General features: G+C 38.1%; 7 protein-coding genes and 1 long non-coding RNA gene across 18 annotated transcripts in view; 4 read left to right on the top strand and 4 right to left on the bottom strand.

Annotated features, from left to right (window-relative positions):
• The first annotated feature begins 9,946 nt into the window (after window positions 1-9,946).
• On the top strand, window positions 9,947-33,183 carry FAM133B (family with sequence similarity 133 member B). 3 transcript variants are annotated; one of them, XM_001492022.7, is made up of 11 exons: window positions 9,947-10,099; window positions 16,796-16,893; window positions 19,178-19,256; window positions 19,937-20,011; window positions 20,152-20,184; window positions 20,613-20,675; window positions 22,475-22,567; window positions 23,882-23,932; window positions 27,289-27,381; window positions 29,279-29,326; window positions 31,248-33,183. In XM_001492022.7, exons 1-11 carry the CDS (start codon window positions 10,076-10,078, stop codon window positions 31,332-31,334), a joined length of 744 nt encoding a protein of 247 aa, XP_001492072.4. In that variant the 5' UTR covers window positions 9,947-10,075; the 3' UTR covers window positions 31,335-33,183. The 3 variants fall into 3 exon arrangements, with proteins under 3 accessions (XP_001492072.4, XP_070121774.1, XP_070121773.1); XM_070265672.1 differs by lacking the exon at window positions 9,947-10,099 and adding an exon at window positions 14,639-15,478; XM_070265673.1 differs by lacking the exons at window positions 27,289-27,381; window positions 29,279-29,326; window positions 31,248-33,183 and adding exons at window positions 24,043-24,091; window positions 24,205-24,385.
• Window positions 33,184-34,753: 1,570 nt separating this feature from the next.
• Window positions 34,754-54,189, top strand: LOC100061485 (calaxin). 2 transcript variants are annotated; one of them, XM_005609216.4, is made up of 6 exons: window positions 34,754-35,116; window positions 45,607-45,762; window positions 47,039-47,143; window positions 49,491-49,642; window positions 51,733-51,837; window positions 53,995-54,189. In XM_005609216.4, exons 1-6 carry the CDS (start codon window positions 35,059-35,061, stop codon window positions 54,049-54,051), a joined length of 633 nt encoding a protein of 210 aa, XP_005609273.1. In that variant the 5' UTR covers window positions 34,754-35,058; the 3' UTR covers window positions 54,052-54,189. The 2 variants fall into 2 exon arrangements, 1 of the variants encoding a protein (XP_005609273.1); XR_011438178.1 differs by having other exon boundaries at window positions 34,920-35,116; window positions 51,733-51,998; window positions 53,995-54,091.
• Window positions 54,190-54,421: 232 nt separating this feature from the next.
• RBM48 (RNA binding motif protein 48) lies at window positions 54,422-61,971 on the bottom strand. Of its 2 annotated transcripts, none has more exons than XM_001491929.5 (5): window positions 61,707-61,971; window positions 61,034-61,224; window positions 59,342-59,487; window positions 57,291-57,859; window positions 54,422-54,738 (listed from the first exon to the last, which is right to left on the bottom strand). In XM_001491929.5, the coding sequence occupies exons 1-5, from the start codon at window positions 61,815-61,817 to the stop codon at window positions 54,652-54,654; spliced, it is 1,104 nt and encodes a 367-aa protein (XP_001491979.1). In that variant the 5' UTR covers window positions 61,818-61,971; the 3' UTR covers window positions 54,422-54,651. The 2 variants fall into 2 exon arrangements, with proteins under 2 accessions (XP_001491979.1, XP_070121772.1); XM_070265671.1 differs by having other exon boundaries at window positions 59,342-59,482; window positions 61,707-61,844.
• A 13-nt stretch (window positions 61,972-61,984) lies between these two features.
• Window positions 61,985-114,766, top strand: PEX1 (peroxisomal biogenesis factor 1). 4 transcript variants are annotated; one of them, XM_014739011.3, is made up of 24 exons: window positions 61,985-62,277; window positions 68,161-68,304; window positions 70,933-71,016; window positions 71,208-71,322; window positions 71,421-72,187; window positions 73,568-73,687; window positions 76,659-76,782; window positions 77,016-77,119; window positions 78,017-78,099; window positions 79,502-79,634; window positions 90,327-90,423; window positions 91,717-91,887; window positions 93,640-93,794; window positions 96,114-96,303; window positions 96,519-96,685; window positions 98,466-98,600; window positions 101,238-101,302; window positions 104,224-104,366; window positions 104,448-104,551; window positions 105,371-105,547; window positions 109,813-110,043; window positions 111,476-111,673; window positions 111,971-112,101; window positions 114,260-114,766. In XM_014739011.3, the coding sequence occupies exons 1-24, from the start codon at window positions 62,149-62,151 to the stop codon at window positions 114,342-114,344; spliced, it is 3,852 nt and encodes a 1,283-aa protein (XP_014594497.2). In that variant the 5' UTR covers window positions 61,985-62,148; the 3' UTR covers window positions 114,345-114,766. The 4 variants fall into 4 exon arrangements, 3 of the variants coding, with proteins under 3 accessions (XP_014594497.2, XP_023494958.1, XP_070121768.1); XM_023639190.2 differs by having other exon boundaries at window positions 62,036-62,277; window positions 111,476-111,634; XR_011438177.1 differs by having other exon boundaries at window positions 62,098-62,277; window positions 111,476-111,668.
• Window positions 114,584-124,918, bottom strand: LOC138923896 (uncharacterized). Its single transcript, XR_011438179.1, has 2 exons — window positions 123,236-124,918; window positions 114,584-114,957 (listed from the first exon to the last, which is right to left on the bottom strand). It is a non-coding gene; the product is annotated as an uncharacterized lncRNA (long non-coding RNA).
• A 6,449-nt stretch (window positions 124,919-131,367) lies between these two features.
• On the bottom strand, window positions 131,368-141,044 carry GATAD1 (GATA zinc finger domain containing 1). Its single transcript, XM_023639189.2, has 5 exons — window positions 140,509-141,044; window positions 139,594-139,719; window positions 137,931-137,990; window positions 134,577-134,760; window positions 131,368-132,811 (listed from the first exon to the last, which is right to left on the bottom strand). Exons 1-5 carry the CDS (start codon window positions 140,758-140,760, stop codon window positions 132,621-132,623), a joined length of 813 nt encoding a protein of 270 aa, XP_023494957.1. The 5' UTR covers window positions 140,761-141,044; the 3' UTR covers window positions 131,368-132,620.
• A 14,472-nt stretch (window positions 141,045-155,516) lies between these two features.
• TMBIM7 (transmembrane BAX inhibitor motif containing 7) lies at window positions 155,517-179,127 on the top strand. Of its 2 annotated transcripts, XR_002807409.2 has the most exons (12): window positions 155,534-155,994; window positions 156,136-156,268; window positions 159,834-160,099; window positions 164,080-164,158; window positions 164,898-164,951; window positions 165,616-165,706; window positions 169,167-169,204; window positions 169,288-169,375; window positions 170,749-170,838; window positions 173,404-173,451; window positions 176,502-176,580; window positions 178,602-179,127. XR_002807409.2 is itself a non-coding variant. In XM_005609215.4 (11 exons), coding segments are annotated over exons 2-11 (909 nt in total). In that variant the 5' UTR covers window positions 155,517-155,994; window positions 156,136-156,266; the 3' UTR covers window positions 178,755-179,127. The 2 variants fall into 2 exon arrangements, 1 of the variants encoding a protein (XP_005609272.1); XM_005609215.4 differs by lacking the exon at window positions 176,502-176,580 and having other exon boundaries at window positions 155,517-155,994.
• Window positions 179,128-186,670: 7,543 nt separating this feature from the next.
• The window catches only part of ANKIB1 (ankyrin repeat and IBR domain containing 1), a 134,375-nt gene continuing 72,935 nt past the window's right edge, over window positions 186,671-248,110 (bottom strand). For 2 of the 3 annotated variants that reach the window (XM_023639183.2, XM_070265662.1), the window contains exons 5-20: window positions 246,066-246,183; window positions 238,276-238,484; window positions 236,502-236,590; window positions 226,958-227,102; window positions 224,016-224,182; window positions 215,645-215,733; window positions 207,878-208,008; window positions 200,711-200,845; window positions 199,662-199,748; window positions 199,505-199,571; window positions 197,201-197,346; window positions 196,029-196,207; window positions 195,119-195,170; window positions 191,293-191,407; window positions 190,202-190,335; window positions 186,671-189,846 (exon numbers count right to left, since the gene is read on the bottom strand). In XM_023639183.2, the coding sequence (XP_023494951.1) occupies window positions 189,103-189,846; window positions 190,202-190,335; window positions 191,293-191,407; window positions 195,119-195,170; window positions 196,029-196,207; window positions 197,201-197,346; window positions 199,505-199,571; window positions 199,662-199,748; window positions 200,711-200,845; window positions 207,878-208,008; window positions 215,645-215,733; window positions 224,016-224,182; window positions 226,958-227,102; window positions 236,502-236,590; window positions 238,276-238,484; window positions 246,066-246,183 (2,607 nt within the window). In that variant the 3' untranslated portion in view covers window positions 186,671-189,102. The remainder of the gene's footprint in view (window positions 189,847-190,201; window positions 190,336-191,292; window positions 191,408-195,118; window positions 195,171-196,028; window positions 196,208-197,200; window positions 197,347-199,504; window positions 199,572-199,661; window positions 199,749-200,710; window positions 200,846-207,877; window positions 208,009-215,644; window positions 215,734-224,015; window positions 224,183-226,957; window positions 227,103-236,501; window positions 236,591-238,275; window positions 238,485-246,065; window positions 246,184-248,110) is intronic. The other variant, XM_023639184.2, reaches the window with a different exon arrangement.

The raw sequence follows: 248,110 nt of genomic DNA, 5'->3' as shown, positions 1-248,110 counted from the left end.
GCCGATCTGTGGAGAGAGAAGGAAATGTGCAGAGACTGAATCCAGACAGCCTTTTATCTCCTGTTCTCTGGTCTCTGAAACTCCCCATATCCCTATGAGGAAGCCTCCAGGTGTGTTGGTTTGTTGGTTTGTTGGTTTGTTTCTCCACTTATGTAGCTCAAGTAAATTTCTATTCCTTGTGCAGCAGAAATCCTAATACGGTGGCCGCCTGGCTATCAGCACTGCAGCTTGCGGCCCCTGCTCTGTATTGTAGTTTCAAGCTATTGAAAAGCAAAGTGGAAGAATACTGTCCTCATTTAAGCGTGGATAAGAGCAAAAATAGTAGGGCCTGCATTTTTCAAATTGGGGTTCCCAGAAACCTGGGGTATACAAAGGAGAATACAAAGCTCCCAATAAACGAGATCTGCCTTCCTCGAGTGTCACTTTTACTTAGAAGAGAAAAACATTTTTTGTTAAAGAAAGACGCTATTTTAAAACTGTATAAAAAAGACATTGTGAAAAAAAAAAAAAAGACATTGTGGAATAGGATGCAAAATTCAAATATAGATGACTTAAAGGACATTTTATGATTTTATTTATTTTATTTTTTTTTTTAATTTTTTTTTAAAGATTTTATTTTTTTTCCTTTTTCTCCCCAAACCTCCCTGGTATGTAGTTGTATATTCTTCGTTGTGGGTCCTTCTAGTTGTGGCACGTGGGACGCTGCCTCAGCGTGGTTTGATGAGCAGTGCCATGTCCGCGCCCAGGATTCGGACCAACAAAACACTGGGCCGCCTGCAGCGGAGCGGCGAACTTAACCACTCGGCCACGGGGCCAGCCCCTACATTTTATGATTTTAATAACTGTGTAACACTATACCACCAGCTCCTCTCGGTACAATTCACTCCCCTGGGGAAAATTTTGAGAAGCACTGTTACAGCTGAGAGGAGACATTAGCACTTGGAATGGGGCCCGTTGTTCTAAATGCTGTACCTCCTGTGGTCTCCAGGATTCCTCACTGGAAAACATCTATTTTGACCGTGTATTCAGAAAGCTGCAAAGGAAAGTCAAGTTTACTCATATTCACTGAACATCTGCTACTGGCCTCAACTTTCAAAGAGCATCTGATACAGCAGCAGAAGTGTCAAGAGGCATTGGTTCAATAGTGATGGTTAGTAATAATAAATCCTCACTCCTACTTGTTGCATTTCATTGTGATACAGTGTTAGTTAACTGTAGGTGTAGCAAAAATGGCACTCTCAAGAGGAGAAGGGAGCCAATTAACATTCAGCAAAACCCCCAAGTGCCAGGCATTCTGGGTCATGCCATGCAAACTGTATCTTGTTTCATCAAGTCATTTTTATCTCCAAGTGAGAAGTAGATGATGTGGTCAGCTTCAAATAGTTCTGGAATAAGGCTACATATAACACATAAGAAAGAAATATGATTGCACGCTATAGGGTCTAGAGGTGCCTGGAACACAGTAGAAGTTCAATTAGTATTGAATGAATGAATGAATGAGTTTCCACTGACGGGACAACTTATATGTAACTGCCAAAATAAAATGATTACGTTCTTACCATAAAATACCTAAAGAATACAAAAACTACCAAGAAAAAATTACTTAAAATCTCACCACCTAGATGAAATCACTGCTAATATTTTGATAATTTCTAGATACCTAGCTTTACATAGATACATGTAAAATATGTGAATACAATTTTACACCATGAAGATGGGTCCCATTCAATCAGTTGTGCTTTGGGATTTGGTCATTTGTTGCTTTACATGATATCCTGGATAACTTGTCATTTCAATAAATACAAATCTACATCACCATCTCTTATGACTGTATAGGGTGACTTTGTGTAAATGTACTATAATTTACTTAGCCAATCCTCTATTGATAGAGATTTCTCCCCACCCTACCCCCAGTTTTCCCTGTATAAAACAATGCTTTCAAGAGCAGTACTGTGCCTGCGTCTATCTGCATGTGTCAACAATTAGATTTAAGTCATATGGTCAGTAGAAACTCATTCACTCATTCATTCAACCCCAAGTCAAAGAATGCCTGGGGCCACCAGCAGCTAAAAGAAGCAAGGAGAGATTCTTCTATAAAGGCTTCACAGGGATCACGGCTCTGCTGACACCTTGATTTAGGGCTTCTAGCCTCCAGAACTGTGAGAAAATGAATTTCTGCTGCTAAATCCACCCGTCCGTGGCACTTTGTTGTGGTAGCCCTAGCAAAATAATACAGTAATTTGATGGGGAAAGGACAATCTTTTCAACAAATGGTGCTGGAGAAATTGGATATCCATACGGGAAAAAGATGAACCTTAACCTTTACCTCACACCATGAAAAAAAAGGTCATTCAAAATGCATCACAGACCTAAACATAAGAGCTAAAATTATAAAACTTGCAGAAGACATAAAAAGAAATCTTTGTGACTTTGGGTTAGGCAAAAATTTCTTTGATAGGACACAAATGGAAAGTTTATAAATGGCACTTCATCAAAGTTTGAAACTTTAGCTCTTTGAAAGACATTCTTAAGAAAATGAGAGGGTAAACCACAGATTGAGAGAAAAATATTTTGACAAAGGATTGGTATTCAGAAAAATAATCCACTTTTTTAAATGGGCAAAAGATTTAAAAGGACACTTCACCAAAGAGGATAAAACACTGAAATGTGAACAATTGTATTGGTGATTAGGGACATGTAAATCAAAATAACAATAAGCTATCACTAAACACATACTAAAATGGCTAAAAATTTAAGATTTGACAACACCAAGTGTAGGTGAGGATATGGAACTGAAACTTTTGCCGTTGATCTCACTAATGCAAAATGATGCAGCCACTCTGGAAAGAGTTGACGAGTTAAAGTTAAACATACACTTACAATTCAATTCAACATATTTACAGTGTATTGTAAATACATTCTAGGTATTTACTCAAAAGAAATGAAAACAGATGTGCACACAAATACCTATGTCTGAATGTTCATAGCAGCTTTATTCATAATAGGCAAAAACTGGAAACAATCCAAATGTCCATTAAAAGGTCAATAGATAAGCAAATAGCAATTTATAAATACAATGGAATACTACTTAGAAATAAAAAGGAACAACTGTTGATACATACAACATGGGTGATCTCAAAAGCATTGTAAGTGAAAGAAGTCAGACACAAAAGGCTACCACCTATTTGATTCCATTTATATGAAATTCTAGAAAAAGCAAAACCGTAGTGACAGAAAACAGATGAGTGATTTCTAGGGGCTGGGAGACAGGGAAGGGGATTAACTTCAAAAAGGCACAAGGAAACTTTTCGGAGAAACGAAAATGTTCTCTATCCTGATTGTAGTGATGGTCACATGACTATATATTTGTCAAAACTTATCAAACTGTACATTTTAAACTGGTGAATTTTAGTATACGTAGACTATACTGCGATAAAGCTGACTTTTGTTAAATTAAAGGTGTTCTCTTTCAGGGCTAACAAAAGCCAACCTGACGTAATTGGCCAAGAACTTTTGTAGCTTGTGAGTCACCTCAGTAGGGATGGAACAAGAGGAGAATTATAGTGAAACAAAAATGCACTGATTCAGCTGAAGCTCTCATGAACATCGGGAATTTTCCTTTCTGGCTCACTTAACTTGGTAACTTCCACTGCCGTTGTCCATTAACACTATTGAACCAGGGGTTTGTTAAAGTGAGTGCTTACTTGGTTTTCGTAACTCAAATTCTTTTTTTTTTTTCTTCTCCCCAAAGCTCCCCAATACATAGTTGTATATTCTAGTTGTGAGTGTCTCTGGTTGTGGGATGTGGGATGCTGCCTCAGTATGACCTGATGAGCAGTGCCGCATCCACGCCTGGGATCCGAACTTGTGAAACCCCGGGCCACCGAGCGGAGTGAATGAATTTAACCACTGGGCCATGGCGCCAGACCCTCAAATTCTTTTTTTATTTTATTTCATTTTATTTCACTAAGGTCATAATAGTTTATAACACTGTGAAATTTCAGGTGTATATTATTATTTGTCAGTCACCATATATATGTGCCCTTTTACCCCTTATGCCTATCCCTAAACCCCCTTCCCCTCTGGTAACCATTAATCTGTTCTCTTTATCCATGTGTTCCTTTATCTTCCACATATGAGTGAAATTGTACAGTGTTTGTCTTTGTCTGGCTTATTTCGCTTAACATAATACCCTCGAGTTCCATCCATGTTGTTGCAAATGGGATGATTTTGTCCTTTTTTATGGCTGAGTAATATTCCATTGTGTGTGTGTGTGTGTGTGTGTGTATATATATATATATATATATATATATATATATATTACACCACACCTTTATCTGTTCATCAGTCGATGGGCACTTGGGCTGCTTCCACGTCTTGACTATTAAGAATAATGTTGCAATGTACATAGGGGTGCATAAGTCTCTAAATAGTTGATTTCAAGTTCTGTGGATAAATATGCAGTAGTGGGATAGCTGGGTCATATGGTATTTCTATTTTTAATTTTTTGAGAACTCTCCATGCTTTCTTCCATAGTGACTGCACCAATTTGCATTCCCACCAGCAGTGTATGGAGGTTCCCTTTTCCCCACATCTTCTCCAACATTTGTTGGTTTTTGTCTTGGTAATTATAACCATTCTAACAGGTGTAAGGTGATATCAAATTGTAGTTTCGATTTGCATTTCGCTGATGATTAGCAATGCTGAACATCTTTGCACGTGCTTATTGGCCATCTGTATATCTTCTTTGGAAAAACATCTGTTCATATCCTCTGCCCATCTTTTGATTGGGTTGTTTGTTTTATTGTTGCTGAGTTGTATGAGTTCTTTAAATATTTTGGAGATTAACCCCTTGTCAGATATATGATTTGCCAATATTTTCTCCCAGTTGGTGGGTTGTCTTTTCGTTTTGATCCTGGTTTCCTTTGCCTTGCAGCTCTTTAGTCTGATGAAGTCCCACTTGTTTATTTTTTCTTTTGTTTCCCTTGCCCGAGTAGACATGGTATTTGAAAACATCCTTCTAAGACTGATGTCAAAAGTGTACTGCCTCTATTTTCTTCTAGGAGTTTTATGGTTTCACATCTTACCTTCAAGTCTTTGATCCATTTTGAGTTAATCTTTGTGAATGGTGAGAGATAACGATCTACTTTCATTCCTTCGCATGTGACTGTCCAGTTTTCTCAACACCATTTATTGAAGAAACTTTCCTTTCTCCATTGTATGTTCTTAGCTCCTTTGTCAAAGATTACCTGTCTGTAGATGTGTGGTTTTATTTCAGGGCTTTCAGTTCTGTTCCATTGATCTGTGTGTCTGTTTTTGTACCAGTACCATGCTGTTTTGATTACGATAGCTTTGTAGCATATTTTGAAGACAGGGATTGTCATGCCTCCAGCTTTGTTCTTTTTTCTCAGGATCGCTTTTTTGTTGCCCCGTATGAATTTTAGGATTCTTTGTTCTATTTCAGTGAAGAATGTCATTGGCATTCTGATTGGCATTGCATTGAATCTGTAGATTGCTTTAGGTAGTATAGACATTTTAACTATGTTTATTCTTCCAATCCGTGTGCATGGAATATCTTTCCATTTCTTCATGTCATCATCAATTTCTTTCAATAATGTCATACAGTTTTCATTGTATAGATCTTTCACCTCCTTGGTTAAATTTATTGCTAGATATTTTATTCTTTTGTCCCAATTGTAAATGGGATTGTATTCTTGAGTTGTCTTTCTGTTAGTTCATTATTAGGGTATAGAAATGCAACTGATTTCTGTAATTTGATTTTGTACCCTGAAACTTTGCTGTAGTTGTTGATTATTTTTAATAGACTTCCAATGGATTCTTTAGGGTTTTCTATATATAAAATCATGTGATCTGCAAACAGTGGGAGTTTCACTTCATTGCCTATTTGGATTCCTTTTATTCCTTTTTCTTGCCTAATTTCTCTGGCCAAAACCTCCAGTACTGCATTGAATAAGAGTGGCAAGAGTGGGTGCCCTTGTCTTGTTCCTGTTCTCAGAGGGATGGCTTTCAGTTTTTCCCCATTGAGTATGATGTTGGCTGTAGGTTTGTCATATATGGCCTTTATTATGTTGAGGTACATTCCTTCTGTACCCATTTTATTGAGAGTTTTTATCATAAATGGATTTAGATCTTGTCAAATTCTTTCTCTGTGTCTATTGAGATGATCATGTGGGTTTTATTCCTCATTTTGTTAATATGGTGTATTACATTGATTGACTTGTGGATGTTGAACCACGCCAGTGTTCCTGGTATAAATCCCACTTGATCATGGTGAATGATCCTTTTAATATATTGATGTATTCAGTTTGCCAATATTTTGTTGAGGATTTTTCATCTATGTTCCTCAGTGATATTGGCCTGTAATTTTCCCTCTTGGTATTGTCCTTGTCTGGCTTTCGGATCAGGGTGATGTTGGCCTTGTAAAATGTGTTAAGAAATGTTCCATCTTCTTAAGTTTTTTGGAATAGTTTGAGAAGGATAGGTATTAAATCTTCTTTGAATGTTTGGTAGAATTCTCCAGAGAAGCCAACTGGTCCTAGGCTTTTATTTCTGGGGAGGTTTTTGATTACTGTTTCAACCTCTTTACTTATGATTGGTCTATTCAGCTTCTCTTTTTATTCTTGATTCAGTTCTGGGATGTTGTATATGCCTAAGAATTTGTCCATTTCTTCTAGATTGTCCAATTTATTGGCATAAAGTTTTTCATAGTATTTTCTTATAATCCTTTGTATTTCTGTGGTATCTGTTGCAATTTCTCCTCTTTAATTTATAATTTTATGTATTTGAGACTTCTCTCTTTTTCTTACTGAGTCTGGCTGAGGGTTTGTCGATTTTGTTTATATTCTCAAAGAACTAGCACTTAGTTTCATTGATCCTTCCTGCCATTTTTTTGGTTTTGGTTTCATTTATTTCTGCTCTCGTTTTTATTATTTCTCTCCTTCTGCTGACTTTGGGCTTTGTTTGTTCCTTTTCTAATTCTGTTAGGTGTAGTTTAAGATTGCTTATTTGAGATTTTTCTTGTTTGTTAAGGTGGGCCTGTATTGCTATGAATTTCCCCTTAGGACCACTTTTGCTGCATCCCATATGAGTTAGCATGGTGTATTTTCTCTTGTCTATGGTGATTTCACTTGTCTCCAGATATTTTTTAATTTCTCCTTTGATTTCTTCAAGGATCCATTGGTTTTTCAGTAGCATGCTGTTTAGTCTCCACATATTTGTCACTTTCCCAGCTTTTTTCTTGTAGCTGATTTCTAGTTTCATGGTGTTACAGTGAGAAAGAATGCTTGATATGATTTCAGTCTTCTTAAATTTGTTGAGGCTTGCCATGTTTCCCAACATATGCTCTATCCTTGAGCATGTTCCATGTGCACTTGAGAAGAATGTGTATTCTGCTGTTTTTGGATGGAACGTTATATATATATAATAATATAGTTGGTTAATATATTGGTTAATATAGTTGGATGATCACACTGGCTATTGTCTTCAAAAATGAAAGCTCTATGCCTCCATCTCCAGTCTAGGAATATGCCCACCCAAAGAACAGACACTTGGGTTTGTGAATTGGGTTTCTGTGTCTCTCTCCCTTGTTGAAATTCTTAAGTCTCCACACAACAACAATGAAAAGTATATGAAATTCAACTATATTATTAAATTTGAATACAGACCCAAGTTCGTCCAAGTGTACTTAATGTTAAAGATACTATTCGAGTTAAAATCTTTGAATGCTGTTTGAGTTGAAAATCCCTCCCCAGTGAATTATTATTATTTAGACCTTCACTATTTAAAGCTTTGCCTTTCATCAATGCTCGTGTTACTCCCTTGTTCAAAAAGGTTTGCCTGCAGAATAAAGTAAAATTTCTTCCCTTGATATTCAAGGCCCTTTGCCTCCAGCTCCGATACACCTTTCCAGCCTGGTTTCCCTTCTGCTACACGTGGTCTATGCTGCCACACCTGACCGCATTGCCTTTCTTTTTACTCAGGCTGTTCCCTCTGTTTGAAATGTCCTTCCATCTCAGCTCCTTTATGGGAAGTCTGTTCACCTTCATAGTCCACCTGTAATGCCACTTATCAATCCTCCTTCACCCGTCCAACAGCAGTGTGGTGCTGTAAGGAAAGCAAATGCTTTCAAGTTTGTCACACCAGCATTTGAATTCTCAGCTTCTCCACTTTCTAGGTATGGAAACTGGGGCAAATTACTCAGCTTCTCTTAGCCTCAGTTTTTCTCGTCTGAAAAATGGAATGTAATCACTTGGTTGTGCCTAGAACATGTGCGAGGGCATGTAGGTCCATAGCTAGAAGGTAAATGTGTTTATTAGAAGATCACACATGTATAGAGGATGTGGAAAGCATTTCCTTATTCTTCTCATTGAGTCACTGTGAGCTATAACCTGAGAAAGCCAAGACTGATCCCGTCTTTACATAGTCCAATCAGAAGAGCTCTCAATAGCTTTGGCATTCTTCATTATCTCTACGTGCTTCTCTGTCATTTTCCTGTTTCTCTGTTATCCTCTCAGATCCATGCTCCACCTGGGAGGGGCTGTGTACACCGTCAGAGGGGGAGACATCTGTAGGAAACACAAACCCTTCTGTTGACTTATGGCATTATTATATTTTTTTAAAACTCTCTGTATCCTGTATAATCAGTCAAAGGAAGAGAAAGGTAAGAAAGAGCTAAGGAGGAAAAAACTCTACTCTCCCTCAGGTGTTATCATACTATGTTGAAGTGTCAGAAATAATATCTATAAAGAGCCTGGAATATTAAAAACACTGTAACTGAGCCATGAAAAAAAACCTGTAATATTCACACATTCTCTTCTTCCTCTTGTGCATACAGAGAAGCCTGTCTTTGGTCAGAGTCCCCAGCTTAAGTCAGGGGTAATGGAGGAGGAAGAGACATGAAGGACTGGAGGCCCAATTTACAGTGAAAGGCAAAGTGAGTTACTCAGGAAAATGGACATTTAGTGGGCAGTAGAACCACCAATGGCTGCATTTGAGAGAGTTTGGGGAAGTTTTGAGAGAGAAAATGGGAGTTGGGAGCATCTGTTGTGCAACATAGTGTGAGAAAGGGAGGGAGGGAGACAGATTGGGAAGGATGACTTTAAGGAATTTCCTTGCATGTAATGAGTGTAAGCCCATTTTGCCATTTTCCAAGAGTCCAGAGAAGATCCAAATTAATTTTCAATGACTTGCTAATGACTGTACTAAGATGGGCCCAGCTTTATCCAGGTCTATAAATACTTAATAAATATAATGACTTTCTCTGGAGCCTCGATCACCTCCCTTGAAGTTTTAATACTGTACTGACAGTATTATGACACGCCATGCAGTAAAGTTAGCCCTGTCTATGTTTGTCTCCCCTACTAGGTTATAAACAGGCCCCTTGAAGGTAGGGATTGTATCTTAATCATCTTTGTGTCCTATCCCAGATCCAGCTTCCAATGACTCGGTTAGTGAATTGTACAAAGTAGATTTTCAAAAATTAGTGTGAAATGAATGCATGAGTGATGGATGAATCGAATTGAATTGAACTTAAAGGGCGATTTCGTTAGCAACATCCATGACAGCACTGTCTCCTCCCCCTTACCCCTACTTGATGGACTCTGTGAGGGACCACGTCTGTCCTGGTCCTCACTTTAGTCCCACAACTACCACTAGCACTATGTTAAGCACACAATAAGCGTTGGAATAATCTTTGTATCCCCTAGAATGAGTATTTCCGCGTATCAGGAATGGAAGGGAGAAAAACAACCCAAGGCCAAACGGAGGTGAGATGCCTCGTGAGGCTGTTGCACAGAGAAGTGCCCCCCTGTTGCAAGGTGGGTGACAAAGAACAGGAATCCCCCAGGCGACCCCTGGGAACTGTGAGTGATCGCCGGCGCCGGCCTCTCCTCCGCGGCGGTAGGTGGCGCTGTGTCTGGGCGCGGCCACCCGGTCCGCACGGCGCCGCTCTCTGGGCGGGGTGGGGAGTCGACAGAAGGACCTGCGGCGGGCCCGTGTCGGTCGCCTAGCTGGCCTCGTCTCTCTCGGCGTCTGACTGTGCGCTCAGTCCACCACTATGGGGAAGCGGGACAATCGGGTGGTGAGTACTGGGGGGAAACAACGGGGCGATGCGGGGCCCGGCAGCTGGAGAGCGTGACCCCTCGCTCTTCCCGGCCTGGCCTAAGGGTCAGCGGCGGCGCTCGGACCTCGAGCCGGGAGACCCAGCTCCCCCGACCGCCGCCGGGCCCCGACGCGCGTGCGCCGTGCACGCTGTTGGCGCCTTGGAGTCCCCCACCGTCTCCTCCCTCTTTCTTCTTTCTGGTCCGCATCTTTCCTCTACCACCTCCAACCCCGCCGCACCCTCTGGCAGTGCTCCCTGGCTCCCTTCCCTCCCGCTCTCGGGCCAGCAGTGTTTTTTTTTTTAAGAGCTGCAAGGGCTCAGGGAGACCTGTCTCCTCCAGTACGTTAGTGCGAAGTCTGAGGCCTATGGAGGCGCCAGGACTCACCTCCTCCTCGGAGTCGCCCACCCCGTCTCCGCGCCCCTCTTGTGCGGGGGACGGGGGGTATGGAGGCGCGGAGGCCTCGGACGCGGTCCCTGCACCCGGGAGCCGGCAGCGCCCCCCAGTCTTAGCGGCAGGAGAGCTCCTGTTGAGAACCAGGATGGAAGCGTTTAGCTTTTTGTGCCCAGCGCCACCTGGCACCTCGTAGGCTGGCCCTGTGAGGGAATGAATGGCGTGAAAATAGTTGACTTTGGAGTCAGGCGCAGACTGAAATGTCAATTTTGGTCCTCCAGGAGTTGGGGGACCTAGGACAAGTTGCTTTTCTTCTCTCAGCCTCAGTGTCCTCATCTGTAAAATGAGATCACTGGTTATCCACAACCCTGCAGAATAATTGAGACCACAAAAGGCAAGATGGCCAGGGAATGTTTGGCATGAAAGTTATTACTGTAGTAAAAGAGATACATAAATAAGTAATAGAATAAGAAATGATATCTGACAGAAATTCCAGGTTCTGAGGACATTCAGGAAAGAAAGTACTTTGGGTAGGTGGAGATGGGAAGGAGGCGTTCTAGATGGCTTCTAGGTTGGTTTGGAAAGCCCAAGTTTGAATCAGTTTGGATGGGCAGTAAACATAAGGGATTAGCAATAAGTTTAGGTTGCAAACTTACAGTTCTTGGGGTTGTCTTTGACAGAGTTTTAACCACTCTGCAGTAACATGAAAAAAATAAATGGAGGTAAAGCTAATGTACAAAACTTAATGAACCAGCTTTTTAATTCAACGATTATTTCCTTTGCAGTTTTTGGGGTGTGTGGGAAGTGCTACAAGAGCTTTACTTTTATGAAATGATGACATTTCCCATCTAAGATAAACATTTGTTTTAATTTTATATAGTCTTGATAATCAAAGATATCCAGGAACCACGGTAGTGAATCTTGATTACGAGGTTGAGGAATGTTCTTTTCTCCTGCTTTCCTGGCTGGACGGAGGTCAGACCTTGTTGTGATATCCTGATTCTCATGGAGTTGAGATGGTTTCTGCTGGAGCATCCTTAGGTTTGAAGTGTTGAGTGTTTGGGCTCTTAATGCCCTTGGGCCTTGAATCTTGAAATTGCGAGAGCTTGGATGCAGTTTCATACAGAGGCCTAAGATGTTTTGTTTTACTGGGAAAAAGTGTTGGTTTATACATCTCTTTAGAGCATTAGAAAAACTTTTCAAATGAGCTTTATTTGCCAGAGCATTTTGATAATAACTTTGGGCTCTACGTGTTGTTTGGGTATGCTGTCTTGGCACAATGTTCTGGTAACATTTTGTTTGTGCTTCAAAGGATGTGAGAATGGAAACATGAAATTAAGAGGTAGAAGACAGGTTGTTTAATTCGGTCTCCTCAGTTGCATGGAGGAAGTGAAGGATCTGTTTAACTGGGACTATAATTTGGGTCATCTGATACTTAGTTCAGTGCATCATTACTCTTGATTTTTTGAATGTTTGCCTCTGAAAATACTGGCATTTTCTTCTTGCATTGACGATAAAATCATAGTTTTAAAGATGACAGGATTGCTTTCTTAAAAAGCCATGAAATTTCAGTTTGAAAGTTTTTTTTTTTAAATGGACTTTATTTTTTAGAGCAGTTTTAGATTCGCAGTAAAGTTGAGCAGAAAGTACAGAGAGTTCCCCTCTACTTCCTCCGCATAGTTGGGCTCAACCTCCCCCGTCTTCAACACCTGCACCAGAGTGGTACATTTGTTACAACCAGTAAACCTAGACTAACACGTCATTTTCACCCCAAGTCCATGGTTTACTTTAGAGTTCACTCTGATATGGTACATTCTTGAACAGTTTTTTTTTTTAACTGAACATTTTAATACTCAAGATTTGTAAAGGGCTCTTGAGTTTATGATGGTCATCCTTTGTGCCCATTGTTTAACAGAAGTTACCTTCACGTTCTTTTCTGTTACTTTGTGCCCTCTAAACAGATGTACTTTCTAGATAAAAGTAGGTAATCAAAGTAACAGTTGAAGTTCTGCACATTTAGTCCTTAGCAGTTGTACTGCATTGCTCTTTTCAACCTGCCCACTTATGTATTCCCTCGAGCTCAGTTTGCCATTCTGAGTTTCAAAAACAAATTGTTTGGTTACCCAAACTCATGCAGCGGTTTGGAGCCACAGATAATTCTAGTTACATATGAATGCATTTGACTTTATAGGGTCACAGTACTTAAAGCAGTTAAGTCATAGTGAGATGTTTCAAGAAACTGCACAATTTCTTTATTTTTATTTATTTATTTATTTTTGAGGAAGATTAGCCCTGAGCTAATGTCTGCTGCCAGTCCTCTTTTTGCTGAGGAAGACTGGCCCTGAGCTACTGTCTGTGCCCATCTTCCTCTACTTTATACGTGGGACGCCTACCACAGCATGACTTGCCAAGTGGTGCTGTGTCTGCACCCAGGATCTGGACCAGTGAACCCCGGGCCGCCCAAGCAGAACGTGTGTGCACTTAACCGCTGCGATACTGGGCTGGCTCCCAATTTCTTTATTTTTACTGATACCTAACCACCCACCCCCTTAATGTTAGGAGCATTATTTTTCACACTGATGCATAAGTGAAAAAGCTTTACCTTTGTAAGGTACTTTTTTTGTTTTAAAAACCTTGCTGTTTTCCTTAGTAAAAAGAAGCATTGTTGCTTAATGATTATGAGCACAAACTACCAAGTGTTTTGCAGGGAACCTAGCACATTGCTGTTATAATTGAGATAAATAATGGAGATATTTGGAGTGTACTTAGCAGGCTGAGGACAGTGTTTATGGTCAAAAGCTTGAAAGTTAAGCCTGTTGCATACTCAATGATAGTTCCTGTAATTGTACCATAGATTGTGTATAACTAATAGTTTTAGCATGGGAATATACTTCACTATTTTATTTTTCTCTGAAAGATAAACAGTAAGCTAGACTGGTGTGTACTTTGGAAAAGCAGTTTCACAGTAGACATTGACACAAAAATGTTAATATGCTTTTAAGATATAAGCTACAAAATTTGAAGACTAAAACGTGTTAAATGTTGTGTTGTGATTTTTTTAAAATTAGAATAAAAAATTACCATTGTACTATTTGTAAATTTTTACTTGAAGACAGTTCAGCTCTTTGAATCGGAGCAGCAGCATTGTGGTTGAATTTTTCTTATTTTGTTTATCATTAATAGTATGATAAAGTTTGTGTGTAGTTTTTTGGGTTTTTTTTCTTTTATAAAGGTAATGAGTTATTTAAAAATTTTTTTCTCCACTGTATGAAATGATGAAAGTAGGCATCTCCCTTTACATTTTAGTGCACATAGATCTAGATTTTTAGTAATTATAGCTATTTATTAAAATAGTATCTTATTTTTGGGTACCTTGCTTTTCCTTTTCACTTGAGAAATCTTGGACATCTGTCAGTATCAGTAACAGTACATCTACCTCACTCTTTTTAATGACTACACAGTATTTCATTTTGGGAGTATACTTTTAATATATTTAATGAATCTCAATTTGATGGCTAGTTGAGTGTGTTCAGTTTTCCCTATTTTAGTAATTTAGTTTTGAAGATCCTGAATATATTTGCATTCTTTGGAAGTAAACAGTTTTTGCAGTTTTAAACTTAAAATGTTTTATCACTAGGTATTGCTAAAATTATGACATGATACAAAAGAAATGAGGTGATAGATGTTACGCTTCTCTTTTAAAAATGATGAGCTTAACTTGCACGTTGTACTTGCTTCTGGCTATTAGGATTGTCACTGTCATTAGCTGAGCCATAATTCCTCTGTTGCAGCCTCTATCGTTGTCATATTTCTACATGAACTGATTGAAATTCTTAGCAAAGTCAGTTGAATGAAATATATGAGGGTGTAACAGTTGATGTAAAAAATATTGCTATATGCCTCTGTGTTTAATGTTGTATTTCATATCCACGTCTAGCCCTTATCCTCTAAACATCTCCAGCCTTAGGAGCTCTAGCATTCATTCCTGCCTGTAAGAAAATTGTGTTAAAGGTTTACCTTTTTCATCCCAAGTAATTAGGCAGTGACCAATTAAATGGAAATAGTTCTCTGTATGTGTTGTTTATAGTGACTTTACATTGTGTACTCTGCCAGAGAGAGCTGGAAATATATGACTATTATTTATTGTGAAGATGGGAAATGTTTGTCATTTTTACGGATTTTGTTAAGTAAAACATAACAAATACATTGTTTCATTTCACTTCTTTTGGAATGTTAAGTATTAGGTTTATGGCCTTAAAATCAACCTTGGCAATACAGTCATGTGCTGTGTAACGACATTTCAGTCAACAATGGACCACATATATGACAGTGGTCCCATAAGTTTAGTACCATATAGCGTAGGCCGTACCATCTAGGTTTGTGTGAGTGTGCTCTATGATGCTTGCACAACAACGAAATCACCTAACAATGCGTTTCTCGGAACATGTCCCCATTGTTAAGCGACACATGACTAGTCGTTTTCAACCAAAATTCTTTTTACTTAAAACTACTTTTATAAGAGTTTTTATAAGTGTTTGTTAAATTAAATTTGGAAAATTAAATGTGAGGATCAAGAGGTTGACTATGAATTAAAAACTAGATTTTCTGTCAGCAAAATGATTTTAATAAAACATCTCTTTGTTCAACACTGTCATCAACAAGTCTGCTTTATTTTGTCTCAATATGTTTTTGAAAAACATGTCTAAAAATGTGTCTTTCTGCTCTACTAAGTGCAGGATGCAGAGCATAATTTAATTTTTTGTAGATTTTTTTATTGTGCTAAAATGTACATCACATAAATTTCACCATTTTAACCATTTTTAAGTGTATAGTTCAGTGGCATGAAGTACATTCAATGTTGTGTCACTGTCACCACTACTCATTTCCAGAACTTTTTCATCTTCCTGGACAAGAAGCTCTGGACCCGTTAAACAGTAACTTCCACTCACCTCTTCCCCTCAGCACTGGTAACTTCTATTTACCTTCTGTCTATGAATTTGCTTATTCCAAGCACCTCATATGGGTGAAATCATACAGTGTTTGTCCTTTTATGTCTGGCTTATTTCAGTTAGCATGTTTCCAGGCTTCATCCATGTTATGGCGTGTATCAGAATTTCGTTCCTTTCTAAGGCTGAATAATATTCCGTTGATGCATATACCGCATTTTGTTTATCCATTCTCCTGTAGGTGGGCATTTGTCTTGTTTCTGTCTTTTGGCTGTTGTGAGTAATGCTGCTGTGAACGTGGTGTACAAGTATCTGTTTGAGTCCCTGCTTTCAGTTCTTTTTCAATTCCGCTTAGAGGTGGTGGATCATATGGTGACTCTGTGTTTAACTTGCCACCAGACTTTTCCACAACAGCTGCACCATTTTATATTCCCACTAGCAATGCATAAGGGTTCCATTTTCTTCACATCTTTGACAAAATTTGTTCTTTTCTTCGTTTTTGATAATAGCCTCCCTAGTGGGTGCGAGGTGGCATCTCATTGTGGTTTTGATTTGCATTTGCCTAATGGCTAGTGATATTGAACATCTTTCCATGTGCTTATTGGAATTCGTATATCTTCTTTGGAGAAATGTCAGTTCAAGTTCTTTGTGCGCGTTTTAATTGAGTTGTTTGGGTTTTTTGTTGTGAGTTGGAGGATTTCTTTGTGCATTCTGGATACTAATCCCTTATCAGATATATGATTTGCAAATCTTTTCTCCCTTTCTGTGCATTATCTTGTCACTCTTTTGATAGTGTCTTTTGATGCACAAATATTTTTAATTTTGAAGAAGTCCAGCTTATCTATTTTTTCTTTTGTTGCCTGTGCATAATTTAATTTTTAATGTTAACAATTTGTGAATAAAATTGCCATCAGTGTGGCACACTATTTCCTGAGGTGGAAGATATAGTAGAATAAGCAGTGGATTTAGAGTTAAATCTTCTTTCACTTCTTTGGAACTGAGTTTCTTTACTTGTCAGTGAGCGTAATATTTATCACCTTCATTGGGCTTTAGGAGAAAGCACTATAAAGCCATCTTACAGTAAGAAAGAGGTATCATTATTTTCATCAAATCTCTGGTAAAAACATAGTTTCTGTGAAATAACATTATTACTCATCTCCCAAACTTTTGAGGGTTATTAGAGCGTTAAATTTGTTTTTTGTAATGAAAAGTCGGTTGTCACATTGTTCATACTTTGGACATAGTTTGCATTTATAATAAATATTGCTTAATAAATAAGTGAGCTTTTGCATTTTTATTGGTTATTTTAATGGAGTTAATTTCTGTTCTTTCCTCAAGGCCTATATGAACCCAATAGCAATGGCCAGATCAAGGGGTCCAATCCAGTCTTCAGGACCAACGATCCAAGATTATCTGAATCGACCAAGGCCTACCTGGTATTTGTGAAACAATTTACCTATTGATAAGGTTTTCATAAATTATTTTTTTTGCTGAGGAAGACTGGCCCTGAGCTAACATCCGTGCCTATCTTCCTCTACTTTATATGTGGGGCACCTCCCACCACCATGGCTTGACAAGTGGTGCCATGTCCTTACCCAGGATCTGAACCGGTGAACCCTGGGCCACCGAAGTGTAACGTGCAAACTTAACTGCTGCACCACCAGGCCAGCCCTGGTTTTCATAAACTTTTTAAAGGTTGCTGTTACAGTGTTTGTTGATTGCCAAGCAATTGCCAGATACCTAATTTTTGAAGTAATATTTGATATGTGCTTTCTTTTGAATATATGAAATAAATACATGAGTGTAAAACAAGCATTTGAGAACCCATCACCCAATAAAGCTAAAGCAATGCCAAATAATGTTTTCATACCAATCTCTTCTCTGTCCCCTAAAATAGACCTTAACCTTGCAGTGTCCTAAGCTATTTAAAAAGGTAGGTTTGAATAGTCTCACCCGCCATTGAGGTGTAACTATGTGTTAGGAAGGGTAATGTTAGGCTTTATTTTCTAGTTTTTTTGTTTGTTTTGTTTTTCTTTTTAAAGATTGGCATCTCTTCTTTTTTTCTTCTTCTTCTCCCCGAAGCCCCCCAGTACATAGTTGTATATTCTAGTTGTGAGTGCCTCTGTTTGTGCTATGTGGGACGCTGCCTCAGCATGGCCTGATGAGCCGTGTCATGTCTGTGCCCAGGATCTGAACTGGTGAAACCCTGGGCTGCCAAAGCGGAGTGTGAGAACTTAACCACTCGGCCACGGGGCCGGCCCCTATTTCTGGTTTTATCTGCTGGCTTTTCAATGAGTTAGAATTTACCACTGTGAAAATTTTTGTTTTAAATTGTTGATTTGGGGGTATTTTGCTGTTGTTAAATGGCTCTGATCTTTTGTAAATAAAGCATAGCACTGGCTTTATTATTTTTTAGTCTGTCTGTCTTCCTTATTAAATACTCTGCTCCTGAGGTAACATAACAATCTTTAGGGTTGTTAGCTTTAGAATCCTTCTAAGTGCCCCTGAAAGCTGGGCAACTATAGTTGAAAGTTGTGCTTACATGCCAGGGAATCTTGGAGTTAAATTAGTAAGCCATGTCCAACTCTTAACAGTGTTCATGAGCGCTGTTGTTAACTGTTGCAACATACCATAAAATCAAGTATCCTAAACAAAGTATATTTGTCTTTAAAAATGGGGGAAAGAATGAGCTTTAAAGGGGAATTGCACAAGCAAGTATCTTACATGTATGTCAGAGTCCCCAAGACAGCCTTCAGGAGTTGAGGTTGGGTAATTCACTAGAAGGACTCACGGATAGTTGTACTTGTGGGTAAGATTTATTACCGTGAAAGGATACCAGCCATAATCAGCTAAGGGAAAAGGCACATGGATCGAAGTCCGGGGGAGACTGGGTGCAAGCTTAAAAGGCTTCCTTTCTTGTGGAGTCACACAGGACATATTTAATTTTTGGTAACACATGTGAGATGTTGCCAACCAGGGGAGTTCATTAGAGGCTTTCAGTGTACCCAGGGTTTTTAATGGGGACTAGTCAGCCTCTGCCTACCAGGTGTCAAAATTCCAGACTCCCAAAAGGAGTACAAGTGTTCAGCCTAAACTCTAGTCTTAGTATAGTTAGGCATAGTGAGCCACTCTTATCAGGGAGTGGTAAGGACCTTCGCAAAATTCAAGTTCCCAGATGCTAGCCAGAGTGAATACTTGTAAGAATAAGTAGCCAGGTATGCTGTATTAACTGTTTTCTGCACGACACGTGAGGTACATTATAAAATGGGTGATTTAGTAGTAGAATATAATAGTTCAGCCAAATAGACCTTAGGTCACCCTAATCCTGAGACTACTAGCTCTGTGCCCTTGGGCAGATTTCTCACCTTCCTTAAGCTTCAGCTTCTATATCTGGAAAATGGGGATAATAATACTATGTTTTTTTACAGTATTGTGAGGATTAAAGAAAAATGTATTTAAAACAGTGCCTGTTGTATGTTTGGTGTATTAGCTTTAATAATCCCTGTTTCGAAGAGGAGTGGTTAGTGTTATCTGACAGACTTTATTATGATTGATTTACAAGGATGTGAACAAAGTAATTTGAAATGTTTCAACACTGGAATGGAGGTTTATTAGGATATTAAGAAAAATTTATTTGTGAAATTTTGTTGTCTTGTTTGTAAGCATCCGTCTCTAATTTGAATTACTCGAAAACTTATTTGTACATTCTGCTTTTTTAAGGGAAGAAGTGAAAGAACAACTAGAAAAGAAGAAGAAGGGCTCCAAAGCATTGGCTGAATTTGAAGAAAAAATGAATGAGGTTCGTAAATAGTATCTTTTGAAAAAATAGACTAATCTTTTTTCTTATAATAAGAAAAATGAAGTCATTTTTTAATAAACCAAAGGTTTAGGCATAGCTCTTTAAGTTAAGGGGCTCTATATTTTAGCAGTGTTTTTGTTATATTGAATACAAGTTTGTATATAAATGTATGATTTCTTTAAAAAGAAAAGGGAAACCATCTTATAGTAATTTAAACCATCTTAAAGTTTACTGAATGTTAGCTTCTTCCCCTTCTCTTCCCCTGCCCCATGCCCCTATCTTACCCTGGGATTTCCATGGTGATGTTTTCTTGTTTTCATTGAAAACATGTGTATAGTATTTTAGCCACAGTCTAGATTAATTCATCTTTTATTGTTTGGAAAGAGAATCTAACCATCTTTGTTAAAAAGAAAAAAGTCCTCAGCCTCAGTAATATAACTTCTCTTAATGGACAGCGGAGAACTCTCACCACTTAGTATCCTCTTTGAAAAGAGATAGTAGAGTCTCCTTTGGTGCTAGGGTAAAGGATTCTGGCGCCTGGAGTATCTTTTGACTGTAATTAGAGGCTGAGATGGGTGAGAGGCAGGAAGGATGGATGGAAGGAAGTAGTGGCTCTCTAAATACTAGCTACTGTAGAATGGGATAGATAGCCTCTGATGGTGTTTATAACCTTTTTGCAGAACTGGAAGAAAGAACTAGAAAAACACAGGGAGAAATTATTAAGTGGAAGTGAGAGTTCATCCAAAAAAAGACAGGTAATACCATTTTTAGTTTATTGCTATTCTTAATCTCATAGTTGAGTTTTCATAATGATGCTGCATACTACTATTAATAGATACATTTGAAAACTCACATCACCTTACTTAGGTTTGTACTTTTATATGTTTGCTTTTAGAGGAAGAAAAAAGAAAAGAAGAAATCTGGTAGGGTGAGCAAAAGTTTTCCATTTTTCTGAATGTTACAGTTAAGATCCTACCAAAAAAAGTAAGAATAATTTATATAACCTGTATGCTAGCTCTGCGTGAGTCAAGGAGCCTGGAGGGCTGTGGTGGTTATGGTGGTTTTGTTCATTAGTGATACAAAAGAAAGGTGCCGATCTGCTTGGAACCTACTACGTACTCTATTGCTGTTAAAGAGGGAAAATTGACTCTTATTGCCACAGGTGGTGTTACTTTGTTGAATTTTTTTGTTTTTGTGGTGAGGAAATGTGACATTTGACGTTTCAATATTTAAGTCTTATGAATATGACATCTGTTTCTCAGACAGTAGATTGATTTTGTTAAGTGTTTGGGAGACTTAGTAAAAGAAAAAAATTCCTGCATCTCACAAGCTTTAATTGTTTTGTGCTTGGTCAAGTATTCATCTTCTTCTTCATCAAGCTCTGATTCTTCCAGCAGTTCTTCGGGTTCTGAAGATGAGGTAAGGTTTGCCTGTAATAACTCATGAAATATCTGTAATTTCTTTACTGACAAAGGAAATGTTAGGAAATACCTGTTAAAAATATTTACTTCTTGGTTTTGATAAATGACCCATGATTGAGAGTCCTGACATGAATAAATAGATATTTAAGTATTAGTATGTGTATTTTTTAGACTCCTAAATTTGTCGTGTTCATTTAAAAATATCAGTAGAAGAAATGGACTTGAAAAATCTAAAATTGACTTAGATGCTAGGGATTACATTTGACTCAATTCACTTGACTTTTTTTTTTTTAGTGGTCATAATAGTTTATAGCATTGTGAAATTTCAGTTGTACATTATTATTTGTCAGTCACCATATATACGTGCCCCTATACCCCTTTTGCCCACCCGCTTATCCCCTTCCCCTCTGGCAGCCACTAATCTATTCTCTTTATCCATGTATTTGTTTATCTTCCACATATGAGTTAAATTGTATGGTGTTGGTGTTTGTCTGGCTGATTTCGCTTAACATATACCCTCAAGGTCCATGCATGTTGCAAATGGGACAATTTTGTCTTTTTTTCATGGCTGAGTAGTATTTTCTTGTATATATATACCACATCATCTTTATGTGGTCATCAGTGGATGGGCAGTTGGGTTGCTTCCACGTCTTGACTATTAAGAATAATGTTGCAGTGAACACAGGGGTGCATAAGTCTCTTCGAATTGTTGATTTCAAGTTCTTTGGATAAATACCCAGTAGTGGGATAGCTAGATCATGTAGTATTTCTATTTTTAATTTTTTGAGAAATGTCTATACTGTTTTCCATAATGAATATGCCAGTTTGCATTCCCACCAGCGGTGTATGCGAGTTCCCTTTTTTCCACATCCTATCCAATATTTGTTGTTTTTTGTCTTGGTAATTATAGCCACTCTAACAGGTGTAGGGTGATATCTTAGTGTAGTTTTAATTTGCATCTCCCTGATGATTAGCGATACTGAACATCTTTTCATGTGCTTCTTGGCCATCTGTATATCTTCTTTGGAAAAATGTCTGTTCATATCCTCTGCCCATTTTTTGATTGGGTTGTTTCTTTTGTTGTTGTTGAGTTGTATGAGTTCTTCATGTATTTTGGAGATTAACCCCTTGTCAGATAGATGATTTGCAAACATTTTCTCCCAGTTGGTGTGTTCTTTTCGGTTTGATCCTGGTTTCCTTTACCTTGCAGAAGCTCTTTAGTCTGATGAAGTCCCACTTGTTTATTTTTTCTTTTGTTTCCCTCCCTGAGTAGACATGGTATTTGAAAAGATCCTTCTAATACCGATGTCAAAGGGCATACTGCCTATAGTTTTCTTCTAGGAGGTTTCTGGTGTCACGTCTTCCTTCAAGTCTTTAATTCATTTTGAGTTAATTTTTGTGTATGGTGAAAGATAATGGTCTTCTTTCATTCTTTTGCATGTGGCTGTCCAGTTTTCCCAGCACCATTTATTGGAGAGACTTTCCTTTCTCCATCTTATGTTCTTGGCTTGTTTGTCGAAGATTAGCTGTCCATAGATGTGTGGTTTTATTTCAGGGCTTTCAGTTCTGTTCCATTGATCTGTGTGTCTGTTTTTGTACCAGTACCAACTTGACTTTTCTTTATAAAGCAGGAAAGTGATATAATTTATGTTTTACATTAGTTATTAAGCAAAACATATTTACAAGCTAGTTCTTTCATTAAGTTTTGTTCATTGATAAAGTTCTGATATTAATAAGATGCATCATTAAATTTTTGAAACAAAGCAAATGTTTCTAAAAATACAATGTTTCATATAGGATAAGAAACAAGGAAAAAGGAAAAAGAAAAAGAAGAACCGTTCACACAAATCTTCTGAAAGCTCCATATCAGAAACTGAATCAGACAGTAAGGTAATATTTAAATTAGCAATATTTTGGATAGGAAAGACATGTAATTAGGTTTTTCTTTTAGTTCTTTCCTATCTTTAATTGCTCTCAGTTTAGAAATGAGATGCTATTTTTTATACCTTGGGGTTCTGTACCACTTAATATCTCACATATTGCTTTTAATTGTTCTCTGAGTACTTTCACATATATGTCTCCATGTCTCAGCATTTCCATGACAGCTTTATGATAAGCATGGCAGACATTATTTTTTCCGTTTTTGTAAAGAAGTCATAGTTCAGAGAAAAAACTTCTTGCTTAAATTCATATAGCTAGTTTTAGAATTGGAAGTTCAATCTGTATCTTCCACTGTCTGGTCCAGTGTCCTTTCTAGTGTACCTAAATCTGTTCTGTACTCTCCTAATTAGCAGACACACTTGGCTCTCAAACATTAGTGGTCGTAAGAAATACGTGCAGGTTGCAATACAAATGTAGATTCGTGGGCCTCATCTCCAGAGTCTACTTTAATAAGTCTGAGTAGACTCAAAAGTCTACATTTTTAATAGGTGTCCTCTGTGATTCTGATACAGGAGTGTCCATGGACCACAATTTGACAAACTCTGTCTTAGGGTCCTAGGAGAACAAAGCAAATTCTCTGGTTTTGTGGCGGATATCTACTTGCCCTAGTGAGATTTCTTCTGACAAAATGCCTGTTGTCTAGAAAGTATTCAGGAAATGTTGGTTCTTCTCTTTGTCTTTTAAAGCAGAAGAGCCTGTCTAATGATGCTAATAGCTAACATTTATTGAATGCTTGCTATGGATTAGTCACAGTTCTAAGCACTTGACATGTTAACTCGATCCTGTCAATAACCTTATGAAGTAGTTGTTATTTCAATTTATGGATAAAGAAGGCCCAGGGAGGTTAATAGCTAGAACTGAGGGATTAAAAAACAGAAATTCTTGCCTCCTTTCCTTCAGGAAAGCAGATTGGTAGATATCTGAGCACAGTGTGAATTAGAACTCCAGTGCATGTGACCACCACAGGCAAAAACAGGCAATGGCATAAAGTCTTATTTTAAAATAAACCATGTGGTTATTACAGACAGTATCTGTCATTTTAGGTGTACATGGGTTTGATAGACAGCCAGATAAATGAAGAAGCCTCATTTCCTTACAAGCTCTTATATACACAACATGCATTTCTCCTATGTTTTCAGAATAAAATTCCGATATTGAAGTAAACTTTCTTCAGGCATAGAGCAAATCACCATTTTGGTGTTTTTGTCCTTAGAATGCTCTATCTTTTACATTTAAGATTAACATATATGTTTGTTTGTTTAGGATAGTTTAAAAAAGAAAAAGAAGTCAAAGGATGCGACTGAGAAAGAAAAGGTAATTATCATTTTACATTGCCTTAGGATAGTCTGTCATCTTCATTTACTTCCAGAAATTAACAATGTATTCCCCTTTTTAACTTGAGACTTCTTTCTTTTACTGTTAAGGCATTTCCTGTTAATTTAAGGAAATTACTTATTGGATTCATTGTTGAAGGTAAACAATCAGAAGAGTATTCCTGCAGAGTTTGGATTTGTGTAGATTAATGGATTATCTCAGATTAAAAATTCAAAATAATGGAGATTAAGCATTTCTTTTGTTTTCTCAAGTCATTTTAAAGGAGGCCCTTTTAATTAAAGAACATGGACTTCTGTTTCAAATGAGTGACCATAGATAAGTTTTGGAAAATCTTTTTTAGTACTGTAAGTAGATGTTTTATCTTCATTTATAACAACTATAATTAATGCTAAATTTATCCCTACTTATGTCTCTGATTTGCATTTAAAAATCTTCTGATTATTAAAAATAAAAGCCTAAAGAAAGCAATTACCAATGAAAGAAAACTACATACCAGTGTCACTATATTTTATTCAGTCTTTTTATATCATTTTTTAAAAATTGAGGCAACGGCCCTGTGGCCGAGTGGTTAAGTTCACTTGCTCTGTTTTGGTGGGCCAGGGTTTTGCCAGTTCGGATCCTGGGCGTGGATATGGCACCACTCATCAGGCTATACTGAGGTGGCGTCTCACACAGCACACCTAGAAGGACCTACAACTAGAATATACACCTGTGTGCTGGGGGGCTTTGGGGAGAACAAGGGGGGGAAAATATTGGCAACAGATTTTAGCTCAGGTGCTGATCTTTAAAAAAAAAAAATTGAGATTCACATAGTGTGCTATTAACCATCTTAAAATTACAATTTGGTGGTACTTAGTCTACGTATAATCTTGTGCAATGACCACCTCTCTCTAGTTTCAAAACTTGTGCATCACCCACTTAAAAACAACCTATACCCATGAAGTAATCTGTTCTCATTCTCCCTTACCCCCATCCTCTGGTAACCTCTAATCTTTCTGTCTCTGTGGATTTGCATATTTTGAATATAACATATAAAAGCAGTCATACAGTTTGTCCCCTTTTGTGTCTGGTTTCTTTCACTTAGTGTAATTTTTTGAGGTTCCTCCAAGTTGTAGCATGTAGCAGTACTTCATTCCTTTTTATGGATGAATAATACTCCGTTGTATGTATATACCACAATTCGTTTATCCATTCATCTGTTGATGGACATTTGAATTGTTTCTACCTTTTTGCTAATGGGAGTAAAGCTGCTGTAAACGTTCATGTACAAGTTTCTGTATGGACGTATGTTGTAATTCCTCTTGGGTATATACCTAGAAGTGGTTTTTATATCAATTTGTAAATAAAAATCCTTTAAGACACTGAAAAAAGAAACCATCATGACCAAGTTGGGTCATTTTCAAGAATTCACACATCAGAAATTTATTAATATGATTTGTCATGTTAACTGGACAAATGAAAGAAACCGTATGATGATTTTAATAGTTGCCAAAAAGGTGTGATGTAATTCAACATTAATTCCTGATTTTCAAAACAATTATAGAATAAGTGGTTATTTTCGTGTTTTAAAAGAAAATGTCTGCATGAAACTAAAAACTGGTAATATGCTAACATGAAATACTAAGACAACTGCATTGTGATTTTGAAGTATTTCAAAATAATATATGGTACAGAGTGATAGACACTTATATGCCTCAAAACTCAGAAACTTTTAACCACATAATTCTAATTCTGAATGGCAGAAAAGAGATCACAAAAAATAAACCATGAACAAAGTTGAAATATAATGGACAGACTTAATAAAAACTACTGCAAATACATAATTCAGAAACTTAGTGATTTTCAATAATTAAAAAGGAATACCTCACATACACAAAGAAGTTGGTAAAATACATATTTAGGCAATGCTAAAAGAAAATACAAACTGTATTCTGATAATCAGAGATTGATATGATTGATGAAAGAGCCTAATTAAAGAGGTTTCTTGGTAAAGTGTGATTTATAATGAGTGAAATAAAAAAATGACTGTGAGGTGGTGGGAGAGTGAGAAAATCATTTGAGTGAAGGGTACTTTGGTCTTTGATTTAGTCGTTATTACTAGATAAAGATTTTGCACTCACATACCTTTTGCTCTATTTCAACTTTGTTTTTAATAGCAAAGAGCATATGCCTGCCCTCCAGAAGGAGATGAGTTAAGAAAATTGTGGCATATACTTTCAATGAAGGTCAAAGGCAGCCATAATGACACTGTAGTTGGCCTGGAAAGATACTATTGGGTGAGAAGAGCAGGTTCCAAACAGCTAGTATTTAGGTAAAATTCTAAATATACACTTAGAGAGATGTGTCGAAAAATCTTGATGTTTAATTCCTGGTAATGAGATCTGAGTGAATTTTCTTACAGTGAGCATTTATCATTTCTACCAAAATAGTAAAGCTATTTTGCAGAAACAAAATTAAACCACCTATAACCTAAGACATAGAACATCACTGTTAGTTTATTTTCTACATGATTTTTTTTGTTTATATCTTTAAAATTGGATTTGCCATATAAAATTTTGTATCATTTTTTCTCTGTAAGATAAGGTGGTGAGCATTTTTCCATTATGTGGTTTTGTTGTTTTTGTATTTATGAACTACTTCAGACATACAGAAAAAGTATATGGAAAATAATAAAATGACAACCAGCATATCCACTCTGAAGCTTAATAAATAACATTTTGCCATTCTTGCTTCAGATCTTGTTGAGATGTTTTATTTCTTAAAATATATATTTAAGTCCCTAAGTACTCCTCCAGTCTCACTCCCCTCTGTTTCTCCAGAGTTTTGCCCTTTCTCATCATTAAAAATACTTGGAGATGAAGGTTTTTTTGTGTGAATTTAACACTTTTAATGCACTAAAGGAATTACTGTGTAGAGATCCTTTTAGATTCTCACAAATAACTACCCACTGATTTTCTTTTCTGCAGCACTAGGCCTGTCTGAGTCGACACTGGGTAGAAACAAAAGAATTAGAATACAAGGGACCCAAATCTTATACCAACTATATGGTTTCTTGTGACTCTTTAAAATTCTGTCATGTGTAATTAAAGACAATAAGGAGGATATCACATCTAAATGGATATGTAATTATTTCCTTTCAGATTTTTTAATAAAAGCATTACTTTATTGGAATTAAAGACTGAATCCTGGTAAATGTTACCAGTTTTAGACATTTCTAAAATGAAAATGGATAATTTTTGTAATAATTGGAAGAATTGTTAAATAGAACTTAGAAACAAAATTTGTGTGGCATAGTATTATATCTTTTTGAGTCAAGATAGGTGTATTTTTCATAGGACATTAAAGGACTCAGCAAAAAAAGAAAGATGTATCCTGAAGATAAACCTTTATCATCTGAGTCCTTATCAGAATCTGATTATATTGAGGAGGTAAGTATATGATCAAATCCATTTTCTCCACTTTAAATGTTTAGTTATTTGATTTAATAAATATGAATTAGTAAAAAGAAGTACTTTGTAAATGTTTGATTTACTCACTTTTCTAATAGGATTTACTATGAAAAAGAAATGGAAGTTGTTCTATTTCAGATTAAGTTTTGCATTTTTCCAGAAGATAGTTATATGGCTGTTATTTTTATAATTAACCATATTGTCACATACTTTTCCGATCTGAGATATTTTTACTCTTCTAATATTTTCTTTTTATTATACTACCGTTTTGATTACATGAAAGATGCTGTATAGTGTAGGGTGTATTGAAACCCAGCATTCCCTTGTTTGTTTGGAACTACTGCTATTTAGGGAAGTGGAAAGGTGATGAGGTGGAGCATAAATGTGGGCATGATCTCCGTTTTCCTATCTAGACAATGAGGGAGTAGGGCTAGGTAATCTATACAGTCCTTTCAGCTCTACTGTCCGTCTCTGAGATTTTGTACTGTGTTGGAGTTAGAGTCCATTCTTAGTTAATTTTAGGTCTGTAAGTTATCATCTGTAAAGTATTTCTCTCTTGGACTTGGTTTCCTCATTTGTAAAATAGAGCCTGTAGACCCCATTTTGTAGCAACATTTTGTAATGCCCCGTGAAATGAAATTTGTAGCTAATATTACCTACTTATATATATGTGTTGTGTATATATATGTCCTACACATTTTTATATTAATATCCTCTAAAGAAATAAGAAATACAAGACAATGTATAATTTTATTAAATTATATTTCAATACATAAATGCTTGAGCATCCCAACACCAGAAGACAAAAACTCTTAAGACACAACAGATGCATTACACATGCCCTTCAAAAACCATACAATAGCGTTGTCATCAATGACATTTCCAAAATGGTGAACAATTCTCAGTAAGGCTCTGAATGAAATAAAATACAGTCTTCTCCCTATTTATATGACATTTGCAGTTCTGGGACATTCATTCTATCTTAAAAGCCTATACAGAATACTTTGTGTTCATATTACAATAAATTTAGCTTCTATATTATAAATGGGTTAATTCCATGAATGTCTAGCAAGCTGTTCAAAAGTCATGTCAGGGCTGTCCTGGACATTGCATGACAGTGTCCCCTGTCTTGGCCTGGTTAAATGTGGATGCAACAAAACTGCTACCACCCACAGTCATTGTTAGGACAAGAATAACAACAATAAGCAATAATTTCCTAAGTACTCTCTAGAGTGCTTGTTTTAATACGAAATGTTACATTTTGACTTAACATTAAATACGCATGAGCTTTATCAACTTTCAATTTAATCGATACTCATTGTGTACCACACTTTAAAAGATTGAAATAAGATATTAATGGGGTGATAATTGTTACTTAAAAGGATTTTAATTGGTTGGTTTATACTGAGTATACTGTGTATAGCTACTATTTATTGAACACCAGAGAGTAAGAGAAATACCTACTTTATTCCAGACACTTCCCCTTGAGTGTGGTTATTATCTCCATTTTACAGATGATGAAACGAGGGTAATGCATAGTAGAGGTAGGATTCAGAGCTTGGTCTGTTTTGTTTCAGAGCTCATGTTTTTTATCCATTGTACCTCACAGCTAATTTTAGGTGCTGAAAAGGACTATACGAGAAGCTCTCTAGAGATTTAAAATCTTAATTTCCTTTCCTTTAAATGTTTTTCATTGAATCTTCTTTGTGATAAAACACGTATTTGAGGTATAATAAAGTATTTAAAATGTCATTTGATGGTTAAAATGTTCTTTACCTATAAATTTTAAAGATGCCAGGTATATTAGGGAATGAGAAAAAATACCTTGAGTACAAGTGACATATTTGTCTTCTCCACAAAAATTTAAACTTTTTAGGTACGAGCGAAAAAGAAGAAAAGCAGTGAAGAACGAGAGAAAACAACAGCAAGTATCACTTATGTTTTTATAGACAACAGTGTAGCTGTTTTTGTGTAATGTAAAATGAGTCATGCTAAAGCATGATTGCATTTACTGGGACCAAGTAAGTATTTACTGGAAAAGGGATAGTCTTCAGCAGCTTCACTGAATGGGTTGGAGAAAGTTAAATAGGCTCAGGAAAAAGGAAGAATCAATACCCTAGTAGCAAATATCTCCTGTTTCCATTTCAGTATTTTACGGTTAGAAATGTAAGCTCAAACTTCTGGTTGACTTTCTTAAGCTATAATATGAAATATGAGATTCAAGTATGGCGATTCCCTCCATCTTTGAGAGTTACTTCCAGATCAACCAAATCTGGTAATAATGGAAAAAACCTCTAAGCACAAGCTGCAGTGATTAGTAAGCAGGGTTTGGCAACATAAATGATTCATTAATAAAGGTGATTCTTGTGATCCTGGCAAAGCCAGCTGTGCTATTATGCAGATTGAGAAGTAAGAAAGGAGAGAGAAGGAAGAAGAGAACAAGGAACAAAGAAGTGGTATCCAAATGAGAAGCAGACAAACCTAGAGGAAATGGATAGCAGATTATCAAAGAGTAACACAGACCACATCAGCAGAGTAACCTAGGCACACTCAGTCTAAGTGTGGACTATGGCCTTTGAAGGCATTTTCTCAAGGAGAGGTAAAAGACAAATGAGAACGGTATCATATGTAGGCTTGAAGGTAAATACCCCTTCCTAGAATTTTCCTAGCTCTTAAAATGAGGGTCCTTCTCTGATAAGGTTCACCTGGTAATGTGTGATTCAGAATTAACATTTTATATGCTTCAAGACCGAGGTGACATTTAAGAGACTTTTTCTGAATGAGAACTTAATTTAGGTAAAGACTGCTTTGGTCTTTGGTTAAGATTGATTGATTAATTTAAGGCATAAGATTAATTTTGGATAATTGTAATTTGTATTTGCCTGCTTCACTGTTTCACACGTTCGGCTAGGATGTATTAAGCATCTATGCAGGCACTGTTCTAGGTCTTGATAGAGCTGTTACAATGAATACAAGATAGGTAAGAGGATGATATGTGAGAGAGTGACTTTGGGGAGGGAAACCCTCTCTGAGGAGATTGTGAAAGGTTCTAATAGATAAGGAAATGCATAGAAAACTTTGTTTTTGCTACTCTTATATGTCTTCTCTTTCCTTGGTCTTTATTTTTGTCCCAATGTCAGCTAATAGTCTGTCATTTGATACCGCCTTTCCAAGTATCTGTTTCTAAAAGTTCTGCCTTCTCTTCTACATCAGAAACAGTCATGAGAGTCAGAGTTCAGCAAAATTCCAACTGCCTTTATCCAGCACAATTTGACTACTTTTACTAGGCTTCAGTGGCATTTTCCTCTAAAAATCAAGCATCTGCTTTATACATCAATATTTTATACATTAGTAGTTGTTAATTTCATAATTAAAGTAGTGCTGCCAGTCCAAGCAGTACATAATATCTGTGTTCCTGTTTACTTAAAAATAGCAGATATATCTGTCCTCTAGAAACTGTCATTTTACAAAAACAACTGTTTTTTCCTCTGGTGTGAGGATTCTTTTGCAGTAACTACAATGACTTTGACTTTAGAAATTATATAACGTGAAATTTAGCAGTTGGCACCATGATTCAATTGAATTTATTTTCCATAGGAAATTTTGTTAGAAGCTACATTAATGTGCTAATAACTTAGAGTTTTTCAATTTTGAAAATTGACAGGCGCTCTCTTAGTCATCATATGATATTGATTATTGAGACTTTTCGAGAAATGTTTTGAGTAGCTTACCTGGTTGTGTGGATTGTTAGAAATAACTATGTAGAAGTTTAAAAGTACCATGGTAAAGTTGGTTTTAATTTGTGTATTTTCATGTAGAAATGTCTAATGTGGATGTCTTTACAGGAAAAAACAAAAAAGAAAAAGAAGCATAAGAAACACAGTAAGAAGAAGAAAAAGAAGGCTGCTAGTTCAAGTCCTGACTCACCGTAGCATTAAGAAAAATCAGGATTCCTTTATAAAGTGCAATGCTGAGGAAATTTCAACTGTGAAAATTATGACATATTTACTGAAATGCATGAATTTTCTTGTTTTTAGAATTATTCTTGGACTATTCAGTAGCCACTAAGATGCCACTGTGTGAAAGGGCCATGATTGTTGCCTGCTGCTTGAACATCTTTTTTTCCTCTTCCAGTGCTTAATAACTCTGGGAGATAATGCACTGCAGTCATACTAGTGGTTAAGATATTTGGGAATAAAGTTAATATTTTTGACTAGAAGTATCTAATGATAAATCAATAGAAATTGAATCTGGATACATCATTAAGATGTAATCAGAAATGACCAGATAATTCTAGTTAACATTTTTGAAGTAATGATTACATTGATAATTCAAAATCCTTACTCTGTAGATAAGTGTATTTTAATTTTTTCCCCTTGTATACTTTTATTTACCTGGGGAAGGAGCTTTTAGGGTGGGGGGTGGTTTGCTATCTCTTTAGCTAGCAGAATAGTGTGCCTTTTATCTTCACACATCCTATTCTTGTGGACACAGTAGCCATGCTTCATGGGGAGGTCAGAGCTGGGTACAGCAGTCTTGCCCTTTACTGAACTTAGTGACATCCTTGGACTCTGTCATATGCTGCTTTGAATGAAACAGAGAAACAGTCTTCTGCAAAACAAGAAAGCGTGAAAGCTCTGGGATTTACCTCCACTTCAATAATACTGAATGTTTTTTAGCATTAGAATGTATTATAACATTTGAATTGATTTTGACTACACTTTTGGCTTTGGAGAGGAATCATTTGAAATAGACACTGGTACTTTTTGAACTTGATAGCTAAAGATTCTAAAATGCATGTTTTATACTGTTAAGTTTTAACCAGTCAGGAAAATTTTATGTAACCAGTAATAGTTATTTTATTTTTTGTATGAATTTTGTTTAGGCTGTAATGTTTAGCTTTTATTAACTCCTTATTCTTTCTATCTTCAATTCCTTACTGTGTTTAATGGCATACTTGCCAAGATATTTAGCATGTAAAAATCAGGGGGGTTTTTTTGTGTTTTTTTTTAACAGCTTCATATTGAAGCTGAGACTTAGCATAAACAAGTTGAGTGGCAGGCCTGGTATGCTGTGTCTTGTTACATAAAGCTATTGCCAGAATCTTAGTAAATACAACGTTTTAAAAGTTTGTCTTTGTATATTCATAACAAATTATGACAAAGTTAAATTTAAGTGAGAATTACGTTATTGTTCTTCCTGTGTCCTATTTTACTAAGATTTTGTGCCTCATATCTCCTGCTGAATTGTTTACTAGTAATGCTAAAAGAAATTGATAAATCATTTTCACTTACATTTTTATATAATCAGGTAACATGAAATATAATTTGATGTACAATTTTGCCTGTTACAGGGGGTGTGCTAATTATAGTGGTATATGCACAAAACATTTTGGCATGACAAGAGGCTGAATAAATAGCTATTTTACTTAAAAATAGCTGTGTTCTTATCAGCTCCCTTTGAGTCACAAGTAAAGTTATAAAGATTCAGAAACACTACTAGGTGTTAAATGGTAGGTGGATAAGACACGTACCCAAGTTTTTAGCTGTAAAAATAACAGTTCTTGGTAAGTTTCCTTAAATTTTATTCTTAAAGCTTCATACTATTTTCTAATAAAAGATATCTGTATGCTCTTGAGTACACAGCAAGTTTGAGGGACATTTTGTATCCAAAAGGAAGTTTCTCAGAATTTGTTGTTTGTGAAAATGCTAAAAGGTAAGCTTATCAGGTTATTTGTTGATCAGTTTTGCTATGAACATAAAAGCGGACCTTTGCACACTGGTTCAGTGTATGATGATTATGTCCCACTAGAAGCAACTGTTCATTTTATTAGACTGGGGAAGAAGGTGATTTGGCAAAAAATTGTATTCTTTCTAGACTCTTGACTGGGCAATACCTTTTTCATTATTTCTTTGATGGTAGCCTTAACAATCTTCTAATAAGGTAAGGGAAGAAGATTTGACTGGGCGATTTTAGGTGCAAGTTAATAACATCTCTTACTTCCCCCTTGCACCAAACTACCCTTTTTCTTGAATAATTTTACACCAATTTTATAAATATGAGGCATGTTATTTGGATAATGATGCCAAGGTAAGTGCAACAAAATTGATGAATGTCTGGATAGAAAAATTGAATTTTCACCAGTACTACCTCTTTCTAATTGTTTTGGATTCATTTGGTTTCCCTTAGTATATTTAGGTGTTTTAAATGCCATAACAGCGTCCTGGATTTATTTTATCCAGAGTATAGGTCCATATTCCTTCAGTCAAAATGTGCTAAAAGCCTTTGCCTAGTTTTCTTTCACTGTATAGAGAACAGTAGACTAGCCTCAGAGAAACTGAGAACAGTTATTCTTCAGACTTAAGTTTCACACTTTTCCTTAAGAAAAGTTTTGGGAAAGTTATTTTTTTTCTCCAGTTGTTATGCCTTATTTTGACATTTGTTTTTATATTTTATTAAAAATTTAGTAAAAATGTAGTGTCCTAAATTCTAAAAATCAGTGCCCTTTTTTTGCCTTACCACAGTGAAGGCAGGCAGACATAGAGTAGAAGCTGTTCTCTGTAACAGGATTTGACAGTAGACAAAAGTTAGAACGGTTGCCATTTTGGCCAGCTTTGGCATAATCATACCATGTTTTCCTACCAGTCAGTCGGATATAAGTTGGAGGGATAAAAGTTAGGTTTTATGTTTCTCTAGAAGTTCCCAGATTGAAGCTTCTGGTTATCATGAGAATGTGCTTAGTTAGAGCTTTCAAAGGAGATTATAACCTCTGAAGGAGCTGTTTATAGCCTGAGAAATTATTTTATTTCAACTTAAAGAATAAAGTCTTTGTATTAATTATGTATTCAGATAGGAGGGAGACATTTTAGGGGCTGGCCCCGTGGCCGAGTGGTTAAGTTCGCGCGCTCCATTGCAGGCGGCCCAGTGTTTCATTGGTTCGAATCCTGGGCGCAGACATGGCACTGCTCATCAAACCACGCTGAGGCAGCGTCCCACATGCCACAACTAGAAGGACCCACAACAAAGAATATACAACTATGTACCAGGGGGCTTTGGGGAGAGAAAGGAAAAAAATTAAAATCTTAAAAAAAAAAAAAAAACTTCCATAAAAAAATAGGAGGGAGACATTTTCAACTGTAGAATTTGTGCTGAGGAAATATGAATGGCAGTAATATCAAGTACCACTTTAAGTGGTGTTTAGTGGCAAAGAAAAGATAAATGTTGGAATTGCTATAATATTTCAGATCATAGGAGTGATGAAATCACTGCATTTCTATTGAGTGGTAAGAACTGTTGTTGGTTGCATATTTTGCCAGTTACAGTCATGAGTTGCTTAATGACAGGGATATGTGTTGTGCAAACATCGTAGAGAACACTTACACAAACGTACATGATAGAGCCTCCTGCATACCTAGGCTGTATGTACTGATCTTATTTGACCACCATTGTATATGTGGTCTGTTCTTGAGTGAAACATTGTTATGCAGCATGTGACTGTACCTGAGAACCTTCTTTGTTTGGTCACTGGAATATTGCCATGGTCATGTTCTGTGTTGATTGTGGCATAGTAAATGGTAGAATCAGTGGCAACCCAGCACGCCCAGGCTTGGATGTGGGCTCTCTGAGAAGTCTGCAATTGTTGAAGCCACACTCAACATGGACCCAAAGGCTCTGAAGAAACTGGTCGAATCTATCAGTAATACTGTCAAGAGCTGTAAGTACTGACCAGACAACCAACACTGCCTGAACATCTTCATTCACTCAAATAGAAACATCAGTATACGTGCTAGTTAGACTTTACAGATGCTTTGTAATCCCAAAAATAGAGTTCCTCTATTTTCTATCTAATATTTTGGCCATTTTAAAAAATAGTAAGTGAACGATTATCCCTGCACTTTCGCTAAAACTGTTTTAGTCATCAGGTGTCCTAAAATCTGTTTGTATATGTGGGAAGAGTAGCTTGAGAATACACATGACACCCTAAGTGCTAAAGGATTAGCTGCCAACCAAGAACTGATGTTGTTATAGTCTAAAATTTAGTAAGAGATTTCAAAGCATGAAGGTTTGCTTTGACGAGTTCTCTGAGTTCTCTGGCACAAAACCCATAGCAGTGGATGATTGCTCTGCTTCAGGGGGTTGACAGAGACACATAAGATATTTAGATGTTGAAAAGATAGCGTGGCGCTTTGCACATGACAAGTGTTTAGTAAAGGTAATCTGACTTAACGGAGTTTGTGGGATTTCTTACCCTGACAGACCGTAAAAAGTAGTCCTGTTTCTCAGGTATAACCACAAGCAAGCCTGATGGATAATTCTGAGAATCTGTTTTTCAAGTTTGAGGAAGTAACTTTTATGGCTTCATTATTGGGCGCTTGCATTTTTCCTTGTGTGCGCTCGGTAGGCTAGGCACACCCTATTTGAGAATCTCACTATAGACTTAATTCAGTTTCCTCTTCGTTCAGGTGGGTTTTAAATGATCTAAGCTCCTCAGGCACATCTCGGGCCTATTTTCCAATCCTGCTGTCATACGACCCTTAAAATCCATCTGGCAGGTGTAGCCACTGTTGAGTGTAATAAATATTTGCTGTCGTTTGCTACTTTCTCTTTTATTTTATTTTAATGAGGTCATAATAGTTTATAACATTTATATTTTTATATACTTATAGGTATATTATGTATCTAAACATTTATATTTGTATATATTATAATAGTTTATAATGTGAATTTCAGGTGTACATTATTATTTGTCAGTCACCATATATATATGCCCCTTTACTCCTTTCACCCACCTCCCAACTCCCTTCCCCTCTGGTAACCACTAATCTGTTCTCTTTGTCTGTGTATTTATCTTCCATGTATGAGTGAAATCATAGTGTTTGTCTTTCTGTGTCTCACTTTTTCACTTAATATAATACCCTCAAGTTATGTCCATGTTGTTGCAAATGGGACGATTTTGTGCTTTCTTATGGCTGAGTAGTATTCTTTTGTATACATGTACATCACATCTTTATCTGTTGATCAGTCGATGGGCACTTGGGTTGCTTCCCCGTCTTGATTATTAAGAATAATGCTGCAGTGAACGTACGGGTGCATAAATCTTTTTGAATCATTGATATGAAATTCTTTGGGTAAATACCCAGTAGTGGGATAGCTGGGTTATATGGTATTTCTATTTTTTTAATTTTTTGAGAAATCTCCATACTGTTTTCCATAATGACTACACCAGTTGGCATTCCCACCAGCAGTGTATGAGGGTTCCCTTTTCTCCACATCCTCTCCAACATTTGTTGGTTTTTGTCTTGGTAATTATAGCCATTGTAACAGGTGTAAGGTGATATCTCAGTGTAGTTTTGATTTGCATCTCCCTGATCATTAGTGATGTTGAAATCTTTTCATGTGCCTTCTGGCCATCTGTATATCTTCTTTTGAAAAATGTCTGTTCATATCCTCTGCCCATTTTTTGATCAAGTTGTTTTGTTGTTGAGTTGTATGAGTTCTTCATATATTTTGGAGATTAACCCCTTGTCAGATATATGATTCGCCAATATTTTCTCCCAGTTGGGTGGGTTGTCTTTTCGTTTTGATCGTATTTCCTTTGCCTTGCAGAAGCTCTTTAGTCTGATGAAGTCCCATTTGTTAACTTTTTCTTTTATTTCCCTTGCTCGAGTAGACATGGTATTCAAAAAGATCCTTCTAAGACTGATGTCAAAAGTGTACTACCTCTGTTTTCTTCTAGGAGTTTTAAGGTTTCACATCTTACCTTCAAGTCTTTGATCCATTTTGAGTTAATCTTTGTGTATGGTGAGAGAGAATGATCTACTTTCCTTCCTTCGCATGTGGCTGTCCAGTTTTCTCAACACCATTTATTGATCCTTTCTCCATTATATATATGTTCTTAGCTCCTTTGTCAAGGTTACCTGTCTGTAGATGTGTAGTTTTATTTCAGGGCTTTCAGTTCTGTTCCATTGATCTGTGTGTCTGTTTTTGTACCAGTACCATGCTGTTTTGATTATTATAGCTTTGTAGTGTGTTTTGAAGTCAGGGATGGTGATGCTACTTTCTTAACAGAGCCTTAGTTTTAGAACATTCAAAAGGAAATTTTACATACTTTAAAAGTCTAACTTCTATTCCCATCATAGTGAGATTATTTTTATCAATGTCTGTTACTCATATGTATAATACCATAATTTATTTGAAAGCAGTTCTCTGAAATACTCCGTAGGTATGAATGTGTAATACTTGAAAAGAACCATATCCCATACAGTCTTCTACCAAGAAGATACTTAAAAGAATTTTTTTTTTTTGAGGAAGATTAGCCCTGAGCTAACTACTGCCAATCCTCTTTTTGCTGAGGAAGACTGGCCCTGAGCTAACATCCATGCCCATCTTCCTCTACTTTATACGTGGGACGCCTACCACAGCATGGCTTTTGCCAAGCAGTATCGAGTCGCACCCAGGATCTGAACCGGCGAACCCCGGTCCACCGAGAAGTGGAATGTGCGAACTTAACCGCTGCGCCCCCGGGCCGGCCCCAAAGTAATTTTTGAAAAAAGGAATGAGTTGCATTCTTTTCTTTTCCCAAAGCTATTCACACTTACTAATTCTTAAGTTATGGTCGAAAGTTCAGGCCCTGAATGCTTAAATATAGCTATTCACCAGTGTAATCAGGTTACGTTTTACACTCAGATTAGTAACAGTTGATGTTTATTGAGCTTAGTGTCTCATTGGTGAGACACTGTGCTACATGGTTTATGGTCATCATCTTTAATTCTCGGAACAAACCCTATGAGGTAGGGGATATTTTCCATATTTTCAGATAAGGAAACCAAGCTTTCGATGAAGTTATTTGTCTAAAGTTAACACTGGTAGTAGACTTTTCTGGTAGAAGCAGAGCTAGAACCCAGGTAGTCTGATGCCAGAGCCTGCACTCTCATAATCTTGATTTCTCAAATTAATCCTACTGATCAGCATTATAGACCCTCATGGTCATTCTGTATAGTGCTGTCCCATAGTAAGTGCACAATGAAAATTTTTTGGATTCATCTCGGTTCTTGGGTCTTTCCAGGTGATAGCAGGATAGACGCTGGTCCTCTCTTGACTGGAATTTGATTGTTAATGGGTGCGAGTGGGGAGGACTAACAGCTAGTGCTGCCCAGGCCTTTTCTTCTCAAGAAGAGACTATCTTTTTTTTATTTCTCCTCATGTGCAAAGTTCTAATTGTCCCATGTAACAAAGTTGTAGTAGTTTTCCCTGGGCTTTGCTTTAGAGCTGCTTGGGAGGGAGCCTTTATAATTTGCTAGACCCTCATGTGACACATGGCCTGTTTCAGTTCAAACCGCTACCACTGCATAACTCTCCTCTCAGATCCTCAGCTGGTTACCTCGTGACCTCACAAAGAAAATTCATTACCTTACCAAGCAGCTGTTTTTCTTTTTTTCCGGACAGATCTAGAATGTTTTACATTCTAGAGCTAGTATAACTTCTACCTGTTGGTGTTTGTACTGCTCTCTAGAGCTGCGTTGTCCAATGTGATAACCACTAGCTGCGTGTGGCTGTTTAAATGTAAATTAAAACTAAGTAAAACTTAAAATTCAGTTTTGGTCACTCTAGCCACTTTTCAGGTCTCAGTAACCACATGTGGGTTGTGGCTACACAACGAAATTGGACATCACAAATATAGAACATTTCCATCATCTCAGAAAGTTGTATTAGTGCTGCTCTAGAGTCACACAAATCTTTTCCTTTTCCAAATCTTTAATCTAGTGGAGGAGGCAGAGAATTACCTCAGGATGTGATAAAGAGCTTCACGGACGTGCAACCTCTGCATTCTCATAGCCATAGTTAGTTTACCGCTCTGCTAATACTGACTGAAAATTAATTTTTTGGAGAAGGGACATACATTTTCATTTTGCATTGGGCCCACAAATTCTGTAGTTGATCCTGGCTCTGTACCTCTTATTCATAGTATAGTAGACGTATCTTCAGAATCATGTAAAAGTTTGTATTGAAAATACAGATTCCTGGGTCCCACCTTAGGGAGAAAAAATCGCTGAAAGTGGAGACAAGCATCCAGATTGTTCACTCCATGTATTCTTAGACACACTGAAGTTTGAAGATTCCTGACCAAAATTGTCTTTTCCAAGTGGAACTTCAGTTCTGTCAGCCTAATGTCAATCCCAGGTTTATTGAGAGTGAGTTGGGAATTGACCCAGTCTATTTCACAAGCATTGTCATTTAGCCATAATTTTTCCACTTACATAAGATTAACAAACTTTTTTTATGCTAAGTGAAGAATTTAAAAACTATTCCTAATAATTTCTTGGTTAACTCAACTGATCATTTTGGCATTAAGAGATTACTTTGGATCCTGACTCTCATCCAGCATATTTCTTAACCTCTCCAATTTATAAGTGGTTGATTATCATTAATTGGCAAACGTTTATTGAGAGCCTGCCATTGTGTTAGGCACTACTGGATACTGAGTAGATATTAACATAAGAATGATAAGAGTTTTGTCAGATGCATTGCTAAAATCCAATTACCTTCTGAACTAGATTTCTCTGATCCAATCCTACTAGGAGAAAATAAGTTAAATCTAGTTTAATTTGTCCTTGTATATTCATGAGCTCCTCTTTGAGTGTTAATGAAGTTTTAATACAATTGATAATCTCTTCTGGGACTTAGCCGAGGACCACCTACAGGTCCACTAGTCCAGTATTTGGCTTTCGCTTTATTTATGAGACATAACCTGGGCTCATATGTATGCATACATAGGTTAGTATTTTCCCAGCTATGTCTGCTGAGGGGGCTTATAATGAGTAACACCCCAGTGCCTAGATCTTGGTTTCTAAATACCAGTCTCCAACAGAAAGAACCAGAAGTCCTTGAATAGCTGAACAGAACAGAACGTAAAGGAAAAACCTACTCTACTCTTGTTTGTGTCTTTTACTCTGATAGTACTACCACACACACTTCTGGTCACCAGCAGTGTAGAGGTTTTCCCAACAAGCAGTTCTCTGTGACACTAGCTGGGTGTCCTACAGTTTAACTCAATTCTGACACTACTTTGGTCTGGCATCAGATGCCACAGGTTAAGAGTTCAGTCCCACAAGACTGCCCTCCACTCCAGATGCCAATCACGAGTCCAGGTTGTCACCTGTGCTTCTGCCTGACTGGTTATAAATCAGAGAGAGGTTCCCACAACCCCTTCCTTGGGTTCAGTTCATTTGCTAGAGCAGCTCACAGAACTCAGGAAAACAGTTGTTACTGGGTTACTGATTTGGTATAAAAGGATATAATCAGAGAGAGCAAAGAGATGCCTAGGGCAAGCTATGTGGGAAGAGACGTGGAGCTTCTCTGCTCTCTCCCAGCACTTTTTTGTGTTCACCAGCCTAAAAGCTCCCCAAACCCCATACTTTGGGGGTTTTTATGGAGGCTTCATCACATATGCATGATAGATCATTAACTCAATTTCCAGTCACTCTCCGGAGTATGGGGGGCTGGGAGGCTGAAAGTTCCAAGCTGTTCGATGCTTTTTCTTTCTGGTGACCATGCGGGAGCCGCCAACAGTCAGCTCGTTAGAACAAAAGACATTTCTAAGGGATTTTGGGAGCTCGGTGTTGGGAAACCGAGTCGAAGACCAAGTAGGACAGAAGATGCTCCAAGTGCTTGTATCACTTAGGAAAGTGCAAGGGTATTAGGCACTCTGCCAGGAAGCAGAGGCAGAGACCAATATAGCCATGTGTCGCTTAACAATGGGGATATATTCTGAGAAATACATCATTAGGCAATTTTGTTGCCGTGATCATAGAGTATATTTAGACAAATCTAGATGATGTAGCCTACTACACACCTGGGCTATACGGTGCTAATCTTATGGGACCACCATTGTATGTGCAGTCTGTCATTGAGACATCATTAAGCAGTGCCTTACTGTATTTTTTCTATTATTTTGTACAAGGGTAATGCAATGTGAGTCTGGCAAGTAAGAAAGCAGGGAAGTGTTGAAAAAACAAATGATGGGGATATGTGAAAAATATAGGAGCCAACTTGAAAACTCCCAGTGGCCAGAGCTGGAACAATTTGAGCAAGAAAATAACAGTATTGGTATAAAATAAATATGTTTGACTCCATATTGATATAAATGAATACATAAGTGGAAAGGAGACAAATCTTTACAGAAGAATTCCAAATAATGGTAGAGATACCCCTTCCCAACAAACGTAATTCTCTTTTGCTTGAGAGGCTGGATAGATGGTGGAAAGGAAAAATAGTTAACAACAGTGGAGAAACTTGTATACTAGCTTAACCAAGGGATTGGGGTTATCATCAGCAGTGAGACATCATGTTAGTATATATCCCTGATATGTGAAGAGAACAGCACTTTATCTCTGTGGTATTCTTCCCTAAAACATAGTCACAGTCTAATCAAGAGAAAAATGTTAGACACCTAAATTGAGGAACATTCTGCAAAATAAAAACAAGGTCATGAAAAGCAAGGAAACAGAGAACTATCACAGATTGAAGGAAACAAAATGTTTCCTGGATTGGATCCTGGAACGAAAAAAAAAAGACATTAATGGAAAAACTGGTAAAATCTGTGGTTTAGTTAATAATGTGCCAATGTTAGTGTATTAGTTTCAACAAATGTACCATAGTTGTGTAAGATGCTAACATTAGAGAGAAAGTGAAGAGTTTATGGGAACTCTACTAGCATTGCATCTCTTAGGTAAATCTAAAATTATTCCAAACTAAAAAGTTTAATTAATAACAGGCCATTCTCTAGCATCTCAACACCATTCTCATTACCCACGATTTCTCAAATATCATTTACAATGGTTCCTTAACCACATGTGTAAGGTTTTTAGATACAATGAAATCTGAGTTACATGGATAAAACTCAGAAAAAGTTAAATTATTACCTGCTGAAGATTGTGTCAAAAATCCTCGATTGCTTCTTTGGATGACTTGTCAATATTTGCCTTGGAGCAGCTCCTGACTCTTAAACCTCATTTTGTTCAGGGGTTCGTTTTCACACTATGTTGGTACTAACATTTCCACTCAGATGATAATTCTCCATCAGAGTTGAGCTGGACTACTTATCAGGCAAGCATTAATATACTATGCATTCCGTACACGTCCACACCTGAGCTTCCTTTTTCTTCATATCCCAAAAAAAGACTGCAGATGTTTTCTTCAAAGCAGCTGCATCCCCTTCTGTGACCTAGTCTTGAAAAGCAGCATCACTTCATTTCCACTGTACTCTCTTGGGTTGAAACGGTTACAGAAATCTCCCTAGCTTCAGAAGAAGGAGACTTAGACCTCATTTCTCTAAGGGAGGAGTATCAAAGTCACGTTGTAAGGAGCATATGGGATGGAATAAATTGTTAAGTTATCTGTGGGAAAATACAACCTGTCGCATCTGGATTCACCATTCAGAAGGTAGTTTCAAGAAGCTACTGCCATGGGGCGGGCCCCGTGGCCGAGTGGTTAAGTGCGCACACTAGGCTGCTGAGGTCCAGGGTTTCGCCGGTTCAGATCCTGGGCGCAGACATGGCACCGCTCATCGGGCCATGCTGAGGCAGCGTCCCACATGCCACAACTAGAAGGACCCACAACCAAGAATGTGCAACTGTGTGCTGAGGGGCTTTGGGAAGGAAAAAAAAAAAATCTTAAAAAGAAAAAAATCTACTGCCAAAGTGATTGTCCCTAAATGCAAATCTGATCCTGTTAACTTATCAGCCAAAACTTCCATTAAGCTCCCCAATGGAAAGTCAAACAGTTTCTGCCACCTGGGCACACCAAGCTGTCTACAGCTCTCAGAGCATGCTTCTATACCTTCAAGCTGCTTCCTCTGGCAAATGCTTACTCCTTTTGTAGGCCTTAGGGACTTTCTCCCTGAGACCCTTCTTAATCTCTTAGCACCTCCCCCAACTCATTATTCCTCCCTTTGGGTCACTGCCAAACACTATCAATCATAGTGCTTGTAGTACTTTATTGCACTTCTTTATCTCTTGAAAAAAGTGTAACAAATTTGAGGGCAGGAACCATGGTGTAGTTATTGCCTGGTTCATGAGAGGCCCTTAATAAATGCTTATTGGATAGATAAAAATGACCTTTACATTGTATTTCATGGCTTATAATTACACTGTGAAGCCTGAGGATCTAATTCAGTTTATAAAATAGTATTATTACATACCTATGTAATTGCTTATTCTTTAGATTTATCAATCATTACCCTAAAAATCAAATCATTCTTCTGACCACAGTAGAAACACTAATGTTGTAACCTGCATATTTGCTATGTGTTGTTATTGATTTCATTTGGGAGCCTGAAATCACCTCAAAGACAGCATCTATAATTATTTATTTCTCCTTGCCTTCCTCACACGAAAAAAAGGCCGGCCCCACGGCCAAGTGGTTAAGTTCGCAGGCTCCACTTTGATGTCCCAGGGTTTCACCAGCTTGGATCCTGGTTGCAGACCTGGCACTGCTCAGCAAGCCATGCTGTGGTGGCTTCCCACATAGCACAGCCAGAAGGGCCTACAACTAGAATATACAACTATGTACTGAGGGGCTTTATTTTTATTTTATTTTATTTTTTTGAGGAAGATTAGCCTGGAGCTAACTGCTGCCAATCCTCCTCTTTTTGCTGAGGAAGACTGGCCCTGAGCTAACATCCATGCCTATCTTCCTCCACTTTATATGTGGGATGCCTACCACAGCATGCCATGTCAAGCGGCACCATGTCCACACCTTGGATCCAAATCAGCGAACCCAGGGGCTGCTGAAGCGGAATGTGTGCACTTAACTGCTGTGCCACCAGGCTGGCCCCTGTACTGGGGGGCTTTAGGGAGAAGAAGAAAAAAAAAAGAGATTGGCAACAGATGTTAGCTCAGGTGCCAAACTTTAAAAAAAAAAAAAAGTGAATGATGAAAAGCAAGAGAAAACGAAAAATAGTAACTAGCTTTCCATCCTGACCTTTCTAGATCTCTCAAAAAGTCTCTGACTCATAGCATTAGACTTTTAGACATTGAAAAAGTCTCAGAGATCATCTAGGACAATACCCAATTTTTATAAGTGAGGACTCTGAGGCATAAAGAAGCTCTCTGACTTGTCTAAGTCTCTCAGATATTTAATAGGATAAGAAACAGAAATGAAACCCAGATGTTTGTCTAGTATCTCCAACCCACTAAGTCTAATCCCTTAGTTCTCAGTCCTCAAGGTGCATTAGAATTATCTGTGCACTTCTTAAAACTACCATTAGTTTACCAAGTCTGGAATGAGATCCAGGTATATGAATATTAAAAAGTTTCAGTTTGAAAATCAGTCCTAAAGTCCTACTGCTTTTCTGCAGCATCTCAGGCTCCCTTCCCACTTTCTGATCTCATTTCCACCTCCCTAGCCAAAGTCCTATCACTCCAAGCCGGCTTCTATGCTTCCAGTTTTCTACTTCAATTCTACTTTGCCAGATGAATTTTCCTAAACCACTTCTCAACCCTTAGAGCATAGAAGAGTCAACCGAGCTCTTATCTAGAAGCTAATTTCTGGACCTGCTGTTAGCAATTCTGACTTGGTAGGTCTGGGGCAAGTCCCAGTAATCTGCATATTTAACAAGCAATGGAGAGGGCATTGGTTCTCATACAGATGGTCTATAGATGACACCATGAGAAACACTGTTCTAGTAAAACAAATGTTAATCCTCTAACCAGGCATTCAAGGCCTCTACCACCAGTTCATTCTCTTCAATCTTGTTTTTCACTTCTTCCCAACTTGCTGTGCTCATTTCCACTTCTACCTCTTTCCTTTACTCATGTTATTCCCTCCTCCTGGAATTCTCCACTTCTTTACCACCCCCAACACATTCCTTCCTATATAAATACTGTGCATCTTTCAAGGCCCAGTTCACTCTGCTGCCATGAAAATGGCCCAACTCCTCTTTCCCATACTGATTTCTCTTTCTTCACATGTCTATAGTGGTGAGTACATAATTTATCATTTATATATTGTCTAATGAGACTTCTGAGTAAGGCCCATCTTAATTGTGTAAGCTCTTAAGTAACAAGTACATATCATACTTTTTTTAATCACTAGAGCATCTAGCATCATAGGAACAAAATAGCTGCTTAGTAAAATATTTTTAATTGGTTTGGAGAACTCAATGATTAAATCTAAGTTGTATTTATTTGTATTTTCATTTTACAGTCAAAAAAAGTGAAGTAGAGTGTCTCATAAGACTTTTTCACAAGTTGGTGGGAAGAGCTGATGTCAGACTTGATAACGTTGGACTAGATCGTAATGCGTTTCGAGGGATCCTGTACAGCATATTTGGAATGACTGATGATGTACTAATGAATAGGGGTAAGAAGTCATAAGAAGCTGAAATGGGCCAAGCTGAGATGGGAAATATGTTAATATATGACAAATACGTACATCTATGTTCAATTTTCATCAAAGACTTTGAATTTTTTAATACCAAACTAGAAAGACATAATTCTGGTAGTGCTATCAATATAAAATAGTAGTTGATTTGATTGTGAGGATGGTTTTTCATATAAACTCACTCAGAATTTCCTGTCTCATAGTTGTACCACTTTGAGAGAGAACTAGTAATGAACTAAATAAGTTAGCAGTATTGTTTTTGTAAAGGATAAGCATATGGCTTTTAATCATGGTGTCTTTGGATTCATATGCTGTAGACATGTAAATTATTAAATTATTAGATCTTTTTCCTCATAAAAAATGAAGAATGTATCAGTACAAAAAATGATAATTACTCATTGTACTGAAAAAATCAAAGATCATATATTTAAAAATAGGAAATTATTTAATGTGATCCATTGAATTTCACTAACAGATTTTTTAGTGTTCAATTTGATAAGTTTTGACATATGTATACACCCTTGAAACCTTAGCCATAATCAAAATAATTAACATATCCATCACCCCTGAGTCAATAATATCTTATTTTCTATAGGATAGTACTAAGATTTCATTGGTAAGTTTTAAAACAATGTGTTACTTTAGTAATTTCTCTTTACATATTGTACAAACTTTTTTTTTTTTTGAGGAAGATTAGCCCTGAGCTAACATCTGCCGCCAATCCTCCTCTTTTTGCTGAGGAAGATTAGCCCTGAGCTAACATCCATGCCCATCTTCCTCTATTTTATATGTGGGATGCCTGCCACAGCATGGCTTGATAAGTGGTGTGTAGGTCCACACCTGGGATCTGAAACAATGAACCTCAGGCCGCCAAAGCAGAACGTGCGGATTTAACCACTGCGGCAAACCAGGCTGGCCCCTACAAACTCATTAGAACAAAATTTTGCCACTCTTTTTAGAATAAAAATTGTCACATTGATTAGCTCCACTGTTGGTCTTCTTGGCTCATAGCAACTGTACAAGCATCACAAGTGAAGCTCATCATTGATCATAGAGGAGAATGACTCTTTTCTGTCTATGAAAATCTGGGGGAAATGTATTTCTAGTAATTTTGACTCTTTCAAGGAAGATCGTGCCAAAACCTTATTTTCCTCTCAATTTGGGAGGAAAGGTTTTTAAAAAATCTATTCCTACATACATACTTTTGAATTATAAAATAGCTGTAAAATACACTTACACCTTCTCTTTTTTTCAGTATTTTTTGCATTTGACAAAGACAATGATAACTGCATAAATGTAAAAGAATGGGTTAAAGGATTATCGGTTTTTCTTCGAGGGACTTTTGAAGAAAGGCTGAAGTGTAAGATTTCTATATGTGATTACTGACTTAGTAATATATATTGTCAATTTTGTATTTAGTGAATGCTTAAATATTTTTTAAAAATATAAAATCAGTGTTCTCTACAGCAACCTTGCAAAAATAGTTCGTGACAGCTTAAAAAAGAAAAGAAATGGGTGGCCTATTTCATAGGCGAGTCCCCAGCCCCAGGGTCCCCAAATACCTCCTTCACTGCTTCTGTAATGTCCAAATATCACCAGGGTGGGTCTTCGGCTTAAGGCCCAGACTAAGAACAGCAGCCAAGCATCAGGGCTGGTGCCAACTCTATTCAGCTGGCAAGGCTGAGGTTTCTGAGGCTGCCTCTGGGCTCAGCAGGAAATGGGCCTTGATATGGGGGAGCGTTTAGGTCACACTGGGGCCATTCCTTGTCTTTTCATCAAAGAAAATGTGAGGAATTGACACAAAATAAGGTAAAACACACATTAACCACCAGACATCAATACTGTAGTGTTAGAGTTAGTGTAGAGGAGGGAAGAAGGTTGAGGACACTGAAGGCCCAAAGGGAGGAGGATTGAAGAGGGAGCTTTCTATAGAAAAGGAACGTTAGGAATTCCAAAGACAAAAATCTTCCAAGTCACAATTTTGCCTAGAAATAGCTCTGGCCTCTCACTCCACCTGTACCATTGGTGTGATATATATTTTCTATGTTTTGCACCTCTGGTGCCAGGATTTGGGGTGAGGAACCCTAGAAAGAGAATAGGAACAATTTTAAATAGCAGTTTTCAAGGGATCAAATTGCTTAAAGTGTCAAATTGCTTAAGAAAAGACTGCAGAGTTCTGAGTAAGTAAGCATATTTTAATTCCTTTTTGTCCTTCCACTTGAATTCGGATTTGGGATATTCAAAAGAATATCCCTAAGTTAAATACATGTTTTTAAAACCATAGCAACATTTTAAAAAATCACCAACTTTCTCTGACATTTGTGACTTTGTTTCTTTGTGTTTTTTTCTCTTTGATTTTTTTAAATTAAGGTATCATTGACATACACTATGTGGTTTTTCCCTTAACTTTTCTCCGGTCTAATTTTTCACAGGATAACATTTAAATACATTGCCCTCTAAGTTTGTTGCAGCTTTCTTATACAGAAGTCTCACTGAGAAGTTAAAAAGCTCAGTTTTATGGATGTAAATTCTTATGGTAATCCTAATACTTGGTGAAAATGGTCATGACACTGAACGCAGCTGCATGTTACTGAACAGCATCACACTATCACACTATCAAAAGATTTTCCTCTTCTAATCCCAGTTCCTAAAAATGTTTCATAGACATATCAAGATGTGTTAATTTGGGGAAAATACTTCTTTTAGTAGGGTTGTGATGCAAACTCATATGTGTGCTATAGACTGGAGAAACTCAATAAAAATACAGCTAATCTGATACTCCGGAGGTTTATACCTGGTTCTAGTGCTTTTACTAAAACGTTTAAGTAGATTACAAAGAGCTCCACAAGAGCTCTTTCACTGCTGTATTCCCAGGACCCGAGGAAGGTCATTTGTGGGATGAATGAGTGAACTGTCGTAATGCTTACACAGTGAGATGGAAGTCCCTCTCCAGGAAGAGAGAGAGCATTTTGGATAGTGCAGATGGGCAGGCCCCAAGGAGATGACAGACTCACTACCCAAATATATTAAAAAATGCTCTTTGTCAGTGACATAGTCAAGTGTGTACTTAGTTTTTGTACTCTATGTAAGAAGAGAATCATAATACTGAGATAATCAAACACATATATATGTATGTGTATATATGAATTGTATGATGAAAGGTTTAAAAAATATGTATCCCCTTTATTGCAGCTTCATAACATTTTTAAACCCTCAGTTTCAAAATCCAGAAACTATAAGTCTATCTTTTCACATCCAAAGGGGTACTTAATCTTGTGGAAAGAAATATAATAAAGGGTGCTTTATTTTAAATTGTCTCTACCATATAGACCAATAATTGTAGCTTGTATAATTTGTTTTTATTTATTTATTCATTTATTTTTGAGGAAGATTAGCCCTGAGCTAACTACTGCCAATCCTTCTCTTTTCGCTGAGGGAGACTGGCCCTGAGCAAACATCCATGCCCATCTTCCTCTTTTTTTTATATGTGGGACGCCTACCACAGCATGGCTTTTGCCACGTCCGCACCCAGGATCCGAACCGGTGAACCCCTGGCCGCCGAAAAGCGGAACGTGTGAACTTCACCGCTGTGCCACTGGGCCAGCCCCGTGTTTTTATCTTTTTTTGTTATATATTGAAATAACTAAGGAGAAGACTGATGACATTTTAACTTAACCAAGTCTTTAAACTTCTTATGCTTTGAAAAGTCTGTTTTGAAGTCTATTATCTGAATGGTGATGGTTACATTTCTCGAGAGGAAATATTTGACATGTTGAAGAACAGTCTACACCAACCGTCATCTGAAGAAGAGACTGATGAAGGAATAAAAGAGTTGGTAGACATAACACTGAAGAAAATGGTAAGAATGAAAAACTATAATTCATTATATCCAATCAAGTGGATATGGATTAAAGCTAATGAGGAAGAAATGATTTCTTTCCCTCTGTAATGAATGTAAACTTTACGAGAGCAGGAGTTTCTCTGCTCTATCCACTGCCTAGTACTGTGCCTGGCTGATTGTGGGTGCTCAATAAATATTTATGGAATGGCTGAGTGATGAAATGATCACTATACAAAATGAATTTAATTTTATTTTAAAATATTTTACTATAAGTAAAAACTCATTAATTAGGGGAGGAGCAGATTCACGTAAAATTTGATGCTACTGTAGTTCGTCTTCATGACCTTAACCCTCCAATCCATCTAAACACTCATTATGACAAAATAACATAATAATGATAGTTGGCCCTTAAAGAGTGCTTTCATATGCCCTGCCCTTCGCAGAACTTTAATATACAAACTCATTTTATCCTCAAAACAACCTCTGAAGTAAAAGTTATTCCATTTTGCAAATCAGAAAACTGAAGTGCAGATGGGTTTACCTAAGGTCACACTAGAAAATGGGGTGCAGAATTCATCTTTCAATAAAACCAATAATGTATCTTTATTATGGACATGGTGAACTCTCCTTTTCTTACTATGACACTAAACTGGCCACCAGTGAAGCTTTGTGACTCTAAGGCAGCCTGGGGGCAGTTCACCCCTATTACTCTTTAGTTCAGGAAAGAAGCAGATGATAGGGCTGCCGAGTCTCAGACTCAGCTAACACAGACTCCAGAATATCTTCTTCCATTAGAAATACTCTCACTAGCCGCTGCTAGGGCTGAGGGTAGACTTCTTGAGAGACAGCACCAACCCCACCTCCTTCTTTTTTTGAAAGGAGATGTTATGGAGTGAACATTTTTCTGAAAATTATTCAAACCTTTCTCAAAATAGACCCTCAGCAGCCCTATTTAATTATGCTCAGCAGTGAAGACACAAGGACTCATCCAATCCAATCCAAATTCAATTAAATAGTTAAAGGCATTCATAATCTGCAGACATGCTCCCCCCATGATTTACTTAACCTTCCATGGTCCCTGTCATGAATGCTCCACCCCTGGCAGGTCTTCTTCCTGACTTGCACTCCTGCTTACTGTCAGAATTCAGGTTAGGCCATTCTTCTGCATTTCCTCCTCACACCTTTCCACCTATCTGGATCCCAACCATCCTTCAAGGCCCAGCAGTGGTCTGCAAGCTTCTCCTCGTGACCCTGGTCCATCTTGAAGTGTTACTGTCCTAACTCCCAGTACCTTGCTCCTTAACTGAACGACTTCACTTTTATCCTTTTTCCATGTTGGGCTCCCAAATACGAGATCTTTTGAGGAACAAGTTCTGTTACTGAAAATTATGCTTGAAAATCTTTGCCCTTATTTTGTCACAAATGTGGCAATGTAATAATGGGCCTCCTCTGATTTTTTGTCTTATTTCCCCAATTACAGTCTAAGTCCTTTAGGTACAGGGCTGCATTTTCTCTAGCTAAGGTAACTCAGGTGTCTTAGTCTGCTTGGGCTGCTATAACAAAATACCATAGACTGGGTGGCTTAAACCACAGAAATTTATTACTCACAATTCTGGAGACGGGAAAGTCCAAGGTCAAGGTGACAGCAGATTCACTTCCCTGAGGAGGGGCTCTTTTCCTGGCTTTCAGACAGCCGCCTCCTCAATGTGTTCTCACATGGCAGAGAGACAAAGTTCTGGTCTCTCTTTCTCTACTTAGAATGGCACTAATTGCATGATAGGGGCCTCACCTTCATGACCTCATCTAAACCTAATTACCTCCCAAAGTCCCCCACCTCCAAATACCATCACACTGCAGTTAGAGTTTAACATATGAATCGGGAGTGGGGACACAAATATTCAGTCCATAATACCAGGTATGCCTATTAGATTAATAGGAATAAAATAAGTGGCCTCCATAAATAAGTACCTTTTGATTTATGTAAGTAGTACTTACAGAAGTATGTACTCACAGTTTTACTTGGTAAAACCTTTTATTCTAGACAGTCATTTTCCATGCAAAACTAAAAACTACCCTATCGTTTACCAAGAAATCATCTTCCTCCCTAGGATTATGACAATGATGGCAAGATATCTTTTGCAGACTTTGAAAAAGCAGTGAAAGAAGAGAGACTTTTGTTGGAGGTGTTTGGACCATGTTTACCAGAAGCAAAGGTACAGTGCCAACAGCCCAAACTGGTTGAAGCAGAATCTTAAAGGATCGGAAAATACTACTTGCTAGACACTCACCTGTGTGGGGCTTCAGCCCGCTGCTGAAGTTCAGGCGACCATGAAGGCCCTGGCCCCATCCTAGCATTTTGGGACTCAAGACAGTGGTAACTATTTAAGTAATTATATTCCACAGACTTTTGTTGAGTTTATAACCTCTTTAGCTATACATAATTCCCAATTTCCTGTATGTTAACAATGTTTTCCTGAAGAAAACCAGGGTATATCGGCTTGCTTAAGGGATAGAACAGTGAATAAAGAGTGGATTCAACAAGGGCCCACCATAAACTGCTGGGAGAAAACGATCTCTTTCAATACAAATGTTTTCAAACAATGAGAATAAATTTTTAACCTTTTGGACACATATATTACTTTATAGAATTTTACTTATGCTCATGAAAGTTTTTCATGTATGAATTTGACAAAAGTTTTCTGAGCTGGAAAAGCCAGCTTAATAATTGATTTGACTCATTTCCTTTCTTAATTCTTAATCAACTGTGCTTTGTGAACATGATATACGAAGAAAATTTTATTCTCTGCAGTAATTTAGACGGTGATTTTGTGAATGAACTTGCATAATGTGAAGCTACCCTTAGCCATCTCAGCTCGTCTAACTTGTCCAACTGCAGTTTATTGCCACATTGTAATTATCTACCAACATGTGTTAAAAAGCAACGTGTGAAAGGCAAACTCCTTGTTTTAGGGGACTAGTGGGTGAAACAGTATAGAGTACCGGACTGGAGCACCAACACGCTCCCGGACAGTTCCTCTGCAGCCCAGCTATCGAGAGCCTTCCTACTCTAAGTATAGCCTGTGCACCAGCCACGATGGTATCACCTAGGAACTTGTGAGAAATGCAGAATTCCAGACCCAAACCAACTGAATCAGAATCCTTTTTTTCGGTTTCAGAAACAAAAGTTTCTTTCTTTCTCTCACTATGGTCAAATATTGTGTGTGTTGGTGGGGATGGGGCCTCGACAGTCACAGAACAGGAAGGATTCCATTCAGGAACACAGAACCCACTTAGCAGCTCCTCCCTTTAGGGCTGTCAGAGAATTTTTTTTAAATTGTGGTAAAATACACCTAACAAAATTTACCATCTTTACCAATTTTAAGTGTACAGTACAGTAGTGTTAAGTACATTCACATTACTGTGCAACCAATCTCCAAAACTCTTCATCTTGCAAAACTGAAACTCTCTGCCCATTAAACAACTCCCCTTTCCTGTCACCTGCCAGCCACTGGCTGCCACTATCAGAATTTTTTTTTTTTTTGAGGAAGATTAGCCCTGAGCTAACATCTGCTACCAATTCTCCTCTTTTTGCTGAGGAAGACTGGCCCTGAGCTAACATCCGTGCCCATCTTCCTCTACTTTATATGTGGGATGCCTGCCACAGCATGGCTTACCAAGCAGTGCCATGTCTGCACCTGGGATAGAAACTGGTGAATCCTAGGCCACTGAAACGGAATGTGGGAACTTAACCACTGCACCTCTGGGCCAGCCCCCAGAATTTGCATTTTAATAAGATCCTGAGGTGAAGATTCATAGCTCTTTGAAGTCTGAGAAGCCCGATCTAGATAACTTGCTCTTTCCAATTCTATGCTCAGGTGTCTTTTACCTGAGAGTTCAGCAAAAAATGTATCGAATTCCCTTACTAGGAACAGGGCCAAACCCTCTGCCTGCAGCTTCTTTTAACACCATTCACTCCTTAGTGCCGTGCTAGCAAGCTGAATCAGTAGGTCACAACTGAAGATGAACCTTATTAACTGATACATTCCAATTCAATCCATTAGACAAGAGGGCCTCAAGCATAGGAAGAAAAGAAAAACTGACACCATTTGGTATGGGCCTTCTCAAGTTATTTTTATCAGTAAAAAAAAAAAAGGAAACAACCTAGATAAACTTGGCTTTGCAAATATATGGTCCACTGACAGAAAAAAAAAATGTGAGTGTGCTACAAGTAGTGGTATAAGTCTAGCATTTACAAATACTGATCTGCTTTTGCCACAGATCAAATAAATTCTTCTTAGAAATTAATTAAAGCATGTAAGCTTCTAATTTCAGCTTTGTTCTAATAGTTTATTAACTTTTTTACTTTACAGAATTGTCTTGATTTTGAAGCCCTGGCATTCAGACATATCCTGACTTCTAGGTTTTGAATGTGAATCACTCAATATTTGTATTAAAATCAGAAACAGATTCTGGTTGCCTATCTTTGTTTGTATTGTAAAGTTTCTATATTTGCTTCAATTAATTTACATGTAGTCTTGCAATGTGAGAGGTAAATTTATGAAAACAGTTTCCGTAATATTAAGTATGGATCAAAATAATATCTATAATAAGTAATGATAATCTAACTTTATTTTTTTTTAAGTTAGCTATCAACCTTGGATCCTGTGGAAAATACTGTGAATTAGCCATCACAACTCTCTTTTCTCTTGCTTTCTCAGCCATAGAAGTTGGAAACATAAAACATTCACCATTCCAGACTCCTCAGTTAGGAACAGCCATGAGGCCAGTTCTAGCCAATAAGATGTAACCAAAGTTTTATTTTTTTTAAGGGACATATTTGGCTGGCATGTATTTTGTGCATGAAAAGCTAATTTCAAAAGATGAAACTGTTTTAGACAAGTGGCTTGAATGAAATTACAAAGAGGAGTGCATTAAAAAAATACCAGTAAAATCTCTTCAAGAACTAAAATGACAGGTTAAAAATAAAAAATAAATAGTCCCTTAGAAAATAATCTGCGGCTGGCAATCTATATCCTTCTTCTTTGTTTCACTGAGTGACTTGTATGCATGTCTTCCAGTTTGTCCTCTGGAGGCTCTGGCACAGATGAAATTACCTAGTTTAAAAAAAGAGAACCAATCAAAACTTAATTTTTATATTTACCGAGTAAATAAACTATTAGAAGAGACAGGATATACATCTAGTAGTTCAATCCTTGCCATCACACTTGAGGCAGAGTTAGCCCAAGTTCAAGGTACAGCCTATGATCTGGGCACAGAACAAAGTTTTCTGTCCAAACATTGATGGGAGTAGAACTTTTAAAGTCATTTAACAAGAAAACAAATTTGAGGGGAGAAAAGTAAACATACGCTCTACTTTAACATTCCTTTATAAATCTGCAGTCACTTATTTTATGGATACAGACAGACATCCTGGTTATGCACAAAATTTGGAGAAATAAGCAGAAAATGACATAATCCTCAATTTTTTAGGGAAAAATGAAACCAAACACATCATCATAAAAAGAGTGGACACGGGGCCGGCCCCGTGGCTGAGTGGTTAAGTTCGCGCGCTCCGTTTCAACAGCCCAGAGTTTTGCCAGTTCGGATCCTGGGTGCGGACACAGCACTGCTCATCAAGCCACGCTGAGGTGGCGTCCCACATGCCACAACTAGAAGGACCCACAACTAAAAAAATATACAACTATGTACCAGGAGTCTTTGGGGAGAAAAAGGGAAAAAAATAAAATCTTTAAAAGAAAAAAAAAGAGTTGGACAATAAGTTAAAGCAAAGTTAAGACAGTCTTCTCTTAAAATGGAAAATTATTAGAAACTGTAGTAAATTGTATTATTTCTTCTTTGTGTTGTTCTACTATTTCTGTATCTACGATTTGGACCTAACACTTTTTCCTAAAAATACAGTCAGCTGGGGCCGGCCCCATGGCCGAGTGGTTAAGTTTGAGCGTTCCGCTTCCGCGGCCCAGGGCTTCGCAGGTTCGGATCCTGGGCGCAGACACGGCACTGCTCGTCAGGCCACGTTGAGGCAGCATCCCACATGCCACAACTAGAAGGTCCTACAACTAAAATATACAACCATGTACCGGGGGGCTTTGGGGAGAAGAAGGAAAAAAAATGCAGTCAGCTCTGGCTGAGACCGCTATGTATCCATATCTATTCCTCGGTTCAGCCGTATCTGAAGGAACACACAATGCCCGCACAAACTAAAGACTTTAAAAGGAGGCTTACGCATATTGCGTCCATGGATTTTTATTATTAGAAAACAATCCTCATTCCTTAATCAGATAATTTTCAGGTAAAAAAAAAATGTACATAAAATAAATTAAGCTACCTTAGTCCCTTAATCACACTGCAAAATATATGTATACTGTGTGAAAAGCACTTAACCTCAGAGTTGAAGTACAAGAGAATGGTTTTTTCCCTCTGTTTATGATTTCTAAAACGCTTGCCCCACAAAGAGGTATCTTTCAAAAGTTTAATCAAATGTTAACTTCCTTTTATTTGTGCTTAGACAATGGAAACTAATTATGTAAATAACTTAAAACAAATTACTACCTAAGTGGCACAATCTAGTTCTAGTCTATTTAAGAAGTTTATATTTGAATTTTTTTGATTTTTCTTTTTTTTTTTTTTTAAAGATTGGCACCTGAGCTAACATCTGTTGCCAATCTTTTTTTCCCCTTCCTCTTCTTCTCCTCAAAGCTCCCCCGTACACAGTTGTATATTCTAGTTGTGGCATGTGGGATGCCACCTCAGCACGGCTTGATGAGAGGTGCCATGTTCTCGCCCAGGATAAAAACCAGCGAAACCCTGGGCTGCAGAAGCAGAGTGTGTGAACTTGACCACTCGGCCACAGGACTGGCCCCAAGAAGTTTACATTTGTTTGTTTGTTTGTTTGTTTTTTGAGGAAGAGTAGCCCTGAGCTAACATCTGCTGCCAATCCTCTTCTTTTTGCTGAGGAAGACTGGCCGTGAACTAACATCCGTGCCCATCTTCCTCCACTTTATACGTGGGACGCCTACCACAGCATGGCTTGCCAAGCAGTGCCATGTCCGCACCGGGATCTGAACCAGCAAATGCTGGGCCGCTGAAGTGGAATGTGCGCACTTAACCACTGTGCCACCGGGCGGCCCCAGAAGTTTACATTTGAAATGCAGACCTTAAGGCCTAATCTTTAGAAATCTTACCTTTTTCTATGGCTATCTTTATCAAAGAGGCAAAATGAGCTTTTTGAATATGATGTAATTTGTAGTAACTTTGACTGAAGAGAAATAAATTGTAATAATTTTCCTTCAATGGAAAAGTTCTCTATTTTGGCTCATATTAGATCTGGGAAGTTTTAAAAAAAGGGAAGGCTTGGGCTCCAGTCTCACAGATTGATCTGACTGACTGAAACCACTGCTTTTATATCTAGAGTGATATGAACTATGTTCTGTCATCCTTTAAAGCAAGGATTAATGGTATCAAAGCAAATAAATTTGTTAGTCAAATTCAGTTAATTAAACAGAGAATTGTAGGAAAACACATCAAAAAATTAAAAATGAAAAAAAGTCAATGACAATACTAAACATAGTTGCTACAAAAAATTCTCCATTTAGTTGTCAGTTATATAATCAAATAGTCTCTTAAAACAGGTTTTAAGTGATCTTACCTCTTTAAGTTTCTTCCGAATTAAATCTGCCGTTGTATTCAAGGAGTCATCGTGCATATCCACTTTAGGTATGTCTGGCAACAGAGGCCCAATCACAACCTCATTGCTGCTCGTGCTTGTTTCAAAAAAAGTTCCAAGTTTACGATCATCTTGTCTTCTTCTTTTCCGCTCCTGCAGTTGTGTTGTCCTAGGCATAAATCTGTCAACTGCCTCTGAAGGAGTAATAGCCTTCTGTGCACCCGGGCAGGCCACTGAATTTTTTAAAGTTTTGATCTGCATTTTCTGCAAAGAGTCCTTGTGGTTACAATGCTCCCCTGTTTCATCGTGGTTTCTACCATCCTGAGAGGAGTTTGATGCTCTGTCCACATGTTCTCCTGATGAACATGTACATTTTGAGGAGAAATAACATAGAGGCAATTCACAAGAATAAGGAAAACAAGGATCTGAGTTCCCAGTAGAAGTGTTCACAGCGGCTGCACAAAATCCAGATGTCTCCGAATGGAAATCCTGTCTAAAATTTTTTGTGTTTTTATGCTCTGTAACCAGTTTCTTCTGTGTCATGTAATGATCTTTATATTACAATTTAAAAGGTGAGGAAAAGGGAAACAGAAGTGGTTCATTTATTGTTTTCATCATTCAGAAATTTTAAAAACAAACATTACTTTAAAATGTTAACAAATACTACCCTGAAAAATTTACTTCCTGAGCAGGCAATACATTCATGTCTTTAAAAGCTAAAAAGGATAACAGGTATTAGTGTCAAGCTTCACTCCTTGCTCCCCATATGCCTGGTTTCCACCCCCCAGAAGTAATCCACTCTCCTTACTTTCTTACTTATCTGTCCAATATGTCCTACTTTTCCTCCTCCCCCTACTCCTCTTTTTCTCTGTAATACCCGTTTCTCTGCACCTTTGCGTTTTCCACTTAACTGTAGGTCTTAGAGGGTTTTTCCCTCATTACATAGCTCCTTTTTTTAATAGTTCCAGAGTATTCTACTATATGAATGTATCATGCTGCTTAGTTTGTGTTTATTAGTTTTTAAAGGAGGCACTATGCTGGGCCGTATTTTGTAATTTCCTTTGCTATGCACACATACACGTTTTCCTGGAGCTAGCTATTTACATATCCCACAGGTTAAAGTTCAGTGTCTACAAATGACCAGGGACTCTCAACAGCTCTCTTGCCAAATTTTCAGGTAGATTTTCCAAGATTCTTCCTACTGTATTCCTCTCTTCACCTCTGCCACATGCCCCTTCCCCAGTCAGCCATAAACTCATCATATTCAACAGCTGTATGAACACCAACTTTGTCTTTCAACTAAAAGGGTGGAAATCTGGTAATTTGAGCCTCTAGTACTATTTGGATTTCAGACCACACACATTTCCTTAGTCCAATTCGGATTGTTCTAGTCCTATGATCTATGTACCAGATCCCATGACTCTATTTCAGGCAACTAGAATTTGTGTCTAGGGAAATTCAGTTGGGCATATGGGGCATTTGGCCAGCTGCTAGTCAAAAGTGGAATTTCTCCACTTTCAGCAGTTTTAGATGAGCAGTTGGTAACTGGTCTACAAATCATAATTGTCTCTCACTGCCTTGAGGTCAAAGCCTTCACTCCTCAGTATGGGACACAAGGCCCTTCATGATTCACTTCCTGTCCACCTTTCTAATCTTCTCTCTCAGTGAAGCCCCTGTGTTGTGGTTATCCTGTACCACTCACAGTTCCTTAAAATGTATGATGCTCATTTATTCCTTGGGCCTTTAAACACGCTACCTGGCCAACCTTTACATGTCCTCCTCTTCCCTTCTGGGTCATATCTTTTTATCCTTCAAAAGTCAGTCACCCTCTCATCCTGTAGAAAGTCTTTCATGAACTGCCATCTCTCCTTTCCCAGCCCAGATTACGTGGAGTGCTGCACAGAAGCCTGGAGTTTACGGTTATTGAATATTGTGATCATTTACTTGCCTCTCTTCCTACTGAGAGCTCCATGAGGTTATACCTTGCAGAGGGCCTGGCACATAGGAGGTGTTTAGAAACAGGCTTTTCATACCTTTATTTTTAGTAGTTCTTGCTATATAAGCCTTTCTTTCTTGTAACTTTTTTCTCGTTTCTTCAACAGTCTCAAATTCTGGAGCATAACACACATGAAGCAATCCACCAAAGAAACTCTGTTCATCCATTTTTCTCTTGGCTGTTCTAAACAGAAATACATGATAGCATGGTTTATTAATCTAGATTTACTTAGGATGAAAGCTTAACTAGTATACAATGCATTGACCTAAAGAGCAAAGTCTAGCTTTTGCTATGTGTATATACATCCTATGGTTTGGGAATTAAGATGCTCTGTTTGTGTATGGCATTGACCCTATGATCCACTGCATACTCTTAATCCTCTCCTCCCCTCTCCCAATAGTTAATAGGTTTTGAGCTAAGTCATCCACACATATCCAGACTCCCTTTAACCAACTTAAGATCCAGCAGTTAGCCTGAGGTACACAATCTGTGGTCACAAAATAGAGATTTTCTCTGTGTTAGTAGCCCTTGAGAGTTAGCTTATACCCATTTTAGCCTTTTGAGCACAATGTGTTCCTATAATGGGATTCATATGTAAAAAATTAATAAAAATATTGTAATTGTAAAACTTTTAATAATTGAGGAAATACTGAATATATAACAACTAATTAGAAAATGAGAGAATGGTATTCATTCAACAAATACTTATTAAACATCTATGACTGGCCAGGCATTACTATAATAAATATTTAAGCACTTACGTGCCCAGGAATAATGATAAGAAATACTTATTGAGATTTTACCATGCACCAGGCAGTGTCCTAAGTGCTTCAACTGAATTCATGCTTCACAACAACCCTATAATGAAACTGAAAACCTGGGGGATTTATAACTTGGCCATGCTCACATTGGTTTGTGCAGCTCAGATTCAAATTCACATGTCGAACTCCACAGCATGCTGTACTAGGTGCTGTGGGAGATACAAAAGCTCTAGAAAATATTATTCCTTAACCATGAGGAGCTGGCAAACTGGTTAGGGAAGTGAGATTACACATAAGAGTAACCTGAGAACAAGACATGATCCCATAAAATCAAGTTTTTGTGGCAGATCACAAGTGCTATTTGTAGCACAGAAAAGAAAATATTAATTGTAATAGCCAGGGAAGGATGGTCTTGGAGCAAATTAGTGACAAGAATAGGGGTCAACCTAAAAATAGATAAGGGATTTCATACTTCAGCCTTATTGGAACAGAATTTATGTTACATAGAAGGCTGGAAGAGATGGGGTCATTCACATAGGCGCATAACAATAAGAACCTCAATAGCTAATGTTTACTGCATTCTAAACCAGAGGCACTATGCTAAGCCTTTTAGAGGGATTATTTCATTTCATCCCCACACAACCTCGACAAGTAGGTCCTTTTACCATATGGATTTTACAGAATAGGAAAACGGGCTTAACAGAGTTAAATAACTTGTCCCAGGTCATGATGTTAGCAGAACTGGGAAAATTATTCCACATTCAGTTTTTAATCTACACACGACAGAAAATTGTTAAGCGTGGGAATGGCACGATGAAAACAGTGTTTTGGCAAGGCGAACCTTCAAGAAGAATCGAGGAAGATGATAAAACAGTGCCATATTAGATTATTGGGTAATTCAGGTATGAATAAGGAAAATCGGGGGCCAAAATTGGAGGAAATGAGACACTGCTTAACTTGTATATTACCTTGCACTTTGTAAATTCATAAATTTAATAAGGTAAACTTCTGTAAAGTCTTCTGCTGGGTATTCATCTAGAGCATTATACTGTTCAATCGCACCATACAGAGCAAATCGCGCAACTAATTCCTTCATTGCTCCCACTGCAGGAACTCCTTGTATTAGTAAGTATCGAGATTCCAAATTGATTGTATATACCTAAAAGAAATGCAAACACATTAAATGTATTTCATAAATAAGCCTAGGACAAATCTGGTATTTTTTTTTAAAGCTTTGAAAAGAACTGTTCTGTTCAATCGATCTGCAGAAAACAGAAAATTAAAAATGTTGCCCCTCTCTCTGCATAAAGAATAATTCACCCCACGTGTGAGAGCCTCTAACTAAAGCATACACAATCTTCAATCGACATGTTTCCCGGAAAAAACTAACATATTCACTGGGTGCTGACCATGTACCAAGCACTACTGTAAACACGGAAGATCAAACGACTAACATAAAGGCCTGTTCTCGGAAAGTTGACGTTCTAGCAGTTGACCAAAAAGCGGTCGTGAGAATCTTAGGTACCTAAGTGATGGATATGACCGCACCCTTTCAAGCTTTTATTTACATAAGCTAGACTTGTGGAGCTAGAGCTCATATAAAGCAACCGAGGACAGCGAAAGAAACCAGAGTCCTTTTACCTTGACAGCGCGAGGCCGTCGCCCCTCCCGATACTTGGCCCGCGTGTCGCATACAGCCCTCTGGACGTGGTGGTCGAATACGCCCCCAAGCTCCCTGCCATTCGACGCCATCTTGCCAGCTTTGGCCCTTGCAAACACGACAACATCCGCCTTGCTGCACTCCCGCGCATCCTATAACAGAGAGGGCTCGGGCAAGGCGTGCCGGGATTGGCTAGAAATCGACAGCGTCGGCCATCATTTCCTCCGAGCGAGGATTCGCTGCAAGAGGTGCCGCCCCCCAGCGGCGCGGCGGAGAGACCCGGAGAGCGACGGAAGGCTTGCTTGCCCCGCCCCCTACCGGCGCGCCGCGAGCGGCGCCGCGGGGAGAGGGGCGGGGCGACCGAGCTTCCCGGGCCCGACGCCCTCGGCCTGGCGGGCTGCCGGCCTTCGGCGCTCGTGGGTGATGTGGTGTAGCGATCGCCTGGCGGGTGCGGGGGGAGGTGGCGTGGCTGTGACTGTGGCCTTCACCAATGCTCGCGACTGCTTCCTCCACTTGCCGCGGCGCCTCGTGGCCCAGCTGCACCTGCTGCAGGTAACACGCCGGCCCCGGACGAGGCTCCCAGCGGCTGCTCGGGACACCTCGTCGGCACTCTGGGGTCGGACGGGGCGGAGGTCTGGTAGGCCGCTCAGGCCTCTCCCGGCGGCGAGCTCGGGCTGCCTTCCCGGCGCCGCCGAGCTGTTCCGAAGCCGACTGAGGGCAGGGCCGGCCTGGGCAGTGTCTGCAACCCTCGCCACGTCTCGGGCGGCCCTGCACCTTTATGTTAACTTGCCTCATTCCAAGCCTTTTCACTCGGTGATACTGGGCTTTCAAACATCGTAATAGTCTACCTCTGCATTCAGAGATCCTCACTCCAGGTTGGAAAAGCTCTTGAGAAGTCGTTTTTGTTTTTGTTTTGAATGTTTTTCCTGCCAGCGATTTCCAGGTGCTTGTAAGGCTGTGACCCGGGCCTCCAGAGAGAGGAGGGGCAGATAGGTTTGCAGAGCCCCTGTAGGTTAACTGGGACTGAGCACGGTGTCCCACGAGCGGGACAGGTTAAAAAATGAAGGTTCTTTCCCGTGTCTCCGACGCTCACATCTGCGAGGTGTGCCAGGAATGTGCAATGGGATTATGTATGTTTGGACGTATGTAATTAGGATTACCTGAACCTCCACTGTCAGTCGCCCTTGTGGACGTTGTGGTTGTGGTGGTTCACAGCTCTAACCACCGGTGGAGTAGCACCATCCGATTTTCATAATTGAAAGTAGAGGCACCTGGCCTACGAGTTTGAGTGCGCTTATGGGGACGAAAGGATAGAGTATTTGAAATCCTCGAAAATCTTGGATGCATGGTATCCACCACTGGCTAATCCATGCAGGAAATATTTAAGAGTTTGCAGTAATTTCAAGTATCTCGCTTTTCCATGTTGAGCTACTTCACCGTAACTGTTTTTCTACATGATTTCCCCCTCATCTTTCAAAGCATACCAAGTTCAGCGGATCCTTCCTTATTTCATTTACCGTAAGATAAACAGTCTTTTGGCCTTGACAAGCATTCTTCATGGCTGGAGACGAGTTAGTGTCACCAAGTCTCAGGTAGACCCTGCCCTTTTCTCTGTCAGCTTTCATGGAGGTTTTCAATTTGCCTTTAAATCCCCACCTAACGAATTTATAGGAATAGACTCCAACCTAATGAGTTTATAGGAATACTTCCTTAACAGTCACTCTAATAACTTGATCTTAAGATTTGGATGCTGTGTTACATTCATCACTATTTAACAATTTAGTGGTCTTGATCTTTCTTTTAAATTTTGAGCCTTCAATAAGTATTCATAAGAATTAATTCATGGATGTCTTTTTGAAACTTAAATCTCTTCAGCCTTGAACAAATTGTTGTTTCTGTCCAGCCTGTATCAGCAGAATAGGCCAACTTTTATCCCCAATTATAAAAGTAACATGTACATCTTATAGGAAATTTAGAAAGCATGGAAAATTATAACAAGAAAATAAAAGTTACTCATAATCCCCAAACCTAGAGATAATTAATATTAACAGTTTGGGTCAAATCTTCCAGTTTTGTTTCTAATCTTTAATTACTTTGAGCAGAAATGAAGTCCTGCACATACACATATGCAGTTAAAGGTAATCATCATTTTTAGTCATTAATTAATATTCTATCATAAATTTGCCATAATTTATTTGTTCACTGTGAGTAAACATTTATATTCAATTTTTAGACATTAAAAGTGATACTGTAATTACATTTTAATAAATTGTTAAAAATAGCACATCTTTGTTTATAAACATTGTTTTCATTTTTGGTTATTTAGGATAGTTCCCAAAATTATTGGGTTAGAGGGGATAGCTAATTATTAAAGCATAAAGTCACGAGTTGGGAGTTAATGGGTTGAGTTATTTGGGCTGAAGTATTGAGTATGTAATACACCTGTTGCCGTAATGGGAAGAGGGTGAGAACAGTGGTTTTCTGGCCTGTGTCAGATTTACCTTGAAGCTTTTAAAAATACACATGTTCTGGCCCTTCGGCAGACCTACTGAATCAGCATCTTCGGGAGTGGGCTTCAGGCATCTGTAATTTTTAAAGTATCTTAAGGCTACTTGGATGCACAGAAGAGTTGAGACTCACTGTTCTGGAATCATAGAATGTTGGTGATGAAAGGGACCTTAGGTATCTAGGTCATTTCTGTACACATAAGGAAACTGGCATTCCCAGGCCAATACTGTTTGTGTGCAGTTAATTTGCCCTCTTGTCTAGAACTCATTCAGACTAGCCTTCTTACTTCTCACCCAGCTCTCTCCCACTTGTGTACTCATACTCACACTATTCTTCTCTAAAAAATTTTCTCTCATTCCATGTCTTTTTTTTTTTTTTTTTGAGGAAGATTAGCCCTGAGCTAACTACTGCCAATCCTCCTCTTTTTGATGAGGAAAACTGGCCCTGAGCTAACATCCATGCCCACCTTCCTCTGCTTTATACATGGGATGCCTACCACAGCATGGCTTTTGCCACGCAGTGCTGTGTTCACACCTGGGGTCCAAACTGGCGACCCCCAGGCGGCCGAGAAGCTGAACGTGCGAACTTAACCGCTGCGCCACTGGGGTGGCCCCTCCATGCCTTTAAAATCTGTGTAACCGTATCCCCTCCACGTAACTTTAAAATTCTCTCTTGCCCGGGGCTGGCCCCGTGGCCTAGTGGTTAAGTTCGCGCGCTCCGCAGCAGGTGGCCCAGTGTTTCGTTAGTTCGAATCCTGGGCGCGGACATGGCACTGCTCATCAGACCACGCTGAGGCAGCGTCCCACATGCCACAACTAGAAGAACCCACAACGAAGAATACACAACTATGTACCGGGGGGCTTTGGGGAAAAAAAGGAAAAAATAAAATATTTAAAAAAAAAAAAATTCTCTCTTGCCCACATTTGTCTCCTTTTCAAAACTTCAGTGCTCTATGTGACACATCTCACTTGTTATACTCTGTTCTGTGGTTCTGTGTTTCAAGTATTGTCTTCTTTTGTTTATCCAAGTCTTTGTTTCAGGACTGGGTGGGTACCCAGTAGATGCTTTAACTCAGGGTTTCTTCACCTTGGTGCTATTGACATTTTAGGCTGGATAATTTTTTGTTGTGGGGGCCTGTCCTGGGTATTGTAAGATGATTAGCAGCATCCTTGGCCTCTATCCACTAGATGCAGGTAGCACCCCTCCCCGCAGTAGTGACAACCCACAATATCTCCAGACATTGCTCATGTCTCCTGGGCATCAAAATCCCCCTCAGTTGAGAACCCCTGCTTTAACTCGGTTACTTTGTTTGTACTCTGGGCTCAGGGCTTGCTCTGATTGCTGAAATGGGGGAAAGGATTCGTATCTACACTGAATGCAAACAAATGAACATAAATCACCATCCGTAAATGGGCAGGTATAGATTTGTCACTTCCTTTGTGTTAGCAAGAGATAACCCAGGCCTAGGATCTGGCCAGGTACCACAGTGTCTGGCCGCACACCCAGTTGTGCAAGCAGTGCAAGATAGGTAGTGGAGCGACAAAAGACAAGACCTGGAGATGGCGTACGAGATGTACAGGTTTATTGACACTTGCATATAGGGAGTGTCCAGAGATGGCTGGCTCGTCAGAGTTGTGCACCTGCTACGTGGGCAGAGGAGGAGTTGCTTATAAAGGTAGGGGACAGAGGCTACAGGCTTGCCAACAGGGACTTTCCTTGATATAACCAGCGTTCACAGGAACAGCAGCTCACGTGGAAGGGCTTTGTGTTCCTTCAAGACATGATGTTCTTTGAGTGAGGTAAGTTAAGATCCGGATTGGCCAGTCCATCCCAGATGGTTGGTTTCCTGCCCAGAAGAGGATCAGGAGGACACATAGTTGTAATAGGGCACGTAGGTTATTGCTGAGCAAGCAAGGCCTACACACAGCTTTGGGCAAAAGCAGGTAGTCAGTCATTTGTCGGTTAGTCTCCTGGAACAGAGACTCCTTTCTCTCCAGTCTGTTGGTTTCTCCTCTCTGCCTGAGCGCCCAGGAGCTTTGTGGTTCTAGTGAGAAGTTTTTGACATAAGAATGAACTCAGAACATTAGTTTGCAAAGTTTACTAAATCCATCTGAACATATGTTATGAGTTTATGGAGCTGCTTACTACATTTTGACCACATGAATAATTGAAGTATTTTTCCTGTTTAATAAAGTTGATTTTTTATTTTTCCAGTGAGTGGGTAGAATTCTCCTTTTTGATATGTCTTAATGTATTTCGTATTTCCTTATTTAACTTCTCTGGTTTTAAAAGTTTCTTCATATGAAATGGGGGAATTGATCTGGCTTGTACATCACTGACTGATGAAACCTCTTGGAAGGCACCTGAGGGGTTGGTCACCTTCACTCTTGTAACCTCAGCTCACGCTTTACAGCTGACATGGTAACTTAGGGCTTTTGACTCCAAACCTAGGGCTCTTTCTACTGTATCACACTGTTGTCTGCGGAAAGATTTTTGTCAGCCAGACCAGTTGGACTCTCTTGTGAAGAACTGTGAGAAAAATTACACAACTAAGTGATACATGGTGACTTTCTTGTATACAAAGTTTTAATAACATTTTAATAACATGATTAAAGTACATTATATTGCCTCAGAAGTGGCTCCACCATCCTTTGAAATTTGTCCTGTTTAAAGAAACAAAATAAGCAGCCTTTACCAGTTTTGATGTAAATGAATGAATTTAATATTTAATCATTTAAATTTAATTAACTTATTTTGATATAAATAAATGAATTTAGTAATACTAAAACTTCCTGAGATGGTAAATGTTGATGGCTATTAATGAAATCCTTACATTTTGTTTAAAAAATGATATATGTATGAAAATGCTTATGATACAATGTTAAGTGGGGGAAAAGGATACTAAATCATGACTATAAGACACCACTATGTAAAAAACTAACTTGCAGATAGAAAAAAGGATTAGCTGGGAATAGACAAAATTATTCACGTGGTTTTCTTTTTGTGGAGGGAATATCAGTAATTCCTTTTTTTCCCCAAAGTTTTTATATTTTCCAAGCTTTCTATAATGAGTTTGTAATTCTTTAATCAAAGAAAACATTGTTTTTTAGTCCTTAGCCACAAACTTACATATTTTGTATAATGTAAATAAACTATATTTTGCTTTTTTTAGTTATAAATATGTTTCCATACTTTTAAAATTATTTTAAAATTTTAAAATTATTTAAGAACTTTTAAAATTATTATTTAAGAAGCTGTATAATATAGACTTTCTAGAAGTGTACGTCAGAAGCTATTAGCAGTAACTGCCTCTGGGAACAGGGACCTGCCTTCACGTTTTATGGTTTTGTACTTTCTGTGCTTTTACCATGTGCATTTATTACTCTCCTAACAAAAACTGTGACATTTTTAATGATCATGATATTTGTTTCTACTTATTGGCCCAAACTAAAATAGTAAATTTCTAGCTTGTTTAATGATTTCCCTATTGATAGACATTTAAGAGAGTCCTGAGTTTTCACTGTAATAGAGAATACTGCAGAGATATGTTCTGGTGTAATTTTTTTCTTCTTTGAATCATTAATTCAGAATAAATACTCAAATATATACATATGGTTTAGGGGCTGTGTAAGTTCATTGGCTACCTCTTTGCTATTTTGAATTTTGGAGTGGTTGAATCAGTTTATAATGCCGTCATGAGAATATAAGGGTATTGGTTTTATCCATAGCATGACCAGCATTGGGTGTTGGAAATGATTTTTAAATGCTATGACAAAAGTGAATAACAGACAGCTATCAGCTATCTATAGAACTCTCTTTGTATGTGTTGATTGCAGTAAGAGTTTATCTTTTATGTGAATCCAGAAAAGCATGTAAAAACTTTTAAAACTCTTCCCTCCTCCCCTTTCTTATTTCTTGAATAAATAGAATCAAGCTATAGAAGTAGCCTGGGGTCACCAGCCTGCATTCTTGAGCTGGGTGGAAGGCAGGCATTTCAGTGATCAAGGTGAAAATGTGGCTGAAATCAACAGACAAGTTGGTCAGAAACTTGGACTCTCAAATGGAGAACAGGTAAGCACAAAATGCGATGATAACAACTGTTTTCTAATGTCACATAATATGGCAATGGAAATAAAATTAAAAGTTCAGATTTATTTTTTTTAGGGCGTGAGATGATACCTAACTTGTGTGCTACTATAATCAGTCCAGGATAGTCAAGTCGACTACATACTCCATTGTTAAGTCATTATCTTGTAGTCCGCCATGCTCCCTAGTTGATTTTGTATTCCGCTATCTATTTTACACACTTTTCAGGTTCCCTGATTTTGTTTTTGTGCAATTATTTTTGCTTTATGAATTGTTAAATTTTACTTAGTATTGTTGAACTTCATTTGTTTGCAACAGATTTTCTAACCTGCCAGGGTCATACTTGATTTAAATAAATCTATCCTACAACAGAGGGTTATTATTTTTCCATTTTTGTCTTGCCTATGAATTTAATGTACTTAGATTGCAAACTCCAAAGCTTGAGGTCTCATATCTATTTTTTCATTCTATTATACTCACCAATTTATTCCTTTTTAAATATTTTGAACTACGGAAGCAATACATATTCATTACAAATATTTTACAGTTGAAAGTAGAAAATATTTTTCCCTTTCTGTAACCTCAGCCTCAGAATGAGTGTGTACTATATGTTGGGATCTCAATAGACATTTATATTTGAAGAATGAGATGATACATATTTTTGGCAATTTTTTCCCCACAAACTGTATCAGAGATACCTTTCCACACGTTGCAAACATATCACAAACAATTGAACATGTGTGTGTGTGTGTATATATATATGTGTATATACACACATGGAATGAAAAAAATTGAATTACCAAATCTAGAGGGCTATGCATTTAAAAATTTGATAAATAGGGCTAAATTGCTTTCTATTACCAGTGCCCACAACAGTACACAAGAGTTATCACATCTTTTTAACTTGTTTTGAACACAGACTGATTTTGTTCATGCTTTTTTTTTTTCCTTGAGGAAGATTAGCCCTGAGTTAACGTCTGTGCCAGTCTTCCTCTATTTTATATGTGGTTCACTGCCACAGCATGTCTGACAAGTGGTGTAGGTCCACGCCCACGATCTGAACCCATGAACCTGGGCCACTGAAGCAGAGCATGCTGAACTTAACCCTCCGCCATGGGGCTGGCCCCCAACATGTTTTTGATAATGAGAATATGGCTCTGGTGAGAAATTCATAGGTCTAGCACTAGTCCTTTGCTTACCCTAAATTTTTGCTAGAATCTTAAAACTTTAGCCACAGAGTGACCTTAGAAATCACTAACTTTGGTGCCTTGCTCTACAAACCTAGGGAGATGGAATATTTTGCCCAGGACTGCATAGCAAGTTACAGTTCTGCTCTCTTTGAGTATGTGGCACTTACCTGTGGGAAACGTCAGCTTCCTGTTCCTGATCTTCGTGTCTTCATCAGCTCTCTGAACAGTCCTACTTGCTGTTAATTCCCATTTGCTTCAAACTGAACTTTTACCTGATTTTCTGCAGATCTTCTGTATTGTAACAATACCACTAAGGGAGTGTCTCCAAAGAATCTTCGATAGGAACGGAACAGAAAGTGGACTGAATCACCCAAGACTCTAGCTTCTTGATGGACGGGAGCTGCTTTGTGGTTCCTCAGAATCACGCCTTTCAAAATGGGTCTGTGGGAGGTATTGAAGGGAAATTCTCTGAGGAACCTGATGAGGCACTTGGTGAAATTCTGCTCCAATCCACAAAAGCAGAGAAGGACGGGCTGGTTACTTGAAGCATTTAATACTTGGTGGCTTTGGATTGTACCTCTAATCCACAGAAATGCCTGTAGAAAGGGAAAGAAAGCAAGATGGTTGATTCCAGCTTCTTGAGACACACCAGCATTTTGTATATACCTGTAGAGTGGAAGAGGAGACACTTGTTTTACTTTACTGTTAGCTGTGCATGATTATACTTCTAAATAATTGGCTCTGATCTTTATTTCACTGTGTTTTTTACTTTTTTCGAAGCAGCGTGGCTTGAAGTTAGTTATAAAATGAACAGTTGCAAAGCTTCTGGAAATAATAGAGTATGTAAATACTAGATCAAGCCATGACTTGATGACGTTGTTTCTTCTTGCATTTTTTAAATTACATTTCTTTTGTTAATGGTTATATTTATTTAATTTTTTAAAAAATGTGTTGTGAAGGTTGGCCAGTGGCATAGTGGTTGAGTTCTCACGCTCTGGTTCAGTGGTGTGGGGTTTACAGGTTTGGGTCCCAGGTGTGGACCTACACACCACTCACCAAGTCTTGCCATGGTGGCATCCCACATGCAAAACAGAAGAAGATTGGCACAGATGTTAGCTCAGCGCCAATCTTCCTCACCAAAAGAAAAAAACAACCACCAAAAAACCCCCACGTGTTGTGTTTGGATATATTTTCCTTTATTCTATGATTAGTTGTGAAACAATTTTTCCTAAAATGTTGACTATATCAAGGCCTAACAAAGAATAAGTACTTAATATTTGTTAAATGAAGAATGACACAAAACACACACACACAAACACAAACACCCACACTCACTCTTAATTACTTGCCTAAAGAGAGAACCTATTTTCTAGCTATACGAAAAAGTCTTTTGAAAGTAGTTTTACATTTAAATTTTTTCCAGGTGTTTCTCAAGCCATGTTCCCATGTGGTGTCTTGTCAGCAAGTTGAGGTGGAACCTGTCTCAGCAGATGATTGGGAGATACTGGTAAAGAAAACAAAATGAGAACTATACCATTTTAATGTCAAACTACTTCAAAATATTAGTGTCTTTAGATTTTCGAGCTTCATTATATTTTCTGAGTTGATTTGAGTTATAGGAATGAATTGAGATTTTCTTACGAGACATGGAACAGATGAAATGTGAAGGGAATTGATCTTTTTGTTTGTTGGTTCTAGGAGCTGCATGCTGCTTCCCTTGAACAGCATCTTCTAGATCAAATTCGAATAGTTTTTCCAAAAGCCGTTTTTCCTGTTTGGGTTGATCAACAAACTTACGTATTTCTCCAGATTGGTAGGTGCTGTTACAGTGTTTGCCATCATCCTCTACATCATAGCGTTGCATCCATAGCAGAAGTGAATGTGCACTAATGAGCTTTATTTCTCACACAGTTGCGCTAATACCAACTGCTACTTATGGAAGGCTGGAAACTGACACCCAACTCCTTGTTCAGCCAAAGACTCGCCAAGCCAAAGAGAACACATTTTCAAAAGCAGATGACGCACGTGGAAAATTTCATAATTATGGAAGAGACCAAAAGGGATTGACAAAAGAACTTCAAACCAGGCAACTTCCATCAAATACTATAGGAGTCACTGAATCTAATGAAACACATTCAGAGGTTACAATTGACCCGTCATCAACACCAAGCTTGTGGACTATGATAGGAAGCATTTTTTCTTTTGGGTCTGAGAAGAAACAAGAGACATCCTGGGGTTTAACTGAAATCAATGCATTCAAAAATATGCAGTCCAAAGTTGTTCCTCTAGACAATGTTTTCAGAGTATGCAAATCACAGCCTCCTAGTATATGTCACGCATCGGCAACTTCTATGTTTCACAAACACTATGCCATTCATGTGTTTCCGTGGGACCAGGAATATTTTGATCTGGAGCCCAACTTTACTGTGACCTATGGAAAGCTGGTTAAGCTACTTTCTCCAAAACAACAGCAAAGTAAAACAAGGCAGAATGTCCTGTCACCTGAGAAAGAGAAGCAGGTGTCAGAACCACTAGATCAAAAACAAATTAGCTCAGACCATAGTCAAGAAGCTGGTAAGGCCTGTGTGCTACAGGTAGTCTGGAATGGACTTGAGGAATTGAAGAATACCATAAAATACACCAAAAATGTAGAAGCTCTCCATCTGGGGAAAGTCTGGGTTAGTATAAATTTCATTATTAGGGAGGTAATAATTTCATGTTGTTTGGACTTCCTCAAATTATGAATTAGAATAGTATTTTATATATAATTTAAAAACCAGTATAATAAGAAATAATGTCTTAAGTTCCTGTGGGGACACATTTCTGATTGCAGGGTAAAGTGCTTGTTTGGGTAAAGATTGTGTATTTTCTGGCTAGGTAAACTTGGACAGGTGTAAGCCTAGATAGGTACTGGCCCAGAGAGGTCAAAATTACTTGACTGAGGTTACATAGCTAGTGAGTAGAACTAGGATTCAAAACCAGGGAGGCTGACTCGAGTTCATGCTTAGCATGGAGTGCCCTATAGAGCCGCAAGTCTTTAGTATCTGAGAATTTGTTCAAGTCCTTGAAAGCAAAGGAAGGACTTTTATATACTAGGGGAAAGGCCTGGTGTAGTGAGAGACCCACGGCGTGAGATGACCTTCCTGCTGCCTGTGGTGGCGCCTGGGTTGGCGAGTGCGCAGAAGCTGCTTAACCTGCTGGTATCAGCTCTTTAACTTGTGTGTGGAAATGGAAGAGGAGATGGAGCAACTAGTGTTCCACCTTCTCATCCTGACCTCAAATATTAATGCTAAATTTTATGTGAAATGAGTCACCAGCTGCTTTTATTTGAACTTAGTTTTGAACCATTGTGAAATGAGACTTTGTGGTGATAAAGGGAAAAAATTGTTAGGCAAGAAGAATAGGAGGGGAAGGGGCCTGCTTTGTAGATTTCTTTTACTTCCACAGTTTTACTTATGACCTATATGCAGGCAACTTATAAAGTTTTAATCTCACTGGCTTACATCATTTTCTAAAATTCTGACGATTGGCTCATTTTCTGTTACCTCCAAACTCTTAGTTTAGGAGTTCCCACTACTTCTTCAAAATTGAAATGTCTAATGCTGAACTTGTTAGGATTTATCTGTTTCTATTAATGGTTCTCCCGTTAGACAAGAATACCCTTTTATGTCCTTGAAATTGTATGGTGAGGATGGGGTGAGGAAGTGCTGATGGTGGAGGCTGGGGGACCACGGAAGAGAGCAGTGAGGAGTCTGCACTTCCTGCTCTGCCTTAAAGGCTGGGCGCCACGGGCAGTGGAGAGTGGCAGTACTGGCAGTTGTTGCCACAAGATACTCAAGCTGGACTGGAGAGATCAAAATTGATTGATCACATTATGAAGAGGATGTAAAAAGAAAGAAATGTAGGGGAAAAATTGAAATGCTTGTGATAACAATGCCTGCACCTATGAATCATGATAGTTTCTGTAATTTCACTTGAATTCATAGAAGTTTATAGTATGGAATATTTTTAATGAAGCTTGGAACATACTTATATTTTTGTTTATTTTTAAATTTCAGATTCCATATGACCTGAGAAAGAGACTAAATATAGAAATGCATGCGGTAGTCAGAATAACTCCAGTGGAAATTACTCCTAAAATTCCAAGATCTCTAAATTTACGACCTAGAGAAAATTTAGTGAGTTCAAATTTATGTTATGTCACAGTTGTTTTTCATGTGTTGTGAAATTTCTACTTGCTTTAGCTAAGTAATAAGAATATTTGTATTCCTTTTTGCTAGAAGGGGAAAAAAGTATTTTTTTTCTATTTTATTGTGGTAAAATATATATAACATAAAATCCTTTTTAAACTTTTTTTTTTTTAAGATTTTATTTTTCCTTTTTCTCCCCAAAGTCCCCCGGTACATATTTGTGTATTTTTAGTTCTGGGTCCTTCTAGTTGTGGCATGTGGGATGCCACCTCAGCATGGCTTGATGAGTGGTGCCACGTCTACACCCAGGATCCAAACTGGTGAAACTCTGGGCTGCTGAACCGGAGCACGCGATGTTAACCACTTGGCCATGGGGCCGGTCCCTAAACCATTTTTAAGTGTACAATTCAGTGGCATTATTTACATTCGTAATGGTATGCAACTATCATCACTGTTTCCAAAACTTTTCCATCACTCCAAACAGAAACTCTGTGCCCATTAGCAATAATTTACCGTTCTCTCCTCCCCCAGTTCCTGGTAACCTCTAAACTGTATTGTCTCTGTGAACTTGCTTATTTTAGGTATTTCATATAAGTGGAATCAAACAATATTTGTCCTTTGTATCTGGCTTATTTCATTTAACATGTTTTTAAGGTTGATTTATGTGGTAGCATATTTCAGAGCTTCGTTCCTATTTATGGCTAAAGAATATTCCATTGTATGTATATTACCACATTTTGTTTATCCATTCATCTGTTCATGGACACTTGGGTTATTTCCATCTTTTTGGCTCTTGTGAATAATGCTACGATTGATGTAGGTGTACAAGTATCTGTTTTCAGTCCCTGCTTCCAGTTCTTTTGGGTATATACTTAGGAGTTGAATTGCTGGATCATACAGTAATTCTGTGTTTAACTTTTTGAGAAACCAAGAAGTCTTTAATAGTGATAGACATATTATGTATATTATACCAAGAAAATATGGATAATTTGGCTTTTAAAAGATTGATATTTTTGCTACATCTATGTAATTTTAAAAAATTTCTCCTATGTTGTTTCAGTGTTAATATTACAGCCTAAAAGAGTGCTAGACTGTTTTACTTTTCTACTCTTAATTCTTTAGAAACTAGTATGGTCAGGAAATGAGGTATTGAACTCAATTTTAAAATCTTTTTAATGGAGGATTATCATCTGTACCAGTTTAGGTTACCACTTCTCAGAGAATTATAACACAGGAAATTATTGTATTATGTGTTTAAAAACTTCCAAACATGACTTAATCCTTCTGTGATAATTCAGATGATACTTTTGGATCCTCAGGATCATGATGGTCATTATGTCATGGAAGAACCATTTTAACAACTTTCCAGTTGATGAAAACCCAGACAAGATAGATTATATTATCTGACTGGAGAAGAGGAAAACAAACAGAATAATTGTCATTTCTGTAACAGTATGTAACTGAGCAGTTAACACATTGGCTGAATAGTACACAGTGATTTGTAGTTCTGTTTTAACTTTTTGGTTATTGATCTTGGTATTTTTTCAAAAGTTAAGTCTCATGTACAAAAATAGTTAGCCACTGGTCATTAGATTTTGTTTTGGTCTCAGTAATGGGATATTACTGCAGAATTCCTTTCTGTCCTGAGTTGCATATTTTAGTGGAAGCTTTATGACCTTGGCAGTTCTCTCTGGGCCGATTATATCACTTAGGACAGAAGGATGTTTTGTTCTAAAGGAACTGTGAGTTGCTTTCTGATTCTGAAAGTCTTGATTTTAAATAGTTTTCATTTTCATTTTATGACTTCCTTTAGGTTTTTAATCCCATTACCTAATAATATCCAAAGAAGTAACTGACTATTTCTTTGATTTTTAAGAATGGAAAAGTGAGGCCTTTTCTTAATTTAGCCTGCTTTTGGTAGTGATCAAGTTCTGAACAGAGCTAATCAGCAGATCTAAACTTGACTTCGGGATGAAGAGAGAGAACAGAAATGGACCACCCATAAATGGTGGAATAGAGATTTGTTTTCCTAGGCAGATAGTAGTCATCTTTCTATATGATTTTTGTTATTCCCGTTTATAATTTCAAATAGGCTTAAAAAGATTAATTTTAACTTAAAAAATTTAAAAATTAGAGATGTTTTTCTCAGAATTCCTTCATACTTTTTGAACAATTTATTAACCCTCTATGTATTGACTAAATCAGCACTTTGGCCAGCTTGGCAGAACAAAAAGAAAATAAAGTGATTGGAACGTGGAAAGAGTTTATTTTTCTCATGTAGAGAGAAGTTTGGAGAAGCTCATAGGTGGTTAAATCGTGTCATCAAGGCTCTTGTCTCCTCTGGTCATTCTCTTCTGCCATCCTTAGCCTATGACTTTCCTCCTTTTAGCTGCGAGATATCCGCTGTACTAATAGCCATCACATCTACATTCCTGGCAGCAGAAGGAAAGGCACGTAACAGAAACCTTCTCCTTGCAAGATTTCTTTACCTTTTAATTAGGAAGAGAGGTCCTTCCCACGGATTGCTGATTATACTCCATTGGCCAGAGTTCACACGTGCAGGCACGTGCATGCATACACGCACGCACGCACACACACACAGCTCCAAGCTGGGAAGCAGGCAGTTTCCTTTTCCACTTCTCTAGTAGAGAGAGGCAGGAGAATGGGGTTGAAATGATTATCGAATGAGCAGAATTATGGTATGTGTATCACTGGGCATGGAGAAAAGGAAAAACCATTTAAAACTTTGCCACTTGTGTAAATGTTTCTTCTGGCTACATAGTACTCATTGTACTGTAATGTCAAATCCCAAATCTGTGCCTATAGAATATGAACATCCTTCCTGGTTTTGTAATAAGATTTACATTTTATTAGCAGGATAAAGCGTTAAAATAAGGATGTTAAGGTTAAGTTCAGGTATGAGGATAACTCACCACTGTTCTTTCCTTTTCTCTGGCAGCCTGAAGATGTAAGTGAAGAAGACATAAGAACTGCATTCTGTTCGTGGCTCCAGCAATCTACTACTACCGCGCTTCCTTTGGTAATATCAGGAGAAGAGTATGTTAAGCTGAGAATTAAAGATGGTGGGTAAATTTGGCTATTTTGATATTTTTTCCTACTGAAGAAGTCATAAAATGTTTAATTTTTTTCCAACTTGTGACACATGTGAACAGGAAACATCATAATGATAAACAGTAGATTTTGCATATCAAAGAATGTCTTTATTTAAATTTAAATAAATTTGAAATTTAAAATCATAAATTATCTCATCTCAGTTTTAGTACTAACTCTACATTTATTACTTTCTTTTCAATAGGGTTGAAGGAGTTTTCTCTGAATATAGTTCATTCCTGGGAAAAAGAAAAAGAAAACAATATTTTTCTGTTGAGTGCTAATCTGCTGCAGAAGACCACGATACAAGTAATTACATAGTATTGAATATTTAATGAAATAGTATTTTCATTGATAACAAAGTGTGAATTTACCTGTAAGACCTTACATCTTAAAGTGTACTAGAAACTCAAATGATAAGAGTAAGGAATAACTTGATTTAAAATATTTTATTCTATAGTCTCTTTAACTTATCCAAACAAATTATTGATTTATCCTAAATTTAAAATGAATACCTCAGCAGAATGAAGTTTCAAGAATAGAATTGATTGTGTTAACTGGCAAATGGGTCATCATTTAAAATTCCTCTAGTATTGAAACAAAGAAAAACAGCTCTAGGGCTTTGATTTTTTAAATTCATATTTTTACTTGCAGTTTTGCTGCACAACCCGTATTATTTTGGCAATTCTTAAATTTTCAACTCTTCACAAAATTACTTTTCAAATCACTTTTCTTCCGGAAGTATTTTAAAATGGTCTTTTAGAATATTATGTTTTAATTATGATATGCACTCTTGTCCTTAAAGAATTGAAGATGCTCTAGTCATTTAAAATTTCAGTGGTTTGGAACTAGACATTGTTTCTCTACTTTTGAAATATACTTGAAGGAATACCATTCAGAGAAGATACAAATATAAGAATTGTGAGAAGAATAAATGTGACACAAATTAAAATTGCAAATAAAGATATATCTGTAAAATGTCTTAAGGAGACGATGTTCTTTACAGCTTGTTAACCATAAATGTTTATGTTCCTTGGATAAGTAAATTATTATTATCAAGGCTATTTTAAGTAATGATCTTGTATGCATAATGTATCTTTTCTTTCTGGTATGACAGAATCAGCAATTCAGTTTCCTGCGACCCAAGAAAAACAGGCAAAAGATGTAACTTTGAAATGTAAAACTGATTTTTCCTTGCTACTATAGGTCCTTCTGGATCCTATGGTAAAAGAAGAAAACAGTGAGGAAATTGACTTTATTCTTCCTTTTTTAAAGCTGAACTGCTTGGGGTAAGAAGTTATGGCCAAACTAGCATGTTTAGAGCCATGTTTGACGTTATCTCTGGCAGGGTTTTTTTGTGTAAATATTAAAGTAGATATTCATGTCATTGAATAATCTTACTAATGCATTAGTAGATATTTTTTCAAGGATTGCTTCTGTTTTCACACCTAGCTTAGTAATTTGTCTTGTCTTCTTAGATAAGAAAGTCTGAACCTTATTAGAAATTTTACTTTGAGATTTGATTTGTGAGAAGAAAGTAACTAGATATGACCTGGATCATCTGAGCTTGAATAAAACAATAATTCCTAGAGTTAATAAACTTATTTTAAAAATTACGGGGCCGGCCCAGTGGCACAGTGGTTAAGTGCGCATGTTCCACTCTTCAGCCCGGGGCTCGCTGGTTCGGATCCCAGGTGCGGACATGGCACCGCTTGGCAAGCCATGCTGTGGTAGGCGTCCCACATATAAAGTAGAGGAAGATGGGCACGGATGTTAGCTCAGGGCCAGGCTTCCTCAGCAAAAAGAGGAGGATCGGCAGCAGATGTTAGCTCAGGGCTAATCTTCCTCAAAAAAAAAAAAAAATTAAATCGGAAAACATTAGATGAATGTTTAAAAATATTTCAAATTAAGTTATTCCTTCACTATCTTATTAATGTAATAATTGGGATTATTTGTGTTTACCTCAACTTTTAAGACAAATCTGAAAAGAAACTCCTCTTAATTTCTTTATCTCTTCTACAATATGAGAATCTTATATAAACATTACCTCTTAGAATTCTTCACAGATGCTTTTAATAGATGTAGTGATTTGATTGCCTATAATAGTATAATCTGTAAATATTTTAGTAAAAGGATTAAACCATAAAGTAACAATGTTTTAATATAGCATAATATTCATGTATGAAGTAAAATCTCTTTAGTTCCGACTCTGATTTTAGGAATTAACGATACTTATCAGAGATGAAGTGGTAGTCAGAGTCAGGAAGTAGGTTGAAGTTCACGTTTGCATAATCTACAGTTTGAAATGTGGGTTTCAGAGGTGATGTTTAAGACGAAAGAAGTCTTCAATTATTCTAAGACTTCAAAAGCACCCAGTAATGATCATGTTGATTACCAAACTAAAATCATTTTAAGGGAGGTGTTTGTGTATGTTAAGACAAACTCCTTAAGGAATCCTATTAGGACACAAGTTTCAGTTACTGCATATGTTTGAAAGTAATAAAACTAGTTTTAAAAGCTGTGACTCAGATTTGGCATTAATTCAATAATTTAAAGTTAGGGAGAATTTTCTAAGATTTTACTCTTTTAAAAATCATTAACTAGCCTGGGAAGGAAAGTTTCAGAATTTTTTGTAGCTAGATTTTATCCTGCTTCAGTGTTTTATCGTGCAACAATTTGTGTATTTTGCAGAGGGGTGAATTCCTTAGGCGTGTCCTCCTTGGAGCACATCACACATAGCCTCCTGGGACGCCCTTTGTCTCGGCAGTTGATGTCCCTTGTAGCAGGACTTCGAAATGGAGCCCTTTTACTCACAGGAGGAAAGGTATATGGTTAAAATGTGCTCATTTTCACTAACTAATAACTTTTAATCCCTCTCTCTCTGGGTTCTGATCATCTGTTATAGAGGGTTGTTAATACCTGATGTGGAAAGCCTTCATTCATCCATTCACTAACATTTGGAAGTGCCTGCTATTACATATTGAGAAAGTGGTGATGAATAAGATGCATAAGGTGATGCTTTCCCTGCCCTTTTTCTCTAACAATTGATATGATTCTGTGATTTTTGTTTTTTACAGTATTGATAGGGTTGATTGATTTTCAAATGTTGAACCAGCCTTTGCATATCTGTAATAGATCCCACATGGTTGTGTTCTGTTCTTTTTTTAAAAAATTTTATTGAGGTCATAATAGTTTATAACATTGTGACATTTCACTTGTACGTTATTATTTGTTAGTCACCATATATATGTGCCCCTTTACCCCTATGCCTACCCCCCAACATGATTCCCCTCTGGTAACCACTAATCTGTCTTCATTGTCCAGGTATTTGCTTATCTTCCACATGAGTGAAATCATATAGTGTTTATCTTTCTCTGTCTGGCTTATTTTCCTTAACGTGACACCCTCAAGATCCATCCATGTCGTTGCGAATGGGATGATTTTGTCTTTTATGGCTGAGTAGTATTCCGTTGTATATATATACCACGTCTTCTTTATCCAAGCATCAGTCAATGGGCACTTGCATTGCTTCCACTTCTTGGCTATTGTGAAAAATGCTGCAGTGAACATAAGTCTCTTTGAGTTGTTGATTTCAAGTTCTTTGGGTAAATACCCAGTAGTGGGATGGCTGGGTCATATGGTATTTCTATTTTTAGTTTTTTGAGGAATTTCCATACTGTTTTCCATGTGGCTGCACCAGTTTGCATTCCCACCAGCACTGTATGAGGGTTCCCTTTCCTCTGCATCCTTTCCAACGTTTGTTGTTTTTTGTCTTGGTGATTATAACCATTGTAACAGGTATAAGGTGATATCTCAGTGTAGTTTTGATTTGCATCTCCCTGATGATTAGTGATGTTGAACATCTTTTCATGTGCTTGTTGACCATCTGTATATCTTCTTTGGAAAAATGTCTGCTCATATCCTCTGCCCATTTTTTGATTGGGTTGTTTGTGTTTTTGTTGTTGAGTTATATTAGTTCTTTATGTATTTTGGAGATTAACCCCTTGTCAGATATATGATTTGCAAACATTTTCTCCCAGTTGGTGGGTTGTCTTTTCATTTTGATCCCGTTTCCTTTGCCTTGCAGAAGCTCTTTAGTCTGATGAAGTCCCATTTGTTAACTTTTTCTTTTGTTTCCCTTGCCCGAGTAGACATGGTATTCAAAAAGATCCTTCTAAGACTGATGTCAAAAGTGTACTACCTCTGTTTTCTTCCAGGAGTTCTGTGGTTTCAGGAATTACCTTTAAGTCTTTGATCCACTTGAGTTAATTGTTGTGCATGGCAAAAGGTTTTTTTTTTTCTTCTTTGCATGTGGCTGTCCAGTTTTCCCAGCACCATTTGTTGAAGAGACTTTCTTTTCTCCATTGTATGTTCTTAGCTCCTTTGTCAAAGATTAGCTGTTTGTAGATGTGTGGTTTAATTTTGGGGCTTTCAGTTCTGTTCTGTTGATCTCTGTGTCTGTTTTTGTACCAGTATCATGCTGTTTTGGTTATTTTTAGTATATTTTGAAGTCAGGGATTATGGTGCCTCCAGCTTTGTTCTTTTTTCTCAGGATTGCTTTAGTTGTTCGGGGTCTTTTGTTGTCCCTGGTGAATTTTAGGATTCTTTGTTCTATTTCTGTGAAGAATGTCATTGGGATTCTGATTGGGATTGCATTGAATCTATAGATTACTGTAGGTGGTATGGACATTTTAACTATATTTAGTTTTCTAATCCATGTGCATGGAATATCTTGCCATTTCTTCACGTTGTCATCAATTTCTTTCAATAATGTATTATAGTTTTCATTGTATAGATCTTTCACCTCCTTAGTTAAATTTGTTCCTTGATATTTTATTCTTTTTGTTGCAATTGTAAATTGATTGTCTTCTTGAGTTCTCTTTCTTTAGTTTGTTATTAGAGTATAGAAACGCAACTGATTTTTGTAAGTTGATTTTGTACTCTGCAATTTTGCTGTGGTTCTTGATTATTTCTCATGGTGTTCTGATGAATTCTTTAATTTTCTATATATAAAATCAAGTAGTCTGCAAACAGTAAGAGTTTCACTTCTTCACTGCATATTTGGATTCCTTTTATTTCTTTTTCTTGCCTAATTTCTCTGGCCATAACCTCTAGTATGATGTTGATTAAGAGTGGCAAGAGTGAGCACTCTTGTCTTGTTCCTGTTCTCAGAAGAATGACTCAGTTTTTCCCTGTTGAGTATGATGTTGGCTGTGGGTTTGTCATATATGGCCTTTATTATGTTGAGGTACTTTCATTCTATTCCCATTTTATTGAGAGTTTTTTTTTTTATCATAAATGGATGTTGGATCTTGTCAAATGCTTTCTCTGCATCTATTGAGATGGTCATGTGGTTTTTATTCCTCATTTTGTTAATGTGCTGTATCACATTCATTGATTTACAGATGTTGAACCATCCCTGCATTGCTGGTATAAATCCCACTAGATCATGGTGTATCTTTTTAATGTATTGCTGTATTTGGGTTGCCAATATTTTGTTGAGGATTTTTCATCTATGTTCATCAGCAGTATTGGCCTGTGATTTTTCCTTTTTTGTGTTGTCCTTGTCTGGCTTTGGGATAAGGGCAATGTTGGTCACGTAAAATGTGTGAGGAAGTATTCCATCTTCTTCAACTTTTTGGAATAGTTTGAGAAGGATAGGCATTAAATCTTTGAATGTTTGGTAGAATTCTCTAGAGAAGCCATCTGTTCCTTGACTTTTATTTTTTGGGAGGTTTTTGATTACTGTTTCAATCTCTTTACTTGTGATTGGTCTGTTCAGATTCTCTCTTTCTGTTTGATTCAGTTTTGGGAGGTTGTATGAGTCTAAGAATCTATCCATTTCTTTAGATTGTCCAATTTGTTGGCATATAGTTTTTCTTAGTCATTTGTATTGGCATATAGTTTTACATAATCCTTTGTATTTCTGTGGTGTCCATTGAATTTCTCCTCTTCGTTTCTAATTCTATTTATTTGCACCTTCTCTCTTTTTTCTTAGTGAGTCTGGCTAAGGTTTTGTCAATATTCTTTCTCTTCTCAAAGAACCGTCTTTTTGTTTCATTGATCCTTTCTGCTATATTTTTTGTTTCCATTCCATTTATTTCTCTCTAATTTTTATGATTTCCCTCCTTCTGCTGACTTTGGGCTTTGTTCTTTTTCTAATTCTGCTAGGTGTAGTTTAAGATTGCTTATTTGAGATTTTTCTTGTTTGTTAAGGTGGGCCTGTATTGCCATGAATTTCCCTCTTAGGATCGCTTTTGCTGCAGTCCATATGAGTTGGTATGGTGTATTTTCATTCATTTGTCTCCAGATATTTTCTGATTTCTCCTTTAATTTCTTCAAGGATCCATTGGTTGTTCAGTAGCATCTTGTTTAGTCTCCACATATTTGTCACTTTCCCAGCTTTTTTTCTTGTAATTGATTTCTAGTTTCATAACATTATTGTCAGAAAAGAGCTTGATATGATTTCAGTCTTCTTAAATTTATAGAGGCTTGCCTTGTTTCCCAACACATGGTCTATCCTTGAGAATGTTCCACGTGCACTTGAGAAGAATGTGTGTTCTGCTATTTTGGATGGAGTGTTCCATATACATCTATTAAATCCATCTGGTCTACTTTTTTGTTTAAATCCACTATTTCCTTACTGACTTTCTGTCTGGATGATCTATCCATTGACATAAGCGGGGTGTTATGGTCCCCTACTATTATTGTGTTGTTGTTAATATCTCCTTTTAGGTTTGTTAATAGTTCCTTTATGTACTTTGGTGCTCCTGTGTTGGGTGCATATATATTTATAAGTGTTATGTTTTCTTGGTGTCCCTTTTATCATTGTATACTGCCCCTCTTTGTCTCTCATTGCCCGTTTCATCTTGAAGTCTACTTTGTCTGATACAAGTATGGCAATGCCAGGTTTCTTTTGTTTGCTATTAGCTTGAAGTGTCATCTTCCATCCCTTCACTCTGAGCCTGTTTTTGTGTTTGGGGCTGAGGTGTGTTTTCTGGAGGCAGCATATTGTTGGGTCTTGTTTTTTAATCCATCCAGCTACTCTGTGTCCTTTGATTGGAGAATTCAATCCATTTACATTTAGGGTGATTATTGCTATATGAGGGCTTAATGCTGCCATTTTATCACTCATTTTCCAGTTGTTCTGTACTTCCCTTGTTTCTCGTCCTATGTATTTCAGACTACCAATTCAGTTTGTTAGTTCTCTATGATGGTTTTCACCATTTTCTCTTTATTTATCATTTGTCTCTGTGTTCTAATTATTTGTTTAGTGTTTACCAAAGGTTTTCATAAAAGATCTTATAGACAAGATAGTCCATTTAATGATAACCTGTTTCCTTAGATTAAGCTGATTCCATGCCTTCCCTCTTCCCCTTCTAAGTTGTTGTTGTCACAACTTGTTCCATCTTGTGTTGTGAGTTTGTGGTTAAAATGATGAGATTATGTTTACTTTTGATATTTTCATTCCCTTTATCTCTAGTGTTATAATTAAGTGTTTGCTAACTGGTTCTGATAGAGAACTGCAATTTTCTGATTTTTTCTGCCTATTTATCTCCTTCCTCAATGCTTTGTAAACCCTTTCTCTTTTTTTCAGGTATGAGGGCCTTCTTGATCAATTCTTGTAGTTATGGGTCTTGTGGTGATGAACTCCCTCAGCTTTTGTTTATCTGGGAAAATTTTTATTTCTCCATCATATCTGAAGGATACTTTCGCTAGGTAGAGTAGTATTGGCTGAAAGTTTTTGTCTTTCAGAATTTTAAATATATCATTCCACTCTCCCCTAGCCTGTAAGATTTCTGCTGATAAATCCACTGAAAGCTTGATAGGGGCTCCTTTGTAAGTTATTTTCTTCTGCCTTGCTGCCCTTAGTATTTTTGCTTTGTCATTGACTTTTGCCAGTTTTACTACTCTATGCCTTGGGGAAGGTCTTTTTACATTGATATAATTAGGAGTTCTCTTCTTTGACTTGTATTTTCAGTAACTTTCCCAGGTTTGGGAAGTTCTCAGCTATTATTTCTTTGAACAAGCTTTCTGCTCTAGTCTCCCTCTCTTCTCCCTCTGGAATACCTATAATCCTTATGTTGCATTTCCTATTTGAGTTGGATATTTCTCGAAGAATTTCTTCATTTCTTTTTAGTCTTACTTCTCTCTCCATCTAAAGCATTCCTATATTTCTGTCCTGCAGTCTGCTGATTCTGTCCTCCGTAATATCAGCTCTGTTATTCAGGGACTCCAGATTTTTCTTTATCTCAAGCATTGTGTTTTCATCTCCAACATTTCTGATTGGTTTTTCTTTATAGTTTCAATCTCTTGTGAAGAATCCCCTCTGTTCATTAATTTTGTTCCTGTTTTCATTGAACTTTATCTGTATTTTCTTGTAACTCATTGAGTTTTTTTATGATAGCTATTTTGAATTCTCTGTAATTTAAATTTCTGTGCCTTCAGGATTGGTCTCTGGGTGCTTGTCATTTTCCTTCTGGTCTGGAGTGTTAATATATTTCTTCCTACTATTTGATGGCATGGTTTTTTGCCTTCATAGTGATATGAAGTGATGTTTTGCCTTTGCATAGTGATAGTATCTGGTCACAGCTTCCACCTGCCACCTTCCACCTGGGAGTGGGGTCAGCAGCTGTGTAGTCTGAGCCTGCCTTGATCCCTGTCATCTGTGCCTGTCCTTTGGATTCTGTGTTCACAGGGCCCATCAGCGATTGCCAGCTAGCTCACTCAGAGCTGCTGCTTTTCTAACCTATGTGCAGGCTCTCTGCACGCTGTGCTTGGGGAGGGGTGCTTTCTTTTATGTGTGTGATCCCAGGGGCATTCTCGCTCTGCCCTCGCTATCTGCTCTCTTGGAGTACTGGTTTGGTGAAGACACTCCTGCAATAGCTTAGCTACCTCTGTGTGGGGCTTTCCCTCAGTCTGTGAAGGAATTTGGAGAGTGAAAGTGTTCCCCTGGAGAGCTGCTCCTGCCTCCTCTTTTCTCAGAGCTGTGCCCTGGGTTGCCATCATTAGGGGAGGGGGAGGAGATCCCCCTAACTCCTTCCACTTCGTCCCAGGGGGTTCAGCGCCTCCACCTTCAGATGCGTGGGTCTCTCAGATGTCTTTTTTGTTGTGTGAATGTCCTCTGTTGGTTTATGAATGTCCTTTTTTTGTTGTATCTTACGAGGGAGAGTCTAAGAGAAGAGCTCATTCTTCTGTGATGCTTATGTCACTCCGTATTATTCTTTTTATAGAATGTGTTCAACAGAACTGCGTTTTGTTTGCTGATATTCTGTTGAGAATTTTTGCATCTAAGTTCATGAGTGATATTAGCCTATAGTGTTCCGTTTTCATACTGTCTTTGTCTGGTTTTGCTGTCAGGGTAATACTTGCCTCATGAAATGAGTTGAGAATTGTTCTCTCCTGTTCTGTTTTCTGGAAGAGATTGTATAAAATTGGTGTTCATTCTTCTTTAAATGTTTGGTAAAATCTCTAGTGAAACCATCTGTGCCTGGAGATTTCTTTATTGTTAACTTTTTAATTATAAATTCAGTTTCCTTAGTTGTCTATTTTATCTTGGCAGACATTTGGTAGTTTGTAGTTTTTGAGGAATTGGTCCATTTCTTCTAAGTTGTTGATTTTATGAGAATAAAGTTGTTTGTACTATTCTTTTATTATCTTTTAATGGCTTCAGAATCTACTGTGATGTCCTGTTTCCTGATATTGGTGATTTATGTCTTTTCTCTTTTTAATCTTTGTCAATCTTGCTAAAGATCACCTGCCCTTTTAAAGAGCTTACAGTTTTACTCTCTGCCAACGCATGTGTTGTTTCCACGGGTACAGTGTAGTCTTTGTGCTTTTTTTTCAAATAAAAATTTTAAGGCTTTTTCATTTCTCTTCACTTTTAACTTCAGTATAATAACTTGTTTCCCCATTAATAGCTCAGTTGCTTTCTTCTGGTTCTTATTTAAAGTATAGGAACTGCTCCAGTAATCTAAGTTTCCACCTTAGGAAACTAGAAAAAGCAGAGCAAATTAAATCCAGTGTAAGCAGAATAAAAGAAATAATAAGAATTTCCTGAAAACGGGAAATCAGTAGTGAAAAATCAATGAAACCAAAAGCTAGTTCTTTGAAAAGATCAATAAAATTGATAAGCCTCTAGCCAGGCTAAGAAAAAAAGAGGACACAAATTGCTAGTATCAGAGATGAAAGAGGGGACATCACTATAGCTCCCATGGACATTAACAGGATAATAAAGTAGTAATGATAATAGTAACGAACAATAGTCTGTGCCCACAAATTTGATAACCTAGATGAATGGACTAATTCTTTAAAAGACACAAGCTGCCAAAATTTACACAAGAAGTAATAGACAATGTGAAAGGCCTCTATTTATTAAAGAAATTGGATCAATAATTAATAACCTTCCAAACAGAAAGCACTAGGCCCAGAAGGGTTCAGAGGTGAATTCTGTCCAACACTTAAGGAAGAAATTATACCAATTCTGTACAGTCTCTTACAAAGGGAAATAGAAGCAGAGGCAATACTTCTGACTCCTTCTGTGAGGCCAGCATTACCCTAACACCAAAACCAGACAGACAGTATAAGAAAAGACAACTACAGACCACTATCTCCCATGAATATAGATGCAAAAGTCATCAAAAAATATTAGTAAATCAAATCAACCAATCTATAAAAATAACTATACACCTTGATTAAGTGGGATTTATCCCTGCTATACAAGGCTGGTAAAATATAGCAACTTCTCTCTGTGGTTTCTAGATTACCTGTCTGAAATTTCAAAATGCATCATCATGGTAGAATATTTATTTTGAGAAACCACTATCCTGCTGACTCAGAAACCAGCCTTCCACAGTCTTATATAAAGGTAGTATGGTTAATAGGTAGAGAAAGCAGAAGACCTGGATTTGAGTCCCACCTTGGTAATGTACTTACTGGCTGGGATCTTAGGCAGTTTAAGTTTCTGCCTTCTTAGGATTAACCTCACTTAAGGAAATAATATATGTGAAAGAGCATTGTAAATTAAAAAATGCTATACAGGGGCCAGCCCTGTGGCACAGTGGTTAAGTTTGCACGTCCCACTTCAGTGGCCTGGGGTTCGCCAGTTCGGATTCCAGGTGCGGACCCATGCACCACTTGTCAAGCCATGCTGTGGCAGGTGTCCCACATATAAAATAGAGGAAGTTGAGCATAGATGTTAGCTCAGGGCCAGTCTTCCTCAGCAAAAAGGAAGATTGGCGGCAGATGTTAGCTCAGGGCTCATCTTCCTCAAAAACAAACAAAAAAAAGTGCTATACAAATGTGAACTACTTTGAGTGAAGAGAAAAGGCCCTCTGACTAGGCAAAATGATTATGACAAGCAGGGCCTATACCCCAGCACCTCTAATTTCTGTTTCTTTCTTTTTTTTGGTGGGGGGGGGGGGAAGATTAGCCCTGAGCTAACTACTGCCAATCCTCCTCTTTTTGCTGAGGAAGACTGGCCCTGAGCTAACATCTGTACCCATCTTCCTCTGCTTTACATGTGGAACACCTACCACGGCATGGCTTGCCAAGCAGTGCCATGTCCACACCCAGGATCCAAACTGGCGAACCCCAGGCCACCAAAGCCCAACATGCACACGTAACCGCTGGGCCACCAGGCTGGCTCCCTAATTTCTTTTTCTTTGGAGCCCATTGATTTTAAATATAGATGCAATTTTGTAAACTATAATGATGGTAGTATTTGTTGAATACCTCTAAATTTCAGACATTGCACAACAAGCTTGGCTGGTTTTCCAGTCCACATTAACGAAAAACAAATATTAGAACTGGTGCAGGGCTGTTAAGCTAGACTAAACAAGAATGGTAAGAAATAACAGTAGATTGATTGTGGAAACTTATATTAAACAAACTATAAAAATATACCAATGTCCAGCCTTTCTATGGGGCACTATAGCAAAGTTTAGCAGAATTTTAAATATGCATACCTTTTCTTAATATTAAATATGCATAATTTTTGATATAGTAATTCCACTTCTAGAAATTTATCCTAGAAGTATAAGCTGACAAATGAGTAAACTTATATGTATATGTGTATTTATTTTAGCTTTACTTGTAATAATTAGAAATTGGAAGCAGCGTAAATATACACTAGGAAGGGGCTTGTTAAACATGTTATGGTTGAAGACATCCCCAATGTGGTGCACTAGGGAGCTGATACAGCTCTGTGTTGATAAAGAGGACAATGATTTATTATAAACCCGCATGAATACTGTAATCCCATCTTTATAAATTCACATAAAATGGATGCGTAGTGTCTAGAAGGATGATATGTGAAAACTATTGACAGTGGTTACTTCTCTGAGGTGGGATGATTACAGATTTTTTACCTTTCACGAGTGTCTAAGTCTTTATAATTATTTTGTTTTTTTGCATAGTGTGTTATAATCGGGAAAACAATAAAGGATTTACTTGAAAAAAGAAAGTGCACGTTGGATCAAATCCCTTTGTAGTCTCAAGTCACTTAGTATAATAGTAAACAGTTCTACCCACCTTAATAGTCTCTGAGGCCTGCACAGTACACTGGCTGGTGATCACAGTAATACTGTAAATAACCAAGAAACTGTCAACTAGAATTACAGTTAAGGTAATAGGGAAGTGGGTAAAAAATTTTTTCCATTAAAAATAGTTGAAATTAAATGAGAATAAATTTCATTTATCTAGAAAAATTATTTAATGTTCACATTATTCCCCTCCAGTAACAACTAATGAAACATTAGTTTTTAAAGGTAAAAGATTTAATTAGTAATGATTGTTTTAGCTAAAAAGTTGTAAAAAACAAATTAGATGTTCATTTTCTATCTATGCATCATAATAAACATGGGAAACAGCTAGCTCTTAGCAGCTTAAAAGAAAAACCATATTTTGGTAACACCTGCATATCTCACACAGCAACTAAACTGGTATATACTTTCTTTTTTTTTTTTTACTTTCTCAAAGCAAAGTATTATTATTTTAAGTATTATCTTATTATTGTTAATATTAGAAAAATTGAGATTGGAGCTGGAGTGGGGAAATGCCTCTTTTTATGGTGTTTATATTCCTGAGATTGTATTATCGTCTGTTAACCCTTGCCGAAGTTTATATAATTCTTGAATCCTGCCATTAAGGCTAGGAAGCTGGAGCCTTCTGGTTTCTTCATAAATATTATGTATTTTTCATTGCTGGACTTGAGTATTTAGGAAATAGTTCTTTCCCACTTATTCTGAAGTGCTCTCTTACAACTTCCTCAACCCAGGTTTTCACTCTTTCCTTTTAGTTTACTTTATGCTAAATGTCACCCACCACAATGTGATCCCAGAGTTCCAGGGATGTGGGTCTTGTTTTTTTTCCCCAGCTTTATTGAGATATAATTGATAATAACATTCTGTAGTATATCCTTGATTGATGAGCCTGAATCTTATTGGTTACTACAGTGACAGAAGCTATTTCTGTGATTGGATATATTGAGTGTTCTTATGAAGCAGTTATTTTCTAGGGGAGTGGAAAATCAACTTTAGCCAAGGCAATCTGTAAAGAAGCATTTGACATGTTGGATGCCCATGTGGAGAGAGTTGACTGTAAAGCTTTACGAGGTATGAATATGGCACACTCTACATAAATCCCTTTTTTGGTAGAAAGAGAAATAATGTTATTTAATGCTGTTAACCTAGTAAATACAAAAATTTAATCTTTATTTAACTTTTCTGTTTGTAAAGTGTATTCCTGGAAATCCCAACTTACACCACTCTGAGAAAGTTAATATTTAGAATATACTCTAATAGGTATAAATTATCTCTGAATCGCTATGGGAAATTGGTAGAGTGGTTGCCTCAGGGGAGGGAAAGTGGGTGGCTGTGGACAGCAAAGAGGAGAATTACAATTTACATATGTATTTTGTACTTTTAAAAGTCTTTAACATTTACATTATTATCTATTCAATTTAAAAAGAAAAGATTTTACTTCGGGTAATTTTCTTCTCTTTTTTTTCTTTTGCTGAAGAAGATTCACTCTGAGCTAACATCGGGGCCAGTCTCCCTCTGTTGTGTACGTGGGTCGCCACCACAGCATAGCTGCTGACGAGTGGTGTAGGTCTGTGCCTGGGAACCAAACCCGGGCTGCTGAAGCAGAGCATGCCAAACTTGGCTGGTCCCCTTAAGTAGTTAATTTTCTTTTCCCTTGGCTACCACTACCATATAGTCCCAACTAGTCATTGTTTTCATTTTTTTTATATCTAGTATACGATAAGAAACTGAGAAAGAGCTTCTGAGAGCCCATTACTTCATAGGATGTAAGGGTGGTTTTAGAGACATTGTCCATCTCCCAGCGTCCTGCTTGAAGCCACATGTGAAAATTTTGTTTTAGAGCTAAGTAACAGGAACTCTTTACATTGGCTTATGAATTGGTATGTTTTCTGGTCTTTGGAAGTTAAAACTTTGTAATTCACCAGGAAGATCGATGCCAAATTTGTGATTCAAATATAACAATTCTAGGATCTCTAGGCAGCTACATTTGTGTTCAATTTTATCTGAATCTCGATCCCCTACTCTCTTTTACATTTTCACACATCCTGCTTTTGTTTTATTATTATGTTGTAGGCCATCTGAAATTATGGAATGAAGCTACGTATAAATAAATATCTAAATACAGAAATTATAGTAGCATATCATATTCCTTTTTTCAGTTTTATAAAATTGAGGGCTTTGAGGCTGTATTAATTAAACCATGTTAATGATTAACAAAATTTCATGATTGGTGTATTAACAAAATATGGATCAAATTTTCTTTGTTAAATCAATGTTGAGCTTTTCTGATGCTTTCAGAAGGGCAGCCTGAACTTTCCCGGCCCTGAAATAACATTGAAACCATTTCTTATCTTCTGTATGAAGGAAAAAGACTTGAAAACATACGAAAAACCCTAGAGACAGCTTTCTCAGAGGCGGCATGGAGGCAGCCTTCGGTGGTTCTGCTGGATGACCTCGATCTCCTTGTGGGCTTGCCTGCTCTCCCGGAACACGAGCACAGTCCTGACACCGTGCAGAGCCAGCGGCTCGCACATGGTAACGCTTCTCCTCACTGACGTCAGGCCTTTTTCTTTTGTCAGACAGCATTTTTAGTCTTAATGGTAAATCTGCTCCCTTCAGAGAATGAACATGTGCTGTGTTCTGTGGTGCTTTGGGGGCCTCTGCTGCCGTTCTACAGTTGTCCTATATTAGCAAAGTCGGGAGACTAAGAGCAGTGTGAAAATTCTGCAACGTCATGGTTAGTCTTTTGGGGCCTTTTCATTCTCCTATACTTGTGAGAAATTGTTTAATTGGACAGATTTACTCTTGCTTTTGTTCATTTGACCAATATTTGTTGAATGCTTGTTCACAGTCTGTAGTCTCAAATTCTGGAGGGAAGGAAAAGCACACAGGCAGTTTTAGTGCAGAATACTGATAGTAATAATGATAGCTGCTGTATCTTGAGTGCTCTCTCTGGGCTACGGATTGCTTTGTATTCCACATGCAAATAATCTCTTGATTTTACGGACAAGTAAATGAAAATTCAGAGATGAATTAATTTGATCATGGTGACACAACTAGAAGGTAGTAGGATATGCTCTGCTAAAAATATATATAGGGTACAATAGGAGCACATACCCTAAATTGGGGGTGGTGTTGGGGGTAAGAAGTTATCTGGGAAGGATTTTAGGAGGATTTGGTAACTGAGATGAGTTTTGATGGAGGAGTAGGAATTAGCATGAAGCAGCTTCATGCTAATGAAGAAGCAAAGGAAGTGTGGTTCACAGGCAAATGCACAGAGGTACCAGAAATCCTGGCATCTTAGGGCCTGTTCCATTGCCTGGAGCTCAGAGTTCAAGGAGAGGATGAGGTGGGCGGGCTGGAGGTTTTGGCAGCATTCAGTTACCTCAAGATTCTTTTTTTTTTTTTGAGGAAGATTAGCCCTGAGCTAACTACTGCCAATCCTCCTCTCTTTGCTAAGGAAGACTGGCCCTGAGCCAACATCCATGCCCATCCTCCTGTACTCTATACATGGGACACCCACCACAGCGTGGCTTTTGCCAAGTGGTACCATGTCCGCACCTGGGATCCAAACCGGTGAACTCCGGGCCGCCGAGAAGCAGAACGTGCAAACTTAACCGCTGTGCAACTGGGCCGGCCCCTACCTCAAGATTCTTGAGAGCTGAAATAGATACAAAATGCAACCACAGTGGCTTGGGTTATTATGAACTAATGTTAATCTCACATTTTGAATCCTGTAGCATCTGCAAGACTTGTTAGTCTAGTGGTTAAAAGATTGCTGCAAATTTCTAGGTCAGGACAGAGATATATTTGAGTATTGCCTGTTTCACTTCCAACCTTGAACCAACCAAACCTTGCAAGACCTGGGGTGGAAAGAGATTGTTCAGGGAGTCATTGGAATATGAGCTGTATTTTGCATAATTAATATAACACAATATGGAAATTTATCATCCTTCCATAATGTTTATTTCAAACACTCCTTTTCATTTACTTTATAAGATCCAGAAGTAAGGAACCTCGCTAGGCATTGTTCTGTTTATACAGACCGAGTTTACAGTTCCTTCGCTGCCTCCATTTGATTGATTAGAGCCTAACCAATATTAGGTCCTCAGTAGATAAACCAGTGAGTGAATGGAAGATTTAATTTTAAAAGGTATGAAGGAGCCATACCATTCATACTCCACCTTAAACCTTGACTTTAGGTTATCATTATTTTTAATGAGTGTATAATTTAAAAATTTCACGTTTATATTTACTAAGCTTTTACACTATATTGCTTAATTCTAGCTTTGAATGATATGATGAAAGAGTTTATTTCCATGGGAAGTTTGGTTGCACTGATTGCCACAAGCCAGTCTCACCATTCTCTGCATCCTTTACTTGTTTCTGCTCAAGGCATTCACATATTTCAGTGCATCCAACATATTCAACCTCCTGATCAGGTAACATACTACTTGTGATGATTGTTGAAATATGTTTCTTTTTATATAAATTATTTTTCAATTTTATTAATGATTTATGGCTTTACACTTATGCTCATGTTAGTGATCTTAAGAATATTTAAAAGTTGACATTTGGTACATGTTTTGTTTAGATGCACAATTTTCATTTATAACCAACTGAAATGTTACTATATACTTTGCAAGGAAATGGCTTTTTTAAAAAAAATTTTTTTTGTGAGGAAGATTGGCCCTGAGCTAACATGTGTTGCCAATCCTCCTCTTAATGCTTGAGGAAGATTGTCAGTGAGCTAACATCTGTGCCAGTCTTCCTCTATTTTTTGTGTGGGATGCCACCACAGTGTGATTTGACGAGCAGTGCGAGGTCTGTGTCCGGGATCCGAACCTGTGAACCCCAGGCTGCGGATGCAGAGCGTGTGAACTTAACCACTACACCACTGGGCCAGTCTTGGAAATGGCTTTTTTGAAAACAGCATTTCTTATTTTTTTTTCTCCCATTAAAGTCTTCTTTTTCTATTTCATTTAAAAAGAAACAAAAACCCTAAAAATTCTGAACTTCCTCATTTCCCATAGATGAAATCTGTAAAGACGTCATGGAAATTAGAATTTTTTTCAGCTTTATTGAGCTATAATTGACAAATAAAATTGTATATATTTAAAGTGTACAACGTGATAATTTGATATATGTATACATTGTGGAATATTTACCACAATCAAGTTAATTAACACATCTGTCACCTCACACGGTTACCTTTTAAAAGCATTTCTTTTTAGTGAGAAATGTAAATAGACATCTTTTAAAAATTTGGTTAACTGAACTTTTTTTTACCTACACTAATATTCTGTGTCTACTACAATTCTGGCACCTATTTCCAAAGTGTGGGTTTTCCCCACCACCAAGCAGTTTTCAGACACCAGCTGGATGTGTTACAAGTCAGCTCAATTCTGACACACTCTACCCAGAGATAGCATCAGATCCCACAGGTTAAGAGTTCAGTCCTACAAGACTGCCCTCCACTCTAGATGCCAATCACGAGTCCAGGTTGTCACCTGTGCTTCTGACTCATTGGCTGTAAATCAGAGGTTCCTGTGACCCCCTCCTTGAGTTCAGTTAATTTGCTAGAACGGCTCACAGAACTCAGGAAAGTAGTTTACTCACTAGATTACCAGTTCGTTACAAGGGATATTAAAGGATACAAATCAGCTAGATGAAGGGAGATATATAGGGTGAGGTCCCAAACAAAGGAGCTGCTGTCCTTGCGGAGTTTGGGGACCGGCACGGTGGCACGTGGTTCATCAAGCTCTCTGAATTCCCTCCTTTTGGGTTTTAATGGAGACTTCATTACATAGGCATGATTGATTAAATCATTGGCAATTGGCAGTTGATACAACCTCTAGTCCCTCTTTCCTCCCTGGAAATCAGGGAATGGGACTAAAAGTTCCTGGTGCCCCTGGCAGCCAGCCCCCATCCTTAGGTGCTTTCCAAAAGTCACCTCATTAATATAAACTCAGATGTGGTTGAAAGGGCTTTGTTAGGACTATCAAGACACCTTTATCACTCTTATCACTTAGGAAATTCTAAGGTTTTAGGAGCTCTCTGCCAGAAATGGGGACAAAGACCAAATATATAATTCTTATTATAAGTCACAATATCACCCCTTTGGGGACTCATCTTCATGATGGTTTTAGTAGCAGTGAGCTCAAAAGAGTTTCTTGTGGGACTGGCCAGCACATTTTAACTTTTTATTTAAGATTCTTACCTAGCATCTACCCTAAATATTCAGATCCTGTGCTAATTAACTGTTATTGAAGAACAAAAGTATTACACCTGTTACTAAGCATAACAGAATAGTAGTGGTATTGGTCATTGAATATGTTTTTAGAAGTAAGTTTTATAGGAACAACAATAAAAACACTCTAAAAGGAACCAGATATTACTAAGAAGGCTTCTTACCCAAGAAAGAAATAGCAATCATTTATCAACGTGATTTTTTTTATGACTTTATTGAGATATAATTGAAGACCACAAACTTAGTATTTAAAATGTATAGTTTGATCAGTTTTAGCATATGTACACACCATGAAACCATCACCACAATTAAGGTAGCAAACATTTCCATCACTCCCAGAAGTTTCCTAGTTCCCCTTGGCAATCTGTCCCTGCCCCATTCTATCCGCAGACAACCACCAATCTGCTTTCTGTCACTGTAGATTCTGTCAACCTGATTTTTCTCAAAATATATGTACTAAAATTTACAGTTGAGTAAAATTAGAAATTTGAATTTTGTGTTTTTTCTTTAGGAGCAAAGATATGAAATTCTGTATAATGTAATAAAAAATAAACTGGACAGTGATATAAACAAATTCACTGCTCTTGACCTGCAACATATAGCTAAAGAAACTGAAGGGTTTGTGGCTAGAGATTTTACAGTGCTTGTGGACCGAGCCATTCATTCTCGTCTCTCCCATCAGAGTATATCCACCAGGGAAGGTATGTCTTACTATTAAAACCAAAATTTCGAATCTTCCTTCCATTGTGGAGGAATGTAATTGCAGTAAGGCAAGAATTAAATATACCCCATTTTAGTATTCAAATAGGTAGTTATTTGAGTAGAAAATTGGCATTTCCAGCTAAGTTGATGTTGTATTTTGAAACTTCATATATAAATATGACTACCAAAAGAACTTTTGTTTATTTTTAAACAGAATTAGTTTTAACAACATTGGACTTCCAAAAGGCTCTCCAAGGATTTGTTCCTGCATCTCTGCGAAATGTCAACCTGCATAAACCTAGGGACCTGGGCTGGGATAAGATCGGTGGATTACATGAAGTTCGACAGATACTCATGGATACTATCCAGTTACCAGCTAAGGTACTTAAAAAAAAAAGTGCTTACTCCCAGAAGAACCACTGAATCATTGGCTTTGGCTTTATTTGTTGGCTTGCCCAATCTCAGTTTGATTCAACAAGTATTTTCTGAGTTACCAAATAAATGTCCAGCACTATTTTTGGTACTGTAATAGATTTTTAAAGTATGTAATATACTCCTTGCCCATAAGAAACTTACAAAGAAAACTGGGGTGATATTTATAGTAAATACAATTTGATGTGAATTTCACAATTCTTTTGTTTTGCTTGAATCATTCAGATTTTACTATAGCAAATGAACTGTCAGCTGGAATTTGAACAGAAATAGACAGGAATAAGATGGGAGGTGGAAGTCATCTAGGTCCACAGAACTGATAGATTAAGCCAGATTTCTAGACTCTGGGTGTCAGTCCTGGAAAGGCAGAGTTAGAAGACAGCATTGATCAGGCAGATGGCAGGATAAAGGGGGCAGATGTAGATTGTTTTTCAGATCAGAAGGTAGAGTCTAGGAGTTAGCTTGTTTGAATCAGAAACCTGAGAGATAAGGATCATTGCATGATATCAGGGACCCATGCAAAGAGGTAAAGAAATGGGTAAGGACTCAGTGACAGGTAACTAGATGGCAAGTCCTGGGAACGGTGGCCAGTGGGGCCTGCGATACCCTGAGTGCAGTCCAGGACTGTGGGTTAAAGCCTGTTTGAGAGAACATGGGTAAGGAAGTATGTGGCAGCAGGATCGTGACCCTAAATGCTGGGTCTGGGCACCACGTATTAGCATCCAGATACTTGGAGGCCACCTGCATAACTGCTGACTTTGGGGCCTTTTTCAGATTAGAATGGAGGCAGGGATGGGGTTAGAATTTTGTCAACAGGTGGAACTAAATAAACATACCTAATTGAGGAGACCAGCATATTGCTGACACTAGCCTGATGTTTGGCTCACCTGTTCAGAACGTTTTCTTGCTCTCTGAGAAGTTGGTGATTTAGAAACTGAATTGCTTGTTCAGCATGGTGACACTTGGGAGATTTTACTGTCTGTTATCACTACATATGCTTCTCTATTATTTCTTTTCTTTCTTTGATTGAATATATTTGAATATGCATAGCTGTCATAACTTGCTCTGTCAACCATACAAGTAGAAGGTGGTATACTTGTTAAAAGATTGGTTTTTATTTTTTAATGTAGTACTTTTATAATGGTTAAAAAAATAAACAGGAAAAAATGGAAAGATATTCTTTTTTTTAATTTAATTTTATTTTGAGGAAGATTAGCCCTGAGCTAACATCTGGTGCCAGTCCTCCTCTTTTTGCTGAGGAAGACTGGCCCTGAGCTAACATCCGTGCCCATCTTCCTCTACTTTATATGTGGGACGCCTACTACAGCATGGCTTAACAAGCGGTGTGTAAGTCAGCGCCCGGGATCTGAACCAGCGAACCCCGGGCTGTTGAGTGGAACATGTGAACTTAACCACTGCGCCGTGGGCCAGCCCCGGAAAGATATTCTTGATGCAGTTATATGCATTTTGTGTAGAATGTGTTCCATGGTCCAATTGGGAAAAATCTGTGGTAGTTTCTTTGAATTCATTTATTGTTTTGAGTAGGAATTTTATTTTCTATTGTTGTACTGTTAATAAAGGTGGCAGTTTATTAACAGCTTTATTAACAGGAAAGTATCTGAATACTTTTTTCTATACCTTGCTCTTTGGCTCCTGCTTAGTCATTTGTTGAGCTTTTTGTTGTATTTTTATCATTTTATCATTTTTATCATATTTTTGTATTTTTCAGTACCCAGAATTATTTGCAAACTTGCCCATACGACAGAGAACAGGGGTACTGTTGTATGGTCCTCCTGGAACAGGAAAGACCTTACTAGCTGGAGTAATTGCACGAGAGAGTGGAATGAATTTTATTAGTGTCAAGGTATGTTTTGCATTTATCTTTCTTTCTCTTTTTTTTAATCGAGGTAAAATTTACATAACATAATTAACTATTTTAAAGTGTATGATTCAGTGGTATTTAGTGTATTCACAATGGTTTGTAACTACCACCTCTCTCTGGTTTCAAAACTTTTTCATCCCATTTCCCATACCCCCATCCCCTGGCAACCACTGATCTGCTTTCTGTTTCTCTGGATTTGCCTGTTCTGGATATTTCATATGAAAGGAATCATGCAATAGGTCACCTTTTATTTCTGGTTTCTTTCACTTAGCATAATGTTTTCAAGGTTCATTCAAGCTGTAGCATGTGTGAGTACTTAAGTCCTTTTTATGGCTGAATGATATTTCATTGTTTGGATATGCCACAGTTTGTTTATCCATTCATAATTGGTGAGCATTTGGATGTTTTTCACCTTTTGGCTGTCATAAATAATGTTGCTATATACATTTTGTGTACTACAAGTTTCTGTATGGACATATGTTTTCATTTCTTTTAAATATATACCTAGGAGTGTAGATGCTGGGTCATGTAGTAATTCTATGTGTAACTTTTTGAGGAATTGCCAAACTCTTTTTCACAGTGATTGCACCATTTTACATCCCTACCAGCAATGTACAAGTGTACCTATTCCTCCATATCCTCGCCAACACCATTTATGTTTCTTGACTGTGGGTTAGTCTCACGTTTGGAAAACCGGTAGGAGCAGTGATCCATCTGTTAGTTAAAGCTGTGTGGGAAATTGAATAATGATCCACCTCTCTTTTGTTGGGCTTTTTATGTTCCTAAGGCAAATCTTCATGCATTGTAAATAGAATTTTGCATAAATACTCAGGTAAAAGAGCAAACTATACTTGAAGGATGAGGAAAACCTAGAAAACTAGGGGCTGGAGACCACACTGAGGCAGGAAGCTGGGGTTTTTATAGTTCTATTATTTGTTGGCTGTATTTTACCTTTGCTTGTGTCACACTAGGTCAAAGTTTTTTCTGCTATAAGGTGAGTGTGGTAATTAAAGGTCATGCTGACAGATCATTTCAGGTAATGCCTCACAGTCCACCACTGGTGTGCTATTATGGTCTAGGGTCCGATATCTTATTTGCACAGTTTCAGCACCCCAACAATATTAGTTTACCAAAGAGTGATTAGATTTCAAGGCAAAGGAATCATATATTATAGCCTTATTCAAAGTTGATTTATAAACTGAAAGTCAGTTTAGTGATTTGCAATTGAGTTATGCCTACCTACACCTCTTTTTATACATTTTTTGTGAGCTAGTTACATGGGTACCCTGGCAATGATGGAGAAACACTGTAACTTTTAAATTTTCTTAACGTTTTTTCTGGATTCTGAGATAACTATGACCATACTCTTCTTTTTTACTTGTCACTAGAATATAGTTTCACTATTTTTTTTAAAAACGTACTATTTTCCAAGTAATAGGGATGTAAGGTACAGCATAGGGAATATAGACAAAAATATTGTAATAACTTTGTATGGCAACAGATAAGGTTACCAGTCTTATAAGGGTGATGGTAATGTATATAAATGTCAAATCACTATGTTGTACACCTGATACTTTATGCAATTTTGTATGTCAACTATACTTCAATTTTAAAAAAAGGATTAAGTGACAAATGTAAAGGGTGCCTTGCACAGTGACTTGCACCTGGTACATAGGAGGTGCTCAATGAATGTAAGGGAAAACATCTCCCCCCACAACAACTTCTTTTCAAGATGAAACTTGTGAATATTACTGTATTTTAGATTGTTCTGTTAGGGAGGATGTCTTATCCCCTTTAGTAACTCTTCAAATTGTAATTTGGGATGAGTTCTCAATGGAAAGGTTTCAGCAGAGAGGTAATTCTCTCTGGATGGGTCAGGGTGGATCTTAGGAGGCATGCTTCAAAGATGGGGGCCTTTCCCTGACCCCATTATGTTGCTTTGTTCCTAACAATTTGCCTTAGTTATTTCTTGTTCCATCCTCTATAGCTCTCTGACTGTATTGAGGAAATTAAAGTCATTCATGTCTCATTACATATTTTTTGGAGTCTCCAAAGTTTTGAGATAGATGGCACATTTTCCCTTTTTAAACCACTCTTTACTAAACAGTTATTCAGTACTTATTATGTGGCAAACACTGTTTTTGGCACTGGGGATTCAGTAGTGAACAAAACTGCATTTTTGGAGCTTACATTCTACTAGTGGAGAGAGACAGTAAACAGCCACATTCAGTATATAATCTGGCATCAGGTGGTGGTAGGTACTATGTGGGAAGACAAGCGGGTTAAGGAGGTACACAGTAATTGGAGTGGTCATAGATGGGGTTGTCAGTCAAGGCCTTTCTGAGGCTGCGGCATTTTGCCTGAGATCTAAATGAAATGAAGCAAGGAGCCATGAGACTAGCTGCGGACAAATTCTAGGTAGAGGAAACACCAAGAGAAGAAATTGTGGTATGATATTTATTCAAGCCATATAATTTTTTAAATGTATTTGAGAGATATCCATTTAATCATATTAAACTTTTTCCATGACTGCATTTAGACTTAGTCATAAACAAAAATTATATTTTGTTATTAAATAATTTTATCTTAATTCTAATTTAATTTTATTTTATCTAATAGGGACCAGAGTTACTCAGCAAATATATTGGAGCAAGTGAAAAAGCTGTTCGGGATATTTTTATTAGGTTGGTTCCCTACGAATGGTTTTTTAAGTAACTAACTATTATTATGTATCAGTCAATACTTTTTGGTCTTGTTTTTTGAATAACTGATGTTTGAAACTTGTGATTTATGTGGATCATTAATAAACTAAAGAACAAAGATTCTGTTTCACCAAAACCACTTAAATGGTAAACATTTTGATATTAAATTTTGGAAATTATTTGGGTTTTTTTTTATAAAGATTTTATTTTTTTCCATTTTCTCCCCAAAGCCCCCCGGTACATAGTTGTGTATTCTTCATTGTGGGTCCTTCTAGTTGTGGCATGTGGGACGCTGCCTCAGCGTGGTTTGATGAGCAGTGCCATGTCCGCGCCCAGGATTCGAACCAACAAAACACTGGGCCGCCTGCAGTGGAGCACGTGAACTTAACCACTCAGCCACGGGGCCAGCCCCAGTATATTTTTATAATAGAAATATTCCTGAAATGCTGAAAGTGGAATCATGAGTGGTTATTCAAAGGAATCTCAAAGTAGATCCTTTTATGAAGCACATAATTACTCTAGTTTCTCTCTTTTATAAATTAAGATTCCATGTGGCCAACTTAATTAAAATAGAGTAATAGAGTGTAACTATTATGGCATTTATATAAAAATACATGAAATATATATAAGAATATAGAAGCTAATATTTAAGAATGAAAATAATTATTTAAATGTGATGGGATTATAGGGAGTTTTTAAATTAAAAAGCTACTTTTTTCTGTTCTTCTAAAATTTTATTATAAAATATGAAATTGGAAGAATATGTATATAATGTATATGTACATTTTAAAGAAGAAGAATAATAAAATGAACTCTTGTGTATCCACCACCCAATTTAACAAATAGAACATTATCAGGAAAATGTTATTACAGATAAAGACAATCACCGTGTATTCACCAAAGGTTCAATTTACCAGGAAGATATTACAATTCTAAAATTGTATCTGATATTCTAGCTTCAAAATATTTAAGCAAAAATTGACAGAACTGCAAAGAGAAATTGACAAATCCACCTTCATAGTAGAAGGTTTTTAACACACTTCTCAGTAATTAGTTACACTAAGGTGAAGAAAATAGTAAAAATTTAGAAGATTTAAATAACATATTCAACAAGATTGATCTAAGCACCCAACAACTGGAGAATATGCATTCTTTTCAAGCACACCTGGAACGTTTTTGAAAATTGGCCAAACTTCAGGCCATACCTAGCAATTGCAGTAAGTTTCAAAAAAAACAATATCATACAGACTCTATTCTCTGAAAACACACATAAGTTAAAATAAACAACAAGAGGATATTAAAAAAAACAAACTCTTCTGTATAATTCATGGGTTTAAGAAAAGATCATAATGGAAAACACTTGGCACTAAGTAATAATGAGGATGCTGTTTATTAAAACTTTTAGATGTTGCAAAACTTAAGGAAAATTTATAGCGTTAAATTTTAGAAATGAAAAAAGTTCAGTTGAAAGTTAATCACTAGGTATCCATCTCATGAATTTAGATATAGATATAATTTAGAAAATATAGATATAAACTTAATAAATAAAAAGGGAAGTAATAAAGAGCAAAAACTAGTGAAATAGAAAACAATTCAACAGAAAAGTTCACAAACCCAAATATTTCTTGAAAGCCTAGTACAATTGATAGAACTCCAGTGAGATTGATCAAGAACAAAGCAAGCATGAATAAACAATATTAAGGATAAAAAGGGGGACACGACTAAAGATATACCAGAAATGTAAAAGATAATAAGGGAATATTTTCAAATAATATAATGAACTTTATGCCGATACACTTGAAACTTGGATGACACAGAGGAAAAGTATAATTGGCCAAAATATAGCAAAGAAGAAACAAAATCTGAATAGACCTGTAACTATAGAAAAAAATTGTCACTGGTTAAAAATCTTTACACAAATCAAACATGAGACCCAGCTGGTTTTCTAGGAGAGTTTTGCCAAACATTCAAAGAGATAATTCTAGTCTGTTGTTGGCCCCAGAAGACTTATCTCACTTGCCGTGTGTTTAATGAGATGTTTGTTGGTTTTTTTCAATCAGCTTGACAGGTGTTTTGTAATAGGGGTGATTCTTCAGACATCTAGTCCACTCTCTTACCAGCGCTGGAATTTATATTCTCTTATTTTAATTAAAACAAAGTTAGTTAATAAATTAATAAAGTTAAAAATCAATTCAAATTAGAAAAAAGTGTAATATACGCAAGTAAAATATACTTTATAAAAAGCCCTGTCAAAACGATGTGAAAATAATGAGCTTGCCAGATTTTAAATGGAGAAAAGAAATGAATAGGCATTTCACAAAAGAAGTAAAAGTGGCATACAATCATATATCACTTAACGACGGGGATACGCTTTTTGAAATGTGTCATCAGGTGATTTTGTCATTGTGTGAACATCATAGAGTGCACTTACACAAACCTAGATGGTATAGCCTACCGCACACCTAAGCTATATGGTACTTATCTTATGGGACCACTGTCGTATATGCAGTCTGTTGGTGACTGAAACGTCATTACTTGGAGCATGACTGTCTAAAAAAAAATGTTTACTTGTACTGTAATAAGAATCAAAGAAACATTTCGCTTCTTGAATAAGTTTCTGGGTTTTGTTTTAGTTCTTGTCCAGAAGGCATGAGTCTTAGGCAAACACCTTGACCTAAGAGCCAGTTTGCTAAAAACAAGGATAATTATATATGCCTTGCCTTCTTTAAGGATTTGGTATGAAGATTTAAGTAAATACATATATATGTGTGTGTATACAGATATATGTATTTATATTTGTATAAATAAATATATATTATATATATTTATATTTATTTACAAGTATTCATATATAAGTTACTTTGCAAACTCTATTCAAATATGAAATATTGTGTTTTTCTCAGAGCACAGGCTGCAAAACCCTGCATTCTTTTCTTTGATGAATTTGAATCCATTGCTCCTCGACGAGGCCATGATAATACAGGAGTTACAGATCGCGTTGTTAACCAGTTGCTGACCCAGTTGGATGGAGTAGAAGGCTTACAGGGTAATAACTGTAAATACAGAGATATCATTATAACAAAATTTCGGCAGGATTTAGTGAAGAATTTTTACTTTTTTTCCCCAGGTGTTTATGTATTGGCTGCTACTAGTCGCCCTGACTTGATTGACCCTGCCCTGCTTAGGCCTGGCCGACTAGATAAATGTGTATACTGTCCTCCTCCTGATCAGGTGACAATTTCATATTTAGAGTCCAAAACCCAACAATGCTACACTCTTTGCTTGTGAACTTTACTTATGCCAGGTAATGGCAGTTATCCTTAGAAGACCAGCTTTAGGCAAAGGCCTTGGTCATTGTTTGCTCACAGCATGAAAAGATTCTGAACTAGATGCAAGTGATTTCCATGCAAGTCTGAGAACTTTATAATCTTTCAGTATTGACCAACTGGAAAAAAAAGGAAGGAAACTAAAGTATTTCATGTCAACATTCCCTGTGTTCCAAGACCACACCCCTCTTATCCTGACAAAAGACTCTGGTACAGAATCAAGCATATGGCTAGTAAGCATATAAGCAGGTTACATAGAGAGAGGATTTTTAACAGTTCCAAGTCCTGTGTCGTTTCATCTCTTGTTCCAAATTTACAAATTAATGAATAAATGAGTGAAAGGACAAGTAGAGAAATGAGTAGTCAAAGGTATAAAATAATCTAAATATATGTCATATGTAGCTATTAGTTAAATTATTCTAATTTTCCTTTTGAAACACTTTTTTGGCACATTTGCCCAAATCTAGAAAATAAGCACTGTCTGAATAAGAAATGACTTAGACTGAATAGTTAAGATTGTTGTTTTTCATTTGTTTTTCTCCCTATATTCTTTCTGTTAGGGGAAATGTTCCAAGAATACATAGCAGACTAGTGGTACATTTCTCAAGTTAACTTGTAAAGCTTATTAGATTATATAAAGTTAATTTATTAAAAATCATAAGATACGTAGTTTAAAATAATACTTAATTTTATTTGTTAAATCAATTAGTTTTTCTCCCTTCAGGTGTCACGTCTTGAAATTTTAAATGTTCTCAGTGACTCTCTACCTCTGGCAGATGACGTGGACCTTCAGCATGTGGCGTCAGTAACTGACTCCTTCACGGGAGCTGATCTCAAGGCTTTACTTTATAATGCCCAGTTAGAGGCCTTACATGGAAGGCTGTTGTCCTGTGGACTCCAAGTAAGTTATAGCAGGAGATCGTTACTATGGTGTTTTACGAGCATGAGGTGATAAGAGCAGCTCAAGGTCAAAATTTCAACCTTCAAAGATCCTATTTTTTAACAACTCGGGTAAAACTGTATAGAAATTTACCTTTAGTCGAATGTTCCATAGTTGGAATATTGGCTTTGCAGAGAATTTGTAATTATGCAGAGTTGGTGTCCATTTCTTTAATATTACCTTACTGTTGGCAAAATATTTTGGTGTGTGGAAGGATATTATTTAAATTGGGATATCATGAATTAGACAGTATAAACAAAAATACTGTGGTTTTTTTGTTTGTCTTGTACTTTAATTTTTAAAAAATAATCGAAGTTTGTTATTTTGAAGCTCAAATTGTCCCAGATCAAGCCAATAGGAGCTGCTTTGGGATGGTTTCTGTGTCTTTTTGATATGTCCTCATAATTCTTTGATCCCTTACTTATTTCCTGATACAAGAAGGTCTTCCAGGTTTATCTTGTACTTTCTGTACTTAGCCCTATAAACAGCCTTTTCTCTAAGGATAGTATTTTGATTTTAACTTTTGCAGCAGATAATTTGAGTTCTACTACGTTGTGGATTTTACCACATATTTTCTAGGAAAGATTTTCCTGTATACTCTTCTCCCTTACATTTTGTTGGAGATTCTTGCAGGGCCTAAAGTTCCTAAATCAGAAACTATCAAGTTTTTGCTATCTATTTTGGCAAGTCATTATGGTTCGGTTTTTTTACTGTTTTGGGATGGAATGTTCTATATATATGTATTAAGTCCATCTGGTCTAGTTTTTCATTTAATTCTACAATTTCCTTGTTGACTTTCTGTCTGGATGGTCTGTCCATTGGTGTTAGTGGGGTGTTGAGGTCTCCTACTATTATTGTATTGTTATCTCCTTTTAGTTTTGTTAATAGTTGCTTTATGTACTTTGGTGCTCCCGTGTTGGGTGCATATATATTTATATGTGTTATGTTTTCTTGGTGGAGTGTCCCTTTTACCATAATATACTGCCTCTCTTTGTCTCTCTTTACTTGCTTTGTCTTGAAGTCTACTTTGTCTGGTATATGTATGGCGACACCTGCTTTCTTTTGTTCACTATTAGCTTGGAGTATCATCTTCCATCCCTTCACTCTGAGTCTGTTTTTGTCTTTGGGGCTGAGGTGTGTCCTGGAGGCAGCATATTGTTGGGTCTTGTTTTTTAATCCGTGCTGCCACTCTGTGTCTTTTGATTGGAGAATTCAACCTATTTACATTTAGAGTGATTATTGAAATGTGGGGGCCTGATGCTGCCATTTTATTGCTCGTTTTCTGATTGTCCTGAATTTCCTTTGTTTCTCGTCCCATGTATTTCGGACTACCAGTTCAGTTAGGTAGTTTTCTATGCTGGTTTTCTTAGTTTCCTCCTTATTTGTAATTTGTGTCTCTGTTCTAATTATTTGTTTAGTGGTTACCATATGGTTTGTATACAACATCTCATAGATGAGATAGTGCATTTCCTGATAGCCTCTTATTTCCTTGGACTGAGCTGGTTCCATCCCTTTCCTTTTCCCTTTCTAGGTTGTTATTATCACATCTTTTTCTCTTCTTGTGTTGTGAGTTTGTGGTTAAAATGAGAAGATTATATTTATTCTTGATGTTTCTCTTCCCTTTATCTTTAATATTATATTTAAGCATTTGCTAACCTGTTCTGATGGAGAGCTGAAACTTTCTGATTTTGTCTTTCTATTTATCTCCCTGCTCAGGGTTTTGTAACCCCTTTCCTTTTTTTTCCTTTTTTTTTCAGGTATGAGGGCCTTCCTGAGGATTTCTTGTATGGGGGGGGAGGGGTCTTGTGACAATGAACTCCCTTAACTTTTGTTTATCTGGGAAAGTTTTTATTTCTCTGTCATATCTGAAGGATATTTTCACTGGGTAGAGTATTCTTGGCTGAAAGTTTTTGTCTTTCAGAATTTTGAATATATCATTCCACTCTCTCCTAGCCTGTAAGGTTTCTGCTGAGAAATCTGCTGACAGCCTAATAGGGGTTCCTTTGTAGGTTATTTTCTTCTGCCTTGCTGCCCCTAGTATATTTTCTTTGTCCTTGACTTTTGCCAGCTTTACTACTGTATGCCTTGGAGTTGGTCTTTTTACATTGGTGAAGTTTGGAGATCTATTGGCTTCTGTCACAGGGATTTCCAGCTTCCTCCCCAGGTTTGGGAAGTTCTCAGCTATTATTTGTTTGAACAAGCTTTCTGCTCCATTCTCCTTCTGTTCTTCCTCTGGGATACCTATAATCCTTATGTTGCATTTCCTAATTGAGTCATATATTTCTCTGAGAGCTTCTTTATTTCTTTTTAGTCTTAGTTCTCTCTTCTCCTCTCTCTGAAGCATTTCTATATTCCTGTCCTCTAATCTTCTAATTCTGTCCTCCATATTATCAGCCCTACTGTTCAGGGATTCCAGATTTTTCTTAATCTCATCCATTGTGTTTTTTAACTCCAACATCTCCAATTGCTTCTTCTTTATAGTATCAAGCTCTTTTGTAACATAGCTTCTGAACTTGTTGAGTTGTCTATCTGTATTCTCTTTTAACTCATTGAATTTTTTAATGATAATGATTTTGAATTCTTTGTCATTTAGTCTATAGATTTCTGTGTCTTCAGGATTGTTTGCTGGGTACTTGTCATTTTCCTTCTGTTCCAGAGATTTAATATATTTTTTCATACTGCTTGATGGCATGGATTTGTGCCTCTGCATAGAGATAGAGTTTGGTTACTGCTTCCACTTGCTGCCACTGGGGGGGAGGGGGTGGGAGCTGTGTAATCTGTGCCCACTAGGATCCCCATCAGCTGTTCCTGACCAAGCCTGGGCCACTCCTTGGGATGGCAGTGGCCCTGTGGGGTCTCCTGTCAACTGTGGGAACAGTCACATGGGGGCTTTGGGTTCCTGCTGCCTGCTCCCACAAACCCACCTAGAAATGCTCCCTCCTTAGGGACTGCAGCATTGTTATGGGCTTTCAAGGCAGCTGAGAGCTTGTTTGCCCAGGCTTGCAGCTTTGCTGCCATCTGGTCCCACTGGATCTCGCTTGCACCCTCAGGGCCTTAACAGAGCTATGGGCATCTAATGCACCTGGCAGGTAGCTCACCCAGCCATTCTGTGTCTGCTCCTAGGCCACCCAGCCTTTGTGCTTGGTGGGCAGGGCCTCTCTACTGGGCTGAGCTGAGACTCTCCCTGGGGCCACTGTGGGACTGTGGATTTTCCCACTGGACCAAGGAGCCATCATGCTGGGGCTCTTGATTGTCACCACCCACTTGCACAGTCCTGCTGGATGGATCTCACTTTCCCCCTTGGGGCTGCGGCAGGGCTACGTGTGTTTAATGCAGCTGGCGGTTAGCTCGTGCAGGTTACTGCCTCTGCTCCCAGGTCACCCAGCCTTTGTGCTTGGTGGGCTGGGCCTCCCTACCAAGTCTGAGCCCAAGTCATTCCCTGGGGCTGCAGTGGGACTGTGGATTTTCCCAGTGGTCCAAAGAGCAGTCATGGGGAGCTTATGGCTGTAGTCACCTGTTTCCTCAGTTGCGCCGATGCGCACACCCACCCTTGGGGCCACAGCAGTACTATGAGCACTTCAGCCGGGAGAGAGTCGCTTGCGGGTACTGCGCTGTCTGAGGGCCAGGGAGTTCTCACCTATCTCCACCTCTTCCCTGGGGGTAGTCTATCCACCTTCTGATGTATGGCAGCGTGGGTCTCTCAGGCGTCCTGCAGTGCTGTGTGAGTATCCTCCGTTGATCAATGAATGTCCATTTAGTTGTAGTTCGAAGGGGGAGAGACAAAGAAAACTGCTCACTCTGCCATGTTGCTGACATCACTTTCCTAAAGTTCTTCCTCCCCCACCTTTCACTACCAGAAAAGGTATTTATTTGTAAAGCGCTCTATAAAAATAAGGCACTCTATAACATGATTGGGTCATCATTTCAGAGTAGAAAAATATGAATTGAAAGACATAAAAATAAAATCCAGAAGGCTGAGTCCTAGTTTTGTTACAGAATTTTTGGGGAGGCGGTTGGCAAATTACACATTCCATCTTATCTTTCCTTATTTTAATAGTTAAAATTTTATTATATGCCCCAGAACCATTAGAGAATTAATAAGAGCTTTTTTGAAGAATGCCTCGAGTTTCATTCTCCTGGTCTGTTAGAATACTGTCTGTGTTGTTTTTTTCTGAGCTGTGGATTACTTAGATCTTGACAACTGGTTGTCCTTTTGTGTGTTTTAGGATGGCAATTCCAGCTCTGATAGTGACCTAAGTCTGTCTTCAATGGTTCTTCTTAACCACAGCAGTGGCTCTGATGATTCAGCTGGAGATGGAGAATGTGGCCTAGAGCAGTCCCTTGTTTCTCTCGAGACGTCTGAGATGCTTCCAGATGAATCAAAATTCAATATATACCGGCTCTACTTTGGAAGCTCTTATGAATCAGAACTTGGAAATGGAACCTCTTCTGATTTGGTACCTTGTGCAGTCGTCATTGTACACTTCTGAAATGTAAAACCGTATGTTGGTGTAAACTGGACAGTGATTTATCTCCTAACCAGCCCCACATGTTCTTTCTGGTTGGTTGGTTCTTCAGTAAAATAGTCTTGGTTTTCTTACATACACTAATTAGTGGTTTTCATTCCTTGTTAAGAACTATAAGACAGAACTGGCAGAAAGGGGAGCCAGAGTAGCCAGTGTTTGGGATTCCCTTTGGTTTCTTTCAGATTTCTCTCCCTTTGTTAGGGGTTTAAAGCATCTTTAGTAGCAGATCCATTTTATATTAAACTTAAATTCTGTTATCATAGAACAGTTGAGGATAATGAGAAATGTGGTACCATAATGTCAAAAATTCCTGACAACAAAATGTTACCTATTTGTAATACTTTTGGTGGAAAGTATAAGCACAGTGAAAAAGTTATTAGTAGCAAGAATGTTTCAACAAGGAAAATGTTTAGATTAAATGTAGGCAAATCATTGTTTTTCTAAATTAAAACAGCATTCAACACATGTCCTCCCCAAAAATAACAGTTTCACTGCTACTGTATTGGTAGATACAACATTTTTACATATATTTAGTTATATTTTTTGTTTTTTGTAAATTTGCTTTATTAATTCAGGTTTTTAAAAATATAAAAGTGACCCATTTTTATTCCTAAGAATAGTAAGCTGTTGTTTTAATTCTGGTCTTTAATTCTGTTTTCTTTTTTTAAATTAAGTTAAATTTTATTATTATTTTTTTAAAGGTATGCTTTTTGGTGAGGAAGATTGGCCCTGAGCTAACATCTGTGCCTATCTTCCTCTTTTTTCCCTCCCCAAAGCCCCAGTACCTAGTTGTATATCCCAGTTGTAAGTCCTTCTGGTTCTTCTATGTGAGCACTGCCACAGCTGGCTGACGAGCAGTGTCTAGGTCCCTGTCCAGGATCCGAACCAGCGAACCCTGGGCCACCGAAGCAGAACGTGCAAACTTAACCACTGTGCCAATGGGCGGGCCCCTAATTCTGTTTTCTGTTTCTTAACTTCTATGTAGAAATGTCCCCATGTAGAACCTTAGTAGAACTATTTGCTGAAAACTAAGAAGGTGCATTTCGAACCAATCTCTGGGGCATTCGTTTGGTGGATTTAATAACAAAGCATTAAAAAATCCTTGTGTTAGAGTAGTTTCCACTCTATGGTGGCTCAACAACATAGATATAAATGAAGCTTTGTAGAATATGGACATATTTTAAACTTGCTTAATTTCAGTTAATTACAATGTAAGCTTGTCCATGTTAAGGTTTTATTGCTTAAAATTTTTAATTTTATCTTTGGTAAATACATACTTTTTTTCTCCCTCTCTCTTTTTCCCAACCACCCCCCTTCCTCTCTTCCCTTCTTCCTTCTTTCATTATTATACTTTACCATGCAGAGCTCGCAGTGCCTGTCTGCACCAAGTTCCATGACTCAGGATTTTCCTGGAGTTCCTGGGAAAGATCAGTTGTTTTCACAACCTCCAGTCTTCAGAACAATGTCACAAGAGGGTTACCAAGAACTTACACAGGAACAGAGAGATCAACTGAGGGCAGATGTCAGTATTATCAAAGGCAGATACCGGAGCCAAAGTGGAGTATGGCTTTTGTCACCCCTATTATAATTGTGAAAACTTTTCAAAAATTATTTTTCCTTTTGTTTTCCTATGTATTTCTTTGATTTGTAAATGAGCTATGTTTATAAACAAGGGACTGAAACACATTGATAAGTCAAATGGTTCTGTGCTTCCTGCTTTCAAATAATTTTTAGTAATCTTATGAGAAAGGGCATGTATAATCTCCTGAAAAACTGACAAAAAGAAATAACACTTGGACTGCTTCTTTTTTCATCACGTCCCTAAGTTGACTTTTTGTCATTTTCTTTTTAATTTAAGGAGGATGACACCCTTAACCAACCAGGACCAGTCAAACCCGGTCTGGCTATCAGTCAGTCACATTTAATGACTGCGCTCAGTCACACGAGGCCATCCCTTAGTGAAGATGACTGGAAGAATTTTGCTGAGCTGTAAGTAACAGACTCTGATTCAGAAGTATAGATATTATCACAGGTGACAGTTATTCACTTAAACGTTGAAGTTCTTATTTAAAATCACAAATGATATTTTAAAAGCCAATTCAAAAAATTTGAGTGGCTATGCATTCAAACACTCAAATTTCAGGAGTATAGAAGTCAAAAATGAATTTTCATTAACCAGTTCATTTGATTATATTTGATTTATAATAAACTGATTTAAAAGCTTTGAAGAAATAAAAGGAAAATTAAAATAAAATCAAAATAATTCCAATATATAGTTTGCAAAAATTATGAAAAATGTACCTGTTTTGCTTTCAAGATTACATATATTTTTATTAATCTCAAGAACATTTAGATACATTTAAATTCACTTATGGACCATGTTTAGTCCACATTTGGATTTATAGGCTTCTTGTAGTTGTCTCTGTAGCAGCTTAGGAGTTTGAAACCTGTAGAGTGGGGACCATTCTAGGTCAGTGCTTCACCTTAACTCAAGAAATGTTTATTCCTGGTCTTTAGAAGTTGCAACTCTTTCATGTTTAATTTCACAGCACTTTGGATTGTGTGTGCTTGTGTGCATTGCCCTTCTTCCCTTCTAGGTTTTTCGGCTGGTCTAATAATTAAATTGACATGATATAGATTAACAGAAGAAAAATAAATTTAATTTCATACATATGGGAGCCCCATAAAAATATGCAACTCAAAGGCAGTCAGGCAGTTGAGGCTTATATACCGTCCTGAGCTAAGGAAAGGGGCAGGGCCTGGAGCTTCAGAGAGGCGGCGGTGACTCCCAGGAAGAGGGGAAGAGCAGACGTCTGGTAGTCACGCGTTGGCCCTGCCATGCAGACGGTCCTTCAGAGAAAACAGTTCTCTCTGGCGACAGCTCACTTTCTGGTACAGGGCCGCTATCTCAGTTCTTTTAGGCAGTTCAGGGAGAGGTCAAGAACTTTTCCTGAGTCTTGATTCCCTTCCACTCAAAAAAATCCACCTGCCAAAGTGGTACATTTTGAGGTGGCATATTCTACACCCCTTCAACACACATAAGTAATATCTTCTTAATGCAGAAAAATCAGAAAACAAAGAGAAGGAAAAATAAGAAAACAGACATTTCCCTTAATCCCACTGCCTCCCAAAGCATATTTATTTGTATGCTTATATATTTTCCTCCTGAAATAAGACACTGCACATGTTGCTTTACAGCAGTCCCCCTTTCATCCATCCATACATCTAGAACATTCTTTCACATTTTAAATACGTTACTACTTGGTTTTTAACATCATTTTATAGTATAGCTAGGCCACAATATCCAATTTTTGGACATTTAAGTTGCTTCCAGGTTTTCACTATCATAGGCAGTGATAATGAACATTCTCAGAGCTGAATGCTTACACATATCCTTATTTCACTGGGATAGAGGTAGAATTATTGCATCACATTTTTTAAGGCTTTTGAAATCTGTTTCCAAATTGCCTTTCAGAAATACTGTACAGTGTACATCCCAACAGTAATATATTGAGAGTGCTTCTTTCACCACACCCGCACTAACATTGAGTGTCATATTTCTCTAAACTTGGCCAGTTTGACTGGAGAAAAATTATATCTTGTTTTAAAATTTAAATTTTTTTGATTAAAACTATAGAGGTTATATTTTTATGTTAATCATTGTCATTTGTATTTTATCTTTTCTAATTTGTGTCCTCATCCCCTTTGCTCCCTTTTCTACTGGAGTGTTCAACTTTAAAAATTTATTTGTGGGGCCCGCCCAGTGGTGCAGTGGTTAAGTTCGCGTGCTCTGCTTGGGCAGCCTAGGGTTTGCCAGTTTGGATCCCGGGTGTGGACCTACACACCACTTGTCAAGACATGCTGTGGCAGGTGTCCCACATATAAAGTAGAGGAAGATGGGCACAGATGTTAGGGCCAATCTTCCTCAGGAAAAAGAGGACGATTGGTGGCAGATGTTAGCTCAGGGCTAATCTTCCTCAAAAAAAAAAAAAATTATTTGTAAGAACTTTAATTTCTTTTACAAATTTGTTTCCAGTTTATTATTTTATTTTTGTTTCTTAAAAGACATTCTGTTTGCAAACAATCCATTGTCTTTTGTAATTTAAGCCTTTACATGTATTAAATATTATCTCTTACTTTTTTTAAGGTATGAAAGCTTTCAGAATCCAAAGAAGAGAAAAAATCAAAGTGGAACAATGTTTCGACCTGGACAGAAAGTAACTCTAGCATAAAATATGCTTTTGATTTTCTTTTGGTGGTTTGTCCTCATGTTGTAACAGTAAAAATGATGTCTGTAAATTTATTTTTAATTTAACAAATTAAGTTAATCTATAAAATCACAGATTGGTAAACCTGTAGTTATGTAATAATCAGGATTACTTGAGATTAATACTGTAGAATAAACTGGGATATTTTTAACAGATTATCTTTTATTTCCTGTAAATCTATGTTAAATCTTAATGAAATAATATCGGCCAAATGGTGTAACTAATTTTTTTCCTCCTTTGAAGAAAAGACAATAGAGAATGTAATTAAGTCCCATTTCTTAAAACTCACTGACAGTTGCTTTTCAGCATCTTTCTTGCATTTGACATATTTTATGCTTAGCAATTTCTTCACAGTTTTGGAAATAAAATATCCTATTGTTTACTGATCCAATTAGCTGTTCTTCTTATGTCAGAAAATGTGGAATTTAAACACAATTCAAATAAGCTTAATTATTCCCTCAACCAGAAATGAGACCACATTCCCCTAATATACTGCATCCAGCTCCAAGGTCAGAATCTTGAAGGATGTCCATTCCTCCCTCAGCTCCAGCATGACTTTCTCTTCATAGTCTCTAACCTATAAGCAAAATTGTAAAGTCAGCCACCATCAACACAAACAATGTGTAGTAATGCAGTAAGAGGAAAGGAAAAAGGAAAAAGGTAAATATACAAATAAATAAAGAGAAAACAAAGAAAAACGTACAGGCAGCAGCCACTGCCCTTTCCGCAGCTAATCATGAGGGCATGGCCAGTATTTTTTATTTTTCTCTTCCATTACTTATTCCACGTTCCTCTTACCTAAGCCAGTACCTCAGCAGATTAGAGTTCTTTACTAGATGGGATGGTCTAAACCTTCATTCCTGTCTGAGCCATCAGTGACCTGCCTAACATCGCAGAAGTCTTCCGTTAAGTTTTACCATAAGTATTCAGTATTACCACAAGGTTCCGTCCACACTTCTCCCATCCCCCACTGTGTAGCAGCAACTGGGTATTCACTCAGCCAACATCATAACCCTGCCAAACCATTGCAGTCATCACTCTGTTCCCCTCATAGAAGCATTCCTCCTTTGCTAAACTAAATCAGCAAAGCCCAGAATTGCAGGGAAGCAGCAAAGATTTGGGGGTCACTAGGTATTAACCGAGGAGTGCCGTTCCTCCTTGCACCTTGTTTCCAGATCCTGGTATTAAGGCCCTGGTCACTGGTTCACAGCATATACGAAATGTACTGCATCTTGCAGAACAGCACTCCAACCTCACAAAGTTGTCTCCCCAGAAGGCCGGCTATTTCAGGGTGATGAGTGTTTACATTAAGTCCAGTGAATTGCATAGGTAGCCCACCACCTTACTCTTCACTGTAAAGTGAGGTTTGTGATCAGAAGCAAGTGTTGTCCGAGAGAGCATAACAATGTCAAAGCATGTTGTGAGTCAGTGAAAGATGGTGTTGGTGGAAGTTTGGGGGACAGACAAAGCAAATCCAATTCCAGAATGTGTCCCCTCCAGGGAAGACAAATTGCTGCCTCCTCTCTGATAGAAGAGGACAAATGTAATCATCTTTCCACGAGGCACGGGCTGGTCTCCCCGGGCATGTACCCAGGTGGTTGGTCACTTCGCTGAGAAGAAGGCTGTCCAGAAGGATGGAGAGTTGGGCCAGCGTTGGTGAGGGGAGATCCACATTGTAGAGGCCACACAGACTCCCATCCCTGCCACTGTGGCCACTTTGTACATAATCTGTTAAGCACTAGGTGGCTGGAGAAGACGGCTGACGTCCTTAGAGAGGTCATCTAGAACACCTGATTATTAAAAGCACTGAGGACGTTTAGCTGAGCATTCACACAGGACACAAACATTCTCACTCTCTGAGTCCATTCCGAGATCTCATGGCCGCTTCTCCGGTCGTGCTCTTTCCAAATCTGATCATCTGGTTATTAGTCACTGTCTATGAATCAGCATAGATTTCTATGCCAGATATCTCTGCCTCCTGGCAAAATGGAAGAGTCATGTTGCTCAGAAAATCTGCTCGCTTGGAGGATTTCCCGTCTCCGTTGGTGGTCAGGACTCTTCCCTGAGCGCAGCAGTACTGCCTGTGCCCTGCTGGGTAGGTCACAGTGGAGTTCTGGGTCTCCAAGGATTAACATTGGCAGCCCCAGTGTCTCTGATAATCCCTAGAATGTCTGGTTATTTCTCAGGACACCTGGGAAATGGCCTGGTGAATGGCTTTGGGTTTTTTAGGGAAGACTTGGAGGAAAGAAGAGCCATAGCAAGTACTCATGATGTTAATGCAGGACCCTTTTCCTGGATATCTGGCTTCTCCTTAATTCTTGGTCTGACTTAGACCTGAGAATGGGTCAGGGGCCATGACCATGTTGTGGTGACTCAAATCAGGCCTCCATTTTCTACTGACAGGGAGATTTTTAAATTGTAAGAATGAAGTAGGATCTTTCACCATCTATTTTGGTCGTGAGGACCCCACAATTAGTTAGGCAGCACTGAGCTGACATGCTAGCCCTGGGTGTCCTACTTCTAGACTTTTTATGCCCAAGACAGAAAAACGCCTTGTTTACTTCTCTGAGTAGGGTTCCTCTTACAGCCAAAACCAATCCTAACACATTCCAACGTTTTTCTTAAAGCCTATTGAAGGAGTATTTTCTGACACCCCCACTATCCTGGGGGACAGAATTGGGTGATGGTAAGTTGGTGAGTTGAATGTGATTCATTCATTCAACATGCCTGTCTCACAAAGTCTTTAGATTTCTTTCTTTGTATTATACCAAGATATTTCAGACATCTCCACTTTATTCAGTGTGAGTCACTGAGTCCACTTTCCAATTACCCAACCATGGAATTTGTTAGAACACTCCCAGATGCTGAAGCAGCGCACTGAATAAAAAACTAAGGGCATTAATTTTTAAAAAAGTGTATTAATACATCAATCTGACCAATAATTATGTTCTTCCTACTTAGCCTAGCACTCACACTTGTCTTCAGATTTTGCATGAAAAAGCAAAACATTGTAGTTCTTTTGTTGTCTAAGCCTTCTTCTGGTTTGACTTTTTATTCGCTCCCTGGGGCGTGTTGGGATCTGACAATGGACAGGAGAGTTAGAATGCAAGGATGAGCTTCCTTTTCAAGACTGAGCCCCCTGGATGTGGGCATTTCAGGGGCTTCAAGCAAGGGACAAGGAGCTGCTTCACTATCACAAAAGATTCAAAGTGGGTGGGGATTCAAGGGAATCCAGATCCTTCCGTATGTCCCCATCCCAATTATCAGGGGCTCACTCTTTTCCAACCAATGCCTTAACTTTTCCGTAAGAGATCTGATATGGTGATGAATTCAATGGATGATATAATCCAGTAAGCTCTGGGATCAAAGCACGTTTGATTTTCAGCTCTCAGCCTCATGGCTCTTTTAGCAGTCACGGGATTCTTTTCGCAGTCATACAATCCCTAATTTTCAGCCTGTGCCTTGAGCTGAAAATATAACCATCTGCGCTTGTCTTTCTCTTTAAGCTCTCTAGTGCTTTAGTCACTTCCCCACTTGAAAACCTTGTGTGTTCCATACTATTCTACAGCAGCAACCCCTTCAGTGGGCACTTCATTCCTGGGAATGGCTTGTGATATTTTAGTTAGCTATATTGCCGCTGCAAGCCGTGGGCTGCCAAATTCATATCCCTTAAAACAAATTAGATTTTCCTTGCCCTCAGCCTTTATTAGAGCAGATAATCAGTCCCATATTTCCTCTTACTTTCTTGAAAATCAGTACCACTTCTGGCAGTGATTTCTATATCCAACAAGGTTTTGTTTTGTTTTGAGGAAGATTGGCCCTGAGCTAACCTCTGCTGCCAATCCTCCTCTTTTTTTGCTGAGGAAGACTGGCCCTGAGCTAGCATCCATGCCCATCTTCCTGTACTTTATATGTGGGAGGCCTGCCACAGCATGGCTTGATGAGCACTGCGTAGGTCTGCACCCTGGATCTGAACCAGCAAACCCTGGGCCGCTGAAGCAGAATGCGCAAACTTAACCACTGCACCACTGGGCTGGCTCCTCCATCAAGGTTTTTAGTTGTAAGTAGCAGAAACCACCTCTGGCCTTTTCAAGCATAAAGAAATTTGAAAGCTTATTGGGGCTAGACAGCAAAGTGATGCTCAAAGACTAGTGGGGTCTCGTCCCCAGCCTTTGGGTGACATGGGAACTGGCTTAAAGGGGCTCCCACTCTGAGAGCCAACCAGTCAATACCAGTCTCACCTGATATTATCCCATTCATACCTCTCAAAGTCTGCCCATTTCTGAACTTTCATCTTCTGGAAAACAGTCTGCTCTGCTCTGACCGGCAGAGCTCGTAGTTACTATAGTAAACAAAAAAATTCAGCCTTAAATATTTTTTATTTCAGATATTGACTGGCAGTCTTATCACCCTTTGATATTTCCCTAATCAGTATTAATAATCCCTAACCTGAGATCTAGTCATCTATTAAGAGTCTGACTTGGAGAACACTGAGTGTGAGGGCCAATGATTAACTTGCAGGATTTTTTTGTTAAACCATATCCAGTTATCTCCACGCTGTATCGAAAATTCCACAAAGGGCCAGGTTGTGTGCACATTGTTCACTGCTGAAATCTAGAACAATACCTTGTACTAGTGATCACTCAAAAAAATAATAAGTATTTGTGAATGAATCAGTCTTCTCAATTGAAACTGGAATAATCCTCTTTTGAAAAAATAAGGAAGGGGGAAGAAAAAACAAAATCTAATATTTTAGACCTTGACTTTTTTTTAGATTGGAGCATATATAATTGATTTGGAATCAGTTTTGACTCTAAAAGCAATGGAAATTGGCCATCTACAATAGGTTTAGGAGCTATTAGAAGCATGGATTCTCAAATGGGCATTTTGCATTCCTACAGTAAATTACTCGATGCTCATAAGTATAAAGAAGGAAAAATAAAAATATAAAATGTAAAACACTGGACAATGGCATTATGCCATGGAGTTTACTCATTTCCTAGGCAACCGGACTTTTTTTTTGTAAAACTGGTATAGGACTTAACCTCCCAGGAAGTTTCCAAGAATCAAACAAATAAACAACTAAAAGAAAAGAAATATTCCAGGATAACAAATACCATCAACCATATATTGACACAGAAATTTTGCCCAGAGTTTTAGAAAATTTAAATGAGGTGTTTTGGCCTAGACATTTGTTCCAGCCTATTACTCAGGTATTTTGTAGGAATCAGTGTCAGTTAAAATGCTACAGCTTCTTCACACAAGTGAAAATGCTGGGATCTAAACCACTGATTTTCAAAATATTTTAACCACAACCCAGAGTAACGCATTTTCCATCATGACCAAGTCCACACATGCACATGGCTGAGACACAAGTTTCACAAAACCATACCTACTCTTACCACGTATGACGTTCTCTGATACAATCTATTCTCTTTTATTCTATTCTATTTCATACAGATAATGGCAGTTTTGACCTATAAATGGGTTGAGACTTGCAAATTAAACACTGGTCTAAAGTACTAGAATATAGAATTGCTTTATATCTTATGATCACATACACATCTTGAACACACACCAAAAAAAAAAACCGACTTTAAACCTACTGCTTTCTCGGTGAAGTACAACCCATCTAAGCAGAAGCCTGCCCGAGTGTTACAAAGGTGTTCTAAAATTCTGCAGTTGGTAGAACCTTTTTTTTTGTCTTTCCTGCAATTTTACTTATTCAGTAGCATTTGGAAAACTTTCGTATTTTCCAGTAAATACATATAAGTGGATTCATCATTAAATCAATCCCATCACAAAATTATTTGGATCAATTATCTAATTAGTTCACCTTTCTTTTTTTTTCCCTTTTTTAAAATTTTCGGGTGTACATCATATTTCGAATTCTGCGTACATTACATCATGTTCACCACCTGAAAACTAATTATATTCCATCCCCTCACATGTGAGCCTAATCACCCCTTCTGCCCTCCTCCCTCCCCCTACGGTCGGTAACCACCAATCCAATCTCCAATGCTATGTGTTTTTTTGTTGTTGTTTTTATCTTCTACTTATGAGTGAGATCATATGGTATATGACTTTCTCCCTCTGACTTATTTCACTCAGCATAATACCCTCAAGGTCCATCCATGTTGTCACAAATGGCCGGATTTTGTCATTTCTTATGGCTGAGTAGTAGTCCATCATGTATAAATACCACATCTTCTTTATCCATTCGTCCCTTGATGGGCACCTAGGTTGCTTCCAAGTCTTGGCTATTGTGTATAATGCTGCAATGAACATAGGGGTGCAAGTATCTTTATGCCTTTGTGTTTTCAAGTTCTTTGGATAAATACCCAGCAGTGGAATAGCTGGATCATATGGTAGATCTATCCTTAATTTTCTGAGGATATACCATACTGCTTTCCATAGTGACTGCACCAGTTTGCACTGCCACCAGCAGTGGACAAGGGTTCCCTTCTCTCCACACCCTCTCCAACATTTTTTGTTTCCTGTCTTGTTAATTATAGCCATTCTGACCAGAGTGAGGTGATACCTCATTGTAGTTTTGATTTGCATTTCCCTGATAGCTAATGATGTTAAGCATATTTTCATATGCCTGTTGGCCATCTGTATATCTTCTTTGGAGAAATCTCTGTTCAGATCTTTTGCCCATTTTCTAATTGGATTGTTGGTTTTTTTGTTGTTGAGCTGTATGAGTTCTTTGTATGTTTTGGATATTAACCCCTTATCTGATATGTGGTTTGCACATATCTTCTCCCAATTGTTAGGCGGTCTTTTCATTTTGTTGATGGTTTCCTTTGCTGTGCAGAAGATTTTTAGTTTGATGTAGTCCCATTTGTTCATTTTTTCTTTTGTTTCCCTTGCCTGGTCAGACATGGGACTTGAAAATATGCTGCTCAGACCTATGTCAAAGAGCGTGCTGCCTATGTTTTCTTCTAGAAGTCTCACGGTTTCGAGTCTTACATTCAAGTCTTTAATCCATTTTGAGTTGATTTTTGTGCATGGTGTAAGGGAATGGTCTACTTTCATTCTTTTGCATGTGGCTGTCCAGTTTTCCCAACACCATTTATTGAAGAGACTCTCCTTTCTCCATCATATGCTCTTGGCTCCCTTGTCGAATATTAGCTGTCCATAAACGTGTGGGTTTACTTCTGGGCTCTCAATTTTGTTCCATTGATCTGTGTGTCTGTTTTTGTGCCAGTACCATGCTGTTTTGGTTACTGTGGCTTTGTAGTATAATTTGAAATCAGGGAGTGTGATACCTCCAGCTTTGTTCTTTTTTCTCAGGAATCCTTTGGCTATTAGGGGTCTTTTGTTGTTCCATATAAATGTTAGGATTCTTTGTTCTATTTCTATAAAAAATGTTGTTGGAACTTTGATAGGGATTGCGTTGAATCTATAGTTTCCTTTAGGAAGTATGGACATTTTAATGATGCTAATTCTTCCAATCCAAGAGCAGGGAATATCTTTCCATTTCTTTGTGTCTTCTTTGATTTCTTTCAACAATGTCTTATAGTTTCCGGTGTACAGATCTTTCACCTCTTTGGTTAAGTTTATTCCTGGGTATTTTATTCTTTTTGTCGCAATTGTAAATGGGTATTCTTAATTTCTCTTTCTGCTACTTTGTTGTTAGTGTATAGAAATGCAACTGATTTTTGTACATTGATTTTGTACCCCGCGACTTGACTGTATTCCTTTATTATTTCTAAAAGTCTTTGAGTGGCATCTTTAGGGTTTTCTAGATATAAAATCATGTTGTCTGCAAAGAGTGACAGTTTCACTTCTTCTTTTCCAATGTGGATCCCTTTTATTTCTTTTTCTTGCCTGATTGCTCTGGCTAGGACTTCCAATACTATGTTAAATAAGAGTGGTGACAGTGGGCATCCTTGTCTGGTTCTTGTTCTTAGAAGGATAGCTTTCAGTTTTTCTCCATTGAGAATGATATTTGCTGTGGGTTAGTCATATACGGCCTTTATTATGTTGAGGTATTTTCCTTCTATACCCATTTTACTCAAAATACACATTTTTATCAAAAATGGCTGCTGTATCTTGTCAAATGCTTTCTCTGTATCTATTGAGATGATCATGTGATTTTTATTCTTCATTTTGTTGATGTGGTATACCACATTGATTGATTATCAGATGTTGAACAATCCCTACATCCGGGGAATAAATCCCACTTGATCGTGGTATATGATCTATTTAATGTATTGTATTCAATTTGCTAGTATTTTGTTCAGAATTTTTGCATTGATGTTCATCATGCCTGAGTGTTACAAAGGTGTTCTAAAATTCTGGAGTTGGTAGAACCTTTCTTTTTGTCTTTCATGCAATTTTATTTATTCAGTAGCACTTGGAAAACTTTCGGTATTTTCTAGTAAATACATATAAGTGGATTCATCATTAAATCAATCCCATCACAAAAGTATTTGAATCAATTATCTAATTAGTTCACCTTTCTTAGTTGTAAAGGGATTACAGAATTTTAATATCATCCCACATGTAAGTTCAGCAAGTAGTCCTTAACCTTTGAGTTGACATCTTATCCCTTCCAAGGAAACACTGACAAAACGTACAAGTATAGTCAGGTGACAACATCTGAAGATCAGTCAGTTCAACTGATCAGTAAAACTTTTAATAAGTTTTACTATGATTTGAGGATGGTGAAAGTCTGAAGCACATTTCTAAAGTTTTAGGGCAAGGCCTTGGTTTTTTGGATACAGATCCAGCCTGAACAATGGCCTCCCATCACTGCCTCCTTCTGGAGCTCAGAAACATTTGTAGTGGTGACTAGCAGTGGCAGAGAGCCTTGGTTTCAAAAGAGGATGAGCCCAGAGGCCACTGACCCAGCACAGCAGAGGTGGGCTTGGAATTCTTCCTCTCTGGGAGTCTCTTGGCATCTGATGGAGGGGGAGGCCAGAGGCTGTGAAGGACACACTCCTGTATCTTATGAAATGATCAGTGCACATTGATCCTGAGGGGGAGTAAAGAGAAAGCGAGATTGACATTGCAAGTCATCACCACTATCTGAAAGAAACCCTCCAAACAAACCTATGGAGAGTAGCAGAGTTTCCTATTTTATGCTTTTTTTTGACCTGTGAGTAATAAGCACAGGGCCAGCCTAACTTGAATGGTCACCAATTGTATTGAATGGCATCACCAAATATTCCATTCTCTATTTAAAATCCATTCTCTATATTACACTTAACTGGACTTTCTAAAATGCAATGACAACCAGCAACATTACTGAGCATTTGCCATATGCCAGGCCCTGCACCTAAGCACCTTACACATATCATCATGTTTAATCCCCTCAACTATCTGGGAAGGTATGTAACTTGTCCAATATTATTTCAACAACCTTGCATTTAACCCTGGTTGTCTGAGTCCAAAAGCCACGGCCCTACAGCTGTTCTACTCTGCCCACCTAGTCCTATTTCTGTGTTGGTCAAGGAGAACACTAAGACCAACTTCATGTGCAAGATGTCTGAAGCCCGTGACTGAATTGTGTTAAACTCAGTTAAGATAGTACCTTGAGAAGACACAAATAAACAAAAAGATATTCCATGCTCATGGATTGGAAGAATATTGTTAAAATGTCCAGATATCCGAAAAAATCTATAGATACAAGGCAATCCATATTAAAGGTCCAATGGCACTTTTCACATAAACAGAACAAACAATCCTAAAATTTGTATGGAACCACAAAAGACCCCAAATAGCCAAAGCAATTTTCAGAAAGAACAAAGCTAGAGGCATCATACTTCCTGATTTCAAACTATATTAAAAAGTGATAGTAATCAAAATAGTACTGGCATCAAAACAGACACATAGATCAATGGAACAAAACAGGGAACCCAGAATTAAACTCATATATATATGGCCAATTAATTTACAACAAAGGAGACAAGAATATAAAATGGGAAAAGGATAGTGTCTTCAATAAACGGTGGTGGGAAAACTGGACAGCCACATGCAAAGAATGAAACTGGACCCCTATCTTACACCATACATAAAAATCAACTGAAAATGGATTAAAGACTTGAACATAAGACCTGAAACCATAAAACTTCTAGAAGAAAACAAAGGCTGTAAGCTTCTGTACGTTGGTCTTGGTGATGATGTTTTGCATCTGACACCAAAAGGAAAAGCAACAAAAGCAGAAACAAACAAGTGGGATCACATCAAACTAAAAAGCTTCTGCATAGCAAAGAAAATAAAAAAAAATGAAAGGGCAACCTACCAAATGGGAGACAATATTCACAAATCATATATCTGATAAGGGGTTAGCATCCAAATTATATAAAGAACTCAAACAACTCAATAGCAAAACAAACAATCCAATTTAAAAAACGGCAGAGGATCTAAATAGATATTTTTCCACAGAAGACATACAGATGGCTAACAGGTACATGAAAAGATGTTCAACATCACTAATCATCAGAGAAATGCAAATCAAAATGACAATGAGACATCACACCGCACCTGTTAGAATGGCTATTATCAAAAAGACAAATAACTGTTGATGTGGATGTGGAGAAAAGGGAAGCCTTGCATACTGTTGGTGGGAGTGTAAATTGGTGCAGCCAGTATGGAAAACGGTATGGAAGTTCCACAAAAAATTAAAAATAGAACTACCATATGATCTAGCAATTCCACTTCCGGGTATTTATCTGAAAAAAATGAAAACACTAACTTGAAAAGATATCTGCATCCCTATGTCCACTGCAGCATTATTTACAATAGCCAAGACGTGGGGACAACCTGTGTCCTTCAACGAATGAATCAATAAAGAAAGTGTGGGGTATATGTATACACAGTGGAATATTATTCACCCAGAAAAAAGGAATAAAACCTTGTCATTTTCAACAACATTAACGAACCTCAAGGGCACTATGCTAAGTGAAATAAGGCAAATAAAGACAAATACCGTCTGATCTCACTTATATGTGGAATCTAAGAAAACCAAAACAGTACCCCTCCCCTCCCAAACTCAAGCTTATAGATACAGAGAATAGATTGGTGGTTGCCAGAGGTAGGGGTGGGATTACGGGGTAGGAGAAATGGGTGAAGGTGGTCAAAAGGTACAAACTTCCAGTTATAAAATTAATAAGTCCTGGGGAAGTAATGTCCAGCATGGGGACTATAGTTAATACTGTATTGTGTATTGGAAAGTTGCTAAGAGAGTAGATCTTAAGTTTTCACCATAAGAAAAAAAATCTTTTTTAACTATGTAAGGTGATGGATGTTCACTAGACATTGTGTTGATCACTTTACAATGTACACAAATATTAAATCATTACATTGTACATCTGAAACGAATATAGTATGTCAACTATACCTCAATAAAAAAATTAAAAAGGGAATATAGAAAATGAAAAAAGAAAAAGAAAATAGGTGTTCCATTGTTTGTTCGATTTGGAAACCCTTGCTTTCAAGGGCACTTCTTAAGAGAATGATTTTGTCTAATTGGAACATTCTCTATAGTGGCCTTTGTAATTCTAGGTTGTCTTAGTACGACGTTGTCATTTTTGTAGACATCTATCCATTCTGGGACCACAGCTCTTAGACATAAAGTAGGCAGGTGTACTGAAAGGTGGGGCGCTCAGTCTTGGAACCTTGAGGATCCCATCGCTTTAGCTAAGCCTTGGGTCTCTCAGAGGCAAATTAATACCTCAAAGGGATGTAGCACAGGGCTGGGGATTTTGTAGTGTTTTACAATGTACCTCGGTATCAGAAATTTTCTTGAGGTTGGCAGGTGACCTAGTGTCAATTTATCTCTTCGGTGGCCACCTTATCCTAGCAGGGGAATCTCAGAGTTAGATGGTGAGCCCTCTTACAGCTTTTAAGTGCTTGACCTGCGCCCAGCAATTTTGCAGCTTTGGCTTCCAAGATTCCTCTTAGCAATAGATCTATTATCTTTTCACGAGAAAATTTCTTTATAGTGGCTTTTAATAGTCCAACTTTTACCTACTTAGATTTTGGCATGCCATTGGTCAAAACAGTCCAGATTTCTCGTTTTAATCTATTTCCCCAAGTCCCCCAATGGTTTATGCTGTGGACTTACCGGGACGTTTTTGTGAGTCCCCTAACAGCTGCCATCTTGCACTCTTTAAGACTGAGGAGTTCCCGTTATTTTTCTCTTGCTGAAATAATCCTAATTCAACCAGACATGTTTCTGGCTGCCTGTGCACAGTTCCTGAGACTTGTCAGGACCACCTGAAGGCACTTACCTTGTAGATGAGGTCAGCCACAAACCCAAATGTTGTGGCCCACCAGGTCACAAGGTGAAAAATCTGGAATCTCTCATACCTCAGTTTTTGCATCTGGAAGGACTAGGACAAACAAACTTGAAGAGCTCGTAACGCAAAATAAGCGGAGCTCCAACCAAGGGAAGCTTAGAGAGCAGCTCATCCCAGATCCCTGAGAGCGGCCCAAGGGGCAGCAACCCATAGGACTCCGTGGGTACCTTCAGCAGCGTCTGGACGCCGTCCTGACACTGCGGCAGCTGACTTCGGGTCCCATCTCATTGCGAAAACTGTCAAATGACAAAACTAAAACAACGTAGTAAGGAGTTTGAGGTCTTTTGTTCAAGGGAAAACGATCCATGGAATCGGGGGAGCACTCTTCCCAGGGATGTTGGGCAGCACTGAGTTATATAGCGCCTTAGAAGAGGCAACCTGGAAACTCGTGATTGGCTAGGAGGTCGGGGGTTTCCTTATAAAGCAGAAGGTCCGGTTTTCTAGGGTCAGATAAGAGCTAAAGCTGAGCTGGAGGATTGTTATTTGTGTGTGTTAGGTTTCCTTGACACGTGTTTCCAGTAAGTGCAAGCTGACTTAGGTTTAGATTTGTGACATGGGCTGGCCTCCATTTTATGGGTCCTCATATACAATTACCTTTATCAGGGCCAGTTGGTATAAACAGGCCTTTGATTAAACTCCTCAGTTGCCCAAAAGCAAGATGCTATGAGAGCTCTTTCTCACTTTGTAGAAATTGAAGCCTTTTATCAGCTGAATTTTCTATGCTAAGAGGGAACTAGCTGAAATAGTGGTTCTCATTTCTGGCTTCACCATTAGAATCATCCCTGGAACTTTAAACATTTTTTGTATTTTTAAATTTTACTAGATTCTTTGGAATTTAGGCCCCAGCCTCACTCCCAAGATTCTGATTTAATTGGTTGCTTGTGGGACCTTCACAGCAGTTCTTTGGTGGTTTTTTTTTTTTCTTCTCTAACCCTCCAAAGGTGATTCTAATGTGTTTGTGATTCACTGGTGTAAAGGTGAGGCAGGGTAGTGAAATCTAAAAGTATGTTCAAAATCCGTATGGTTAATTATTGAAATATAAAGCAGAGATAATTAAACGAGATAATGTTTGTGAACCTGCTGGGTACAAAGCACTGGCAAGTGCTCATGGAGGATGATTAATGGAAAATGAATTTCCCTCCAGCATAGGATTACGTTTTTGGCCTTTGTCTGTAAGTCCAGAACCTCTTAGACCTGTTGAGAGAGCCACAAACATGAGGACCAAGAAGTATGGTTGTGTAGGTTAAGCCCTGCCCAGAGGTTCCTGGGTGAGTTGAGAATGGAATCCAACCCACCATCCCTCACCAAGCTGTGAAATGGCCGCCATATTAAAACTCTCACAAAGGTACCAACGTGTTCTAATAGCAGCTGTGACAAGAGGGCCTGAATCAAAAAGCTGCCCACTTCCTCTCTCTTCCAAATTTAGGGTGCCGTGAGGACAAATACGAATTTAAAATAAGAGGCTTCATTCCCCCTGTTGAAAATAAGGGAAGAGATTTCCCTCCCCACCCTTTTGGTCAGAATATTTACCTTAGAAAACTTGCAAGCGGAATTATTTTCTCTGTCTTTTTGAAAAGTATCTTTTTGGAAACTAAATAAGCCTTTGTCAGCTTTGTGAACTAGGAATGTCTTTCTCAAGGAGCTGGGAGCCATCTCTGAAATATAAACATCAGGAGATAGTGCCACTATCCCCCAGTTTCTGTGGGAGGGTAGGAGCCTGACTTCAGTGCTCCAAGTTGTAAAAGTACCTCCTGTCCTAAAGGTATAAATTTGTTTTTCACCCCCTCTGGATAAAGTCAATTGGGTAACATACATGATCACCCCACTTACCAGGTACAGTTAGGAAGGACTGCATGTGACTAATGGTGATGTCAAATTCTCTTAGCTGAGAACTAGTTACTGTTTATCTGGAGAACGTGTATGTAATGGGTTGTATCTGCTTGGCTATATAAGAGAGAGATTTCTTTCTGTCTTGGCAATCTCTTAGCCAACTGCCTGTGATGAGCGTCACTTTCTGGTTTAATGTTCAGTCAATAATAAAAAGTGTTTTCTTTCTCTCCTATCTTTATGGAGAGGATTTCTGGATTGAGAGAAGATTTTGGTTTTTTAAAATTATATTTCCCCCATAGCATCTTCACCCTTTATTCTAAAGTTACTGTCTTTTTTGCTCACAACTTCCTTATCCATGGGGAAAAGTATTTAATGTATATAGGTGTTTTTGTTACAAACTGCGTTCTACCCAGCTTCAGCTAAACAGGTGGAACACAGGAGTTAGGGTAATTCAAAATAATGACGATGTTACAAGAAGTTGAGGTTATGATTGTAACTTTTCTGCTTGTGGTTGAGTAATTACTTCATATCAGTCTGTCATGTTGAACAAAAAATACTTGTTAATGATTCCTACTTCTTTAACAGAAAAAAAGAAGAAGGGAAGAGAAGAGAGTTGTTTGGTTTTAAAATTTTGTATACTTTTTTTGACAGAAAGAAATTAAAATTTTTTATAATCTAATCTGTTCATCTTTCCCTACGTGATCTCCTTCATTGCTTTTCAGTTAAAATTTATCAAAGTAATACATATACATAGTTTTTAAAAAAAAGGTCAAATAATTCTAAATAGCTTACATGAAAAACAGTTCCTGTCTTATCCTTCAGTGTCTCAGTAACTGTATCAGTCAGGATTTGATCAGAGAAAGAGAACCACTAGGAATGATGTAGAATAAAGGATCTATGACAGAGATTGTACCTTACACAATTGGGAGAGCCTGTTGATCAGCCTGTGTAAAGCTTTTGCTTCTGTGTCTGGTGCTGGGGTCCAAAATCAGCAGGGCAGCCAGTCTGGAAGGGAAGATGGACTTTAAGTGGAGAAGAATCGGACAAACTTGAACCTGCCTCAGTCTCTCACCTTCACCAAGCCTCCAACTTGGATGATGTAGGTGCCCTGCCAGAGAAGCTGGCGCCTGTCATCACTGAGCTCAACGTGCACCTGACCCCGGAGCTGATGAAGCTGAAGGAGGTCACTCCTGGGTTCTGTCACAGAATCACTTTGTGAACGTAGGAAATTAACTAAATCACTGAATTTATTTCCTCGGCACGTAACATCCATCTACCTTGCAAAGGTTTAAGAATTACTATTTATTAAATGTTTTGTATATGCATGGGCTAAAAAACGGTGGTCCCTCATCACCAGTTGGGCAGTATGCAAACAAATACGTGTGTCTGTGTTATGTATGCTCATTGTAGAAAAGTTGGAAAGTACTGAAAAGTTTATAAAGAAGAAAAATGCACACAAATGCACTACAACTTATTTAAGCGTTCCTCTCGTTTGTCATGCAGGTTTCTCCCTGGAGTTGACCTCTTGGCTTTTACTTTTTGTGTGTAGGAGGTACAGCCTCCTACTAAATGTATGATTCACACATCTGGCGTGAAGTAAAAAGCAGTTCCCAAAGCAAGCCCAGGGCACAAAACAAAATCCACAAAGTGCCCCTCCCTTTTCTGGACCATGGCAGAACTTCTGAGTATGTGTAATGTATCTATGTCTATGTGTATATACACATGCACACATACATAAAATAATTATATATATATATATCTCACTCCATTGTTCTTATGATTTCACCTACTTATGGCTGAAATGGAATTGTGATTCAGACTTCTTGATGGAAAACTTATTAGTCCTGGAAAAGCCTTTCACAGCCAAGAAACTAAATGGCTTGGGACAATTTTTTCAGGTACTCATGTTAAGATTTATTTGTGTAAGAGAACTATTTAAAGCTCATCTTAAAAAAATCCTGTTAAAATAATCTTAAAAACAATCTAATACGAATCGAGAATAGAACAATTTGAAATTCTACTTGAGTTGACTGTTCACAAGAGAATTTGAAGTTTAAGTCAAAGTTAGTATGAACTAGTACTAAGTAAAATATCAACAGGCATCTTAGTTAACAGCATCTCCCATAAACAAGGACCAGGTTAGGTGCTGTGGGAACTACACAGATGAGTAAATAAAACACACCATCTCTGCCCTCCAGAGAACACAGCAGTAGGGGTGGGGCAAGAGAAGTAGAAGCTTAAATGCAACAACAGAGGAGGACAGAGATGGACTTCAAGGAGCTGCGGGAATCTGGAAAGGTCTCACAGGGAGACAGACTTTGAGGACCTGAAGAAAGGCCTTTGTTGGAGCTGCAGGAAACAGTATGAACAAGGACTCCGAGCCAGGAGAACGAGGAGGGTATGGGGGAAAACATGTTAGCGGTGGTGAGAAGGGGGAGACAAGGCTTGGAATACAGACTGGGGCCATACCAGGGCAGACCTTCCACAACAGGAGAAAAGGTATGACTCTACCCTATAAGCAATAGGAGCCATTGGTATTTGCTGAGGAGGAAAGTGAAAATTCCTTCTTTATTTTAAAGGATACTACACAGGTACCTACCAATTTATAAACAATGGTCGATATATACACTGGTTTTTAAATATTTCCTCATTTTAGGAAGTATCTTACATTAAGTGTTCATTTATCAATCAGCCATTCTTTGATTTTCCTAAAATCTATTACATATTGAAGATGAATCTGTCACTCCAAATTATGAGTACTACAACACTGGTGTTTTCTATTTGTACCATTTTTGGGTAGAAAGCCCTATTTATTGTTTAAATGAAATAAATAAATCCAAAGTAAATACATTGCGGAAAATACATTTTAATACAAAATTTTGAATATTAAATTAGCATTTAGTTATTTACAATGGTATTTACAATCCATTTTACTATAACTTTTGTGAAAAGAGAGATAACTATGTACATAGATCTATCTATAGTTGCTTCTTTCCAACATACAACCTGCAACTGGTAGAAAAATGGTAACAGTTAAATTTGCTACAGCTCAAAATCAGTATAATTAAATTAGATTCTGACAAATTTTCCCGGGTTTGAAGAATGCTGATTGAGTCAGGACAAAAGAGGCAAGTGTGTACATCCCCACTTCTTCCCACCTTTACATTGTTGCTCCCTGACTTAGCTGACCTGCACTTGAAGTAAAACCTGTACCTGAATTCTGGACAATTTAGCAAAGAAATGGCCTTTAAAGTCCAAGACATGGTTTTAGGCCTATTGTTAAGCATCTATAGCAGATCTTTGACTTTGGGCTAGACGTCTTCTTAGATATCAATGCTAATGACCTATTAATCATTTTTATGACTGCCCAATGGTTATTCAAACGGTAGTCAAGAAGTTGTCAAGTGGGATGTCTGAACAGCACAGGTTTCCTGTGTGTTTTCAGTGAAGTTGACTGTCAGCACTATAAATTCTCACGGTTTGACTGGAAGCCTCATTTTGATTGACAAGGTAGTGAGAACAGTGGAGAGTGGCTCTATTAAGATCAACTGACTAAGTCTGAATCCCTGTTTGCTACAGAGGAATTAGACCAAAGTTTTAAAAAGCCTGGGCACTTTTCTTAAGGTTAAAACAGCCAACAGCCTCTCACAGCATCTTCCTGGTGAGAAAACAGCTTGTGTAGCTTTGTGATAGATACTGTTGGTCATAGCTACATTTTATTTGATTCAGCCCTTGGTCAGAAATCCAAACCTTAATTAATATTTTGTTCTTGTAGAAAAATACAATCCACTTTATGATTTTCTAGAAATGAGATATGGAGAAGAATAGAAACTCCCTGTTCCTAGTGGTCTCTCTGAAAATTACAGCCTTTACCTGGGAAGATACACATATAGAATGTAATATTGAACTTTAAAATATATTTAATTCTTTTCTATCTCTTTTAATTTTCTAAATGACTAGTAACAAACAAGCTAATGGTTACTGGGTAGTAGGGGAAAACCTTTTTAGTCATTTTTCCAAGAATTTCATTAAAGAAATATGGCATATCTTGTATTAGTATGAATACAAGATAACTGGAAATCGAGTTTTACTTTTTAAACTACAAATGGTTGGAAACTGTTTCCTTAATAGTTATTGCAGGAGTAGGTCCAACGTGAGTCCATATGTAGCCCTTCTCTGGTCTGGTGGGAACTGTGGGAAATGGAGATGAACGTGACTTGAAATATTCAGAAGGGGCATGACAAACAAATTCCAAGTATTCCATCTTCCTTGGAAGGTCCTCCTCTGGTCCTAAAAGGCAGCCAATGGAAAGATTAAACACATTTTTGAACATATCAATGGAAAAGTTAAACACATTTTTGAACATCATGTCATTTTCATAAAATGTTAAAATTCCTAGACACTAGGAGAAACTACTCTAGTGGTGACTTGACATTTGCCCTTGAAATGCATTATTCTGAAGGTACTCTCCATCATTTTTGTCTACTTTAACTGCTTAAGGAATACAGCATTCTCCCCAAAACAGTGATTCAACATAGAAAGGATTCTAAAACTAATATTTAGCCTTATATAGCGTATATTATATGCCCGCACTGTTTTAAGTACTTTACATATACCAATACTCTGAATCCTCACAACGACCCTCTGATTATTATACGATTATTATTCCCATTTTACATTTGAGGAAATGAGGCAAGAGAGATTAAGGAACTTGCCCAAGATCACAGAGCTGGAAAGTGGCTGTGCTGTGAACCCAGATAGTCTGGCTCGAGTTTGTCCTCTGAAGCTCCATCCTATGCTGCCTCCTCTAGATTCTGAGGATCAGCAGGAGGAGGTGGGAGAGGAGCCCCGGAGATGACTCTGTCACATCACTGCCTCTGCTGAGAATCCTGTCCGACAGATCATGGAAATGAAAGTCCACTCTTCTAAATACAAGTAGAAGACTAAAACTGTTTGGTCATGTATCAAACTTGACATGTAAGTGAGAAGAAGAGTGCTACTTTATTTGTCCCTGAGTTCTCTCTGAAAAAAACCTTTTATATGTTTTTTTCCTCAGAATGCAAAAGTAACTCATGCCTACTGCGGAAGGGTTGAAAAGTTCAGGGTAATTCAAAAACTGTGAACTCTTTCAAAATTGTATTTATCAGTAACTTCTTGTGCGTCTACGTCAAGAACCATTAGTACCACTTCTTTTGTCAGCCTTGAAATCAATGAGTATCGTGGCTGCCATTTCAACTGTCAACGATGATGTGTTAGAAATGGTCTAGGATGATGTATGTGACACACAGAGGGACACATATTGAGAATTTTTAAGATTTTAGAAATAACCGTGATATTCCTATAGAAATTATTTTTGAGTAGATTGTTATGTGTTACCTAAATAACCTAGTTCCTGAGCAATAAATTCTTTTAATAGAGTTAGCCTTGGGTCACTCAGAAAAATCTTATCCACAAAGCTTTGTAGTGGGTGCATATTGCCCTAATTCAAAATAACTGATAGCACTCAAACTCCAGCTATATAAAATATCTTTCATATTTTATATTTCATATTTTATTTCATATTTTATAGAAAGCTCTCTACTTTTTTGTACTTAAGGATACTTAAGCTTCTTTGTTATGGACTGAATTGTATTCCCCCAAATTCATATGTTGAAGCTCTAACCCGCAATGTGATAGTATTCGGAGATAGGGCCTTTAAAGAGGTAATTAGGGTTAAATGAGATCATAAGAGTGGGGCCCTAATCCAATAGGATTGGTGCCCTTATAAGAAGAGGAAGAGACGCCAGGAGTGTGCACCACAGGGGGAAGGCCACGTGAGGACCCAACCAGAAGGCGGCTGTCTACGAGCCAGGAAGAGCTCTCACCAGAAAGTGACCCTGACAGCATGCTGATCTTGGACTTCCAGCCTTCAGAACTGTGAGAAAAGAAACTTCTGTTGTTTAAGCCGCTCAGCCTATGGTATTTTGTCATGGCAGCCCAGGCAGACTAATACATTCCTTTACATAATAAAGGAGAATTAACTGGGTTCAAGGACGGGGATCATTTTCAAACTCACCTATGATGTAGGATGCAGGATCAAACTGGTCCCTGGGGCTTGAGAGAGTGGGAATGAGCCACGTCAGTGCTGCGCTCTTCTCACAATACTGGTCCTGGATAAAACCCCTGATCTGAGCATAGTAGGGTTTTCCATCTTGTTCATCAATCACAGAAACAACATCTCCAATTTGGTAATATACTCCCTGGGGGAAACAGAAGATAATCTCATATTTAAAATAAAAATAGAACAGCATCTCAGCCATGAACTGAAACTCCCTTAACACGAAAGCAATTATATGGTCAATAAAAGGTCTGCAAGATGGTCTAATGTATCAATGTTTATATGGCTGATGCCAATTCTAAAGCTTTCACTTCTGAACCCACTCACACACATGCACATGACAACTTGCATCCAGAGAAAACATTTGTTTATCAAAATACTTTGATTTATATCACAACGGTACTATCCCTACATTTTTGGCAGAGCCATTGAGCTGTAGAAAGGTGAAGTGACTTGCCGAAAGCTGCGCAAGGCAGAGCTGCAGCCGAGGCTCCTACAGCTCAGTGGTCTGTCTCTGTACTGTCTTGAAAAGCAGGGCTTACATGGTGAGAATGTACACCACACGCCTACCCCCTCAACCATCCATTCAAGGAAACAGATACCATAAATTCAAACCAAACGAAATGACAGAAACTCTTTTGATTATAACAGTCTTCAGGAGAGGTTTACCCTCAGTTTACTGAAACTTTCCCCACTCTCACGGGTGCCTGTCTTTTCCCTCCCGTTCACTTTTATATCCTCCCACAAGACAATTTCTGATATTTCCAGCATTCAAGGCTTCTGGTCCTATCCCTGTTCTACTTCATACCCAACTACTTAATCTGTCCATGTCCTGTGTTTATGTCCCGTGTCCAAATCTTTATGACACTCAGCACTTCCTTAGGTGGGTGCAGTTCTCAGTAGGCCATACTGTCCTTCACTGTAGGAACCAGGTGTGATTCATTGCTGCTTCCCTCAAAACAGGGCCTCGCCAGCAGGTAAAGCTGCTGGGGTGTGCACCTCAACGATAAGAATGATTCTGAAGAAATATTTCCAGTAATTGAGCTGTGACATGAATGCCTAATAGACCAGGAGTTTCTCCTGGTGGACCTTTTACCCACATGTCTAAGGGTGACTGTTGCATCTGGATCAGGTGTAGTCAGGTGTAGTCACTGTGGGCCAAAATCCACTACTTACTTGCTAGTTCATATCCATCATCAGCTGGTCCTTCGAGCCACTACTCCAAAGTTCTAAGTTATTTATCATATAAATAGTTTGCATTTATGGCTTGCTTTGTCTACATGTATAATCATTATTCCCAAATTGCAAATGATCATACTTATTTTCTGACACACAAAAAACAGGGCCTTGCTTGTCATAAGCACGTGAATATATGCTGAATGAACATTAATCCAAAAGACGTAATAGTGTGAAAGCAGAACTACGAGGCAAGCACAATGTCTTAGTGAAAGATTCCAAGGGCAATCAAAGGCTGGCACATAGCAGGTGATTATTAATAAGTGTTGTGCTGTATATATATATATATATATATGTAACACCAAACAGAACTAGGCACTTGATCTAAGGAGTCCCCTCAACGCAGGGAGGTTTCAGGGTTTCTGGCAGAGAGGAAGGGGCTCCACTCTGAATAGTGAAGAACATGGATTAGGGGTAACCAGACCTGAGTTCGTGAAGCTGTTTTGCCACAGAAGTGCTGCAGGGAGATCACTTAACCATTCTGCGTCTTGAGTGCCCATACTCTTGGCCACCATACCCAGTAGCTTCCACTCAGCTCCCTCGTGCTTGCCTGATCTGGGCTCTAGTTCAGCAGCTGGCAAGGACCTCTTAAACTTGCCCACCACGGTGCTGCCTGCAGTGGCACCGCTGTGACAGGCTCTACAATACTGGGTATCTGCAGCATTACTTGAAATATTTTATTGCATTTTGTCCTTATTGTTTAATAAACATGGGTGGTACACAGCAATGAGAAAGTACTGATACTTGCAATAACAGGTCCCACACGCCTTTCTATTGAGACATGGCTGGAAATCATGAGTACACTAAATCCTGAGCTTAAGTCTAGTTGCTCCTGGACTTAATCTGTAAACTGTATGTTCACCTGTGAAGGTAATGCACAAATTTAAAAATGTGATTATGATCATTTCTACTATTCATTGAGTGCTTACTTGGCTAGGTGCTTACCATACATGATCTCACTTGACCTAATGAGGTAGTTTCTGTTTACAATCCCTATTTTATAGATGAAGAAACATTGGAGAAGTTGGTCCTAGCCCAGTCACACAGCCACTTGCCCAGGCAGAGGAGCCAGGAGCTAGGCTCTGGGTTTGGGCTCTGGCATCTGACTGCCTCGCTCTATCACTTGTCAGCTATGTGATCTTGGAGAAGTCAATTAACCTCTCTGTGCCTCAATTCTTCATCCATAAAACGGGGACAACAGTGCCCACTTCAAGGAGTGGAATGAATCAAATAAAGCACGTGAAATGCTCAATTCAGTGCCTGATGCACTGCAAGTACCTACTAAATTTTAGCTATTTTATTTATTATTAACAATGTATGAAATGCTGGAAAAACGCCTGTGTATAGACTGTTTTAGACTATACAGATTCTGGGCTGACACAAAAAAGGTACACTTAGGGAGTGTAGTCACCTGTGTTTCCCAGTGTTTGGTCCACTTAGGTCAGGTATAAGGCCCTAACTCACACAACTGCCCCTTAAGCGACAGTTCAGACCCCAAAACACCAGTGTTTAACAGTTGATACCTATGCCTGGCCTGCCAGGACCTGGAGGTCTTCTATGTTCCAACTGCTTTCCTAAGGCTTCTGGTTCAAAAACCACAATTTGTCACCTCTCTCACTGAGGGATCAGATGCCCTTATTCCTCTCACTTCTACTGAAAGGCATTTTAGAATCTCTGTCCAAACTCTACCCACTAGACGCCACGAGCTACATCCTCTACTAGTTCAAATCCCACCTCTGTCCTCCTCACCCTTCAGTGCGTCACAGTGACTAGGATGGCTCGCTCTTTCATGGCTCCATACCACAGATTAGCATTTTAAAAACACTTCCCATAACCTACATTAAAAAATACTTAAGATCCTCATATCATATTTCAGTAGGCAACTTCCCCTCCCACCTTAGCTCTGGATGAGATATTTTATAATAGCCACGTATGGGGGAAAATACCTTAGAAGGGAACGGAAAACACAATCACACCTTACGTGGAGTAGCAGAGACCTTTAGACTAACCCAACATTTTAGTAGCACATTATACAATAGGCCCAAGTCTTCCTTCAGTAACTCTATAGATGCTTACCTTGTAGAAGATTGATTCTGCAGTGATTATGGTGGAAACTGACTCAGGAGCTTTGATGGGCTATAAAAAAAAAAGTAAAAATATTAGCACCTTTGGAGCGCATATGTCTGTACAGGCCTTTTTCCAGCCATATATGAGAGTTCTATAGTTTGAGAAGTACTAAATTTGACAAGAACTGCAATAAAAACATAAACGATTTTCTCAATGTTGTGGCAAAACACAGTCTGAATATTTCCACTGCTATTTCTGCTACCATTAGCTTAGAAATTGCTGAGAACCAAAGGATAAGCTTCTGATCATGCTGCTGAGATCTAACTGAAGCCCTCTCAGAGCTGTATTACACATGAACATTCTAGTTATAAAAACATACTCTCTCTAATAGCCTGAGCATGACAGAAGTGGAAGGAATAAAGAATGTGCAGGTGGACACAAAGTGAAAAAATGCCTCCTTGCAGACATTTTCCATCTTACCTTAACTATGAAACTAGCCCTGATACTCAATATCATCAGAACTAATTTTCTAGCAAGCCTGAACTAAGGCTAAAAGAAACTTCCTTGGAAGTGCTAAGTAATTTGCCACCATCCAACCATCATTGAAATCCCTTCTGAAGTTGCAAAACGCACTTTCATGCCACAACACAGAAACTAGGCCTCTCCAAGGTGTTCTGGTATCATGCTTGAAGAAAGGGGTTGCTAGAGAAATTGATATTGAAATAATTGCAGAGAACATATTCCACCAAATTTAAGAGGAAAACATGTGTTTAACTAATACACCTATAATCAAATGAATATTTACTTAACATGTTTTGTCTAGGCGATAAATGCCTCATTTTAAGAAAACTAAATTATAAAACTTTTAAATAAGTTAGGGGCAACTATTCTCAATAAGAATCCAGAATCTGCAAGAGAATATACTGCAGGGCCCCTTGGTGTTTTATAAATGGATACGCCCAACTTCAAAAAGGCCTTTACTGATAAGTAAAGCATTTCTGTTCTGAAAGGAAAGAATACCATACTGAGGTTTCAAAAAATAGTCCATAATCCATTGTCCATTGCGTTTGACCATTGTCGCCTTGTATTTACAAAAGTAATGAGAATTTACTGCAACAAAAAAGTGCTTTCAACTACCTCCAGCACAAGTCTTCCAAAAATCTATTCTTCTTTTCCCCAACAATCTATTTTTCTTACAGCAGAAGAAGAGATAAAGGTTTAGCAAAATTTTTGATTCATATTCATCAAATATATCATCGTAAGTCAGTACATTTGTCTTGGGGCTATAATTACAAACAAACATGGAAATGAATGAGATCCAGTATTATTATTTACTTAGATCTTTAAAGAACGAAAAAAAAGTTTGCCTAGTGTACCTGGCCATGCCAAGAACCATAATCCCACCTCATCCTTTGCATAGAGAACGCAATAAAATGTGCTCAAGGTTTATGTTTCTTTTAGGCTCATATTTTATATTTTCCAGAGGAAAAAATAAAAGCTAAAAAACGAGAAAGAACAATAACCATCCGGCAACAGAGCTCAGTCCCTTTTGGAAAGTCTGGCCCGCTCCCCAGAGCAGTCAGACTGCAAACGTGAGAGACGAAGGCGGCGGCAGGACACACTACACACACAACGCCATTACAGTAAAAGACACTGTCCACAATCATCTTACATTTTTTAATTTAAAAATATGTCTTCTCCCTTTTCCTTTAGTGGAAACTTTCTTTTCAGCAGCTGGAGCAGATTTGTATTTAGTGTTTCTGAGCCGAGCAGACCTCCTGTGAATTTCCTGCTTACTCTGTTATATAAACAATTAAAGAAAAAGAGAAAGAAATAAAAAGTATAGAACCGTTGCTGTCCCGATATAACCATCTTACAAGGATCCCGGAGTATGCACTTTACACGGACATTTAAAAAACTAAGTTTAAGAGTGCGTATTTTCTTTTTATGCCTGGTAATCACATGAACTGAGCTAATTAAAACAGGGACGGCTCTTGCGAGCACCTCTGAAGCCTCCAAAAAGGTGTGAGCTACCTACAACAGGGCAAGGGGCAGGAGTAGGAATAAGGCTAGGCCAAGGCAAGGACTGGTCATGTTCTGTTTCTAACAGAAAACTTAGGTCAACTCTTCAACGCGGGAGAAAGGGGTAGGTATGCCGCCCCCTACACCGGAATACTTATGCTGCCACTGAAAATAATGACATGATAATCTTACTTAATAACATGACATAATGACCAAACAAACTTTATTAACAGGGAAAGAGGTCCAGTAGCGAGACCCTGTTTACGCCTCTGCGTATACGTGTCTATACTAAGATGTCTGGGTGCCATCCAAACTATTATTACAAGGGGGGATTTCGGAAGGGTTTTTTTTTTTTGCTTCTCTAGACGTTCAATTTCTCACTAGAAGAGGTGCTTAGAATGGGACAAACCAACGACCATCTTCTCAGGGGGTGGCAGGCGGCGGCCTGGCCCAGCAAAGGCACCGCGATGCTGGGAGGGCCGCGCCGGAGCCCCCTGCCCGCCCGGCCTCCGCCCGCCGCGCGCCCGGTCGGCCTCCGCCGGCGGGAGGGGCCGGAGGAGCTCACCTGCTTGCCGCCCCCGCCCCCGTTGCTCTGCGGAGGGGCGGCCGAGGTGCTGGCGAAGGTCGCCGCGCCGAAGCCGCCGCCGCCGCCGCTGCCCCCCGTCCCGCCGGCCGCCCCCGAGCCGGCGCCCCCGCCGCCCGCGCCGCCCCGGCCCGTGCAGTGGTGGCAGAGGATCTCCCCCTGCGGGCCCTTCTTCCACATGGAGGACGACGTGGTCTTGCAGACGCTGCAGGTGGGCTTCAGGCCCAGTGGCATCGTGGCCGGCTCGGGCGGCCCCCGCGGGCGCAGCGACACGGGAATGGCGACTGCCGGCCCTGGCCGCCCACTGGCCGGCCCGCCACCCCCAGCGACAGGAAGAGCGGCGAGGGCGCTGGCGCCGAGCTGCCCACGCAGGGACCCGGCTGCGGCCGCTGCCCCCTGGAGGCAGGATGCCTTTCCCGCTCCGCACAAGCCCGGGGCGGCCCGAAGCGCCGGGTGGCGGGGCTGGGGCGGGGCCTGGCCTGGGAGGGAAGCAGAGCCGCGGCCCTGAGGAGGCTTCCGGCGATGGGCGGGGCCAGCCCGCCTGACCGGAAGTGCCCCACCCGGAATTTCTAGGAGCTCGCTGCGTTTCAGCTGCTGGCGAGTAGGGGCTTGCTTCGCAAGCTTTTTGGCCGTAGTCTCGGGGTTGGCGGGTGAAATGCAGGACGCCCAGTTAAATTTGGATTTCACATAAGCAACGAATAATTTTTTAGTATGAGTGTATCCTATACAACATTCATTGTTTGTCTGAAATTCAAATTTAGCTAGGCGTCCAGTATTTTTACTTACTAAATCTGGCACTGCTACCCGAGATGCCTTTACACTCTTAAAAATTATAATTTATACCCCTAAATACGTGTGTTTATATCCGTGCTCATTTATGTGTTAGGAGTTGAAACAGACTTTTTAAAGCCTAAGATGTCAAGCACACATTCATTAGCCATTGGGTGATGTCGTCATATGTGTTGTGGCCTCTGAACAGAATGCCAGTGAGAGAGTGAGGGTGGAAAAGGCAAATAACTGATTTGGCTTTGTTGGAAAACAGTTTTGACTCCAAGGACCCCCAGAAAGGGTCGTTTGACCTCCCTGGACCACATTCGAGAACAGCTGGCCTAGGACAAGGGCATTATGAGCAGCCAGCTCCGCTATATTATGGCTGCTAGTCAGTACAGGCCTACCAGGGAAATGAGTCTCCTCCTCAGCCTCACTTGGTAGAGCGCTGGTTGCATACCTGTCTTCATGATCCTGGGTTTTCTGGACTTGATACGCTTGGAGAGATCTCAATGAATATGTTGGTGGCGTGCCAGGGGAGAGGAAGAAGAAAAATGTATTGAATGACTGTCGTGTCACAAAATCTCATTTGGTGCTCTAATAGCCCTGGAACAGGGTAGTATCCCTATCTTACTGTTAACTGGTGATCAACGGAGGGACTGTGATTTGGCCTGGCTGCTGACATGGCTGCTGCTCTCGGCGGCACATCTGACAGGGCTTTGGAGCAGCTGTTTGGCGTGTGCTGTGGCTCAGTCGTCCTCACTCTGAGTCTAGGTTTTCCCAATAGTAAAACAAAATAATATTAACTACTTTCCAGGACGGTTATGGGGATTAAGGCCAACCGTTAAAATGGTTGAGGAGAACAGATAAAGAGAATTGTCTCCTTATTTTGGAACAATGCACTCTGAGGGGAATTTAGGTACTAAATTCCATGCTCCATAATGTATCTCTCCAGTTTAGTAATGTCTACTTCTTTCTCTACCTCATCTCCAAATTACTCCCTCTCATTCACTAAAAACTTTGGCCCCAGGCTTATCAGCTTCCTCTCCACCACAGGACACCATCCTGGGTCCTGTCAATATCCACATGTATAACCACCCAACACCCTGTTTTCTCCATTCCGCCTCATCCCACCGCTGTCTTTTGTCCTGGACAGCTCCCACAACCCCTGGTCACACCCTCTACCATTTTCAGATAATGAGGAAGAACTACATTTTTTTCCCTGTAAATTTTTTTTCACAACCTTTAAAAATGAAGTATGATACACATATTGTAAAGTATCCAACTCATTCATGTATAGCCACACTCAGGCAACCAAATCAAGAGATAAAACCTTACTACCACAAAAGGCCCCCTCTTGCCCTTTCTCCAGAGATAACCCCTATACTGACTTCTAACACCATAAATTTTGTAGATTCCCTTTGTCAGGTTAAGGAACTTCCCTTATATTCCTATTTTCATCATGAATGTGTAGAATTTTATCAAACGATTTTCTGTACAAGATGATTATAATGCTGCTGCTGCTTTATCTATTCATGTGTGGATTACACAGATAGATTTCTGAATTTTAAAGTTAACATGGCAACTCCTGGAATGAATCCAGTTTGGTCATGATGTATTGTCCTTTTCACATATTACTGGATTTAGTTTACTACTATTTTGCTTAAGATTTTTGCATCTGGGGGCCGGCTCCGTGGCCGAGTGGTTAAGTTCGCACGCTCCACTGCGGCGGCCCAGGGTTCGCATCCTGGGCACGGACATGGCACCACTCGTCAGACCATGCTGAGGTGGAGTCCCACATCCCACAACTAGAAGGGCCTGCAACTAACACATACAACTATGTACTGGGGGGGTTGAGGAGTTAAAGCAGAAAAAAAAAAAAAAGATTGGCAACAGTTGTTAGCTCAGGTGCCAATCTTTAAAAAAAAAAAAGATTTTTGCATCTATATTCATGAGTGAGATAGGCTTATAATTTTCCTTTGTCAGGCTAATATCTTTGTCAGCCAAAGTAAGGACTTTGGATTTTATTCTGAGTGAGACAGGAAACTATTTGAGTCTCTTCTATGTGCTGATGTGAAAAGATCTTAGATATAATTAAGAGAGAAAAAGCAATTTATAGAACAGAGTATAGAATATGATCACTTTGTGTAAATTTGAAAGCTATGTGTGTGTGATGCATACTTTTTTTAGTTGTTTAGACAGAAATCTGTTGACGATTGATGCTAACAGAGGTGGTGGGGGGACTTGCGTTTTTCATTTTGCACCCTTTTTTATTGTTTGAAAAATTTTCACCACATCATGTGTTACTTTCATTTAAAAAAAAAAAAGAAGAAGAGGAAGTAATCAAATGGAAAAGAAGGAAATACAGGCAGTATTTTTGGCCCTAAAAATCCTCTCCCAACTGGAGGTCGTGGTGCACAATGGACAGAACCAAGTTCAAGGACTGGCAACCAGACCTCCTCTCTGCAGCTCAGTTCCTTGTCTGTAAAGCGCGGACGGTATTGCCCGCCTCAGGGCTGTGTGAAAATGGGATCAGTTACTGTGCTTAGCACGCAGTTCTCAGTCAATAAGTGTGGCTTCTACTCCAAGCAGCAAAGCTATCGTATCACAAAACTCCTGTGCAGATGTACTACAGTGTTAAGAGAGCAGGATGCTGTGAGGACAAACAGGACTGCTATGCAGGGAAGGTGATTGAGGGGTCAAATCAAGAGGTGAGAGAAACCAGACAACAATGCAGGAAGGCTCTGTCAATGAAGGCTGCCACCCAAATGGTGCCTCAGGAAGAGCATGAGCCACAGTTGGCCAGGCCAGGGCTCCCTGAGGTGCCAGGGGAGAGCTCAGATTGAAACAAAGAGAGAGATACACAACCTGGACCCAAGGGAAGGGTTCAACTGGAGCATGTAGTGACAATTTGGTACCTATGTGGACATCTGAGAAAATTCTGCCGGTGGTGTATGTCTCTGTGTGTGTGTGTGTGTGTGTGTGTGTGAGAGAGAGAGAGAGAGAGAGACAAGGGAGAGCTGTGAAGACAGAAATAAATACCTCCTGAGGTCTTAAAATTAACGCTAAGGGAAAGGAATAAAGCTGAGTTCCCAGGGGATTATCAGTGTCCGCATGCAGTCTAATTTGCATGATATAGGTGTTGCATGTTCATTAATTAAAACTCTTAAAATTAAAAAAAAAGCAGATGCATAAAATACATCTCAGGATGGTTTCAGAGATACTACAGCCCACATTTTGTGTCTTGGTGAGTATGACCAGTGGAGGATTCCTTGACCACTCGTACCCTTGTCCGGTGTGTCTCAGGGGCATACTTTCCTGTCAAATGAGGGTAACGAGAGACCACACCTCATAGGATTGATGTGAGGATTCGATGAGTTAGTGTACGTGAGGTTGTAAACAACTTACATCTGGTAAGTGCCTGATTAATGTCCACTCTGAGGCTGGTAAGAAAGGAGGAGGAGGAAGAAGCATTTCTTTTGACCAGATTGGTTAAGTCGTTAGTTATAACCCCCTGACACATAATCTTGGAAAAAATGTAATTAATTCATGTTGCCTATTAACATTAATGAACTAGAGAGAGAGAGAGAGTGTGTGGAGTGGACATAGAACGAGCGACACCTATGAAAGAGGGGAGAGAGACAAGCCAGACATTTCTTGCTGACCTTTTCCTTTTTTATTTTAAAAAAATTTTTTAGTGTGGTCTAAATAGTTTATAACATTGTGACATTTCAGTTGTACATTAATATTTGTCAAACACCATATAAATGTGCCCCTGCACCCCTTGTGCCCACCCTCCCCCCCTTCCCCCTGGTAACCACTAAATTGTTCTCTTTGTGTGTAAATTTGTTTATATTCTACATATGAGTGAAATCATACGGTGTTTGTCTTTCGCTGTCTGGCTTATTTCAGTTAACATGCTGCCCTCAAGGTCCATCCATGTGTCTGTGAATGGGATGATTATGTCTTTTTGTATGGCTGAGTAATGTTGTTTTGTATATATATACCATATCTTCTTTATCCAATCATCATTTGATGGGCACTTAGGTTGCTTCCTTGTCTTGGCTATTGTAAATAATGCTGCAATGAACATAGGGGTGCATGGGACTTTTGGAATTGCTGACTTCAAGTTCTTTGGATAGATACCCAGTAGTGGCATGGCTGGGTCATATGGTATTTCTATTTTTAGTTTTTTGAGACATCTCCATACTGTTTTCCATAGTGGCTGCACCAGTTTGCATTCCCACCAGCAGTGTATGAGGGTTCCTTTTTCTCCACAACCTCTCCAACATTTGTTACTTTTTGTTTTAGTTATTTTTGTCATTCTAATGGGTGTAAGGTGATATCTTAGTGTAGTTTTGATTTTCATTTCCCTGATGATGAGTGATGGTGAACATCGTTTCATGTGCCTGTTCGCCATCTGTATATCTTCTTTGGAGAAATGTCTGTTCATATCTCCTGCCCATTTTTTGATCAGGTTGTTTGATTTATTGTTGTTGAGTTGTGTGAGTTCTTTATATATTATGGAGATTAACCCTTTGTTGGATATATGACTTGCAAATATTTTTTCCCAATTAGTGGGTTGTTCCCTTGCCTTGAAGAAGCTCTTTAGTCTGATGAAGTCCCATTTGTTTATTCGTTCTATGTTTCCCTTGTCTGAGAAGACATGGTGTCTGGACAGATCCTTTTAATACTGATGTCAAAGAGTGTACTGCCTATATTTTCTTCTAGAAGCCTTATGGTTTCAGGTCTTACCTTTAGGTCTTTGATCCATTTTGAGTTTATTTTTGTGAATGGTGAAAAAGAATGGTCAATTTTCATTCTTTTACATGTGGCTTTCCAGTTTTCCCAGCACTATTTGTTGAAAAGAATTTCTTTTTTCCATTATATGCCCTCAGCTCCTGTGTCGAAGATTAGCTGTCTATAGATGTGTGGTTTTGTTTCTGGGCTTTCAATTCTGTTCCATTGATCTGTGCACCTGTTTTTGTACCAGTACCATGCTGTTTTGATTACTGTTGCTTTGTAGTATGTTTTGAAGTCAGGGATTGTGATGCCTCCGGGTTTGTTCTTCTTTCTCAGGATTGCTTTAGCAATTCAGAGTGTTTGGTTGCCCCATATGAATTTTAGGATTCTTTGTTCAATTTCTGTAAAGAATGTCATTGGGATTCTGATTGGGATTGCATTGAATCTGTAGATTGCTTTAGGTAGTATGGACATTTTAACTATGTTTATTCTTCCAATCCAAGTTCATGGAATGCCTTTCCATCTCTGTATGTCATCATCAATTTCTTTCAGGAAAGTCTTGTAGTTTATGTTGAATGGGTCTTTCACTTCCTTAGTTAAATTCACCCCAAGGTATTTTATTATTTTTGTTGCGATTGTGAATGGTATTGTGTTCTTGAGTTCTTTTTCTGTTAGTTCGTTATTAGAGTACAGAAATGTTACTGATTTATGTAAGTTGATTTTGTACCCTGCAACTTTGCTGTAGTTGTTGATTATTTCTAAAAGTTTTCCAATGGCTTCTTTGGGATTTTCTATATATAAGATCATGTCATCTGCAAACAGCAAGAGTTTCACTTCTTCCCTCCCTATTTGGATTCCTTTTATTCCTTTCTCTTGCCTAATTGCTCTGGCCAAAACCTCCAGTACTATGTTAAATAAGAGTGATGATAGAGGGCATCCTTGTCTCATTCCTGTTTTCAGGGGGCTGGTGCTCAGTTTTTGCCCATTGAGTATGATGTTGGCTGTGGGTTTGTCATATATGGCCTTTATTATGTTGAGGTAATTTCCTTCTATCCCCATTTTGTTCAGAGTTTTTTTTTTTTATCATAAATGTGTGTTGGATCTTGTCAAATGCTTTCTCTGCATCTATTGAGATGATCATGTGGTTTTTATTCCTCAATTTGTTGATGTGGTGTATCACGTTGATTGATTTGCGGATGTTGAACCATCCCTGTGTCTCTGGTATGAAGCCCACTTGATCCTGATGTATGATCCTTTTGATGTATTGCTGAATTTGAGTTACCAAAATTTTGTTGAGAATTTTTGCATCTATGTTCATCAGTGATATTGGCCTGTAGTTCTCCTTTTTCGTGCTGTCCTTGTCAGGCTTTGGTATCAGCGTGATATTGGCCTCGTAAAATGTGTTAGGAAGTGTTCCATCCTCCCTAATTATTTGGAATAGCTTGAAAAGGATAGGTATTAAATCCTCTCTGAATGCTTGGTAGAATTCCCCAGGAAAGCTGTCTGCTCCTGGGGTTTTATTCTTTTGGATGCTTTTGATTGCCGTTTCAATCTCTTTCCTTGTGATTGGTCTGTTCAGATTGTCTGCTTCTTCTTGAGTGAGCTTTGGGAGGTTGTAAGAGTCTAGGAATTTATCCATTTCCTCTAGGTTATCCATTTTGTTAGCATGTAGTTTTTCATAGTATTCTCTTATAATCTGTTGTATTTCTGTGGAGTCTGTTGTTATTTCTCCTCTTTCATTTCTGATTATGTTTATTTGAGCTTTCTCTCTTTTTTCCTTTGTAAGTCTGGCTAGGGGTTTGTTAATTTTATTTATCTTCTCAAAGAACCAGCTCTTTGTTTCATTGATCCTTTCTACTGACTTTTTTGTTTCGATAGAATTTATTTCTGATCTGATTTTTGTTATTTCTCTCCTTCTGTTGACTTTGGGCTTTGTTTGCTCTTCTTTCTCTAATTCAGTTAGGTGTAATTTGAGATTGCTTATTTGGGATTTTTCTTGTTTGTTAAGGTGTGCCTGTATTGTGATGAATTTCCCTCTTAATACAGATTTTGCTGTATCCCATATGAGTTGGCATGGCATGTTATCATTTTCATTTTTCTCCAGATATTTTTTGATTTCTTCTTTAATTTCTTCAGTGATCCATTGCATGTTCAATAGCATATTGTTTACTCTCTACATCTTTGCCCCTTTCTCAGCTTTTTTTCTTGTAATTAATTTCTAGCTTTATAGCATTATGATCAGAGAAGATGCTTGTTATTATTTCAATCTTTTTAAATTTATAGAGGCTTGCCTTGTTTCCCAACATATGGTCTATCCTTGAGAATGTTCTGTGTGCACTTGAGAAGAATATGTATTCTGCTGTTTTTGGATGGAGTGTTCTATACATGTATATTAAGTCCAACTGTTTTAGCTTTTCGTTTAATTCCACTATTTCCTTGTTGATTTTCTGTCTGGATGATCTACCCAATGATGTGAGTGGGGTGTTGAGGTCCCCTACTATTATTGTGTTATTTTTGATATCTTCTTTTAGGTTTGTTAATAGTTGCTTTATGAACTTTGGTGCTCCTGTGTTGGGAGCATAGATATTTATAAGCATTATTTCGTCTTGATGGAGTGTCCCTTTGATCATTATATACTACCCCTCATTATCTCTCTTTACCTGCCTTATCATGAAATCTGCTTTGTCTGATATAAGTATTGCAACACCTGCTTTCTTTTGTTTGCCGTTAGCTTGGAGTATTGTCTTCCACCCCTTCACTCTGAGCCTGTATTTATCATTGGAGCTGAGATGTGTTTCCTGAAGGCAACAAATTTTTGGATTTTATTCTTTAATCCATCTTGCCACTCTGTGTCTTTTTATTGGCGAGTTCAGTCTGTTTACATTGAGGGTGATTATTGATGCATGAAGGCTTAGTGCTGTCGTTCTGTCACTCATTTTCCAGTTTTCCTGCATTTCCTTTGTTTCTCGTCCTGTGTGTTTTGGTCTACCCATTCACTTCTGCAGGTCTTATGCTGTGTTTCTTAGTTTTTCCTTATTTGTTTATTTATTTATTTAAATTTTTTTTTTTTAAAGATTTTATTTTTTCCTTTTTCTCCCCAAAGCCCCCCGGTACATAGTTGTGTATTCTTCGTTGTGGGTTCTACTAGTTGTGGCATGTGGGACGCTGCCTCAGCATGGTTTGATGAGCAGTGCCATGTCTGCGCCCAGGATTCGAACCAACGAAACACTGGGCCGCCTGCAGCGGAGCGCACGAACTTAACCACTTGGCCACGGGGCCAGCCCCTCCTTATTTATTTTTTGTGTCTCTGTTCTATTTTTTAGTTTAGTGGCTACCCTGAAGTTTGTATTCAGAGTCTCATGCATAACATAGTCCATTTTCTGATGGCCTCTTATTTCCTTAGTCTAAACTGATTCAGTCCCTTTGCTCCTCCCCTCCTAAGTTATTATTTCCATATCTTATTCCAACTTATCCTGTGAGTTTGTGGTTAAAGTGACAAGACTGTCTTTGTTTTTGGTGTTTTCCTTCCCTTTTTCCTAATGCTATATTTGAATATTTGCTATCCTATTCTGATTCTATTTGTCTCCTTACTCTGTGTTTTGTGACCCCTTTCTCCATTTTTTTTCTTTTTTCGGGTATGAGGACCTTCTTGAGGATTTCTTGTAGGGGGGTGTCTTATGGCTACAAAGTCCCTTCGCTTTTGTTTGTCTGGGAAAGATTTAATTTCTCTCTCATATCTGAAGGATATTTTTGCTGGATAGAGTATTCTTGGCTGAAGATTTTTATCTTTTAATGTTTTGAATATGTCATTCTATTCTCTCCTAGCTTGTATGGTTTCTGCAGAGAAACCTGCTGAAAGACTGATAGGGGTTCCTTTCTAGGTTATTTTCTTCTGCCTTGCTGCCCTGAGTATTCTTGCTTTGTCATTCATTTTTGCCAGTTTTACTACTATGTGCCTTGCAGTAGGTCTTTTTACATTGAAAAATCTAGGAGATCTGAAAACTTCCTCCACATGCGTTTCTCTCTCATTCCCTAGATTTGGGAAGTTCTCTGCTATTATTTCTTTGAGCACACTTTCTGCTCCATTCTCCTTCTCTTCACCTTCTTGGATACCTATAATTCTTATGTTGCATATCCTCATTGAGTCGGCTATTTCTCAGAGATTTTCTTCGTTTCTTTTTAGTCTTAATTCTCTCTCCTCCTCTGTCTGGAGCCATTCAACATGTCTATCTTTGATTATACTGACTCGCTCCTCTATGGTGTCCACACGAGCATTCAGGGAATCCATATTTTGTTTTATCTCTTCCATTGTGTCTTTCATCTCTAATATTTCTGATTGATTCTTCTTTATAGTTTCAATCTCTTTTGTGAAGTAGCTCCTGAACTCGTTGAATTTTTCTCTATATTTTCTTTTACCTCATTGAGTTTCTTGATGATAGACATTCTAATTTCATTGTCATTTAGTTTACTTATTTCAGAGTCCTCAGGACATAATTCTGGGTATTTTTTGTTTTCTCTCTGGTCTGGAGATTTGATGAATTGCCTGATGCTGGAAATAAGATTTTTCCACATTGTGATATTATTTGGTTGCAGTTACAGCCAATTGCCACTAAATGGGGGTTGAGGGCCGTGTATTCTGAGCCCTTCACCTTCAGCTGAGATGGCGTAGCACAGGGCGGGTCGAGGGAGACGCTTTCTCTTGCACTGGGACCCAGGTTTCCTGATCAGCTCTTGCTATCTGGTCTCCTGGAGTCTTGGCTTGATGAAAGCTTGAAAGCTTTCGCCCCGTTAGAGGGCTTCCTTCTAGGCTGCAAGGGCGCTAGGGAGTCCTGGGTGATCCTGTGGACACGCGACCCCTCCCCTACTCCTTCCCTCATGGAGCCTCCTGCGGCAGCAATCACAGTCTTTAGGGGAGGGAGTGCAGTTCTCTCTTACCCAGTTCCACCTCCTCTGAGGGGGGCTCCAGCCTCTCTGCCCTCCATCATTTGGCTGCTGTGACTCTCTGAGGATTACTGTGCTATTAGGATATTTTCTGTTGGAATATGGTTGCTCCTTTTTGTTGTATGTTGGAGGGGAGACAGTCCCAGGAAAGCTCACTCTGCCATGACGCTGACGTCACTTGGGCTTATGGAGATCTTAACAGAGCATTTCAGTGGCAGCCCTGCCCTGAGCAGGTGGTGTAGGGCACAGGCTCTGGAATCCCTTTGCCCCACTTTTGCCCATGCACCTGGGGTGGCAGGAGGTGGGGTGGGAACTTAGCCTATTCCTGCTCTAATTTTTATTATTTCCCTCTTTTTGCTGAGTTTGGGCTTTGTTTGTTCTTCTTTTTCTAATTCTGTTGGTATAGTTTAAGATTGTTGATTTGAAATTTTTATTGTTTGTTAATGTGGGCCTGTATTGCTTTATATTTCCCTGTTAGGACCCCTTTGGCTGCATCCCATAAGTGTTGGTATGGTGTGTTTTTTTGTTTTTTTTTTTTAATTAAGATTATGATAGTTTACAACCTTGTGAAATTTCAGTTGTACATTATTATTGTTAGTCATGTTGTGGGTACACCACTTCACCCTTTGTGCCCTCCCCCCACCCCCCCCCTTTCCCCTGGTAACCACTGATCAGTTCTTCTTGTCTATATGTTAACTTCCACCTATGAGTGGAGTCATACAGAGTTCCTCTTTCTCTGTCTGGCTTATTTTGCTTAACACAATACCCTCAAGGTCCATCCATGTTGTTGTGAATAGGATGATTTTGTTATTTTTTATGGCTGAGTAGTATTCCATTGTGTATATATACCATATCTTCTTTATCCAATCATCAGTTGCTGGGCACTTAGGTTGGTTCCATGTCTTGGCTATTGTAAATAATGCTGCGATGAACATAGGAGTGCATGGGACTCTTGGAATTGCTGATTTCAGGTTCTTAGGATAGATACCCAGTAGTGGGATGGCTGGGTCATAAGGTATGGTGTGGTGTGTTTTTATTCTCGTTTGTCTCCCAATAATTTTTGATCTATCCCTTTATTTCTTCAATGACCCATTGGTTGTTCAGTAGCATGTTGTTTAGTCTCCACATTTTTGTTCCTTTTCCAAGTTTTTTCTTGTAGTTGATTTCTAGTTTCATGGCATTATGGTCGGAAAAGATAGTAGATATGATTTCAATCTTCTTAAATTTATTGAGGTTTGCCTTCTTTCCCAATATATGGTCTATCCTTGAGAATGTTCTATGTGCCCTTGAAAAGAATGTATATTCTGCTGGTTTTGGATGGAGTGCTCTCTATATATCTATTAAGTTTATCTGGTCCAGTTTTTCATTTAAGTCCACTATCTCCTTGTTGAATTTTTGTCTGGATGATCTATCCATTGATGTAAGTGGGAAGTTGAGGTCCCCTACTGTTACTGTGTTGTCACTGATATCTCCTTTTAGGTTTGTTAATAGTTCCTTTATTTACTTTGGTGCTCCTGTGTTGAGTACATACACGTTTATAAGTGTTATGTCTTCTTGGTGGAGACTCCCTTTTATCATTATATACTGCCCCTGTGTGTCTCTCTTTACCAGTTTTATCTTAAAGTCTGCTTTGTCTGATATAAATATGGCAAGACCTGCTTTCTTTTGTTTGCCATTAGCTTGGAGTATTGTCTTCCATCCCTTCACTCTGAGCGTATGTTTGTCTCTAGAGCTGTGATGTGTTTCCTGGAGGCCTCATATTGTTAGGTCTTGTTCTTTAATCCATCCTGCCACTCTGTGTCTTTTGACTGGAGAATTCAATACATTTACATTTAGAGTAATTATTGTTATATAAGGGCTTAATACTGCCATCTTATTGCATGTTTCCCAGTTCTTCTGCATTTCCTTTTTTTCTCGTCCTGTGTATTTCAGACTACCAATTTCATTAGGTAGTTCTCTGTTGGTTTTCTTCATTTTCTCCTTGTTTATTGTTAAATGTCTCTATTCTAATTATTTGTTTAGTGGTTACCCTTAGGTTCGTATAAAGAAATCTTGTAGTTGAGATAGTCTTTTTTTCTGATAGCCTCTTATTTCCTTAGATTATACTGATTCCGTCCCTTTCCTCTTCCCCTTTTAAGTTATTTTTGTCCTATCATTTTCCATCTTGTGTTGTGAATTTGTGGTTAAAATGATGAGATCATTTTAGTTTTAGTGTTCTCCTTTTCTTTATTCCTGATGTTAAAGTTAAGTATATACTAACCTGATCTGATAGAGAGCTGCTGTTTTCTGATTATTCCCTACCTATTCATCTTCTTGCTCAGGGCTTTGTAGCCCCTTTCCTATTTTTTTTTTTTTTTCAGGTATGAGGGCCTTCTTGAGGATTTCTTGTAGGGGGTTGGTCTTGTGGCAATGAACTCCCTTACCTTTTGTTTATCTGGGAAAGTTTCTATTCTCCATCATATCTGGAGGAGATTTTCACTGGATAGAGTATTCTTGGCTGAAAGTTTTTGTCTTTCAGGATTTTGAATATATCATTCCACTCTCTCCTAGCCTGTAAGGTTCCTGCTGAGAAATCCACTGAAAGCCTAACAGGGATTCCTTTGTAAGTTATTTTCTTCTGCCTAACTGCCCCTAGTATATTTTCTTGTACTTTACTTTTTCATTTCACTACTATATGCCTTGGAGTGGGTCTTTTTACATTGACAAGGTTAGGCGATCTGGAGGCCTCTTTCACATGGATTTCCAGCTTCCTCTCCAAATTTGGGAAGTTCTCAGCTATTATTTCTTTGAACAAGCTTTCTGCTCCATTCTCCTTCTCTTACCCCTCTTGAATACCTATAATTGTTATGTTGCATTTCCTGATTGAGTCAGATACTTCTCTAAGAGCCTCATCACTTCTTTTTAGTCTTAGTTCTCTCTTCTCCTCCCTCTGAAACATTTCTATAGTACTTACTGTCCTCTTACTGGATGATTCTCTCCTCCATATTGTCAGCTCTGTTGTTTAGGGAATCCAGATTTTTCTTATTTCATCCATTGTGGTTTTCATCTCCAACAATTCTGATCGGTTCTTCTTTATAGTTTCAATCTCCTTTGTGAAGAAGCTCCTGAATTCGTTAATTTATCTTTCTGTGTTTTCTTCTAACTCATTGAGTTTTTTAATGATAGCTGTTTTGGATTCTTTGTTGTTTAGGTTATGGATTTCTGTGTCTTCAGGGTTGGTTTCTGGGTACTTGTCAGTTTCCTTCTGGTCTGGAGATTTAATATACCTACTCATACTGCTTGATGGAGTGGATTTTTGCTTGCTCATGGTGCTCTTATCTGGTTGCAGCTGCCACGTACCACCACTGAGTGGGGATCAGGCACTGTGTATTCTGGGCCTGGCATGAGCAGGGTCTCCCCAGCTCCGGCCACTGACTGCTTTTCTCTCTGAGTGACTGATCTATGGCAGATCTGGAGCACCGGGCAGGGGGAGGGGTACTCTCCTTCACTAGTACTTCCCCTAGCCCCTGCTTGTCTCTCTGTATGGAGCTCTGGGTGATTGAAGGACTGTGCACTTTCCCTTTCCCCAGCTGCCACTGCCTTGCTCACTGCATTGTGCTCCAGATGATTCTGGGGCTGGAGTACTAGGCAGGGATGGGATGCCCTTTTCACCTGCGCACTTTCTGCTGCTATGGCCCATCTCTTTCCATGGAGCTCCTGCTGGTCAGCTTCCATTTCCTCCAGAGGATCCAGCCCCACCACCACCTTTAGGCGTATTGCTGCCTGGGTCTCTCAGACATCTTTTGTGATGTGTATATGTCCTCTGTTGGTGTATGAATGTCCTTTGGGTTGTATCTTAGAGAGGAGAGTCCAAGGGAAGAGCTCATTCTGCCATGATGCTGACGTCACTCTATGACCTTTTCCTTTTTTATCCTTAGGAGGGGCATCTTGAGTTCTCTATGTCCCACTGTACTGGGATCTTCTATGTTATAAACTCATGGAACTACTTTCCATTTTGTGTGTGCCACATGGGTCCCACCTGCTTGGCTCCGGGTGTTCTCTTTGCCTGGAATATGCTTCCTCCAAACACTTCACACTGGACCGTTCCCATCTTTCCAGAATCAGCTCAGGTATCACTTCCTCCAGGAAGCCTCTCTCTGTGCCAGAAGTCACATCTCCTTTATCCAACCCCCTAACTCTAGATAGCTGTTCCCTGCTATGGCTCCTCCCTCCTACCTCAGGGTACACCTTTGTACCCGTGTCTCCTCCACTGGACTAGGAGCATGTTGAGGAAAAGAAGTTTGCCTTTTTCCTGTGTTTCTTCTACTTCTCTATGCCTTGCACACAGTAGACATGCACTAATTAGAAGTTTAATGAGTGTGTTTATTTATCAATCAGCCTTTTCTCAGCAACAGTCTCCATTCAGGACAAGTGTCTGCTCCCATTCCCCTCTCACTGTCCCCCCACTTTGTCATCTGAATTCTCTCACCAAGCAGCCTGAGCTAGGCCTCCTTGGCTTCTGATTGGCCTACAGCCTGGGGTAGGCATCTCCCTGTACCAAGCAGGCACCAACATCATCATCCACCAGAAAAACCAATGCTTGCTTTATCATAAACAAGTCTTACTTATTTGAAACAATTGTGCAAAGTCCCTGGTGGAGTTTAGTAAGCGTCTTCCTCCTGCTTGGGAGGAGGGGATGACATGGTGGGAAGGACACCATGTCCTCCAGAAGCCTTTATTAAGGCTTCAGGACACTCCCTGACATGGAATCAGTTTTGGAGGTTCAGGGGATTCAGTCTCAGGCCTCCCTGAGGCTCAGCACAGAGCACATTGGCCATGCCTATTTGGCCATTATGAGGCTCGGCAGATTGACTTGACTCAGAGCCCCTCTCCTAGGCAGTGGGGTCCTCAGCCCACTCCATGCTCCAACTGCCACTCCTTTAACTGTCACTCAGAACTTTGCTTCTCAGTTCCAGCACCTGCCTGCCTCTCAGATGGCTGCTGGCTTAGGAGCCAGGGAAGCTTTTTGAGGACCAGGTGAAAGCCTCATTTTGTGATCCAGGCACCAGCCAACTATAGTTTCATGAGGAAAACTCAGCTGCCTTTGATTTTTGCTGGTTGGTTTTTGGTTTTGAGTGCTTTGAAAATTTTGTTGCCTCTCTCTCTTTTGATTTGCAGGACAGCTATGGAAGAAACCAACTTGGTTATTTGAGCATCTTTTAGTGCTTTTCAGCTGTGCATGAAGACTGCTTTCTTCAGAGGAGCTCCAGACTTTACCAAAAAGGGAAATACTTCTTTTTCTCTTCAAAATGTAAATATCTTACTTTATATAAATAATAAATGCTCATTATAAAAATTAATACAATTCAGAGTGTATTCCCCAACTCTGCTGTGTTAGAGATAACCATATCAACAGTTTGTGATATATCTCTTCAGTCTCTGGAAATGTGTGTGTGTATAAAATATGAGTGTGATCTTACTAAATATTACACTCTAATCTGATTTTTTTTGTTCAGAAGCATACTGGAGTGGACTTATCACATCCATCCATATATATATCTGCTTTTCTTTGCCAAAACTAATTTAACCATTCCCCTGATGTTGGATATTTAGCCTTTTAAAATTTTTTTACAGCTACAAACAATGAATGATGTAGTGAATTTCCTTATACGTGTGTCATTGCCTATTTGTATGGGTATTTTTATGACATGAATTCCTACAAATGTAACTGTTGGGTCTAAAGTTATGCATGTTTTGAATTTGACAGATGCTTCCAATTACTCACCAAAAAAAGTTTACACACTTGCCAGCTCTTGTGAGGTTGTCTCAGGTCTGACTTAGCCACTGGGTACATTGCCTCTGGCCCACAATAGTTTTAGGAGTCATGAAAATACTTTAATTTCTTATAAAATCAGGAGAAAAAATGAATATAATAATAATGAATATATAATATACAATGAATTCAGTCTGGGTTATATTTTTTTATACCTACGAAGCCATAAAATATACTTTTTCAAATTTTCTTATGGAGAAGCAACCCATGAAGGCAACTTATCTAGGGCCCCCACAAGTCCATGTGGCCCAAGTTACCCATTTCTCTACACCCTTGCAACTTTGAGAATTTTCTTTTCAGTTTTTATCAGTCTTTTATGCAAAAAAGAAAAGAATGACATTTCATGATTATTTTTACTTGCATTTCCTTGGTTATTTGTGAGGTATCATCTCCTAAGTTTATTGACCATTTAAATTTCCTTTGTGAATTGCCTATTTATGTTCTTTTCTCATCTTTCTATTGAGTTATTCATCTTTTCCTTGTTAAAAGTTCTTTGTACAGTATAGTAAATATTGTAAATTTTATTTTTACGCTTTTGCATTTCAGATTTATTGATATCTTCTTGTAATGATATTTAAAGTGTTCCCCTACCCCAAATCTGTCCAGCATTTCTTTTATGGTAGCATTCTCACAAAGGCTCTACACAAATATTCATTGATATTTTATTGTGGAATATCTATTGTATTATTATTTATGGTAATATCTTTAATTCATCTGGAATGTATTTTTGTAAAAGATGTGAAAAAGCAATTAAACTTTGTTTTCCAAGCATAGCTAATTGTTCCAACACCATGGGACAATAATTTGAAATGCCACCTTTATCAAGTATTAAATTCTCATATATACATGAGTCTATTTCTTTTCTTTTCTTTTTAAGATTGGCACCTGAGCTAACATCTGTTGCCAATCTTCTTCTTTTTTTTTTTCTTCTCCCTAAAGCCCCCCAGTACATAGTTGTATATTCTACTTGTAGGTCCTTCTGGTTGTGCTATGTGGGATGCCACCTCAGCATGGTCTACTGAGCAGTGCCAGGTCCACGCCAGCAAAATCTGGGCCACCAAAGCAGAGTGTGTGAACTTAACCATTTGGCCATGGGGCCGGCCACTATACATGAGTCTATGTCTTGAATCTCTTCCATCCCATTAATCTGTTTATCTATTGCCATGCTAGCACTGCACTTTTAATTATACAGCTTTATGATATTTGATTTCTGATAAGGTAAATCACTCTCCTCCGACCATAATCCTCTTTCAGTTTTTTTCTTGATTATCCTCACACATTCACTCATTCTGATGAACTTTAGAGTTATATTTTTAAATACTGAAAAAAATCTCAATGAGTTTTGTAAAATTTAGATTTAATTTGAGGAGAAACAATATCTTTATAAGATGGTGTCTGCCTCTCCAAGAGCCTGGTATTTTGTTCAGACCTCCTATTTACCATTCCTGTTGGTCTTCAGTTTGTCTAGGCCCTTGCCATCTTAGCAATCTCCTTCTCAGACTCCCACATGGCTCTCTCTGTGGGACAGGAAGACAGCAGCAGCGGTCTGCCTTAGTCTTCAACTCCCTTGAGGTTAATAGTGGCCTTTTCTTTTGCCATTTTTGGTCCATTTAGTACTGGTTTTCTAAGAACTGTATTCGCTGCAAAGCACTGTGGCAAAGCCCACCATCATCTTGTATCTGGATTTCTCGTCTCTGCTTCCACTTTTGCTTACTCGGCCTATTCTCCACACTGTGCCTTACACACTGTGTGTGTAATCTTTCTAGTCCGATCCCCAAGGTCCCCTGCTGGAAAACCTTCAGTGATTTCCCATTGTATTAGTTATTTATTGCTGCTGTAACAAATTACTCAAACACAATGACTTAAAACAACACAAATTTATCATTTTACAGTTCTGTAAGTCAGAAGTCCAAAATCGCATTTACTGTGCCAAAATCAAGGTGTCAGGGGTCTGCGTGCCTTTCTGGAGGCTCTGAGGGAGGATGCGTTTCCTTGCCTCTTCCAGTTTCTAGCAGCCACCTGTGTTCCTCCTCTCAGGCTCTTTCCTCTATCTTCAAAGGCAGCAGCTGTATCACTCTGACCTCTGCTTCTGCTGTCACATCTCTTTCTCTGACTCTGATCCTCCTGTCTCTCTCTTAAGTATGATCATAAGGATGCCTGTGATTTGATTGGGCCCACCCAGATAAGCCAGGCTCATCTCCCCACCTCAGAGTCCTTAACTTAATCACACCTGCAATGTTCCTTTTGCCAAGTAAGGTAACATATCCATGGGTTCCAGGGATTGGAATGCAGATATCTTTGGGGGACCATTATTCTTCCTATCACAGCCATGGGCTTCAGGATGAACTTGGCTTTCCAGCCCCTCAGGGACCTGCCCCTACTTTCCCTCTGTCTAACCTCATTCTACTCTCCCTTTAGAACTCCCTGCTCCAGCCACATGAATTTCCTTCTGTTTCTGGGACCTACCTTCTCTGCTTCCTTTCTCCAGTGCTGGTCCAGGCTGATTCCTTTGCCTGGAAAAACCTTTCCCCACCTCTTTACTTGACCAGCTCCAACTCATCTTCCAGTCTGGGCTTAAACCTCACTTTCTCTGGTTGCTTTTGACAGCCTCTTCTACTCCCTGCGTCTTCTTCCAGACTTCAATAGGAGCTCTTGTATCATCCTCCATTACTCCTGGTCCTGCTTATATTGTCTTTCATATTATTGCTAGTTTGATTATCTTCTCTTCCAAAATGTAAGCTCTCTGAGGACAGAGGAGATGAGAACAGCTCCACACCTGGCACGTAAGAGGGAATGTAACTCCTTGCTGAATGTATTTATAAACATATTAATTTTATAATGGAATGCAAGTTATTTTTCTCTATAGGCCTCATCTTAAAAGTATTTGTTCACCATTCATTCAACAAATATTTATTAAGCACTGACTTGATAAGTACTGAGCCAAGGGAGTTAAAACTAAGAAAAAATCATCTGAATGTTATGAGGATGCTAAGGTGGTAGTTGCATGATCATAAGGACCTGAATAACAGCTTTCCCTCTCCAGGAAAATGGACTTGGGGATCAGTGAGCCAATAGACTTCAGTTCTGGAGATCATCAACAGCTGGTCCGGAAAACAGCAGATCATAAAACCAAGAGCAAATCTGGTCACAGAACTTCACCTTCATCTGAGCCAAAAATATCTCGTGGGCATCCACACTCAAAGACTAGTAGCCAAGGGGATTCATATGTGGTAGAAATTTCAGAGGAGACCACCCAAGATGACAACAATGCTGCAGCCGGCCCATTCTCAGACTCATCAGTCCGCAGAGGTGAGAATAAAGAAATACCTTTTTGGAAGAGAAAAGCAAATGTTCTCTTAAAATGTTTCCACAGAATGGATTGTCAGAAAGATTTAATTTACTTTTAGTTTTTCCCAGTCATACTTTACCATGAAACATGATGTAGGGTTCTATAATAGATGGCCCCCAAGTTGTCCAGGGCATTCAGAAATTCATACTAAATATATTGTGGTGAATGACTTGTGGTTTTCTTAGGAAATACAAATTAGTCATTGATTGTAGAATGTTCTTACCTACATACAAGGTGATACCATAATATTGGCTTAAGTTTTAAAGAATATTAATTCAATGCCCTACATATTCATTCTGTATAGAAAATATATTCAGCTGTGAGTAACAGAAACCTAGAGAACTGTGGCTTACATAAATGAGAAGTTTTTTATTCTTTCATGAAATATGAAGTTTGAAGGTAGGCAGTTCAAGGCAAATGTCACAGGTACCCAGTGACTGCTCCGCCCCGCTTAGACCTTCTTAGGGCTTGGACAACTTGAAGGTGGACTATGAGCTTTAAATCCCATTACAGTTTCCCTGTGACCCTCACCCTCCAGCTTGTGGCTGGAAAGATGCCTTTTGAAGTTCTAACCTTCCAGGCAGGAAAAGGCAAAGGCAAAGGCAAAGGAAGGCCAAGGCTGGTCTGCTGCCCTGACAACTCCAGGGGGCGCCACTCATGGATAGATGTCCTAAGAATCAGCCAAACCTGACCTCTTTTCAGAGGCTTTCCCAGAAACTACACCCAGGGGTTTCCAATTACATGTCATTTACCCTACCTGGGGCATGTGGCCACCTCTATCTGTAGTTTTTCACTTGGATCCATTGCCACCTTTAACAAGATCTAGTTTAGATGGTGAGGAAGGTGAGGAAAACAGATGTCACCAAGCAACTAGCCACCTCCACCACAGGTGCCAAGCCCTCATCGCTGCGTTTAGTCCTTACAATAACCCTCTCAATGAAGTAGTGGTAGTGTCATTTTACAGATGAGGAAATGAAGCATAAAGGGTTATACTTGAAAACATGTGTAAAGCTTCCTCACTACCATTAGAGTTAGTTATTTTATCTGCCTCTCCTGGATGGCAGAGGCTAGGCCCTCCCCTTTAAAAAATTATATACTTAAAAACAATTATATACTTAAAAAATTATATAGTACATAGAAAGATAAAAGTGCTATGGAAAAAAAGGAAAAGTATAGCAGGATAATGGATCAAGAGTTACAGGGCTGGGGAGGGGCTACATTTTTTTAAAGCAGCTTTATAGAGATAAAATTTACATATCATAAAATTCACTCCTTTTAAAGTGTACAATTCAATGGTTTTTAGTATATTTACAGAGTTGTGCAAGCATTACTACTAAAAGAAACTCATACCCTTTATCTGTCACTCTCCATCCTCTCGTCCCCACAGCCTCTGGGAACCACTAATCTACTTTCTGTCTCTATCGATTTGCCTATTCTGAATATCCCATATAAATGGAATCATACAATATGTGGTCTTTTGTGATTGCCTTCTTCTACTTAGCATAACGTTTTCAAGGTTAACCCATATTGTAGCATGTGTTGGTACTTCATTCCTTCTTATGGCCTTATCCATTGCCTGGATAGAACACATTTTGTTTATCCAATCATCAGTTGACAGACATTTGGGTTGTTTTTACTTTTGGGTTCTTATGAATAATGCTGTGATCAACATTCATATATGAGCTTTTGTGTAGACAGATATCTTCTTTTCTTTTGGGTGAATACCTAGGAATTGCTGAGCCAAATGGTAAACCCTGTTTAACATTTTCAGGAACTGCCAAACTTGGAAAGTGCCTGTACCATTTTGCATTCCAGTCAACAGTGTATGAGGGTTCCTATTTCTCCACATCCTAATCAACACTTGTTTTTGTCTGTTTTATTATAGCCATTGTAGTGTCTGTGAATTGACATATCATTGTAGTTTTGATTTACATTTCCCTAATGACTAATGATGTTGAGCATCTTTTCACATGCTTATTGGCCATTTGCATACCTTCTTTGGAGAAGTGTCTATTCAAATCCTTTGCTCACTTTTTAGAAAATAACAACCATTTTATTATCTCTCATGATTCTGTGGGTTGACTGGGCTCAGCTGGGCAGTTCTTATACTGTCTTGATTGAGGGCTCTCATGTAGTTGTAATCAGACGGTGGCTGAGGCTGCAGTGGACATTATGACTGCCTGACACAGCTGGCGGTTGGTGTTGGTTGTTGGTTCTCTCCTTGTGGCTTGAGCTTCTCATCACATGGCAGCTGGGTCCCAAGAAGAAATATACCATGTGGGCAAGCCCCAATGTGCAAGTGGTTTATCAAGCCTCTGCTTGCAGCACACATAGTAATGTCTCACTAACCAACAGAAGTCATGTGGCCAAACCCAGTGTCAATGTGGGAGGGCACTACCCAAGCTTTGCCCATTTTTAATTGTTAATTTTCTTCGTGTTATTGAATTGTAAGTGTTCTTTATGTATTCTAGATACAAGTCCCTTATCAGATACATGATTTGCAAATATTTTCTCCCAGTTTGTGGGATTTCTTTCACTTTCTTGATGATGTCATTTGAAGCACAAAGCTTTTACTTTTGATAAAATCCAATTTATCTGTTTTTTTTTTCATTTTTGCTATGTTTTAGATGTCATATCTAAAAAAATCATTGCCTAATCTGTGTCACAAAGATTTACACCTATGCTTTCTTCCAAGAGTTTTATTTCTTATGTTTATGTCTATAGTCCATTTTAAACTAATTAATTAATTTTTGTGTATGTATGACATGAAGAAGGGGTCCAAATTCATCCTTTTGTATGTGTATGTCCAGTTGTCCAGCACCATTTGTTGAAAAGACTATTCTTTCTCCATTGAATTGTTCTAGCACATTTGTTAAAAATCAGTTGACCATAAATATAAGCAATTATTTCTGGGCTCTCAATTCTACTCCTTTGATCTACTATATGTCTAGTCTCATGACGTTGAGCCACATTTAATTTATTCCCTCACAGTCCCCAACACATAGTAGATGTGAAAGGAATGTTAGCTAAATGAATATTGTAATGTAGGCAGCATACATTTGGGTACATATGTTCTGGTATTTTGATTAAGATAGCTCAGTCCCCTTTCTTTGTTGTCACCCTTCCTATGCACAGAAACAGACCAGCAAAAGGACATAGCTGATGATCCTGTAAGTCCACTTTAAACAGCATTCTTTATTTTTTTTTTCCTTTCAAATTTGGGATAAAGCCACAAAAAAATAAATTGTCATTACCAGCACCATATTCAGAGGGCCTCAGGAAAACCTGTGAAGTAGGAAGTAAGCGAAAAGAGATGTGAACATACTCTGCACTCTGCTTCGGCACGCCATTCACTTGGAACTCCTTAGTCTTACTTACAATTCATGAGGTGATCTAGTTTCTGCACAAGTAGAAGGGAAAGGAGCTGCTAAAGGCAGGTAAGGCTGAAGAGAAAAGTGGTGGGAAAGCTCTGTAAACCCCCCGCAGCCCAAGTCCATTCCCAGAGGGGTAAACGCCCTGGCCACGAGCAGTCCCTGAGGCGTCGCTGTTCTCCCTTCTGTGCAGGGGTGTAACTGGGTCCCTGATGGTGGGCCTGTGATATCCCAAGACTTTCAGATCACTGTTGGTCCTAAGGAGGATGGGGTGTGCATAATAAAGAATTCAATCTCTGAGTTTGTCTTTAAAATTTTGGGGCTTCCGTGGATAAACCCTCAGATCTCCGGTAAAACACGTCTGGCAATACGGACTGAGTATTTTCCAGAAGTTCTGCAGAGCTGTATTTTTGCTGTCATCCTATTTGCTGACTTTAAACTAACACTCTTTTTCCCATCCTCAAAAAATCAGAGGAAAAATTTATTTCGTCAAGTATCAACAATAGGTAATTACATTTATATTTTTACTTTTGACTATTGTGTTATAAAAATGTTTTTTGTCTCCTCAGCTTTCATTGTAAAAGTGTTCCTCATCCTGTCAGCTCAGTTGGTGGTCACTGTGGCAATTACCAGCGTGTTTGTTTTCTGGTAAGTCTTTATTACTGATGTAAATTAAATATTAAGTTGTTCACATTAATTCTTATTGAATCAGCTCTATTTAATATTGATCATTAAAAAAGCATTTATTTTTTTCTGAACCACTCATAGGACACGATATTTCTATAGCTTTGTTTTTCTGAGGCAACTCCTAGACTAAAGTGTTGGTGGATTTCGAGAATTTTACTTCAACTTCCTAAACCAAGAACTTATTTTCTTACTCTTATTTTGGGCACTATTTTTTTTTTTTAAATTTCCCTGAGCTATTCCACAGATAAAACTGGATAGAGAAAAAAAGGTGAGATTATGGAGCCCTTGGAGGCTGGAACACTGTTAAATGCAGAAATTATCTCAGGGATTATGAGCCATCACTGCTTAAACCCCTCATATGAAAATCTATATTTACAAAACAAATATATGAGAAGTTGATTTCTTTTGCTTTGTACACATACCCAATCTCAGTATTTTTTTAATTAAAAAAATTTCACTAGGACATTTGCATTATCCAAATATGACTCACCACTTATTATGACTGTATCTTTTTATGAATCTATTTTAAGGAGCAAGAGATGGTTATATGTTTAACTGTTTCACTCCTCATCTGTCATCATCAATCATTAGGATTTCTCCCTTTCTTCTCATGACATTGTTTTACTTCTCCTTAAATATTACATTCGTTAGCAAAATAAACTACTTATTGTGTAAAACTATATTCATTTTTTTTAATCAGGAAGGCTTTAAGAGTTTGGGTGCGCAACCATGCCTGGTTCACCTATGCAATCTTGTAAGTATTATTGGATTTAATAAAAAGTGGTTTTTCTACTAGCTATTGATTTTAACTAGGTAAAATTAGGCAAAACTATAATATTCTTGAAATGACAAAATTATAGAGACAGAAAACAAGCAAATTAGTGGTTGCGTGTGTGTGTGTGCGTGTGTGTGACCGTAAAGGGACGGCACGAGGTGGCTCTTTGCTGATGCTTTAATGATGGGATAGTTCCGAATCTTGATTGTGGCGCTGGTTACACATATCTGCACATAGATTTGTGTCACAGTTCTATGACACAGCATTATATATACACGCTGTACATGTCAAATTACTGGTTTGGTATTATGCTATAAATATGTAAGATGGAACCATTGGGGGAAACTGAGTAAAGGGTATTAGAGACCTCTCTGTCTCTTTGCAACTTTCTGTGAATCTACAATTACGTCCAAATAAAAATTTAAAAAAAGAACCTACAAGCTGTCTGTGGATGGCAATGAAAAAAGTTAGTTTTAAAAGGTGAAAAAGAAATAAGGTAAAGGTAATAATCTACATTTTTGTTTACTTTATAATACTTATTACCAGATAATATCATATAATGATATATATCACTATCTACCTACCTGTATCTTATGCTATAAGCACTGGAAACAAATAACACGTGGTTTTAAATTATCCTCAGGCCAGCATTTTTTGTTGTACTTATTATACTTGCTTGCTGTGGGAAAATCCGCCGTCAGGTGCCTGGAAATTACATTCTCCTGGGAGTATTTGTAAGTAAACCCCGTCAGCACTCATTGTAGCTCACCTCTGAAATATATTTTTGTCACATTATTAAATCCATTCCTTTTATTGTGGAGAATCTTCCCGAGGGATAATACAGTTAGAAATTATTTGTGAGATGTTCTCTTGGCTGAATTCTGGTTGTAATGAAGTCGTAAACTTACTTATGAGATAGTATCCACACCCTTTTAATAAGCTAGAGAATTTGGGGACCCTGGGCTACTCCTTCGTGCTGGCACCCGTGCCTCTCAGAGGCCACAGGGGAGAACCCACTCCTGAGTCTGGGCTCCATTTCAGAAACAGTTAGCCTAACTGTAACTGGGCCTCTGCCAGAAACAACAAACACATTTTTGTTGTGTGGGTCCACATTTAGCTCACAAACTCTTGTGCAAGAAATGCAGTTTTCTTTATTTTTATAAAATGTATTTTATTTCTATTTCAACTCTCACTGGGAGCAGAAGCCATCTCAGTTCAGGTTCTCCTCATTTCCCTGCCTTGCTATCTTTCTTCAATCGGGCTTTTTCAGCGCCAGAGTGTTGGGGGCTGGAGGGCTTCTATTCCTTGGCCATGGCCTTTTATGCAAGATCCGGCTCCTAGTTGCCAACCTCCTTGTGGGCTTCCACTCACAAGGCCTCACCACATGGGCCCTTCCTCTGTGGATCAGAGCTGCTCTGGGCCACAGAAAACTGTGCGGCTCACATTCTTGCAGCGGCTTCGTTTCTGTGCCGCCCACAAGGACTCCAAGATCTCGCCAGCTTTCAGGAGTACCTGGAGCTCCTAGATTTTTAAAACCTGAATAAAGCCTAAATTTCTATCATTTTACTCCTTTCCCGACTCAGGACTCTGCTTCCTGGAAGGTCACAGGGCTCCTCCTCAGAGACCCAATAACAGAATAATCATTCCCCATTTTTCTGACTCTTCTTTCCGCTTCCCAGTCAGGCCAAACCTCTTGCCTCCTGGAGCCAGCAGTCTCTCTGAAACTCACTGATAGTAAGCATTTGTTCCTCTTGGGAAAATCCAGAACAGTCTCAGTGTGATTCAGTGAGTCGGCAAATGATTCTCTCTGGGAGAGTTCGCGTTTCCTCCCAAGCTCTTTTGACCACCCTTTCATGTGAAGATTTACTTACCGATTAATTTATTCCTCTTCTGGTTCCATATCACATTCGAGGTAGCTTATAAAAATGCCCACAATATAAAAGTATAAGATCAATTTGTGGAGGAATCTGATGGAATAAAAAATAAGGGTAGGAAAATAAAGCCAGCGATTGATGAGCGTACAAAATGCATGGTCCTATGCACTTGAGTGTGATGAGCCTAGATTTGGATCTGCGCCTCCTGGTGGTCAAACCGAGCAAGAACACATGGCCAGTGAGGAGATTCTCAGCATCCACGCAGTGCAGCGTCCAGGGTAATTTACGTGTTGGGAAGAATAGTTTCCTCCTGAGGCTGGAGAAGACTGTCTCTCTCATGCCCACAGTTAGGCATTTCCTCAGCTTCCAGAGCATTGAGGGGCCTTGCTTAGTTGGCATGGATATCCTGCTCGTTGCCCAGGTGAGTAAGTGGGGTCTCGCAGTTGCTGTACTGACAGCATAGAGCACACTCAGGAGGAGTGGGGGCTAAGAGCCAGACATAGGAAGATACTAGGAATCCTGGAGCAGTGGCCATGGGGCAGGGGTGTGTGGGGGGGTGTTTTTCCAGAAAATTTTGAATTTTTAAACTTTTCAATGGTTTTAAAGTTTATTACAAGAGGAGATCAAATTTATTGGTCTCAAAGGAAGCTTTCAGCTCTGACGTTTTTCTCTTTATCCCAAAGTAGGTAACAGGTTAAGAGAAGAAATATTATAGAGGAGCAAAGAATTAGCTATATTTTCTAGATTTTATGTCTTGCCCAAGTGTCAAGAAACATATGGAGAAAACCATTTCAGAAAAGGAGTTGAGGGAAAAAAGGAAAACACTCACATACTGAAGACAGCTTTTGCCCTGTAGAATTTTGGCCTCTTGAGCCTGTGTTCTGAGCTCTTGACGCCATCAGGCAGGTTTGACTTTTGAGGCCTCTGGTTACGCCTCTCCTACCCTTCAGCAAACGGAAGGGTGGTTTCCAGCTTGAAATCATCCCCTCTCCCTCTCATTCCCCCTCTCCATTGTCTCTCTCTCTTTCACACACACACACACACACATACACTTCTTTCATGTGCTGCTGAAGATGGAGAAATATGACACAATTGAGCAAGTAGAAGAAGAAGAAAATTAATCTTGAGAGGAAGGTCGGAAGCAAGCACATTATTAAAATGTCATGTGTACATAGAAATCTATTCCGTTTTTTTTTTTAAACCTATAATGGAAATCAAACCAGCTTACTCTGGTAAGTTTAACGAACGAGAGAATCAGGCAATTACCCACTGGGTTTGGGAAATCCAGAGAGGCAATCTAGCACTCTCGGTACTCCAGTTCTTTTCTGGTCTGTGATCTGATTGCACCTCATCGGCCGACTGGAGAAGCTCAAAGCCCCTCTAGCAGTCCTAGCACTGCAGTTAGGATGTGTCCTCATTGTTACTCCCTGAGACTGGAGGATTCTTTCCTGGCTCTTGCTGTGAACCAGCGGATCAGCTGAGTCTCTGGATTTGCCTCTGATGGAGCATCCTACCAGCAGGGGAATGTCCTCAGGCCCTGTGGCCACAGCTAACTGTAGTTCTCACACAGCCTGCCGGCTGTCCTGGAGCCTGTGGGCCTGGGCACATCCTCGTTGCCTTTTTTGATCTCATCCTCTGGCTTGACTGCCCACTGGCTCTCAGCCCCTGCCTCTCTCTCACACTGCCCCATCCCTGGCTCCATGGGAAACCTCCAGCCCCAACACAGCCCCAGCAGAGCCCTCTTCTGAGCCCTGGATTGGCCCCTACAGGTGCAGCTCCATGCTCTGTAGGTAGATGCCCTCCAGCCCCATCCCCTGGTCCTGAGAAGGTCGCAATCCTCATCCCACCTCTGAGGTCTGAAGTATTTGATTCTCACCCAAGCACTATGGGAGAGGACAGGACTGAAACTGCTGGTGAGGCATTAGTAGAAATAGCGTATCCTGCTCTGATAAAATCTGTGTGGATGGCCCCATTTGATTAATGGCAATGCGGTCTACAGATAAATATTTACCTTGGTTTCCATGTTCCTAATTAATATATATTTAACTCACTAAATATGTTGAAAGTTACCGTTGTGTTCTGAGAAATTTTTACTAATAAAAGAATTTTCTCCTGTCAGTCTCAGGGGGAAGGTTAAGGAAATGTTTAGTCCTCCTATTTATTTCCCATAATCAATTGCCCTGTCACTTTGTGCACTGGGGTTTTGCATACTCCCCCTTGCTCCCTAGACCCTGCAAAAACACACACCCATCAAATCATCTCCTCCAGATTCTGGGCCTTGGGAATCAGGCTTCTGATTTCTTGTGAATTTTGTTTTTAGACAGTTCTTCAAGGTCTGCTGCTAGGAGCCGTGACAGTGTAAGTCTTTGATACACGTTTCCTTTTTTGCGTGTGCTTTGCTTTGAATGTATGTGAATGCTAATTGCAGTCTCTGGTTTTAGTTTCTATAATGCCGAGGAAGTGTTATGGGCAACGGCAGCAACTGCTCTGTTGACGTTATCGCTCACTTTATTTGCTCTTCAAACAAAAGTACGTATTATCGAAACAGATTTCTGTTTCCTGTACAGGAGTGTGTGGATATGTTCCTTTGCCCCTGCTGACCCATTCTCCTCCCTCCTGCCTCTGCTCTCTTCTGGCCTGTGGGCCTCACCTCCATGGCCTCCTCGCCTTCTGGCTTCTGACTTTCCTAGTAACCATGTTAAAAAAGTGAAAAGAAACAGGTGAAATTAATTTTAATAATATATTTTATTTAAACCAATATATGTGAAGTATTATCATTTCAACATGTAATCAATATAACAAAAATATTGAGATATTTTATATTTTTTTCTAACTAAAATTCAAATCCAGTGTGTATTTTATACTTAGAGCACATCTCGATTCCAACTAGCCACATTTCAAGAGCTCAGTAACCTCATGTATTGAAAGCATAGCTCTAGACAGACTTTTTTAGCAGGCGTCAGAATCACCTGGAGGGCTTGTGGAAACAGATTGCTGGCTCCATCCCGGAGTTGTTGCTTCAGAAGGTCTGGGGCGGGGCCCAGTACTCTGCATTTCCCAGGTGGTGCTGATGCTGCTGGTCTGAGAAGCAGACCTGGCTGCTTAGTACTTTAGATGATTCTCTGGGTGTGTTAAGGGTAAGGAGTGAGGGGGGAAATAGAGGAATTAGGAAAATTCCCTTGCAAGAAAATATCTTAAATTCAAAGCTCTTCTTTTGCTGCATAATCCAAATTTTCTCAGGTCAGAAGATGAATACTCCCCTTTCTTTAAAAAATCCCAATCTCCCCCACACTGATTTGGTCACTGATTTATAAAGGCAAAACCCAAAAGCATATTAATAAATTTAAAAATTACAAAAGAATCATTAACAGTAATTTTGGAAAGCTTAGTATATATATTTTTATTAAAATATATGCATATAAACATGAAAATGGTACCCAGTTAACATCTTGGTCTATTTCACTCCACTAATGTATTCCATGCACATGCGTTTAAAAATATGAATAATTATGATAATACTATACATACAAATTTGCATCCTGTTTATTTAAGGTACCTTTAGTATTAGAGGAAATTTCATATAAATATAAAAATACAATAATATAATGAACCCCCATTTACCCGTTACCCACTTTCAAAAATTATCAATTCGTGACTCTTATTTCATCCATACTCCCAACATCTTCTCTCTCCTGAAGCAAGTCCAGTCAGTACAACACTTTTTATGTAGCATTTTTCAGTGGTTGGGGCCAATGGATTTCTATGGGTCTCAGAATTGGCCAGGGTAAATTATTAGCAAATGGTTCGGTTTCTGTCTGTGGGGTATAAGATGCATCTCTAAACATCCTGAAATTCCTTAAAGATGATAATTGAGTTGTTGTGTGTTGTTTATATTTCCTCAGTGGGATTTCACCTTGCTAAATGGAGTGCTGTTCGTTTTACTCTTCGTGCTTTTAATCTTTGGAATTTTCTTAATCTTCATACGATCATATGTAAGTGGGATCTCATTTGGAAACCTCAGAGAATTGTTGGAAATACAGAGTGACGTGCTGGTTGTCTTAGTCTGGATTCTCTGAGAAGCAGACATTGAGATGGGTAAAATGTGCAAGGACTTTAGGAGACATGTCTATGAGAAAAGCAGGAGTGATGAAGGCTAGCAGAGCTGTCACACCAGATAGCATACCTGACCCCAAGTGAAGGAGAGGGAAGAAAGGTCAGGTGGGAATATTCTAGACATGGTGCTGTGTAAGGAAAGTTCAGCAAGGCCTCCAGGGTGTCCTTGAGCTAAAGTCAAACATTCACAGAAGTCCCGTGTTTCCTAGGAAGGGCCCTGCTGCTCCCACCAATCCTGAGGAGGGGAAGTGTGGCCCAGGATTAAACTGCAGTGGGTTGCACCGCACAGCTGCCGGGGCTCTTGGTCAGTTCCACTCTTCCTGGTAGCTGGAAGTCTGTGAGCTCCGCCCTTGTGGCTGCCCAGGGTGTTGTGGTTGGGGGTGCCATGGAGAGGAGGTCTGGGGCAGGAAGATTGAGCTCCTACCCTAGACTACAGCTGTCCTTCTGTAAGAGGCTTTTGGGGGAACCTACGCACAGGGCAGGTCAAATTCCTTCTCCACATGGGAGCTGCTTGTTCGCAGTAACGGGAGTGGAAAGATAGGCTTGTTCAGACTTTTCTGACAGCAGCCTAGAGGAGGTTCCTTCCAGCTTTTTTTCTTTTTCTTTTTTTGTATTGCTTTAATATATTCATTGACTCTTTACTAGATATCAGACATAGGCTTATGTGTTTTTCACATAAGCATAAAATTTAATTCTCACAACATTCCTGACAAGTACATATCTCATCTATTTTATAGATAAGAAAACAGGTTCAGAGAAATTAAATAATTCATCTGAGTTCACACAGGGAATAACTGGTAGGGGTGGGATCCAAGCCAGATCTGGGTGACTCCGGTGCCCATGCTCTTTTCACCACATGGCACCATATCTGAATTGAGGCTGCAAGGGTGTGGAGAGGTAGAGGCAGAGGATCTGGCCCTGTTTTTGAGCTGTGAATGGCTCCTGTCTGGAGACCCTACTGGAGGCCAGGTCCACTGACCACTCCCAGGGCCTGTGACCATTTGACTAAAGCCCGAAGGCCAACTTGGTCCAATCGCTGAATCAAAGAGTTTCTCTAGCAATAAGTGGACTTGTTAAATGATCTCCAGACATATAACCATCAGTTCTACCTGAATTGCTAAGGAGGTAGCATCTATATTTTAGAGATAAACTCAAAAACATCACAAAGATATGCCTTAAAAGGCCACATCTCTCCATTTATTGTTATTGAAGGTAGCACAGATATTGGTAGTAATAATACAAGTATTTATTAAGTGGGTTCCATAGATCTTTACAATACCACTTAAACGACAGTTAAGAAACTGTGTTTCCTACTAGACGACAAACTCCATTCTAAATTTTCTTTCACAAATATCTGCAATTTATAATCTTACACATATGTTTAAACGGAAGACTTCGGCAGACTGTTGTCCTAAGTATACATGCTTGTTTGACTTTGGCAAGTTTTAGATTCTTCAGACTCCAGGAATCAGATGTTTTCTTTCTATTAGCTTAGTCTGGAAACACTGTGCCTTCCTCACTGTGTCACTGACTCCCAATTTCCTGCCTTCACCAACAGCCTTTGCTGGTTAGAGCGTTCTGCCCATCCTTCTAGAGCCAGCTTTCTTATCCTGAAGAGTGAATACCATTATTTTTCTGAGATGTTATACACACTTCCTTATGCTCTCTCCATGTAGAGCCAAACCCTTTGACACTTAGACCAGTCCCATAGTCTGATCAGGGCTGTTTTGGTTGCAAGGAACAGAGACTGCTCAGATGAGGTTGAGGCAAAGACCCAGAGACTCTCATGGAACTCCTAGATGGGAAGAAGAGCCAGGATTCACAGAAATGGAAATGTGCCTTCCTCTCTTGGGCGGAGTTGATTGGCCACCTCTGCTTGTACAGTAATAGCTCCAGCATTAGCTAATGGTTCAACAGCCTCTGCTGCTTGGATCCCTCTATCCTGAGAATTGATTTCTGACTGGCCTGGCACATCTGTTTGATCCTGGTCACATATAAGAGGTTCCTGTTCAGTCAAGAGATTGGCTGCTGTTGAAATGGACGTTTTCTACCTCTTGTCAATCAGCTCTAGCAAGGGAGCGTGAGCGTCACTGTGTTCCCAGAGCTACCTGTTCCAAGGGCTGAGGGTAGGACAGATTCTCTAGAAGGGCTATGTGGATGGGGCAAAAAGTGGAGCATATCTAGTACATTCTACTTGCCCTACTGTTCATGAGATGTTTAGCACTTACTTGATGAACCTTATTTGGCATATGCAGGGCTAGTTTTCATTTGCTTGCCGAATGGAATTGAGTGGATGCTGTTGATGACTGTGTTCAAAAAGGATGAATTCCTCCACAGATTTGACTTGCTTAATATTGTGTCCTTATCTAACAGCAGCAAACTAAGTGAGCCCTTTCATTATTTCAAATTTTGTCCTTAATATACGTTGTTCCCTTTCTTTGCAGTGGGCACAGCTGTTGTATGCCGGACTGGGAACCGTGGTCTTCTCACTCGTAAGTCCATGTCTCCCTCCCTTTGACAAAGAGTATGGTATACGCATTGACAGCGCCCCTAGGCCCTTGTGCTAGGTCTGGAGTTAGGTAAAGTCAGTAATTCACTGGAAAGCCCTCCAGGTGACTTGCTTCTCCTCCTCCTTCTTCTTTTTTTTGTAAAGACAATTTTTTAGAGCACTTTTAAGTTCACAGTAAAATCAAGAGGAAGGTACAGAGATTTCCCATATACCCCCTGCCCCTACACATGTATGGCCTCTCCCATTGTCAACATCACTCACCAGAGTGGTACCTTTGTTACCAAGGAGGAACCTACATTGACATGTCATAATCACCTAAAGTCCATAGTTGACATTAGGGTTCACTCTTGTTGTTGTACATTCTTTGTGTTTGGACAAATGTATAATGATATGTAACCATCATTATACTATCACACGGAATATTTTCACTGCTCTAAAAATCCTCTGTGCTCTGCCTGTTCATCCCTCCTGTACTCTCCAATCCTGGCCTGCTGATCTTTTTTTAATTTTTAATTTTTTTATTGAGTTCATAATAGTTTACATCAATGTGAGATTTCAGTTGTACATTATTTCTTGACTGTCACCACCTAAGTGCTCCCCTTCACCTCCTGTGCCTGCCCCCCACCCCCCTTCCCCTGGTAACCACTGAACTGTTTTCTTTGTCCATGTGTTTGTTCATATTCCACATGTGAGTGAAATCATCTGGTGTTTGTCTTTCTCAGACTGGCTTATTTCGCTTAGCATAATTCCCTCTAGGTCCCTCCATGTTATTGCAAATGGGATGAATTTGTCTGTTTTTATGGCTGAGTAGTATTCCATTGTATATATACCACATCTTCTTTATCTATCCATCAGTCGATGGGCGCTTGGATTGCTTCCATGTCCTGGCTATTGTGAATAGTGCTGCAGTGAACATAGGGGTGCATGTGTTACTTTGGATTGTTGATTTCAAGTTGTTTGGGTAGATACTCAGTAGTGGGATAGCTGGGTCGTATGGTAGTTCTAGTTTTAGTTTTCTGAGGAATGTCCATATTGTTTTCCGTAGTGGCTGCACCAGTTTGCATTCCCACCAGCAGTGTATGAGGGTACCATTTTCAAAACACCCTCTCCAACATTTGTTATTTTTAGTCTTAGTGATTATAGCCATTTTAACAGGGGTAAGGTGGTATCTTAGTGTAGTTTTGAATTGTATTTCCCTGATGATTAGTGATGTTGAACATCTTTTCATGTGCTCATTGGCCATCTGTCTATCTTCTTTGGAAAAATGTCTGTTCACCTCCTCTGCCCATTTTTTGATTAGGTTGTTTGTATTTTTATTGTTCAGTTGTGTGTGTTCCTTATATATTATTGGAGATTAACCCCTTGTTGGATATATGATTTGCGAATATTTTCTCCCAATTGGTGGGTTGTCTCGTTGTTTTGATTCTGGTTTCTTTTGTCTTGCAGAAGGTCTTTAGTCTGATGAATTCCCACTTGTTTATTTTTTCTTTTGTTTCCCTTGTCTGAGAAGACATGGTATCTGAAAAGGTCCTTTTTAGTTCGATGGCAAAGAGTGTGCTACCGATATTATCTTCCAGGAGTTTTATAGTTTCAGGACATATCTTTGATCCATTGTGAGTTTATTTTTGTGTATGGCATGAGATAGTGGTCTACCTTCATTCTTTTGCATGTGGCTGTCCAGTTTTCCCAACACCATTTATTGAAGAGACTGTCTTTTCTCCAGTGTGTGTTCTTGGCACTGTTGTCAAAGATTAGCTGTCCGTAGTTTGTGGTTTTCTTTGTGGGCTTTCAGTTCTGTTCCATTGATCTGTGTGCCTGTTTTTGTACCAGTACCATGCCGTTTTGATCACTATGGCTTTGTAGTACTTTTTTTTTTTTTTAAGATTGGCATCTGAGCTAAAATTGTTGCCAATCTTCTTTTTTTCCCTGCTTTTTCTCCCCAAATCCCCCCAGTACATAGTTGTGTATTTTAGTTGTGGGTCTTTCTAGTTGTGGCATGTGGGACACCGCCTCAGCATGGCCTTATGAGCAGTGCCATGTTCACACCCAGGATCCGAACCAGTGAAACCCTGGGCAACCCAAGCGGAGCGCGTGAACTTAACCACTCAGCCACCTGGCTGGCCCCTGTAGTACATTTTGAAGTCAGGGATTGTGATACCTCGAGCTTTGTTCTTTTTTATCAGGATTGCCTTCAATTCGGGGTCTTTGGTTGCCCTATATGAATTTTAGGATTCTTTGCTCTATTTCTGTGAAGAATGTCATTGAGATTCTGATTGGGATTGCATTGAATCTGTAGATTGCCTTGGGTAGTATGGGCATTTTAACCATGTTTATTCTTCCAATCCATGAGTGAGGAATCTCTTTCCATCTCTTTATGTCATTATCAATTTCTTTCAGTAATGTCTTATTGTTTTCGTTGTATAAGTCTTTTACCTCCTTGGTTAAATTTATTCCTAGGTACTTTATTCTTTTAGTTGTGATTGCAAATAGAATTGTATTCTTGAGTTCTCTTTCTGTAAGTTCGTTATTGGAGTATAGAAAGGCAACTGATTTTTGTAAGTTGATTCTGTACCCTACAACTTTACTGTAGTTGTTAATTATTTCTATTAGTTTTCCGATTGCTGATCTTTTTACTGTTTCCAAGCTTTGCCTTTTCCAGAATGTCATAGAGTTGGAATCACACAGTATGTAGTCTTTTCAGATTGGCGCTTAATGTGCACTTAACCTTCCTTCATGTCTTTTCATGGCTTTATAGCTCATTTCTTTTTAGTCCCTTGTCTGGATGTACCACAATTTATGGATCCATTCACCTACTGAAGGGCATCTTGTTTGCTCCCAAGTTTTAGCAATTAAAATAAAGCTGCTATAAACACCCATGTGCAGGTTTTTGTGTGGACAAAAGTTTTCACTCCTTTGGGTAAATTCCAAAGAGCGTGACTGCTGGATCATATGGTAAAAGTATATTTATTTTTTGTAAGAAACTGCCCCACCATCTTCCAAAGTGTCTGTATCATTTTGCATTCCTACCAGCAGTGAATGAAAGTTCCTGTTCCTCTACATCCCTGCCAGCATTTGGTGTTGTCAGTGTTCCAGATTTTGGCCAATCTAATAGGTGGGTAGTGGTATCTTATTGTTATTTTAATTTCCATTTCCCTCATGACATATGATGTGGAGTATCTATTAATGTGCTTATTCGCCATCTATATATCTTTGGTGAGATATATGTTAAGTTCTTTTGACCATTTTTTAATTCAGTTGTTTGTTTTCTTATTGTCGAGTTTGAAGAGTTCACTGTATATTTTGGATAACAGTCCTTTATCAGATGTGTCTTTTACTAATATTTTCTCCCAGTCTGTGGCTTGTCTTCTCATTCTCTTGACATTAAGAAGTTTTTAATTTTCATGAAGTCCAGCTTATCCATTATTTCTTTCATGGATCATGCCTTTGTTATTGTATCTAAAAGTCATTGCCATACCCAAGGTCATCTAGGTTTTCTCCTATGTTATCTTCCAGGATTTTTTTTTTTTTTTAAAGATTTTATTTTTTCCTTTTTCTCCCCAAAGCCCCCCGGTACATAGTTGTATATTCTTCGATGTGGGTCCTTCTAGTTGTGGCATGTGGGACGCCGCCTCAGCGTGGTTTGATGAGCAGTGTCATGTCCGCGCCCAGGATTCGAACCAACGAAACACGGCCGCCTGCAGCGGAGCGTGCGAACTTAACCGCTCGGCCACGGGGCCAGCCCCTTCCAGGATTTTTTATAGTTCTGTGTTTCACATTTGAGTCCATGATCCACTTTGAGTTAATTTTTGTGATGGGTGTAAGATTGTCACTTTTTTGCATGTGGACGTCCAGTTTTTCCAGCACTGTTTGTTGAAGAGATTGTCCTTGCTGCGTTGTATTGCCTTTGATCCTTTGTCAAAGATCAATTGACTATATTTATGTGAGTCAATTTCGGGCTCTCTGTTCTGTTCCATTGATCTGTTTGTCTATTCTTTCACCAATACCACACTTTCTTGATACTAACACTGTATAGTAAGTCTTGAAGTCGGGTAGCAACAGTCCTCCAACTTTATTCTTCTCCTTTGATATTGTGTTCGAAGCTATTCACACACATATATATCTTTTTTTATATAAATATAGTTATATTATATACAGTGTTCTGATTTTGCTTTTTCACTTAAAAATAGTGGTCTCCACATATTAGCAGCAGGGAACTGATTAATTCTATTTGAAAGCTGCATGGTATTCCATTATATACTTTTATCATGTCACATCTCCACATTTTACTTCATCATGTTCCTTTTTGTTGTTAAAATTATGTCATATTTTTCAAATGTTAGAAAAATTTAGACCAGGAGGTTAACTATGTATATTTCAGTTTTCTTATTTCTTCTCCTGTTATGAAAGGAACTGATTCACACTCATTTTCCTTTACTCTTATGATCTCAGCCTTTGTGTGTTGATGCTGGCTGTTGTAGCTCTTATATCCTGCTTTAGGCATAGTTTGTTTCCATGCAAAAGTATGTTGGTGTTTCTGTTGCCAGTTTGGAGGCAGAGGAACATTATTCTAGACTCAGGCAGGTCTACCCAACACAAAACAAACAGCAGGAGAGGGAAAGTGAAAATTTTTCAGGGGGTGGTGAGAGAGAGGAGGCTTAACTACCAGAGTTGTGGGGGTGAGGTGAGGTGCCACACTCCCAAACGCTTCCAGGGGTCAGAATCCCAACTGGGGTTCCCTGTGGGCTGGTTGTATCTTGGGTGGTGTCCTGAGCCCTCTTACCCTGAGGTTGGGGGGAGACAACTGGATCCCAGCTCATCTTACTCCCCCACTTTCCCATCTGCCTTCAAATACATCACCTTACCTGTGAGAGGAAGGCTTATAGACTTGTCATCCACGTCCCCTGCCCCCCTCTCCCCGCCAGCTTCGGGAGGATGAAGTACTTGCTTTAATAGATAAAGTACAAACTTGGGGACATCGTGAATGACTGAGGCTGTAAGAATAACAGATATAGCCACAAGCTGATTTTCTGCAATATATTTATTGATGCTAAAATAATTTTTCCAGTAATTTAGGACACTTATTTGCTAGGAATATACAATTTAAGTAGGTAATTCTTCTTTCTTTTCTCTAAGTACATGGTGATGGATGTGCAGCTCATGGTGGGAGGGCAACATCATCATTCTGACCTGGACCCTGAAGAGTATGTTTTTGCTGCCCTGAACATCTACTTGGACATAATCAACCTTTTGCTTTTTATTTTGGAACTGATTGGACTGCTACGGTAGTCATGCGGCCAAGGCTGGCTTGTGTTGGGGGGGAGAGAGGGACACTGTGAAGTGTCACCAGGCTTGGACATGCAGAGGTTACCACTTTGTAAGCCCTCTTATTTTAAAAAATGTTTGAAAATACTTATTTGTTTTCTCAAGTGGAACCAAGCATTCAGTAGATGGTAGCTGTAGCTGTTATGTTTTTAGTTCCATTGTCACACCTCAAAACTTTCTGGGGGACATTTCTGATTTTTATAAATTCAAAAGATGAGTACCATAATTACATACTTAAAAACATTTGTAAGATTCCCATTACTTTGTTGAAGTTTTCCAGGGGCTCTTTAAAGCTGTAAACTACATCACTCTACATAAATAAAATTGATTACAGAAACCTGTGTTTACTCCTTTCTCTTCTCTTGATTTCGACATTCTGTGGGAATATTTTGGCATCTGACTATTTTTTAAGAGTAAGATAAACCAAAGAATTCTGCCTTTCTCCTGGCTTTCAGAGGTCAGAGCGGAGGAGGGGTCAGAGAGTATTAGCAGAGTCACTATACAGGAAGGGCTTCGCACAGAGCATTAGCTGCTGTTGTTACTGCCCCACCTATACATCTGAGCTTAACTCAGAGACTACTTCTTCTGATTGTCTGGGATAACTGACCTCCTTTGAAGTCTCATAATATTTAAAAAAATCATTTTGTCTTCAATTGTGATAAAATATACATAACATAAAATTTACCATCTTAACCATTTTTAAGTATACATTTCATTAAAGTACATTCGCATTATTGTGCAATCTCCAGAATTTTTCATCTTACAGAACTGAAACTCCATACCCATTAATCAACAAGAAGTCCTATAACATTTTTCAGTGACTTATTTCATATCTTATGTCTTCTATAACTGGCTTGATTACATTCCTGAAGGTCACAGACTGGATGGATCTCTATATCCCTCTTGGAGGTTCACAACATGTTGGTGTGAAATGCTTGATGAGAAAAATTTTCAAGAGATGTAAAAGCTCAAGCTTTTAAATCCATATGCCCAAACGAACCTATGGCTACAACCCTGCCTCACCTGTTTCTAATTCCAAGTGTTGGCCCAGCCACTCTCTGCTGCTTGCTTCTGTAGGAAGAATATAAGTCACGTCTGCAGGATGAACAAAGGCATGAAGTGACCCCACTCCTGGTGTGCTTCAGGTGGTCTAGGAAGGGAACTAGAGAAGGATTTATGTGGAGAAATGGTTGTGTCATGTGATAAAGAACCTCAACTTTGGGGCCAGCCCGATGGTACAGCCGTTAAGTTCTCACGTTCTGCTTCAGCGGCCTGGGGTTCCCCGGTTCGGACCCCGGGTGTGGACATAGCACCTCTTGGCAAGCCATGCTGTGGTAGGTGTCCCACATATAAAGTAGAGGAAGATGGGCACGGATGTTAGCTCAGGGCCAGTCTTCCTCAGCAAAAAGAGGACGATTGGCAGCAGATGTTAGCTCAGGGCTAATCTTTCTCAAGGAAAAAAAAAAAAGAACCTCAACTTTCAGGCTCAGGAATTCAGGCTTTATCTTATGGGGGAAAATCTAGGAAGCATGCTTTGGAGGAAATGCTTACAGGGAGAATATTATCAAGATAGTAACTGCCCTGGTACCAATTCTAATACAAACACTATACATATGAATAGTTCATTTATACCAGGGGTCAGCAAACTAAGGCCCCTGGGTCAAATCCAGTCTGTTTTTATAAATAAAGTTTTATTAAAACACAGCCAAAGCTATTCATTTACTTATTGTCTATGGATGCTTTTGTGCTGCAACAGCAGAATGGAAGAGTAGCAACAGAGGCTGTATGGCCTGCAAACTCTAAACTATTCACTATCTGGTCTTTTACAGAAAAAGTTTGCCAATCCCTGATTTACATGATTAAAATGGTAAGGTCCTAATAGATGAGTTGACAAGCACAGTGTGTTTGAATTAATTTTTATCAAAGTATAAAAGCTATCAAATTGTTTCAGGAAGTCTGTTTTTGGTAGCTGCCGGATAAGCATAGTTGAATTTATGAGAATTCTGCTATGTATAATGGATAGATGTAGGGAGCACATCTGTCTATTTATCTTCTTTCACAAATACAACACTTGGCAACTCTAGCAAATTTTACTCTCAAGTTCTACAGAATTTACTGTACATAATTATTTATGGAAATTCTATCTCAAGCAATCTATTTGCTCCCAGGGAAGCCTTTTGAGTTCGAACCACTTCAGTGTCTGGCATGAAGATAAGAAAGGGCCATTTCCAGCATGGATGAATGTGCAGCGGGGAGGATGGGGAAATTAGATGGACTCTTCTGGTCTCTCTAGAATCGTTTATCATAGAGCTTCATTTCTAGATTTTACTGAATTTACAGGTCTCAACTAAGACATTTGAATTTAACTACAAGCACTATAGTCACATACACCATTTGGATTACCCATTGTTTCAGATTATCCTATCTCCACTACTTCAGTAGAGTTTTTTTTATTGTGTTTATAATCTCCTATTACTATCAGTAATGTCCCAATGATGGGCATAACCTCTGATGATGGTTATCTCCTACACAATGCACAATATCAAAATCAGGAAACTGACATTGGTACAATATGTATGTATAGTTCTGTCATTTTATCACATGTGTAGATTCATGTAGCCACCATTTTAACCAAGATATAGATTATTCCATCACCACCAAGATGTCCCTTGTGCGACCCCTTTATAGTCACACACATATCTCTCTGCCTCCTAGCATCCCTAACCCCTGGTACCCACTAATATGTTTCCATCTTTATTACTTTGTCGTTTCAAAAATGTTATATAAATGGAATCATACAGCATGTGACATTTTGAGGTTGGCTTTTTTCACTCAGCATAATGCCCTTGAGATCCATCCAAGTTGTTGCAAGTTGTGTCAATAGTTTGTTGCCTTGTATTGCTGAGTAGTATTCCATTGCATGGATACACCACAGTTAACCATTCACCTACTATAGGGCACTTTGGTGGAATCCAGTTTTTGGCCATTAAAAATACAGCTGCTATGAACAATTGTGCACAGGTTTTTAACGTGGACCTGAGTTTTCACTTCTCTGTGATAAATGTCCAGGAGTGCAAGTGCTGGGTCACATGGTAAGTATATGCTTAGTTTTTAAAGAACTATCCAACTATTTTCCAGGGTGGCTGTACCATTTTACATTCCCACCAGCAATGTATGAGTGATCGTTTCTCTGCATCCTCATCAGCATTTGGTGTTGATACTATTTATTTTAGCCATTCTGATAGATGTGTGGTGTGTCTTATTGTAATCTTAATTTGCATTTCCTGATGCATAGTGATGTTGAACATCTTTTCATGTGTTTGTTAGTCATATATCTTCTTCAGTGAAATGTTTCTTTTTTTTTTTTTTTAAAGATTTTATTTTTTCCTTTTTCTCCCCAAAGCCCCCCGGTACATAGTTGTGTATTCTTCGTTGTGGGTTCCTCTAGCTGTGGCATGTGGGACGCCGCCTCAGCATGGTCTGACGAGCAGTGCCATGTCCGCGCCCAGGATTCGAACCGACGAAACACTGGGCCGCCTGCAGCGGAGCGCGCGAACTTAACCACTCGGCCACGGGGCCAGCCCCCAGTGAAATGTTTCTTCATGTCTTTTATCCTTTGTACATTGGATTGTCTTTTTACTGTTGAGTTTTGAGAGTTCTTTATACATTCTATATATGTGGTTTGCAAACATTCTCTCCCAGTCTGTAGCTTATCTTTTCATTTTCTTCATAAGGTCTTTTGCAGAGCAAAGTTGTAAATTTTGATGAAGTCCAATTTATCAATTTTTTCTTCTATGGATCATGCTTTTGGTATCAAGTGTAAGAATTCTTTGCCTAACCTAGATCTTGAAAATTATCTATTATGTTTTTTTCTAGAAGTTTTATATTTTATGTTTAATCTATGATCCATTTTAAGTTTTATATAGCATGAGGTTTAGGCGGAGGCTCATATTTTTGCCAGTCTTATAAACCCACTGTCCCAGCACCGTTTCTTGAAGACTATTCTTCCTCCATTCTATTGCTTTTGCACCTTTTCACAATCAGTGGATGGTATTTGTGTGGGGCTACATTTAATTCTCTGTTCTCTTCTATCGGTCTGTGTGTCTATCCCTCCCCTCATATCAAACAGTCTTGATTACTCTAGTTTTGCAACTGAATGGAATGATTCTTCTTGCTTTTTCTTTTTCAAAATAGTTTTAGCTATTTTAGTTCCTTTGCCTTGCATTATAAATTTTAGCATTATCTTATCTACAGCTACAAGATGGTTTTTCTGAGACTTGGTAGAAATTGCTGCCAAGCAGTTGAACCAAGCCCAGGCATTCTGTGAACTGAGACCCCCACTAAGCCAGTGGCTTTGGCTCAGGCAGTGAAGTTGGGCACAAAATATCCCCCAAAGGGGTAGCCACTAATTTCTCATGTAAAGTTAAGATACTTACAGCTATGGTCAGGCCAGCTGCAGTCTCAAATATAACATTTCTGCTTGACTTGCAAAGTCTGTTGGGCCTGTAATAATTCCCCAATTCCAGTTGACCTACCCCAAAGTGAAGATGTCACACCAGCGAGTCACAAGGCCTTCGTGGGTCAGGCATTCAGCTTCAAGAGGTCTAGGAGCAGGTTAATAGTTCTTTCTCCAAAAAGGGTGTACTGGCAGCTGTGTCAGGCAGATGGCGATGTTGTGCTGGGAAAAGGCGAGTATTCTGGCTGCCGTTAAATCTTTAACAAAAGGAGTGATTTCACTTTCTCCTCCTGGGATTCTCTATTGTTTCTGCTGGACTACCACAGATGGGACAAGGAGGCAGGTTAGAGAGCAATTTATGCCCCACTCTCACTTCTCTCTATATGGCAGTCCCTGAGCGGGAGAACCCCCACTGATAGTTGTGAGACAGGTACTTGTAGCACATAACACATCAATTCCATTGACATTTGGATTTGGACGCCACACGTTACACTGAATCACTGGAAGGGACCCACCCACAAGGGAAGCCTCCCTTCCTCATTACAGAGTGTCCAAATGCTTTTCCTAACGGAGGAGTCCACAACGTGTGTGAGGAGCTACAGCAGGTGGCAAATCACCCTAACCCCCAACCAAGAGGGTGAGGAGCCAGGAGGTGGTGGAGGCTAGCCTGCTGGGAGGAAACTTAATTGTTGGCCTTTTTTCTCCTTTAGCCCCTTGCTTCACTGGCACAACTACCTCTCCCATGGCAGTGGTGATGCCTGTCAGGGTCGAGAGAGACCCAAGGCCCAGGGCCTTCTTTCTTCTTCATGCACACCGCCACGTTTTACCCCGCAGTCTTTGGCACCTTCTGACACTCCTACACGCAGCACCTCGTCCTCACTGCTGGCTAAGGCAGGGCCCAGGGCGGTGAGGGCAGGCTGCTCTGCCCTCTTAAGCAAGGCTTTGCATTCACTTTTGTGTTTGAACAGTGCTGTGATTGCTTGCAGCCCAACCCAATGTTTTCAGTCTACTCAAAGCTGTCAATCAAACAGCAAGATTCTTATTGCTGATACCATTTATTTTACATTTGGAGACTCTTTGATTCAGCAGCTGCAGCCATACTGCCTTTCAGGTAGGGCCCTAGGAATTGCTGACTCCTTGTCCTGAAAACATTCCTTCCTCTGCGTGCCTGCGGCAGTTACCAACAATCAAGGCACCATTTGGACAAGTGGTTTCAATCCTACCTCTTACTGCCAAACCTCTAAACATGAGCTCAACTCCAGTTCAGTAATAGGTAGGACAGTGGGAACCCTGACTTTCCCCCATCCCTTACCTATCACTTGGGTGAGAGCATTCACTTCCAGGTAGATTCCAGGGGGTCTTATATTCCTGGCCCACAGTTCCTCTTGCAGAAAATCATGTCTCTGTCAGCATTCCATCCTTGCTGCCAAAGATGTTGGGATTTGATTTTACCCTACTTACAAACCAGTAAGTTAGCCTGTCATAGTTTCATGGATGCTGATGAAGACATGAGACTCCTGGGTCAGAGGTAAAGGACTTTACTACTCGTAGCACAACAGGCAGAATGAACATCAGCATATTTGTGCCAGTTGCCCTTGTCCCACTTCCACAGGGCCAACACAATGGGCCCAGATGAATGCCACGTATGCAGTGAGTTGGTGTTGCAGTGAGGAATCTAATGCTATTATAGCAAGGCTGCTACTTGTCCTCAAGGTTACTAGCTACATAAATCCTGAGAAATGGCCCAGGCAAAACTGTTGTCAGGCCTTGCAGTCATGGCACACACTGCAAGATGGGTAGGTGCAGAAGAGGCCCAAGAGAACAGGACTGCCTCATCCAACAATTACCCTTTTCTATATTGTGTTTTGTTCGCTGTTTGATGAATATATCTCTCAGCCTGCCTGTAAAACTGACACCTCATCAGCTGGCTACAGCTGTCTACGAGACGATGTATAGCCTGATCAAGAACATTTTCAAATTGCAGTTTTTTTTTTTTTTAAACTTTAGAATCATTGCCTTTATTTTTTTTTTTAAGATTTTATTTTTCCTTTTTCTCCTCACAGCTCCCTGGTCCATAGTTGTGTATTTTTAGTTGTGGGTCCTTCTAGTTGTGGCATTCGGGACGCTGCCTCAGCGTGGTTGGATGAGTAGTGCCATGTCCGCGCCCAGGATCTGAACCGGCAAAACCCTGGGCCGCTGAAACAGAGCACACGAACTTAACCACTTGGCCACGGGACCGGCCCTATCAAATTATAGTTTTAAAGACTGAAGAAGAATAATTCCTTCAAAAGTTTGGCCACCACTGAGGTTGTTGGCCACCTGTTAGTCCTAAGTGGAACAGAGAGTTAAAGGAAACTTTTCTGGCCCATCTTTCGTTAAGAAGTATATCTACTGCCAGTTCCTGAAATAAGGATAGTCAGGTAATAATCTAGAAAGAGCCGCTTACTTCTTTCTAGAAAGAAATCTACTATTCTGGGGAGAAAGTCATAACAACTGACAAGGCAGTAACACACTGTTGCTAAGGAGAGACCTGTAATTAGGCCCACAGCCCAGGGCTGAGACGAAAGTACTACTCAGCCCAAGAGCTGAGCACACAAACATTTTTTTCCTATGGAGTTTTTATTTCAGACTTAAAAAAAACCCGTCAAATTTGTATTACCATGTAATATTTCGATGCCAAGATTTTACTCTTGAAAGATACACTATAACTATTTTTTAAAATTATGACCAAACTTCAGTCAGTCTCAGATTTTAATTTATGACAGGTAAGCAACAATATTTGAGGACTAAAAAGAGAACAAAATGAGATCAGTGGCTGCAATAAACAATAACATTTAAAGAATAATTCACATATGGATATTGGTGGTTCAGCTTCAGATCCATATAATGAAAGGCACAAATAAAACGACATGACTTTAAGTGGTTATCACCGGCAAACCCCACGAAGCCCCAGCTGGTGGCCTGGACCTTGTGTGTGCACTGAATTTCAGATGCCAAGGGCTGTTTTGGTAACTCAGAAGGGGCAGAATAATAAAATGGTGGAGAGGCAGGCATTTCTATTCATATAGCATAAAAAATTTTCCAGTCCTAAGGAATTTCACAAAATATCTTAAAATTCTATCTTGTTCTGTATGTTTTTATTAGAGATTTCAAGGAAAAATCTTAACACTTTTCTCCTGAAAGCTACAGTGATGAAAATAAAATGAGCATTGAAGTCACAATGTTTTAACACATTGTCATGCAGTGTTTTGGGTTCATCTTTGAAGTATAAAATGCTCAGTAAGTGGGCTACTGTAAAAAATAAGTACTAGTCAATTACGTGTAAGAACCAAATTAATCCCATCAGATTGGAGGGAATTTAAATTGAAGAAAATCACCTTCCTGACTTGGTTAAAGTCTATAATGTAATGAGACAAAAGTGAAGTAGTTTAAGTAATAAATGTTTAATCAAAGAATTTTACATATTATTAACAGCATTCATTTGGCCAAACATCTACACGTTTGTAGAATCCTACTGTATATAAAGTGGGAATGTATCAAGTATAGACTATGAAAGTGCAAATAACAAGTCAAGGTTAGAGGAATTTTTTCTTTAACATTATAAAATTAACTTGTTTACAAAATAGGCTTTGCCAAACTTTATTTCTGAATTGTAAAGTCAATGACTGTGTTGTTTTTAAAATATGTACCAAGGAAATACAAATTGGATAATGATCACTTTTCATGCTCAGGAGAGAACACCACAGAAACAAGGGTACTGCACACGGTGCGAGGAACCAGACCCACCCCGGACACTATCTCCACACAGAGCACGCTTTCTCACCTTATTGCAGCTTTGCAAGATGCCTCAATGTGATACAAAGACTCTTTCTATTGAAAAATTACAACTTGGTCTAAAAACTAATTGGTGTTGATATTTTTAATCCAAAATAAATTTGTAAAAAAATCCTTTAATGGACTATTTCAGCTTAATATACAGTAATACACTGTAGATAAAGTTAGTATTTTCCCCAACTAATTTTAATAGGGGTTGATATCAATATTTCTGATAATTGGGGAAATAAAAACTAATGTGGACCTTTGATATCCATGGCATAGGAACAATTCCCACATAGTTTATCCTAGGGGAACCAGGGAAATATTAAATGCTCTAATATAATGTCCTAGCCATATGAATTTGAAGTACAAGAATATTTCAAAAGCAGGATTTGGAAAAAAAAAGTAATTGAAAACTGTAATTACAACTTAAGGATATCAATACTAATATAACCTTTTACCCAGCCCAGGACTTGCCTGTACAAACTCGGTACTGAAATTTTGGTATCTGTAGATTTCTGGTAAGAATCTGGCAAAACATTAAGTGGAGTGTTGCATATCTATTTTGCTTTATATTATGCTAGTTTTGATAATATGTAAGTAAAACAGCCATTCCAACAGTTTACTCTAGTTTTAATTACACACTGTACCATTGTATCTTAATTACAACTAAGACCAGTATTTTCTTCACAGTAAGACACTGATAACTAGAAAGTTGATTTTTTTCAACACTAAACAGTAATCACACAGCAAATGAATATTGTGCAATAGAACAAACACATGTCAGCATGTGCTATTTAGGCAAACAAACCGATTGAACATTTAGTTGTTATATTTACTGTAAAGGCAAGGCCATGGGTGGTTTTATGGAGGTCTTTGCAATTTATAGCATAGTTACTTCAGAAGAAACACTGAAATTTGAATTACTCACTTATTTAACTGGCAACTATCCATGTAGGTTAGGCAAAGGCACGGTAACATGTTGCGCAGGATGTTTTATTGACTTTTTCAATAATTGTGGGATTTACTATAACTCATGAAACTCCAATTTTTTTCTATTTTATAAAACACTTACCATTAAAAGTAATTGCACCCATTAGTAATTAGAATGCACTGTAAAATTGTGAAAACAAAGAACTATGATTGCACTTCCAATAAAGTGTCTCTTAAAATACAGCACCGCTGTTGCTAATCAACTGTATTTTAATATTAAAATAAACTGTTTTTAACAGCAGCATTAGGTTTAGTTAACTTAAGCTACAGGCTACATTTATTTAAATGCAGTCTCCATGGCAACAAAAGCCCATTAAATTCTGGAATATCACTGCTACCAAGTGGCACGTTTTCCTCCAGAGAAGGCTGGAACTGCTCTGGGGCCCTCTAGGACACCGCACACCTAAATGCCTCATTAGCCAGCGCACGAGTCAGAGTTTGGCACAAGTGGACTGTAAATAGACATAAAAAGAAATTTTTGATTCATGTGAAAATTAAAACTAATTACATTGTAGTAGATGCAGCACTAAAGAGAAGCCTTGAATACCTCAATCCACACTGCTCAGACAGAAGGGAGGGCAGTTATGGAAGAACACAAAGACTGAGGACTAAATGTTATTACATCTGTCCAAAATAACTTCCAAAATGAAGAAACTTTTTTTTAAAAAAGGAAATACCACCCAAGGATTAGGGAGTAAGCCTTTAATTTAAATGTTCAATTTAAGTATTGCTGACCTTAGGCTAAACAGAAGATTGCATTTCTAAAGAATGTAGAATCTAACCTATTTGTTTCATTTGTGTTTCTCTCTCTCGCTCTTCTTTTTGTCAGCAAAAAGGGGAAAAGTTATCCAATTAAATACAAAAGAAATTCCCTGTAAGGTTAAACTTAGAAATGAAGCTACTATTCAAGGGAACTCACTCCTTCATATTCGAGCCTAATGTCAGTGGTTTCTGAGTTGGAATTAAGTGGATCAAGTTTCTGTAAAGCATACTCCACTAGCATACCACCTGTACCTGTGATTCATTTAGAGCCCAGAGGTGTGCAGTTCACACTAAATGTACTTGTTCAAGCCACTCACTTGAGGTTTGAGGTGTTTGACTTGAAACATCTGAACCATCCCCCTTATCAGCTGCCTCATTACCACTTTCGCCAGCTTGTGATGCTGCTTCCCCAGCCAGAATATTCTCTTCCAAAGGATTTTCCTCTTCTATTTGGGATCCTCTACCTTTACTGATCACAGCATCTTCAAACATTGCATCTTCCTCTGGTGGCACCAGTTCCATTCCTCTCACCCCTTCTGACCCATCTTTGACATAGGGGTGCTGGGAATCTGCACTGATTTCTGTACTTGCTGGAGGAATCAGGGCAATACTCTGAGGATTCATGTCGTGAAACCAAGCCATGATATTGCCAAGGAGATTGTCATTGATGTTGGCATCCTGGCCGGCTGAGTCAAGGTCACTGGACGAGGGATAGAATTCACTTCTTGCCTCACTGAGAGGGTGTGAACTCGGGGTGTCAGTTGAAAATGGGTCACTTTCTGCTCCTAGTCTCATGAGGCTGTCACCAAGTTCCAACAGTTCAGAGCTGCTCAACGCAGCCCGAGGGCTATCTGTGTTCCTGGGGACAGAGTCCAGCCTGGAAGGTAAAGAAGTGCCTATTGCTCCTAAGGATGCTTCATTACTGAGGAAGTCTCTACTTTCTTCATCGATGGCCAGCCCAGATTCTTGCAGTGATAATTGTATTGCGAGAAGTATATTGGGATCATCTTCATCCAAGGAACTCAGGGCCTGGGAGCAACAGAAAGGAAAACTACTTTAAAATGTAAAAGGAAAAGTGATCTAACCCAATGAGGTTTACCACTGTTCCTTTACCAAATAGATAATTAACGTTATCTCTGTTTATACAGAAAAATTATTTTACCTACTCAAATCTTATTTTAATTTTCTCTTTGCCCATGCTAAAGGGGAAAAGAAATTCCTTAAGATAAATCTGAAATATAGGAATCTTTTCTTGTAGTATATCTCTAAAGCAAAGATTTTAGAATGGAAGGAAGAAAAAGGAAAGTAATAAGAGTGAAAACAGGAAACCGGGCTAAACAGAAAGAGCAAAAGCAAGGGCAATGAGGCTGCCCAGGAAGGCTACCTGAAGAGAGTCTTGGTTCTCAGAGCGACTGGCAGGGGTGTAGTCGCGCAGGGACGAGCTGTGCAGCACACTCATAGACGCAGAACTTACCACGGCAGGGCCAGGCCTGCGGCCACTGTGGCCTTCTGGGATATCTGTTTCAAAGCAAGTGGTACCAGAGACAATTTAGTCACACAAGATTTCATACATCTTTTTATTGGACTTGGCAACTTCTCTTTTAGTGCTGGTGAAAAGCCATGTTCACACGTTCACTTAATCTTTCAGAGATTTCTCATCCATATTTGTCTCACCATAAGCAATGATATATATCTAATACTATTACTTCAAATCCATGATTGTTCTTTGTATTTTTGCTTGAATTATATATGGTTCTATTCATAAATGCAAGTGCTACCATCCACTCCTCTTTTTTTCCCAAAGTAATAACAAATAAAGGTGTTTTACTTTTCAGAGTTCTTAAAACTAAAGAATTTAGAAGTTAGAATAGCCTGAAGAGCAAATGTTTAGGCCTGTTGATTCTGATTTATTAAAGATCATCTGCTGACATTATAGTCTGAAGATTTTCAATTAACAGTTTAACATTTAAAGGTTCATAATAATTTTCCTCTAATACCAGCAATTTTCTCTCTTTTAGAGAATGTTTATAGGAGAACCGAGCCTAGGATAAAAATATTCCAGGAACACAATAACAGCAATCAACAGTTACGGTTAATTGAATGCTTACTACGTGCTACTAGTACTTAAGTGTTTTACATGCATTATCTCATTTATGCCTACAACGAACTCACAAAGTGGCACTATCATTATTGCATCTTTAGAATTAGGAGACAGAAACTTGAAGAGGTCAAGTGACTTGACTAAAGTGTCACCCTGATATGCGGAAAAGATGGGGTCATGAACCCAGGTCTGTCTGACTCCACAGCCTATGTCCTTAACCCCCCTGGTTTTCTGTAGTCTGTGACATTAGAAGCATCTGCATATTGATTGTATATCTAAATTACAAGCTCTTTCACAAACATTTGGATTAGCGAGTTTCAAGATTAAATTCAAGAGAACTAAGAGAGTAAAACATACGCAACTCAAGAGCTTACCTAAAGTGCTTTCACTTGGCTCATCAGGGTCTGGAGGATTACTGAGCAGACTGTGCACGTCTCCTCGACGGCGCTGCTGTCTGTGCCTCCTCCGATACTGAAATTCAGCATATTCCTGCATAAACCAAAGGTTATAAAATACAGGAGAGCATGCAATTTTTTTTAATGCAAATAAAACAACACACTTTTTTTCCAGGAAAAAAAATGTATGATTTTATATACATATTATAAAATCACTTGGCTTTAGAAAAAGAAACTTCAGGTTTTGCCATGCCAAGGAAACAGAAAAAGTAAAATGGAAAAAGAACAATTTTAAGTAATCATTACCATTGCCCGGGTAAACTGGGAATACTTGCAAGCTCTAATGCTAGATCATGACCGAGCCTTATTTCCTATGCCTGGGTCTTGTTATCTAATATTATAACTAACACCATAGTGATTTTATTAATATACATTAGGCTTTCCCTGGAGTTCTGGTTAAAAAAGTGACTGTGATATATGTAACAGAAAGAAAAAAGAAAAAAGAAAAGCACACACTGTTAAGTACTTCCTAGGTTGTTAGATTTTATACTTTTCCCCACATACCATACTCACAAGTCAAATGACTAGATTAAAAGAAGTATGTGAGGTTAGCTTTAAAATAAGATGATACTTGGCTTCTTTTCTATATTAGCTAATATGTGGGGATATCTACAACACAGCCAGGAGAGGTGTTTTCTACTTAGCATATGGGAGAAACATAGATTTGGGCAGATGTCCTGAGTCTATTTTACGTTTGTGATAACAGTTTAAAGTGGGTGTGCTATTACCAGAGGCAGAACCTGGGACTACCTGCTATTACCTGGATACAAATGTACTTTTCCAGATTTTAGTGATAGAACAGAGGCCAGTGTGCATGACACTAGCACAAAAACGTTAATTTTGAGAATCATTATAGAATCTTTCAGTGATAAAATACTAAGATACTCAGGTTTATGATTATCCCAGTTACCCCAGAATACTCAATATGCTTATATTGTGAAAGAAGTGGAATAAATGAAGCCAAGTTTTATATCACAAATAAAACTTTCACATGATACCACTCTGGTTAAATTTATTTAAACTCCATCTGTAAGCAGTTGGACTCTAATAAGAGTGGAGGCATTCCATTCCTGATTAGAACCCAGTAAATGAAAGATACTACAAGCGCTTGGAGGAATTATTTAGGCTCTTTAAAATTTCTGGCTGAGCTCGGGTATCATTTCCTCTTTTCCTGGAGGCCCATGTTCCAAAACTGGATGACTGTTATACGTCATCACGGCTCACTGGACCACTGGGGACCACCACATTTCTCAGACAAAGATGTCGCAAAATTTTTATTTCAGTTCAAGACTTATACTTAGGGAGAATTTGATTACTTTGTATACTTGATGAGGGTAGAAAGTTATTCTGAATTAAATAAACTATTACTGATCATAAAACATACATATTTCCAATTTAAGAAAAGTAAATGGCTTAAAAACAACTGTAAAAGAAACTTGTTATATTTATAATTATTCTGATAGAAAGCTCAAATGGCCTTCTCTCAGGATGCAAGAGGATTTAAAAAATTGTTCTCATAAAACTAAACTTATCTGAAACTTTCCAAGGATTCCTAACATCTTCAAGTAAGCATACGAACAGGCTTTAGTAGGGATACTCCTAATGATTTGAGAGCACGAAGGCTACGGAGAACATCGAGCAGTTCTATGATTCATAGGGAAAAAGGCTGCGAGGAGTTTTTCTGTTTTAAATAATAACTGAGCATTTTGTCTGTGCAGTTTTGTCAGTGACTTAAAGAGATGTTTTAATCCTTCCAGAACTTCCATGGGGTAGATAGCACCACCCACATTTTAAAGATGAGAAATTAAGGAAGAACACAGCCGAAGGTCTAATAAGTTACAGAGCTCGACTTTGAACTCAGGGGTCCCTTAGACTTTTACACCATGCTCTTTCCTCTGGGCTCCACTGCCTCTAAAGTGCTACAAAACAAATACTACTGCTTGTAACTGACTCGTTCAATTTAACTAAAACAGCGTAACATAGAATTAACTCTACTGAAAAAATATAAATTCAACCTAAAAGTCTGTTGGAGTTTAGCAACATTATTTTATACAGAGTCTATATGAAGGCCAAGAGCTAAGTTTTAAAGATATAACTTTGGCAGTTACTTGATAGTCACATACATGCAGAATTTTAAAGTTTCACACTGTGTGGTAATTCTTTAGACTTGCAAAAACATTTACATAAAAGCTTAGTGTTTCAACATGCTAGGACTTTAAAGAAGACAAAAGTAAAAGTGAGTTAAATGATTCTTGTAAGCCTTATTAACTCATAAAAAATAAATTTAAGAAGGAAATGTTATTTATACTTTCACGATTCTCAATCTCTGGAGAACAAGAGCTCAATAATGTTTTATATAGATATATATATATATTTACATGTGAGGTGCCAAGTCTTCCTTTTTTACAAAATAAATCTGTGTCAGTCATATTAGCAGGCCCTCGATATTCAAGGACAAATATTTCAGGATTCCTAAAGTTACTGTCAGAGCCAGAAAGTCACAAAATGATGCATACATGATAGTGAATACTCTGGTAAAGGTTTTATTTTTGCTAAATTGTGTTTCTATCTTGAAATACTGAAACCTTTAGTACTTTTTTTGATAACTGAAGCTTGTTTATTTTCTCCTTTTAGGTGGAAAATTTCCACAATCTCCCCAAAGCTGTAATTATATAACATAGAAATAATAAGCACAGGATTAGGTAAAGAAAAGGTTCATAATTTGTTTTACAATGGAAATTTCATTAGTATATTAAAATTTTTTGTAGTTTAAGTGAACCTAAAATTTCCATATCAGAGCTCGAGCTCTAAGCACAAATTGCTTTCTCAAGTCAGTATTTTCTCGGATATATCTACCAATACAAAAGGACACAAGGTGATTGCAAGTATCCTCAGCAGCTGAAAAGAGAAAGTTATACGATTTAAATAAGCCACAGTCATTTCTAGATAAAAATCAATCTCACTGTCTTTTAGTGGCAGGTAAACAAATGGGTTATCAATGATAAACAAAGGTTTGTTTGTTCTACCCCCCTCCAAGAATTAAGTTAAATGGTTATCATAATATAAGCATCAGATGGTATACTGTTTTACAAAGAGCAAGGAAGGAGAGACGGAAGTAGAGAGAACTGCTAAAACCATTTAGACTCAACAGTGACGGTGGCAATTTAAATCTCAGAAAATAGCAATGTGATTAAGATTTTCACTCTCTCTCATTTTTATTTGTGACAACTCTTATTTGCAGTGTTAGTATTTTAGACGTTCTGAATTTTAAAATGGTCTATCAGTAACAACCACCACAACAAAAAGCCAGGAAGAGTGTGAAAATCTTGAAGAGATGCAGAAAGCAACTAAGCAAGGCACTTCTTTCTGCATTAATATTATTAATGTCAAATTTCCACTTTAGCAATTGATTATGAATCAATTCTCTCAGTTTATGCAATGACTTTAAAAAAACATCTATGTAGGTTTTTAACAGATTAAGACTGGATCAATATTACAACTAGAAATGCATTTCTAATAAATAAAAAAATGATAAAATGGCAGGATGCATTTAATAATGTGAAGTAACTCAACACCATAAATAGCTTACTGGAGGCTCACTGTGGCATTTTTATTATAAAAGAAAGAGAAAACATTGCTGACAATCTCAGGAGGATTTAGAATAGGTAAAGGTGCAAATGCAAGCAGGATTGCACTAAGGAAAAATATAATTAAAACAAAACAAAAAACCTCACAAAACAATTACCTCAGGTGATGCAAATCCTAAATATTCCCAATCCCATGTTCCACCAGCAAAGCTACAAAGAAATGAGACATACCGTTTGATTTATCATCAGTCCTACAGAGTACATACAAGCAGACCCTTCCCTTTGCACAGTACTCAATTCCTCTCCTTGGAGCTTGCTCAACCAAAGTGGATCAACTACTGAACATAATTAAAATGATACTTCTGTTATTTCTTTCAAATTCTAAGTTGCTTTATGTTTGTGTAAAATGGTGGAAAAATAAAAATCAAAATGCTATATCAGAGTATTTTATGATTGTTTCTATTTTTATGTTACGTGTTTATGCAAAAATAGTGTCAAAGGAATTTCTAATGCCTACAATTATTATGAATAAGAAAAAAATGCTTCAATTTATAATGGCAGAAGTAGCATAGGTATCTGAAATAAAACAACTAAAACTTAACTGTTCTTTAATGGATGAATATGGATCACACATAACTTTACTAATAATCATATTTCTAATTTCTTCACAACCTCTTTCCACAAAAATACAAATATGACCATAACAAGTTGGCAAGGCTCCCAAAGTCTACATCATAAGCTGTTTATGACTATCATATCACTACACATTACATATTTGAAATGATACATTAAAATACTCTTTGAATTTGAGTTCATTGAAGTATGAAATTAATCTAGCCTAATTTAGTCTGAGAAACTATACAATGACAAACAAAAAACAACAAGAAAAATAGAAATAGTACAGGGTGAAAAAGAATCACCAAAAACAAGTTAACACACTTTTATTAGCTATCCGTATTTTAAGTATAAGTAACTTCCAGGATTATCAACCCCAGTTGAATACAAAATAAACCTGCTGGCATCTGTGGCTGGAGCTAGAATGATTTCCATAACATGCATCCTTTTTACCTGCGCCTTGGAGCTTCTGGTGAGTCTGCAGGAGCAACTCCCCGAGCCACAGATGCCAGAAATTCTTGCCTCTTCTGCTGTACAAGGCATGCCGCCTTGATGATCTTGTGGCGAGGTGTGCGAAGGTAAGGCCTATTGACTTTTTGGGCAAGGTCTTCAGTGACCATTTCTAGGTCTGTCTATGTTAAGAAGATGGGAGGGGGAAGAAAGATTATAGGCTAAGTGGGTTAGTTAATAGCAAATCTAGTGTCTACCTGGTTTCTCAGTTAAATCTAACTCATTTGAAGTCAGAAATTAATCCAAATTTTGAAATAACTTCCTATTTAACATATGTTTCTATTTTGGACATTTTAGGGAAATAGCACTCATTCAAAAGTCATTTATAGCAATGTAGTTGTTATGGATTATAAAGTAGTGTGTATACCAGCTGCCTATAAGGAATTTATAATTTGTCTACATGAAAAAAAAACTAATGAATTTCAAGGCACTGTCCATGCCAATGCATGGCCCCGTGGTGCAGACTATATGTAAGTGCTGAAGGAATCTGAGGCAAAGCAAGAGCCCTGTGATTTGGGGTTAGGTCTGGAAGGCTTCATGGAGAAAATGAACATTCAGCATTGAAAGAAATGTAGGATATAAAATTAGTAGAGGGCAGTTCAACAGGATAACATGAAAATTGTAGCAAGAGAAGAAAGTTTGTTGGCTTTAAAAAAAGAGAAATGTCCAATGAACTTGGTCAGCTACAGTGATGTCAGTTGGCTTAGGTGTGTTTGTTTTTTAAATACTGTAACTTTTTCCATTGTACTTTTAAAATAAACTGGTAAATAGCATCTTTTCCATCTAGTATGTAACGTGGTTTGTTTCATCTTTGAATTCCTAATTACATGATCAGAACTAGGCCAGATTTCAAGCTCAACCAGTTTGAAGAAATGTGGTAAGAAACGTGTGCATAGCTCAGAACTCATTCAGATAAGCAGAGTGACAAATTTAAACATAAAAAAAATTTGTTTATTATTGGCAACTTTTCCTTTATTTAAAAACCATGCTAGAAATGAAAACAAAATTGTTTACTAATCACACTCAACTAAGATAAAACTTAAAGTGGTTGAAAAAGGAGGAAATCTGTTTTTCATAATAACTGTATTTAAATATACTTAAAAAAGACATCTTACTTGCATGAGTTCAAAAATTTCTTTCTTTGTGCTTTTAGGTTCTAAGAAAAATCCATATGGATAAGAACACTTGAGAATGCGTCGAGTTTTTAAGAGCACGTGAACTGCATCTTCAATGAAAGTGGTATCTGGACAGCCTCCTTCAGCTATAAAGTTAAAGTAAATCAGGCACAATGAAAAAAATTTTTTGGCAAAAATGCTATTATAAAATTACTTAAACAACTAAATTTTCTTCTTTTTTTTGCTGAGGAAGATTCGCCCTGAGCTAACATCCATGCCAATCTTCCTCTGTGTTTTAGTATGTGGGCCACCAACAACTTAACAGAACTTAAACACTAGGCCACCAGGGCAGGCCCAGTAAACAACTAAGTTTTCTTAAAAACACACACACACACACAAAACAAGAAGGAACTGTTTGAAGTAGCTATATGATAGTATTTACTTGTACTAGACTAAAAACCTACATAAAACACCATGTGTGACTTGTATGCATTTATAAACGAAGCACACGCTGCAGTAGCCCAGGAGCACTGATGGCAGTCATGAAGGAACGCATACACTAATCCTTGGTTCTGTTCTCACGCTGGTGGCAAACAAATCTAGCTGTAGGTTAACTCAAAGTTTCCATGGTTTACTAAGTTTTTCAGCTTATCCTTACCAGAATTTTGTTGAAAAAGAATCAGAACAAATGCCTTGCTAAAAAAAAAAAAAAGGCTAATTATAATTATGCCTCTGCAAAAACAACATTGTAAGGAAAAAGATACAACATTCTGGGGAATTACTGGACAACTAATGTTAGTAAATAAAAAACTTCAGGGAGAGAAAGAGAGGAAGAGTGAGGAGGAGGGAAGAAGAAATTGCCTTAACATCTGAGGCTGTGCTTTCCCAAAATATCATTCTAACATTCTAGCCTTTTCCTTGACTGCAAATAAACAGAAATTGAGCAGTAGAATCTAAATTCGTAAGTACTTTTGAAAATAAGATTATTCTGCATGCCTGTAGAAAGAAATTACATGTGTATTGTACACACACACATACAGACCATCTCCAAATACCTACCCTAGTGTAGGTATTTGAACTAAGAAGATATAAAAAAAGAAAAACAAAACAAAACAAACACTGCCTCCCTCATTATGATACGTGTGAGAAGTGTGTGAAGTTTCATTTCTTGCTTTTCAATTATACCTTTTCATTTTTTTTCATATCTTACTATGCTGTCTAGAACCTCCAGAAGGTTGAACAGAAACAGCAATTCACATCTACACAAATCTACTGCAGGTTTACTATGTGTCGGGTGCTGTTCTAAGCACTAGGGACACATCAGTGAGGAGAGAGACAAAAACCCGCTGAAGAAGCGCAGAACATGTGAGGGGTTTTTCCTTTCAGTTTGTACTGTGGACAATACTTCAAGAGTGTGATATTGGTGTGATATAGTTATGTCATTACTAAAGTCTAAGAACTAACAATTAACAAGGAGACTAAGCTGCTGTTGACACTTGTTCTCCCACTCTGATTTAACTTAGAGTTACTGTCTTAATTAGGGAATTATCCTCATGAAAAGGGTGTTACTACTCATTACTTTTATAAACTAGAGCAAACACAGGTATAATTGATTGCACTTTTAGGCTTAAAACCTTATCTATGATTATTTTTAAAATGTGACTTTTTGAAATGAACATACAGAACCTGTACTCTGTGTGGTCACTATGAGATAGTATATGCTAATGGTGCAGCCAATACTCAATCCATTTTTACGAACGTTCTTTTCAAAGTTTCATTTAGGATCCATAAGTTAGCCCTATCTCATTTCTTTGTTTTTTGACTCCTACGTCCATTATTTACCAGTGAGATGACATCTCCCCAAACCATACTTGCCTTCCACTCAATTAGGCTCTCTGCTAAATTTTCTCAAGAATCTTTGGGGATTCAGTCACATGACAATTGGGTGGCATGTGACTCTTGCTCCTTTGACTAGTCAGGGATGCCTTTTAGGTCCCACTCACTTTCTCCAACATTGTAGAACATCAGCAGTGGCACAGAGTAAGCAAACCATAATGTGTGTTTATCTGCTATCAGTGTAGGATGTACTCAGCGGAGCAGACGAGGTAAGCTGGGTAGAAAATCTAATCACAGAGGCCTCAAATGCTAAGCTGCACTCTGGGCTTCAGAGAACTCCACACAGTACCAGGATGAGCTAATGGAGATAATGTATTCCATTAAGGGTCTTAACCTTCTCCCAATAAAGTGACTTAAGCATGGAAGGCTATTTTATATTAATTATCACACATACCACTTACAACTTACTTTCTTTGAGAGCTCTACTCAGTTGCTCCATCTTTTCTTTGGCTGTTTTAAGAAGGCGTTGTTCTAACTAAAGGAACAGAAATAAGTAATTTATATCATACTCTTTATTTATTCACAATGGTATAATTTAGAGCATTTGAAATGATTTGGGACATACCTGATAGCTATGCTCATGGTTTTTAAATCTTGTATAATAGTGCATAAATCTGTCAAGTTCCTGAAATCGTTTGTGTTTTTTCTCAGCCTAGGAAACAAAAGTCCACAAATGACTTCTACAAATAAAAGTATTAGCTATTAAAATTAGGTTTTTTTACTCACTTAAAAATTTTATTAGTACTAGGTAATAATGCATACAGACTTGCTATTATTTTATTGAGAGAAAATAATAACCAATATATTTTAAAACCTCCCAGAACAAAGTCTTGTATTTGTATTCTCTGTGACAAACCATTGAATCCACAATCACAGAGTGTATGGCAAAGATGCCTCTCAAGCTCTATGTTTATCAGATATTCAATGTTTTATTATATTGCTTATTGCTATGGACTGAATTGTCTCCCCCCAAATTAATATGTCGAAGCCCTAAGCACCAATGTGACTATATTTGGAGACAGGGCCTATGAGGTGACAAAGGTGAAACAAGTTTATTAGGGAGGGGCCCTAATCCAATAGAGCTCACCAGTGCCCTTATAAGAAGAGACACTAGAGCTCTCTCTCTCTCCCGCCGCCATGTGAGGACATAGCAAAAAGACAGCTGTCTGAAAGCCAGGATGAGTGTTATCACCTGAAAATGAATTGGCAGGAATCTTAATCTTGGACTTCCAGCCTCCAGAACAGTGAGAAACAAATCTCTGTTGTTTAAGCTGCCCAGTCTATGGGATTTTGTTATGGCAGCCCAGCACACTAAGACACTTATTATATGTTATAATATTGTATTGTTGACATTATGTTAAAATTGTTTTTAAGTCATTACAGAGGCAGGTTGGATATAGACTTTTCTTATCTTCAGTAATATAGAAAAAGGAAAATTAAAAAGAAAAAAGCTCTCAAGTTTATAGAGCTATTTTGTTTAAATTAAAGCCTACTCGAAAGTGTATTCAATTTAATGCCTCATCACGATAAAGATGGGAAAAGGAAAAATGCAAAATACTTCCAACGGTATTAGGTAGCTCAGCCCCAGGTCTTGGCTGAAATAGTTCTCTTTACCTCCACAGTCATTTCCTTGGATTGCTCCTCCACATGCTGAATGACTTCGTAGCGAGTACATCGGTAATAACCTCCCGTGGAAGAACTATGTTTTTTCCATTCTTCTAGGCAAATCCAGCAAAAGTCATACTTGCACTTCAAAAGAAAACACCCATGCAAACATCTCCCTGTGTTAATATGCAAATTATTTTCTAATTTCTAGTCAACCAATGTGCAGAGATTAAACAATCCTGCCTGTGTGACCAGGAACAAATCTTAAAGGCAAGCCCCTTTTCATGTTTCCTCCGGAGACTTTAACTGCACTATGGAAAAGATGTGGGGTAGTTTAAAATTATTGTTTATCAGGATAAATTAAAATGTAAATCACAATATTATGAAGTAATCTCAAGGAATCTTTAAAAATATCAATACGATATTCTTTCCAAATCATAATAACAGATACTGACAAATGTTTCATTTTTCAAGTGCATGGTAAATTTACTTTGGTCAATAAAGCTCCACCAGACTATTTGAAGACTTCTGGTGACTTTGAGAAATTGGTTTTGAAACTGGGAACAAGTTTAAAAGGTCTCTAAGTAGAACAGCTGACATAAAACCTGTTTCTCATATTTTAGAAATTTTCACTTTCTTTATTACCATAATTAGCAGACAATGCCAAAAATAAGAGCATTCCAGTATGAAAATACATCCTTGTTTTTATGCTTATGGATTTTGAGTCAGAAAGATCTTCCCAGTCCAAGTCTATGTTTTCTTCTGGTACATTTATGGTTTGTTTTATTTTTAAAACATTTAAATCTTTGAACTGTTCGGAATTTACCTGGGTATAGAGTATGCAGTATGATTTCAACTTTATTTTTTTCCACGCAGCTGGTCAGTTGCCTCAATATCATTTATTGAACAGTCCGTGTTTCTCAACATAGAGCTGGAGGTGCCTCCTTTACCATCTACTAAATTCCCACGTATGTGTGTCTATTTTCTGGGCTTTCTTTCTATTCTGCTTCCTTGATCTGTAGATTCATGTGCCAGTACCGTGCTGTTTTAATCACTGAGGCTTTACAATATGGCTTACTATCTGACAAGTCTAGTTCCTCCCCACTGTTCTTTTCCAGATATTTTCTAGCTATTCTTGTTTTATTTTGCCATGTGTATTTGAATTAGCTTATCTAGATACAAAAATAAAACCTGCTGGTATTTTTGATGGACTCTTTCTATCCAAGAACTTCATTTGTCATCTTTTGTGTCCTACAGATAGGGGTCTTAAAATTTTCTTCATATAAGTCTTGTACATTTCTTAAGTTTCTTTCTAGATAAATGGGGTCTTCTTTTTCAGTATATACTCTATCTGGATGTTGTTGGTATGCATGAAGGCTATTACTTTCTGCATATTAATTTTGTACTTTACTAGTTAATTGAACTCTTGTTGTTTGTAGTAGTTTTTCAATTGATTCTTGTGGGTTTTATAGGTATACAATCATGCTATCTGCAAAAAATGATAATTTTATCACTTCATTTCTAATTTTTACATCTTCAATTTTTTTCTAGTGTCTAATTATGTTGACTGGTCTATCTACTCCAATGTTAATAATATTTGTGATGGACAGCATACTTGTTCTTGATTTTAGTGAGAGTACCTCGAGTTTCCCCACTAAATATCATGCTAACTTTTGGACTGAAGCAGATTGCTTTTTATCATACTAGGAAGATTTCATTTATTCCTATTTCTTTGAGTGTCTTATAAACAATGGTTGTTGATTTTTTGCCAAATGCCTTTTTAGCATTTACAGAAAACAGATATGATTTATCTTCCTGGATCTACTAACAAGATGAGGTACAGCAATAGCTTTTTAAATAGCAAACCATTCTTGTATTCCTGCAATATGTTGGACATGATCAATTACTCTTTTTTCATTAAAAAGATTTTTTTAATTGAAGCATAATAGACAGTCAATTCTCTTTTAATGTACTCTGTTGTATTACATTTGTTAACATTTGTGGGTTTCCTCCCCTAATATCTTATTTAGGACTTATGCATTGTTATTCATAAGTAAGACTGATCAACAGTTTTCTTTTAATTTTTAAAATCTTGTCAAGTGCTGGTATCAGGATTGTATTCATTTTATAATGATACTGTACTTTGAAAGTTTCTCTTTTTTCTTTCACTCCCAGAAAGTTTAAAATCACACTGGAATTACCTATTCTTTAAAGGCTTGATAAAATTCTATTGTGAAACTGTCAGGGTCTAATGCTTTAAATAGGGGAGATCATTGAAATACTGTCTTTCTTTTGTGAAAATAGATTTGTCTGGATATCTCTTCTAGGGTCAGCTTTAATGTATTATATTTTCTTAGAAAATCAATCCATTTCAAATACAAGCTCAAATTTATCTGCAAGAATTGAGCAAAGTTATCTGCTATTATTAGTTTAGTTTGCTTTGTTTATTCCCATTATTTCTTTGTGCATTTGAACTCTCTTACCCCCATTTGTTTTTTATATAGGCTTAGTGATTTATCTTACTTTTCCTTCAGAAAACCACTTTTTGGATTTGTTTATTAGTTGGACTGTTTTTCAGTTTTTACTCACTGATTTTTATTTTTAAATCCTTCCTCTGGCTCTCTTCAAATTTATTTTGTTTTTCTAATTTTTTGAGTCATATCCTTAATTCATTCCTTATTTTGTAATGTTTTAAGTGAATAAAGCTATGCATGTTTCTGAGCACTGTGTTAGCTATAACCCTCAGGTTCTGATAAAATAGTATTTTTATTATCCTAGTTTTCTAGAAATTCTTTAATTTCCATTTTTACTTTTTTTTAAGAGTTGTTTGAAAGATTTAAAATTTCCAAATAAAAAGGCCTTTTGTAACTTTATCAATAGTTTTATTTTATTCCATTATGACCAGAGAATGTTGCATATACTATTTTCTATTTTCTGGAGTATTACTGAGATTTTCTTTGATGATCAATGGTCACTTTTTTGTGAATGCTCCATGGGTACCTGAAAAGATGGTATAATCCATATTTTCAGGATACAGAGTATGAAGATACAGCAATCAGATACACTTTAGTAATTATGTTGTCTTCTATATCTTTACTGATTTTTTTTCTACCTGATATGTCATGGACAGAGAGCTGAATTAAAGTCTCTGTGCTCATCTATCCTTTCACAAACATGTACTTCCACGATAAATTGTGGGCTTGTTTCAAGGCTCTGACAGTATGCAAGTTCTTTTGTTGCCTGGTATAAGCAAACTTTGTGCCTGATTTGATACAAGCACCCTTCAGTACAGCTCTATTTATTTCTCAGAATTAGCAGCAAAAATTTCTACAAAACAGTCAGATTTTACATTCTATGATAAGAAAAAGAATATAGAACTTTAATTATTTTTATTTTTTAGCTGAAGCATACAGTTTTATACAGAGTCAGATGAAGAAAATTACTAAGTGATTTAAAATGCATAAGAATACACAATTTAAATAGTCTCCTGAAAATTATCTAAAGGAAAATGAATAGAATAAACAGTGTTTTGAAATAAATGAACTTATTTTTATAGGGCCAAATTTGTCATTCTTTAAAAATGTTTAACAATTTGATTCCAGAAAGTAAAAAATGTGTACTGAATCATAATCAACACTGAGGCATTATAAAAGTATATTAAGATTTAGTCATTATGATACAATATGGATTCAGTTACACATGACCTGTTGTTCCACCTTCACATTTAAAAAAAACCTCTAAAAGTATAACATTTTTCTGTAGCAAGGTCATTACTTTCTAGGTGTCTTCTATGTTATAAGAATTACTTTACTTCAAATGGTATATTACACAAGACTACTACATTTACATGGTACATACGTAAACGTTTCTTTTAAATGCAACCGAAGCTTAACCAAAATCTGTTTAATATAAATTACCTCATATCATGAGCCTGAGTAATTCATGAAAATATTCATTCACTAAATACATATTTATCAAGTACTTACTACTGGTAGGTGCTATGAAGGAAATACCTAAAGGTAATGTTGGATCCTGCTTTTGCTAGTAGCCGAACTGCTGATTTTTATGGTCAACTTGTATTTCTTTACAAATCAAACTAATATAGATATTGAAGATAAGACCACAAATAAATCACATAATTTTGGCCTGATCAGCTAATAAGCATTTTTGAGCATTTTGCTTAGAACACTGTAGTAGGGTTTTCCTCTTGTCTCATAGGAAATCATTATTACTGTCTCGCTAAACCAATTCACTTATGTTAATTTATAGTAACATAAACTTATAAAAATCATCTGGTAACTGCCATTATTTTTTAAGTCATAACAATAATGATCATTAGTTTCAAGGTTAAAACTCAAATAATACTTATTGGAATCTTCCTAACTATGTGATCTCCTTCACATCCTAAATTGGAAAAATTACATTGTTCTTCTCTCAATAATTTTCAATAATAATAGTAATTATTATCATTTTAGGTATAAGGGCCTTCTTGATCATCTCTTGTAGGGGGGCTCTTGTGGCAATGAACTCTCTCAGCTTTCATCTGGGAAACTTTTTATTTCTCCATCATATCTGAAGGACAGTTTCACTGGATGGACTATTCTTGGCTAAAAGTTTTTGTCTTGAAGAATTTTGAATATATCATTCCACTCTCTCCTAGCCTGTAAGGTTTCTGCTGAGAAATCCGCTGAAAGCCTGATAGGAGTTCTTTTGTAGGTTATTTTCTTCTGTCTTGCTGTCCTTAATATTTTTTGTTATTCACTTTTGCCAGTTTTACTACTATATGCCTTAGAGAAGGTCTTTTACATTGATGTAATGAGGAGTTCTATTAGCTTCATTTACATGTAATTCCAGCTCCTTCTGCAGGTTTGGGAACTTCTCAGCTATTATTTCCTTGAAGAAGCTCTCTGCTCCTTTCTCCTTCTGTAATACCTATAATCCTTATGTTGCATTTCCTAATTGAGTTGGATATTTCTCAGAGAATTTCATTTCGTTTTAGTCTTAGTTCTCTCTCCTCCTCCATCTGCAGCATTTCTATGTTTCTGTCCTCTAAATTACTGATTCTATCCTCCATATTTCAGCTCTGTTGTTTAAGGATTTTTCTTTATCTCAGCTATTGCGTTTTTCATCTCCAACATTTCTGGGGTTTTTAAAATAGTTTCAATCTCTTTTGTGAAGAACTCCCTCTGTTCATTAGTTTTATTCCTGAGATCATTAAACTGTCTTTCTGAGTTTTCTTGTAACTCACTGAGTTTCTTTATGGTAACTATTTTGAATTCTCTGTCATTTAGATTGTAAATTTCTGTGACTTCAGGATTGATTTCTGGGTACTTTTTCCTTCTGGTTTGGGGTCTTAATATACCTCTTTAGCTATTTGATAGGGTGGACTTGTGCCATCGCATAGTGGTAGCATCTGGTCGCAGATTCCACCTGTCACCACTCAGGGGGGCAGGAGCTGTATTTTCTGAGCCCTCTGTGACCCTTGGCAGATGTGCCTATCCATTAGAAGCTGGGCTGACAAGGCCTGTCTGTGTTTGCCCACTGGCTGCTACTGCTTTACACATGTAGGCACAGATGCTCTGGTGGGGATGCTCTGCTCTGGCCAATCTGCTGAGCTGATGCACCAGGAAGGATGGGGGCAGGGGCTCTTTCACATGTGCAATCCCGCGCCCCTGCTCCGCACGCATGATCTGTCCACCTGGGCTGCTCAGCTTGGTGTGGATACCCTTGCAATTGCTTAACTGCCTTGGTGTGGAGCATTCCCACAGGTTGAGAGGCAACTCTGACAGCAAGCGTTCCAGTAGAGGGCTGCCTTTTTCCCCCTTCTCATCTCAGGATTGCGGGCTGGCTGCCACACAAAGTCCTGCACCCTATATTGCTGCCGCTCAAGAGAGAGAGATCCACTTACCTCTTTTCACTGCCTCCTGGTAGGGTCCAGCACTCTCACCTTCAGATGTATGGTTGTGGGAATCTCTTAGACATCTATTGTGTTGTGTGAATGTCCTCCATCGGTTTATGAATGTTCTTTTTGTTGTTCTTAGTGGGGAGAGACTAAGGGACGAGCTCATGCCGCCATGATACTGATGTCACTCTTTTGTATTATTACTTTTTAAATTATCCTTATTTTTTTGCTAGGAAAGATTCACCCAGAGCTAACATCTGTTGCCAATCTTCCTCTCTTTTGTTTTCCCCTCCCCAAACCTCCAGTACATAGTTTTATACTCTAATTGTAAGTCCTTCTAGTTCTTCTATGTGAGCTGCCACCACAGCATGGCTACTGACAGACAAGTGGTGTGGTTCTGCGCCTGAGAACTGAACCTGGACCGCTGAAACAGAGTGTGCCAAACTTTAATCACTAGGCCATCAGGGCTGGTTCAAATAATTATTTTTTATATATAGATGGCACTTCCAATGAAAAGGGAAAAAATTGGAATATCATTACAATTTTAAAACAAAAATGTTTATAAATGTAGGTGTGGATTAATAAAATACTATTAACCTAATTCCAGAATATTGGTGTTAAATATGGTAGTTTATTTCTATGCAACTAAGTCAAGAGGGTAGTCTTCTAACAGTAGTTATTTATATTAGTTATTTTTCAGCCACATAGATCTTCGTTGGTATTTTCATTTTCAATATAGTAATGTATTACTTATTGAATTGATGGTTTCATTAGCTGACCTAAAGTTTGCCCAGTGCTTTGGGTACCTTTATTATAGACACCTACAAGTAGACTCTAAGATTTAGATTTGGACTTAGGGAGATTGCCTGGGGCCTGGCTTGGGCCTTGAGTCTGTGCTGTGTGCTCCAAAACCAGCTTTGCAAGAGATCTATATAGAGTAGTGCTTAATCGTTTAATATTATTATTTATATATACACAAAACTCTCTCAGCATCCTCAATGGAGGAGGTGACTGGCAATGAAGGACTCAGGCATTTCTGATCTTCTGGCCAAATACCACTGAACTCTTACCCTTATTTTTAACATTCACTATGAGTGTCAAATTTAGTAATATAAATCAACATTTATGTTATTCAACAAAGAATGCAGAATGCAGTCTTCTAGAATTCACCTGAAACTCAACAAGACTTTATGCCTTTAACATTTCTTCTTTGGATTAACAATCAAATTAAGATTCCATCTGCAAAGCATGCACATTCCTCTTAAACTTCTTACCTTAGCACACTGCATGTGATTGCACCCCTCATTCTTCTGAATTGGAGACTTACAGTTAGCACAAGGCTTGGAGTTAGTTAACAACCAGAGACAATTGGCAGCATCCTCATAAGCTTCACTAACTCCTACAACTTTGGGATATTAAGAACAAACACAAAAATAAATGATTTAGTGTACAATTGCAGGTGGAAAAAACCCGAAAGTTTTCTTTGCAGGTTGTCTCTCAATTTTAATCATATATTTATTTGCCTACTAGGATCTATGGCAAAGTTTTTAAATTGCTTCATTCTGAATAGCATAATTATAGGATAAGGAACTATATTCCAAAATGCTATTTAAGAAATATGATTTAAAAATTTCTCCCTGAAGTTGTGTCCAAATAAACTGGGGAAGAAAAAAAGCACAGTAAAGAAAAAAAGCATGTATTATTCTCTGTTTAAAATAACTATTGCATCAAAGAAAATTATAGAAAGAATGGTTACTTTAGACAATAATTTCTTGTATGATTTTTTGTTGAGGAAGATTGCCCTAAGCTAATATCTGTTGCCAATCTTCCTCTTTTTTTCTTTTTTCTCCCCAAAACCCCAGTACATAGTTGTGTATCTTAGCTGTAAGTGCTTCTAGTTGCTCTATGTGGGATGCTGCCACAGCATGGCTTGATGAGCGGTGTGTAGGTCCATGCCCAGGATCTGAACTGGCAAACCTAGGGCCGCTGAAGAGGAGGGCATGAACTTAGCCACTACACCACTGAGTTGGCCCCTAGACAATAATTTCTTAAATAGGCCGGCTGCAAACATAATTACCAGAAACTCTTCATCACAGTAAAAAAACAGGAAGATTATATTGAAATATCAACTTCTTACCCAAGATTATTTCAGATAAACTAAAAATGAATCCAATGTGACATGTCTAAAACTAATCACTTTTAAACCTGCTCCTTACTCTATCTCACCCTGGTAAATGATATGATCATCTACCCAGAGTCAATGCAGGAACAGGATAATCTTGGACACTCTCCTCTTTCCTTCACCCACTGCATTCCATTGATCTAACTCTTTCTCTTTCATATCTATCTCCTCTCCATTCCCACTTCTTATTGATTTAGCTAGGGGTTCTCCAAACCTCTTGCCTAGACGATTACAACATAGGAAACCAACCTATCTCCCCAGCTGCTTCTCCCTGCCCCAACCACCACTCTACAGCCCATAGTGATCTTTTTAAAGATTTTATTCTTTTCCTTTTTCTCCCCAAAGCCCCCCGGTACATAGTTGTATATTCTTTGTTGTGGGTCCTTCTAGTTGTGGCATGTGGGACTCTGCCTCAGCGTGGTTTGATGAGCAGTGCCATGTCCGCGCCCAGGATTCGAACCAACGAAACACTGGGCCGCCTGCAGCAGAGCTCACGAACTTAACCACTCGACCACGGGGCCAGCCCCATAGTGATCTTTTTAAAATACAAACGTCCTTTAAATCCTTTAGCTGCTCCCCAATGACTACAATGGACTACAAGATAAAATCAAATTGCTTTAGCAAAAATTACAAAGCCCTTCATGATTTGACTACTTTCTACTTGGTAAGCTTTTCCCACCCTCTATCCCCACACTACCCTCATACTCTTCATCATTTTAAACTCAATTTATGCTACTACAATTTGAGATCTGTAATCTTAAGGAATGCCATGGTTTTTAAAGATTCTAACTTTTACATTCTATAAACTTCCCCCTGGCCCCCAGTGGAGAGAGTTAGGGGCTGGAGAGAGTTCTAGATGCACAATTAAAAAATTATTGAGCCAGTCCTAATGGCCTAGTTGTTAAAGTTTGGCGCGCTCCACTTCAGTGGCCTGGATTCGGTTCCCAGGCACAAAACCACACCACTCGTCAATGAGTAGCCATGTTGTGGTGGCGACTCACATAGAAGAACTAGAAGGACTTACAACTAGAATATACAACTACGTATTGGGGCTTTGGGGGGGGTAAAAAAAAGAGGAAGATTGGTAACAGATGTTAGCTCAGGGTGAATCTTTCGCAGAAAAAGAAAAAGTTATTTTTTCCTGCAAGAATGTCAGTAACCAACTTTGGTTTGTTTGGTTTTCTTTCTTCTTTTTTTGTGAGGAAGATTGGCTCTGAGCTAACATCCATTGCCAATCTTCCTCTTTTTGCTTGAGGAACATTGTGTCACTGAGCTAACATCTGTGGCAATCTTCCTCTGTTTTATGTGGGATGCCTCCAGAGTGAGGCTTGATGAGCAGTGCTAGGTCCACATCTGGGATCCGAACCTGTGAACCTTGGGCCACCGAAGCAGAGTGCACGAACTTAACCACTACACCCTCGAGCTGGCCCATTTTCTTTTCTTTTTTATCTCTAAGTGCACAGGGAAGCCCTATGTTTTCTTTACTGAAAGACATGTCCGAAAATCACTTTGGAATCATTGAAAGTGGCCCATTCAATCAAGGGCTTGATTATGTGCCAGTCCTCTCAGAAGGGTGGGAAAGGGGTTAGCCCTCAGTAGAAAGAAGCTGAGAAATCAGACTCTTTGAGTTTTAAAGTTTAAAAGGAAAAGTTACCCAACTCCCAGATATAAATCCCTGGAGAGGGAAGGGGGTCAAAGGTTTGGGCTGACTGACCCCTGGGAAGTGGCTCTGTATATGAACTGGAAGAGCTGAGCACCAGGAGTGGCCCTTTAATGGAGTCTAGCAGTGGAGGAATGGGGCCATCTTGCTGCGAGGAACCCCAAGTGCCTACCTACTTAAGTCTGTGTCAACAACAGAACAGCAGCTACTGCTGGACTGTAAAGTACTGGTCTTCAATTCTACTAGCAGAGAGAAACAATAGCAGTAATGAACTGAGCAGATTCCACTACAGTTCTAAACCCATTTGGTAGAAGATTGTTTGTTTAGTGTGTCAGTAGAGAGAATTTTGAGATAATTTGGTGGAGAACAAGAATTTCAGAAGGAATTTACTATATATATGGCTAATAAGATCAAGCTGTGGCAATAATGCTGTTTACAAACAGTATTTATTGCTATAAAACCTAATCACTAAATACAATTTAGTCTAATTTTTATTTGAAAGTAGTGGCCTTTCTCCTCCCTTCAGCATCAACATTATTTTTAGCTCAGAGGCTCTCACATATTCTTATGACCTTTATTGTCCATTGTTATAATAAATAAAGCACAAAGCAACTAAAACAAAGCAGCTGTGTGGCCTGCAACATCACAGTTTTTTTCCCTCCCACCCTTTAAGAGAAAGCTAGTTTCTAACTGCATGATAGTGGATTGCATGAAGTAAATCATGCTCAGAAAATAACTATTACTACAACAAAAACTTGTGCTGGAAAAAATGTCTTCACTTCCAGTGTTCTGAACATGAACATTTCATACATCTGTTCTTAATACCTGCAATACCTTATCTGCCTACAATTTACCTGATGAATCTTTTTCACCCCTACTGAGTTCCAGATTCTTCCCTTCACTTCAGTTATATGTCTATTGTATCTTGATCTTCTTTCCTTAATAATCTAATTTGTTTAGGTCTCTTTGTAAGAAATGTTAACTTCACTTAGTCAGGTATTAGAGTATAACAGAATCTAAGCTCTATTAGTAGAGTCAACATGTATGCAAGTGAAAACAAAGTTGCTTTTAAAGACTGAATTCTTAAAAAGACTATTTGAATTCTATTCAACAACCATTTACTGAGTATGTACCATGAAAAACCGGTCTGAAAATTTCATAAATTAACCACCATTTCACAGAAAATACAATCATTCCTTCCTCTTGCTCTGATTAGACACAAGAGAGGCAGTTTTAGTGCTTAAAAACAGTATTGAACCTTTATATGGAAATAATTCTTTGAACTTACCTCATTATATTTTCTAATACTTTTTCTCATTAACCAGATTTTGTCACTCCTTTTGAGTCTCATAATTCAAAGACTGAAAACTGGGCATAAGGGAGAAACTATCTTATGAATCTAGAAGATTGGTTGAAAATGCTTATGCCAAAGATACGTGACTATGAGCCAAAGTAATACGCAAACTCAACAAAGCATTTAATCATACTTTTCTTCTTTGAAATATCACTTTTGTAGGTTTAATGATTATGTTCTACTTAAGTATGACAGTTGGCCTATTCTTGTTTGCTTTAAGCCTCACTCTAAATTTCACAAACTTAAGTGGCCATTAATAGTAGTCGACAGGTCACCACCTTTCAGTATGGAAGACAGTGAGAACACTCCTAGGTTTTCCACAGCAACTGGGAATTTTCCCTGCAGTCTTGCCTTTGGCTCCTTCTCTGGCAGACCTCTTCTCAGGTGTCCTCACTCACTGCCTCCTGTCCAGTTTTCTAAAGTTCTTCCATCTTTCTGAATTAAAATCCTATTTGGGACTCTGAGAGTGCTCTGCTCTTCAGTTTTTAACTGATGTCTCCCTATCTCTGGCCACTAGAAGTAACCATGTATACACCATATATACCATTTTCTAGTTCTTCTATTTCTTTTCTGTCCTCATTATCAGGATCATTACCATATGCAAGGATATTCTGTCACAGTCCCACCAATAATTTGTGCTTACTAGCCAGGTCGTTTTCCCTCTCCTTCCCTGGTAAAAACTTACTAGTGGGTACAGAATGATTGATCCAATTTTATAACGATAAGGAATAACTAAAAATAATCATCCATTTCAAAATACTTGCTTTATATCTCAAAATCAGACACTCTGGCCATTTTCTACTCAAGAATTAAATCATATACTGTACTAATTACTTCTTGTGGTGCATTATCTAGGCAACCGGTAAGTATACTCGATATACAACTTAATAAAATTACATCTTAACTCTCCTGTATCATCTCTCCTCTCCCATCTGCACTGCCTCTGTCTTGTTCAAGTCCTCATGTCCTCTCATCTGGACATTCTGAAGTTGTCTCAGAAACGGTGTTCTTACATATTATCTGAATAGACCTTAATTCATCATCCATACTTCCGCCTGAGTGACCTTTTAAGTAAGCATCTTCAGTCATCACTCTCCTACTAAAAATTCCTTTTCAGTTTTTCAAGATAAAGTCAGATCTCCCAGCACTGAATAGAACCCCCACCCTTGACACACGATTTGGACTTCTGCCTGTGAAGTCTCATCTCTTTCTGCACCTTCCTTTACCCTGGTTGTACTGACTTATTTACAGTCCTTGAATATGCCATGCTGCTTCACAGCCCTGCTTCACCCTAGGCCTGGAATGTCCTTCCTATTCTGGTCTCTGTGAAGAAGATCAGCTTTCAAAATGCAGCTTATGCATCAATTCTTTGAAGAAGCTTTTCCTAACCCTCTCTTGGAGAGAACTGATCTCTTCCTCCTTTGTCCCTCCCCTCCCTTACAATGTGAAACAGGCACATTGTTCTCTCATAGCATTTATAATCCTCTTGTTTCCTAGTTTTCTATATAGCTGTGTCCATCTCTAAAATGTACATTTCAAGAGCATACAGGGCCTCTTATTTCTGTATTCTAACATAAAATAGCACTCAATAAATGTTAAATACATAATGAAGATATCGTTTAAAAGCAACAAGTTACTCCTAAACTTTCTCAGTATCTCCTCTGAGTTGCAGACAAATACTTCTAAATTCTCACTAGACATCTCCACACACATCCTGCAACTACCTCAAGTTCAAATGTCCACAACAAAATTCATTATTTTCCCCTGAAAGTTACTTCTACTTTTGAATTTCCCAAGTTGACCAATGACATCATGATCTACTCTCCTATCCAAACTAAAAATTCCTCTTCCTACTTCTGGTCTGTTTCTCCTTCAGTCTACCCTGCCTAATCATCAGTTATCTGCATAAAAACATCTCTGTTCATGCCACTTCCCTACTTAAAAAATGCATTCTATAGCTTATTCTGTTAATAGGATAAACTCAGATAATTTGGCAAGAACTCTCACAATCTGGCAACACCCACCTTTCCAGCCTATTCTCTTGCAAATTTTTCCCATGGACCTTGACTTTAAGCTCCATAGAAATGTATAAAGCAATGTAGGTAGGTGGGCAATAGCAAGCTTCTCTAACAGAAATATAGATATTTCTAGGTGCGAGAAGCAGGGGAAAAGAAGCAAAATCTAATTGTCTTATTATGTTCAAAGGAGTTACAGGATAATGAGATTAATCTATTTATGAAACTCACACACATATACAGACCCATACATATCAGGGAAATAGGGAAAATGTGTGGGTGTCAAGAGAGCAATGGCAAGCTATGCCGGGCATTCAAGAGAGACACAATGAACCTGGGGAACAAGAACAATCTATACAGGTGTTTTTGATTTGGGAAGTACCTAGCACTTAGCAGATACTCTGAAAAAAATATTATTGGTTAAATGATGAATTTATAAGTGAGAAGTATTTAATCAGACCTTGTCATAAAATATCCTAAGATTATCTATTCCCTTTGCTCCTGGATAAGGAACGTGAAGTTTCTGATCACGTGAAAGGTACCTCCCTCATTATCAATTAATAAACTGGTATTCTGATTTACACAGCAGTCTCTTCCTCATGGATCTAAACTACCCTGAGTCAGTGCACAAAATGAATCTCGTGAATCTAAAATGCTGAGGATCAGCTCCCAGATAACAGTATATTGCCCGATATAACGCAAGTCTTTAAGGTCTCACACCTGCCAGCCAGTCACTCCCAGTGTCACTTCAGCTGCTGACAGGAATACCTGCTACATCTTTGCCTCTGCAGATATGCTAAAACCCAATTCAGAGCTTACTGCTTTCAGGAGGATTCTCTGACACACTCTCCCGACCTGATTTAGTTTTTGTTTTTGTACTCTCATCTTTACCCAACTATATTAGTTATCATAAGACAGTGTAAAGATCTGACTGCTTCCCTTCTAGCCTCTGCACTCTTTGAAGGCCGGCATCATCTTTCTTACTTGCTTTGCTCATAATAAGTGTAGATTCACTGAGTGAATTCTCAATCCTGATTTGCAATATCTCAAGCTAACTCCATTATCTAAAAGTTAAAAAAACTAAACTAATTTTGATTTATATTAACTTGAAAGAAAACAGCAGTCATAAAACACTTCAGGGGATGAGAAATTATTGCAAAGCAGATATGGTTACTTGATAAATGCAGGAATTGCTATTAGGAAGGTTAATTCAAACCCATTCTGTTTACCAGGCACATGCCCTGTTATCACTCAATCCAACCTAACTGTTAGCTTCCTCATCTGTAAAAGGGATTATTAACATCAATCTCATAGCATTTCTGTGAGGATTAACAGAGATAATGTACTTACAGAAGTCTCAGTAAAAATAGCTACAGACATGGCATTCAATATAAGTAAATCTACGGAACCACATAATAGCAAGAAATTAACTTGTCTCATCCTCCTCTGGAAGCTTCCAGGGAAATAAGAAGCTTCCTCCCACTACAGATCATACATTTCTTCCCATAAAGTACAGAAAAGCTAGGTGGGCCAGCCAAGGATAAAAGGGAAGAGCTGTAGGAGTGGGGCTTAAATGTGACCCCTGTTTACTGGGTTTATCTAAGGCTAGAAAACAAGTCAGTCAGAAACATGGAACCTGTCTATGATTCCCCCTTGCAAAACCCCCGTGATCTCCAAAAGGATGTTGCTTAGAGGGGTGATTTTAAACAGAGGAGCCTAGCATTAACAAACCCGAGAACTTCTTAAGTAAAGACTCTAAGAAATATGACCACATTATCTTTTGCATGCTATTAGAAAATACGTAGCATAGCTATCTAAAATTCTTCTTACGTTCTTCTGGTTTCATTTCAGTTATTTTTTGCAGCCAGTTTTTCCACGTTTGGCAGTCACAAGGCTCATGTGCTTCACCAAGGCACTCCCTAAAGAAGAAAACATAGAAAAGGCAATTTTAAAATATTCTTCATCAACATCAAGGTAAAAGAATAGATGGGAAGTACTCTGCCAGTTTCAAAGTTGAGAAAACTGAGGCACAGTGACTACTGAAAGATGAAGCATTTCAATAGAGGAACTGAAAACATGATTCCAAAGCTTGATACTACCAAATCAGGTTTTTTTTAAATCAGTACATTCATTTATACATTTTTAAAAGTTCCAAATAGATTATTTAATATTGATAATTTAGTTTTGCATGCCTTAAGAGCTGTAAAATATTTTTACCAATTAGCTTCTGTCCTCATTAATACTTTAAATTCTTGCAACTCAAAGTGTGGCTAGCAGCATTGCCATTACTCTGGAGCTTGTTTAAACATGCAGAAGAGCAGGCCCCATGAGACCTTTGACTAGAACCTGCATTTTATCAAAATTACCACATGACTCTTCTGCATTTTAAAGTTTGAGAGAGGCTGGCCCCATGGCCAAGTGGTTAAGTTCACGTGCTCCACTTCGGCGGCCCAGGGTTTTGCCGGTTTGGATCCTGGGTGCGGACATGGCACCACTCGTCAGGCCATGCTGAGGCAGTGTCCCACATGACACAACTAGAAGGACCCATAACTAAAAAGAAAAAATACAACTATGTACCGGGGGGCTTTGGGGAGAAAAAGGAAAAATAAAATCTTAAAAAAAAAAAAGAAAGATAAAGTTTGAGAAATATTGTTTTACAACCCCTTCTTGTCATTACTTTTACCTCTGAATCCCCAAGTAATAGCCAGGGCAATCTAATTTACTTTTGAGTTTCACAAATTCCAATTTTCTGTTTCATTGGAATTGGGCAAATTTTGATTTAAATAAATAAAAACATGTCAATTTATCATTTGTAACCTAATTTTATGTTCTTTCTATAGCTATATAAAAATGAAACATTAAAAAGGGCCTAAAGACTTTACAAATTATTTTAATTCAGTATGATGCTATATTCTGTAGTACAAAGCTAATTATTACAGTTAATAGAATATCATTATGGGGGAGAAAAACCTAATCTTTGGGTGCCATCACCATCATCATTATCCATTATCATGTGTTATTTTAAACAAAGATCATATTTGCAAAGTTTAAGTTGTCAAGAAGACACACCTACAGACTCAGTAGTCTTATAAACTAAGAAGTAACATCTGACTACGTTAAGAATGCATCAATTCTACTTCATACCCATTAGGATGGCTACTATTAAAAAAATGGAAAATAAGTGTTGGGGAGGATGTGGAAAAATTGGAACACTTGTGCACTTCTGGCAGGAATGTAAAACAACGCAGCTGCTATGGAAAACAGTTTGGTGGTTCCTCAAAATGTTAAACACAGAATTATCACACAAGCTAGCAATTCTACACCTACATATATATCTAAAAGAATTGAAAGAAAGGACTCAAACTTTTACACTAATGTTCATAACAGCATTATTCACAATAGTCAAAAGATGGGAATAACCCAAGTGTCCAGTGACAGATGAATAGATAAACAAAACATGGTATATGCACACACAATGGAATTAGCCATAAAAAAATGAAATTCTGATACACGCTACAACATGGATGAATCTTGAGAGATTATGCTAAGTGAAATAAGCCAGACACAAAAGGACAAATATTAGATGATTCCACTTATATTAAATATCTAGAATAGGGGAACTCAGAGAGACGGAAAGTAGAATGGTGACTACCAGTGGCTGAGGGGAGGAAAGATGGGGAATTATTCCTCAATGGTCACAGAGTTTGTTTGGGATGATGAAAAAGTTCTGAAAATGGATAGGGGTGATAGCTGTATAACATTATGAATGTACTTAATACCACTGAACTGTATACTTACAAATGGTTTAAAGGAAAAAAAAAAGTACCAGTTATCTTGAAAGAGTAAATTAATTTCCTTAAATTCCTGACGTGACCAAATCTGGCATTTGGGAAATTTTTTCCATAACTGCAGTTTTATAGAGTTCCTTAGCAACTCAGTGGTAACTTAACAGTCATTAAAAAAATATTGGGTTGATTAAAAATGTAAGTAGATATATCACATTCACTTTAGCACACATTAAAATCAACTCTGCTTTCCAGAAAAGTAAGGGATATCTGTGATAACTGTTAATTTTAATTTGGCACATATACTAGCAGACACCAGAGTAAGAAATATGCTACAGATCTAGGAACAGTGTCTCCATATGGTGCTTGAGAATACATGTAAGAATATAGAATCTATATTTCTCATGGCTCTCAAAAAAAATTAAGGTATAAAATAGCCTTATATATCGGCAGTACCTAAAACAAAAAAAATGAAGTCAATAAAATAAATTATTTCCATTAAGTTTAAGATTGTTCCCCCTTGGAGATTAAATGGTGTATTCAGTATTTTTTTCCCTAGTAGAACCAATCCCAGTATGACCGGCTGTGCTGTCAACATTTTCTGACAGAAGCAAGAAAATAATCATGGAGGAAAAAAACCCCAATGTTTTCAAATAGAGTCTGAAAAAATAAATGCCATTCAAAAGGCCATAATTGCTTATCAGTGTGCTTGGTTCACTGAGGTTGTTGCATTAGACAGCAACAGAAGGTTTTCTTTTCCAGAACCTCACAGGAGGCCGTAGACCTGCTGCCTCCTCAGGTGCTAGCCCCATCAGTAGGATCACTTCCGGGTGTTATAACTGGTTGGCACAGTTTCCACTAGTTTCCAATGCAATGCTAAGAGTGAGTATAAAAAGGAGAAGCTTATAAATAAAGGAGAAGCCAGAGAAAGAACTATAAATTAGAAAGAGAGGTAGAGGTTGCCATTTAATACTAGTAAGTATCCTCGAAAACTAAGGCATCTGAGAAAATAAGTCCAAACTTCTTCAAAGTATGGTAATAACTATGATATGAGACATAAGAGGTGATTGATAATCTGGATTATAGAATGTGTAGGGAGAGAGGTTATTCCAAGTGAAGTAATGAAGATACTGGAATGTTCTATAAATACTGGAAAGCTCAATTCCTGAATAAAGTTTTAACCAAGACACCAATGACTGATGACAAGTATTCTGACAGACCTGGTATCTGTTGTAGAGACTGCATCTCAAAATGTCACTAAAAACAAGTAAATGGGGAGAGTAATTTTGGCACATAGTCAACTGAAATTTATCGACACCAATAGAGGGGGTTCATTCAGGGAAAAAAGTGCCTGGTAAGAAATTACAAAGAAAAAAAAAAACGGTTGTCTAACCTAAAATCAACCCTGTCCAAATATGATAATTAATATCAAGAGATCAAGGGATGGCTCTTTTCTTGAAAATGTGTCAATACGCACAACTGTTGGCAGGAATATACAGTGGCTCCAAAGCATTCTGGAAAAGGAAAAATCTACTAATGTTTCATTACTTGACAGAAGAAATTCCTATTAAGAAGTCAGCAATTTCAGTTCACTGCCATTTTAGAACTTTGTTAATGAGCACTCCTGAGTGAATAAGTAGAAATGCTCATTTTGATTCTCCTCTTTAGCTTTCTCCCCTAATTAACAAATCAACCAAAAAAAATTTTTTTTAAAGTTAACATTTTTGAGTATACCAGGCAATGATCTAAATACCTTACCTTACACGTACTGATTCATTTAATCTACATGACAACTCTTTGAAATTGGTACTATTTATCCCCATTTTACATGCACAGAGAGGTTAAGTAATCTGCAAAGTAGCAAGTGGATGAGCTAAGATTTGAAGCCAAAAAGTATGTCTTTGGAACTAGCACATTTTATGTTGACTGTATCAGATACGATGGCTTCTACTGGGTTACCGTTATTGTAAGAGAGGATGCTTATCACCAAGTCACACAGGTAGTTAGTTAGTGCAGAGCTAAGTCTCAAAAGCAGGTCCTGTGGGTCTCCAGATTAACGTCAATCTTGTGCTCTATTGAAACTTGATAAACTGAACTCTCAAGCAGTATTTATTTAGATAGATATGCTACGTTGTATAGAGTAGACATGATATTTAAACAGGGCCTTAGGATTGATATTTATCAAATAAATAGCAACATGTTTTCATTTCTGGGCCGAGGAAGAGCTGGGGAATGTTCTGCTAGTTGGGAGAATTCTTTTTTTCTGGAAAAAACCACTTTTTTTCCAGAACCAGGGCTATTTAGCTAAGGGTCTGAGACTCTGATTTTGCAAGAGATGATGAGACTCAACTATTAAATCCAAAAAGAAGGACAACTTCATTTATTTTGCCCAGAGGACTCTTAGAGAGTCACTTTGCCTGTGAAGTCTGTGGAGGAGATGAAGCATGAAACTACTGCTTTAACTCAATCAAGATTCATGATCCTAACAAGGGAGTAGGTGTTATCAAAATCCTTATTGTGGGTATTGGAGGAAAACAGAATGAATTGATGACAATTTTAATGCAAAGACATTGACTTTCAAAGTTTCCTCAAATATTTGACAAGTCTGCACACGGTGCTCTGATTCACTGGAAACTTAAGTGGACTAGAAACCTGATAACTGTGATTTCTCACCAGGTGCATCACTGTAATGCAAACCATCCTATCAAGGGTTCAAACTTGTTTCGTGGTGGTGTTGACACTATTTTAAAGGCTTCTTTGTGTAGTTTCAGTAAATAAATGCTCCACAGCTGGGTGATATATTAAAAACCCCACCATATTATTATTTAGAATATTCTTGCCAGTCAATTTCAGTAAATAACTCTAAAATATGTTTGACTATGTATGGATTTAGAAAAGATCAATTTCAAGTAAGTTTCTCAGTTTCCAATGGAGATATTGGTGATTAAAGGGACCAAGGGGGCACAGTGAGGTGATACAGGAGAGAAATGACCACTATACCAGGTTAAATTTGAGTTCTTCTTCTCATAAATTAGGATTTTAGTGGCCAAGAAATATTTCTGACAACAAATCTCTAAAAAGTTTCTTCAGAGAAGAAAGACTTTGTGTCAGCTCTGAGGGCAGTGAAGTTACACAGTGGCATGTTCTACTTAATAAAAAGAAAAACAGAAGGGAAAGATCATTGGCTCAAGTGAGAGTCCAGGTTTTGAACACTGTCTAGGGATAATACTATCAAGATCAGACAAATTGTAATTATACAGGCTAGGGGGAGAAAGCATCCTAGGTTCAGTTACTAAAGGCACAGAACTGGTTGATAAACAACTTAGAACAGAAAGGTCTATCCTGTGGTGGGAAGAGAGATGCCTACTCCTGCCTTCCCTACTAACAAGGAATATGTTCAGTTATATTCAGACAGACAAACCTTGGGGGTGGCTCTCAACTGATTCTGTCACATGCAGTTCTTAAAAAGAAGAAATTATCATTGCTATCTCCTGTGGCTTTTGTAATCATTTTTAGAGAATATTTCTGAGTTTTTTGGGGAGAGAGAGAAGCAAACCCAGAATCACATGCCTTTATCTTATTAAGATCTCTCTTGCAAAGCTTCCTTTTGCATGAAGCAGATTTTGTTTCTCTTTTAAACACTAGATAAGGGCAGCAGAATTCTACTTAAAATTTCTTTTTAGAAAATTTTTAGAATTTCTGATAATAGGCAAAGCTCTTATACTATAAGAATAAGAGTAGTAAGCTAAGAATGTAAAAACAGAGATTGTAAATTAATGCCTAGAGAGGTGAAGCAGATGATGTAAAAATCCTAGAATCTACATATATCATATACATACATATACCAATCCTATAGCTTAATGAATATCAAAACTGAAAGGTAACAAGGTTAAGCTGAAGTACTTAAATCTGAGACTGCCTGTCACTGAAATCCATTCCTATTTCATTTAAGTCAAATTCTCTTTCCCTGAATTACTATGCCCAGAACATGATGATTCTATTTGCCAAGTTCTCTATTACCCTCATGAGTAGGAGAAAGACTAAACAATTACCAAATGTGACCTTGAATCCATGTGGCCATTCACAGATCCCTTGAACTAGGATAAAATTTAAAGTACAGCATGTGATCTTGGCATATAGTCTCCAATGGATCTCGAGTATAACCAGCCTAATATTTTGGAGGTGTGAGAAAGAGTAAGCTGACATATTTCTCCAAACATTGGTCTAGAAATGTACAGTTAATAGCATCATACATATGTATAGACATATATAGCTTTTAGAGTCTACCCTATATTATTAGGTTTTTCCATTAGTTTCCTTATCTTCAGTCAAATCAAACTTAACTACTTGCAGTATACAAAGATAGGTGAGGAAAAATACAAGAAAGTCAAAGCTAATCTATAGTAAAAACTAGTAAAAGCTAGACCACAGAAACCATAGAGCTTAAGGAGATAATACCAATCACAGGTTTTTATTTTCCCTTCAAAACTTTATTATTCTCTGATCCCAGCAAATTCTATCTTACCTTATAAACATTTTACTAATTTATATTTTCCATTTTTGTAGCCTCTCCACCAATCCTCTAAATCAGCCTTTTTGGCCTCTTACATAAAGCAGACAACTCAGAAAATGGTTTATGTGATAACTTTTCTCAGTTTCCCCAAGGATAGTACATAGTTAGTACCATTCTAGATGTACTGGATGCATGCAATGGGGTGGTTAGGGCACTACAGCTTAACTTTCTCAAGAAACAGCACACTAACTCAGAAGAAGAAGAGCCTTTATTTTCTTACTTTAAGATTCTTACTCTATGGTAAAGTAGGTTCATATTCATCTAAGTGCCATTTATTTAGTGACAATTAAGCTCACGTGTATTCATTAACTCACTTTTCAATTCTGTAGCTGGATCCTTATCTCTTCTGGTGGGGTAGTGAGGTGGAGTCAGGAACCAACCAGCAAATAGTAAAACATGTAAAACTAAAAACTAGGAATTTGCCTTTTAAATGTTTTGAAAAATTAAGGTATGTGGATATAATCTATTATTCAGTATTTTCTTGCTGAGTGTGATTTAGCCATGAAAGTAGTAAACACAGTTTTCTGTTCATTAATCACTAAATTCAAGCACCTAGCACAGAAGCCTAGCAAATTTTTTCTGTAAAGGGCCAGGATAGTAAGTATTTTGGGTTTTGAGGGCCATACAGTCTCTTTCGTAACTAATCAATGTTGTGGTATCCTGAAAGTAGCCATAGACAATAGGTAAACAAACTGGCATGAATGGGTGTGGCTGTGTTCCAATAAAACTTTATTTTCAAAAACTGGTTTGGACGGTTGTTTGCTGACATCTGACCTTAGAGCTCAGTGCTACATATAGGTTGGCAGTTGAAGAAATATCTTTACCTAATAATGATAATCATGATGAGCGTAAGAAATAGGTCTTGCAAGGTAGGGATAGTTCCATGACTATGCCTTTTTACTATCTGGCAGTACTACAATTTGATTTAGTTTCTGATAAGTAGGTAAGTAAAGAGTATAGATTTTTATTCATTTAAAGTATATCCTTGCATATGCGATTAATCTGGAAATGAGCAAGAAGCAGAAGAAATATTATTTCTTTTTCTGATCATTTAATCAACTAAAACAAAACAGTTAATTATCATTGAATCTACTCTGAGTAAAGCAGAATGCTGACGGCAGACAAACATACAGTCAAACGATTATACACAGTTACAAAGCCTATCCATTACTGATTGATCATCAGTTCATACCTAGTGAGTACTTATCAGACGCCAGAAATTAAACAAAACGCAAGACACACAATTGGTTACTATCTAGGACTGTGCATTAGAATCACCTAAGAGCTTTTTTGGGGGGAGCTCCAATCCAAAACCTACTCAATCAAAATCTCACTTGTTGGGGCCTATGATGAAAATCTAGAAAAGCTGTCTTAGTAGTTTTGGGTATCCCTGGTTAAGAATCACTGCTAGAATCTTCTATTTAAAAAAAAAAGAGTAAACTCTAAACATTTTCTAATCTATAGTAAGCAATTTGGTATTAAAGTTTAAGTGCGTGGGCACTGGAATCAAAAAGAGCTAGGTTCTAATCCCATTTCCACCATTCCCTAGCTGCATAACCCTGGGCAACTTCTCCGTGCCTGAGTTTCCTTATCTGTAAAAATGGGATAATAGTACTCAACTCATAACCTTGTTGGGAAAATTCAATATATGAAAATATTTGGCATAGTACCTGGCACACATCAAGCACACAATAAATATAAACCATTACTACTTATACATTTTTTTAATTAATAAGAATGACATCAAACATACTACAATTTAAAGGTCTGATTCAAAGTACAAAGTCGCTTTAAAAACTGTTAGAAAGGTGATTAGGCTGATTCCAACTTGTCTTGTACTGACCAGCAGAAGAGGTGTCCTTTTCCACAGTCCACAGCCGGAGCTCTGAGCAAGGGGAAGCTCAGTGTATCAGACCCAGATGTATTTGACCCTTGTTTTGTTAGTCTGACTGCTCTTTCACAGCCTGGAGTGGGACACCATTTAATGGCAGGATTATTTTCAACAAAGGCCTGTTTAAACATCAATAACAAAACACAACAGAAAATACTTTAATTCCAAATTCGCATATAGAGTATACCCCTATGTCAATTTACTTTAAAGCAAAAGAAGAGCAAAATAAAAAATAAGTAGTAGTCAGTCTCAAGAAATACTTAAAATAGCACCAGAAAGTACAAAACAACTTAAAAAGAAGGAAAAAACTGGTAATTACCTTAGTAAGGATGTGATCTTCTATATTTATGTTTACATTTATATTTCACAAGGAGGTAAAAGACCTATACAATGAAAACTATAAGACATCACTAAAAGAAATTGATGATGACATAAAGAAATGGAAAGAGGGGCCAGCCCTGTGGTCAAGTGGTTAAGTTTGCTCATTCTGCTCTGGTGGTCTGAAGTTCGCCAGTTTGGATCCTGGGTGTGGATCTATGCACCACATATCAGGCCATGCTCTGGTGGCATCCCACATAGAGGAACTAGAATGACCTACAACTATATAGTAGGGCTTTGGGGAGAAAAAAAAAAAAGGAAGATTGGCAACAGATGTTAGTTTAGGGTCAATCTTCCTCACTAAAAAGAAAAAAAAGGAAGAGAAAGAAATGGAAAGATATTCCATGCACATGGACTGGAAGAACAAACATAGTTAAAATGTCCATACTACCTAAAGCAGTCTACAGATTCAATGCAATCTCAATCAGAATCACAGTGACATTCTTCATGGAAACAGAACAAAGAATCCTAAAATTCATATGGGACAACAAAAGACTCCAAACAGCTAAAGCAATCCTGAGAAAAAAGAATAAAGCTGGAAGCATCACAACCCCTGACTTCAAAATATACTACAAAGCTATAGTAATCCAAACAGCATGGTACTGGCACAAAAAACAGGCACACCAATGAATGGAATAGAACTGAAAGCCCAGAAATAAAACTACACATCTACGGACAGCTAATCTTTGACAAAGGAACTAAGAACATACAATGGAGAAAGGAGAGTCTCTTCAACAAATGGCATTGGGAAAACTGGACAGCCACATGCAAAAGAATGAAAGTAGACAATTATCTTTCACCATACACAAAAATAAACTCAAAATGGCTTAAAGACTTGAAGGTAAGACCAGAAACTAAAACTGCTAGATGAAAATATAGGCAGTATACTCTTGGACATCAGTCTTAAAAGCATCTTTTTGAATATGTTGTCTACTCGGACAAGGGAAACAAAAGAAAAAATAAGCAAGTGGGACTTCATCAAGCTAAAGACCTTCTGCAAGGCAAAGTAATCCAGGAACAAAATGAAAAGATAACCCACCAACTGGGAGAAAATACTGGCAAATCATATATCCAACAAAGGGTTAATCTCCATAATACATAAAGAGCTCACACAACTCAACAACAAAAAACAAACAACTTGATAAAAAAATGGGCAGAGGATATGAACAGACATTTTTCCAAAGAAGATATACAGATGGCCCATAGACACATGAAACGATGTTCAACATCACTAATCATCAGGGATATGCAAATCAAAACTAGACTTGGATATCACCTTACACCCGTTTGAATGGCTATAATCACCAAGACAAAAAATAACAAGTGTCAGAGAGGTTGTGGAGAAAAGGGAACCCTCACACGCTACCGGTGGGAATACAAACTGGTGCAGCCACTATGGAAAACAGTATGGAGATTTCTCAAAAAATTAAAAATAGAAATATCATATGACCCAGCTATCCCACTACTGGGTATTTATCCAAAGAACTTGAAATCAATGATTCAAAGAGACTTATGCACCCTTGTGTTCATTGCTGCATTATTCACAATAGCCAAGACATGGAAGCAACCCAATTATCAACTGATAATTGGCTAAAGAAGATGTAGTGTACATAGACAATGGAATACTACTCAGTCATAAAAAAAAGATAAAATCATCCTTTTTGCAACAACATGGATGGATTGAGGGTAAGATGTTAAGTGAAATAAGCCAGACAGAGAAAGACAAACACTATATGATTTCACTCATATGTGGAAGATAAACAAATACATAAACAATGAGAACAGATTATTGGTTACCAGGGGGAAGGGGGTTAAGGGGTGGGCACAAGGAGTTAAGGAGCACATTTATATGGTGACTGACAAATAATAATGTACAACTGAAATTTTGCAATGTTATAAACTATTATGACCTCAAAAAAAAAAAAGTCCATATATTAAGGTTTAAACTACAAAAAGCTGTAGAAGGCAGTTAAAATGCAACTGTTAAGTCACACAAAAAAGTAACTTGCATATGCTTCTGAATAACTTCTGAATGAAAATGAAGATAGGAAAAAAGATGAAATAAACATTGTAATCATTATATGAAACTATTATTTGAAATTAAAAAATACATAAATTTTCAAATTGATAATCTTTACAGCTAAATATTTAATTTAGGAGAGTAAAATATAATCTCTTGGAAAACTTAAAACACCTACTATGTACTTTGAACATTATCCTATCAATCAGTTATAAAAGTGCAATAGGCGATCAGTAAATAGTTCTGAGCAATAGTTTTATTTTTTTGGTAAACTACTACTTTAGCTTTTCACTTTCACTTCTATCATGATTATAAAATAACACTTTAGCTTAAAACTTTAATTAATGCCACATTCCTTTATGCAGTTTTCCTGAGACACAAAAGTCAGAGTCTATTATTTTAGTGTTTTCAAAAATAAAACAAAAAAATTAAAATCTGTTATATAGGTTTAATTAAATCAAAATTATGGAAATCAGACAGGTAATTGGCAGCATACCTTAATATCAAACTGTAGGTATCGTTTGTCCATCTCCTTAGAAACTACACTTTCTATGATATCCACAGGCACAAGTTGGAAGCAATCATATGCAGGGCAGAAAATGTTGTGAGCTTCACCTTCTTGAATTTTCAGATTCAAAAACCTATTAAAATGATCAATAGACAGAAAAAACATAAAGATATAATTTATTTGCATATTCTAAGAATTTTTTCTTTATGCTGAATTTTGTTAGTATAGTTAAAATAACATCACTGAACAGAGTGTGGAATATCACTGTAATACACTGATTTATATAATTCACAAACTATTCAACAATTACTACCTGTCCAACATTAATTTTATATATATACAAACATATATACATATATTTATATGTTTTATATGTTCATGGTTTGCTTTATCCTCTCTAAAAAGTTGAAACAATAGATTTATTTAATATTAAAAATTCAGAAATGAGTGGTTTAGAAATGTCATATTCAATTCTCAATATTCTCCACCTTCAAATAAAAGGGAGCAATTGAACAGAATTAAACCACAGATAATTTAACAGATTTTGGGGTTGCAGTGGAATATAGCATGCTTTTGTGAAGAAAAGGTTTTATGCTTATATTTCATTTAGATGAATATTAAAATGAGTTTCATGTACTACTCTAGGTACCCTAGTCGAGGTAGTAGGAGAAAGGTATCCTAGAAGGTGGCAGGAATCTTGACCAAGGTGAATTAAGAGGTTAAGAGCAGAATTTGAGTTAGAGAATACCAGATCTGCCCTAACAAGTTATATAATACTAATCAATTTATTTAACTGCTCTGTGCCTCAGTTTGACTATCTGTAAAATGGAGATAATAATACGCACTTCTCAGGGTTGTTATACAGATTAAATGGTATCATGTTTGTGAAATATCTGCAAGGTGCCTGGCACAGAATAAGAATTCGTAAATTTCAGCATGGGTTTTATTGTTATTATTATTAATATTGCCTATGGAAAAACAAGAAACAAACTTTTGAAGTGTAGATTTAACACTTAAACCTAGAGAAGATAAACGGAAAACCAGGCAATTAAATCACCATTCTTGAGTCATCACCATAAACAGTTTGATTATTCTACTGCCTACAATATCTTTTTCCTTTAGTTCTCCAGTCTCTTAATTTAATTGCACTTAAAAATATCAAGCTTATAGGGGCTGGCCCCGTGGCCGAGCGGTTGGGTTCGCGCGCTCCGCTGCAGGCGGCCCAGTGTTTCGTCGGTTTGAATCCTGGGCGCGGACATGGCACTGCTCGTCAAACCACGCTGGGGCGGCGTTCCACATGCCACAACTGGAGGGACCCACAGCTAAGAATATGCAACTATGTACCGGGGGGCTTTGGGGAGAAAAAGGAAAAAAATAAAATCTTTAAAAAAAAAAAAAAAAGAATGGGTTTCTACATTTAAAAAAATAAAATAAAATAAAAAAATATCAAGCTTATTGAGATCTCATCAGATCTGCTCCCTTTACTCCATTTTTTTCCTCCACAATCTCATCTGGGCACTTGAGAGAAAACAGAGCCTCTCTTAACATCCTCCTTACCACACCTCAAATCTAGCCATATTAGCTATTTTTGCCTTCCCTGTCACTTCAGTCAGAGGGCTTCCTCCTTTAGCCCCAGGCTATTCCTCAAATCCTCAGGCCAGCTCTGGGGCTCGCACTATCCATTAACCTACTCTCTCTCTCTAATGGCTCTCATCCTTGGCACAATAAACACGCTCAAGTTTTTCCCATCCTGAAAACCTTTCTCAATCACATAACACGTTTTAGTTCCACTTTCCTTTTCTTTCACATCAAAGTTTCCTGACAAAACAATGATTTGTCATTCCTTCCCCAAGTCCATCCCATTCACTTCTCAACCTGTAACACTCTGGCTTCTATCAACTCTTCATTGAATGGCTGGCTTTCTACAAAGCCATTAAGATTACTCATTAGCCCAAATTATTCAAGGTTTCTCAGTTTTTACTTTCCTTTCATTTCTCTAGAGTATCCTACACTGATGAACAGTTCCTTCTTTCAGATTCTCTCTTCCCTCTGGCTTCTAGGACTTATTTTTTCCCCGGCATCCTTCTTCCCTCTGGTTGTTCCTTGTTCATCTTTTTCGCTATGCCTTTTACTCTTCTGATCACTTATATTTTACTGTTCCCTAGAGTATTCATGCCCAAACTCTTCCCTTCCCATTCCATACAATTCCCCTGGGTGACCTAAATATGCCTAACTTAAACTACCACCTGTATGTCAATGACTCTGAAATTTAAAACCCAGATCTCCCTCCTTAGCTATAGATTTTGATTACACACACAATATTTTCATTTAAATATCCCATAGGCATTTTAAATTCAACATGTTTAAAATGTTCCCCTCTATTTTCAATATGATTTTAAAACCACACACTATTCACAAAACTCTGATTTATCCCAATAGAAGGGCATTCTGTACCTTAGTCACCAGTTAAAAAAATTACTTGTATTACTCTGTGTCAGGAGAAACAATTTGGCAGAAGTAAACATGGATGAAGCATTCAGGGGAAATGCTATAGAGTAGCAGTTCTCAAAGTGTGATCTGCAGAGCTGTGAGGGTTCCTGAGACTTTCCAGGGGGTTTATGAGGACAAAACTATTTTCATAATGGTTGAGTATTAAGACTGGTTGTTTTTTGGTTAAAACTGCAGCTGCCTTAGCATGAATCATGGCAGTGGCATTTTGTAGCCAAGTAGATTTTATATTCTTCACAGCTCCACACTTGTGGTTAAAAAAAAAAAAGCCAGGAGCCAGCCCAGTGGCACAGGGGTTAAGCTCACAGATCCACTTAGGTGGCCCGGTGTTGGCTGGTTCGGATCTCAGGTGCAGACCTACCCACTGCTTGTCAAGCCATGCTGTGGCAAGCATCCCACATATAAAATAAAGGAAGGTGGGCATGGATGTTAGCTCAGGGCCAATCATCCTCAAAAAACACACACACACACAAACAACAAACAAAAAGCCAGTTGCATTTAAGAAGGTCCTTGAGGGAGTAATAAACATTATTAATTATGGATTATTAATAAATTTTACTGATTATTTATTTTATTAAATCTTAACCCATGGGTACCCATTTTTTGGGTATTCTGTGCAAAGAAATGAGAAGCAAGCATAACGACCTTCTGCCGCATACCAAGGCATGATAGTTGTCTCAGGAAATTAATTGTTCAAGCTACAAGTAGACTTGCCTGCTTTTATCATGGGACATTATTTTTATTTGAAAGAACAACTATAAACAATGATTATTCAGACTTGGGTATATGGTAAACTTTTTAAACAAATGCATTAAGTGAGCCTGCCACATCAAGGAAAAAAGTTGATGGTATTTGTTGCCAATGATAAAATTCAAGCCTTCAAGTAGAAAGTAGAATTTTGAAAAACTCTTATCTGCTATTGTGACCTTCACAGCTTCCCAATATTTAGAGACTTTTCTGATGACACTGGTGGTGATATTAACTAATGTGATTTTTTTTTTACTACAATATGTATGTGAAATACATTAACATTGGAAGATCTATGTAACCCATTGAGCCAATATTTTCAAAATGATGTTACAAGACCATGCATGGGTAAAAGATCCAGTAAAAGTGCAGGATAGACCAATGGATTTTAATGTAAAGAGTACAAAAAGTCTATTGATATGGTTTCAGATTTTACACTGCAACTAACGATTAAGAAAACTATCACTTGTTGAGTTTTGATGTATATCAAAGAGTATCCACACTTATCTGAATAGGCTGTTAATATACTTTTCTCTTTTCCATATACACATCTGTGTGAGGTCAGATTTTCTTTATAGATGTCAACCAGAACAATATATCATAATGGACCGAATGCAGAAGGAGACATAAGAATATGGCTTCTATTAAGCCATATACTAAGGAGATTTGCAAAAATGTAAAACAATACCACTATTAACTTTTTTACTGGAAATAGTTATTGTTCACAGTAAATGTTATGTTAACATATAATGAGTTTCTTACTGTTATTTAAAAATGAATAAACAAATATTAAATTTTTAGTGTTAATTTCTAATATAGTATATATGGATAGATACCACCCATATAAAACGAAGTGCTTTGACGTCCTCAACAATTCTTTTCTTGTAATTAATTTCTAGCCTTATAGCATTATGATCAGAGAAGATGCTTGTTATTACTTCAATTTTTTTAAATTTGTAGAGGCTTGCTTTGTTTCCCAACATATGGTCTATCCTTGAGAATGTTCCACGTGCACTTGAGAAGAATGTGTATTCTGTTGTTTCAGGGTGAAGTGATCTATATATATCTATTAAGTCCAATTGTTGTAGTTTTCCGTTTAGCTCCCCTATTTCCTTGTTGATTTTCTGTCTGGATGATCTGTCCATTAATGTGAGTGGGGTATTGAGGTCCCCTACTATTATTGTGTTGTTTTTAACAGTCTTCCTTTAGGTCTGTTAATAGTTGCTTTGTGAACCTTGGTGCTCCTATGTTGGGTGCATAGATATTTATAAGCGTTATTTCTTCTTGATGAAGTGTCCCTTTGATCATTATACATTGTCCCTCTGTGTCTCTCTTTACCTGCCTTATTTTGAAATCCGTCTTGTCTGATTTAAGAATTGCAACATGTGCTTTCTTTTGCTTGCTATTAGCTTGAAGTATTCTCCTCCACCCCTTCACTCTGAGCCTGTGTTTGTCCTTGGGGTTGAGGTGTGTTTCCTGGAGGCAACAAATTGTTGGCTCTTGTTCTTTAATTCATTTTGCCACTCTGTGTCTTTTTATTGGAGAGTTCAATCCGTTTACATTGAGAGCGATTATTGATACATGTGGACTTAATGCTGTCAATCTGTTGCTCATTATCCTGTTTTCCTGCGTTTCTTTTCCTGTGTGCCTTAGCCTACTCATTTAATATTGCAATTTCTTATGCTGGGTTTCTTAGATTTTTTCCTTATTTATGTCTTGTGGCTCTGTTCTGTTTTTAGTTTAGCGGCTACCCTTAAATTTGTATTTAGAATCTCGTGTATAATATAATCTATTCTCTGGTGGTCTCTTACTTACTTGGCCTAGACTGATTTAGTCCCTTTGCTCTTCCCCTCCTAAATTATTATTTTCATTTCTTATTCCAACTCACGTTATGAGTTTGTAGTTAGAGTGATAAGATCGTCTTTGCTTTGGTAGTTTCCTTACCTTTGTCCTAATGCTGTAGTTGAATATTTGCTATCCTATTCTGGTTCTATCTATCTGTCTCCCTACTCTGTGGTTTGTGACCCTTTTCTCCCTTTTTTCTTTTTTCATGTATGAGAGCCTTCTTGAGGATTTCTTGTAGTGGAGGACTTTTGGTTACAAATTCCCTTAACTTTTGCTTGTCTGGAAAAGATTTAATTTCTCCCTCATATCTGAAGGATATTCTTGCTGGATAGAGTATTCTTGGCTGAAGATTTTTATCTTTTAAAGTTTTGAATATGTTACTCCATTCTCTCCTAGCTTGTAAGGTTTCTGTAGAGAAATCTGCTGAAAGTCTGAAAGGAGTTCCTTTGTAGGTTATTTTCTTCTGCCTTGCTGCCCTGAGTATTCTTTCTTTGTCTTTCCTTTTTGCCATTTTTACTACTACATGCCTTGCAGTAGGTCTTTTTGCATTGACAAATCTAGGAGATCTGAAAGCTTCCTCTACACACATTTCTTCCTCAATCCCCAGATTTGGGAAGTGTCTCTTCTATAATTTCATTAAGCACACTTTCTACTCCATTTTCCTTTTCCACGTTCTCGGGAATTCCTATGATCCTTAAATTCTTTCTCCTCATTGAATCCGCTGTCTCTCGGAGATTTTCCTCATTCTTTTTAATTCTTAGTTCTCTTTCTTCCTCTGTCTGGAGCCATTCAGCCTATCTTCGATTATGCTAATTTGCTCCTCTATGGTGTCTACACAGGCATTCAGGGAATCTGTATTCTGTTTTATCTGGTCCATTGTGTTTTTCATCTCTAGTAATTCTGTTTGATTCTTCTTTATAGTTTCAATCTCTTTTGTGAAGTAACTCCAGAACTCATTGGCTTATTTCTCTATCTTTCTCTCTAGCTCACTGAGTTTTCTGATTATAGCTACTCCGAACTCCTTATCACTTAGTTTACCTATTTCCAAGTCCTCAGGACTTAATTCCATGTTTTTATTGTTTTCCTTTTGGTTTGGAGCTTTTATAAACTGCTGGATGGTAGAGGAGCGGTTTTTTCACATGATGGTAGAATTTGGTTGCAGTTACAGCCTGTTGCCACTAGATGGGGGTCGAGAACGGCATGTTCTGAGCTCTCTGCCTTCGGGCAAGATGGCGGCACTCAGCATGGTTTGCTGGGGGTGAGGGGCTGTTTTTCTCACACGCCAATCTGGATTCATATCAGTTCTGTTATCTGGTCTCCCGGGGTCCTGGCTTTATGGGGTCCCCGCGCACGGAAGCTCTCCCCTGTCAGCAGGTTTCCACTGTACCGGCGGCGGGAGTCACGGATGATCCCCCGGTCATGCAGCCCCTCCCCCGCTCCTTCCCGCACCCGCGGCAGCGATCCCAGTCCCTAGGAGAGGGAGAGAAGTTCTCTCTTACCCCGTTCCAGCTCTTCCGAGGCCGGCTGCAGCCTCTCCATCCTCCGTCTTTTTGGTGCTGTAGGTCTCTGACGGTCTGGCATTAGGTTTATTAGCTGAAATTCAGTTTTTTCCAATCCTTTGTTGTAGTTTGGAGGGGAGAGAGTCCCGGGTCAGCTCACCCCGCCATTTTGCCAAAGCCTTACTCCCCAACTCTCATTTCTTGAGAGAGAAATGGGCTTCTAACTTACTGAAGCCATTTTTGTTGTTCCTCAACAATTTTTAAGACAGTAAAGTGGTCTTGAGACTAAAAGTTAGAGAACTGCTAACTGTAGAGTTCCCTTTTTCACATAACAGGATCCTCTTTCTTTTAGCTATGAAGAGGTTCCCTGGGAAGTTGGATATAATTTATCTTAATACTTATACTCCCCTGTCAAAGTGCACAGTTTGCTTAGACATAGTTACAATATGATTTATTTACTATATGTTTTATGTATTCTAAATACATCACAGCAGATGTAATTATCTCTGTCAATTAAATGACAGAACTGAGATCTCATTGAAGATAGGATCATTTCTCTATATAATAGCCATGCTATTAATCCTCATCAAGATATAATTTCCCACTAAATTTATAAGCAGAACATGAAGTTGATGACTGTTAGTAAAAGAGAGAAGTATGGGGCAAACTTCACCTATATCTTTATCTTGTAGGTCAGCTTTACAGGTTATATCGTAGATCGGTTCTCTTGCTTATTACCATGCTTAGGGAGATGATAATAACTAACATTTATTGAGTGGTTACTATGTGCCAGGCCCTGTTCTAAGCATTTGATATATATTAAGTCATTTAATAATAAACTAATAATAATCCTATGAAGTACTTATTATTATCACCATTTTATAGATTAAGAAATTGAGGCACAGTGAGGTACCACTTACCTAAATCAACAAGTAATAAGCAGCAGGAAGGATATTCTATGTGAGGTAGAAAATAGTAATTTCTCTTTCATTTAAGCCCTGGGCATAGATGCTTCAAAGCATCTGGCTGGACTGAGGGATAAGGGGGTAGGGAAGAGTAAGATAAACTGATTTTTGAACTATCTAAGGACCCTTAAAAATTCTTCCTTGCTCCTTAAGACAGAGGAGTTTCTTTTCTATATGCCTCAGAGAGGACTGCAATTAATTTAAAAATAGTTTTATCAACAAATGAATCACCCAACCTGGAAGCTGTTTTACTGGTGCTTGATTTGACAAGAACTACCTGGCAGGAGTAGGGAGGAGAATCCTAGGTAGGCTGATAAGGTACCATGGGAAACAATTATTAGATCTTTCAAATTTAAATCTTACCATAAACTTCTTAAGGCTAGTCCTGTGACAGGAGTTTGGTGAGGTAGGTAAAGAAGTTCAAAAAAATTCAAGTAAATCTCTGGGGTGCTCGGTTTTCACACAGAAACCAAGGTCAACAGTAGCAAATTTGACAGCACCCAAATAATACAATACAGTTCACAAAAATATACAATTAACAATTTTAAGCTAAACAAAGTACTGTACCTGTGGAAGATTTTCTGCATCCAGAACTAGGTCAAAGTTTGCTTTGGATTGTGAGCTCTGCCCCTTGCTTCTTTCAGCTGTAGTTTACCTCTATCAGCTGTACTGATTTGATCCTATCTAATTAGACAGAGTCGTCTCTAGTCTATGTCTTAAAAAGAATGACCAGATATTCTTATTTGTCCTGATTTTTTAAAGCAGTAATTTTTTGCTCCTCGAAATGAAATCTTGTCTCATACCCCGATTTGTAAAACAGAGAAAGAAAATGTACTCAAAATAAAACCTGGGTGACAGAAAGATCAGTGGTTGCCTACTGACTGGAGGGAGGGGATGGTGGTGGGAAGATAAGAGAGATGCAGAAAGACAAGGGTGGGAGGAATTTCAAGGAGAAATGAGGAAACTTTTGGGGGTGATGGATATATTCATCATCTTGATTGTGGTAATAGTTTCATGGGTGTATATATGTCAAAGCTTATCAAATTATTTATCTTAAATATGTGGTTTATTGCATGTCAATTATACTCCAACAAAGTTGTTTACAAACACAAGAGAAAATCTGCTCCAGTTCTTGCTCTCTCACCCAACACTGTGCTCCCCAGCTTCCTACACTTGGATCCAGCACTCCATGAAAAAGAACAGTTTGAAAACTTCTGATTTTTAAGATTTCCTTAAATAATAATGACATGCTTTGCTTAGGTCATCAATCAGTACATTTATGTGTCTCTAGAGATAACGTGATATTGTATTGCTCAGTCTTCATTTTGTTTATAAAGCTCTCTCGAAAAGTGTAACATTAGAGCAAAGTTAATGGATAATAAGAAAGTATAAATCTTGGCAAGGTAATGGGAAGGAGACTGGAGATAAACATGAGAAGCAAAATAAATTTTCCATTTGTAATATATACTCAATGATGCCTGGGAGAGACATCTAACTGAACTGATTAAAAAGAAATATTAAATGTCCATATTTTACAGATTTTCAAGGCTATTTGCTTGTCACAAAAAGTTCAGAGACAGCATAAAAACAAATGCTTAAAAATTCTTTGGCTGTAAGAAACTGATTCTTGATATTTAGGTATAGGCTTAAAATTTACATTAGATGTAATATAAATTAAGATACTAGGAGAACTTATTTACGTATACCTGCTTTGTTCCCAAAAGTATCTTATATTAAGCCAAATAACATTAATTACTAAATTAAATAATTTAACTAAGTTAATAGATTAGAGGATGTCAAAATAAAAAAAGCAAAATTCTTCCTTAGTAGTAAAGTATAGTATATTTCAGTCTAACTCTGAAACCAATATACATAATCCATATCATTAAATATTGAAAGCAAGCAATTTTATTACCAAATTAGGGTGCTGTGATGCAGTAAGAAATACTAAGGTGCACATATACTCACGACTCCCAACATCCTCTACAAAAGTCATGTCCACAGGGCATATCCACTGGGTCTTCAAATACAGAAATGCTGCACATACAAATGTCACACTGGAGATGAAGAAGAACAATGATTTAAACAAAGCCACACTTTGGAGAGAAAACAATATATTCATTTGTTCATTAGTTTAAGGCAAAAAACTAGTGTAGTAATTATAAAAAGTGTTTCATACTTATAAAGGAAGTTAAAGTTAGTGTGCCTACCTTTGAATAATAAATATCATGCCTACCTCATTATAAACTGCTGTGGGATTTAAATGTTTTAATGTAAAAGTCAAACACTTAAATTCCAAATTTATGCATTAAATTAATAAGCAACTACACATTTGGAAAAGGAAGTACAAGAAACAAATCATTACAATCTATTCAGGTCAAGATCAAATTGCCTGTTGCAAAATAACCACTTCCAATATCAGTCCTTCACTCTCTACTCCCCTCAGAAGATCTACAGAAACAGGGTAACTTTGTTTTTTCAATACAGCAACTCAGGATATTCAGAGCAGCAATTTAAGGATTTCTACCCAGGGAACTCTGCTACAAAACGCTGTATTTTCTAAACAATGACTTACTAGAAGCAAACATTATAATGGTACAGACACGAACTACAGAAGTAGAATTGTTTTCCAAGAAGGCCTAGACAAAACCTGGAGTGCTTTCATATGAGTGGCTGAATCATTCAAGAAACGCCAAGATTTCCCATAACAGTACACCAATGGTATGCCAATTAAAAATGCAGAAGACAGTAGTATTGTTTCTCAGGAAAAAACAAACATTTATTCTAGAAATGTATCTAGATGACAAACTCCAGAAGGTTTACTGAACCAAATCCATAACTATCAATATATTATAAATGCCTACAAGAAAACAAAAAACACAGTTTCGTATGTTTGGTTTAAAGTGCCTATTACAAACTTAACTTTTAACATTTCAGTGTGGTGTGTTTAAAACTTTAAGCAACTGGAGCTTTTTTTTTTTTTTTTGGTGAGGAAGATTGTCCCTGAGCTAACATCTGTGCCCATCTTCCTCTATCTTGTATGTGGGATGCCACCACAGCACGGCTTGATGAGTGGTGTGTAGGTCCACACCCAGGATCCTAACCCATGAACCCTGGGCTGCCAAAGCAGAGCATGCAAACTTAACCACTACACCACTGGGCCAGCTCCTAAGCAAATGGAGCTTTTTTTCTTTCTCTCTTTTTTTTTTTTGTTGAGGAAGATTAGCCCTGAGCTAACAGCCGCCACCCTCCTCTTTTTGCTGAGGAAGACTGGCCGTGAGCTAAAATCTGTGCCCACCTTCCTCTACTTTATATGTGGGACACCGGCCACAGGCATGGCTTGACAACTGGTGCACAGGTCTGCACCTGGGATCTGAACCAGTGAACCCCAGGCTGCCGAAGCAGAATGTGTGACCTTAATCGCTGCGCCACCAGGCCGGCCCCAGCAAGTGGAGCTTTTAAGTGAAAATATAGTAGATGGTTTTCTCAAAGTCTTTTATGTTTTCTGTTTTGAAATGAGAAAAGAAAACCTTTTGTTTTTCGATCTGTAATTCAGAGATCACAAAAATATTCTGTGATAATGAATATTTACCAAAGCATGAAATAATTGAACCCATTAAGAAGGGTATAGGATTCAATTACAAGAACACGACTAGAGATTCCATGAAACAATATTAAATAATTCAAAAGCTAAAAGACTAAACACAAAACCATGAGCAGTACATTGAATACCAAACCATACCAAACTGGTGTCCAAATCCCCAGGAGATAAACTGATTTCATCTGGAGAGGTGACAGAAGACCGTGTAGTCCTTGGAGTTCTTGGAGAAGGGAGTGTGTCCCAGGCATTATACCCACTTGGTGGTGGAGTTGGCATTTGAACACCTGATCGTTGGCAGCAGTTCTCTGGGTTGGACATCCAAGCTTCAAGTAATTTCTCCCTGTCCCAGTCTTTAAGAAAAATGGAATAGATATCTCTCAAAAAAGAGAAAATATGGTGATTTTTTTTAAAGATTTTTTATTTTTCCTTCTTCTCCCCAAAGCCCCCCGCTATATAGTTGTATATATTTTTAGTTGTGAGTCCTTCTAGTTGTGGCATGTGGGACGCTGCCTCAGCGTGGCCTGATGAGTGGTGCCATGTCCGTGCCCAGGATCCGAACTGGCGAAACCCTGGGCCACCAAATCGGAGAGCATGAACTTAACCACTCGGCCATGGGGCAAGCCTCTATGGTGACGTTTTAAGAGCTTGTTAGTAACAAAAGAAAGTGAGGATGAATTAAAGAAATATAGGTCATCTAAGGAAGAAAAGTTATTTAAATATCAAGGTAGTCATTGCAAATGATATTCAGGTATGTCATATATTAATATTTTTAAAGGAAATTTAAACTTTTATAATCTACTGAGGCTTATAACCCTGTCAATATCTAACAATACCATCAAAACTTCCAGTCATTTCTACTAATCATCAAAAGATGTGGCTCACACATCACTTTTAGAATTTGCTAAATTTTTGTTGGCATAAGTTTGATTTAGCCATTTTACTCTTTCAAAAAATATGTAATTTTGCAATTGGCCTCACTGGTTTCAAGTTGTAAAATGATTACACAGCTCACTATAAACATGTCAAAATGCCAACAAGAAGTCCTAAAAATCATTTGGTAAGCAGCTTGAAAACAGAAGGAACTTCTGAAGGGATTATAGTTATAAATAAAGTTTTGGTGAATTAGTATAAATTCTGTATTAAGTAAGCTCGAATCTGGTATAACTAAAAAAGAGGGCCGGCCCCATGGCCGAGTGGTTAAGTTCACAAGCTCCGCTGTGGTGGCCCAGGTTTTCGCAAGTTCATATCCTGGGCACAGACATGGCACTGCTCGTCAGGCCACGTTGAGGCAGTGTCCCACAAGCCACAACCAGAAGGACCTGCAACTAAGATATACAACTATGTACCAGGGAGATCTGGGGAGATGAAGTAGAAAAAAAAAGATTGACAACAGTTGTTAGTTCAGGTGTCAATCTTAAAAAAAAAAAAAAAAAGATTATCTCCTATGAACACTTTTAAAATAGCCAAGTGAAGCATGTTATTATAAAGTCCAGAGCCATAAAAACCTAACTCTTTAAAAACAATAAACTAAAATATCCAATTATTTTGCTAGGTGTGATAGTTCTGTAAAGTTACAGAATATCATGCTGTGGTTTGGGGGGATAAAAAATAAGATTGGGGGGCTGGCCCCGTGGCTGAGTAGTTAAGTTCGCACGCTCCACTGCAGGCGGCCCAGTGTTTCGTTGGTTCGAATCCTGGGTGCGGACGTGGCACTGCTCATCCAACCACGCTGAGGCAGCATCCCACATACCACAACTAGAAGGACCCACAACGAAGAATATACAACTATGTACCAGGGGGCTTTGGGGAGAAAAAGGAAAAAATAAAATCTTTAAAAAAAAAAAATAAGATTGGAAATAGGGGTCAGATTACAAAGAGGAAGAAAAATTCAACAACTGAAAAAAACTGCATTTGAGTACACTCCAGGAAATGTTGCTAAATGGACCTCAGTGTTTTAATAGGTCATTATTACTCACTTAGAAAGTTAAAATACTTTTCTTAGAACAGTATGATTATTTTTTAAAAGACTCCATTATGTCACTTTTCAATAAAGGAAAAAGAGAACTATTATAATTTGCATACACAGATATTAAATATGCTAAATTTTAGTCTTATCTACTACAAATATTTTTCAGCACAATTTCTGTTTGGATTCTATCACATCATTCATTTAGCAAATATTTACTGAATGCCTTTTATGTGGCATGTACTATGTCAGGCAGTAGTGATACAATGGGAGGAAAAACTAGGCACAGTTCCTGCCTTCATGGAACTTACGCTCTAGAAAGGAGAAAGACATTAAGTAAAATCAACACAGAAAAAACAAGTCATCTGGGGGCTGGTCCTGCAGCCAAGTGGTTAAGTTCACGAACTCCACTTTGGCGGCCCAGGGTTTCGCCGGTTCAGATCCTGGGCGCGGACATGGCACCACTCATCAGGCCATGTTGAGGCAGTGTCCCATATGCCACAACTAGGAAGGACCCACAACTAAAAAAATATGCAACTATATACTGGGGGGATTTAGGGAGAAAAAGCAGAAAAAAAAAAAGAAGATTGGCAACAGTTATTAACTCAGGTGCCAATCTTTCAAAAAAAAAAAAATTCATCACTGTCAGAAGCACCATGAAGAGAATCCCAGTCAGGGAGGTCAGAGAGGGTGACTGAGGATACGGCCAGGAACAGACCTCTGAAGGATGAGTGGGCATTAACTTGGTAAAAGAGAGAGGAAAAGACATTCTAAACAGATGGTACATGGTATGTCCAAAGGCCTTGTGGCAGCAGGGAAGGTGGCATCCTTGTAAAATTAAAATGATCAATGCAGCTGGAGCACGGAGACCAAAAGGGAAGCACTGTGTGAGACGAGGCTGAAGAAACAGGCAGGGGCTAGACCACGCAGAACTTTTTAATAACACTTCTATCATCAGCTTAGGAGTGATAGGAAATCAGTGAAAAGCTGGACTTGGGGTTAGGAAGGACAGGTTGTCATGATTAGATTTGAAAAGATCATTCTGAGTACAGTATGGAAAAACAAATACACAAAAAAACTGGATACGGCAAGAGTGGAGGGAAGGTAGACCACATAGCAAGCTATTGGGTAATATACATGAGAGATGATGGCAGCTAGGGCCAGATGGTTGGTTGCAGCAGAGATGAAGAGAAAGGGAGAAGTTTAAGATTTGGGAGGTGAAATAGACAATTTGGTGACAACAGGATATAGGGTCTGAAGGAGAGGAAATGTCAAAGTTAGTATCTCAGGTTTACCCAGTTGGTTAGTTGGTTCTGCCATCTATGCAAATAGGGAATACTAGAGAATCAGGTACAGGGAAGAGCATGATTTCAGTCTTATACATGATGTTTAAGGTGCTTGTGAGATATCTTAGAGGTGCTTTCAAATAGGCAGTTATACATAAGAGTTCAGAAAGAGGTCTAGTTCAGAGGGAGAAATCTATACCTAGAAAAGCCTTGAAAGAAGATATCATTTTCTAGAAAGAGAGCAGAGTGAGAAGATGTGGATCACTGATGTTTGATTGCCCAAAGAAGACAATTAGTCTCCAAAGGAGCTTAAAAAATACTTCAATATAAATTTATTCTAAGCATAAGCCAATTAGCTTTGGTCTTATATTTTGTAAATTTTACTTATTTTCTCATTAGGTAGCATTCAATTATATAAATTACTTTTGTTACTGAGGAAATACTCAGAGAATGACCTTTGTATTCCTAACAGAGCCTTCCTCAAAATTCAATTACTACTTAGTAAATACTGCCAAACATTTCTGTCTTCTGCTTAATCCAGATCAACTTCATTACTTTGGGACTAAATTTGACAACAGATAATATAATACTCAAATTTATTTTCCTGTGTAAAGCTGAATACATGTTACCAAGGATACAATCTATAAATCTTCCAAATAGTTCAGTTTAATAGCTCTGAAACAGAGCCTATCCTAGTTTGAGAGCAATTCGTGTAAACCGTAGCTCTGTGCACTATTTTATTTACTAACATCATTTATCTCTGCAAATCTTATTTGATTATCAAATGTCACTGATATTACCTAAACAATATACAAGAGATGTCCATTTGAAAACCTGCATTAGCCTCTATTTATTTCTTAATAGGGAAATGAAATATAGAACTCTTCAGTTATCAAAAAAGCTATCACACTGGGGCTGGCCCAGTGGTGAGGTAGTTAAGTTCGTGCTCTCTGCTTTGGCAGCCTGGGGTTTGCAAGTTCAGATCCCGGGCATGGACCTACACACTGCTCATCAAGCCATGCTGTAGTGGCATCCCACATACAAAATAGAGGAAGACTGGCACAGACGTTAGCTCAGGGACAACCTTCCTCAAGCAAAAACAGGAAGACTGGCAATGGATGTTAGCTCGGAGATAATCTTCCTCACCAAAAAAAAAAAAATTTATCACATAATAGACAAATGCCAAGTAGGAAAATTCAATCAGATATGACCTTATTAGAACTGATCCCTATTATGTGAAAGAAGTAACTTAGGGAAGTATCAATGGAGTAAAAATAGAGTTGACCATTTAATAATTCTTGATTAAACATATACAAACAAGTAGAGATAAAAATGTTCCCTTTATTTCCTTAAAGATTGGCACCTCAGCTAACAACTGTTGTCAATCTTCTTTTTTTTTTTCCTTTTTCTTCTTCTCCCCAAATCCCTCAAGTACCTAGTTGTGTATTTTAGTTGTAGGTCCTTCTAGTTGAGCTATGTGGGACGCCATCTCAGCATGGCCTGATGAGTGGTGCCATGTCTGCACCCAGGATCCGAACCAGCAAAACCCCAGGCTGCCGAAGTAGACCACGTGAACTTAACCACTTGGCCACAGGGCCAGCCTAAACATGTTCCTTTCAATTACAATAAAATTACTGGTAAAGTTAGCCTTAGATTCTATATAATATTCTAACTGAGAGTCATTATACATTATATCATCTAGCTGAATGTAGATACCTGTAGCAGAAATGGCTTTAATTACACAAAAATGCTGCAGTGTAGAACTGTTGCTTACAGTTAAAGGTGGGCATGTTGCTGAATTCTGGCCAATGGAATATGTGTAGGAGTGATGCATATGCCATTTCCAGGACTGGCTCAAAAAACTTCCCACACTTATTTCTCCATGCTCTTTTCCCTTTCTGACTGGTTGGCTGGAATGGAGATAATCCCTAGGGCAACCTCAGAAGCCATTTTAAGATGGCAGAGTCTCAGGGCCCTTTTTTTTTTTTTCCCGAGGAAGATTAGCCCTGAGCCAACTACCCCCAGTCCTCCTCTTTTTTTGCTGAGGAAGCCTGGCCCTGAGCTAACATCTGTGCCCATCTTCCTCTATTTATATGTGGGACGCCTACCACAGCATGGCGTGCCAAGTGGTGCCATGTATGCACCCGGGATCCGAACCGGCGAACCCCAGACCGCCAAGAAGGGGAACGTGCGCACTTAACCACTGCGCCACCAGGCCGGCCCCACCTTGAATAACTGTGTGGAGCAGAGTGCCTGTCCTACTCCTAACTTTAATGGAAAAGCTTTGGACTATTAAATGACTAATAAATGTTTACTGTGTTTGAGCCTACACTTTCGTTTCAGCAGTTAGCCTACCCTGACTAATGCACTGTCATGGTTCCCAATGATGAACAGCTTCCACTTTTCTGCCAGTTCTATGTTATATTTAAATGTACTCTCTGTATGTAAAATCTCAAGCAAAGAGTAGGGTATACTTTCTTGTGCTGTGAACCTTACCCTAAAGAAACACAATTTAAGGTATTTTGTGTTTCTTTACAGTTTTTATATTATGATTGTTAAGCATTATTACTGGCTAAAAAGAAAATATTTTATCTTTAAATTCTATAAAGCTGTTCTGAATTCCTTAGTTTCACTTTTGACCCAGGTCTAAATTTTTTTCGAAAGGATTTACTTCAAAGTTTATAAAGATGACAATGGAGAGATACAGTTTTATAATAAAAAGGTGATTTTTCAAAAAATATATAAAGATTTCAGGTATATTATCTATTCTTTCTGTAACTATTTTCTGAGGGCTTAATGTATGTCAGATATTGTAGAAACAAACAAAAAACACCCCAAAAAAGCTGTCCTCTAAGAGCTTCTAGGTTAATGAAGAGGAAAAGCAAATAAACAGATTATTACAATATTGTATTTTAAGTGTATGACACATATATGTATGGGATATAACAGGAATAGACAGGAAGGGTCTCACTGTAGACTTGGGAACACATACCGAGAAGAGGTTTCCTGGAACAGGTGATTTCTAAGGCCAAGTAAGAGTGGCTAAGAAATGGGGAGATTGACGGCTCAGGTGAAGAAGCCTGGATCATGAAGGTGTACTGAAGAGTTGGATGGTTTTAAGTCTGTGGAGAGCCAGTGAACAGTTTTCAGCAGGGAGTGGCATGCTCAAATACGCATTTAAAAAAAATGGCCTAATGGCAATATGAAAAATTAATAGAGCGCAAGAGGAATGGCAACACTGGAGACTAGACTCAGGAGACTACAATTTAGATGAAAAATAACAACAGCCTGAATTTAAGTCAGTGGCAGAGGGGATGGAAAGAGCTAGAGAGGGTGGGGGAGGATAAGAGATATTTAGGAAGAGAAATGATGAGAGTGTGGTCAAATGTAGTAGAGATGGAGGAGTAAAATACAGCTTTCCAGTTTTTGGCTAGGCTAATTAGATAAATATTGATGCCCAAGTATCAAAACAGTGGGAGAAATGATGAGTTTGGGTGTGGACACCTAGACTGAGGAGAAAATGTTAAATAGACATTTAGAACAATAACCTCAAATGCTTTATTAAAGTCAGTGTATCTACAGATACACTACTATTTAGGTGGTTTTTGAAACCACTGGTTTCTTAGATAAATGTGCACAGCAATGTTTCTCAGAGAGTGGTCCACTTGGTAGACTTGTTTACAATATCTCTTTCTATGCCTCATCCCTCACCTAATGACTTAGAATCTCTGGAAGCAGCCATAGGAATCTCTCGTTAGTTTTCCAGGCAATTCTCATTTATACTAAAATTTAAGAGCCACCGGTGTATAAAGTGGAAAAGAGTGTCAAGTATAGAACCCGGGAAAATATCAATATTAAAGGCAGTGATTCTAGAGGGTTATATACCAAATTATACACAGTGCTGATCAAGGGATGATGAAATATGGAGTTATAGATTTATAGTGAAAATAGACAGGTAACCTCAATGACCGGACTAGAATAGCCACTTACCTTCCTCTTTTTAAAAATAATTTTTAAATCAGAAAAAACTTGTCTTTGAAACCAGCCAAACTGTCAAATACCAAGTGTGCAATGAGAGGGTTCAGCTCAGCATGTGACAACTCTCAGAACAGCTGCCTTAAGTACCACAGAGAACTTACAACAAGCTGAGTACTTTTCCTAAGCAGAGTTGGTAATGTCCTCAAAAAAGAAACCTTAAGTGGGATAGAACATTCCTGTGTTGACTCTATAATTTCACTGTGTGCATTTCATGGTGAGAAACAGCTTTTACATAAAGTAAATACATGTGACAATACTGATAACATAATTGCTAGGTAGTTAATTGACTTTAGTAAAAATTATTGTCAAAACCAGGACTAGGACTATGGATTCCAATTCTCAACCCTGCTCGAATCACACACATTGCTAAAATTAGACAATGTATAAGCTGATTTACAACCTTGATTTTTAAAAAGAAATTTCCTATTTCTCTTCTATGATTTATAGCCAGTTTATTCCTCAAAATACAAAATGTTATGAGGATGCTGAGTATGCAGCAGCCTCTGCACAAAAAAACCCCTTTGCCTTGTTCACCAAACTATTTTATTTTATATTGAAATAATAAAATAGCCATCTTTTAACTCCGAAAAGTTTCAAAAGGCACTCATGTTATCAGAAGCATAAGACATTTCTTTCATTACCATGAGCTCGAAGTAAAGCTTCAGCAGTGAATAACGGAGCCTGAAGCATGTCTGCGGTTTCCACAATAAGCATATCTTTCAATTTACGTAGATCCTGAGGTCTTAATCCTTCATATGGCTTTGAAAAGAAGAAAAATAAAGTTAACTTAGCTATTATACTCTTAGGAAGTTCTAAATGACCATAAATAAATATGTCTGATTATCATTTATTTAATCTTCCAGTTTCAGTGTGGTTATTAAACTTTGAAAGGCTTTGTATGCGCCACTACCATAGACTGCAAACTGCTCTTTCACAAGTCTTTTTTAAGCTGGAAAGTAGATACCAGGGCTTGCGTACCTCACAAGTCTATAACGACAAGACCATTTTATACTTCAGTTTTAAAAATCTGTATAATATAAAAAAGTATTAGAAATAAAAACCTATAATCCCACCACTGAACAATAATCATGATTAAAGTTCTCAAGTATTTTTATTCTGTCTTTTCTTTTCGTAAATTATTTGTGTGTGTATCTATGTGTGTTCATTTAGGCACAGTTTTAATCACTGAACCATAAAACATTTTATACTTATGAAGATCCAATTTGGATTGCTAGTGGGATTATATGATACTTACTAATCAATTTGGAGAGAAGTGGACCATGCCATACTACTCAGACTTCTTACTCATAAACATATTATCTGTTTATTCAAATGTTCGTTAATGCTTCTTAGTCATACGGGTACTGTATCACCTCAGATTTTTAATTCTTTTATCTTTTATCATTTTTTCTGCTTTCATCAGAAAACATAAAGAATAAAATTGCAAGTGTCTCACTATCCAGAAACAATTATTGATAACGTTTTCGCCATAATTGTTTCAAGTCTTTTTTAAAACAAAATGAAACAAAGGAAGCAAAACTTTCTAAAAGCTAAAATAACCTGTGACATGTTTTCCCCATTACATTCCTCTAATTTTCTCCATCCTCACTTATGGCAATCACTATCGTGAATTTGATTTATAGCTGTCATGATTTTCTGGCATAACATTATATATATATCTCACCAGGCAATTTGCTTTTCTTTATTTTTATTCAATATTGCGTTTTTATTATTAATATTGATACACATACCTATTTTAATCCTTTAAATAGATGTAACCAGCTTACTGCGCTAAGCAGAGAACTAAAGGCTATTGCTTAAAAGGCAGCAGAAATCCCCAAGTACTTATCAGAACAACAACCAGTGAGGCTGTTCTCTGGTAGCATCTGTCAGTCTCCAGACAGCTCTGGGCAGATAGCAAACCTCATCTATTGCAGTTGATTTTACAGATACTTTAGAATTAGATATTATCTTTATTTCTTGCTTTGTCTTTTTGGTATCATGGAAACCATTTCATCAATTCTTACTTAACCCCATACGACTGGGACTTTATTCACCAGGGATAATTTCTCTCAGTTGACATGGTAAATTTCCTGATCCTTAGCTGTCTTCTGGCAGGGATGCATAGATAAGCAAAGACTGTATTAACGACAGAAAACACTGACAGACTTGACTGTGTAAAAATATGCCAAGATTTAAACATAAAAAGTGTATTACTTTTAATATATCTGGAATTTGTGACAATCAGTAAATTTAAAAAATCAAGTTATAAAAACACAAACATCCTTAAAATACAAACTCTTTACCTAGCAAATTGCCCAAGGTTAAAAACAAACCCAAACTCAATATGGTAAGGTTGTAGTGAGATGGCTCCTTGATATACTATGGGTAAAGATAAAAATTGGCACACCATTTAACAACCAAGCATCATATATCATGAACCTTTAAAACATTCATCTTTTGACCTAATAATTTTACTTGTAGGAATCTGTCCTAAGGTATAATCACAAATGTGGACAAAATGGGTCTTTTGCAACCTTACTTATAAAAGTGACAAAACGCAAGTAACCAAAACGTACATTAGGGGAGTTATAGGACATCTACATGTTAGAATAGTCAGCAGTCCTTTAAAATGACTTCCACAACAAGTTTGTAAATATCAAGAAGTGTTAAGGAAAAAAATCCT

The sequence above is a fragment of the Equus caballus genome, chromosome 4 (assembly GCF_041296265.1).
Source record: "Equus caballus isolate H_3958 breed thoroughbred chromosome 4, TB-T2T, whole genome shotgun sequence".
In the NCBI taxonomy this organism is placed as follows: Eukaryota; Metazoa; Chordata; class Mammalia; order Perissodactyla; family Equidae; genus Equus; species Equus caballus.
This window is presented reverse-complemented; position numbering and strand designations above follow the sequence as displayed.

Excerpts from the sequence above, each read along its gene's own strand:
- FAM133B (XM_001492022.7), top strand. The coding sequence starts at position 10,076 with ATGGGGAAGCGGGACAATCGGGTG. Across the intron at positions 16,894-19,177 it reads AATCGACCAAGGCCTACCTG|GGAAGAAGTGAAAGAACAAC; the intron begins GTATTTGTGAAA and ends TGCTTTTTTAAG. Across the intron at positions 20,185-20,612 it reads AAAAGAAGAAATCTGGTAGG|TATTCATCTTCTTCTTCATC; the intron begins GTGAGCAAAAGT and ends TGCTTGGTCAAG.
- LOC100061485 (XM_005609216.4), top strand. The coding sequence starts at position 35,059 with ATGGACCCAAAGGCTCTGAAGAAACTGGTCGAATCTATCAGTAATACT. Across the intron at positions 35,117-45,606 it reads CAGTAATACTGTCAAGAGCT|TCAAAAAAAGTGAAGTAGAG; the intron begins GTAAGTACTGAC and ends TTCATTTTACAG. Across the intron at positions 51,838-53,994 it reads CATGTTTACCAGAAGCAAAG|AATTGTCTTGATTTTGAAGC; the intron begins GTACAGTGCCAA and ends TTTACTTTACAG.
- RBM48 (XM_001491929.5), bottom strand. The coding sequence starts at position 61,817 with ATGGCGTCGAATGGCAGGGAGCTTGGGGGCGTATTCGACCACCACGTC. Across the intron at positions 61,225-61,706 it reads GACGGCCTCGCGCTGTCAAG|GTATATACAATCAATTTGGA; the intron begins GTAAAAGGACTC and ends CATTTCTTTTAG. Across the intron at positions 57,860-59,341 it reads AAGAACTACTAAAAATAAAG|ATCATTACATGACACAGAAG; the intron begins GTATGAAAAGCC and ends TGTAATATAAAG.
- PEX1 (XM_014739011.3), top strand. The coding sequence starts at position 62,149 with ATGTGGTGTAGCGATCGCCTGGCGGGTGCGGGGGGAGGTGGCGTGGCT. Across the intron at positions 71,323-71,420 it reads TTACGTATTTCTCCAGATTG|TTGCGCTAATACCAACTGCT; the intron begins GTAGGTGCTGTT and ends TTTCTCACACAG. Across the intron at positions 98,601-101,237 it reads TGAATTTTATTAGTGTCAAG|GGACCAGAGTTACTCAGCAA; the intron begins GTATGTTTTGCA and ends TTTATCTAATAG.
- GATAD1 (XM_023639189.2), bottom strand. The coding sequence starts at position 140,760 with ATGCCACTGGGCCTGAAGCCCACCTGCAGCGTCTGCAAGACCACGTCG. Across the intron at positions 139,720-140,508 it reads GGGGCGGGGGCGGCAAGCAG|AGTAAGCAGGAAATTCACAG; the intron begins GTGAGCTCCTCC and ends TTTATATAACAG. Across the intron at positions 132,812-134,576 it reads TCCTGCATCCTACATCATAG|GACCAGAGGAGGACCTTCCA; the intron begins GTGAGTTTGAAA and ends GCTGCCTTTTAG.
- TMBIM7 (XM_005609215.4), top strand. Across the intron at positions 164,952-165,615 it reads TGGTTCACCTATGCAATCTT|GCCAGCATTTTTTGTTGTAC; the intron begins GTAAGTATTATT and ends AATTATCCTCAG. Across the intron at positions 169,376-170,748 it reads TATTTGCTCTTCAAACAAAA|TGGGATTTCACCTTGCTAAA; the intron begins GTACGTATTATC and ends ATATTTCCTCAG.